The sequence below is a fragment of the Esox lucius genome, chromosome 11, assembly GCF_011004845.1.
Source record: "Esox lucius isolate fEsoLuc1 chromosome 11, fEsoLuc1.pri, whole genome shotgun sequence".
In the NCBI taxonomy this organism is placed as follows: domain Eukaryota; kingdom Metazoa; phylum Chordata; class Actinopteri; order Esociformes; family Esocidae; genus Esox; species Esox lucius.
The window spans coordinates 35,902,142-36,190,499 of NC_047579.1; the positions used below are offsets into that span (position 1 = coordinate 35,902,142).

General features: G+C 43.5%; 11 protein-coding genes, 2 long non-coding RNA genes and 1 other non-coding gene across 27 annotated transcripts in view; 3 read left to right on the plus strand and 11 right to left on the minus strand.

Moving 5' to 3' along the window:
* The window catches only part of s1pr5a (sphingosine-1-phosphate receptor 5a), a 3,806-nt gene extending 3,046 nt beyond the window's left edge, over window positions 1-760 (plus strand). Inside the window, exon 2 of the mRNA XM_010874524.3 lies at window positions 1-760. This exon is cut by the window's left edge and continues 2,117 nt beyond it. The gene's annotated coding sequence lies outside the window, so the exon portion shown is untranslated.
* Window positions 761-11,942: 11,182 nt separating this feature from the next.
* On the minus strand, window positions 11,943-22,355 carry spc24 (SPC24 component of NDC80 kinetochore complex). Of its 4 annotated transcripts, XM_010874525.3 has the most exons (7): window positions 17,029-17,056; window positions 16,760-16,865; window positions 16,301-16,484; window positions 16,041-16,185; window positions 14,249-14,353; window positions 13,009-13,085; window positions 11,943-12,882 (listed from the first exon to the last, which is right to left on the minus strand). In XM_010874525.3, coding segments are annotated over exons 1-7 (726 nt in total). In that variant the 5' UTR covers window positions 17,031-17,056; the 3' UTR covers window positions 11,943-12,775. The 4 variants fall into 4 exon arrangements, with proteins under 4 accessions (XP_010872827.1, XP_034150915.1, XP_010872828.1 ...); XM_034295024.1 differs by lacking the exons at window positions 16,760-16,865; window positions 17,029-17,056 and adding an exon at window positions 22,336-22,355; XM_010874526.4 differs by having other exon boundaries at window positions 16,755-17,076.
* Window positions 22,356-28,224: 5,869 nt separating this feature from the next.
* kri1 (KRI1 homolog) lies at window positions 28,225-37,674 on the minus strand. Its single transcript, XM_010874530.4, has 19 exons — window positions 37,470-37,674; window positions 36,974-37,053; window positions 36,243-36,348; window positions 34,961-35,060; window positions 34,832-34,877; window positions 34,681-34,730; window positions 34,460-34,559; window positions 34,279-34,356; window positions 34,078-34,184; window positions 33,160-33,289; window positions 32,991-33,086; window positions 32,698-32,868; window positions 32,544-32,616; window positions 31,510-31,625; window positions 31,192-31,351; window positions 30,970-31,100; window positions 30,598-30,662; window positions 30,409-30,504; window positions 28,225-30,321 (listed from the first exon to the last, which is right to left on the minus strand). Exons 1-19 carry the CDS (start codon window positions 37,552-37,554, stop codon window positions 29,844-29,846), a joined length of 2,268 nt encoding a protein of 755 aa, XP_010872832.2. The 5' UTR covers window positions 37,555-37,674; the 3' UTR covers window positions 28,225-29,843.
* On the minus strand, window positions 30,800-30,897 carry LOC114840438. Its single transcript, XR_003782632.1, has one exon. It is a non-coding gene; the product is annotated as a Z30 small nucleolar RNA (small nucleolar RNA).
* Window positions 37,675-40,329: 2,655 nt separating the features above from the next.
* On the minus strand, window positions 40,330-41,454 carry LOC109616310. The gene is made up of 2 exons (XR_002197420.2): window positions 41,289-41,454; window positions 40,330-40,364 (listed from the first exon to the last, which is right to left on the minus strand). It is a non-coding gene; the product is annotated as an uncharacterized LOC109616310 (long non-coding RNA).
* Window positions 41,455-44,821: 3,367 nt separating this feature from the next.
* Window positions 44,822-57,483, minus strand: ldlra (low density lipoprotein receptor a). The gene is made up of 18 exons (XM_010874531.3): window positions 57,211-57,483; window positions 51,245-51,370; window positions 51,024-51,146; window positions 50,477-50,854; window positions 50,269-50,391; window positions 50,049-50,171; window positions 49,419-49,538; window positions 48,972-49,097; window positions 48,469-48,640; window positions 48,108-48,335; window positions 47,866-47,984; window positions 47,636-47,775; window positions 47,375-47,516; window positions 46,943-47,086; window positions 46,651-46,839; window positions 46,428-46,502; window positions 45,708-45,871; window positions 44,822-45,573 (listed from the first exon to the last, which is right to left on the minus strand). The coding sequence occupies exons 1-18, from the start codon at window positions 57,266-57,268 to the stop codon at window positions 45,541-45,543; spliced, it is 2,583 nt and encodes an 860-aa protein (XP_010872833.1). The 5' UTR covers window positions 57,269-57,483; the 3' UTR covers window positions 44,822-45,540.
* Window positions 57,484-64,498: 7,015 nt separating this feature from the next.
* Window positions 64,499-81,428, minus strand: smarca4a (SWI/SNF related, matrix associated, actin dependent regulator of chromatin, subfamily a, member 4a). 6 transcript variants are annotated; one of them, XM_020051119.2, is made up of 31 exons: window positions 81,157-81,428; window positions 79,090-79,347; window positions 75,724-75,856; window positions 74,730-75,170; window positions 74,334-74,432; window positions 73,060-73,616; window positions 72,765-72,938; window positions 72,515-72,685; window positions 72,351-72,398; window positions 71,887-72,017; window positions 71,671-71,725; window positions 71,179-71,442; window positions 70,852-71,015; window positions 70,667-70,733; window positions 70,377-70,487; window positions 69,988-70,230; window positions 69,775-69,888; window positions 69,557-69,664; window positions 69,386-69,472; window positions 69,257-69,303; window positions 68,983-69,149; window positions 68,601-68,764; window positions 68,171-68,437; window positions 67,620-67,697; window positions 67,272-67,490; window positions 66,922-67,187; window positions 66,709-66,814; window positions 66,454-66,555; window positions 65,999-66,131; window positions 65,754-65,890; window positions 64,499-65,228 (listed from the first exon to the last, which is right to left on the minus strand). In XM_020051119.2, exons 2-31 carry the CDS (start codon window positions 79,303-79,305, stop codon window positions 65,196-65,198), a joined length of 4,902 nt encoding a protein of 1,633 aa, XP_019906678.1. In that variant the 5' UTR covers window positions 79,306-79,347; window positions 81,157-81,428; the 3' UTR covers window positions 64,499-65,195. The 6 variants fall into 6 exon arrangements, with proteins under 6 accessions (XP_019906678.1, XP_034151100.1, XP_034151099.1 ...); XM_034295209.1 differs by having other exon boundaries at window positions 65,993-66,131; window positions 72,351-72,401; window positions 74,334-74,435; XM_034295208.1 differs by having other exon boundaries at window positions 65,993-66,131; window positions 66,709-66,817; window positions 72,351-72,401; window positions 74,334-74,435.
* A 19,132-nt stretch (window positions 81,429-100,560) lies between these two features.
* LOC105013185 (ITPRIP like 2) lies at window positions 100,561-105,614 on the minus strand. The gene is made up of 5 exons (XM_010874536.3): window positions 105,063-105,614; window positions 103,937-104,186; window positions 102,845-103,670; window positions 102,320-102,576; window positions 100,561-101,902 (listed from the first exon to the last, which is right to left on the minus strand). Exons 1-5 carry the CDS (start codon window positions 105,281-105,283, stop codon window positions 101,453-101,455), a joined length of 2,004 nt encoding a protein of 667 aa, XP_010872838.2. The 5' UTR covers window positions 105,284-105,614; the 3' UTR covers window positions 100,561-101,452.
* A 27,044-nt stretch (window positions 105,615-132,658) lies between these two features.
* Window positions 132,659-185,000, plus strand: LOC105008983 (multidrug resistance-associated protein 1). Of its 3 annotated transcripts, XM_020051299.3 has the most exons (32): window positions 132,659-133,617; window positions 152,235-152,411; window positions 152,617-152,742; window positions 152,985-153,122; window positions 159,161-159,214; window positions 159,551-159,676; window positions 160,706-160,767; window positions 161,055-161,186; window positions 161,502-161,708; window positions 162,801-162,978; window positions 164,404-164,565; window positions 164,672-164,764; window positions 165,020-165,223; window positions 165,426-165,572; window positions 165,678-165,765; window positions 168,286-168,485; window positions 169,169-169,345; window positions 169,995-170,162; window positions 170,259-170,439; window positions 171,134-171,206; window positions 171,670-171,787; window positions 172,637-172,844; window positions 173,569-173,726; window positions 174,272-174,424; window positions 175,381-175,580; window positions 175,655-175,781; window positions 179,209-179,310; window positions 179,701-179,847; window positions 180,119-180,277; window positions 180,793-180,959; window positions 181,259-181,453; window positions 182,913-185,000. In XM_020051299.3, the coding sequence occupies exons 1-32, from the start codon at window positions 133,576-133,578 to the stop codon at window positions 183,019-183,021; spliced, it is 4,578 nt and encodes a 1,525-aa protein (XP_019906858.3). In that variant the 5' UTR covers window positions 132,659-133,575; the 3' UTR covers window positions 183,022-185,000. The 3 variants fall into 3 exon arrangements, with proteins under 3 accessions (XP_019906858.3, XP_012991312.3, XP_019906859.3); XM_013135858.4 differs by lacking the exon at window positions 159,161-159,214; XM_020051300.3 differs by lacking the exons at window positions 180,793-180,959; window positions 181,259-181,453; window positions 182,913-185,000 and having other exon boundaries at window positions 179,697-179,847; window positions 180,119-180,270.
* LOC106024521 lies at window positions 173,753-177,584 on the minus strand. Of its 2 annotated transcripts, XR_001198364.1 has the most exons (5): window positions 177,546-177,583; window positions 175,904-175,930; window positions 175,671-175,775; window positions 174,326-174,434; window positions 173,753-173,922 (listed from the first exon to the last, which is right to left on the minus strand). It is a non-coding gene; the product is annotated as an uncharacterized LOC106024521 (long non-coding RNA). The 2 variants fall into 2 exon arrangements; XR_001198363.1 differs by lacking the exon at window positions 175,671-175,775 and having other exon boundaries at window positions 175,849-175,930; window positions 177,546-177,584.
* A 1,959-nt stretch (window positions 185,001-186,959) lies between the features above and the next one.
* On the minus strand, window positions 186,960-192,738 carry LOC105008981. 3 transcript variants are annotated; one of them, XM_020050600.2, is made up of 3 exons: window positions 192,667-192,738; window positions 189,077-189,217; window positions 186,960-188,127 (listed from the first exon to the last, which is right to left on the minus strand). In XM_020050600.2, exon 3 carries the CDS (start codon window positions 188,118-188,120, stop codon window positions 187,425-187,427), a length of 696 nt encoding a protein of 231 aa, XP_019906159.2. In that variant the 5' UTR covers window positions 188,121-188,127; window positions 189,077-189,217; window positions 192,667-192,738; the 3' UTR covers window positions 186,960-187,424. The 3 variants fall into 3 exon arrangements, with proteins under 3 accessions (XP_019906159.2, XP_010866661.2, XP_010866660.2); XM_010868359.4 differs by lacking the exons at window positions 189,077-189,217; window positions 192,667-192,738 and adding an exon at window positions 188,936-189,062 and having other exon boundaries at window positions 186,960-187,932; window positions 188,032-188,127; XM_010868358.3 differs by lacking the exons at window positions 189,077-189,217; window positions 192,667-192,738 and adding an exon at window positions 188,936-189,060.
* LOC109616225 lies at window positions 191,900-194,114 on the minus strand. The gene is made up of 2 exons (XM_020050599.3): window positions 193,936-194,114; window positions 191,900-192,925 (listed from the first exon to the last, which is right to left on the minus strand). Exons 1-2 carry the CDS (start codon window positions 193,974-193,976, stop codon window positions 192,247-192,249), a joined length of 720 nt encoding a protein of 239 aa, XP_019906158.3. The 5' UTR covers window positions 193,977-194,114; the 3' UTR covers window positions 191,900-192,246.
* Window positions 194,115-199,448: 5,334 nt separating this feature from the next.
* abcc1 (ATP-binding cassette, sub-family C (CFTR/MRP), member 1) lies at window positions 199,449-242,881 on the minus strand. Its single transcript, XM_029123157.2, has 32 exons — window positions 242,725-242,881; window positions 240,009-240,185; window positions 237,473-237,616; window positions 236,472-236,609; window positions 236,050-236,175; window positions 233,670-233,731; window positions 233,378-233,509; window positions 232,984-233,211; window positions 230,898-231,075; window positions 230,450-230,611; window positions 230,071-230,229; window positions 229,385-229,522; window positions 229,141-229,287; window positions 227,657-227,744; window positions 227,438-227,507; window positions 224,511-224,637; window positions 224,123-224,299; window positions 223,174-223,341; window positions 222,517-222,694; window positions 218,288-218,339; window positions 216,911-217,022; window positions 216,439-216,646; window positions 216,121-216,307; window positions 215,839-215,962; window positions 214,988-215,187; window positions 214,069-214,195; window positions 205,247-205,348; window positions 204,919-205,065; window positions 204,473-204,631; window positions 203,505-203,671; window positions 203,039-203,233; window positions 199,449-202,929 (listed from the first exon to the last, which is right to left on the minus strand). Exons 1-32 carry the CDS (start codon window positions 242,770-242,772, stop codon window positions 202,821-202,823), a joined length of 4,536 nt encoding a protein of 1,511 aa, XP_028978990.2. The 5' UTR covers window positions 242,773-242,881; the 3' UTR covers window positions 199,449-202,820.
* Window positions 242,882-246,894: 4,013 nt separating this feature from the next.
* On the plus strand, window positions 246,895-280,897 carry LOC105029652 (myosin-11). Its single transcript, XM_010903133.5, has 45 exons — window positions 246,895-246,976; window positions 249,081-249,294; window positions 250,400-250,570; window positions 250,820-250,976; window positions 251,360-251,387; window positions 252,092-252,194; window positions 253,153-253,185; window positions 254,015-254,107; window positions 254,213-254,276; window positions 254,568-254,666; window positions 255,973-256,116; window positions 256,217-256,312; window positions 257,053-257,171; window positions 257,594-257,746; window positions 257,985-258,158; window positions 258,245-258,418; window positions 258,723-258,837; window positions 259,181-259,374; window positions 259,667-259,788; window positions 259,907-259,976; window positions 260,383-260,543; window positions 261,504-261,612; window positions 261,722-261,853; window positions 262,365-262,571; window positions 262,932-263,069; window positions 263,271-263,394; window positions 263,684-263,855; window positions 264,551-264,618; window positions 264,926-265,070; window positions 265,768-265,912; window positions 266,242-266,448; window positions 266,966-267,070; window positions 267,324-267,476; window positions 268,283-268,386; window positions 269,889-270,033; window positions 270,446-270,658; window positions 271,538-271,750; window positions 272,276-272,437; window positions 272,988-273,116; window positions 273,336-273,421; window positions 273,607-273,730; window positions 274,327-274,535; window positions 274,933-275,041; window positions 275,244-275,416; window positions 279,894-280,897. Exons 2-45 carry the CDS (start codon window positions 249,127-249,129, stop codon window positions 280,117-280,119), a joined length of 6,036 nt encoding a protein of 2,011 aa, XP_010901435.3. The 5' UTR covers window positions 246,895-246,976; window positions 249,081-249,126; the 3' UTR covers window positions 280,120-280,897.
* The last annotated feature ends 7,461 nt before the right edge of the window (window positions 280,898-288,358 follow it).

The following is a 288,358-nucleotide window of genomic DNA, read 5'->3' on the forward strand; positions in this document are numbered from 1 at the left end:
CTGGGACCAGCTGGAATTCTGGGTTGAGGTCCCTTGACCATCACTAGAGGCCAGGAGGTTTTAAGATGCACTGTGAACAGCACATTGATGCCTCTTCAGTTTCATCTGTCTTTGGGGGTTCCTAAATCACATGTAGCAGCAGAGGAGTAGCATCAAAATGGTGAGCATAAAAACATCAATGGTGAGCATTAAAACCAAGTAGGCTTGTTGACTCTAGTTATATGTGGACTGAAGTATGGAAATACATGTGACATAAGTGTCTTCAGACCTATACATGCTGGTGAATATCTAACTCTTATACAATGTAGCATTGTTTATCTTCTGTAAACTGTCCCATGAGAGAAAATAATACATGTTGATGTATTCTTTTTGATCCATTTCAGTTAATATGGGAAAATAATTTATTTTTTATATGCATTTTGAAATGCATTCAAATGTCTGACATAAATCTGAAAATGTAATGGAAACTCAACACATTTGTTTGGAAACATGTAGGCATTTTTTTAGGCATATTTTAGGTTTTCACATAAATATATTTTTGGGTATGAAGTGACTGATTTTATCTTGTGCCATTAGAAATGTGTCAAATACAAACCACAATTATGTTTTCATGTATAAAGTTATTTTGGGACTGCAGTGATGTTCAAGAAGCAATTCATATGTGTTTTGACATTGTATATACATTTCAAAATGAATATTTATATTTCTGTCAAACTATGCTATACAGCATATATGTAAATAAAATCAACTCTAGTTTTTAATAGTTTAAAATTTGTATTTTGTTTACTCTCAACTCTACTTAAAATACATTTTTATAGAAAGATTTGCGCTGATAAAGGTATTTCTACATGTGGGCCCTGCATAAAGAAAAAATACAAAATGCATACATAGCTTGACAAAAAACAGTAAATCCCCACCATCACACGTACAAAACGAAATGCAGTCATTAATAACAAATACATGAATCACTAAAAAGGTCCCTTAACATCGGAAAAGCCATAGAGGGACCGATTTCTGAAATGTTTTGAAGATTGTTCCTCACAGAAGACGTAGAAAAAATTATGCCAAGTCTCCAGTGTTAGCCATTCCTGAATGTAGGTGTTATAATGAAGGGCATAATCTGTTCCTGCACATAGATTCCATTCTAATTTCAAATATCTTTTATTGAACACACATGCTAAAAGAAAGACAGAAAAGATACATAAATCAATATGTGCTTTTGAAAATGAAAGAAAAAAGACACAGTGAACCAGGAAATGTTAACTAAACCTCTTGCCTAAAGACCCACCAAGTTACAAAGCTTCTGATATTTTCAAATGTAAGTAATTTGTTATGTTAAAAGCAGAATATTTAGACATTTCACTGTCTGCATTTGAACCTTTTTTAAATTTTTTACAGGTCTGTGAAAGATGAGTTGTTGTCAGGTTGTGGCCAGCATTGCTGCGATAATCTGCTAAAGCTCAAAGACCTGAGAGAATCTGAAAGAAGCTGTGCAGGACAGGACAGGGAGAGGTGTCAGGAAATATGATATGGCCCCCTGGGGGACCTTGGAGCTACTGCAATGGGACCTTTGGAAGATCTCCCAAAAGTATTTATTGAAATTATTATTTTTAACATTTTTTATTTATTTTTTTGTCTTAAACTTGAATAAAAAAAATATTATGTATATACAGACAGTTGACAAACTAAAGGAAAACACTGAATAAGTCTATAACAGTTTTTTGTCACTTTGGTACTATTATCAATAGTATGGGGCAGTATTTAAAAACTCTTACTACATAAATCCAAATTGATCATAGTAAAATATTTCATTCAAAACAACTGATTTTGCATTAATTTGGTTTGTAATTATCAACACCTTGGCACACTTCACAGCTTCTGGCACACTAATTTGGAGTGACGAGATCAAAATAGAGCTTTATGGTCACAACCATAAGCGCTATGTTTGGAGAGGGGTCAACAAGGCCTATAGTGAACAGAATACCATCCCCGCTGTGAAGCATGGAGGTGGCTCACTGATGTTTTGGGGGTGTGTGAGCTCTAAAGGGAATCTAGAGAAAATTGATGGCAAGATGAATGCAGCATGTTATCAGAAAATACCGGCAGATGATTTGCATTCTTCTGCACAAAAGCTGTGCATGGAATGCTCTTGGACTTTCCAACATGACAATTACCTTATGCACAAGGCCAAGTTGACCCTCCAGTGGTTACAACAGAAAAAGGTGAAGGTTCTTAAGTGGCCATCTCCTGACCTGAACATCATCGAGCCACTCTGGGGAGATCTCAAACGTGCAATTCATGTAAGATGACCAAAGACATTGCATGACCTGGAGGCATTTCGCCAAGACAAATGGGCAGCTATACCACCTGCAAAAATTCAGGGCCTTATAGACAACTATTACAAAAGACGCACACTGTCATTGATGCTAAAAGGGGCAATACACAGTATTAAGAACTAAGGGTATGCAGACATTTGACCAGTGCTAAAGGTAATCTGTTACACTTTAGTTCACAGTTTTGACTTCAGGCAAAACTCTAACTGAACAATACCCATCACAATTGACAGAAAATGTCCCTAATTTGTATCCCATAAACAAAAATGTAATCAATGAAGACATCTTCTACGATCACTGTAGCAAAAGATATTGGGGGGGAAATATTTTTTTTTAACTCACAATAACCTGGTTGCATAAGTGTGCACACCCTTAAACTAATACTTGTTGAAGCACCTTTTGATTTTATTACCGCACTCAGTCTTTTTGGGTAGAAGTCTATTAGCGTGGCACATCTTTACGTGGCAATATTTGCCCCCTCTTCTTTGCAAAAGCGCACCAAATCTGTCAGATTGCGAGGACATCTCCTGTGTACAGCCCTCTTCAGATCACCCCACAGATGTTAAATTGGATTCAAGTATGTGCTCTGGGTGGGCCATTCCAAAACGTTCATCTTCTTCTGGTGAAGCCATGCTTATTGTGGATTTGGATGTGTGCTTTGGGTCGTTGTCATGTTGAAAAAGGAACTTCATCTTCTGCTTTCTAACGGACGGCTAAAGGTTTTGTGCCAAAATTGCCTGATATTTGGAACTGTTCATAATTCCCTCCACTAAGACCCTGGTTTCAGCTGAAGAAACACAGCCCCAAGGCATGATGCTGCCACCACCATGCTTCACTGTGGGTATGGTGTTCTTTGGGTGATTTGCAGTGTTGTTTTGCACCAAATATACCTTTTGGAATTATGGCCAAAAGATTCAAGCTTGGTTTCAACTGACCATAACACATTTTCCCATGTGCTTTTGGGAGACCTGATGTTTGTTTTTGCAAACTTCAGCTGGGCTTGGATGTTTTTCTTTATAAGAAAAGGCTTCCATCTTGCCACCCTACCCCATAGCCCATTCATATGAAGAATACGGGAGATTGTTGTCACATGTAGCACACAGCCAGTACTTGCCAGAAATTCCTGCAGTTCCTTTAATGTTGCTGTAGGCCCCTTGGAAGCCTCCCTGACCAGTCTTTTAATCAGTTTAGAGGGACATCCAGTTCTTGGTAATGTCTCTGTTGTGCCTGTCTTGTGACTGTCTTCACTGTGTCCCATGGTATATCTAATGCTTTGGAAATTATTTTGTACCCTTCTCCTGACAGATATCTTTCAACAATGTGATCCCCTCCTTGAACTGCCACCTTAACGTGGTGGAGGGGTTTGAGTACCCGAGTGACCCTAGGAGCTATGTTGTCTGGGGCTGTATGCCCCTGGTAGGGTCTCCCAGGGCAAACAGGTCTTAGGCGACGGGTCAGACTAAGAGCGGTTCAAAACACCCCTTAATGATGAAAATGTTCTTGAGTTCCGTGACGTCGCCCAGTATGGCGCAGCCGGGGCCCCACCCTGGAGCCAGGCCCGGGGTTGGGGCTCGTACGCGAGCGCCTGGTGGCCGGGCCTTTCCCCATGGGGCCCGGCCGGGCTCAGCCCGAACGAGCGACGTGGGGCCGCCTTCCCGTGGGCTCACCACCCACAGGAGGGACCATAAGGGGTCGGTGCAGAGAGGATCGGGCGGCAGTCGAAGGCGGGGGCCTAGACGACCCGATCCCTGGACACGGAAACTAGCTCTAGGGACGTGGAATGTCACCTCGCTGGCGGGGAAGGAGCCTGAGATCGTGCGTGAGGTTGAGAGGTTCCGACTAGAGATAGTCGGGATCACCTCCATGCACGGCTTGGGCCCTGGAACCACACTCCTTGAGAGAGGATGGACTCTTCACCACTCTGGAGTTGCCCATGGTGAGAGGCGGCGGGCTGGTGTGGGTTTGCTTATAGCTCCCCAGCTCTGCCGCCATGTGTTGGAGTTTACCCCGGTGAACGAGAGGGTCGTTTCCCTGCGCCTACGGGTCGGGGATAGGTCTCTCACTGTTGTTTGTGCCTACGGGCCGAACCGCAGTGCAGAGTACCCGACCTTCTTGGAGTCTCTGGGAGGGGTGCTGGAAAGTGTCTCCGGTGCCTGTCGAGGCGGCAATCCCCGAACACGGTGGTGGACACCGGAAGTAAGGGATGCCGTCAAGCTGAAGAAGGAGTCCTATCAGGCCTGGTTGGCTTGTGGGACTCCTGAGGCGGCTGACGGGTACCGACAGGCCAAGCGGACTGCAGCCCGGGTGGTTGTGGAGGCAAAAACTCGGGCCTGGGAGGAGTTCGGTGAGGCCATGGAGAAGGAACAATCGGCTGGCCTCGAAGAGATTCTGGCAAACCGTCCGGCGCCTCAGGAGAAGGAAACAGTGCCCTACCAACGCTGTTTACAGTAGAGGTGGGCAGCTATTGACCTCAACTGGGGATGTCGTCGGGCGGTGGAAGGAGTACTTCGAGGATCTCCTCAATCCTGCAGTCACGTCTTCCATTGAGGAAGCAGAGGATGATGGCTCAGAGGTGGACTCGTCCATCACCCGGGCTGAAGTCACTGAGGTGGTCAAGAAACTCCTCAGTGGCAAGGCACCGGGGGTGTATGAGATCCGCCCTGAGTACCTCAAGTCTCTGGATGTTGTGGGGCTGTCTTGGTTGACACGCCTGTGCAACATCGCGTGGCGGTCGGGGACAGTGCCTTTGGGATGGCAGACCGGGGTGGTGGTCCCTCTTTTTAAGAAGGGGGACCGGAGGGTGTGTTCCAACTATAGGGGGATCACACTTCTCAGCCTCTCCGGGAAAGTCTATGCCAGGGTTCTGGAGAGGAGAATACGGCCGATAGTAGAACCTCGGATTCAGGAGGAACAGTGTGGTTTTCGTCCAGGCCGTGGAACACTGGACCAGCTCTATACCCTCTACGGGGTGTTGGAGGGTTCATGGGAGTTTGCCCAACCAGTCCACATGTGTTTTGTGGATTTGGAGAAGGCATTCGACTGTGTCCCTCGCGGCGTCCTGTGGAGGGTGCTTCGGGAATATGGGGTCCTGGGTCCTTTGCTAAGGGCTGTCAGGTCCCAATACGACCGAAGCAGGAGCTTGGTCCGCATTGCCGGCAGTAAGTCAGACTTTTTCCCAGTGCATGTTGGACTCCGGCAGGGCTGCCCTTTGTCACCGGTTCTGTTCATAATTTTTATGGACAGAATTTCTAGGCGCAGCCAGGGGCCGGAGGGTGTCAGGTTTGGGGACCACACGATTTCGTCTTTGCTCTTTGCGGATGATGTTGTCGTGTTGGCCCCTTCAAACCAGGACCTTCAGCATGCGCTGGGACGGTTTGCAGCCGTGAAGCGGTGGGGATGAGAATCAGTACCTCCAAATCCGAGGCCATGGTCCTCAGATGGAAAAGGGTGGCTTGCCCACTTCAGGTTGGTGGAGAGTGCTTGCCTCAAGTAGAGGAGTTTAAGTATCTAGGGATCTTGTTCACGAGTGAGGGAAGGATGGAACGGGAGATTGACAGACGGATCGGTGCAGCTTCTGCAGTATTGCGGTCGATGTATCGGTCTGTCGTGGTGAAGAAAGAGCTGAGCCTCAACGCGAAGCTCTCGATTTACCGGTCAATCTACGTTCCTACTCTCACCTATGGTCATGAGCTTTGGGTCATGACTGAAAGGACAAGATCCCGGATACGGGCGTCCGAAATGAGCTTTCTCCGAAGGGTGGCTGGGCGATCCCTTAGAGATAGGGTGAGAAGCTCGGTCACCTGGGAGGAGCTTGGAGTAGAGCCACTGCTCCTCCACATCGAGAGGGGTCAGCTGAGGTGGCTTGGGCATCTGTTTCGGATGCCTCCGGAACGCCTTCCTGGGAAGGTGTTCCGGTCCCATCCCACCGGGAGGAGACCCCGGGGAAGACCTAGCACACGCTGGAGGGACTATGTCTCCCGGCTGGCCTGGGAACGCCTCGGTGTCCCCCCGGAAGAGCTAGAGGAAGTGTCTGGGGAGAGGGAAGTCTGGGCATCTCTGCTTAGACTGCTGCCCCCGCGACCCGGCCCCGGATGAAGCGGAAGAAGATGAATGAATGAATGAATGAATGAGATCCCTCTGATGCTTTGGAAGCTCTCTGCGGACCAAGGCTTTTGCTCTGAGATGCAACTAAGAAAATGTCAGGAAAATCCTACAAGAACAGCTGAACTTTATTTGTGATTAATCAGAGTCAGTTTAGATGATGGCAGGTGTGTAATGAGTTTAAATGTGATTGGTTAATTCTGAACACAGCCATATCCCCAGTTATAAGAGGGTGTGCACACTTATGCAACCAGGTTATTGTTTTTTTTTTTTTCATTTTTACCCCTCGAAGATTGCAGTTTGGTTTTCAATTGAATTGTTATAGGTCACATTAAAAGTGAAAAAAGTTCATACATGATTTATCTTTGTCTCATTCTTTTAAATCATAAAAACCTGGCATTTTAACAGGGGTGTGTAGACTTTTTATATCCACTGTATATGATATACACAGTATCCTGTAGGTGTCTGACTGATGGAGAGGTTATAAAAGTATACAGACACGTGGCCCACAGTGCACCAATTTCACCATAAGCAACCACCCTAGAAGACGGCGTATATCTCAGAGATAAGGCTGCACTTGGGTTTAATGTTTCCAGTAAGGTTATAAACAACAAACCCCCAGCTGACAAGATGTTATACGAGTTATGTGAAACCTGTCCCCCGCCCTGAATCAAACCAACTCCTAACCACATGCTACATGGGCATATTTCTACTGATGCACTAGCAATGAAATATGACTCATTTACAAAAAGTGGGGGACGTGCAATAAAGAGTTTTCCACATACTGCGTGTGAGCATAAACAATACAATTACGCTTTCAGTCAAGACAAAAAGAAGTCACCTCAACCATACATTATTGAAATGACTTGTCAATATTGATTTAGAGAAAGTAGGTCAAGGTTGAGTTGACCACAAATGTAATAAATATAATTTCTGTACAAATTACAATGGGGTTCACAGACTAAACGTGTGTTTTGGGTGTGCTTGACACCTTGATAAGCTATTCTTCTGACAATGGCTCAACACTCATATTACTGTCCAACCAACCTTCTGGCGTCAGCCTTCACATTATTTATTTATTTCCACTCTTTTCCTCCTTTGACCTCACCCTTTGCCATCTCCATCCCACTCAAGTCATGGAAGGCGTTTGACCTTCCATGACTTGGTTAGTGTGTGTTACGGCGTCATCATTAACACCATACAGATCCTCACCATGCCTATCTCTTCGACTGCCAAAAACACCATCAATGCCCATAACATCTACCCCTATTGCCTTAACTGGAGGTTGTTTCTTTGTGTTGGACCACGGCTGATGAACAGAGCCCATGAGAGCTGCAACTGATGGGCTACTGGCAAAGGACCACAGAGAGGAAGGCAGGAGGATCAACTCTGCATCTTACGGGAAAGTGAAAGCATCAATGTCCCAGTGTCATCCCCGGCCACCTGCTTTACTTATCAGACCACAATGGGGCCTTTCTCTGTAGCAGGCATAGGGTACGGGGGGGGAAGTACCCTTTATGAGATCGAAAAGCTGAGACACATTGTAGAGCAGAAATGTTTTTCGGTAGACGGTTAGACGTGGCTTGAACTCCTATCACTGATAATTCACCAGAAATTCATTCTAACCGCTGTGAATAGTTAGTGTAAATACGTTTGTTGTACAAAGGATTGTGCTCCAACACTCATATGATTTAAATGCTAAAGTCCACCACAGTGTAAAATAAATCTTCAGTTTTGTTTAAGAGTAGGCTATAATTATACATATGATTCATTGTGATTTTCCTCCAACAATGTATGTAATGAATTCACCTCTGATCATTTTAAGGTGATCTATTACAACCAAAAATGTGGGATGCTGTGTAAAATGTAAAGAAAAACAGAATGCAATGATGTGCAAATCATAAAAATTTTTTTTATAGAAAATAGTACAAAGACAACATGAAAAATGTGGAAACTGAGAAATTTTATTGTTTCTTGAAAAAAATATGCCCACTTAAAATTTGATGCCAGCAACATGTTTAAAAAAAGCTGTGACAGGCAACAAAAGACATGAAAATGTGTGTAATGCTAAAAAGAAACCTGTGGAACATCTCACAACTAATTAGGTTAATTGGCAACAGGTCAGTAACATGATTTGGTATAAAAACAGCACCCCAGAGAGGATGAGTCATTCAGAAGCAAAAATGCGGAGGGGTTCACCACTCTGTGAAAGACTGCGCAGGATTTGTTTTTTTAAGCAACAATTTAAGAATAACGTTTCTCAGCGTAAAATTGCAAAGAGTTTAGGGATCTCATCATCTATGGTACATAATATCATTAAAAGAAACAGAGAATCTGGAGAAAGACAAGGCCGAAAACCAATATTGGATGCCCGTTAGGGCCCTCAGGTGGCACTGCATTAAAGACAGACATGATTCTGTAGTGGACATCACTGCATGGGAAAAAGAAAAATATGACAAAGGAGACACTGAACTGTTAAGCAGCTAAAATCTTATCTAAAGCAAGAATGGGAAAACATTTCACTTTCAAAACTACAGCAAATGGTCTTCTTAGTTCCCAAACAGAGTATTGTTGAAAGAAGAGGTTACGCAACACAGGGGTAAACACCTGTGTCCCTTCATTTTTTGCAATGTGTTGCTGGCATTTAATTCAAAACAGGCATGTATTTTCCGAAAACAACATTTCTCAGTTTCAACATTAGATATGTTGTCTTTGTACTATTTTCAAATAAATATAGGGATAGCACTCATTGCATTCTGTTCTAAATTGCATTGTACACAGCATCCCAACTTAAGTTTACACCAAATATACCTGAAATAACTTGCCTGGTTGGCTGCATGAAGAAAATGTAAGAATATGATCTAAAGTATAACTTCCAATATAGAATATAGAAAGTGGAACATGGTATTTCATCTTAATCTTCTGATAGTGATTTTATTGACCTACTTTGCATCTTACAGGATATGCCTTTCTCTTAAGTGGAACTTAGCTGATCACAGCTAGTCTCTTTCATGTGTAAAATGATTTGCTATGTTGGAGAAAACTATAATATTACCACGGCTCAATCTCTGTATGTCCCTATATATTATCTCCATTACCCTAACATAAAAATCCTCACTGTGAACTGCAAATTGATTTCCCTAACGAGATAAAAAAGAAAATGTATGAGGTATACTAAAAAACTATTCATTCCTTTGGACATTTCCACACATTAATACTGTGCCAGTAAACACAAAATAAAAGTCCATTACAAAAAGGTTATTACAAATACATAACCAAAAATAACTTAATGTGTAAGTATTCAACCTCTTGAGCAATGTCCCCCAATTTTGGGGGGGGGGGTTACAGTGCAAATGTCTGTTCTCTTGAGCAGACAGTTTAAAGTTGTGAAAATGTCATGGAACTTCCAGCCCCCAATAACAGTGAACACTGAGCAGTGTCCATTTGAAGTTACAGTAGCAGACAGTAGCCGATATCTATTGTGGGTATTTGAGCAATGTTTAGGCCTATAAGAGTGCCCAACAAACAAAACCAGTGTTGCACATCCTATAGCATTTTCATACAATTGTAGGCTACCCTCTGCTTTTTGACTCATTGAAATTTCATAATCAAATCTGTCAGAAAATACACCACTGCCTCTATTTGAAAGATATTCTTGGCATAATAAATTGATGCAGTTTCAAGAAATTATGAATAGTTTGCATTGGTAGTCAAATTCATATTAGGTTTACACATGAAAAACGTATGCTGCCATGGTAACATTAGTGGTATAATGAGTAACAAATAAACATTATCAGGCCCATTTAGCCATTTTCTCATACTTTGTAGATACTACGAAGTGTCATAAGAACTGTTTGCTGGCTCTAGTGACTAGAATGAACTGCAAAAGACCTTAAGGCTTGGCACATTGACCCCACCTCACTGCATTAAAAAAACAAGCAATGCATCTGAAAATCTGTCCAGTTTATTGAAATACATCTTCCTACATTTTCTGCAATTTGATGTTTATTGTCCAGGTAGGTCTGGAAATAATTGGACACAGAAACAAGTTTTGTTATTTTGGCTAATAACCAAAATATATTCAAGTTACAGTTATGTAATGAATATGGGCTTAAAGTGCAGTTTCTCCGCTTTAATTTGAGGGTATTCACATCCAAATTGGAGGAAGGGTTTAATTACAGCTCTGTAATATGTAGTCCACTCTTTCTCAAGGGACCAAAAGTAATTGGACAATTGACTCAAAAGCTGTTTCATGGACAGGTGTGGGCAATTTCTTTGGTATTTCATCAGTTTTGCAGGTAAACGGTCTGGAGTTGATTCCAGGTATGGCATTTGCATTTAGAAGCTGTTGCTCAGAACCCATAACATACAGTCAAAGGAGCTTTCAATGTCCATCCTTAGGCTGCAAAAAAAACAAATCCATCAGAGATAAGCAGGAACATTAGGAGTGGCCAATTCAACAGTTTGGCACATTCTGAGAAAAAACTATGCACTGATGAGCTCTGCAACACAAAAAGGCCTGGACGTCCACAGAAGACAACAGTGGTGGATGATCATAGGATCCTTTCCATGGTAAAGAAAAACCCCTTCACAACAACCAACCAACTGAAGAACACTCACCAGGAGGTAGGAATATCATTATCCAAGTCTACCATGAAGATAAGACTTCACAAAAGCAAATACAGAGGGTTCACCACAAAGTGTAAACCATTCATAAAGAATAGAAAGGCCAGATTAGCCAAAAAACATAGAAGAAAGCCAGCCCAGTTCTTGAACCGCATTCTTTGGACAGATGAAATTAAGATCAACCTGTACCAGAATGATTGGAAGAAAAAAGTAGTGAGAAGGCTTGGAACGGCTCATGATACAAAGCATACGACATCTGTAAAACACAGTGGAGGCAGTGTGATGACATGGCCATGCATGGCTTCCAGTGGCACGGGGTCATTAGTGTTTATTGATGATGTGACACAAGGCAAGCAGCCGGATGAATTCTGAAGTGTATAGGGATATATTTTCTGCTCAGATTCAGCAAAAACTTTACCGATGGACAATGACCCAAAACCTACTGTAAATTCAACCCAGGAGTTTCAGGCAAAGATGTGGAATATTCTGCAATGGCCGAGTCAATCACCTGATCTCAATCCGATTGAGCATGCATTTCACTTGCTGAAGACAAAAAACAAGGCAGAAAGACCCATGAACAAACAACAACTGAAGACAGATGCAGTAAAGGCCTGGCAAAATATCACAAAGGAGGAAACCAAGCGTTTGTAGATTGTCTGTCCTTTCTAGAATTCAAACAAAGGATTCTCGACAAAGTATTAAAAATGAACATAATGTATGATTGTGTTCATTTGTACATATTCATTTTAATCCCTGAAATAAGGGGACGAAAATGTTTGCAATTCCTAATCGTTTCATACAATATTTTTGTTCAACCACTTGAATTAAAGCTGAAAGTCTGCACTTCAATTGCATCTTGGTTGTTTCAAATCCATTGTGGTGGCGTACAGAGACAAAATTATGAAAATTGTGTCAGTGTCCAAATATTTTCAGATAAAGCTACATTTTGTACATTTACATATGATGTAGTTCTGGGTGTATTCGTTTCCTCTTGCAATGTAATGGCTTTGGCCAGGTTTTTATTGTTGTCAAAAAAAATGTTTTTGAATAAAACATACTTTTTAAAAACTGTATCAGTTGGTCTACCACTGATGATAATGGTCTCGTCTGGGGAACCTGTTAATTGCTGCACTCAGCTATACAGTTATTTCTGGCTTTAAGGATCATAGAGGTTTATAGATAATATCAAAGGGTTGCCAACAAAGAACTGTAACCAACTGATTACTTCAGTAGTTCTTATTATCTTTTTACCAAAAACTGAGACAATACCCAATTGAAACCCCATGAATATAATTTACTATGAACAACAGTTGCGGACTTATTTCTGCATTTCAAAATGTCATCCAGAATGCTTTGCCTTACAATAGCATATGCCTCCACATTGGACAACAGTTGCCTTAAAATGATGAGTAGCTTCTAACTTCTCAATAGTCATTTTAATACTGTATCAAAGATCATGTCCGCAGTGACCCCTATGTACAGAAAATACAGCATTTATAAAAATTCACAACATGGTAAAAATGAAAGCGAAGGGCAAATGCTATCTAATAAGTATTTTCAGGAATGTCATACTGAAGAAAACTGCTTAATTACTTAGAACAAACAAATGAAAATCCCACCAATAATCTAACAAATGATCAACATTTCATAATACCATGAATACAAAAAACACATAAAAGAAATATAAGTGTCTGACAACTGTTCTTCGACCCCTTTTACCATTCAGTGCTGACAAAGCGCCACAGCTCATCACTAACTGAACACGGAGACCGTGTAGAGGTGTCTATGTTAATAGGTGTGGCCAGGTCTGCTCCATAGTGAACTGCGGGGGTTTGAAGTACAATCAAACATTACTTGAAATAATCAAAATCCAAATCAGCAAATAAACAATAATTCCACATGTGACTTATTCTAATGGGTGTTATAAAAACAGTTCAGTGATAAATACCTCCTTTCAAAATGTGAGGCTCCACGTCATACTCCCACTTGATCTTGGTCACCTGATGATACAGCTGGGCCATGTAGCTGCAAAAACAGATAACAATAGCATGCTTCAAGTTGCAGCATATCACACCTATCATGGTTTGGTGTGGTGGGCTCATTGTGTTGTAGGCCTACTGACAGTGATGTGTTGGGAGTGGTTTCAGTTCAGTGTGACTGAAAAGGCCAATGTATTGTCGCAACACTGTCGCATGAAAGTTCATGATTTGTGCCCTGACCACACCACTGGGGGTCTTTTCCAGGGGGGTGTGCATCAATTTGGGGGATTTTGGCAGGTCGTGCACATGGATTATTTTCTAGCTTTCTTTCGTGTTGGATACGGTGATTGGTCCGAAGTCTGAACCTCCTCTTGTCTGTGATCAGTGGTCTATTGGATTGATGACAAACAAATTAATTTTGGAAGCATTTTGATCATGGAAAATCGAGAAAGCGTGTTGGATCGCCAGGTTGCTGAATAAGTCCAGCGCTACTGGCATCTGTATGATGCTGTTAGTCATTTTTATAAAGACCAACACACGGCAGTGATTTAATCGAATGAAATCGCTGCTATTCTGTGCTGGGGTTGAGAACTGGTATGTGCAAACTTTACAGTCGGCATTATGCGGTACAGTCAGTAACATTCTTCTGGCATCAGCCAAATCCTCATTCGTCCATCAGACTGCCAGATAGTGGAGTGATGAATCACTCCAGAGAACACATTTCCACTGCTCCAGAGTACAGTGGCTGGGTGCTTTACGCCACTCAAGCCGACATTTGGCATTGTGCATGTTGATGTGAGGCTTGCGATGCAACAGATAAGCCACTTTTACACACATCAGCACTCGGTAGCCCTGCTCTGCGAGTATGCATGGTCTACCGCTTCGTGGCTGGGGTGTTGTTGTTCCTATACGCTTCCACTTCACAACTACAGCACTTACAGTTGACCGGAGCAGATCTAGTAGGGCAGAGGTATCATAAACGGACTTGTGGCAAAGGTGGCATCCTGTGACAGTACCACGTTTAGTCACTGAGCTCTTCAGTACCACCCACTGTACCGCCAATGTTTGTCTATGGAGATTTCATTGCTATGTGCTGGTATTTATGCACCTGTGAGTAATTGGTGTTGCTGAAACACCTGAACTCAATAATAGGGATGTCTACATACTTTTGGCCATATAGCGTGTATTCCAGTCATTAGTCCTACTCACATGGCTGATGGGATAACCTCTGTGGTGTCATCATTAACCTCTTGCTGCAGGGTCTGCAACTCCTGCTCCGAGTCACGCAGACTCTCCAGCTCACCCTGCAGGAACCTGTGGAACAGGTCAAGGAAACCAACACACACAGAGACTAGCTTCCAAAAAAAACTGTGGCATTATATACAATCAACAGCATATGACTGAGAAATCTGTCAACATTGCAAAGGAAGTATGGATCAGCAGCTGGCGGTCGTGTGAATCTGTGAGCAAGCAAATTGAGGCTTGGCTGGGTTCTGAGGATGAGATTAGGGGAGGCATGGCTTTCAGGCTAATCACAGGTATCGCAAGTGACACGCTAGGTAAAACAGACAATGCACACCTTGTATAATTAGTAATATCAAGTTGTGACACTTTTTTCAAATATTCCCTTACAAGTCTATGGAGGCATTCAGTGCTCATTCAACCAGACATATATGGAAGAATTTTGTCTGACTTCTAATGCAAAACTGCTTTACACAAATGACTCCTTTTTCCAAGAGACTCAAAAACTTGTGTGTTGATAACTTGGCAAAATAAAACTGGGGCATGTTTGTCTGAAGGTTGTCATGCTCATTAGATGCAGACTTTACTATAATTAAAGCTTGTGTTACTTTCACCCTGGCTCTCCTCTATATGAGGATGTACACTCACCTAAAGGAATATTAGGAACACCATACTTATACTGTGTTTGACCCCCTTTTGCCTTCAGAACTGCCTTAATTCTACGCGGCATTGATTCAACAAGGTGCTGAAAGCATTCTTTAGAAATGTTGGCCCATATTCAAAGGATAGCATCTTGCAGTTGATGGAGATTTGTGGGATGCACATCCAGGGCACGAAGCTCCCGTTCCACCACATCCCAAAGATGCTCTATTGGGTTGAGATCTGGTGACTGTGGGGGCCATTTCAGTACAGTGAACTCATTGTCATGTTCAAGAAACCAATTTGAAATTATTCGAGCATTGTGACATGGTGCATTATCCTGTTGGAAGTAGCCATCAGAGGATGGGTACATGGTGGTCATAAAGGGATGGACATGGTCAGAAACAATGCTCAGGTAGACCATGGCATTTAAACAATGCCCAATTGGCACTAAGGGGCATTAAGTGTGCCAAGAAAACATCCCCCACACCATTACACCACCACCACCAGCCTGCACAGCGGTAACAAGGCATGATGGATCCATGTTCTCATTCGTGTTTACGCCAAATTCTGACTCTACCATCTGAATGTCTCAACAGAAATTGAGACTCATCAGACCAGGCAACATTCTTCCAGTCTTCAACTGTCCAATTTTGGTGAGCTTGTGCAAATTGTAGCCTTTTTTTCCTATTTGTAGTGGAGATGAGTGGTACCGGGTGGGGTCTTCTGCTGTTGTAGCCCATCCGCCTCAAGGTTGTGCGTGTTGTGGCTTCACAAATGCTTTGCTGCATACCTCGGTTGTAACGAGTGGTTATTTCAGTCAAAGCTGCTCTTCTATCAGCTTGAATCAGTCGGCCCATTCTCCTCTGACCTCTAGCATCAACAAGGCATTTTCGCCCACAGGACAGCCGCATACTGGATGTTTTTCCCTTGTGAAATACTCAGACCGGCCCGTCTGGCACCAACAACCATGCCACGCTCCAAATTGCTTAAATCACCTTTCTTTCCCATTCTGACATTCAGTTTGGAGTTCAGGGGACTGTCTTGACCAGGACCACACACCTAAATGCATTGAAGCAATCTCCCCTGTGTACAAAGTGCATGAACGGGTAGAGGATACTGTAGTTCTGAGTCCATGGTCTGGCTCCTGGCTATACACTGCTGCAATTCCTGCTCAAGACTGACCAGTTCCCTCTCTGCCTGGCTCTTCTGCACCTCCACATCCAGCAGCTTCTGTCCCACCTTTTCCTCACACTGAACTAGATCTGAGGACAATGAGGAAGTGATGGTTAGGACTACTAGGGATCACTAATAGACTAGACAGTACACCGAGTTTGGAAGTAAATTAGCATAACTTCAGCGTAATTGTTTGTACCTTACCGTTTAACAACTGTGTGATTATTTTCTTTGTTTCCAAGTGTCGATCAAAGAATGACTTCTGCTTCTCTCTCAACATTTGTAATGTATCCACGGCCTTGCTGCTCTTTATTAGTTGGATCATCGACTCTCCTGTTTTCATAACGTCTTCAAATCCACTGCATTGAGACATGGTGACACGACCACCCTGTAGAAAAGGTTATAAGAAATGGCTAAACATTACTATATTTTAATGCATAGTCTCGAGTAAAGTAAACAGTCAAATTTTTGATAAAGTTACGTCAGCTCAACAAAATGCCCTGCAATTAAACGTTAAATACAGATCCTCTAGCTTGAAAACTTGAACAGCAGTCGACGTCAATGCGGTGATACTCTCACACCGACAGTGTTTCAACAAGTTAATAATTATGTAAAGTAATTAGTATTTTTCGTTGAAATACGCGTTAACGTACAATACCTCACCGAATGTAAACAGTTCCGTTTTCGCGATTCAAATGGTCCCGGGAATGCGCGCCAATCATGGTTTAGAATCTCAGCGCGCGCCTTAATGTGGTGCCCGAGGAACTGCCTGTTGGGATTTTATTATTAAAAACCTGAGGTACAGAATAACGAAACGTATTTATTTACATATGTATATGTCACAAAATAACGGCTTATACTGCAACGGTACTAAAAGGGTGGATAATGCTGTCCATCATCGTTAACTGTATCTAGTTCGCAAATGCGCGTACATGTCGTGATCGCAGAAGTCTGATTCAATGCCGAGGGTCAGGAAGCTGATGACAGAACCTGCCAGCGTTAAGTAGACTCCCCCCTCCCTAATTCAAGTGCAAAGTAGAACAATATTTTACTTGGCGTTAACCTTTAAAAGCATGTTGTCATCATAATGTCATATGTATTATAATATAATTGTAAACAAACCATTTCATAACAAACAAATTTGACCCGTGTTTGAATTCACGATAACAAGCACTGAAAAAAACACTCAAAAGAAATGTTTGATCTGATAAGTAACATATATTTCATCCATAAACAGAATATATATAGATACAGGTGCTGGTCATAAAATTAGAATATCATCAAAAAGTTGATTTATTTCAGTAATTCCATTCAAAAAGTGAAACGTGTATATTATATTCATTAATTACACACAGACTGATATATTTCAAATGTTTATTTCTTTTCATTGTGATGATTATAACTGACAACTAATGAAAATCCCAAATTCAGTATCTCTGAAAATTTGAATATTACTTAAGACCAATACAAAAAAATTATTTTTAGAAACGTTGGCCAACTGAAAAGTATGAACATGAAAAGTATGAGCATGTACAGCACTCAATACTTAGTTGGGGCTCCTTTTGCCTGAATTACTGCAGCAATGCGGCGTTGCATGTTGGTCTGGCGTATCACATCTTCCTCTTCACAATACCCCATAGATTTCTATAGGGTTAAGGTCAGGCGAGTTTGCTGGCCAATTAAGAACAGGGATACCATGGTCCTTAAACCAGGTACTGGTAGCTTTGGCACTGTGTGCAGGTGCCAAGTCATGTTGGAAAATGAAATCTGCATCTCCATAAAGTTGGTCAGCAGCAGGAAGCATGAAGTGCTCTAAAACTTCCTTGTAGACGGCTGCGTTTACCTTGGACCTCAGAAAACACAGTGGACCAACACCAGCAGATGACATGGCACCCCAAACCATCATTGACTGTGGAAACTTTACACTGGATTCTGTGCCTCTCCTCTCTTCCTCCAGACTCTGGGACCTTGATTTCCAAAAGAAATGCAAAATGTACTTTCATCAAAAAACATAACTCAGCAGCAGTCCAGTTCTTTTTGTCTTTAGCCCAGGCGAGACGCTTTTGACGCTGTGTCTTGTTCAAGAGTGGCTTGACACAAGGAATGCGACAGCTGAAACCCATGTCTTGCATACTTCTGTGCGTGGTGGTTCTTGAAGCACTGACTCCAGCTGCAGTCCACTCTTTGTGAATCTCCCCCACATTTTTGAATGGGTTTTGTTTCTCAATCCTCTCCAGGGTGCGGTTATCCTTATTGCTTGTACGCTTTTTTCTACCACATCTTTTCCTTCCCTTCGCCTCTCTATTAATGTGCTTGGACACAGAGCTCTGTGAACAGCCAGCCTCTTTAGCTATGACCTTTTGTGTCTTGCTCTCCTTGTGCAAGGTGTCAATGGTCGTCTTTTGGACAGCTGTCAAGTCAGCAGTCTTCCCCATGATTGTGTTGCCTACATAACTAGACTGAGAGACCATTTAAAGGCCTTTGCAGGTGTTTTGGGTTAATTAGCTGATTAGAGTGTGACCCCAGGTGTCTTCAATATTGAACCTTTTCACAATATTCAAATTTTATGAGATACTGAATTTGGGGTTTTCATTAGTTGTCAGTTATAATCATCAAAATTAAAAGAAATAAACATCAGTCTGTGTGGAATGAATGTATACATTATGCAAGTTTCACTTTTTGAATGGAATTACTGAAATAAATCAACTTTTTGATGATATTCTAGTTTTATGACCAGCACCTGTATATATATATATATATATATATATATATATACACTCACCTAAAGGATTATTAGGAACACCTGTTCAATTTCTCATTAATGCAATTATCTAATCAACCAATCACATGGCAGTTGCTTCAATGCATTTAGGGGTGTGGTCCTGGTCAAGACAATCTCCTGAACTCCAAACTGAATGTCAGAATGGGAAAGAAAGGTGATTCAAGCAATTTGAAACGTGGCATGGTTATTGGTGCCAGACGGGCTCAGTTACTGGGATTTTCACGCACAACCATTTCTAGGGTTTACAAAGAATGGTGTGAAAAGGGGAAAACATCCAGTATGCGGCAGTCCTGTGGGCGAAAATGCCTTGTTGATGCTAGAGGTCAGAGGAGAATGGGCCGACTGATTCAAGCTGATAGAAGAGCAACTTTGACTGAAATAACCACTCGTTACAACCGAGGTATGCAGCAAAGCATTTGTGAAGCCACAACACGCACAACCTTGAGGCGGATGGGCTACAACAGCAGAAGACCCCACCGGGTACCACTCATCTCCACTACAAATAGGAAAAATAGGCTACAATTTGCACGAGCTCACCAAAATTGGACAGTTGAAGACTGGAAGAATGTTGCCTGGTCTGATGAGTCTCAATTTCTGTTGAGACATTCAGATGGTAGAGTCAGAATTTGGCGTAAACACGAATGAGAACATGGATCCATCATGCCTTGTTACCACTGTCCAGTCTGGTGGTGGTGGTGTAATGGTGTGGGGGATGTTTTCTTGGCACACTTTAGGCCCCTTAGTGCCAATTGGGCATTGTTTAAATGCCACAGCCTACCTGAGCATTGTTTCTGACCATGTCCAGCCCTTTATGACCACCATGTACCCATCCTCTGATGGCTACTTCCAGCAGGATAATGCACCATGTCACAAAGCTCGAATAATTTCAAATTGGTTTCTTGAACATGACAATGAGTTCACTGTACTGAAATGGCCCCCACAGTCACCAGATTTCAACCCAATGGAGCATCTTTGGGATGTGGTGGAACGGGAGCTTCGTGCCCTGGATGTGCATCCCACAAATCTCCATCAACTGCAAGATGCTATCCTTTGAATATGGGCCAACATTTCTAAAGAATGCTTTCAGCACCTTGTTGAATCAATGCCACGTAGAATTAACCTTTTCACGCGTGAGTTTCAAATATTCCTTACCGACCCCCCAGCGTGAGTTTTTTTGCACGTGACTTCGGTACTCTGCAGCATTTGAACTCACGCCAGCCTTTGAACAGTCACCTTGCTAGGTAAGGAACACTACATGCATTGCATTGCAAGCTTCTCTCGTTGACTCGAATTCTAAGAGCTACAAAAGTTGGTTGATTTATTACTGTAGCTAGCTAGAAAACGTCAGCTAACCGCTAGCAAACGTCAGCTGCCTGCTAGCTAACAAATCGTGACCAGTTATTCAATGCAGTGAAAATGAATAAACTATATAAAATGCATACAACGGGGAACGTAACTTCTAGAAAGTTTTTGCAATGGTTTTGATCGGTAGTAGTCGCTAATATAATTCGTTTTTGTGCATTAGTGTTGGCTGTCTGTTGGTACGTAACTAACACTTCTTGTCCCGATTTGAATGCTTTCTACCTGGTTAATATCATAGTATGGTCTTGAAACAATTACAATCAGGAAATATAGTTATAAACACTGTTTGAGCTAAATGTGAGTAAATAATAGCGCGGTTTTACCAGCCATTGTTACGTTACTTGTAGCTAGGTATGCTAATGGTGCGTTCTAAACATGACGTTCTAATCACACCGGTGTGATCGTACGCTCCAGGGACCACTCTAGATTGATCACACTGGTGTGATCGTACGCGCCAAAGGGTTAAGGCAGTTCAGAAGGTGAGAGGGGGTCAAACACAGTATTACATATACATTAGACCACATTTATCTTACAATGTACACGTTTTTGTTTAAAATAGGCAAAATCTATTTTATTCCTGATGATGAACAAAACGGGCAAATATATTATCAGACCATGCTTATGATTAACTAAATAATTCCCAAAATGTTTGTATTTTCTTATATGATAAAATGACCAATTATTATTACATTTGTTGTGTTATGGGTCAAAATTGACAGCTTGTACTTTCCTATGAAATAAAGAGAAAAGTCATTTCTTAAAACAACACTTTATTTTGGTCAATCGCCCAACAAGATTTATGAACAAGTGTCATCTCCAGCAAGATGTTTGTGTGTGTGTGTGTGTGTCTGTGTGTATTTATGTATGTGTTCATGTTAATATGCATAACGGTCAGCATGTGAATGTTTGGGTGTGTGCCTTGCAAATTTCCTTTTGACATTTGTGGCAAATTAAGATGTCCCTCTTGTTAGGGCAGCACTAGCAACTCTTCTTCATTTCCAGTGGGCACAGTTGGATGCATAGGTACGGTTGCATCCTTGGCTTGAAGCTGCATCACCACATTGGCAGAGGCAGTTGTTTAGGTTAGACATCGCTGTTGTTTAATATACTAGGGATTTCACTAGAGATCTTCCTAGCTCCTCCAGAAAACTCCAGCATTTTTACTGCCATACAGCTGGATAACAGGACATGTGTATGTGTGTGTATGTGTATGAGTGAAAGAGAGAGTGCGGGAGTGTGCGTGGGATCATATTTGCTGCGTGCCACTATACAAATGAAAGATTATTTTTATATTATGACACAATATTATTATACTATAATTATAGGATTGTATTACTATTATAATTGTTTTGTTATAATTGTTGTTATTGATGGTTTGACAAAATGTACTATGTATTTCTCTGCATAAACACCCCATAATTACTACCAGGTCAAATTTGACTCATAACACCACGGATGTAACTTTTTTTATAGGCATTTAAAAAAAGAAAAATTATCAAAATGTGTTTTATTGTATTCAGTAGGCCATTGTTGAGACTGTAAAGAAGCCTTGTTTTGATCAGAAAAATATGAAGGTATGTTTCACACATCTAAACTTGAAAACGGGTTAAATGTGACCCGAATCCAATAAAGGGTTAAAAATGTTACTTATTGGTACGACGCAGCAGCCATAGCGCCTTTTTGTCTTAAAAAACAGCGGTGGCGTATGTTGTGGGCGGAGCTGAACGGGCGGCAGAAAGTGACAGTAACCTCTTTACGACATATGGGAATATGGATAATCCTGACGCCTTCTCCGATTATTTTGTAAAGTAAATGTCATATCACAGATATAAGAAATGTATCCCCTTCATTCATAAAGTGCTTGCATATATACCGAGTGATCTAAGCTAAACTGTCTAAGTATGAGCAATTTGGTCTCAATCTTTCTGCGGCTGATTCTAGCTAATGGTTATTATTACACCAATAATAGTATACATGTTCCCACAGTGGCAACTTCCAAATCAATTACCATATACAGCAGTTCTCAGTGGGGATAATAAAGCAACTATTTATTGTAAGTTTGCTGGTAATTAACATTTTATTACTTTTCACTTACCTGCAGATAGGTTATTCAGAGGTCTCTGAGGTGAAGACTGGCTAACCCACATCAAACCGTCAAGCTCGGAGATGGACTCACGCTGGAAAACGTTCGTGTGCCAGCTGATCTCTGCTAGCCTGATTTTTCTTCACGCTGTGTCACAGTCAGCATCCCCAAGAACATCCACACATGGTTTATACAGCACATTAGTATTTCTACAAAAACAACGAATTCATGTTCCCATTATGTTTATAATTGTTTAGGGGAAGTGCAAAGCTTTTTAGGGTTTTATGGTGTTGACTACATAGGTAAAGGCAAAAGCTTTTGCTGATTGCAGTGGGAGTGTGGGAGGCCACATTTCACTGCACCACAATAGGTGTGGCTGGTGCTATGTTGGAAAGTTTTTTGCTAGAAATTCTGGCTTTAACTTCATGCATGCCTTCCTTGCAGATGGGAGGTAATACCAGTTTGTATTATTCACTATACCAAAGTATTTGTCAAATAATTGTTTCTGATTGGCTTAAAGTGAGTTCTAGAGGGTCATTATCTCCTGATATACAGGAAAGTTGATTGGACATTTATTCTAGATATTCAGGACACCTAATCATGACAAAATAAGTCTATATCCCAGCAAGCATGGCAGTGGAACATTTAGAATGACTGGTATACAGATCAAATAGACTAAATCACTGCAGTGAGTTGTCTGTAGCAACCAAAACCCAGAGAAAGATCAAATTCACTAATAAAACATCTGAATATAAACAAAAACACTTCTGTTCTACTAGTAAATGTTTGATTATTTTGTTGCTTGTTGGCCACTGTGGGATAAGTGGTATAAACATCTCTGTTCAGTACATTACTTAGAAAAATTAACTACACAAAGGGAATCTGCTATGCATCATCCAAATAAGTGTAAAGAACGTTGCTTATCCCAACTCAATTCTCAAAATGTAAGGTCCGGGGCATGGGCGAGGCTAGCCCCTTTTTAGGGGTGCTTCAGCACCCCTAAAAAGGAGCTCAGCACCCCTAAAACTTGCAGTAAGAAATGTTGTTATTCTTACATTTTTGTTCGTCTTTGACAAGGTTAAATAATGTCCAAAATATACTCCCTAGTTTGTGGTTTAAAATGTACGTGTTAAGGATGAAAATGAAAACATCCCCGCTTAGCAAATGGCATCATCCTCTTCTCTTTTTCTACTTCTCTGTACCTGCACCGCTCAGCACGACCGTCATCCAGCGCGAAACACGCAGAGTGAGAACCCGTTATTTAGGTTTGATAATCAACTAAGTTGGTCCAAAGCTGTGTCTCACACTTCTTTCCTTTTACCTAGAGTTGTTCCGATTCCGAAACCATATCGGTGATTACTGGAGTCAGTATCCTGAATCACGGTACACCTATAATAAGTGTTTATTTTCGGACTATTTTAGTCCAGCGGGTCGCCTCCTGTGGAGTAGCACAGGACCTCGTCCATAGTCATAAACGGAGAGAAGTAGCGCCGGTTACAATGTTCTTCCGCAAGACGCATGCAGTTCTGTTTATTAACTGCTAGAGCGTGAAACAAAAACAGCAGCGCGACAAATAAACTGCGTACCTGTGTAGTGCCTACGTGTGTCTCTGTTGTTAAAGTTTATCGTTAATTTGATACTCATTTTAACAATCGGGAGTCATGTAAACATGAAAACTGGTCAGTCGTCATGGAAACATGAAGCCCTGGCGTTTGGACCATAGTGAAAACAAACATATCACTGTATACCACCAGTATGTGTGAAAACATTCACTGTGGCTTTTTAAATTAATTGTTATTCATTCCTAGATTTATATCTTATTTTTCAGTTGTGGCTGACTATCAAACTAGACAATAAAAGAAAGTTTAATGTTTTTCTTTTGCTGTATTTATTCATTCCTCACACACAGAGGATTTAACCTGAACCAGGCTTAACTCCTGAACTCCTAGCATTACACTCTCTCTCTCTCTCTCTCTCTCTCTCTCTCTCTCTCTCTCTCTCTCTCTCTCTCTCTCTCTCTCTCTCTCTCTCTCTCTCTCTCTCTCTCTCTCTCTCTCTCTCTCTCTCTCTCTCTCTCTCTCTCTCTCTCTCTCTCTCTCTCTCTCTCTCTCTCTCTCTCTCTCTCTCTCTCTCTCTCTCTCTCTCTCTCTCTCTCTCTCTCTCTCTCTCTCTCTCTCTCTCTCTCTCTCTCTCTCTGATTCAAGTGAGAGACTAGGGACAGTCCATATGACCTCTGTCTTGTTTTTTTGTTCTTTGGAAAAGTGTTAAGCTAAAGTAACAGATAATGCAAACCAGCTATCTGTTGTTGTATCAAATTACTTATCTAGGCAATGGCTCAGGAGGACCACAGGCCAAAGCAGACTCCAGCACCTAGCTGTGATGTCTATTGAGAAGGAGTTGCTTGAAAAAATTGAACACCAAAGGGTCATTGACAGGTTTGCCACCCTCAAAGTGCGGCGACATTGATGAACTCTCCCAAAGTAGAGCCAAATGGGGATTCAGGGGAAGTACTTCAAAGATTTCCCTCTCTCTTTCAAGACCTCTGTAGATAATCTGGATATTTTGGACTTTTTGGTTTTCCCTTTTTATTTTTTGCTCTTGATGTGAAGCTTGTTTTATTATTATTTATTGATGACTTATATTGGTTTATGAAAGTTCAGAAAGGCGTGCAACCAGATATGTTAGAGATAACCATTTGTAAATAATTTACAGAAGATGAATTACATTTTGTTGTCCAAGTACCTGTTACTTTGTTCAATGACAATAAAGTTGAATCTAATCTAACCAATCTGATGACTGTTGATACAAACGGAGGCACATGGCGTTAACGGTCAGGAAAACCAGCTGAGTGAAGAAGGTTTTGTTTGTTACAGGGGCCTGTCTGTGTGAACTCTCACAATTAGGCTGGTGCTTTTTTTGAGAAAGGTCTCAAAAAAAAGAAAATTTTGGAGTTAGTTGAACAAATGTTAAAATGATAGTTATTTTTCAATAGACCTTTTTTGTTTTTGTGTGAAATGAGGGTGGGTGGTGGCAGTGGGGCTCATTGGGTGCTCAGCACCCCTAAAGCTCTGACCCTAGAATCGCCCCTGGTCCGGGATCTGGCCAGGCCGTTAGGCCTGGTTCGGGTTGAGCTGAGAATGAAAATCCTTGTATGTGTAGCCATTCAGAGGGTCCAAGCCCACCACCCTTCACAGGCTCTTCTTGCCATAGGAACCAAATTCAATGATACATGCAACATTCTGTAAAGTATGAAGCTAATGTTTTTGACCTCTCCTTTCCCAGGTGCTTTTCCAGCAAGATCTGTACCGGCATGCCCTGGTAGCCTCTGGTGGCAGACACTTGATGAGCACATTAATTGTAACGCAGTGGCTACACAATAACATGCAATACATGATGTTATGGGTTCTGAACTTCAGCATCACACACCAATATAAGTTACAGCTATCCCTCTGCTAAATGGGTGACTTTTGGAATTGTTTTTGTTATCTAAGTGATACAAATGTTGTGAATTAAGAGGAGTATGTATTTTGAATGATCAGTCATTAAGGATTATGTTAAATAGAGTTAGGTGTTGTACAACATAACAAACCTGTCCTGAAGATATCGTAAGACTAAGAGCAATGTATTTGGAACAGATCACTTTCTGAGCGCCAGCCCTCAGTTGAGTCAATGTTGCAGTTGAGCAAGTAGAGAAAACAAAGCTTCTTGTGACCTTAAATTCTAAACTGTTATGGTCAAGACCTAATGATTCACTGGTTGTAAAGATGGAGGGAACATGTCTGTAATTAGGAGACGCTGTCCGCTTTCAACATCACACCTGACCAAATGGGTCCTACAGACACATATTATCACAAATGGTTTATTGCCTGTTTTCTGGTCACGCTACAAAGACAAAACTAGGAATGTTATAGCTGGTTTAGAGCATGGCTGCTTGCCCTTTGAAGGGCAATTGTTGCAAGTCAAAAAGTTGAGAACAGACAAGAAACACTCCTGTATTAAAATACACAGTTAACTCATATTAAACTTCAACATTCAAACCAACTCCAAACAACAAACATTGCTGTACAAAGGTAGAATGGAACTCCCAGCTCATATTTTTAAAACATAGAACGAAGCACTTTTCAAAAACCAGTGTGCATTGCTGACATTGTGATAATGAATGTGTTAACACGGTCAGGATAGTAACATAAAATGTGTAAATACTGTACAGTCCTGCTATTTGTAATTATTTGGGTGTGTTAATGTCTTGTTTTGTCAAGCTGTTATTTTTTGTGGGGACCCCAGGAAATGTAGCTTGCATCTGCATCAGCTAATGGAGATCATAATCAAATATGAACATCAATATCAGGAAATGTTTACTATTCACAATGTCAATATGTTTGTCTGCGAGCTTGATGTACCATTGCAAGGAGCAGGTTTCATACCCAGGGTGGACTGATCGAGTGTTATATTTTAACAATTTGTCACAACTTTGACCTAAATGCACTCATAATGCACATCAAAATTAACATGAATTTTTCTGCACTGTAAAGGTTCGACTAACCAAATTTCCCTACAGATTTTCCATGAATGAATGTCATGTCTTGCATGTAATTCTCAGCTTGCTTACAGGCCTTTTGGGTTAAATCACTGTTCATTTTTAGACTGCAAATGGTCCAGTTTAATTTATTAAAATGGAAATAATAGATCAAATAAAATGCAACTACATGTATTGTGCTACTAGAAAAATAATCACTTTTAACTGTAAACATTGCAGTGTTTGTAATTGTACTCTGACAGATGGCAAGTAGAATTTCTGTAAAACAGGATTTTAGTGAGGTCACATTTTTGGTCACATTTTGGTCAGGCTGGTTCAAGCTGACTGAAAGGCAAAAGTAACTCAAATAACCACTCATTACAACCAAGGTATGCAGAAGAGCATCTCTGAACTCACAACACGTCAAACCTTGCAGCAAACGGGCAACAGCAGCAGAAGGCCACACTGGGTGCCACTCCTGTCATTGTTATGTATATTTTTGCTATATGCATTTCTTAATGTTTACTGTGTAGATGTAATGTGCCATGTCACAAGAATTTCATTGTTCAGAATGATGCTGTTATTTAGTGCATTTGATAAATAAGAAACTTGGACACAAAGGCTAGAATTTGTACAGGCACACCAAAATTGGACATTAGAAGAATTTAGATGGTAGGTTCAGAATTTGGTGTGAACATGAAAAGCATGGATCCCTCTTGCCTTGTATCAACAGTTCAGGCTGGTGGTGGTGTGATGGTGTGGGGGATATTTTCTTGGCACATTTTGGGCCCATTCGTGCCAACTGAGCATCGTTTAAACGCCACAGCCTACTTGAGTTTTGTTGATTACCACGTCCATCCCTTTATGAACAGTGTACCATCTTCTAATGACTACTTCCATGCCATGTCACAAAGCTGACATCTCAGACTGGTTTCTTGAACGTAATGAGTTTACTATACTCAAATGGCCTCCACAGTCACCAGATCTCAATCCAATGCAGCATCTTTGGGATTTGGTGGAACAGGAGATTCGCATCATGGATGTGCAGCAGACAAATCTATAGCAACTGCATGATACTATAATGTCAATATGGACTTGCTTGTACAAGTATTCAACATGCATTCAAATTTCATAGAGCCAACTGGTGCTGCAGTAACCGCTCTGCACCGTCTGAATCATTTGGGAATATTATTTTTTTGTTTGTTCAGGTAGGTTGGACCAGAGTTCACAACCATAGGGACACAGAGAGCTGTCAGGGGTGGATTATCATAATAAAAATAATTTTAAATACCCAAATGAAACAGCACACAATGATGAAAATTTTTAGCTCAACAGTGCATTTTCAACAACCAGTGGCCAAAAATCAGACTGCATGGACATGGACATTCAGACCGGCTTGATTGTTTTTATTTAAAAAAACAGATCAATTGTGTCTTACGGTGACATTGGCTCGGTTTAGGATATAGAAAACAAGTTGCATGCATTAATATTCAACCCATGCACAGTAATATTTAGCAGCCACCTTTTGAAGTCTTGAGGTAGGTGCAGTTGCTTCAGAAAGTACTCAAGACCCCTTCACTTACTGTACATTGTGTTATAGACTTAATATATTAGATTGTGGGTTAATGGCAAAAACAAACAATATAATGATAGTGAAATCAAGTTGTGCCAAATTATTGGCAACAAAATTATAATCTAGTGTCCAAACCGCTTACCAAACTTGGCAAAAGGCACATTTGACAGCAATCAGACTTCCTAACGCTTTAACAGACAACACTAGCCAGATAATGAGCGCCATTGTTTTTGCCAGATAGTGCCCTAAGTGCTATTTCACAAACCCTGGGTGGCACGTTATATGCCTTTTACTTGTCTAGCCACTCTGCCATAAAGGCTTAAAGGATTCTCCCATTTCTGCAGACAAACTCTGAAGCACTGTTAGTTGCCACTGGGTTCTTGGCTTCCCTGACCATGGCCCTTCCAAGTTAGTTCGTATGGAACAGCCAGCTCTAGAGTCGGTGTTTCAAACTTACTAATCTAAGTATTTACCTTCTTTGAACTTTAGAATGCCTTTTGGTCTTCATTTTCAGTCAGATTCACAGTATGGCCAACAACCCTAAAACTGGGTGTTTTGTCATGGACATGTGAAAGCAACATCAATTTACAGGTTGAGGGTAACGGTAAGGTAATTGTCACAAGGGACATTTATTTAATCTGTCATAGCATCAACAGCAGAGGTCAAATACTTTGGCAGCTTAATATTCTTCCTTTCTTACAATTGCCTAACGTCGGTTCTATGTCACCATACAGTGTTTTAAAATGACATCCAAAAGGTAAATGACTATTTGCAATCCTGTAAAATGAAAGAATTGGGTCATGTCTAAACTTTTGCAGGGCACTGTATATAAAAACAAGACAGTAAAAATCATGTCAAAGTTTTTCAAAATATTAAAGTAATGTAAATAATTCAGAAATAAAAATACAAAATGTATTGAAATATAAAATTGAATGGCATAACATCATTCAAAAAATACTTTTGTTAAACGGGATTAAGAGCAGTGTTGCATGGTCCCAACAATATTGTACTAGAAAGATCTTTCATAAAAAAAAAAAACTTAAATGTACAATTACTAAACCTTGAGGTGATTGTATGCACATGGCAATATATCAATGCTATAGTGCTCATTTAGAAAGGTGCTGAAGCATATACAGATATGCTAACTGCAGAAGTAGTAAAGTCCATCAGCTAGAGGAAAACAGTGAATGGACCTGTGACAATCTGCTAAAGTAGCTGTATATTTAAATATTTTATGAAAGATGTTCCCAGAACAAGCAATTATCAAGATTTACCACAGATTTATAGTTCCAATAACAGCAAACATTGGGGAAATGTAGCTAGTTACATTGACCCGGAGATACTAAACTTTGATTTTGTCACTAATTCACTCACAGCAAATAACAAATGAAGGGAAAATTACATTAGTTTGCAGTATTACCTCAGACCACCTCACTTCTTCCTAGCTTTCTTTTCCGCTTTCTCTTGAGCTTTTCGTTTCTGTCTGCCAAGCTGCCTGAAGTGCAACCTCTTGGGATTCAGTCCATAAGCCCTCAGTCTCTGTCCACTGAACTCTCGCCCACCCATCTTAACCCTGAATGGGCCCTTCCCTGACATTAGGTGGCTCCCTGGTTGCCGGTGTTTCTTCTTGGGCAATTTTAGCTTCTCAGTCCTGGAGTTGGCCATCTCCTGAGTGGTAGAAACGGTCTCCTCTAGTTTAATCTTCTTGGCTTTGGGTACCAGGAAGTCCTCTTCATCTGCCTGGTCTCCTGCCTCTATCAATACGTGGTCTACCCCAGTAGAGTTCAACGCAGAGCTTTCCTGACTGAGTTCTGTCTCACCGGTAGTGACATCCTTCACAGAATTCTTCATCCGGTCTCTTCTTTTTTTACCAACTTTGTTCTTGCCCTCTGGTTGTTCTTTGTCCTCTCTGAATGAAAAGATGGGCATAAGTTAGTTATAAAGATACTTTTGAAGTATTTATATTCTACTGATCTGCATATAGTCAAATACTCACTCCAAATAGAAAGAGTTCAAGATTTGTCTCTTTTTCTCCATATTACGCGCTTTGATTTTGTAGTTCTGCAAATCACACATTTCCTCCTTGTCAGACCTGAGGGATGGAGGGGTGGGGTCATTTTCAATGAAAACTACAAATCTGAAAGGACATTTCCTCCATGGCTTATTGTGAGAGCAGCATCAGCACCTGAACATGCAGGTCTTCTTCAGGGAGACCCAGCGATTCAGCTCCTTCTCATCGGCCCCTAGGATCTGATTAGCGGAAGAATACATCTAGTTTTCGTAGCACTCCCAAAACAAATGCACAATAAAAAACTACTTTACTTTGAGGGTCTGGGCAATTTAATAAATTGGTACATAAAAGCATGACCCCTTCTACCACTACATGTCTGCTCAGAGAGAAGATTAACCTAAGTCACATCCTAGTCAGAGCCCTCCCCGGAGGGTGGCAATACCAGGTCAGTCACAAATCAGCTCATCATCGCAGGGTTCAGGGACAGTGCAGCACAACACCATAAGGCAACCTAGATCAACTCCTAATCAAAGCTCCAGGTCTCACCTCATCAGTAGACAGGCCAAAGTCATTGGCCAAAACCTGCCTGTAGCGAAACCTGCAGGGGATGTCATCTATAATGTCCTCGTAGTCCAGCTTGTAGTACTCATCCAAGTACTGCTCAAAGGACTTCTCCTCTGAAAGACACAAATGACTCATCAAGAAAAGAGAATTCAGCCTCATGAGAAAGGGCAATGGATAAGAATCCATGCCAGCCTTTTCACTTACTGGGATCAAACACTGGTTTGTTTTGGGTGATGACCTCAGCAAAATGAGACTTCTTTTTCTTCTTTCCCATGATCAGGGCATCCTGCTTATTCTTTTTTTTCTCCTTCTTCTTCTGCTTCTTGGAGGTGGTTGGTTGGCTAGGGTCATAGTCAGCATCCATCTGATCAATTAAGAGTTCAGGTGAGAGTGCTACATACAAATCAGCGGTTTGACAATCCTAAACACAGTAATTTCCATCTAGCCTTTGTAAACCTGTATTTGACAGACTAAAGGAAATAGTGATGACCATAGCATAGAGGGGAAAAAAACATGACTTACAATAAAATCTGGATCTTCACAAGTGGGCTGCTCATATTCTACTCCATTTTGCTCCTCTTCACCATCATACTCCTCAACTCCTACCTGGCCTCTCCATGTGTCCCAGTTCCAATGTTCTGTAGGGCAGAATGCTCCCTTATTACAATGCCACTAAAAAGGTATTCAATATATAATATTAGGGTCATACAAAGACTGTAGACCAAGTCGACTTTCCTTTTGACATAACTGATTGTACAGCAATTGAAGAAAAAAGACCCACATAGGACTGTTTTAAAATATGCACTGAGCATGTCGGATTATGAAGTCAACGGACTTAAGGAACATTATTATTATTGTGACATTGCAAACATACAATTGCTGCTCAAATGTAACTAATCAGCCTGTCATTACCAGCAATGCATTTTCATAACTGAAGATGTAAAAATGCAGGCCTAATATACAAGAGGTGACCAGAACTAGCGGAAATGTATGATCTACATGTATGCAACTGAGGTCATGTGAATTTTCACTTTGGCAGGCAGAATGTTTTGCCTGTCAGCAGGAATATCATATTGTAATGAAAGAGGTGTAGTAGATCTAGGTCATGGTTGTAATGATAGTCATAACACTGAAACTGCTGGTCCTGAGCATGAACATAATGTTTGATAGGTAGCCTCATGACTAGGCAGGGAACTGCACATTACGGGAAGGCCAATACAAGGCCAGCTGCTATTTCATAGTGATTTTGAGCAGCAATGTTCACACTGCTCACCAAGTCTGGTGAAGGACAAGAAAGCAATGAGAAAGTTGATCATTCATTGACTTAGAAGTGCTGAAAAATAGACTTCGAAAAGAAAAAAAACACGGGCGGTTACTGGCAGATAGAGCAAACTCCTGAAGTGACATTTCCCATGACACCCAGAAGATTATATCATGACAGGCAAACGCTTCACAAATGTCCCTCATGACTACCAGTGAGACCCACTGGCTGGGGTGATACTGTGACAGGCCTATGATTATAAAAAAGTAAAACATTTTTAAAAATAATTGCTTACCATCCTCTACTTCAACATCAAACTGGGGTTTCTCCCCTTCTTCCTCTCCATAATATTCATCACCAAAGAATTTCTGGAGAAGAACAAAAACATCAGTGCCTTTATCATGTCTTCATTTACAACCAGACCCTTTACTTAAGGGGCTTGAGGTTACCTGCATGAGCTGGTCGTGCTGCTGGGGATCAAAGTCTCCATCCAGGTCAACTTGGCTGAATGCTAGTTGCTCATTGCCTGTCAACTCTTGCAACTGCTTCAGCTTGGCCATGATCTCACTACGCTTCAAGTTCTTTAACTGCTTCAGCTGCTCATGCTTCTGCTCTTTCTCCTATAGGATTCAGATGTGACAGCATGTAAGTTAGGAGTGGGATAGTGAGGGAAATGAGGAAGGGCGGAGGTCTGACAGATACGACCCAAAACAAGTGAATTATTGAGTCAGAATCAACACACCTTTTTCTTCCTATTTTTCACTTCCTCCCTTTTAAGCTTCCGCCGCTCATCTTTGGAGCGAACAGAGGTGGCTATGGTACGGGGGTAAGTCTTGATCTGCAAATAACAAGAGCATAAGACCAATGCACATTGTATACAGCCCACCACAAAGACCAAAGGGAAAGTCTACCTTCTGGGCATCAGGCTCCTCAAAGCGGAAGTTATAGTGTCTTTCAAAGTCCTCCTGACGCTCTAAGAACGACTCCCCATCCTCCTCTGAATCATCCAATTCATTCACCACCTCGTCATAGCTGGGGATCCTGCACACAGCCAGGCCATCTCAAATCAAATACAACGTTGGTTTCCTATCCCACAACAAAGCCTGCTTTACTGCTGCTGCAATACAATTACAAAAATGCTTTGGCACCAAGGCACCCCCAAGGCTTGTTCATTACTGGGATCTGTACGCTCCGGTACATTGGTTCTTGCTGCATGCATATGCAACAGCAGACACTGGTACCTCTGCTCATACCGCTAACTGATTACTGTAAGCACCTTCTGTATATTGATCACCTCATAGTGAACCCCTACCTACGCACCCATAAAGGATCAACAATATCTGTGGAATTCATTGACCTCTGCTTGTTTTTTTAAATCCCGTTGTATGTTCCCTTTGAGTACACTTTTCTTGTAATGTTATGCCTATACCCAGAGCAATATTGTATGAGAACTGGTTCTCAATCAGTTAATACAGCATGCACAATAGAAGAGTTGCGGCTTTGATCCCCAGCCAAGGACAAATTATGCAAATGTATCCAACTTTCTCTGGAAAATATGATCTGCTGAATTACATAATGTTAATAAGATTCTCTATTTTTGCACATGAATGCACCCAAAAGTTTCGGGTCAATGTTGAGCACTCTCCATGAATTTCTCTCTGTATCAGACTTCAAAATTAGAATATCAAGCCACAATCAGGTCATCCGTCTGTATGTCGATGTGCAGCTGGGCCAAGCTGAATTTGTTACCGAAAACACAGCAAGTACACTTAAACTGCTAAAAAATGCAAACACTTTTTGCAAAATAAAACAAAAACAAATTAACTCACCGGTCTTCTGCGTCTTTGTCTATGTAGCCCTTATTGAGGACAAAGTCTCTAAGGAAACGCTCCTTTTCATCTAGCTCTGGGTCATTCCAATAGTCCCTCAAGTATTTCTATAAAAAAATTATAATAAGTCAAATCAAGTCATTACACAGCTAGAATCAGTCAAGCAGCCGTTGTGAGCTCTTCCCTGCCTCCATCACTCACCATGTCCTGCAGTTCCTCTGGGCTCTCCAACTCTGCCTGGCCTTTCAACCAGTTAACGTAGTCCTCATCTTCTTTATCCTGTTGGGTAGAAAGATAATCAACATTAGAGGTAGCAATTGTTTGTGTCTGCAGGGCTTTATACTGACAAGATAAAAGTTTGGGCAGTGATTGCCACACAGACCTTCTCTTCCTGCGTCTTGGTCCTCCTCTTCAGTAGCTGAGAGTCATCATCTTCCTTTACACTGCCCTCTTCATCACTGTCTTGGATGAACTTACGAAAGCTGGAGGAAGCATAACATACAGTCTGATAAAAACAAGTATAAAAGACAAGTGTATTTACATAAAACAAAGTTATTATTTAGGAATGAAAGGACAGGATTTAAGAGAGAATTTAACCCGTACCTCTCTTTCAGTTCTCTCTGCTCCTGGATATAACTTGGTGATGCAGCTCTCTGGCAAAGAAAATACATAAACAAATTATTTCATGACATACCTCCAAATACATGCAATGCCTTTGATGACGTGCAACATAAGACAGCGCATTATAACATACCTCTCTCATTGCAGCCTCTTCATCGCTCTCTTCCTCCTCATATTTACTGGGAATTAGACAAACTTATTTTCAAACACTCAGCCCAAAAACAAATACCACAAAACAAAACCCAGCCATGTAGTCACTCACCCTGCCCTTTCCAAAATGACTTTTCGCTCGTAGTCTTTGAGATACATTGGCTTCTGAGTTATCTTTGAAGTTGAAGGCTGGGCATTACCAATAGATACATCTGAACAAGACAGACAAAGCTTAAGGATGGTTGAAGTAATTACATATTTGGAATAGTACAATACATTTAGTTTGAACATTGACATCATGTCCCCCCAGGAGGCCCCATGTACGGTACTAGATTTAAAGCATTTCAATAAGTGCTTATTTTCTTCACCTGCTCGCAGGACCAACATTACAACAATTAAACTTGCCTTCCTTCATAAGCTGTGTTTTTTTAGCAAGCAGTACGGCACACATAATAGAATTAACTTATTTGCCATCTTAATCATGATTTAAAAAAAAAATCCAAATCCAAAGCCCAAAAGTGAAGTCAATACATTCTGGAATCCACATTTGAAAAGGACATAATCAGTACAAATCTTCAGTTAAAACACCATGTAACAAATTCCACAAATTAATTAATCAAGTCATGATGACAGCGATTGTGTTACTTATGGTAATTATCTATCAAGCCATTCACAGATATGCCCTTAAAATAAAAAAAATGTGCGGGGGGGGGACTATGTCAGATCAGGAAGTAATTCCCTCAGATGTAGTTTACAAAGAAAATGTTGACAGTTTGTATATTTATCCACATATTTGCTGATAGGAACAATCGCAGAAAGAATCAAGGCCACTCAAGGACAACCATGACTAGACAAATGTACTTGTAGCGTGTGAGGCTTAGCAAAATGAAAAAACATGACGTTTTTCAGATCTTGCTCACCCCATTCCACACGGACATACTAATCAGGGATGTTTGACACCCAAAAAGCTTCCCACTCTCTTTCTGGACAACAGTAAACAAATCTCACTGCCTCAGACAATACATACCACCTAAGCCACCCACTCCAGTGTGAACAGCCCCTTTAATTGCATTAGTAATAAGCAGCTCCAACTAGATGCAAAAAGTACTGGTCTACATGCTGTGCACATCAAACTAAAAACAAGTGACTTACTAAATTACACATTTTAATTTCCTTTTATGTAACAACGTAAGTGATTATTTTTCTAAGATGTCTTCATTGTTAAAGTGGCAAAATATGCATGGTCCTGCAAACATATACCAAAGAGCACTCATATTGAGGGATGTTAGGATTTTCTTATTATCATGCCCATACCTAGGATAAACAAGCAAATGTATTTCAGTGTTATACAATAATTACTAGCAGCAACAAAGCACACTGAACTGATGGCATACCTTCCTCTATGAAGAACTTTGCATCACTCTGATAGATCTTAGGATCCTTCTTTTTCAGCAAAGACAATGTCCTGTAGAAATCCCTTTCAAGTTTGGGGTCAAGTTCCTAAGACAAAGGTCAAGGATACACAGTGAAGACACCAGAAACAGATACAAGCAGCATAAGAAAACTGCAGCCCCAGGGCAGAGAAGAATCCTCCAGTTCAAGTTTCCATTAGCCAGCTCTGCAAATGTTATCTAAATAAGCTTCATACCATAAGAGTTTTAGAGCAAGTACCGGCAATGCTGGCTTTACTTAATAAATTGCATTGCACACCTGACATATCAACCTGCCACTAACTCCTAATGGCAAATGTGCAAGACTTAACAGAGATGGCAAATTGGGTAGTTTATGGCATAACAGGAGGTTGTTGAACTACAATCAATTGTAGAATTTGGCAATTCCAGCAGGACAAGCTATTTTAAATATACATCTTCTAAATGTTTGTCCAATAAGTTGCAGGTGAGGGTGTTGGTTTACAAAATGTTTCCTGAATGGATAAATGTTTTGCTGCACGTAGTTTTACGGCGAGCTCCCACTTTTGATAAGAAACAGAAGTATTTTAAGATTAAAATGTTTGCAGAACTGGCTTATGTGAACTTCGGATGTTGCTCGTCGGAGAACCGCTCATAAAAATGTACTGTGCGGCTAGCCTACAAATCACAACAATCGTTACAGAAATGATACTTACCACCTCGCTATCATCGTCATCTTCATCAGACTCTGAACCTGACTCACTCTCGTCAGCCTGGTCACCATATTTGTCTTTCACTGAAATATGCGTTGAACATCAGATATTTAGTACAAACATTTCAGGAAAACAACAGTAGGTCATATGCTTGCCACGATAATTGTCTCGCAGTAATTTAGATTAGAGCCTTGCGTAAATATTCAGGCAAGTATACAGATTACATTACTGAAAACGTTACAGCAGAGGCTCTCAGGGGAACCGAGTGAAGCTAGCGTGACTTAAATAAAGTGTAACAGTGCCATAGCTGGGTGCATAAAACACTTCTGAACATACGAATCAGTAAGAATATAGGTAAATGTGTTAGACAATAACATATTTGAAGTAAAAATGTAATTAAACTTCATTATTGACTCACTTTAAAGCTCACTAACTAGCTACCAGGGTACATTAGCTAGCTAAGATTAGCTAACTAGGAAGCTCGGAAAGTCAAACTTACGCCTTTGTAATTCTTCCTTTTGGCGGTATTTCTCATACTTATCCGCAAATTTTGAATTAATCTTCAATTCCGTTTTGCTAGACATTATAAAGTATTTCCGCGACAATACTGCTGGGGAAAACACAGTTAGAGAAAAGTATCCATGATACTAACATCCACACCGAATCCCAGGTTACAACAATATAGCCACATGCGTAAACTGCCACGTGGTTTCTAGAGAAAGGTTAAAGTTCAGAACGAGAATCCGCCAATCATAGGCCCTCATATGATGACGTTTCACAACTGTAAAACCCCTCTACTTGAGTATGGGTGTAAAACAACTCCTGATTACAGATTAATTGCATGCATATTTGAACTTTCATTGTGTATAAAATGTAATTTCGCAGACTCTTCTGTCCACGTCACACTAACTTTAAATGTGGCCCCCTCTTGAGTTGAGAAGATAACTGAGAGAAATTATTCCAAGGGGGGCAGGGGTTGCCTTGGTTAACATGTGGATTGTGTACAAACTGATTCTACATTACATTCCAATTCTGTCCTTACTTTCACTGGTCAATGTGAATGGTTTTCATAAAATCAATTTCACCTTACCACCAAATGAAAATGTATTTGCAAATTCATCATGCAACCTTTTCGACAACAAACCTCTCCTGGGAACCCCCAGCATTTCAAAGTATTGTATTATGTCTCCCAAAACGATACCACACTTGAATCAACTTATAATAATGATCAAGCCCTTGACTACTTGTTTCAGGTGAGCAAGCTCAGGGCTACAACCAAATTGTGGTACATCTGGGGGACCTCATGTAAGGTATCAGAACTACAGGCCAACTGCAGACCTCAATTTCCCTGATGAAGATATTTAAATAAGGTGGTTCTGGAACCAAGATGTTCCGGAACATCTTTCTCTTAAGTCATAATGATATTTAATATTAGTGATAGCAGTATTGAAAAAAAACAATAGTCTTAAATGCAGTTTCAAAGAAAATGACACTCTGAGCCTTAGTGTTGATGATGCTACAAAAATTGGCCCTGAGTTTGTTGTTATTTTCAAATGGGAAAAGGATAGAAAACAGTGCAGTCATGGACTCCATAGTGATGGATTTACACGCCTACATGTAAACGATTGGAATTATAGATGAATAGATCAGGGGCTATTTTTATATTATTATTATTTCGGTCAATTTGAGATCTGGGGCTATTCATAAAAGATAGGCTATAGCCCGGGACGCTCAGGCTTAACGACACCACTGACCAGGATGCACTATGGGAAGAAGGCAAGCCGGTGGAGGGGAGGGCAACAACAATTATCACCTTGAATTGCGGGGCGGCTGAACTGATGCCTTGTTCCATTTCTTGTTGAAAACTATGTTGATGGTACACATTCAATTGAATGGTAAGTCCATGTAAACATTACCCATGCCTTTGAACGACGTGCATCCAAAGATGACGACAAGTAAAATTCAGATGACTAATAAGGAGTCAACTCCATCATTGCGAGTAAAGCAAGCAAATAGCGTGGTTTTAGTAACCAATCAAAACGTCTGTATGTCTGCATTTTCTGGCCAAATACTGTACTTTAAGCAGCCTCCTCTCCAGACCTCCAGTGAGTACGCGTTCAATAAGTAGTTACAGTTGTGCTCATAAGGCTTTGCATGACCTGGAGGCATTTTGCCAAAACGAAAGGGGAGCTATACCATCTGCAAGAATTCATAGCCTCATAGACAGCTATTACAAAAGACTGCACACTGTCATTGATGCCAAAGGGGGCGATACACAGTATTAAGAATTATAGCCATATATTTTTTTTTCTTTTTTCCCATGATTTGTTTTATGATTGTGCTATTATGTTATGACCTACAGTGGAATATGAATCCCATAAGAAATAAAATACATGTGTACATGTAACCTTTTTAGCTATAAGATGGAAATCCATGTGAACACATAAAGGGCACTGTATTTTACTGGATAATCCGTGATAGACTTTTATTGTTTGTCTGTATGAATGTTAGTATAATTTATATTAAAGTGTTTGTGTGTTCTCTGGGTTTAGTGTGGTCGTCAGTGGCCCTGTATTTGTGGTTTGCGACTCAGTCAGTAGCACAGCAGGGGGCGCTCTAATACAAAATGTCAATATGTATAGACTTTGCAAATTAAGATGTTCTTCTTTATCTAGCTTGTTGTCTAAACTCTTTTGTTTGCTACTGAATAATACTCTGGGTCTTGTTTTCTTTTTAACAACCATCTAGTCAAATATTTACACACTGACACCAGTGACACAGGATGTCATGGATGACCATTTAAGAGTTATGTGTAAAATCATTTTCAGAGTAAGATCAAGCTGATAAGCAACCATTTATTTTCATTCACTTTTACACTTTCTTGTACATTTTTACCTAGGGTGCCCGTAATTCTAGAGTGCTCTGTATGTACCTGAGATTTCAGTTTTTCATTTTCTGTAAATTGACACATTTCTAAAACTTTCTTTTTTGTTTTATCATTATGGGTATTGTGTTTTGTGGAGATTGGTTGTAGAAAATAATAAATCAATTGTAAATTAAATCTATTATACAAAATGTGGAAAAAGTAAAATGGAATTCTTTCCGAAGGCACGTTACACAAATATATATTGGATACAGTGGTACAAGATGATTATTTTTAGCTGAAAGAGTAGTGGGCTGAATTCGAACCCATGCTGCACCCATTTAGACTGCTGGATGACCCTAGACGACCAACAAAGCATCCAGGATAATATTTGTTGTTTTCTTATTTTCCTATAAATAAACAGTGATGTATTACAGAGAGTGATGATTGAAAAAGATAACGCATAAACAGGGATCAGAACTAAGCTGTGTCCTTACCTGGCCTATGTCCTCCCTTCACCCAGGTCCCTTTCTGAGAAAAGTAGATATGCTTACACTTAACCACTGCATAGAGTATTGTCAGAGATTCAGTATATACAACAAACATAAGGATGGGGGTCAGAATATTCACCTCACTACTGGCTTGTTTACATAAAATGTGAGTACATTTATTATTTGTATTTACATTTAGCTGGGAATCAAACCCACAACCCTGTGGAAGTGACATACATTTTTCATATACAGTAGTTGGGTTTTGTACGTCCTTTCAAATTTAATAAAGCTGGCTATATATGCTTTATTACACCAATTAGTTTAAATACCAGTTTAAAGAATATGTTATAATTTTCCACTCTGCTACACCTCTAAAAAGCTCAAATTCAACTGTACTTAGGCCAAATTTATATGTTAATGATTAATGACAGAGGTTCAGGCAAAAGCTTTTCTTCAAAAAATGAGGCCTTGCCAACTAAAACAACCAGTTCAGGAAATTACGTTATATTAAGAGAAGCACTTGTTTGTTTTGGATGGAAGTCGCCAGTAGTCCAAATAAGGATGCCACATTTCACCTTGTTGACGTTTGGTTAAAATTATTCAGCCAGTGATCCAAACCCAACATCTACTGTATATTGAAGTTTATGCTGTATATTTCTTCTCTAACACAAAATGAAATGAGCACCCATGACGAGTCAAATATAGTATATGTCAAATAAAGATAGGTATTTTACTTGTTTTACATTTTTCAAAATGTACTCAGTCACACTGATTGAAATAGTGGTTTACGTTTGTCAGAACAAGTGCTTATATGTTCCTTTTCATTTGGTTACTTGGTACGACACTGTGGGGAATAAATGTGGACATATTGTGCTTGATTCCAAACATAATTTATTTTAAGGTAAATAAAGTGTTGAGATAAAACCCTGGCTTATTCCTAACCACATTGTTCTTTTGCCCTTACCTGGGAATGTTCCTCTGCCACCTGTTTCTTTTAGTGTCAGATTTCCTGTCCACTTGAATGTCTCACACTGGACATTGTCACTGCAAACAGTCAAAAGTTAATGTCTCCTTGTTCTCAAACTTCAGGCCAGTATAAACCAACAAAAGCTGACAAGCTTCCTTCAGCGTTCCAGACATTGCCCTGGCTCAGACTGTGCCCTGGCTCATGTGGCTTTGACGTCACTTCCAGTGATTTGCCTGTTGTGTCTTGGCATGGTAATCTTTCTGCTGCTCTTGTCTGGCACAGCTTCTGAGATAAATGTGTGCCAGCTGTGTGAGGTCGCATTCCTGTTAAAGTATATCATGAATTCCCCTTCCATTCCTGGGTTTCAGGCCTTTTCGGAGTGAGGTGTTATAGGCGAAGTTGAGACGGTTTGGTTGGGCATTTGCCACTATCTTGGCCAAATAGAAAAGGTTTCTAAGACTTCTTGTCCAGCTTTCCTTTTTACATTAAGCAGATGGCCGAGTGCTTGTGCATCGCTTGGAGAACCCATGGCACCAGGATGCACTATGGGAAGAAGGCAAGCCAGTGGAGGCAATGTGATGCTTTGGGCAATGTTCTGCTGGGAAACCTTGGGTCCTGCCATTCATGTAGATGTTACTTTGACACGTACCACCTACCTGAGCATTGTTGCAGACCATGTGTACCCTTTCATGCAATGGTATTCCCTGATGGCATTGGCCTTTTTCAGCAGGATAATACGCCCTTCCACAAAGCAAAAATGGTTTGAGGAACACAACAACGAATTCAAGGTGTTGACTTGGCCTCCAAATACCCCAGATCACAATCCAATCGGGCATCTGTGGGATGTGCTGGACAAACAGGTCCGATCCATGGAGGCCCCACCTCGCATTTTACAGGACGTAATTTACAGGATCTGCTGCTAACATCTTGGTGCCAGATAACACAGCACACCTTCAGAGGTCTAGTGGAGTCCATGTCTTGATGGGTCAGGGCTGTTTTGGCAGAGAAACAGGGACCTACACACTATTAGGCAGGTGGTCATAATGTTATGGTGGATCAGTGTATATGCCCAATTTGATGCAAGCAACATGTTTCAAAAAAGCTCTGGCAGGGGCAACAAAAGACTGGAAAAGTTGTGTAATGCTAAAATAATTAACTAATTAACTAAGAATAAAACTAATTTGGCTAATTAGCAACAGGTCAGTGACATGATTGGGTATAAAAGGCATATCGCGGAGAGGATGAGTCTTTCAGAAGTAAAGATGGGAAGAGGTTCACCACTGTGAAAGACTGTGCAGGCAAATATTGCAACAATTTAAGATGAACGTTTCTTAATGTAAAATTTCAAAGAGTTGGGAATCTCATAATCTACTGTATAAGATAAAGATTGGGAGAATCTTGAGAAATCTCTGTAAGCGAGGGTCAAGGCTGAAAAACAATATTGGATAGCTGTGATCTTCAGCGGAAAACTGTCCTGTGGTCTGACAAATCAAAATGTGAAATCCTTTCTGGGAATCATGGACGCCGCATACTCCAGGTCAAAGAGGAGAGGGACCATCTGGCTTGTTATCAGCGCACAGTACAAAAGCCAGCATCTGTGATGGTATTGGGGGTGCATTAGTGCAAACGGCATGGGTGACTTACACATCTGTGAAGGCATCATTAATGCTGAACAATATATACAGGATTTGGAGCAACATATGCTTCTATCCAGAAAATTTATTTTTCAAGGAAGACTTTTTATGTCAGCAAGACAATGCCAATCCACATGTTGCATGTATTACAACAGCTTGACTCTGCAGTAAAATAGTCCAGGTACTAAACTGGCCTGTCTGCCGTCACTGAAACCATTTGGGGAATTATGAAACAAAAAATACAAAGGAGCTCCCGAACTGTTGAGCAGCTGAAATCCTATATCAAGCAAGAATGAGAAAACCTTTAACTTTCAAAACTACTACAATTGGTCTTCTCAGTTCCTAAATGCTTATAGAGAATTTTATAGAGGTGATGCCACACAGTAATATAGATGCCCCTGTCCCAAGTGTTGCCGGCATCAAATTCAAAATCGGTATGTATTTTTCAAAAAATAATAACATTTCTCAGTTTCAACATTTGATTTGTTGTCTTTGTACGATTTCCAATTTGTTATAGGGATAAATCACCGAAGGATCATTGCATTCTGTTTTTGGTAATTCTTTGGGTAGTATTTTCAAACAACTTTTGATTTTTCACTATTTCACAGTTTTATTCCAACCTAATAGCATGTAATGTTAACATTCAGAACATACACTATATGGCCAAATGTATGTGGACACTCCTACCAATTATTGAGTTCAGGTATTTCATCCACACCCATTGCTCACAGGTGTATAAACTAAAGAGAATTATCAAAAAGTCCTCCAGTTTATATGTGCATAATCTTTGTGCTATCACTGTCATACCTCAGTCATGAAATAGTACGTTTGAAATAGTATTTTTGACGACTTGGGGAATGACAGAGGTTTTCAGCTGTTTTCGCTCAACAGCGCCACTTTTATCATCAAGAAGTCCCGGAATCCATCTAAAAAGTATTAGGTTTGATACATGACACATGATTTAATTTGACTTACATCAAATAATGCAAAAACACACAGGCACATGGAAATACCAATCAATGTAATGATTCTAAAATAAATAGAAACATTTATTTATGTACAACAAAGGTTTAACAGTATAGAAATTCTACACAGGAATATTATGACCCCAAAAAATGAACAAATATTTACATAGACAATATGAACTTTTTATGTACATATTCATGATCTGCACTCTTGTTTATTTTAATTGACAGTAACCCCACACATAACATTTAGGCTTTGGCCATCAATTTACCCAAATTTGCTCTATGTAATCTCGGTAATAATAATATCACATACTCAATGTCAAACACATTTCCTTGTAAACATACACATATGTTTTCCACCTGATCTTAGAGACAGCAGTGTGAAAAGCTGTGTCTTAATGTCACCCCAGGCCCATCGTTAGTATTTGAATAGATCATCTTGGTCAAAAGCTTATCAGCATGATATAAATATAATGCACTTGGACGGATTGTATTCATGAACGTTGAATGGTCACAATTAATTATTGCTTACATCTACATGAAACCCTCTGCAAAAAAACAAAACATTATGATAACCATTCAAAGGCAACATGTTTCAGACCCTGAATGAGGACCTGAAGGTTGGCTAGTTTTGAACGACTGCTGCATTACACAACTAACTAAACATGATCCAATGTTCGTGGTCCTTTGAGACCATCTTTGAAGTATTTCTGTTATAGAAGAAGTTCTAAACTATTCTTACACAGTGAGACAGAAAACAGGATACGCTTGAGAGGGGTGTTAGATAGGGGAGAACATGAGAAAGACATATCATACAGACTGACCAATCTACTCTCTTGATTTGCATTGAAACACTTACAGGGAAATGTAATGTGCTCACAACAATGATGTTAACATGCGCATGGATAATTTGGATAATGATCAATATTAGGGATAAAAATATGACTTCATCCCTTTCTGACTCAGTCAGTAGACTTTTCATTTACTACAAAGGGATTCATTTAAGCAACTGGCTATGGTGTTTGGCTTTTAAACTATTCAGAAACACAGTTAATAATAAAAATGTTAAAAAAGATAATAGATTTCTTTTTCTTTTTCATTCCTGGTCATGAGAAAAGTAAACATCTACATGATTTACACTACGTAGCTTCTGAATTCTTAGTAGTAAAACACCATTTTTAAAAGTGTTGTTAAAGAAAGCAGCAGTTAAATTATATATCAAGGGCACACTTTTCACATTCAGAAAATGCTCAAATCCTATCCTCCTTTTCTTTGATACTGTCGTTAAACTCCAAGGCAATCCTCCAACAGGCAGATATTTCACAATTCAGACAATGAATCTCAGAACAAAAATACAGTTGTATAATTCGATAAAAAAGCCCAAGCTTGGTGAAGATGAGCTGATGGTCTCTTATGGCTCTGGTTTGTGCATATTAGGCAAGAAAGGCACATGGATGGAAAACCTTCCTCCTTTTCCTGATTTTCTTTTCCGAGCTTCCATTGGTCTATGAACACACAGTGGTCTGGTCAGTGTATGACACTTTCTATGGCTTTTTATGTCTTTGAGGTAAGTAAAAAAGATGTTCCAGTTAGCTTATGTGTCACACTTCTGATATCCTCTGAAAAACATTGGTGCTGGCATGGATATTACGCCTCGTCATCAAGGCTCACAATCTGCCTCTATAGGGAAGGAAAGAAAGACAAACATATCACTGTCACTGAACTACAACTACAACATGTGATATATTACACAGGCCACCCATCCCCAAGATTACATTTCAAAAACACTGTATGTGATAAATTTGCCTTCTTACCGGTGGGTAGGAGTAACCGTCTGGACTGTGGCTCCTGCATATGTGCACCTGGTCTTCAGTGGTCTTCTGGTAAACTGGATTGTCAAAGTGAATTGTGTTTGTGTTCCGCTGCCTGTAGTTCTTCCACAATAGCATGGCACCAAAAGCCAACAGGCACACAATGCCTGAGAGACAGAGAGATCAGGATAGGGGAATTTGTTGATGCACATATTTTATTTTTATTCTTCCCACATTTTTCTCCCCAGTTTTGTGATATCCAATTCATGATTAAGGCCCTGCCTCATTGCTGCAACTCCCAGCGGCCTCGGGACAGTCGATGTTGAGATGTGCCCCATAAAGCACATCCAATGCCATTCTGGTTGTTATTATGCTGATCCCTCAACCATGTCTTTACTATAATCCTTGTGTGCCGGAAGGAATGCAGTCTCCTGAATTCAACAATTATTGAGCTCACAGGCACCCAAGAGCTACAAGGAGCGTGATGAGGGAAGTCAGGCATATTTAATAACTTGTTCCCCAAACCAACAACCAACAATGCTGGTCAATTGCACTGGTTGCAGGATTCAAACCCTGGTCTTGCAATAACACAGCTAAAAGCAAGGAAGTTACTTTAAAGCTGGATCATTCAGTGACCACGGCTAAATGTTTTTAACGTCATTGGTGCATGGATCATGCTAACAATAACTGTGTGTCAAAGTCAGTGCTGTTTTAACAACTTACCTATAGGCAGCGCAATGTATAAACCTGCAATGAGTGAAGGGGCTGTGGGCATAGCAGCAAACTCATGGTTGATTTCTAAGAAAAAAACAGAAAGAAACATTAGATCAGTTAAATTGTACATCCTGTCAAAGCCAGATAATCCAGGAAAGGTGAGTCTTTAAGTTGTCATTGCTGTTCCATAAATACTGTATTAATTGAGAGCACACATTCAACCCATTTTTACCCTGAGTGGTGCTTTGAGGCACTGTGGTAGTCTGACCCTGGAGGATCTTCGGTCCGTGTGAGACTGGCCTGGCAGCACGGGGAGTGGCAGGTGTAACCGTGGTAGTAATGATGGGGGACGTAGGGGCGTGGGTTGCAGTTGCAGGTGAGGGAACATTGGGCTTGACGGGTGCAGCGGATGTTGGTGCAACTGGACAACACAAAAATGGGTTTTAAATGGGATTATACAGGGATCTCTGTTTCTCCTGTGCTATGCTACATAGAAAGGCTAACAACGCAAGCTAGGTAGATACCTGTAAGGCATTTCCTCATATCTTTGGCAAGCAGCATGTTGTCAGGGCACACGCAGGTATACTTGGGGGAATTTCCGTAGACACGGGGGGCAGCCAGACACAAGAACTCACAGCCTCCGTTGGCCAGCTTGCACCAGTCCCTGCCTGGAGCGTGTCAGAGGGAAGGAGGGGATTAAGTCAGGAAACTAGGTTGTCTCGTTGAAAAGCACATTGCTATGGCACTGCTGCAGTGTAGCTAAAATGTACACGGCTGATGCGCCAGACCCAAAAGTAGCATGTGTCACGCTAAAACACATGGCTATTCTTACATAGAGTACTGATCCAACTACAGCCTGTAGGTAGGTCTCCATTAAAAATGCATTGTATAATTATCATTATAATTTTGGGGGGAAGTTTGGGTGGAGCTAAACATTTGAGATACTTCATATGTACCAGTTGGCTGTTTGAGGTTGTGGTACAACACAATGTCCTCTGGGGATGCCAGGTGCTCTGCCACAGGTTTGATGTCCCTGCCTGTCACACGGTTGGCACTAAGGATGGCATTGTTGCTGACGTCTGTCCAAAACACTCTTTCCTAAAAACACAGAACTGAATTATTGTCGTAACACGTAACTCATTTCCAATTAAAGACATGAAACTGTCTCTTTGTGACTAATTTGCATACCGCATCACTGAACGTTTTGCGATGCTCACCTCAAACACGGTGAGGCCTAGTGGATGGGCCAGCCTGTCTTCATCTATAATGAGTGTTCTTCGGCCCCCACCCTGGACATCGATACTGGAGAGAGTGTGCAGCTTGGAGTCCACCCAGTACAGCCGCTGGTTCAGCAGGTCTGACCAGGGCGAAGAACAAGAGGATCTAATCGGACCGGAGTGACAATGTAGAAACACAAGCAAAGGTAGGAGGTTACAAAAGCACTCACCAAGGGTGATTCCATTGGGCCACACAATGTCATCCATGACCAGAGCAGCACGGTCAACCCCGTTCAGACCTCCCTTCTCAATCTTGGCTGGAGTTCCCCAGTCAGTCCAGTACATGAAGCTGGGAGAACACATACAGGAAAGCACATTTATTGAAGTGTATCATCATCCAAACATTTCCTGTATTGATTCAATCCATGTTTCATTTATTATGACGCTTTGCAGAAGGCATCAAGGGACCTACTTTCTGTGGGGGTCGACAACAATAGCACGGGGCTTGGTCAGCCCATTCTGGAAGAGAGTTTTGCGTCGGCTCCCATCAGCGGTTGCCACGGAGATGCAGCTACGGATACTGTCGGTCCAGTAGATGTTACCGTGGACCCAGTCAAAGGCAATGCCCTCCGGAGCCTCAATGTCGCTGTCAATCACAACTCTGTGATGGGTGGTGTCTGCAGCCAAGTCCATGGAGGTGCTGGATTATAAACGAATGGGGAATAGAGGGACAATGTATTTATTACACAATCATCATCTTCATTAACCATCATCATTAAGATGTCACTGGGGGAAAAGGCCTACAACAGGGATGATTAAAACATGGAGACCACCTGTAGATCTTCTTCTGAGAGAGGTCAGACCAGTAAAGGTCCTTGGCAGCGATGTTCATATCCAGGGCCACTGCATTCTTAAGGCGTGGGATGACGCGCGTGTACTCACTCTTGTCCAGTGTCATCTTCCTCACCTCATGCCGATTGGTGAAGAAGAGATAGGCTACAGTTCCTGTGAGATCAGGTGAGAGATAATGTACGGGATTGCTTGACCCATGATTGTCAGATAAACTTGATGAAAACTTGGTTGTTGGTTGATGGCAGCGCCTAGCTGAGGGAAACCACTATGTAGAAGGGTTCAGAGCTGTAGGAATGAGCAGGGTAGCCTTTTGATTTTCATGCCTATCTGTTTTTTTCTTCTGATTGTTTTTTTTTTTTAGTTTCTTGCCTAGATTTTAGTCTGAGAAATAGGTACATTTCATTTCTGCTTTACTGTATAATTTATGCGATTCAATTTGAAAAGACAACATGAGTACAGATTATTTCTTAGGTTCAGTACATACCAATGGCCTTGCACTCCTTGGTAGCTGGGTCAACCTGGTAGCCTTCTTCACACTCACACTTGTAGCTGCCTATCTGATTAACACAGATCTGGCTGCAGGTGTCTGGGCTGGCACACTCATCAATATCTGTGGGAATGGGTATAGGAGAACTGTAGGGTACCTGTGTAAATGGCAAACTGTCCAACAGAAATAGTTGGGATCTGACAACAGATCCGAGCCATCATTGCCCAACAGAGAAGAAGCCCAATGAGGACAGAGACCCTCACTATGATCAGCTGTTTAGTGGACTAGCGGACTGAACCAGGGCAAACATCACTGGGTACACCGCCTGGCACTAGGACTAAAGGATGTACAGTCTGAAGTCCATGTCGACATTAGATCCAGTTTGGTTGCTGACTGATCCAAGTTGTTGAGGCCTGTGAACACACGCTGGTCATGCAGATTTACCTTGACAGTGTTTCTGGTTTGCCAGGTAGTAGCCAGTGGGGCATTGACACTCATAGCCAATCTTAAGGTCATTGCAGATGTGCGAGCAGCCACCATTGTTGTAAAGGCACTCGTTTGAATCTGAAGGGACAGACAGAGAGAATAAAAGAGAGCAGAGAAAACGGAAGTTGAGCGAGGAGAGAAAGGTGAAGGTTCACCACAACAGCCACAGCTCCTCTCGTAGAGAGGCTCTGGTAATAAACTGCATACTATGGAGAACGGAATTTAACCCACTACTTAGGGTATAGCAAAAACACCAGATTACATTTGTATTAATTTGATTAGCATTTGCAGGTTTCTTCTGGTTGTGTCACTGATAGTCACTCAATTAGCATTATTTTAATAGTGAACTTAAACATTTAGATTTCCAAGCTGTCTAAAGAGAATGGCAGAATTCTTGACCAGGCAATATCTGTTAACCAAACTTTTCTAAACATCCTCAACAGGCTAGAGATGACCTTGCTCTTAGCAACCTGAGTAAGCTAGCACCAGGATTTCCCTTCAACTCATTTTACGGCTAACATCGGGCAAACTCGTACTCCCCCTAAGTAGTATGGTATCGCTCCCCGAGTGTCCTATCTGAAAACTTACCACACTCCCTGAGCGGCTCATCTGACCAGTCCCTACAGTTTCGTTGCTTGTCACACACCTTCTCCATGCTGATGCACTCCCCGCTGCGGCACTTAAACCTGGTGGGGCCCTCGCAATGTGTCACTGTGAGGGGGAAGACAGCGCAGTGTAACCCAAAGACTGCACGACCATTCCAGCAGGTTACAGCAGTAGAAACAAGGGAAGTGAGAAAGGAGCCTACCATTAACACAGCCTATTTCATCACTCAGGTCTCTGCAGTCGTACTGTCGGTTACACTGGTGGCTGCCGTGGATACAGGTGCCATCACCACACTGGAACTCATCGGGGCGACAGGTGGCGCGGTCTACGGAGCGGAGGAGAGAATGAGAGGCCAAAAGCCAAAACAGTCGACGGGTAAAACGGTAATGAGAGAGAGGGAATGTACTCACTGCAGTTGGTCTCGTCGGAGCGATCCAGGCAGTCAAACCCGCCGTCACATTCCCAGCTGCTGTGGATACATTCCCCACTGCCACAGTGGAACTCCTGAGATGAGCAGGGTTTGGGGGCACCCTTGGGGGACTGCGTCCCGCAGTTCTGAGGCCACTCGTCTGAGCCGTCTAAACAGTCGGCGTCTTGGTCACAGGCCCACAAGCGCGGCACACAGACAGAGTTGTTGCACTGGAAGGAGGCAGGGTCACAGGTGGCGGGTGGACAGGAAGACTCGTCGCTCCCGTCGTCACAGTCTGAATCTTCGTCACACACGAAGGAGGCTGACACACACTGGCCGTTACTGCATCGGAATTCGCTGTCTGTGCACTGCTTGGGAGCTGTAGGAACAGAGACGGGCGGTTCAGGTTTATGTCCGTTTCGGAAGAAAGATTATGAGGGAGGGAAATGTGAGGAGGTTGAAATACATCTTTTTGTTTGAAAAGATACTGTGAAGATATGTTTCAAATGTTTTACCTCACTATGTTAAAACAGAGATAGACCACCTACCACAGTTTAACTCATCTGCTCCGTTCTTACAGTCAGCTTTGCCATCACAGAGCCAGGTCTGGGGAACACACTGGTTCAGACTCCCACCGCAGCTAAATTCTGTGGGTCTGCACGTTTTGTCCACTACAGTTGCAACAAAAAATACCATCATTGATTAAAACTGAGAAAAATGTATAACGATACAGTCATTACCATGAACCTTGGCAGTAGGTGATACTCACAGCAGACACCAGCGAGCTCATCACTGCCATCCCCACAGTCATCTGTGTCATCACACACCCATCTCAACGTAATGCATTTCCCGTTCCCACACAGGAACTGCCTGGTCCCGCATGTTATCTCTGTGTCTGTGAGGTGAACACACACACAAGGTCTGTCCACGACTACTGTTTCTGGTGATTAACAAAATCTTTAAATCAAAATTGGATGTTTAGAGTGTTTACAACCTCCAATACATTATAGGACATTAAATAAATGTGTTTGTGCTATCTACACTGTAAGGCCTAAGACATTTTTTCTCCAGTTTTAAGTGAGCTGAACTCAAAGATACAGAAATCCTACCAATGACTTAAAAGGTTTATGTGATACTGACTTTTACTCTTTACTTTTTCTAGTTTAAAATGAAAACGTCCCCATCATGCTCTACTCCAGGTGGATTTTTGCCGGACCGCATAAGTGGAAGAGAGAATGTCCCTGACTGACCACCCCTTAAATAGCAGTTCTGGTGGATATAAGGATTTGTTCAGGGAAGACAAACACTTCGCTGCCTACACGATTCTCTCGTCTTTTCACTTGACAAACTTTTAGAAGGCCATATAGTTAACAATCTAGTATGTAAAAAAAAAAACAGACAAGAACAACATTAGACCGGACATTAAACATAAAATGACAGACTAGATTGACAGACTAGATGTGTTAACTATATTGCCTTATATAATACAATGATGGCTTTTATTTTTAAAACAGAAAACCTGAATTAGCGCTGCTAGAATAATATCCGGCTGCTGGAAGAACGGCTATCACTAGTTTACTGTTATTTCGCAACAATTTCTGGTGGATTTTCGATGTATGTCTCACTTTTCACGGGTGGATTAGAGGGGTACTCGTAAATCTGTATAACCCTTTAGTGTCTCTGTTGACTATCCAGACATTGTGTCTCCTCAGGAGTTGAGAAGGATAAGGTGGGGGGACAGCCCGCCCTTTGGGTAAACTCTTGTGACAAGACAGATGGCAGCATCTTACCACACCCCTTTTCTATGTAATAAATACGGATTGTTCATGTATGGAGTTAGAGACTCCTCGGATGATTATGTATGTAAGCGATTAACGCGTCTCTCATATTTGTATAATAGTTAATAAAACTGTTAGAATGTGCCAAGAGAACTTTGTCTCTGTTTCTTACTCCTTTAAGAGTGTCGATACATGGAATTTCCATCACAGGGGGATGTTTTCTTGGCACACTTTAGGCCCCTTAGTGCCAATTGGGCATCGTTTAAATGCCACGGCCTACCTGAGCATTGTTTCTGACCATGCCCATCCCTTTATGACCACCATGTACCCATTCTCTGATGGCTACTTCCAGCAGAATAATGCACCATGTCACAAAGCTCAAATCATTTCAAATTGGTTTCTTGAACATGACAATGAGTTTACTGTACTGAAATGGCCCCCACAGTCACCAGATCTCAACCCAATATTGCATCTTTGGGATGTGGTGGAACGGGAGCTTCATGCCCTGGATGTGCATCCCACAAATCTCCATCAACTGCAAGATGCTATCCTATCAATATGGGCCAACATTTCTAAAGAATGCTTTCAGCACCTTGTTGAATCAATGCCACGTAGAATTAAGGCAGTTCTGAAGGCGAGAGGGGGTCAAAAACAGTATTAGTATGGCGTTCCTAATAATCATTTAGGTGAATGTATATAGTCAATATGCTGTACTGACACCTGGCAAATGTGGTAGTGGTTAAGGACACTACCTTTTACGTGTGTGACGCGGGTTCGAATCTCAAGAGGGGAACGCTGTTTGTTGCGGGCTGGCTGAACTAGGCTTGCCTGGTTTCTTGTTTGTAATTGATTCATTATCCTTTTTGCCGGACCACGTAAGCGGAGAAGGCTAAGAAATATCATAGTGCTTAGAGAAGCAGACTTATGAACTATAGGCCCTGAGTTTGTACCTTTTCGACAGGTGAAGCGAAGTACAAATTGGGAATTATTCTGTATTGACAAAAATTTGTCAGTTTAACTGTATCAATGTAATTCACGAATAGCCAATTAACTATTAAAACGGCCAGTGGCAAATGAGGATTTTTTCAGGATAGAGACACTTGGTGTAGTGGTTAACAACACAGCCTTTCATGTGCGTGACCTGGGTCACGCACATGCCTAGTTTCTTGTTTTACATATAGATTGGATGAATCTTAGCTACACAACATTCAAACACATTCATTTGTCTATAATAATCAGATTATATAGCATATTTGTTTAGCAGCTGTTACTGAAATTATTGTTCCAATCAAATAAATATTTCTTCTTGCTGTTGAAAGCTGGAGTACAATAGGAATTTCCCATCTCTTTGCAGGCATGTACCTTGCAGATAGGCTTGCGGAGTTTGGGTACATTTCCCATGTTTTCCAGGAATGTCACAATAGATGCTGTGTTTCCTAAGGAACTGAACCAAAGTTATAGGAATTCTGGCCACTGTACGTAAACCACAAATCCAAAATAAGACCATATGGGATTTGTCATTCATTATGACTTAAACATTTCTCTAGGAACTCACATGAAAGACAAAGGATTGTGAGTTCAATAACCATGTCTCTATCATTAATATACACAGTAATTTGTGGTAACTAGAGTTAATTCGATAGAGCAATGCATACTTGGAAAATATATTGTAGGAGTGGTCTAGCATATTATACAATAATTTTTTAAGTTAATACAACTTACATCTGAACTCATTGGTTTCAGTACAGACGAAATAGCAATTTAAAGTAATTAACTACCTCTACCTGCACCTGCACCAAATGTTTTGAGCAATGAAACTACATAAGAGTAGTGAAAAAAATCCCCCATAAATTTGTTCATTATTTGTTTTGTTAAAAATAAATGATAAAAACATGCTCCAAAACCTCATGTTATATCAGAACTTTACTTTGAATGTCACAACACTATATCATTTTTAGAGGTGCTGCTAATATGGATTTATTTGAATAGATTTATTTTTAAATTCAGTGCAGAGACATTATTCAGAATGAGACTTCTAAGAAACATGAATCGGTTTGGAGTGTTTTAACCTTTTTGTATACATTAGCAACCAATTATTCTTGGAAAATACAGAAAATAATAAAAAAAAACTGGGTATGATTACTGTTTCTTGTGAGGACTTCATGGGCACTCATGCAAAAAATGCTAGTGATAGTGAAGTGCTGTGTTGATATTTTGGTGTTGACTTAAGACAAAGTAACAGAGACCATGCTTACAGTACATGCAGATGTTACTTTAGATTCTACCTAACATCTTAATTATCCTCCATGCAGTTCTGATTGCTGTCCCTCTAACAAAGACATTACACACTTCAAACACCCAACCCTCTCTAACCCCAACTCTAGTCAATTAACTGGAAACAGCCATTAAGACAGTGTGCAGCAGTGCCCCTGGCCACAGAGTGCACTAAGAACAGTCCAGGTGGGCCTGTGAATTCCTTATCCTGCATTTAGGCCTTAAAGCACTGGATGGACACCTGTTTCGGAGCTGTTACAATTTCCAGAGGGAGGAGCTTGAATCACACCACAGTAAGCTGATTGGGTCAAGCGGGGGATTCACATGAAATGGGTTGCATGATAACAACGCTAGGGACAATAGAGGTCAAGGTTACTTTTTCAGTGACAACTGATGGACTTTCTAAACAAGATGAGGTGAAACATTAGTTAATCACTAAAGGTTTCAATGATAAGGGAATTCTCTAAACAATAGTAGTAACCTCATAGTTTGGTCTAGATATTCTCCTTTGATCTATTTTGGGCTTGTTGTGCGTCAATTTGAACTGCCCTTAAGTTTTGGGTCAATTTGAACTATTTTGGGTGTTGAAATCAATAAAATATTATTATTTTCAGTGTTTACTTTCACTGTGATCCTTCTTTGATTTTCCAAGGTACGGGTCTAAAACTTGTAATTACTTGTATTATTATTTAAAGTAAAATTTGTATTATTATTTAAAGGAAAATATGCATTATTATTATTTAAACAACCGTCACATGATTATTCATCTGAAATCTTCCATCTGAAAAGTCACACCTTACAAATCATGGGTTTAAAAGACTAAATGACCTGCAGCACACCTTAAACAGACATTGATTGGTAGTTATCTGTCTGAGACAGGGTGAGGTCACTCAGACAAGGTGAGATCACTTTTTAGGAAGTGTGTTTTTGGAGCTTGGCCATTTAAATGGGGTGATCGTGTGACTGTTGTTCTGCTTCAGCAAATAAAAAATGACATTGGGTCAAATGTGTTTAGAACAAAACTTGTGTACAGCCTTTTCCTACGGGAATTGTCAGTCAAAAGTCAATAGTGACTTTAATCTTATTTAATGTGGTTGTCTTACTAATAGTTATTGTGGATGATCCAGACAAGCCACAAAAAAAGTAAAACACCACCTGAATAAATATACACACATTTGAGAGAGAAGTAGGTCACAAAAGCCAATGCCCAGCTGCAATCCATGGTCACACTGCTATACCACTGGAAACAGTATGTGTTTTGGTCAATTCAACAATGAACAAAACAGGACGCTTTACTATAACACCAAGCTGAGGGGTAGGCAACTAGATTAAGCAAAGCGACCTATATTGTTAGAGATTGTGGTTGGAGGTCTGGAAAAAAAAAACATTAAAAAAAATAATAAGCAAATAAGCGCCAAATATGTTATATAAATATATATAAACAACATTAATTGTATACCTTGATTAAATAACACATGATCACAGTGTATTTTTCTGTAGTGGAAATACTTATGGATACTTATAACAGATTAAAATCACCTTTGTGGCATCTATAACTTCCTTGGTGATGGAACAGATACTTTTAATTATCACTCAGTGTAACACTCTGTATTCTTTTCCACAAATGTGTATTATATTCCCAGTTTATATCTCCCCTTTGATATCACACCAAAATGTTACAAATGGCAGAGCATGGTCAACTACGATGTGTAGATGAGGCTCTAGAACAACTTAGTTTGGTTTTGTCAATGTACAAGCCAGAGAAGCCAGTTCCAACATGTTTCCAACACTTTCCCCCACACATTTCCATACTGGCCTCACCATTAACAATGGTCGTGATTGCATACTTGTGAGCAAAGAGGATTCCAATATTGGAATGTTGTAGATCCCCTTTTGTTTAGGTGTGAAACAAAGATTATATTATTGCTGGGGGGGCACACCCAAATTATAATCATGAAAGGTTAAAAGGTGAGAAGGGTGTTTGAGATTGTGAATTAATTAATTGATACGTAGCCTGATTATACGGTACTGTAAGCTAATTGCTTTGTAATGTACTGTATGTTGATTTCATTTTTGCACTTATCACAGTAACAGTAATCTATTAATGATGGCATTACCAAAAGTATAGCACAACAATACAAATCTGTAAAATGCTGCTCATCCTAAGACAAATTACAATGCAAATATCGTAGACCGCGTGTTTTTTTTTATTTCCCCCGAATCCCCTAATTTTAATTTCGTGTTGCACATTACTTAAATCTGATTGGCCACGAAACCTCATCTCGTTTTATCACTAACCACGAATCGGGTCGATAAACGTGGTTCATTCATACAAATGCCGGTAGTAATAATTTGTTAGTTTATGGAGGGTCAAATGAGATTTACATGCTTTGTGTTGTGATAATATAGTAACAATTTATTTCGCACAATATTCCCAGCTTCTTCGAGATGCAACACGTTTGACCTACATTCTACAAATAATACTCCCTCCCCCATCATGATGCATACTGGCCTGTCATATTGTCAATAGTGGATTATTTAAGTAATTTACGATCAAATATACTATTCAAAATGGTATGTTTAAAAAACGACCCAAAATTCCGCTATGCATTAATCGAACAAATAGCAAATCAATGGGTGAATTATTCATACACAGAGTACTGTAATTAGAAAATGTACTTACTCGTTTGGACAAAATCACAAGTCATACAACACAACAACATATACAGCAGACGTCCCATGGTGTGCAGCAAAACAAACAAGTAATGTATACTTGACTGTAAATATTAACAGTGTAGTATGATACGCTACAGTTATAACAATGTTTATAATATGATTATTCGTTTATAGTTTAAACTATTGTTTTCTTTTAAAGCAACTGGTTCAAAGTCATTCAGGTCCTTTGCTTTAAGTTCTGATTTTAAATGCGATCTCGACGAGATTTTAGGCAAGGATGCGCCTGACAATCTAATATTTGGCAACAAAGTCAGACCAAGTTCAATATGGTCCAAAAGTGGGCGGAAACAGGAGGAGCCATATGAGCGTAGGGCGGGGTTTGAAGTGGTGTGATTACTGGACCAAAACTCTGGAAAGAGAGCTTTAAAATCAAGAGGCGTGTCTTCAGGCAATCAATGTTACTACGGTTTAACCCTTTCTCTATCTGCATTTATGAAGTTTCAAAAATGAACTCTATCTCTATCTCACACACGCACACACACACACAAACAGGATTTACTATAAAGGTGAGGCAATTTTGTACTATTAAGAATAACTATTTTACCTAACCCCTACACCTAACCCTAACCATAAACTCAATAACCTGGCATTCATGAGTGAGAACAAATAGTAATACAGGAACACACATTTACACATAAGGCCCATTTGTTTCTGAGTAAATAAATACACACGTTTGGCCTTAATTTAAAAACAGAATTTATCTGGTCTAAACAATAGACGCCTTTGTAGTTTTAGTTGATGCACATTGGCTCGCTTTTTGGTGAAGAAAATATAAACGCAATAATAAAGGCAATTCTATATAGTTGTGATAGGTTCTACATCTGTGGTATTTTAATAAAACTGTTATTTTTCGAAACTCTGCTCCATCTGGACACTAACTTGTCCCCTATTGAGCAAAGTCTGGGAACAAGGTTATCTAGACAAACAAATGACGTAGGATAGGGTTAGAGTTCCTCAAGGTTGCCACAGAAATACTATGGAGAAGAGGAGGAAAAAAATCAAAGCAGCCATTATAAATGTCAGGGTTAAAAAAGGAAAAAAACATGGTGTGTAATTAGACCTGCTACAAAGCCATAGATTATGTTCTGTAATCTTCTAGTTATCACATAATTTTCTTCGTTAACAAATAGGGTTGAACATCACATTTTAGGAGGAATTTATGAGCTGCACATAACCAAAATTCTGGCCAAAGTCCCAATGGTCCTCAAGCCCTTTAGATGATTTATTATAAAACGTGAAGATAAAGTACAAGATAAAGTTTGAAAATAGTGACGGCATACAGCCTTGAACCTGAGTTTCATTATGATTTTACAGGACTACAGAGTTGTTGGGCACAAGAGCATAGGTTTTTCTAACAAGCAGAAGTATGACACAAGCATTTATCTTGTTCTGCCTGTACTGATTATCTAGCCTCAACAAAATGGAAAAGTCAGTATTCAAAAGTCAGAAAATGAGGCAGTTCTTCACATGCAGTTTTAAAATGAGCTTCAATTGTTCCTCAAAGAACCTTTTGAAGAACCTTTGGAGGTTCATATTTGAGGAATAGGTTCTTCAAATTTCTTTGGGGGGGACCATTAAAAGGGGTTATTTGAAATGCATACACTTTTTTCCTTCACGGTATCAGGTTAATGACCTCCAAAAGGATTCTCCAGGAATGTTTTCTTTTCAGTTTAGGGTGTGTTTATAGGATGTTAATGATATCTGAATGTGAGTTTCCCTGCAATGGGACAAAATGTATCTGCTAGATAAGATTTCCAACAGAGGAAACCCTGAGGGCAATGTAAGTAGTGACAGTCTAATTCGTGATTTCTGTGGTTCTTGGCACAGTGGTGATTGCTTTCATGCCCAAGGCAGGCTATTCAATTGGACACACTCTCAGGAAAGGGCAGAGAGCTGTGTGTCTGTCAACTCTAATTAATGGTCTCAAATGTAAGTTAGCTTTCTGAGAATCCACGGGAAGAGGACAGTATAAAAAGCAATTAGCAATGATCATTCTGTGAAGTGCTCTTTCATGTTTATGTTGTATGATCAAAATCTGTCTCACAATCTTTATAAAATCTCTATTACCTCTCCCTCTTACTGATGAAGACATTTGCTTCAGGAGAGGATAATAGATAGTACAATGGCAGAAAAAAATTAAGTAAATCAGACTGCAAATACAGTGAGCATGTCCGTAACAGGGTGGAACATTCCTTTTTAGTGTGTTTGATATTCGTTTGGGTTCTTTTCTAGCATTGAAAAACTGAGAGCGCAGAACCGAGGCAGAGGCGTTCTCACCATAAAGAGCTTCTAACACCGTAAATATGAGCTCAGCTGTATTTCGTTTTGCTAAAGGCAAAATTAAAATCTGTCTTTTTGCTCTTCCATCTAAATGACAAATGGAAAACCCGGCTCAAATTCCTCTGGAATATTTTGTAAGTTAAAAGCAATTACTTTTCCACTCCCCAAAACTAATTTCAGAATTTTTGCCTGTGAATATTTTATATTTAAAAGTCCAACAAATGTCGGCATTATCCTATAACTAATTCTCATTACTGGGGCGTGCCTGTTCAGTCATCCTTTCGGTGCTCCACTCTGACTTAATCAATGCCTGCCGACCAAACGACAGTTGTAACACACACTAGTGCGTATTAATAAGGTAACGTGCATTGATTTCAGAGCTGAACAGAGAAATGACACAGTGGTTACAATCAATGTTCCCTCTAATTTTTCATGTGTCTGGGCATACACAAAAAGTCCCTGAGTACACTGTGGACCACTGTGAGCAACATCAGACGTGCACGCTGTGGCCATACCAGTATCACACCTGTCCAAAACCCGAGATCATAGCAAGTTACATGGCTTATTAAAATAATCAAATTACACCAGTCATTTCCGTTAGTTTACTTTTAATATAAGTGATTTGGCTTAAAATGAAAAAGAAAAAATAGTGTTGTTAATTAGCTGTGTAGTATGTTATATGTCAGTGTGAGGGTTCTGCTGAATGTGACGCTTGAGGTAGTCCCATTTCCATTCAGTCCACATTTTTCATTCCGAAAACTCGCTTGCTACTTTGGCTTCGCAGCACGTTTTGCAGAGCAGACCTTTCTCACTCGAAAAAGAAAAAAGCTCACTTGTTCTTCTGTTTGCACACACTCCGACAGCTATTCCATTTTAAAAGAACCGCATTTATTTTTTACTTTGGCTTGGTGAGATGTGCCACTGCCCGTTCGTTTCGCCATAATAAGGGGTTAGTAGCATTTGCGTCTCTTAACTTCGCCGCACTGCTACCTAGCCAACCCGCAAAACACCGGCGCCGCGGCGCGTATGGGCAGTGCACGTATGCTACTCATAAAGCGCTGTCAATGACATTGATTGGCTGCGTAAGTGAACCGCATCATATCATTGGCTGGACACCTGTTATTCGCTGAGTTACATTGCAAAATGGTGCAGAATAAATTGTTATTTGTCTAATTTATTCACAGTTCATGTTGGATTTTATTTTATGCGCAGCATTTCCCCTACCACTCTTGAGGTTGTTGATAAAGCAAAAAATGCAGGAACTTCTGGCAGTCTGATGTTTCACATTAAGGCCTTTATCTGACCAGACAACAGTTTGTATATTATAGTGCAATCCATCACTAACCAACTGACAATAATTAATTACACAAGTTAAATGTGAAACACTAGAAAACGTCTGGCATACATCATACCTCATCATAGTTGTATTTCTTGTGGGAGAGAAAAGCATCTCTTTTAGAATTATTTTAAAATGTTCTGCCCTTATGCTATTCATATACATTAACTCAACATTGAACTTGGTCATCACCTCTAGGCTGGTCAACAAACTCTGTGACCTGGGGATCAGCTCCTCTCTCTGCAACTGGACATTGGACCCCAGTCTGTCAGGTTAGACAACTTTACCTCTCCCTGATCCTGAACACTGGTGTTCCACAAGGCAGTGTCCTGAGCCCTCTCCTGTACTCCCTCTTCACCCACGACTGCAAAAGGTGGTGAAAACCGCCTAACACGTCACTGTTGCCCAGCTTCCTGCCATTGTAGACCTCCAGTGCAAACGGTGTCTGCACAGGATCATCAGGGACCCTTCACATTCATGCCACAAACTGTTTGCCCTCCTACCATCAGGCAGGCGGTACAGGTCTCTTCATTCCTGCACCAACAGCTGTTACATTATGCATGTCTACCTCAGGGACCTCATTGCTGCTATCTCTGCATTCTCGATTGCACATCTATGCTTAGAATTGCCCTTTATACCCGCACAACTATTATCCCTTTGTAACATACACTGTATTTAATACTTGTACTTGTTCTGCCCTCTTCTATTTGCCTTAATTTCACATTTAGTATTGCCATTTGTACTGCATTTGCCTTCATTGCACATCTATACATTCCACTTCTAATATACATATAGTTACTACTTGTAAATGTAACTTTTCTGTCCTCTCCTTTGCACTTCTGGTTAGATGCTATCTGCATTTTGTTGTTCAGTACTTGTAACTGTTCAATGACAATCAAGTTGAATCTAATCTAATCTTATTGACACAAGGCAATTTTTTTCCAACAACGAAGGCCTGTGAAAACACTGTGACACCAGTTGTGTGGATACATACTGAAACAAATGACCACCGGCTGCCTCCATGTGTCACACTTTTGTTCATGGTCACTTGGTCCCTCAAACCCTGAGTGGTCCCTCATTATTGTCCATATTTCCAGATCTCATCACTACTTCACCCTTTCAAATCATGTCCCACTTAGAAAAATATGCATTCTTCAGTTAGTAATTATTACATTTTAATAAATGTAGATCAACTGGCTATGTAAACCACAGGTAAGTCAGCTATAGAGGTTTCAGTGTATTTCTGACACCATCATTCATGCCATGATGGTAGCACAAGTCAAATAAATCCACAGACTATTTGATAAGAGAACTGATTACACAACCGAATCAGTAGGAGTTTTAATTGGTCATCTGGGTGTTTTGGCATGCTGCCAAGGCTGAGAACATTGCAGTATGAGGTGTAGCAGGCAGATGCAGCAGGGTTTGTCAGTAATCCAAGGAAGAACACACTGAGGTGAATGAGGCCTGAAAGCCTGCGGAGAAAGTCACACAGGCCTAAGTGTAAGACGGTATGAAACAACAGTATTACAAGCCAAACCACTGTGCCGTAAACGAGATCATATATATGATTCAGTTCATCATAGCAAAGCAGTATTCACTTAGCGGTCAGCGTGTTTACAGTTCAGACAGTGCAGAAAAGCCATCAACCTATACACATTCGTGAGAGTGCTTAGAAAAATCAACCATCCTTACCAAAATATATATATATATTTTTAATACATATACAGTAATACAATGGCCAAGCAATTCCATGACATTTTAATTCACATTGGGGGTGTCAAATGATGCTGTTAAAACCTTAAAATCTAGCCTTATGTTACTGCTATAATCTCAAATAAAAGACAAACGTAAAATCTGGAAAAACAAACATATATATATATATATATATATATATATATATATATATATATATACACACAGCTCCGGAAAAAAAGAGACCACCACAGAATTTGCAGTTTCTTGGGTTTTACTATTCATAGGTATGTGTTTGGTGGAATAACCCTGGTTTTTATATACAGCTTTCATGCGTCTTGGCATGCTCTCCACCAGTCTGTCACATTTCTGTTGGGTGACTTTATCCCACTCCTGGCAGAAAAATCCAAGTAGCACGGCTTTGTTTGATGGATTGTGCCCATCCATCTTCCTCTTGATCAAATTCTAGAAGGTTTTCAAAGGGGTTCAAGTCGGGCTGATCGTGACAGAGTTTTGATCAGGTGGTCCTCCTTGATTTACCTGGCTGTGTGGCATGGAGCAATTCTCAGAGTTGGGGAACATGGTCAGAGCAGAAGGAAGCAGGTGTTCTTCCAGGATAACCTTGTACTTGGCTTGATTCATGCATACTTCACAAAGACAAATCTGCCCGATTCCAGCCATGCTGAAGCATCCCCAGATCATCACCGATCCTCTACCAAATTTCACAGTGGGTGTGAGACACTGTGGCTTATAGGCCTCTCCAGGTCTCCGTCTAACCATTAGAGAACCAGGTGTTGGGCAAAACTGAAAATTTTACTCATTAGAGATGACCTTACTCCATTCCTCTACGGTCCAATCCTTATGGTCTTTTGCAAACGTCAGCCTGGCTCTTCCTTGCTTCTCATTGATGAAGGGCTTTTTTCTAGCTTTGCACGACTTCAGCCCTGCCCTTAGGAGCCTGTTTTGAACCGTCTTCAGTGCACTTCAACCCAGCTGCTGTTTGCCATTCTTTTTGTAGGTCACTTGATGTCATCCTATGGTTGTTGAGTGACATTCGAATGAGTTGACGGTCATCATGGTCAGTGGACAGCCGTTTTCGCCCTCTGCCTGTCAGTAGCTTTGTTGAGCCCAATGTCCGTTGCTTGACCTTGTTCTTATGAACCGCCCATCTTGGATGGAAGCAACATGACGCTCGCTGTATCCCTCTGCCAGTAAAGTCAGAGTTGATCCCTTCTTTTCCTCATTCAAATCTTTTCTTTTACAACTCTTTTGTCATGGTGAATAGTTTATTTCAGAGGTGTCAAACCGGTTCCACGGAGGGCCGAGTGTCTGCAGGTTTTTGCTCTCTCCTTGTACTTGATTGGTTAATTAGGTCACTGATTGGTTAGTTTCTACCCTCACCTGGTTGTGTAGGTATGAACTAGGAACCAATTTATAGGAAAAACCAAAAACCTGCAGACACTCGGCCCTTTGTGGAACCGGTTCGACACCTGTGGTTTATTTTATTCAAATTACCTTTGAGGTACTACTTGCCATTCAGCTTTTGCCATTCAAGAGGATAGTGATAACCACAGCAGGGGTTTTTATACTTTTCCTCGTTAAATTCGATTTGGTTCAGGTAAACACCTAATCAGTACCTAATAAGTAAAATGAGGTGTGCCTGTGTTGGAATTTAACAGTGGAATGGAAGCAATACATGTAGAGAAGCTGATTTAAGAAGAAATTGAGTGTTCTCTTAATTTTTTCCAGAGATATATATATATAAACACACACACACGCGATTTCAGCCTACAGATTAAAGTGAAAAATGCATCACAATAGCATTGGGAGTGCAATTTTGCCGGTCTTCTCATTCGATCATGCACATTAACGCTACAGAATTCCAACCAAGGGCAGTGAATAATAGGAAAAAAGACTTTGTAAGGAATGTTTAATTATGAGATGCCTTTATTGTACTAATTTTTGGAATCCAGTGACACAGACGCAAGACAGAGTCCCACCCTCCCCTCCCCTCCCCACACATGGGCGGAGGAAGGCCTAAGGGGGAACGTACCGTTGTCTCGCTCGTACTCTTAAATTAAACATAAAGATATAATAGAATGACACATCCAGGTGCATTTCCACAGACACGCACGACATGCATTCAGGGACTTAGAAACCACAGCGACTCTGGTCACACACAGCTCCATTTTAGAAGGAAACAAGAATGACAAAAATGGCTCACTTAAAGTCAGTAAACTCTCCCTATGGTCCACGATCAGTCTGCTGATCCAAGCCCTGTCCATCTTTATTCAAGCCCTGTCCATCTTTATTCAAGCCCTGTCTATCGTAATCACTTTCAGGACAAAAAAAAAATATGACAAAAAGACAAACACAGTCCTACTATTCATAACGGGATTGCTTGCTTAAATACGAAAGTGGAATTTTTTTTATTTCACCGTTTTTCTCATTTTCTGTTAACTCATGGTGTTTTTGAAGAATGGAATACATTTGTCATACTAAAAATCAGCTCATATAGGTAAAACTAGGCCCCTTGCCACTGGCTTGCCACCCTGCTATAGAATCTAAGTAAAATATAAGTTCCAGATGAGGTCTTAGTGGGCCGTTGGTCCTGACAGAGTTCAGTCCTCCTCACTGCCGCTGGCTGAACCCGCCTGGATCAGAAGAAACAAACAATCCTTTAACTCAATACAACACAGCTTGTATATCAGTGGGGTATTCCATATACAACCTAGCTGTTTTGACCATATAATTTATTAATTATGAGTGTCTCTCTGCCGGTGCAGTGTTTTATAGAAAATAATGTTACAATAAAAGGACACAAAGGGCAAACAAATTACTTCAAAATATCTGATATTGACATATGTCAGGGTGCATGTGAGGGCGCAGTCAAAAGTCTAATTTTACCTAAAAACAGGAGAGGCTGGAATGACCTGCAAACACCTGGCCCCTTCATATAGAGCGTAGGGGCGGCTGTTCTTACACCATAGCATTGGCAGTGATGTCGTATATAAACAACTGAGGCACTGAATAATGGGCTGGTCTTTCTAACTGAAATGCTGTGATTGGCTGTGTGCCATCAGCGCCATCTGTTTACTGGAGTAAATGTTCAACTAATACGGATGCCATTAAGCTGTATTCAACCAGAGTTGATTATTGCATTTAGTAGTGTTTCTTACTTCCTCCTGCTCCTCTTCGCTGTCGTCGTCGCTCACCACAGGTTTGGCTCGGGAGCCGCGGCCACGTCTGCGCTGGCTCTTCCCTCTACTATCCTTCTCCTTCCTCCCCAGCTTAATCTTCACCTTCACTGAACGAGCTGGCAGAGTGACAGAAAGGTCCATGATTGCACAATTCGTCAAAAGGATTTACTTCAACAAATAATATAGTCGAAACACTAAGTGCAGGTGTTAATACTAACACTCACATTCAGACTCCGAGCCTTCGTCGACCTCTTCCTCCTCCTCTTCACTATCCTCTCCTTCACTATCCTCCTCCTTCTCGATCTTCTGCCTGACGCTGGTGAAGACTGACTGCAGCACAATGGAGTCCTCATAGATCTTGGGGGAGACACCACAGAAATATGAAGTCAGCTGGTTGGCTTTCACCACATTAGATGCCTACAGTGTCTCAAACATGCAAGCCCTATGAGAAGGAGCACATGCACTCAGTGGGCACCTGGAATGTAACCAGATTTGCCTGACTGCCTCCAGAAATTCACATTGTGTTCCACTCACAGCGATAATGCTGGACACCATCTTAATTGCCTGACTTCCAATTCCTGCTTGATGCCAATTGGTTGTTGGCCAGAGAAGCCTTTACTTTCATACCTGGATGGGATTTGTTTGTTCTCTGGATACCTCTGGTCAGGGTGCCACTTACCAGAGAGCCCTCCAGGTTAAAGGTCTGGGCATTATTACACAACAGCATTACATCCTTCTCCAGGTCATTCAAACTGCGGTACTTATGGCTGCGGATCCTCTCCTGGAGGAGAACCGAGAGGAGAGGGCATCAGAATAGGAGGAGAGAAGGGAGCAGAACTGGTAAGCAACATGTCACTTGGTACCACCCATAAGCATCGTTTGACGGACTGGAATGTCCTTGTCTTGGAGACGTGTTAACAGGTTAGCTCCATACCTTAATCTTCCTGAAGTCAACAGGCTTGCGGATAAGCTCGTAGTACTCTGGGAGCTCCTTTCGTGAGGGCAGTTGGATAAAGACCTCACTCAACTGGCGCCCATTGCTGCTGTGAAACAGGGCAACAGGGGAATCGGAGCTTAGTCCAACACGCTCTGACCATGAAACGACAGGTTGTCAACCTACACTCGTCCAGACAGCCCTCCAACTCACCCGTCCCGGTACTTGATGACCGCGTCCACCACTTTCTTCATCTTCTTGGTGAGTGAAGGAGGGTTCGGGGTCAGTTTTTCTGCTGGGGGGCGCCCGCGTTTCTTGCCCTTTTTGACCTCCTCGTCCTTGTCGCGGCTACGGCCTCCACCGCTGGAGCTGGGAGTGGCCGGCCCGGGCATGTCGTCGCGGTCTCGCTTGCGCTTCCGAGTGGTCTTCTTGTGACGAACCTCCTCCTCGATGTCCTCCAGGTTCCCATCCTCTATGGCCTGAGGGAGAACCAGACATCAGTGTCACAGGGCACAGATCTCAGTCTCATAAAACCCTTCAACTATAACCGTGGGATAGCTGACCTTGAGCCACTGTTTCTCAGTGAGCGAGTCACTGTAGTCCACCTCCTTGCGCTGGCGAGAGCCGCGGCCGAACATCTTCTCCTCCTCTTCCTCACAGGTGAGCCTCTCCACCTCGGCATCGTCCTTTATGATCCAGGTGGGCAGCTCGTCCTCCTCCATCAGACGGGGCTTCCTCTTGGGGTTGCGGGCGTCCTCGCGGCGCCGGTCCAGGTCCATGCGCTACAGTGAGACAGACAGCAGACCATCTTTAAGGTCCGTCTGAGGGGGTCACTAACAGGTGCTGGGTTGCGCCGAAGCCCCACAGCTAAAATCCGACATCTGAAGTCTTGAAATGATTACGGGACTGACCATGAACTGGTCAAACTCCTCCTCGCTCCTGGCAATCATCTGGTTGACGGTTTCATCATCAGGCACCTCGTCCTCCTCCTGCAGACAACGGAAAGTTCAAAGGTGAGCACGGGGTCGCTATTGGTGCCATGTCTCTGAACTAGACATCTTGAATGCTCATCAGTTATGGAGGCATCATACAATGCATGGTAACATATCAAATATTATTATTGGAAGAATATCCTAATGGATGCGGCTGGGAAACAGACTGATACCAAGAAACTGCTGCTCCTAAAAACACTCAAGAATAGAAGACCACCTGAATGAGCTGACAGCATCTGGTTAACAAGTCAAGAAACAAGAGGAGGAAGATTTTTGAAAGTCAGAAAAGTTGCTGTTACTGAAACAGAGCTTCACTACAGGTTCATGAATAAGAGACTGCGAGAAGGAAAAGGAGGAAAGTAAAACAGATTAGAAAGAAGGGAAGGAGAGACAGCGAGTGAACGGTAGGTAGGTTGGCGTGTGGGCGGGTGGGTAGTGTGGTGGACGGTCAGGATCGGGGTCACACCCACCAACGCCCCCCCAGTGCGCCAGCCCCCCTGGGCCCCGACCTCGTCCTGTTCCTCGTGCTCCAGGATGGCTTGCAGGAAGGCACGGCGCTCGTGACTTGACGATTTCTGGTCGAACATGCCAGCCTGGATGACCTTCTGGTCCACGTTCAGCTTGTACTTGGCAGCGGCCAGGATCTTCTCCTCCACACTTTGAACGGTGCACAGACGAAGCACGCGGACCTCGTTCCGCTGCCCGATACGGTGGGCTCGGTCCTGGGCCTGCAAGTCCTGTTGGAGAGAAGGGAGTCAGGGCAGGATGTGCTGAGGGCAAGTTCAATAATACTAGCCCATTACTACTGTTCTATATCAGAAATCTATAAGAACAACACGGGACACATTCAAATGACAAGCTCACAACGCTACAGTCCAACTGCCAGGTGAAGAGCTGTACCTGATGTGGGTTCCAGTCAGAGTCGAATATGATGACGGTGTCAGCAGACTGCAGGTTGAGGCCCAGCCCTCCAGCTCTGGTGCTGAGCAGGAACACAAAGTACTGAGAGGCCGGGTCATTGAAGGTCTTCAGTAGCATCCCACGGTCCTCAGCCTTGGTGGTTCCTATGGAGATCAAGTCCAACGGTGTTAGCCACCAGTTTCTACAGGGCAACCGTAGGAGGGGATATGCAAATAAGGTGACCGCAGCCAGTGATCAGAAATGACCCTGAGGAGATGGAACAACTCCCACACTGTATGATAAAGTATGGTAAAGTATGGTAAAGTGTCTTGAATTACATTATCCCTCCTAACCGGGCTAAATCACTATTCCAGCCTCTCACCATCCAAACGGAGGTACTTGAAGTTGCGCCAGGCAAAGTAGTCCTCCATGATGGTCATAGTGGATGTCATCTGACAGAACAGCAGCACCTTATGGTCAGTGGCCCTCAACTTGGGCAGGATGCGGTCTAGCAGCTCAAACTTCCCAGATGCACGGTAAAGGTCAGGTCTGGGGGGAGATGAGGCCGGGAACAGGGGTGAGGCTGACTCAACATACAGATCAACCAACTACATGGTGAAGCTTCAAAATATAACGGGAGCAGGCGCTTTGCTTACCCTGAAACTACACCTCCGGTAAAGCCTAAATGCTCAGAGAAAGACTCCTGTGAACAGAAGAGTTCCAACGTATTAGTGAACATCAACATGTACTCAGCTGATGGCTGAGTTAAGGGAGCCGTGCTGTACCTCAATCTGCTGGAACATGTATGGATGGTTACAGATCTTCCTCAGTTGCATGATGGTGTTCATCAGGGTCTTGGTGCCTCCTTTACCCTGAAATACAGCAGAGGCCTAGGTCAGTCCCCCTGCGCTACCACCCCGACATAAGTGTTGAGGCCCTTCTCCAGTACGCCCTACCTTCTTGTCTTTCTCAGAGCCGTCGGTGAGCAGCACTCCCTTGGCCTGCATGTGCCGGTACAGCACCCTCTGCAGGGCTGACATGTCACACTTGATCACATACTCCACCTAGGGACACAGGGAGAGAACAGGTTAACACATTAAATCGAATGGTACATTGAAATTATATCCGATTGGTTCACCCATGCTGTCCTTCGGGGCACCGAAAGGAACCAGACCTTCTCAGGGAGCTGGGCCTCCACCTCCTTCTTCAGCCGGCGAAGCAGGAAGGGGCGGAGCACTTTATGCAAACGACGGATGATCAAAATGGTCTCTTCCTCGTTCAGATCCACCTAGGGGACGAGACAGACTGGACTAAGACTCCAGCCGCGACGCCTCCGACAAACACGCCCAACCAAGCGCACTGGCCACCCCTAACCCGCTGAACTCACCTTCTCTCCCGTCATGGCGAACGGGGCGTTGAACCACTGCTCGAAGGTGCTGCAGGACTTAAAGATGGTGGGCAGCAGGAAGTTGAGCAGGGCCCAGAGCTCAGGCAGCTTATTCTGCAGCGGGGTGCCGGTCAGCAGCAGGCGTCGTGGGGCCAGGTAGTGAGTGTTCAGAACCACGGTCAGCTTACAGTGGTGGTTCTTCATACGATGGCCCTCGTCCACGATCATGTACTTCCAGCGCAGCTTCAAAAGGAAAGTGGAGAGTGGCTTAAGGTTTCCTCAGGTTGACCCACGGCCAGGCCATATTACCGCCCAAAAATAGTTTATTCTGTAGCATTAGTCAAGTGTGTTACGATTACTCAGAGTGATTTGAGGAGATGTGTCCTTACCTTAGCCAGCACCTGCTTGTCTTTGATGATGTACTCGTAGGTGGTGAGCAGCACATTGAACTTGCCGCTGCGCAGGATGGGGAGGAAGGCCCGGCGGGCTTGAGGGGAGCCCTGAACAGAGACACCCAAACACACATCAACACCATCCACCAGGGACACTAGGACACCGGGTGCCCTTGCATAAGAAAGCACTTTAAGGGCTCTGAAATACCCTACAGAGAATTTTCCACATGGAGTGCCTCGTTCAAACGGACATCACCCTGAAACAGGCTTGGAAAGGGGCTACTCACTTTGTAAGAAACTTTAACCACGGTTGGAGCCCACTTATCAAACTCATACACCCAGTTGGACAGAGTGCTGAAAACAAAGATGGGCGATAAACTGATTAATGTAGCTCTCTGTGCTGCCACCTAGAGGTGCATAGGTGTTGCAACAGACAAACAGAAACCAATCCGAGTAGCGGAGAGGAACTCACGAGAGCGGAACGATGATCAGGAAGGGGCCGTTGATGCGCTTATACTCCATGAGGTAGGTGATTAGGGCTATGGTCTGAATGGTCTTGCCGAGACCCATCTCATCAGCCAGGATGCCGTTTAGGTTGTTGTTGTACAGAGACACCAGCCACTCCAAGCCCTTGATCTGAGAGGAAACACACAACAGTTCACAGTCACATAGTAATCAAGTGAACATTACTTTGCTAATGAGATCCATTCTCCTTCGTCCCAGTTTCTTTCATAAACCACCAGAGCACGGACACAAGCTGGAAGCATGTCACTGCCATGAAGCGGTTTGATTTGTTTACCTGGTAATGCTTCAGCTGGCCGTTGACCAGCAGGGAGGACTGTTTATCCACTGTTTCGGTGACGGCGTGGGCCACAGCGTAGTAGGACTGCAGGCCCCGGGCAAACGCCGCCTCCGCGCTGTTGTACTCATCATCTACATCCTGCTTGGCCTCCTCGATGATGTAGCGAGCGTCCACCTCCGACACGTCCTCCGTGTCCGGGTCTGGGATCTTCTTCTTCTCCTCGGTTGGAGCCTGGGAGGGCTGGGGCTCCTCCTCTTCCTCCTGGAGGTACAGACGGAGATCTCAGACACAGGCGACACAGGCTCAACACGTCTCTGCCCGGGTGATCTGGCTTATGCTGGCTCTGTACATGCTGTAGTGAGGGTCTGTCCCTAACAGCAGCGTCCATGATGGTCTGTCCCCCATGATGTAAGACAGGCAACTAGAGGAATACCGCATCCTTACACAGGAGGTGAGACAGAGCATTGTCTCTCTCTTTTGGCCACATACCTCTTCTTCCTCAGAGCCGCTGTCCTCACTGTCGGAACGAGGAGCTACTTCGTACCTGAGGGGGAACACAGTTCTAACGGTTACCCAAAGCGGGTTTATTTAGACTGGAACAGGACAGACAATTGTTATATCACATTCCTCAGACTGTGTTGTTCTAAATCCCAGTCTGAGGGCCTGAGTGTCTCTATGATCCAGCTGTCGCTGTGTTTAACTGACCCAGGGTTCATCTCCAGCCAAGCATCCAGCTGGCCAGCGCGGGGGGCGTCCAGCCCCGTCAGGATCTTCCCACTGTCAACGTGGATCACCTTCACAGGCAGGTCACTCATCTGACTGGTCTCATCCAGAGGCTGGAAAACAGGCATAAAGACCCAGGTATATGACTGCCAATATGATCATCTCACAGTAAATGAAGAATCTTGACAAGAAGCATGGATCTAGGACAAAAAGTTGGCTTTTTTTTGTCATCACAGCATCATTAAGGGCCCTTTTCATGAAATCAAATGTCATATTAGCTAGAAGGGGCATATTGTTCATGGTATTCATTGTTTGTCTCTGAGGGCAGAGAAGACGACTTTCAAAGAAAGTGCGGAAAGAAGTGATCCAGATTTTATCAGACCAAAACACAGACCAGGGGCTCCAAACGTTGTTTCTAGCTCAAACCCTTGGGAGTCCCAACTCACCTCTCCATCAGGTCCCAGGGCAGGAGGCTGGCCCTCTGCATTCTCTGGCTTCTGGGGAACACGCACAGTTTGGATCAGTTTCATCACATTGCAGTGACACAAGAGGCTGCAGATCGCCAAACAAACACAACGAAACACAAACATTTGTCCACATCATGACTCACCTTCTTCTTCTTTTTCTTCTTCTTCTTGTCCTTGAGGGCCTGATCAGCCTTATGGGCTCGGACAAGATCGGTGAGGTTGGCCACGTACTCGTCTGTCTGCTGCAGCAGGTATGCCAGACGCTTGTCCTTCTTCTGGTCGATGAGCTTACGATAGCCCTCCTCATCCTCGGCCTGGACAGTGATACACATTGACGGGTGTTACAGGGTGTTACAGGGTGGGGGACTAAGGCTATTAGACAGTGCAACTCACCATCAGCCTCCTCATTCTCTCCTTCTCGATGCGCTCATTCTCCTTCTTCTGCTCACGCTCTGTGTTGGCGTGGTACGTGGCCACGGCTTTAGTGGCCTTCTGGAGCTTGGCTGTGATTGACCGGTGGTACTCCTTAAAGTCCTTAGCATGCTGAAGAATACTGTTAAGGTATTCCTAAAAAAACAAACAAGAAAACAGGATATTTATGCCGTACAATACGACACAAAGCGCTTGAAAGTCTTAAGTTAATAGCCACTGACATTTAGGTTTTGAAGAAATGTACCAAGTCCAGTACCTGGTGTTTCTGGCGACGTTTGCGCTCCTGTTCAATCTTCTGCTGCTTCTCAAGTTTCTCAGTAATGCGTGCCTCGCGGAGGGACTGGCGCTTGCTGCGCTTGTAGGCCTTAGCGTTGAGCGCTGTCTCCAAGGCCGTGTCGCGACGCATACATACCACCACCTCCTGACGCAGTTGCCTCTGGAAGTTGAGCAGTCGCAGGGCCTTGAGCTCGATGTTGGCTTTGGTCCGGAGGTCTCCAGCCAGAGACCCTGGTAGATGCTCCAGCTCCTGGATACGGTGGGTGATGCGAGCCTGCAGCCTGTACTCTCTCTCCTGGAGGATTTCTACTGGGTCCAGGCCACGAGGCTTCTGGATGGGCGTGATGCGATTCTGCTTCTGGTGCAGCACCATTGGTGGGGGCTGGGAGGGCTGCCCAGGGGACTGGGTCTGGGGGGGCATGACCGGGGAGGCAGCGGGGGGAACAGAGGGGGGAGCAGGGGAGGGTCGTCCAGTGGGCTGGGGGGGAATGAGCTTCTGGGGAGCAGTGGAAGGAGCAGCAGCATTCACCATGGGCCCTAGAACATATCCAAGGAGTTGTTAGTTATATTATTTCTAATAGTTATATTAGTTTTAGAGACATTATCTGGTGCATGTTAAACGTCCTAGGTCCGGTAAAAATTGCATCACAGGAAAGATAACACAGACTAAAGTCACTACAGAGATTAGGGATTGACCAACATATTGGCTAGCAAACATGTTAGACGATTATAGGCAAACATTTAATATTTGGCATTGGCCAATTGCTTTAAAATGGCTGAGTTTTCGTAATGTTGTGCTGTGTTTTCAAAGCCTGAGAAATGTTTTCACTCTCTTTGTTGCTTTGGTTTTATTGTTAATTATGCACTCAGTTTTTTTATAAAGTCTAATACCAAATTTACTACATTAACTTTGAAGCACTGTATAATGTACAATTATACGAATAATTAATATTTTATACAAATTAACACAGTATCATTTAAAAATGTTCTATTCATTGTACGTAGCTTGAATGTCTTATTACTGAAATATATAGAAAACAAATATGATTCAAATTTCCATTGGTTGAATCTACAAACATCAGAAGAAACATTTTGAATTTGTTTTATGCCAGAGTACATGGGTACAGAAATGTAAAAACACATGTATTGGCTGAACGTGTTATATGAATAATGGCCAAGACTTTTTGGTGCACCGTAACCAATTGAGTAGTGCACTCACATACAAACCACAGTCCACAAGAAATTCAGGCTCACCTTCAGGCCACTGTTTAGGGGGGCCGTTGGTGGGCTGGCCCTGCATGCCAGGAGGAACACCTGAGGGTCCTGGAGGTGGCATGTTGGGCCCCACCATTCCTGCTAGAAGACAGGGGGATATTGAATATGATCAGACACCATCTGAATATTCACATTCACAGAGATCTAGACTGAAATCTAGCTGACATAGAAAATGGTGCCTGAACAGCCTTTCCAATTTTCACCACAAGGGGTCTCTATTCGCAATTCAAATTACATATTTTCTTTGTCTGAGATTTGAGAGCTTTTGTTTGGGATTGACTGCAAAATGATGGGCATTAACGTGTCATCGATAGGGTTGTCAAGCTAACTAACAGACTGCGTAGCAGAACCTTTCAGGTGCCCATCCCCACTCACCATGAGGTCTGTTGTAGTTTGCTGGAGGCTGTCCGGGCCCCGCCCCAGGCCCTGCCCCAGGACCAGCTGAAGGGGGCATGTTGGGCATCCCGGGCTGCTGCTGCATACCTGGCATAGGCCTCTTGCCCTGCACCGCCATCTGCAGGTGGTCTGGTAGGGGCTGGCTGCGGGCCAGCATCTTGTAGGCCATGATCTGGGCCCGGAGCTGGTGCAGCTGATTCTGGTTGAAAGGGGTGGGTCCCCCTGGCCCCACACCGCCAGGCCCAGAACCACCACTCGGGCCTGGGACACCACCACGGTTCTGCTGGCCCATGGCCTGGGGGTCACTGCCCTCCATGGGGACACCACCAGGGCCGGACGGCATCATTGGGCCAGGGGGAGGGCCATTGGCCGGAACAGGGCTGGGAGCATGCTCAGAACCCCCCAGCGGAGATGGGTATCCTATGGAAGTGACAACAGCATTGATGAGAAAAGTAATATTTTAGGTGAATGAAATACACCGGTTTAAATTATTAATTAAATGACTAGATACAACGAAAAAGGGTCAAATGGATGCTAATAGACTACAAAGGATTTAAGCCAAGAAAAACCAAAGTGCAGCATAATGATTAGTAATACGATGACTTTCATTAGGAGCTGGATACATGATACAAATACTTCAACAACCAGTCTAACGGACAAGGACAATTAAAACCCCCAATGCAACAGTCAGGCAAACAGACAGGAGAGCTGATGATTATGTGGTTTTGCAGCAGACGCTGTCAGTTTTCTGGCCTGAAAAGGGAAGCCTGCTGCCCCACCCTTCCATTGGGCATCTCCTGCTGACGCTACCTAACATTCTGCACAGAAAGTCAAACAGGGAAATGGGCGGTGTTTAACGTACTGGCTTTAAAGACAACTGCAGTAAATACCTACCCATATTTAGTTCACATGCAAAAATAACCTTGTGTTTAGTTTCTTCAATAGAACGTCAGTGTTTCCTCTGGTACGGTACCTTGGGAATGTTGGTCCATGGGGCTGGGTGGGGGTCCCATTCCACTGTGGCCCCCTGGTCTCAATCCCATTCCCTTCATCTGTCCGTAGCGAGGGTCGTCAGGCATGCCCTTCTCATGCATCCCTTCCATAGGCTGCGAGAGAAAGAAGACAACACATAAATACGGTCATACAGTGGTTAGAGCATCGTACTACTAATCCAGAGGCAGAATCATTCATGGATATCATGTTTACATATTGGCATGCAGTTTGGAAATGACTTAATTTAGCATATCGATAGCTTAGCGCAATTGCTGCTCCACACAACAGGGAAACAGACTGGATGCTGATAGTCATTAGAAATAAGATTCTATCCACTTTCACAATCTTCCCCTGTTACCATCACAGATTAAGCTATAAAGAATGCAGTGTCACGATGTATACACATTCAAAATAACGAACACACTCTACAAATGTAATAAATTATTATTAATTATTAATGTTTATTCATTAACAATTGTAATAGTTTTACATCACTATGCAACTACAGTGAAATAGTAGTGGACAATTGTTTCTTATTATTTGTAACAAGTGTAAAATATGCATACGAAATAACTTAAGACTAACAATCGACAACCCAGTTTTGCAGCAGTTAACATACGTATTTCCCTGCTTTTGAGAAATAAAAGCAGCATAGGTCCAAAAACCTTTTAAGCTAATCTACTGTTGCATATTCCTGCAACAGACAATCAAATACATTAATGGGATAAGAAAAATTATGTTAAGAAACACAGCTTACTTTGAAACATGGTGCGATCAATGCCTCAGTTTTAGCAGTTGAATTGGATGTTACATACACAACACTGGTAACAACATACCAGGAGACCCCTTTGGGGTCTGGCAAAGTAATTTACTAGTGTAGTTCTGTTAATTTCAGCACCATAAGGCCAGTAGTGTGGTTAGTGGTGTTTCTGTAGATGTAATTGTTTGTTTTTCGCTTTAAATTTAAAAACATAAGGATTTTGAGAAAGATTGTTTGGTGTTTCCGGTGGCTAAATTATTACCAGGCAGATCCTCTAACTTTTAAGGAGCAGCTGCAGATTTTTATTTTCAATCATTAAGAAAATTAAGAGAACATGAAATTCAAAAAGCTGCTGTGCATGTGTATTATTTAAACACTTCACATACAGCGGACTGGCTGCATTTCTTTTCATCATTATGTTTTAACATGTTTTCATTTTATAGATCTGATAATTGAGCCCATGTCACCATCTCACGTAAATTATCGATAATCTGAGATTAAACTGCCAAAATAAAAACCCTAAACCTATTTAAATGAAAATTCCACAAATAAATAGTCTATATAGCCTAAGGAGACAGGCACATCATTCAAAGCAGTGTTCTACACTCACCTAAAGGATTATTAGGAACACCATACTAATATTGTGTTTGACCCCCTTTCGCCTTCAGAACTGCCTTAATTCTAAGTGGCATTGATTCAACAAGGTGCTGAAAGCATTCTTAAGAAATGTTGGCCCATATTGATAGGATAGCATCTTGCAGTTGATGGAGATTTGTGGGATGCACATCCAGGGCACGAAGCTCCCGTTCCACCACATCCCAAAGATGCTCTCAGTACAGTGAACTCAGCCATTTCAGTACAGTGAACTCATTGTCATGTTCAAGAAACCAATTTGAAATGATTCGAGCTTTGTGACATGGTACATTATCCTGCTGAAAGTAGCCATCAGAGGATGGGTACATGGTGGTCATAAAGGGATGGACATGGTCAGAAACAATGCTCAGGTGGGCCATGGCATTTAAATGATGCCCAATTGGCACTAAGGGGCCTAAAGTGTGCAAATAAAACATTCCTCACACCGTTACACCACCACCAGCCTGCACAGTGGTAACAAGGCATGTTCTCATTCTGTTTACGCCAAATTCTGACTCTACCATCTGAATGTCTAAACAAAAATTGAGACTCATCAGACCAGGCAACATTCTTCCAGTCTTCAACTGTCCAATATTGGTGAGCTTGTGCAAATTGTAGCCTCGTTTTCCTATTTGTCGTGGAGATGAGTGGTACCCGGTGGGGTCTTCTGCTGTTGTAGCCCATCCGCCTCAAGGTTGTGCGTGTTGTGGCTTCACAAATGCTTTGCTGCATACCTCGGTTGTAATGAGTGGTTATTTCAGTCAAATTTGCTCTTCTATCAGCTTGAATCAGTCGGCCCATTCTCCTCTGACCTCTAGCATCAGCAAGGTATTTTCGCCCACAGGACTGCCGCATACTGGATGTTCTTCCCTTTTCACACCATTCTTTGTAAACCCTAGAAATGGTTGTGCTTGAAAATCCTAGTAACTGAGCAGATTGTGAAATACTCAGACCGGCCCGTCTGGCACCAACAACCATGCCACGCTCAAAATTGCTTAAATCACCTTTCTTTCCCATTCTGACATTCAGTTTGGAGTTCAGGAGATTGTCTTGACCAGGACCACACCCCTAAATGCATTGAAGCAACTGCCATGTGATTGGTTGATTAGATAACTGCATTCATGAGAAATTGAACAGGTGTCCCTAATAATCCTTTAGGTGAGTGTATAAATCCACAATACATCAAAAAGCAGTAGACAAACTGAGCAATCGCGCTATGCTAGTTATTTAGTTGTTATTTCTAGATTCAACACATTTGAAGGGGAGTAACAAACAGGAAAAAAAACCAAAACAACAAATAAGATCTGAATAGAAATGCCTGTCCCATGTGCTAGAATGAGCCCTGTCAAACTCTGATATGACCAGCTACATTGTGGCTGCCTGGATGTGGAACTCTAGTAAATGCAAACTTTGTATGGTATATTCAATTAGGACTATAAACAATACATTTCTGCAATACTTGTTCAATACCCACAGGTTTTTAATTGCAGTAGTTGCATTTGTGAGGTTCAGAAATATTAAGCAGAGGGTAGGCTACGCAGATCAAGTCAAATTAGAGCAATGTGCAGCTAGGGAGACTGGGTACAGGGGAGCCACAACTAGCCTATTGTATGTTAAGAGCAGAAGCTTCAGGGTATATGGCAAAAGTGATACTTGTCCCCCTGCGGTCATTTTCTCCAAATTAGCTGAATTTTTTAAAATCAAAACTATTTCCCAAAGTTGCATTAAAAAATTGTTGCACTGTGACTGGGGTTATAAGGACATGGTTCTCTCCACACATCAATCAGCTGATCCATGCTTTTCATGCCGAACATGAAACTGACAGGCAGTTTTCTGGTCAAATAAGCTATGTGTGTCTAATAAAATGCATAGCAAATCAACAGCATCAGAAATGAATCTGATTGGCCAGAAACAGAAATAGCGTTTCCCTCAAATGCCCCTATCCTGTCCTACTTTGTGCATCTGGTGCATGTTCTCCTGAGGATATCCTGATGGTCCCTGTTGAGGGTGGGGGTGTCCAGAGGCTGGAGGGCCTGGGCTGGGTCCCATCATGCTATGGGCCGAGCCTGGGGAAGGGCTGGGTCCCATCATGGCTCCTGGAGATGGCCCCGGTCCTGGGGACGGGCCCGGCCGGGGGGTCCCTCCCATGGGGGGGTCGGGGGTGGACATCTCTCAGTGGAGCCTGGGATTGTGACAGCAGCAAGCTCCACTCTGCAAAGACAAATGAGAGATCAGCTACTGACCAGCATTTACAAAGGATCGATCATATGATCTCTATGTAATCATCAACAAATCACTAACTTTGTGTTGTGTGGGCTTTTTGTTATAAGATATTTTCAAACTACACAAAACAATACTAGTTGGTTTAAAACGAGATCCAGTTTTTAAGATGGCAGCTATTTGGTAGAAGGCAAATAAGATTCCAGTATATGTTAATCTGCATGATTTACACAAACATGCGCAAGTACAAATAAAACAGCAAAATAATGTTGTTGCATAAAAGGCTGCCTTGCACATTTTTTTAACAACTCATGAACTGCACGGGAAATATACTCGACTGGTCGAACCTGTCTGCCATACACCTGAGTTACTATATTTGAAAGTCAGTGTCTCATTACGTCATGAAGTGTCTCATTCAATCAAGCACAAACATTCAGGGCAAAAAGTAATTAAATAGAACAGTCGTCTTTTTTCCCTTCTTCAGTCGTAACCTAAATCATAACATCAAGATGATTACATCAAGCGATCAGCCTTCCACAAATAAAGAGTCTGATACTATTACAAATAGCATTGAAAGAAAATTTTAAATTGCACGTATAATGTAATAAACGCTAAGCATTCAAGCTAGTGTGAGGAATGACCATAAGGGTAAAGGGCCTTTAACGTTTGGCCGCGAAAATAGGTTTCTCTAATACATACAGTTGCTACCCACCCCTGCATAGATCCGAAAGAGGAAACATGTAAACAGAAATCCAGCAGTGTGGGTAAAGTTGTCAACACGGTGACTGCTGTTGTACCAGCCATTATATTACTGTAGTGAAAAATTAAAGTACAGAGTACAGCTAACCATACTTCAAATATTTGAGATTATAATAGTTTCTACTCGTCGGGAATACTTATCTAACAATTAACGTTGAAACTGTTATAGGGTACTGTTTGGGAGGGGGAAGCATCAGCTTGGTAGTTAGTACCGGCTAGTAGTACAGTACAGACGACTTGGTAAGATGCTAGCTAGCACAATCTGTTATTGGCCTCCCTACTCGCTATTTAAATGACCAAAGCAAAACAAATATCTTACTAGGTAGCAGAACGCAGCTGCTCGCTTTTACAGTTGAGTTGGTTATAAAAATCAGCGTCGGCAATCTGGTAACGTTAACAAATTGATTAACTACATTAAATAAAAAGCGTAACGTCGGGTACCAATAAAGCCACAGACTTCGTTTGCTAACTTAGCCCGCATACAAAACTTAGCCACATAGCTACTTAGCATAGCTTAACTGGCAAGGTAACGTTAGGAATACACTGTAAATACATAAACGCTGTTGGGTTTGTCTACAACACAACTAGTGCAATTGAGGACATAAGCCATTAGCGACTGTATGCCGGAAACAATATGTATACATAATACATTATTAAGTGCAAGTAACAGGAACACAAAAACACAAAGAACCATTGCCGTAACGTCGTTAGCTTGTAAAGGAACAACGTCTGGTGCTAGCCGACCATGCTCTCGTAACAATCTTCCGAATTTGTTTATTTTAAAAGTTAATGAAAAATATTCGAATGAATGATCCATCCGCATCCGGTACCCTTACCCCAGTCCCCTACTCTAGATACATATTCCCCCAAACAAAATTCATTCATTTCACTCTACCGCCACTGCTGCAGCCTAGCCTAGTCGTGTTCCTTATAACTAAAGAGGTTAACTAAATGTTTAAAATTGGAAATTACCCACATCAAATGTAAATAAGCATGACATGGACAGTATTTAAAAGACTAAAACGGCTGAATCTGACTTACAGTGAAATCACCGGTCGCCGGTAGGTCCCTTTCCAAAGCTACTAGAAACAAAGAGCGACCTAGCCAGTTAGCTTTTTCCCTCTCACCTTCCCCTTCTCGTCTGATTGTATCGCCAAGGAACGGCCCTCACCACCGCTACTGCGATACAAGAGCGCCCCCCTCTACAACTACCGCTGAACGTCAACTACACGCGTCGATCCCACTGAACCACTGGTAAATCAGAACGCATGCCCAGTCGAGGCACCATTGCAGGGAGGAATGCGGGGGAAGTATGTCTACGTGGGGGATGGGTCGTTCATATTGAACTCTTGGGATTGGTGTTCATAAAGTCATAGGACATTACTTATGTCGAGATGCAGACTTCTTTTAACGATGTTGGACTTGGTAGAGAGACACAACTGCAAGTGACTACGGACTGTGTGATCTGCAAATCACCTTGCATCGTAGATAACACTTGTTATGATTTGTAGATCAGTCAGTCACAATATACCCATGGTACATTGCGGTTTTAATGCTCTTGAACACCACCACTAGAAAAGCTCCTTAGGGTGTTTTTATTAAGAGGGTCAACATTTCAAAATGGTTAGACAAAAATGTTAATATAATTTCACATGATACCATCTATATACATATACAATTCCACCTAGCAAAAACAGTTTATACATATTCAAAATGTCACATAAACCAGACTATGCCAGAGGGTTATACCTACTCAGATTTAACTCAAGGTTATCAAGGAAAGTCAGGGTTGACAAACCCTAAATTGGTGTTAAACGGTACAACGACGGTGATTAAGATGTTTTTTAGTTGACTCTGTGTTAACCTAATTGGAGTTTGTGCGCGTTCACCTAAAAGGGCACATTCGACAACACAGGGTGAGTTTTTGCACAATGGCTCGTGCTCCGTATTCTTCCCTGGAAGAATGCATGTTTATAATGTCAGGACTTTAAAGAAAGGTTAACGGCCAAATCTAACAATGTAGCTGCCAACATAGCCAGGGAGGCTTGTTGGCAATGCATTGCCGACAGAGTAAAATCGTAAGAGCAGTGTTCTTGTCGTATGTTCTCTACTTATTCTTACATACTCTTCTTTTATTTGTAGTATGATTGAGATATAAGGTTAGGACAAGTAAAATAGTCATCTCTAAATATGTGAAAGCAATTAAGATAATTCAGTTATGGCCTACACATGGGCTACACCTCAGAAACTGTAAGGAACTAGCATAAACAGGCACGGACACCACTTGCTAGTTCCGCAGATCCAGCATTTGTTTATGAGGAAAAACATACACCAATGAATGACAGCAAATATACAGCTACAGAAGCCTTTATGGCAATTGTACTTGTGCCTGCTATATTTCGTGTCCATTCAGTAATCCATAAAAGGGCTAAACATTTCCAAACCTGGTACCTGTGCTTGGGCCGGTCTTTGTGTTAAGCAGTGTTTTTACTGCCTGAGGTTGGCGGTTCGAATCCCGCTGGAGCGAGTACAGGTTGAGTTATTTTTGGAAAATCTCTTCCCATTTCTATGGGGGCAAAGGCATTCCCTGTATTTCACAGAAAATCCATTGTGTAAACCATAAAGGCAACAAAAATGTCACTGGCTGGTGTTGTTTCCTGTGCGGATCTGCGGACTGAGGCATGTGTTTTTAGTTCGAGATGTTCGTGGTTCGAATCCTGCAGAAGCCAGAACAAGTTTAGCAATTTTTGGAAGATCCCTTTCCATTTATATGTGGGCAAAGACATTCCCTGTGTTTGACAGAAATACATAAATTTTCTATTAAAATCCAGTCTAAAATTATGTGATCCTGCTGAAGATGTTGGTGAGGAAGAGAAAGAACACATCACAAGACATTTTCTGAAAAAATAAGTGTATATTGAAAGGGACAAGATATATGGTGGGAAACCGGATGTGATCAGCAGGATGTGATCCTGCTGAAAGTGTTGGTGAGGAAAAGACAGACCACATCACAAGAAATGTTCTGAAAAAACAGTGTTGATTGACAGGGACAAGATATATGGTGGGAAACCGGATGTGATCAGCAGGAAGTGATCCTGCTGAAAGTGTTGGTGAGGAAAAGACAGACCACATCACAAGAAATGTTCTGAAAAAATCAGTGTTGATTGAAAGGGACACGAAATATGTCAGGCAGTGCTCTTCTGTAATCCATAAAGGCGGCAAAAATTTCCCAGCTTAGCATTGTTTCCTGTGTAGCACTGCAGGTTGCAGCAGGGGCTTTCAGTTCCAGATGTTGGTGGTTTTAATCCCGCGGGAGCCAGTACAAAATTAGTTATTTTTGGAAAATCCCTTCCAATTTCTATGTGGACAAAGACATTCCCTGTATTTGACACAAATTCCTTCCATTGTTTTTCTATTAAAATCCACTCTAAAAGGATGGGATCCTGCTGAAAGTGTTGGTGAGGAAGAGACAGAACACATCACAAGACATTTACTGAAAAAAACTGTGTTGAATGACAGGGACATGAAATATGTCTGGCAGCGCCTAAACACACATACACACACACTTACATTTTTGTCTTCTCAAAATATATCTGAAATAATAATCTCATTGCAGTATGAGTGACACTATGAGCTACGTCCCTACAACTCCCATGAGCACTACTTGCATACAGTGTTTGATTCTGTTCCATTTGTGTAAGGCCTATTGCCTTGGGTGCCAGTGACCATCAGCGTGAACAAGATAGACTACGATGTAGCACATCATAGTCATCTTTAATCAAATGAAACATAATTTCCCAACAACAAAATGGTTGCTAGTGAAAATAGTGAGTGGCTAGTAACTTTGGAAAATTACTAGCCACAGTGGCCAGCGAGCAAAAAAGTTAATGTCAAGCGCTGATATTCCATAAATATCCATGACATGGAATGTTTGTGATATCTGCAAAATTGGCAAATGACCTGCCAGGTGATATAGTAATGAAATAGGAATCCCCAGGAGATTTCTCCCCGGTGCATTACAAGGGAAAACATCAGATGTCATGTGGATGAACATCTCTTGCCAGTCCAACAATAATGATGAGATGTCCACCAAGAAGATTGGAACTTGTAGTGTTACGTATCGTGAAGAGGTGCAATCCATTGTTTTTTACATAACTACTGCAGGCTTCTTCATTGGGGGTGCAGTTTTTTGGTTTTCATGGATGTCATTTTGTAGCAAATTTTCAGCTCACTATAAATGAATTCACATGTAACAAATATGTAAAAATGGACATACAAACGTGAATTTTCTGTTTGCATGTAACACATTGCTACAAAAATAAATGTACTCTACACATTCAAATATGCATATAATTTCTCTCTGTGTACAGTATAAATTTTTCCCAGTAGACTTACCTACTTACCTACTGTTAAAATTGATGTCTAAAAAGCTCAGTGTGATACACAATAATCATTCAGCTAGAAAAAAATCACATTCTTGTGTAGTACGGTACAATTTCCAGGGCTAACTGCCATGGTGAAAAAACATCAAAACATTTTGACCCATACAGCTCACACAATGACAAAATAACTTTTCATTTTGGTGGCGATTAATAAAAGTAATAAAAGTTTGTGCATATACATCAGTTTGATTCAGCTGGTCTGAAGATTGTAATGTCTGTAGCACTGTTCTGTCTCATTGTCCTGTAAGACCTGGAATGAAGCAGGATGACTCTTTCACCATGCGAATAAGTTCCTACTGAAACACCCACACACACACAGTTTACTCCAGTGGCCTGAACAGACCCCAAATGTCAGTCCAGTTCAACCTCTGGGAGGAGGTAGAATAGGAGATTCCACCACCTTGTTGAATCAATGCACAAGGAATGATTCCACCACCTTGTTGAATCAATGCAAAAGGAATGATTCCACCACCTTGTTGAATCCATGCAAAAGGAATGATTCCACCACCTTGTTGAATCCATGCAGAAGGAATGATTCCATCTCCTTGCTGAATCAATGCAGAGATTTTCAGGCTGTTCAACTTCGGTCCTATCCAATACTATATACACCGATCAGCCATGACATTATGACCACTAACAGTTGAAGTGAACAACATCGATAATATTGTTATCATGGCACCTATCAGTGGGTGGGATATATTAGGCAGCAAGTGAACATTCTGTCCTCAAAGTTTATGTGTAAGAAGCAGGAAAAATGTGCAAGCGTAAGGATCTGAGCGACTTTCACAAGGGCCAAATTGTGATGGCTAGACGACTGGATCATGGTTGGCCAAGGATCACTGATGCACGTGGGGTTTGAAGGCTGGCCCGTGTGGTCCGATCCAACAGACGATCTACTGTAGCTCAAATTGCTGAAAAGATTAATGCTGGTACTGAAAGCACCTACAATGGGCATGTGAGCATCAGAACTGGACCACGGAGCAATGGAAGGTGTCCTGGTCTGATGAATCATGTTGTCTCTTACATCATGTGGATGGCCGGGTGCGTGTGCGTCACTTGCCTGGAGAACACATGGCACCAGGATGCACTATGGGAAGAAGGCAAGCCGGCGAAGGCAGTGTGATGCTTTGGGCAATGTTTTGCTGGGAAACCATGGGTCCTGCCATTCATGTGAATATTACTTTGACACATACCACCTACCTAAGGATTGTTGCAGACCATGTGTAAATGGGCAACATGGGTGGCAAAAGTATTCCCTGATGGCATTGGCCTGCCACAAAGCAAAAATGGTTCAGGAATGGTTTGAGGAACACAACGAGTTCAAAGTGTTGAATTGACCTCCAAATTTCTCAGGTCTCAATCCAATCAAACATCTGTAGGATGTGCTGTACAAACAGGTCAGATCCATTGAGGCCCCACCTTGCAAATTACAGGATTTAAAGGATCTGCTGCTAACATCTTGGTGCCAGATACCACAGCACATCTTCAGAGTTATAGTGGAGTCCATGCCTCATCGGGTGAGGGCTGTTTTGGCTGTAAAAGGGGGGGACCAACACAATATTAGGCTGGTGGTCATAATGTTATGGCTGATCAGTGTAGGTCAGAGGTGGCAGCAGAGTATTTCTTTTGGCTAAACTGGGTGGGGCTAATCCATACAGCAGTTGGGCTCAAATCAACATCTGAATTTCAATGTGAATACATACACAAAAGAATCCCTCCCAGTAGCTAAATATGCATGAGGCTGATATGGGTTAGTTAGATAAAGGGGTTCCCAAACATTTCAGCCCACGACCCCTAAGATAATGGCTCCAGTTACTTGCGATCCCCGCATCAACTGAGGTGGTTACAGAATTACAAACTTTATGCTCTCAGACACTAATAGGGCTATCCAAACAAGAGCATAATGACAACACAAAAGAACACAACAGCCTAACAATGTATAATGTATTCATTACTTCCATTTGAACGTTAACCTCACCTAATGAGATGGGTGGGCACAATGCTTGGAGCACAGCAAGTCAATTCTTGATTTAATTTTCCCAGATCATCCTCCACGTTCAGCCGCGATCTGTATTTATTTTTAAGGTACGTGTGTGCCAATAAAGTATTTCCTCAAGTAGTGCCAAACGGCAACAGTACATCTATTGCTGACTTGGAGAGCTGTGGGTATTCTCTCCCGACTGAAATCCAAAACTCAGCCAGTGTCTTCGTATTAAATGCTGCCTTTAATGTTAGGTCGCTTTACAATTCGACTAATGCATCCTCTTGGTCGGATGTCAGATGATTCATCATAGTTACATTGAATGGTGATCTTACCTAGTCATATTGTTATCAGGGTACCCCCAGGATCTTCCAAATAAAATTCAAGGCTTTTTAAGACCTTTTTAATGCCATTTCAAATTAAATTCAATGCCAACTTCGAACCCATTCCGACAGACGTATGAAGGGAAAATGTCAAATCTGTATAAATGTTGATCCCTAGAAAATAATTATGTACAAGTAGGCATCTTGAATTAAATAAAAAAAATTATTTAAATGATCAGATATATGTACGTGTATACGCAACAGCATAACACACATTTGATTTACAATTAACAAATAGATTTGATCTTGATGTTGAACACTACAGCCTTCGCAGGTCTGCTGCCTTGGTTGCAATTTTTTCGCCCAGGCTCTCAAGTTCTGTCAACTTCTGCTTGTGGCTTCTTCTCAATGCGTTCACTTGGTCGTGTTACTTCATATATTATTTCTTACATTTACATCATATATTATTTATAAATAAATAATAACTCAACCATTTTTTAAAACTCAGAATAAAAACTTACTTTGAAATGTTTGAGCAGGTCCACCGCCGTTGCATGGCCCATAAACTGCGAGCCGAAGTATCGTGACTGGACATGGTTATCCACCCAGTAGCGAATATGAAGGTCCAACTGCTTACTTTTCGTCATCTTATTGAGACTCTCGTCTAACATGACCACAAACCCGTTGGCTATATTGACCTTGTCAGTCAGTTCTTTAGTTATAAAGGGGGCCAATCCGAATTTAGTAATATATGAAGTTTTGTTGCTTCCACACGAGAATGTAGCTGCGATCTCGAAATCAGGAAACATGGTTTTAAAAATCTCTGTAATGTTCTCATTCGATGTGTAAGAGTGGTGCTCAGAGATTGTTTTAAGGACCCATATCACCTCTGCCTGTAGAGTTGGTGTCGAGCCGCAGTAAGATATGATGTTCTTGGCTGTTGGCGGCAATGCGTTTGATGTTGAAAATGTCTTCATTATTGATAGCCAGAGCTGTTTCATTAACCGAAGAGGTCTGTGGTGCACAGAACTGCACAATTGGTGGTTGGCGCTGGCGAGCAGTACTACACGCAATGTGTTTGGCAGCCTTCATATGGGACTCCAGGGCCGTAACACCCATCGTCACTAGTTTAAAAGATTTCCGGCACCAAGAGCAATATGCCTCGAAGTCATTTCCTGGCACAGGCTTGACCCACACGTAATTTGAATTCCTTGGCCACAGCGGATTAAACCGACACTTTCCCATTTTGGCCGACAAACTAGGCTAGCTACTCTCTTGTTATCCGTTACCTCACTCGCCTCGTAACGATAGTGACGGGTGCGCGCATGCTTTTGCACGTTTTTTTTTTGCTTTCGTACTATCAACATTACGCTGCATAAATTCTTATTTAGCCTAAGTTGATTTTGTTACGGTATGAACTTAATACTAGGAAAGGCAAAAAAAAACAAGACCTTTGTAACAAAATTCAAGACTTTGTATACAAAATTCAAGGCTTTTAAGGCCTTAATTTGAGATTCTGAAATTTAAGACTTTTTCAATGCTTTTAAGACCTGCGGGTACCCTGGTTATGGAGTTTTTTCCTCTGGGAAGTACTTGTTAAAGTGCTCCAGGAGGGCTTGAAGGTGGGTAGTGATAGACTTCTTCAATATGTTAACACTCAGCTAATTTCCCTCCATGAATTCGCCCAGCTCAGAAAACATATCAATCCTACCCATTCGATCAGTCCAGCAATCAAGTTTTCTGGTGAACGCGTGGATTTTATCATTCAGCGACAGGATGCTTGTGTTTTCACCTTGCAATGACATATTAAGTCCATTTAGTTTTTCAAATATGCAAGACATACGCAAGCCTTGTTAACCAGTCAGGATCAGTAAGGGTTCAGCGCGCAGGGTCCCATGCGCCATCAGAAATAAGCGCACTTAGTCCCGCAGCTCATAGAAGCGGTTGAGCAAATTCCCTTGCGAAAGCCACCTGACTGCTGTATGGAACAGCAAGCACTCATGCTTTGATCCCAGCTCGTTACAAAGAGTGGTAAACAGCCTGATATTGAGGGGACGCGCTTTTACGTAGTCTGGGTTGAGTGTTTTGCTCGCTAGTGCTCCTCTGTGTATAATGTACAATGTACAATCTGTGAAATGTACGTGAGGCGCCACTCGTAAGACTCTTTAAGACCGTTCTTTTCCCCCTGCATCGCTCCAGCGCCGTCTGTACACACATCGAAGCACTCGCCTCAAGACAGTCCCTCTTCTGTTTAGGGTGTCGCCAAATTTTGTGACAATGTCCTCGCCTGTGCAAGTTCACTCCAGCAGGGTGCAAAACAGTATGTCCTCGTTAAGTTTTCCGTAAAAAATATATCTGACAAATACAAGCAGCTGGGCACAGTTTGATACATATGTGGATTAATCTAACTGTAACGCATATTTCCCTTTCTTCATCCTGTCCACCAGTTGACACTTTATGTCCCGGGCCATGTCAGAGAATCCCCGGGCAATAGTCGCGTTAGACAACGGAACGGATTCTAGCTCACCGGCCAGTTTATCCCAATGCATAGCCTGACTTATAGCTATAGCAGGGGTTTTGATAAGGGTTTCTCCGATCCCTGTAGTTTTTTTGCCTTTGCAATTAAATATGCCACCTCAAATGATGCCTGTTGGGCTTTGGCAGGGATTGTTGTTTGTTTAGTTAGGACTTTTTTTGGCCTTGCAACTCTCACTCCTTTCGCTGGAAAACATATACTGGTTTAGCCGCGAGAGAGGGGTGCTTGGTTTTCATGTGTCGTAGCATTTTTACAGGCTTTAGACTTTCACGTGCAAGCACGTCAGTGCACACAACACATTGGGGATGTTGTACCTCGTTGACAATGACACGTGTGAATCCATACTGGCTAAATTCCTCTCGATACTTTCGACACTTGGAGGAAGGCTGATCCAACTGCTGATGGATGTCCTCCTTATGCACACGCCGGTTTCTTCCTGAATCTGAGGTGGATGGCCTTTCAGACGGTGGTGCTTCTCCACTCTACTCCGCTGACCTCTCTGCTGGCCTCCCTGCTTTGTCTTTAGTCAACATTAACCAACCTTTCATTTCGACAAAAAATATATCCTAAGTTGAAAGCCTAAAAAATTACCTACGTGCACATTTCAGAATGTTTAACATGGTGCTGTAAATTGACCTGCTGCAACTGATGTATGTAATCGCCTCAGGGGTCACGAGGGGAAAAGGAAAATCAAAAGGCTGATGTCTTTTTTATATGCATGCATTCATTTAACTACTATTTTTAACTTTAGTTAAATTGATGGCTAAAATATGCTATTTCTAATTGTTTTAAAATGTTCCTTGATTTCTGGAAATCATCTCGCGACCCCCACACGCTATACACATACACACACACACAGAGAAAGTATGAGATAGAGAGAGGGAGAAAGCCACAGTAGTTAACGGAGCACAACAAGTGGGCGGCTAGGCCGCACAAAACGTCACTTCTTTCAGCATGGTTTCCAAATCGAGCATTTTATTTATAATATATTCAAACTCACCATTTACGTTCTCAAAGGAGCACAATCCAATGGTTGTTGTGGTTAGAAAAAAAAAATGTGCGCTGGACATCCAAAGCCTTTGTCCTTTCTTTGTTGATGGCCAACAGGGCCAGGTTACTGTTTCGGGCATCACCGCTGCAATTCCGTAGATAATTCTTTATGCGAAGCAAGCAAGAGAAGCTGCGTTCGCACCAAGCAGAGGTCTACGTCAGGGTCAGTGAAATACAGATGAGTCTGTGTAAATCCGTAAAAGCATCCTGGTAGGGTGGCATTAAAGCGAGAAATTCCGTCGTGTCATTCACTATATGCCCCTGTTTTTCCTTCTCATATGTCACTCTTTAGAACTGGGCCATGGGCTGCAGAATTTTTTTTATCAAGGAAAGACGCATGTTTGGGGTTGAGGGGTGAGACTGTAACATGTTTGGACTCAATTGGGGCTTCGACAACAAACTATCGTGTCCCGCTCTGGCATACATCGGCTTTGGTGCACAGGCCCGTTGCTCAGTCCCGAATTTCCCTCCATGAGGCCTCTGCGCGTTTGTCTGACTATGTCGCTATAACCGAGTCCACTAAGTCTATTGCGGAGGAAAGTTTAAGACTGGGAGATTGGAGCTGGTCAGACATTAATTTTGTGACATGGAATAGATCCTCGAAAAGCGTGAGAAGCAAAAAAACTGTTCGTCAATACTTCCACTCACAGCTCTGGCCTCCGTTTTCTTACGTGCATTAGACTGAGACATGATATCCAGTACTGTTGTCTTTATTGCATGCAGAGATTTCCGGATAGCCACCAATGCCGCATATTTAAATGCCCAACGTTTGTCTGGCTGGGCAGTTGGTTCCATTTCTCTCTGTTTCTTAATGAACACACCATGGGCCACCGAGTTGGAGAAGAAGTTGTACAACATTTGGACTGTTTCAAAAAATGCAGGTTTAATCTGTGTGCATGGCAGTGAATGTACAATGCATGTGGCACCTCCTTTTGAAATTTCTGCTGTACTCCGTTATTCCCAGATATGACGGCAGTCCTACACATGTTTTTTGTCAATGCTGCATTGGGCGAGGGTCTATTCTATGCTTCTGATGAGCGAATTGGCGTCCAGGCCACCAGCATGCGTGAAGTGCAGGAATTACCCACGCACCTCTTCTCTTAATAAATATTGCACGTCTTCTTCCCTCTGACAGGTGGAAGAAGCTGCCTTCCTTCTTGTCCTCTTGTTCGCACTCAAGTGTCAATGAAAAGTTTAACGGGCACTTTGTCCGTCCGCGGATGTTTGAAAACAAATCTATCCATAATAAATGAAGACTGCCAAATTACTAGCTAGCTAGCGTTAGCTGACATTAACTACTGTAATTTCGCTACTAAATATCAATTTCGCCGCTGGTTTCACACTAGACTGGCAAGGCATGCTCACGGGTGACGTAGTGATGTCACATGACGTGTACCACACTTTCCCCACCAATCTCTGGACAGCAAAAGCATTATGCTGGATACCGGTGGGGATACTGAATGGATCCAATAAGGTATATCTGCAGACCGCAAGTCGGGGGCGTTACTTAATATGGGGGTTCCTGAATATTAAGTTACGCCCTCTGATGTTCGCTATTGGTCAGTTAAAATGGGCGTTCCTAAATATTAAGTTACACCCACTGATGTTCGCCATTGGTCAGTTTGTGGACTTCCTGGTTTCAGGAAGTTTCAACGCTAGGTGTCATGTATGGGTATGACATCATTACGTTGAGTGTATTAATGGAGGAAGAGTAAACTAAAGTTACAACTTTATCTCAGAGTCCATGTGATTTAATTCAGTATAATTTGTCAAGATTTAACAATTCGTTCAAGCGGTTCAAGCACTGATATAGAAAACGAAAGTCTATTTGCATGGACTACATGTTGAAAAAACACTATAATCTGATTATGCTTGTACCAATTATGTAAAATAAAATATTGATTTTTGTTTCCGGATTAAAATTGTTTGATAACATACAGCTGAACTATATTAATTTGAAGACGGAAGTGCCTCTAAAAAGTTTTAAATGTTTTGGTTACAGTCAAGAATGAGACACTGATATTTAGAAAGCTGCTGAGTGCAGTTATAATACAGACACATGCATACATACACATGCACAGTCATACTTGCTATGCCTGCCATGGTCAGTTTTTCTCTGATCAGCCATTGTTTGGTTATATGGGATACAGTAGAGGGTCATCATTAGGAGGTTGATGGTTGAGAATGTTGCTTATTACAGTTAAAATATAGTTGATCTGAGTTCTACATGTTACAAAGTGAAACTGGTCTCCCTTTTGCACAAGTTTATACAGGATTACCATTTATGTATTTTCCATAGATTCAACATATTAGACAAATGTGAACATGCTGTGTAAGGTACATTGTGCGGTGGAAGTGTGAAAAACTACTTCATTGTCAACTGAACTGTTCTGAAGGTCCTTTGCTGAGACCTGTGGGTTCTGCTGTGTAGATCTGACCAGTTTTCATACAAATCATTGTAAGGTTTTCTCCTTCCTCTGACTTGCGCTGTTCAATTTAACAGCAATCTTCTAGAAAGTTGAAATTGGTAACTGGAAGTGTGGAATTTTCTATAGCATGTTGCAGAAAAGTGGAATGTTTCAATTTGCATCATGTAGAGGTCAGGTCAACATCTGTTTACAGAACAATTCATTTTTCCAGGGGTGCCTGGAACAAGCACATTTTATATTATATAGTAATGACGTGGTTATGGACTTAAAAAAATGTTGGGAGGAATGTAAGTGTTACATCTAAATTAACCATTATCCTAAAAGTTGATTCAATAGCATAAATTACAAGTAGAACAGGTCCAAAAGAGCACAACATACATTATTGAAAGTCAATTAATGTAGCCCAAAATCTTAAAGACAATGGCATAACCTAAAAATACAAAATAAAATGATATGCCAGTTAGACAATTCAACATTTAATTACCCCATTAAATATTCAAATCATTACATTCCAACACTGTCAAAACTAAACTGTTTCTTTATGTACTGTGTATTCAGCTTTGCCCAGATTCTGTAGGCTTTGGATTCATCCTATCATGTTGTATGGCCAGGTGAACACTTCCAAACCACTGTCCAGTTTACTCTTGCTAAATAAATGATGTCCCTTGTCTCTTAGTCACGTCAAATTGTATTGTGTTGTCTGGATCTTGTAATTGTTGTTTTGTGGAAACCAGCATTAGATGATGGTTTAAAGACAGCTAATAGGTAAAGACAGCTAACTGCTAGTAGGTATCTAAACAAAAATAATTAACAGAGATGCTCAAAATTATCACTAAGTCCTCTTTTGTCTATTTCGACCATGAATGTTTCAGTGTCTTCCAAATTATTAAACAAAAACATGAATGGGGAGAGAGCTTCTTGTTCTTCCTCTAGAGTTGAAGCCTCTCTGAGCCCCTGAATTTCCTCATCATTCAGGGGTGAGGACTTGTACCCAGTCTTAGAAGAGGCCCATGTTGGCATTTACGCAGGCAACAGCTTCCCCCAGCTCAACAACACATCTTTGGAACTGAAATGAAAGATTACAACAATCACATAGAAGTAGAGGTGTACAAAGTACAAAGTAAAAGTACTTAACTGGGTTCGGCTGTGTTCACCACTTTAGGGAAATATTTAATTAAGATCTAAGTAACCAGGTAAAGCAAGCAAGTTTATTTATATAGCACAATTCATACATCGAAGCAATTCAATGTGCTTTACAAAGAAAAAGTAATAAAATATATATACATATACATATATATATATATATATATATATATATATATACCCTTCCATGAACTGCCACCTTAACGTGGTGGAGGGGTTTGAGTACCCGAGTGACCCTAGGAGCAATGTTGTCTGGGGCTATATGCCCCTGGTAGGGTCTCCCAAGGCAAACAGGTCCTAGGCGACGGGTCAGACTAAGAGCGGTTCAAAACCCTTTAATGATGAGTTACATTTCAAGCACTGTGACGTTGCCCGGTATGGCGCAACCGGGGCCCCACCCTGGAGCCAGGCCCGGGGTAGGGGCTCATATGCGAGCGCCTGGTGGCCGGCCTTTCCCCATGGGGCCCGGCCAGGCTCAGCCCGAATGAGCGACGTGGGGCCGCCTTCCCGTGGGCTCACCACCTACAGGAGGGACCATAAGGGGTGGGTGCGGAGAGGATCAGGCAGCAGTCGAAGGCGGGGGCCTCGACAACCCGATCCCTGGACACGGAAACTAGCTCTAGGGAAGTGGAACGTCACCTCGCTGGTTGGGAAGGAGCCTGAGATCGTGCGTGAGGTTGAGAGGTTCCGACTAGAGATAGTCGGGATCACCTCCACGCACGGCTTGGGCCCTGGAACCACACTCCTTGAGAGAGGATGGACTCTTCACCACTCTGGAGTTGCCCATGGTGAGAGGCGGCGGGCTGGTGTGGATTTGCTTATAGCTCCCTAGCTCTGCCGCCATGTGTTGGAGTTTACCCCGGTGAACGATAGGGTCGTTTGCCTGCGCCTACGGGTCGGGATAGGTCACTCACTGTTGTTTGTGCCTACGGGCCGAACGGCAGTGCAGAGTACCCAACCTTCTTGGAGTCTCTGGGAGGGGTGCTGGAAAGTGCTCCGACTGGGGACTCTATCGTTCTACTGGGGGACTTCAATGCTTACGTGGGCAACGACAGTGACAGCTGGAGGGGTCGTGATTGGGAGGAACGGCCCGCCTGATCTGAACCCGAGCAGTGTTCAGTTATTGGACTTCTGTGCTAGTCACAGTCAAGCATAAGGTAGTCCATCAGGGCCTGGGAGGAGTTCGGTGAGGCCATGGAGAAGGACTATCGGCTGGCCTCAAAGAGATTCTGGCAAACCGTCCGGCGCCTCAGGAGAGGGAAACAGTGCCCTACCAACGCTGTTTACAGTAGAGGTGGGCAGCTGTTGACCTCAACTGGGGATGTCTTCGGGCAGTGGAAGGAGTACTTCGAGGATCTCCTCAATCCCGCCGTCACATCTTCCATTGAGGAAGCAGAGGATGAGGGCTAGGAGGTGGTCAAGAAAACTCCTCGGTGGCAAGGCATCGGGGGTGGATGAGATCCGCCCTGAGTACCTCAAGTCTCTGGATGTAGCGGGGCTGTCTTGGTTGACACGCCTGTGCAACATCACGTGGTGGTCAGGGACAGTGCCTCTGGGATGGCAGACCGGGGTGGTGGACCCTCTTTTTAAGAAGGGGGACCGGAGGGTGTGTTCCAACTACAGGGGGATCACACTTCTCAGCCTCCCCGGGAAAATCTATGCCAGGGTACTGGAGAGGAGAATACGGCCGATAGTAAAACCTCAGATTCAGGAGGAACAGTGTGGTTTTCGTCCGGGCCGTGGAACACTGGACCAGCTCTATACCCTCTACGGGGTGCTGGAAGGTTCATGGGAGTTTGCCCAACCAGTCCACATGTGTTTTGTAGATTTGTAGAAGGCATTTGACTGTGTCCCTCGCGACATCCTGTGGAGAATGCTTCGGGAATATGGGGTCCTGGGTCCTTTGCTAAGGGCTGTCAGGTCCCTGTACGACCGAAGCAGGAGCTTGGTCCGCATTGCCGGCAGTAAGTCAGACTTGTTCCCAGTGCATGTTGGACTCCGGCAGGGCTGCCCTTTGTTGCCGGTTCTGTTCGTAATTTATATGGACAGAATTTCTAGGCGCAGCCAGGGGCCGGAGGGTGTCAGGTTTGGGGACCACTCAATTTTGTCTCTGCTCTTTGCGGATGATGTTGTCGTGTTGGCCCCTTCAAACCAGGACCTTCAGCATGCACTGGGACGGTTTGCAGCCGAGTGTGAAGTGGTGGGGATGAGAATCAGTACCTCCAAATCCGAGGCCATGGTCCTCAGTTGGAAAAGGGTGGCTTGCCCACTTCAGGTTAGTGGAGAGTGCCTCCCTCAAGTGGAGGAGTTTAAGTATCTAGGGGTCTTGTTCACGAGTGAGGGAAGGATGGAACGGGAGATTGACAGACGGATCGGTGCAGCTTCTGCAGTACCGAAAGGACAAGATCCCAGATACAGGCAGCCGAAATGAGCTTTCTCCGCAGGGTGTTTGGGCGATCCCTTAGAGATAGGGTGAAAAGCTCGGTCACCCGGGAGGAGCTCAGAGTAGAGCCGCTGCTCCTCCACATCGAGAGGGGTCAGCTGAGGTGGCTTGGGCATCTGTTCCGGATGCCTCCGGAACGCCTTCCTGGGAAGGTGTTCCGGTCCCGTCCCACCGGGAGGAGACCCCGGGGAAGACCTAGGACACGCTGGAGGAACTATGTCTCCCGGCTGGCCTGGGAACGCCTCTGTGTCCCCCCGGAAGAGCTGGAGGAAGTGTCTGGGGAGAGGGAAGTCTGAGCATCTCTGCTTAGACTGCTGCCCCCGCGACCCGGCCCCGGATGAAGCGGAAGAAGATGTATGTATGTGTATGTATGATGTGTGTATATGTATATATATATGTATATGTGTATATATATATATATATATATATATATATATAAATACAATAACATAAAACAAATACTCAAATGAAAACATCAAAACAAATGAAAACAACATAATAATAAAAATTTGAATAAGAAAATATAAAAAATATAAAAACGGGATAAAAACATAGGAAGCTATAAGGCTAAACAGTGTGGTTAAGTTTAAGTGCTCAGTCATAGGCACGTGAAAAGATAAGTGATTTTAACCTGGATTTAAAAATGTACATGTTTGGGGCACATCTTTGATCTTCTGGTAGTCTATTCCAGTTGTGTACAGCATAAGTGCTTAATGCAGCTTCTCCATGTTTAGTTTGGACTATGGGCTCTACTAGTTGACATGTGTTCATGGATCTAAGAGCCCTGATCAGTTTATATTCTTCAAACATATCAGAAATATATTTGGGTCCTAAATCATTCAGAGATTTATAAACTAAAAGCACCATCTTTGAAATGTTTGCTGTAACTGACTGGAACCCAATGCAAAGATTTAAGTGTGATGTGCTCTTTTCTTTTGGTCCTGGTTAACATTCTAGCAGCAGCATTCAGAATGAGCTGCAGCTGTTTTGCAGTCTTTTTGGGGGAGTACAGTTAAGAGGCCATTACAGTAGTCAACCCTACTAGAAATAAAAGCTTAGATGAGCTTCTCTTGGTCTTTTTGGGGCACCAAGCCTTTGATTCTGGATATATCTTTTAGATGATAGAATGCTGTTTTGGTGACCATTTTGATATGACTGTTAAATGAGAGGTCTGAGTCTATCAGAACACCAAGATTACGCACTTTATCCCTGGTTTTAAGTGCCTGAGAATCCAGCTCTTTACTAATACTTGTTCTTATGTTGCCAAACACAATAATCTCAGTTTTATCTTGGTTTAATTGTAGACAGTTTTGGGAGTTCAAAACTAACCAGTGATCAATAAAATTAAAAGGAGGAGTGCAAATAATCAATTAAGGTCACTGGTTAGTTATGAATTCTGTTTAGGTAATTTAGTTCATCCTTAGCAGCTTCACAAAACTGGTGAACACAGCCAAATAACATTTTTTACACCACTGCATAGACGATGGCCATGACAAATAATTATTTTGTTTACAAAATAAATGGATCTTGCCTGCTTGCATACAGGTGCATCACACATCTTTAGCTAGTTATAACGTATTCTAATTGACTAGACCTGGCTTAAGCCTCGTATGGTGCGAGACAAGGCAACCGTGTTTGACAACCACCTATCAAAACCCGGGCCGTGTAAATTTTGCATCACCCTTGGCTGGAGTCTCATGCACTGTCAATACGCCTCCACCAGGATTCGATTGAAGCAGAGTTGCAGCTGGAATGCTTCGATATGTTACCGGTAGGTTTTAGGTAATAATCGCAATCCATGTGCCACATCATGGCAGAAATAATAACAAATAGCCTACCTCGTCGCGTAGCTAGCTATCTTTTTTTAAACGTAGCTATAAAGGTTGTGGTGTTGTCTGTCTCTGGAAAGCTATTCGAATCTTAGATTCAAAGATTTTAGTAGATAAGCGATCTTAGCGGACACGTTAACTATCCCTAAATATATAGCTAGCGGTTGTCAATTGGAAGCACTTACCAAAAACTTCGTAATTGACCCTGTAATACTTCCTTCATAAACGCATGCACTTAATCGAAAACACCACACCAATGGAAACCTTAAATGGGTGTAACTTAATAGTAAGTATTAAGTTATGCCACCGACTTGCGGTCTGCAGACATGCCCTCCTCGATCTGCTACTGAACTCAGATCTGTGTAAAGTGTGGTGCACTGTGTCAATACACTGCATGATAAATCCTGCCAGTTTCATGCAGCAAAAAAATTTAAGAAGCGGTGATGCAGTATTTCTTGGTTGTTGATTGGTGGGGCTAAGGTGGGGCTATTATGATTATAGGTTGACCCAGCCCAACCCTGCCACCGCCCCTGGTGTAGGTGTACCCAATATAGCAGCCACTGAGTGTAGAACTAGATCAGCAATCTCAGACACTGTGTATGTGTTAGTCCAGTCCTAGATCAACGTCTGCCTAATGGTAGGACTTTGCAAGGAAGAGTCAGAGTCCAGTAGTACAAGGGAGTAGTGCAACAAGGAGGCAGATTTTCTTTTGGAAAACATAATGCCGAAATGTTTTACAGTTTATAGAAAGAAAAAAGAATTAAAACTGACACGTAATCAAAAATCATTGTTGTTTATTTTGGCACATTAAACCTATAAATTACAATGAAAATATAAACAGATTTAAACTTAAAAATAAAATATTTGTATGTACATTAAGTACAATATAATTAACAATATAAATATAGCCGTTGTACCTTTACATACTGTAGATAAGTGAAAGACGTTCATATCTTAAAGGGATAGTTCACCACCCCAAAGGATTTTCTGTACCAATAGTTTTTCAAGAAATTCCATTTGAATCCTGCAGATTTCTCATTATACATATTTTACTAAAGAATACTGCACTTTATATTAGGGAATATTGCACTGAGTATTTGAATATTCACACTACTTCCTTTTTGAGGTTTGAAAACCTCTGACAAACGTGGAATTTTGGCATGAACTGTAACCCTGATAAGACAGTTTAAAAACTGACATTAAATAAGTCGATACAACCGTTAATACTTTTCTGACAGGCACATCCTCTTTCTTGTTACTTGATTCTTTTTTGTTTCTTAGTTTGAACTGTAGGATTAGGAAAGTTCCTTATTTCAGATTCAGTTCTGCTTTGAAAGCATCTAAAAAAGTAAAGCCCTGTGCCTCCAGTTCCTGTCACATGCATAAAAGGACTGTAGACTCAGACAACAGCACATTCCTTATACAGCACAGTACTTTACACCTGGTTAAAAAGGACTGCAAGGCCAAAAGGAGACATGAAGGGGTGTGGCCAAGCGGAATATGTTTCAAAGGAAACATGTCCCTAAACTTCCATTTAGGACCGGGCTGTTTATAGTGTGTGAAGGCAACTGCAGAAGACTGTTATAAAATCACCTCTTCAATCTAGATGATAATACTCAGGACTGGCCCTGACCACAGAAAGACAGCACACATGCAACCCACACGCACACATGAACACACACACAGGCATACAGTATCTACCCAGATCTTTTATCTGAAGGTCTCTAGAGAAGAAGGGGCACGGCTGTCATTTCATCAAACAAATGTTACATTTTACTTGTGAAATAATGTATTTTGTATGAATTTGGCATTCTAAATGTGTTTGGAATACACATACATTCACGAGCAAAAATACTATTTGTCCAATTACTAATTACACATGTACATTTTATGTATCACATTTCTTTTTATGTATTGGGCTAAAGAAGTTTATCACAGGAAGAGGGCTGTGCAGTTTCCTGTCTGCTGTGTAATTAGTCACTCCTCTAATTCTTATCTTTATCTCTGAAGGAGAGGCTAAACCGGGAGGGCACTCTTCACTTACACCCCAGATTATAGTCCCCCAGTTCTGATAACACTCGCAACACAATGGAATCCTAGACTGGCAAACAGCAGAGCACATAGGGGCGGAGCCTCACTCCTGTCTCTGTAACACAGGGGTGTCAAACTGGTTCCATGGAGGGCCGAGGGTCTGCAGGTTTTTGTTTTTTCCTCTAAATTGGTTCCCAGTTCAGACATAAACAACCAGATGAGGGTAGAAACTAACCAATTAGTGACCTGATTAACCAATCAAGTACAAGGTGAGAGCGAAAACCTCCAGACACGCGGCCCTCCATGGAACCGCTTTGACACGTCTGCTCTAGCGCAATGCTGTTAGGTGACCCCTTGGTCAGTACCTACATCCTAGATCCTGAAACATATCTAGGGCCTGGTGGAAAGCAGTGTACTGAATAAAGAACTGTCATTTGGGAGACTGCCAGAGTGCCAGTTTCAGATGTAACTTTACTGTGAAACCTCATTAACTTGGTAAATGAACCACACAAGGGCATCCAATTCCAACTTCAGTTGATCTGAACTGGACCGGTTTGAATGTGGACTGAGGGAGTCCTCTCATTCCTGTTTGGTTGTAATCCAGCTCCTCTGTGAACTGAGGATGTGTAAGGTTACTATGGTTACCCCACTGTATATCTGCCATGCTACTCTGGGCATTGGATGGTTACCATGGTCACTACAGTACCCAGGAATGGTCCTAAATGGCCGTATCCTTTGATACAAAAGGAGGTAATTCCACAGCGAGAGAAACATTTGACCTTTAAGTGGATATTCATTGATGGACATTCTTTGGAGGGGTTGATGAACCTTTGATGAGTCTTCCATCGTCCAGGACAATTCCCAGAACAACAGGACAATTTAATTAATATACAGTATTTGTACGCCAGCCCCACAATGTGCAGTGATCATTACTCCAGCCTCCTGGCTCCAGGTGCAGGCAGGGTCAAGTTCAAGCCCAGCCCAGCCCCAAGCCACTTCTCTGCAGTCCAGATTGATAATTCAGCCCCAAACCTGTCCAGCGCTCCCTCCAGATGAAACGCAGAGGCAGCCGTTGAATCACATCCCATTAAAGTGAAGGAGCTTCCAGAGTCCTTGTCTCCCCTGAAAGGTTACTCTCCAGGCTCCAGGTGGAGGCAGTGTCCGTTCCCTACCATCCCCAGCCCCAGGCTGCTTCTCTGGGGTCTGCCTAGCCTGATCAGCCGGTGGAGGTGGCACCAGACGTATGCCAAGCGGCCTGACACCAAGTCCAACGATGTTGGGTCCACGCCGGCCCAGAGGTTCCCCCCGTGACCCTCCAAACGTCCGACAGAATGTCCCCTTGGGCAACCGGCTGGACCCCTGACTGAGCCCCCCAAACTCCCCCCGGGACCTTCTATCGTCCCTGCTGACAGACCTCCGACAACCTCCTTCACCAGCTTGGGCAGGACCACAGAGTCTGGCAGGATGGAGCTGCTGTCACTCCCCATGAAGAGGTGACACAGAGCCCGGTTCTGGAGGCTCTGTCTGAGGCTGTGGATCAGATCCTCCATCCTGGCCACCAGATGGCGCTCCTCCCAGGCCTGAAAAACAAAGACAAGAATATACCCAGAACCAAGGTTCAGGTAAAAAATAAATAGACCAAGTTACTCATGGTCTCTCCAAGAACATCAGAATATAAGAGCAGTTTAATATAAGAGCAGTGTATTATAGGAGCAGTGTAATAAAATAACTAGTGACAGAACACAACAAGTTGTAAAGTGCAAAGTAATGTAAGAGCAGTGTAATATAAGAACAGTGTAATAAAAGAGCAGTGTAATATAAGAACAGTGTAATGTAAGAACAGTGTAATGTAAGAACAGTGTAATACATGAACAGTGTAATACATGAACAGTGTAATATGAGAACAAAGGTACTGTACATGTAACATGGCTGCTGTTGGATCTCCCATTCTTTATCCTTGCCTCCCTCTCCCCACTTCTCCCCGTGACTTAACACACCTCTGCAGGGGAGCTGAGCAGCAGACGCAGCCAGGCTGTCTTCAAGGTGTAAGAGGAGAGGACAGACCGCCAGATCGCCCCCCTGTGGCTGTCCAGGGCCTGTCCTCCCAGGTCACGCAGCGCCTTGGTCAACTGGAGTACCTTGAGGTGGCAGGAGGGCTGAGGAGAGCGTCCGCGGAGCCAGCCCAGAAGACGCTGCTCCTGACGGGGGAAGAACAGAGTCCAGAGGTCCCGTTCCTGGTTCTGGTGATCCAGGTCTGTTAGGGTGAGTGGATGAATGAAAGGGGACATAATTGATGTATGAAAGGTGACAGAATGGATGGATAAAAGGTGACAGAATGGATTAATGAAAGGTGACGGAATAAGAAGAAAGGGAAGAATGGGAAGAATAAAGGAAGGACTGATGTTGGTTATTGGTGAATTAATGATAAAAGGGAAGAAATGAGAGAAAGACAGGAATACAGGAATACTACAGCGAAGTAGCCACACCAGATGTGTAAGCGCATCGTGATCTCAGGAACACACCTGTCAATTTGATCCCCGACGTCGTTTCTGTGGGAACCAGGTACACCCCATCTCCGAGGGGGATGGCCGGGAGAAGCCGTATCGCCATGGAAATGTGACAGCAGACGTAGTCAGAGCGTGGCGTGAGGCGGAGCTGCACCCGGTCATCGGCGAGTGCAAGGCTCAGCGTGCAGCGCTGCTCGAACGGGTAACGCACCGTTGCCAAGCAACGTTGGACTGCTGGGTAAAACCAACGGAGGACGGAGTCAGGGGTCAGGCGGTAGACGCTATCTCCCCCTGAACCCGCTGTAACTCCTGGCAATGACCTCAGAGACCTTTTCTGTGACTTGTTAGGTTGGTGTAGTCGTAGAAATGTGTTGGTGAAGTGACGATGTTTTCGCACCCAGTCACCGCGGCGGGGTGTTTCTAGGCTGCACCGCGGCACGCTACTCCGTCCTTTCTCCTCCTTCGACTCCTCTTTCTTCTCTTCGCTCACTTCCTCCTTTAGGCCAACCTTCAATTCCTCTTTAGCCGCCATGTTCTCCTCCCCCTTGCCTTCCTCCTTCTTTTCCTCCTTCCCACTAAACCTCCTCCGAGTCCCCTTCTCCATACTTCTCCCATTAACCGTAACATCCCCCCTCTTGTCCTCCTTCTCCTTACTCCTCAGATCCAGCTTGGACTCCCCCTTCTCCTCCCCCTTTCCCTCCCCCTCTCCATTATCATCTGTTTCCAACCCCTGCCTGTAGACTCGTGGCTCCAGTCTTAGTTCTCGGGGAACCCTCAGCGGTACGAGGATGTCATAGAAGTCTGGAGCTCCCACCTTGTGCTCCTCGTATGAACTGCCCACCTACAACCAGACCAGACTATTAAGGACTATTAAGGATTACGAACTATTAAGGATTAGACTCGTATGAACTGCTCAACGACAACCAGACAAACAAATATTAGGTTGTGTTCCAAATGGAAGCACATGGAAAACCATGTGGTGCAGACCTGACCGTGGTCAGAAAATTGATATTACAGACAACAGGAAGTTTGTTTACATAGCATTATTGTATCTAAATCTGTTTATAATTTAACCGCCAAAAAACAATTTAGTCTTCCCAAACCCACCTGCAGGAAGTCCCCTCGGAACGCCAGCGAGGACTCTGGGATACCCCCGTTGGCACGGCCAGCCTTGACGAGCTCCCCGACCAGTTTGGACACATTGGCCTTGCTGTGACCCAGGACATGTGGGGATAGACGCACCCAGCGCTCATAATAATCCTCCAGGACCTCCCGACGAGACACACCCGATTTCAGAGCCCCGTCAGCGGCCTCGAGGGGAGAACTGTTGGCCCTGCCTGGGTGGCCCGAGCAGTAGCTGTAGTTACAACTCACATTTTAGTCAACTCATATTTTAGTCAACTCACATTCGTCTACTCACATTTTAGTCAACTCACATTAATCAACTCACATTAGTCAACTCACATTTTAGTCAATTCACATTTTAGTCAACTCACATTCGTCTACTCACATTTTAGTCAACTCACATTTTAGTCAACTCACATTAATCAACTCACATTAATCAACTCACATTAGTCAACTCACATTTTAGTCAATTCACATTTTAGTCAACTCACATTAGTTAACTCACATTAGTCAACTCACATTTTTGTCAACTCACATTTAAGTCAATTCACATTTTAGTCAACTCACATTTTAGTCAATTCACATTTTAGTCAACTCACATTTCTTTCAACTCATATTTGAGTCAATTCACATTTTAATCAACTCACATTTTAATCAACTCATATTTTAGTCAACTCACATTTGATTCAACTCACATTTTGGTCAATCCATTTTACAAGGGATTCCTATTGATTTAAATTCAAATGTAATTTCATATGGGAACGGATTCATATTCAAGTCAACCTGGATAATAATCAATTACACAGAACAGTGCATACAGACAAGGCAGTGGAGAAACCAATGTCTTTATAACCATTACAATGAGCAATACTAGCAGCAGTAGAAATAATCACTGTGGTAATTGTCAACTCAGACAGATAGACAGGCATCAGGAGAGGTAATGGAAGAGAGGGATAGAGCGATAGAGAGGGAGCGTAGCGTGTCTGTGAGTGTGTGTAGAGAGGGAGCGTAGCGTGTCTGTGAGTGTGTGTGTCTGTGTGTATGTGTGTGTGAGAGAGAGAAAGAGTTTCATAACAACAGACACATGTGGTCTGTGTACCTACAGTACCTGATGAAGAGGTAGCAGAGAGCCACCACCAGCAGTAGCTTGATGAGCGACAGAAGGACGGAAGGGCCCTGGTCCAAGCAGGGCTCCGTTCCGGCCTCATACCCAGGATCGTGGCTTGATTCTGGGCTTGGCCGGTGGGTGTGGTGGAGGACAACCAGGCCGGTCAGCACACAGGTCAAAAGAGGCCAAAACACCCGTAGGTTCAGGGTGTATACAGTCATCCTCCTCTCCGCGTGCTGTCTCCCTTTGTCTCTCTCTCTCCCCCTCTTTTCTTCACTCTTGTTTATCTCTAGCCGTTTTTCTCCTGCCCTAATTCATATGCTCTGTCTTTCTTTCTGTCTGTCTATCCTTCCCTCTCTTTCTTTCTCTCTCTGTTTTCTGTTTTACTTTGTTCTCTCTCTCTCCTTTTGAGGTTGTTCTGTAGCTGTGATGCCAGAAAACCGAGGCAGGGTTAGAGCAGGCTAACCCATAATGACACATAAACACGCAGACACACACACATTGATACACACACGCAGACACACACGCGTTGATGCACACACACTGTCACACACACGCACACACATTGATACACACACGCAGACACACGCTGACATACACACACGTTGATACACACACGCTGGCACGCGCTGACATACACACACGTTGATACACACACGCTGGCACACACGCACGCACGCTGACATACACACACACACACACACGCTGACACACACACTGATACAAACAGCTCTGTTTCCTTCCCTCCCTTTCTTTCTCTTTCTTTCCTTCTCGCTATCTTCTCGCCGATGCACTTCTTTTCCCTCTTCCAAACCTTGTTTTTTTGCTCTGCTTTTTGATTTTCTCCCTTTTTGGCGTTTCTTCTACTCTTCAGCTCTATATCCAGAGAAGATGTACATTCGCTCAGTTTGAAATCAGCAGAAGTTCTTGCCCAATACCCTCCTTCTCTTCATTCACGTTTTTCCACTCTGTCTTTTTTATCCTTTTCAATGTCTCCCTCCTTCGCTTGAGCCCAGACAGAAAGGAAGACAGAAAGCGGTCAGAAAGTTTTGAAAATCCCCCCTCTGATTCTCTGTCGGCTTTTTTCTGCCAGTGAGCTCAGAGGAAATGCCAAACTCTTGAGAGAGGAATTTCAGTTATAAAAAAAGAGAGAGAGAAGCTGAAGGAGAGAGAGGGAGTGAGAGACTGAGCCCCAACACACTCTCCTCCCACTCCTTAAAGAAACAAAGACATTGTTTCACATCTCAACTGCAGTTACTCGGCCCAAAGAGACCCCCATTCTCTACACAACTCCCTCTTCTATATTCTCACTTAATCAGGGGCCTATTCAAACATGGGACTCCATGTGTGTGCAATTAACTAAAAGATAACGACAACCAAAAATTATTTTTTCCAAGAACAGATTTGAAGTCACTCCAGCCTGTCTCTGTTCTTTGAACAATCACCTCACAGTCAAAAGGTCTCCATCACCACCATTCCAGAAGGCTCGAAAAACTAATTTGGTCAATAAAAAAATTAAGTGCAGATCAACAGATGTACTGCGGACATTTGCCTGTGAATCCCTGCTTTACCGTTCAGTCCCTACGGTCCCTGTTGAAATGTAGTGTACTATATAGGGAATAGGTTTCTAATGTAGTGTACTATATAGGGAAAAGGGTTCCAATGTAGTGTACTATATAGGGAAAAGGGTTCCAATGTAGTGTACTATATAGGGAATAGGGTTCTAATGTAGTGTGCTATATAGGGAATAGGGTTCTAATGTAGTGTGCTATATAGGGAATAGGGTTCTAATGTAGTGTGCTATATAGGGAATAGGGTTCTAATGTAGTGTACTATATAGGGAATAGGGTTCTAATGTAGTGTACTATATAGGGAATAGGGTTCTAATGTAGTGTACTATATAGGGAATAGGGTTCTAATGTAGTGTGCTATATAAGGAATTGAAGGCCAATTGGAAGACAGGTACATATACAACAGCAGAGTTCACAACAATAATTGAGGACAAAACTGATTAAGCAAAATCAAACTGATACATATGTCTGCAATATCCACAAATCCACAAAACAGAACTTGAACAGAGTGAGAACAAACTACTTTGTTAAGGCTAACATATTGTATTAAACATTTTCTACAGTCATACATAAAGAAACAGATAAAGGCAGATAAAAAAGTTTTGTTATGAATAGAGTTGCTGGTTATCTTTAGTCTCTGACATGTCACAGGCCCTTCTCTCAGGGGTCATGGGTTAGGGGTCATACTGCGGAAGAAGTTCACAGATCAAGCTGAGGTCAAACTAAACACTGGCACTTATTTTGGTCAAGCCCAAACTGTATGTATGCATGTATGTGTGTATGTATGTGTGTATGTATGTATGTGTGTATGTATGTATGTGTGTATGTATGTATGTATGTGTGTGGGTTTGGGTGTGTGAGTACATAGTGAGTATGCAAGTAGGTGGATGGGTGGAGTGGATGTTTATTGTATGTGTGTGGTGTGTATGTGCCTGGTGTGTGGGTGTGTGTGGGTTGTGTGTGTGTGACAATGAATCCTTGTTAAGCTGGGCCACACATCTGACTTTGGTCCACGGCTGGGACCTTGTTCACTATGTGGGGTCCTTTTACCTACACACCACAAATGTTCAAATAAAGACAAACTTTCTGAAGGTTCGTTAATTCTCTATCTCTCTCTGTCGCTGTCTCTCACTCTGTTTCTGTCATCACTCTCTCGGTCCCTGTCTATCTATCTCTCTCTGTCTCTCTCTCTCTGTCCCTCCGTCTCACTCTGTCCATCCGTCTCTCTCTCTGTCCATATGTCTCTCTCTCTCTGTCCATATGTCTCTCTCTCTGTCCATATGTCTCTCTCTCTCTGTCCATCCGTCTCTCTCTCTGTCCATATGTCTCACTTTCTCTGTCGATCTGTCTCTCTCTCTCTGTCTCTCTCTCTCTGTCCATATGTCTCACTCTCTCTGTCCATCCGTCTCACTCTCTGTCCATCCGTCTCTCTCTCTGTCCATATGTCTCTTCCTCTCTGTCCATCCGTCTCTCTCGCTCTGTCCATATGTCTCACTCTCTCTGTCCATCCGTCTCTCTCTCTGTCCATATGTCTCTCTCTCTCTGTCCATCCGTCTCTCTCTCTGTCCATATGTCTCTCTCTCTCTGTCCATCCATCTCTCAATAGGTCTCTATGTCTCAGATCGTAGGTTTTAGCTCCATTCATTAATGATAGTACTGAACCACACAATGGGAGATAGAGATAGCCCAGACCAATATTGCACACACACGCATTCCTGTAGACACATGCAGATAATTGCCTTAAGGTTTAATCAGTCATAAGACACAGAGACCGATAAGTAGTCAGCTATCAACCTCAGTATTTGAATGTAAAAGCAACAAGAAGCCTTGTGTCACTAGAGGTATGCTGACCAAAGAGTGGATTATAACAACAGCTAAATTAAACAGAAATAGAATGGATAGTGGATTATAACAACAGCTAAATTAAACAGAAATAGAATGGATAGTGGATTATAACTACAGCTATATCAAACAGAAATAGGATGGATAGGGGATTATAACTACAGCTATATCAAACAGAAAGAGGATGGATAGGGGATTATTACTACAGCTATGTAAAACAGAAATAGAATGGATAGTGAATTATAACTACAGCAAAATCAAACAAAAATAGAATGGATAGCAGAATATAACTGCAGCCATATTAAACATCAATTAAATGGATAGTGGAGTTAGTTTCATACTGTCTGGATGGTTAGTGCGGCTAACTTTAGCTAGCTAACCATTGTCAGAAGCATGAACTAGCTACTAGCTTGCTACTAGTTTTACCAAAACACAGGTTTGAGTTAGGTTACACAGCTTCCTCACTCATTATTTCAAAATAATTTCAGTTATTACAGAACTTTCTATCTAATATCAGCCAGCTGGCTAGCTAGGAATTGTAGTAGAGGCCACTGGAACTATCAGAAATAACGTTTAAGGTAGCTGTATAATCTTACTAAAAAACTTTTGTAATGACTACTTTAGATGTTCATTAAAAAAGGGTAATTTTGTTGCATTTCATCTGTGAATTTATAGCCTTTCGCCTCACTGCACACCATACAGATTAGTCTGTGTAACTACTACTACTATAAAAAAATAAACCCATTTTCCTCTTCCACAAATGTGGCCCACTGATGATGGTATAGACTTGTTGTGAATACAAAAACAATTGTATTATTGCCCCTTAACTTTGCAGCTTAATATAATGTTTAGTTCCACACACGGTGGTGAGTTACTATAAATACTGGAATGGAGATTTCATCTCTGAAGTAATTCCTGTCAGCGGGCCTGGTCAGTTGCTATAGGTTACCATTAGTATTGCCAGGCCCTGCTGTAAACATTCCCTCTAACACTCAGGACACTCACACACACAACCCAAACTTTCACACACACACACACACACACACACACACACAAATGACTGTAGGTGCCTGGCCCTGACTCGCATCCACAGACCAACTCGTTGGCTTCACAACCAAGATAGGCAAAACAAGCTGAGAGAGATAGTACCACAAAATGCCTCTTCTGTCATTAGGCAAGTACAACCAAGAACACACTTTTTCACACTCAACCTGGAAGCAATAAGGGCTAGCTGCCTTGGTCAGGGACAGAACAACATACTTTCCACCTTGCTGGCTTGGAGATTTGTCCTAACAACCCTTCAGTTGCTTGTTTAATGCTCCTACCACTAAGCCACCTGTCGCAAGGCCACATGTTTCTCAGAATATCTGCAGTGTTGTGTATTGGGAAATCTCGTTTAGAGGAATGGCACTTTAATGTCAGAATGTAATCTGCAGTGTTGTGTTTTGGGAAATCTTGTTTAAAGGAATGGCACTTTAATGTCAGAATGTCATCTGCAGTGTTGTTTATTGGGAAATTTAGTCCTAGAGGAAAGGTACTTTAATGTCAGAATGTCATCTGCAGTGTTGTGTATTGGGAAATCTAGTTTAGAGGAATGGCACTTTATTGTCAGAATGTCATCTGCAGTCTTGTGTATTGGGAAATCTAGTTTAGAGGAATGGCACTTTATTGTCAGAATGTCATCTGCTTTGTTGTGTACTGGGAAATCTAGTTTAGAGGAATGGCACTTTAATGTCGGAATGTCATCTGCCGTGTTGTGTATTGGGAAAATTAGTCCTAGAGGTATGGCACTTTAATGTACTGATTTAAAAGTATTTTGAGGTGGTGATATTCAGAGCCTGTCCTCTTTCTCAGTCAGTACCAAAACCACAGTTACACATTACCAATCCAGGAGCCGACCCCTTGGTAAGGATGAGAAAAAGGGCATTTACAGTAGGTTCGTTAAGCCCAAAAATATTCATACCCAATTTTGTTTATAGTGATTTTTCATTTGATCAAAAGGTTTCTTCTGGCCGGAAATGACATAAACAAGTGACAAAACCCGGTAAGACATTGTGCTGGGGATACAAATGAATAACATAATTATTTCTGTTTTTAGCCATGACTTGCAGTTGACTAGTAACTGACTAGAGAACTACTGCTGTTCAGCTGTTCTCAATTTATACGTTATTAGAATGCTCTCTCATGGTCGAGATTATAAGACTTTTTAAATGGTATAGAAACTTGCATTTTCTCAAAAATGTGCAACAATTTCAAGGTGTATGAATAATTTTGGACATTATATATATATTTTTAAACCCCTGAAATAGTTACGTTATTCATTTGTATCTCCAGAACAATGTCTTACCGGGTTTTGTCACTTGTTTATGTCATTTCCAGGCCCACGATGTAATTACTTAAGCACATATTTGACCCTTTTCACTGCATAACACTGTACAGATCTGTTTTGAATGAAGAAAAACTGGCATGCAGAAGAGCAGTGAATGACAATCTCCTGTGCTGTGGTTTAATAGACAAAAACAGACAATGTCAGTAGGCGCACAAGACAGCCGTCACATGAGGAGACAAATACAAGTCAGAACAATCTGTCCTTCTCAGAACAGTTAAACATGAAGTATCATCTCCTGTCAGTTAGTCCTTTAAAGGTTTTCAGCATAAGTAGAACAGTTAATAAGGTTTGTTATAAGGCTGGTTATCCAGATCACTTCCTGTGTACCATCTTTGAAATTATTTCGTTTTATGTTTTGATGTTACTGGATCAGCTTTCTCGCCCCCAATCTTTTACAGTAGTATGACAAAGGCTATACTGACACAAGATCTGCATTTATATGACCATTTATAATATTAGATCGCTACTGAGAGTTGAGAATTGTATTATTTGTGTGTCTTATAGAGAACAACGCAGACTTTTTTTTAATCATGTATGTGCTTTACTAATCAGGTTCCATTTGGGACACGGTCACTGAAACCAAACTAGCGGTGTGTGTGTGTGTCTAACAGACCGACAGACAGGGCCTTAGCCAATCATATGACTCACACGTGTTTTGACCACAGCACATTGTAACAGCCTCAAGCTTAAACCCATTACGATGATAGTCAGATACACACATGCACACTATCTCTCTCACACAAAAAACACAAACCCCCGGCAGGCCAACTTAAACGGACAATCCACAATGTACAGTGTATCAGGGATTTTGGCCCACTCCTCCATACAGACCTTCTCCAGATCCTTCAGGTTTCAGGGCTGTGGCTGGGCAATTCAGACTTTCAGCTCCCTCCAAAGATTTTCTATTGGGTTCAGGTCTGGAGACTGGCTAGGCCACTCCAGGACCTTGAGATGCTTCTTACGGAGCCACTCTGTAGTTGCCCTGGCTGTGTGTTTCGGGTCGTTGTCATGCTGGAAGACCCAGCCACAACCCATTTACAATGCTCTTACTGAGCGAAGAAAGTTGTTGGCCAAGATCTCGCGGTACATGGCCCCATCCATCCTCCCCTTAATACGGTGCAGTCGTCCTGTCCCCTTTGCCGAAAAGCATCCCCAAAGAATGAGGTTTCCACCCCTATGCTTCACGGTTGGGATGGTGTTCTTGTGGTTCTACTCATCCTTCTTCTTCCTCCAAACACGGCGCTCTATTTTTGTCTCATCAGACCTCATGACCTTCTCCCATTCCTCCTCTGGATCATCCAGATGGTCATTGGCAAACTTCAGACGGGGCCTGGACATGCGCTGGCTTGAGCAGAGGGACCTTGCGTGCCCTGCAGGGTTTTAATCCATGACGGTGTATTGTGTTACTAATGGTTTTCTTTGAAACTGTGGTCTCAGCTCTCTTCAGGTCATTGACCAGGTCCTGCCGTGTAGTTCTGGGCTGATCCCTCACCTTCCTCATGATCATTGATCAGGTGAGATCTTGCATGGAGCCCCAGACCGAGGGAGATTGACCGTCATCTTGAACTTCTTCCATTTTCTAATAATTGCCCCAACATTTGTTGCCTTCTCACCAAGCTGTTTGCCTATTGTCCTGTAGCCCATCCCAGACTTGTGCAGGTCTACAATTTTATCCCTGATGTCCTTACACAGCTCTCTGGTCTTGGCCATTGTGGAGAGGTTGGAGTCTGTTTGATTGAGTGTGTGGACAGGTGTCTTTTATACAGGTAACAAGTTCAAACAGGTGCAGTTAATACAGGTAATGAGTGGAGAACAGAAGAGCCGGAATTCTTACTGGTTGGTAGGTGATCAAATACTTATGTCATGCAATAAAATGCAAGTTCATTATTTAAAAATCATACAATGTGATTTTCTGAATTTTTCTTTTAGATTCCATCTCTCATAGTTGAAGTGTATCTATGATAAAAATTACAGACCTCTGAATGCTTTGTAAGTAGGAAAACCTGCAAAATCGGCTGTGTATCAAATACTTGTTCTCCCCACTGTATTTCAACAGGTCTCATTTCAGAGGAAGTGTGTGTCAGACTTAGCAGTGAATGACTCAGACTGTTATTGTGGGATTAAGGAAAATGTTTCCTGTTGGAAAACTTTATTTTTACAGTTGCATATATTTGAATGTTTTTGAAGCATTACCTGATCTTACATATGGGGCAATTTGTTAAGGAATAATATCAATGTTGGGACTTTGTAAATGCTTGTTTGTCTTTTTTCTATTTCTGCCCATCAGTACTATTCCTAAGCAAAGGAACTCAGTTTCAAATTCTACGAAAAGTGTTTGAAGTTGAAAAGACCTATTGTAAGAAACAGCTAAATATTATTTACCTGTTTGGTCAGCTGAGGAATTAGCAGGCTCAGCTACTGTATACCACCAGGACACATCATTAAAAGTCCTGATGGTATTTAGTGGTCAGCTTCACCATTAGGACAATCTATTTTCATCGTCACTATGTAATCCAACATGACCTTTCAGGAAAGGATGCAGCCAGAACCTCCCCTCTTCCTTCTACTCTGGAGACGTTAGGTCATTAAAAGTGTTAAACAATGTAAGTCAAATGCATTAAAACTATTACTGCAGAGGGCCTTTGGTCCAGAGAAGTGCACTAGAGATGGAATAGTTGGTCAAATCAGAAATGTTTGTTTCGGTTAGGATTGTACTTGTTATGAGTACACACACATGCTTTCACCCCCACACACTAGTGAATGCTGTGTTTAAATTCAGCCCTGGTGATGTGACAGAGGGGATGATAAGACTATCTTGAGGTTATTCTCAGAGTTCTAATTCCGAAACGTTAACGGTTCACGGGCAGAATCAGGGAGCCCTTTGTGATGTCATTAATTACAGTTAATGGATTCACACAGCTTTTCTGATTTGTTGAACAGAGATCACTCCCGGGTGTGATTTGACTGGCGGCGCTGAGACGCCAACAGCCGGCAACTGACTGTCTAAAACTAGATATGTTGAATCAATTTGACTTTGTTTCTAAAGGCACCCTAGTTCATCCTAATCGAAAATAGAGAGATTGTGTCATAGAGGGTTATTTTTATCTACACTGGTCTTTAGAAAATACTCAACCAATCGTTCAGGCTCGAATTAAGGGTTCAAACCAGCCAGCTGCTTTTGAGTCAGGCGGGAAGGAAGCTGTTAGGAAACGGTGAGAGAGGATACGTCCTGAATGTACCCTAAGTCCCTACAAAGTGCACCACACTACTTCTGACCAAGTCCTATCTGCCCGGATACAGGTAGTGTTGTTTATAGTGTGCCGTTTGGGATGTAGACAGACATTTCATGTCCAGTCATGATGATTTCATCATCCTTCAGCTCAGCGGTAACGGATGCATTACACACATACACACATACACACTCCTCCCCTTTCTGAGCTCAACAGCTAACTTAAACACACTGTTAAAGACTGTTTATGCATAGGATCGGGTTTCTAGTTATCTGACTTTGTGTGCACGTGCACGCGTTTGTGTGTGTGCACGGGCAGCATTCCTTGGGAAAGGGATGGCATGGGGATTAGATCATGGGAATCACTGGAAATAGGGAGACCCACCAGGTCTTCTGGATCCTGCCCCCTGTGTCAGGGTTGTGACCCCTGGTGGGGTAACACGGCTACTGCAGCAGATTTGCCAGAATAAAAAACAAAGACATTAAATATATACAGTATCTCACAAAAGTGAGTACACCCCTCACATTTTTGCAAATAATTGATTATATATTTTCATATGACAACACTGAAGAAATTACAATGTAAATTAATGAGTGTACAGCTTGCATAACAGTGTAAATTTGCTGTCCCCTCAAAATAACTCAACACAAAAGTGAGTACACCCCTAAATGAAAAATAATTGTTGCTCTACATAAAGATGGCCTAGCCTATAAAAAGATTGATAATGACCCCAAACACACTTCCTAGACGACCACTGCCTTGCTAAAGAAGCTGAGGGTAAAGGTGATGGACTGACCAAGCATGTCTCTATGGGGTGCCGAATGTAAAAGTTTGGTTACATTTTTTTTGCTGATACATTTAGCTCACTTTCCTCACATTTTGCGCATTTTCCTCACATTTGAGACAGAAATTATATATATATATATATTTATATATATATATATTATATCTAAATGTTAATTGTTAAATCTAAATGTTATATCTAAATCCAAATGTTAAATCTAAATGTTAAATATATATCTAAATGTTAAATCTAAATGTTATATCTACATCTAAATGTTAAATGTATATCTAAATGTAATATCTAAATCTAAATGTTAAATCTAAATGTTAAATGTATATCTAAATGTTAAATGTTAAATCTAAATGTTGTATATAAATCTAAATCTTAAATTGATATCTAAATGTTAAATGTAAATATTAAATCTAAATTTAAATGTTAAATATATATCTAAATATTATATCTAAATCTAAATCTTAAATATATATCTAAATGTTAAATCTAAATGTTACATCTAAATGTGTCGCCAAGTGTAAAGCTAAATATTTAGAAAATATTCAAATTCCCAAGGAAACCACACCCACTGCAGTGGCTTCAAATCGCGATGCACCACCCCCACCCCCTCCCCCGCTCCCACCCCACACTAAGACACTGTGGTGAAAGCAAAGGACTTAGGTCAGGGCTGGCCAACCCTGTTCCTGGAGTGCCACTGTCCTGTAGGTTTTCTCTTCAGCCTCATTTGTGACTAACCTGAGTCTGCTTTTCATCCAAATACTAATTAGAATCAGGTGTGCTGAATAAAAGTTGGAGAGAAAATCTACAGGACAGTGGCTTTCCAGGAACAGGGTTGGCCAGCCCTGACTTAGGTGAAAGGCAGGCATGGCCGGGTTCTCTAGGTCTAGGAGACATTGAACGGGCGGTCATTGCAGGTGTGCGGGCTGCACTTCATGGTGTACCTCCCCCGGTCCAGTCCACAAAATCAACGGTAAGTTAAGTTGTTTTAATTTGAGTTCTATATGCATACTGGAGCGGGGGATGGGGTGGGGGCGGTGCAGCGCGATTTGAAGCCACTGCAGTGGGCGTGGTTTCCTTGGGGATTTGAAGATTTTCTAAATATTTAGCTTTACACTTGGCGACACATTTAGATATAACATTTAGATTTAACATTTAACATTTAGATATATATTTAAGATTTAGATATAATATTTAGATATATATTTAATGTTTAGATTTAGATATAATATTTACATTTAACATTTAACATTTAACATTTAGATATAAATTTAACATTTAGATTCAACATTTAGATTTAGATATAACATTTAGATATACATTTAATATTTAGATTTAGATATAACATTTAACATTTAGATATATATTTAACATTTAGATTTAGATTTAACATTTGGATTTAGATATAACATTTAGATTTAACATTTAACATTTAGATATTATATTTATATATATAATTTCTTTCTCAAATGTGAGGAAAATGCACTAAATGTGAGGAAAGTGAGCTAAATGTTGAAAATGTATCAGCTAAAAAAGTTTAACCAAACTTTTACATTCGGCACCCCATACACATTGGGCCCAATTTCGACATTTTCACTTACACCTGTTCTCCAGTGCCTTTTAAGAAAGTGGCCAGAGAAAGGAGTATGTGAGGGGTTAAGCTGTTGATATCTATCTTGTGTTAATTATTTTACCAGTTAGCCATAGCTCACTAAATGCTAGTTGAGTGCTGTCAGCAGTGGCAGCATGTTCTTGGACAGCATTTGTGACATGCCTCTTCATCTGTGTCATACATTATTTTCTGGACTTGACTGGTTGTAGCCAAAACATTTCTATTTACACTCTGGAGCCAACTTCGACTGAAATCTTTTTGCTTCACGGGCCACATCAGATTTTATAATTACCTGATTGAATCAGTGTGCAGGATGTATCCGTCCCGAAGGAAATAGATTTCCCTCACCTGGTCTCAGGCTCGGCTCTAAGGACCTGTTGTTGTTTTGATGCTACCACACTAATCCCCTAAATACAGTGGTCAACCAGCAGGGATGGTTTCCCAGATGCAAATTAAATCTTGACCCGACTAACAAACAGAGATTCTCTTGACTGTGTGTTTCAATATTGGATATTAGGCTTGATGTGGAGTAGAACAGGACTAGGACTTTATCCACAATACTACATTTCATATGGACTAGGATGGGACTAGGATGGGACTAGGATGGGACTAGGATGTGACTGGCCTTATTCTGTTTCTTGGAAACAGTCTATAAACATTTTATTTCATACATAATGTTGTATCTCTTCTCAATCATTGAAAAACAATGGATATCAACATTTAAAATATATATGAAAATTAACATTTAAATGTACATTACCATTCAGAAAGGGTCAATTAAAAATGTCCTTGTTTTCAAAAGAAAAGCAGATGTTTGGTCAATTGAAATAATTAAATTGATCAGAAATACAGTGTAGACATTGTTAATGTGGTAAATGACTATTGTTGTAACGAGGACGCGCGTGGAGGACGCGCGCCATCCCCCCCGACGTGGTATTCGGCGCGCGTCGTCGCCGGTCCTCTAGCCACGCCGCTCCTCCTCCCACGGCACTGTCCTGTCTTGTTATTGCACACACCTGGTGTCCATTCCCTCATTAGGTTGCCTATATTAGTTCCTGTGTTTCTGGGTGTCTTTGTGTGGTATTGTTCTATGTCTTTATATTGTGGAGAGAGGCACGTTCGTTTGAGCGTTTTATCGCCGTGTATAGCGTGCCTTTGTTGTATTATTATATTTTTGAGAATACAGTTTTGTTTATCGCCTCCCTGCGTTTGGCTCCAAGTTCTTGACACACTCCACTACACCCAGCCGTGACAGAATACCACACCACCATGGAGTCAGCGGGGAGTGACCTGCTCCACCACCATGGCAGCATGATTGCGTCCCTGGGGGAGGCCATGACCGAGATGGTCCAGGCTATGCGGCGGTTGGAGGCGAGGCTGCCACCTGAGCAGCAACCACCACCAACACTCAACCCGGCCGAAGTGCCCCTGCCATCGTCTCCACCGTCGCAGAGAAGGACCATTCAGCTGAGCCTTCCTCAGGGATTCAGCGGAGACGCAGCCCAGTGCTCTGGGTTTTTGCTCCAGTTGGAGCTATATTTCGCCTCCCTCAGCCCTCACCCGGGGGATAGGGAGAAGGTCTCGGCCCTTGTCTCCTGCCTGAGGGGCAAGGCGCTAGACTGGGCCAACTCCGTTTGGTCCACTAACGGGCCGGAGTTGGCCCATTACGGGGCGTTCGTCGGCCTCTTCCGGGCCGTGTTCGATCACCCGCCCGACGGCAGGGAGGTCGGCGAGCGTCTCGTGCACCTGCGGCAGGGGCAGATCCGCCGTTCCACCTCGCCCGCCTCCTCGAGTTTCTTTTTTGTGAGGAAGAAGGATGGGGGTTTGCGTCCGTGCATTGACTACAGGGCGTTAAACAAACTGACGATCCGGTACTCATATCCTATCCCCCTGATTTCCCAATATATTGAGTCAATGCATGGGGCGCGCTTCTTCACGAAACTGGACCTCCGGAGTGCGTACAATTTGGTGAGAATCCGAGAGGGAGACGAGTGGAAAACCGCCTTCAGCACCACCATGGGTCACTACGAATACCTGGTGATGCCGTATGGGTTGATGAATGCCCCGGCAGTGTTTCAGTCCTTTGTGAACGACGTGTTTAGGGACATGCTGGGGCGCGGAGTTGTGGTTTACATTGACGACATCCTCGTGTATTCCACTACGCGTGCTGAGCATGTGTCTCTCGTTCGCAGGGTGCTGAAGCGGCTGTTGGAGCATGGCCTGTACGCTAAAGCAGAGAAGTGCGCGTTTTTCCAGCGAGCCGTCTCCTTCCTCGGGTTTCGGATTTCTGCCGGTGGGGTGGAAATGGAGGTCGATCGCGTGTCAGCCGTGCGTAATTGGCCCGTTCCCACCACGGTTAAGGCGGTGCAGCGATTTATTGGGTTTGCCAATTTCTACCGTAGGTTTATACGGGGCTTCGGCAAGGTGGCAGCTCCTATTACTTCCTTGTTGAAGGGTGGGCCGAGCCGGATCACCTGGACGACCGAGGCAGACGTCGCATTTCGCACCCTTAAGAGAATGTTCACCTCTGCCCCGGTTCTGGCTCACCCCGATCCGTCACTGCCGTTCATAGTGGAGGTGGATGCCTCTGAGGTTGGGATAGGTGCTGTGTTGTCCCAACTATCAGGTACCCCTCCTAAGCGTCGCCCCTGTGCTTTTTACTCGCGAAAGCTCAGTGAGGCAGAGCGCAACTATGGCATCGGTGACAGGGAGCTGTTGGCTGTGTTTAACGCCTTGACTGTTTGGAGACATTGGCTCGAGGGAGCGAGACACCCGTTTGTAGTCTGGACCGACCACCGTAACCTGGAGTACATCCGGGCGGCGAGGAGACTGAACCCTCGCCAGGCCAGGTGGGCGTTGTTTTTTGCCCGGTTCGATTTCACTCTTTCATACGTTCCGGGTACAAAAAACGCCAAGGCAGACGCGCTGTCTCGGTTGTGCGACGCGGGTGAAAGGCGGGTAGATGATACACCGATTCTGCCCGCCTCGTGCATTGTGGCGCCGGTTGTGTGGGACGTGGACGCGGACATTCAGCGAGCGTTGCGTGGCGATCCTGGGCCTCCTGGGTGTCCTGCGGGTCGTCAGTACGTCCCGCTGGACGTCCGTGACCGTCTCATTTACTGGGCCCACACGTCCCCTTCCACGGGTCACCCAGGCATAGACCGTACTGTGCGCTGCCTTACCGATAAGTACTGGTGGCCCGGTCTGGCTAAGGATGTGAGGGCGTACGTGTCCTCCTGTTCGGTGTGCGCTCAGTGTAAGGCACCTAGACACCTTCCGGCGGGTAAGTTACATCCTTTGCCCGTTCCACAACGACCATGGTCTCACTTGTCCATTGATTTTCTGACCGATCTTCCCCCCTCACTAGGCAATACCACGGTCCTGGTTGTTGTGGACCGGTTTTCAAAGGCCTGCCGGTTCCTTCCCCTCCCTGGTCTCCCTACGGCTCTGCAGACCGCAGAGGCTCTATTCACCCATGTCTTCCGGCACTACGGGGTGCCGGAGGACATTGTTTCTGACCGGGGCCCTCAGTTCACGTCCCGGGTCTGGAAGGCCTTTATGGGCCGGTTGGGGGTCTCAGTCAGCCTCACCTCCGGGTTCCACCCCGAAGCTAATGGGCAGGTGGAGCGTGTGAACCAAGACCTGGGGAGGTTCCTGCGGTCCTATTGCCAGGACCGGCCGGGGGAGTGGGCGGAGTTCCTGCCCTGGGCAGAGTATGCTCAGAATTCACTCCGCCACTCCTCCACGTCCTTGACTCCCTTTCAGTGTGTCCTGGGGTACCAGCCGGTCTTGGTTCCCTGGCAGAGCCAGCCCGAGTCTGGGGTTCCGGCGGTGGACGACTGGTTCCGGCGCGCCGAGGACACCTGGTCCGTGGCCCATCGACACATCCGGCGCGCCGGGGTTCGCCAGAAGTCCGCTGCTGACCGCCGGCGTAACGACACCCCGGTCTACGCTGTGGGCGACCGGGTCTGGCTCTCGACCCGGAACCTCCCTCTCCGCCTGCCCTATTATATTTTTGAGAATACAGTTTTGTTTATCGCCTCCCTGCGTTTGGCTCCAAGTTCTTGACACACTCCACTACACCCAGCCGTGACAATTGTAGCTGGAAATAGCAGATTTTTTATGGAGTTTCTACACAGGCGTGCAGAGCCTATTATCAGCAACTAAAATGCTAAACTTGAATAATCCACGTTTAGCATTTTTAAGGGCTGATTGATCATTAGAAAACTCTTTAGCAATTACTATATTTATATTTATATCAGAGTTTTATGTAATAGACTAGGCATAACATGATGGGAGTAAAATAAGGTCTGTGGATAAGACTTTTATTTGTGCAAGACTGCCCTCTGTAGTTTTTCAACTGCTTAATGCAGTTGATTCATACAATTCTGTGCAGGTCCTTTTTTATATCATATGTTTATATATTTTTTCAATGTTGTTTTACCACTTAGGTTAATTAAAAACACATTTACATTTACATCGACAAAGCAAATGTTAAATAGTCACAGGGGAAGGAAAGGGTATTGTTGAGCTATAGTTATGTCCAGTCATCAGTTGACCTGTTTTAGCTGAGTTGTAGTTCACTTAAATGAACAGAAGGTGGCAACAAATCAGTTGGCCGATGAGTCCGCCCTGACCCACAAAACAGTGTTTGGTGAATTGATTTGTTTTTAATACATCAGAAGACTGTTAATAGTCTGATATTCTCATGGGAGGACTATTGTAGCTGCCATTCCCAGCTAAAGTCATTTACCACATTAACAATGTCTACACTGTATTTCTGATAAATTTAATTATTTCAGTTGATCAAAAATGTGATTTTCTTTTGACAACAAGGACATTTTTAATTGACCCTTTCTGAATGGTAATGAACATTTAAAGGTTAATCTTCATATATATTTTAAATGTTGATATCCATTGTTTTTCAGTGATTGAGAAGAGATACAACATTATGTATGAAATAAAATGTTTACAGACTGTTTCCCAGAAAAAGAATAAGGCCAGTCACATCCTAGTCCCATCCTAGTCCATATGAAATGTAGTATTGTGGATAAAGTCCTAGTCCAAGAGAATCTCTGTTTGTTAGTCGGGTCAAGATTTAATTTGCATCTGGGAAACCATCCCTGCTGGTTGTCGACTGTATTTAGGGGATTAGTGTGGTAGCATCAAAACAACAACAGGTCCTTAGAGCCGAGCCTGAGACCAGGTGAGGGCAATCTATTTCCTTCGGGACGGATACATCCTGCACGCTGATTCAATCAGGTAATTACAAAATCTGATGTGGCCCTTGAAGCAAAAAGATTTCAGTCGAAGTTGGCTCCAGAGTGTAAATAGAAACATTTTGGCTACAACCAGTCAAGTCCTGAAAATAATTTATGACACAGATGAAGAGGCATGTCACAAATGATGTCCAAGAACATGCTGCCACTGCTAACAGCACTCAAGTAGCATTTAGTGAGCTATGGCTAACTGGTAAAATAATTCACACAAGGTTGATATCAACAGCTTAACCCCTCACATACTCCTTTCTCTGGCCACTTTCTTAAAATGCACCGGAGAACAGGTCAGGGAGGTTCGGTACACCGATGAAGACAACCAGGCTGCACTCAGAGTGACGGCATGTACATGTTGTTTCTGTTTAAGTTGGTGTTGTTCATCCTGACACCTGTTCCTTACAAACTGATCCATGGGTTGGAGCGTTAGGACATAGTTGTGCCAAGTTCTGACCGGGGAGGTCGATCTCCCTAACTTTCCAGTCCATCCATTGTGTCTGGTGGATCTCCACTGATTTCCAGTCCATCCACAGTGTGAGGTGGATCTCCACAGATTTCCAGTCCATCCACTGTGTGAGGTGGATCTCCACAGATTTCCAGTCCATCCACTGTGTGAGGTGGATCTCCACAGATTTCCAGTCCATCCACTGTGTGAGGTGGATCTCCACAGATTTCCAGTCCATCCACTGTGTGAGGTGGATCTCCACAGATTTCCAGTCCATCCATTGTGTGAGGTAGATCTCCACAGATTTCCACTCCATCCATTGTGTGAGGTGGATCTCCACAGATTTCCAGTCCATCCACTGTGTGAGGTTGTTCTCCCCACCTTTCCAGTCCATCCACTGTGTGAGGTTGTTCTCCCCACCTTTCCAGTCCATCCACTGTGTGAGGTGGATCTCCACAGATTTCCAGTCCATCCACTGTGTGAGGTTGTTCTCCCCACCGGTCCAGTCCATCCACTGTGTGAGGTGGATCTCCACCGATTTCCAGTCCATCCACTGTGTGAGGTGGTTCTCCACAGATTTCCAGTCCATCCACTGTGTGAGGTGGTTCTCCACAGATTTCCAGTCCATCCATTGTGTGAGGTAGATCTCCACAGATTTCCAGTCCATCCACTGTGTCTGGTGGATCTCCCCACCTTTCCAGTCCATCCACTGTGTGAGGTGGATCTCCACATATTTCCAGTCCATCCATTGTGTGAGGTAGATCTCCACAGATTTCCAGTCCATCCACTGTGTGAGGTGGATCTCCACAGATTTCCAGTCCATCCACTGTGTGAGGTGGATCTCCACAGATTTCCAGTCCATCCACTGTGTGAGGTGGATCTCCACAGATTTCCAGTCCATCCACTGTGTGAGGTGGATCTCCACAGATTTCCACTCCATCCATTGTGTGAGGTAGATCTCCACAGATTTCCAGTCCAGCTCGGCAACTGCCGGCAGCACTTGTTGGAACTGTTGGAAGTTTCCTAGAACTGACAACTGTTGGTGCCACCTCATCGCTGTTGGTGCCACCTCATGTCTTGCAACATTCCTCCCCTCCCTTTCACACCTCTCCTCTCTTCCTCTGATGACTTTTCTCCCTCCCTTACGTGTCTTTAACAGCAGCCCCAAAAATTCGGCTAATTATTCTCAATTAATAACACATATAAAGCAAGAAATAATTGAGTAATTAACTATTAATAATTAACTATTCACTTAAATTACACACCTGAATGAGCTGCGGTACCACCAAATTGTCTTTGGATATCATGTAATTAGTTGAATGGTGTCCAACTGCACGCAATTAGGGTGCATATTATTTCAGGTTAAAAACCCCTGTCTCTGGGAGTTCCCAAGGTTGGTTAAGCAAATTCGTTATATATTCTTATGACACAAAAAACATTGTTACGAAGAAGGAACATTCACTTTAAAGTAAATATAAAAAATACAGACAATATGGCACAACTGTGAATCTGTCTAGAACAAACTATTTTAAACAACTGAGAATTTGGGTGAGAATGGCAATAGTCAGGTAGGACACCTAGAGGCTCCTGGCGAAGGAGTTCTAGTCTTCCACAGTTGAGCTTGGAGGTACTGGTCATATTGCAACAATAGACTTTTACATGTACATTAGAACATTTTAATGTACCCATTCATAGGCACTACAACACTTACATTTATAAGATTTATCTTTATACTGTCCATATTCCCATTTCTACATTATTTAGAATTGCTTCTAGTCACTATTGTTATGTAGATTTTGTATTTTCTGTTATTATTTTTACCTTATATGTTTCTTAATTACTAAAATGTCTCTTAGCTATTTGGGATTAGTAGGACCTGATAAGTATAATATCAAAGTATGGCGCAGACAACTGTCGTCTAATAAGGACAATAGGTTTAAGTAAAGCAGAATGAAGTACATGGTGGAGAAAGCCTAAAACAGCATATATAATGTACATTGAATATACATAGAAAGCCATCAGAGCATTTGAAATGTTCCTCTGATCAATATGATCATTGATCAGTGTTGCTGTTTGAGAAGCCTTACGGCTTAGGGGAAAAACTACCTTCAGAGAGTTCACCTCTGTACAGTGCTCTACAGTGGCCCCTCAATGGGCCGGTGGCAACAGAAAGTCTTGTTGAGACAAATATCCACATTCGGCACAAACAGGGGAGGACTTGGCAACCCAGCCGAGCTGCCTCCTGCAAAGGTTTCTTCCTAGGTTTGTCCAAGCCAGTCTGCTTCAACGTCTTATTGCTTGCTCTTTCGAGGGTTTTAGGCAAGGAATAAGCGCTTTAAGATGTAAAACTGCTTATGTGAAAAAGGGTTCATTGATTTGATTGGTTGATCCTACTGTAAACATCGCTGTTCTACAAACAGCTGAAATGCACCTTTTCGTCATTTGAGAAAAATATTGTGACTTGGAATCTGATCCTCTCAGTATACATTAAGGGTCTACATGTTTACCTCACCTAAGCACGGAGAGGATGAGTTTACCATCTGCCAGGATAACATAGAGACTGGGTTTCAGGAGCCCCAAATGCCAGCCGACTTCCTAAATCAAATGTTGGCCAATAGCCCTTCGTAGGGAAAAGAGTGCCATTTTGGAGGAATTTTGGTACACTCAGTGTTGAGCCAAACCTGTAATGGATTTTTAGTCCATTGTCTATTTAAACAGAGAGTTCAGCCTGAAGAGGATCCTCCTAAAATCCCACTAACAGAAAGGAAAGCCTAGCTTAGCTTAAAGAAAAACACTCTTAGACCACCAGGGTCTAGGGGTCATCCATCCTGCCCGGGGTCAAGGAGTCATCCATCCTGCCCAGGGTCAAGGGGTCATCCATCCGACCCGGGGTCAAGGGGTCATCCTTCCAACTCATGGTTAAGTGCTCAAATCTGGACTCTCTGACAAGATCCTCCTCCTGCGCTTGTCGACTGTCATTTACAGGGACCTTAACTGGGGTCTTAACTGGGGACCCTAAAGTGGGTTGTCAGATGCTGCCCCACCCACCCGCAGACAGCCGGCCCTAAATATCTGTTACCATGCAACCAGGCAAACGGAGGGATGCTGTTTGAGGCGTGTTGAGATCTAATAAACAAACCGGATCTAGTTTAGGCTGCGGCGTCGAGGTCTAATTCTCACCAATTAAAGCGGGCCGTCTCTAATTTGAGCAGCATTGTGATGGGTGTGTAAAGGATCTCTCTTTCATGTTGGGGCGGGTGTACAGTAGGCGTATGAATGTGCACTGTAATAATTGCCTCGGTGCACGTCTGATATAAAGCCATGTTTGTGTTTGAGTCAGGAGGCACCAACTAAACACGTGTCTGATCTATCGTGCCAGCCACTACAATATAGGCCTGCAGTAATAATGGTTGGGTTTGAAATATTCCTGTAATTTTCCCAAATTGTCCAGGTTTTCCCAAAATCCCGGTTGAAAGATTTATTGTGAGAAATTGTTGGTATTTCGGTAATCCTGCGACTTTGATTTCTGGAAAACACAGGACCTTCAGGAAACAGACACTCTCTGTGTTTTACCGTAACCTAACACTACAAATAGTGAGATATCTAGGCTGCCTTTGTATTAGCGAAAACACATTTTATAACCTCAGAGGGGAAACCAAGTGTAATGCTTCCAGCCTAAACAGTTTGTCTTCAGGAAGCTACTCAGCACCTTCCCTCAAATCAAGGCCAACACTTGTGGCGGTGAGACCACTGGTTTCATAAAACCGAAGACAATCACAAGGTTGTGTCCCACATGAAAAATCTACTGGTTCCTTTTATAGTGGACTACTTTTGTTTAGGTAACACCTTCTCTCTTTCCCTCTCTCTCTCTGTTTCCTCTTTCTCTCTATCTATATCTCAGCCTCTCCCCCTAAATCACTTGCTCCCCATACCTTCTCTCTCTCTCTCACTCTAACCACCTCCACCCACTCAGTGGTTTAGGTGAGGGAGGGGCCGCTTTCCAAACAGATTTCCTTTGTCTTCACTTTGGCCTCAACATCCTCGCACAAGCTCACTTGAACAAACACACTATACTTTATTCGGTTGGACATAACATGTAATGTACCATAGGATGTAACATAGAATATAATAAATGATGTAATGTAGGGTATCATGTTGTATGTATTGTAGGATGTAATGAATAATGTACTGTAGGACATAACTTGATATACTGTAAGCAATAATGTAGGATATATTGTAGTATGTATTTTAAATTTGAACTAAGCACTATTTTTGTTAACGCTCTCTGGAACCACTTTTCAAACGTTACAGTATATATCTGGATGTTACCTATTGAATCTGATTACATGTTACCTCCCGGATTCATTTCAAATCTGGTCTTCATACCATCAGCTTTCAATTTGTTCATTTTCCCCTGTCCTTCCCCTATAGCTATTCCCAGAGTTGTTTGGGTAACTGAAAACGTGTTCTCAGTCAACCTACCTGATATAAAGTTTACATTAACATAAAAAAAACTTACAGTACCCCAAAGACATATCCTAGTCACACCTTCAAACACATTGGTGGAGAGCTTTGTATACATTCACTTTAAGTCACATCATAACTAGACGTGTCAGAGAATGTGTTACTGTCACAGTCATCTTTACACATATAGTTTGTGGTCCAAGATAAACAATACTCTAGATGCTCCAAAATAAACTACACCACTGCTTCCTGACCAACCAGGCCAAGGTGTCAGAAGTTCAATGTAGAGCACTAAATAGGGAATAGGGCCCTAGTTTAAACTTGTGCACTAAATATGGAATAGGGCCCTAGTCTAAATTGGTTTACTAAATATGGAATAGGGCCCTAGTCTAAACTAGGGAACTAAATGCCAGAAGTTTGCCCTCCTCCCATCAGGTCTCTCCGTTCTCGCACCAGCAGGCTCAGGAACAGTTTCTCTCCATCTTCTGTAACCCTGTTGAACTCTGTGACTTCGCATCACCAACTATGACCACCCTCTACACTACTGGACTAGTCTGCTACGATTTTTCAGTTTACATGTCACTGCTGCGATTCCTGTGTTTCAGTTGCACGTGCTACCTTACTCCTTCAATTTGTGTCGATTGCAAATTCAGAATCCCATTTGAGAATTTTTATCTCATAGGGCCCTTGTCTAAACTGGTGCACTAAATAGGGAATTGGGCCATTGTCTAAACTAGTGCACTAAATAGGGAATAGGGTCCTAGTCTAAGATAAATGGATGGATAGATGTGTATTATAATTGTAATGAATTCAAATGTACTCATATGTAACCCATATACTGTAAGATTATGCAAATATACAGCTCCGGAAAAAAATCAATCAACTTTTTGGGAAAGGAAAGAAAAAGATGCAGTGGTCTCTCAATTTTTTCCAGAGCTGTATTAACAGTGGTAATTAAACTGTGAAAAAGTCAGCCACCCTTTCGACCAATGAGAATAAATGTTTAATTTATTCTAATGCTAATGGAAAACAAATCGTTGTGTTTATTATTGGAATCATAAAAGGTTTCACTTCAGTGAACACAATATAAATGTCTTTACTTTGTTAACTTTTTATTGCACATTATTGTGTGAAACAGTGGTTATTCTTGACAAACTTGATATTCTGGGGTTCACCCAACATATTTACTTTCTGTATTTAGGAAATGTAACAGGATGGAACGGCTCATTATGTTTTTATTTTAAAGGAAATTGTAAAATGACTCTTGATTTTAAAGGAAGACAGAAAGGATGCAAGCAATCAATGAGTTGACAGCAGTAACTGGTCTGGGTATCAGATGATTTAAACCAGTAGATTCATGTCATGTTGTAAAATGAACGATCACATTGTATTAAAGTTATTTGGCATGCATTAAAACGCAGTACGGACAATAACAAAGCATTATTTCAGACATGATCAGATAGAAGGAAAGATCACAGCGAAAAAGCCAGGTCCGATTACTCTTCAAAAAGAGAGAGAGAGAGAGAGACTGAGAGAAAGAGTGCTAGAGAGACTGAGAGAGACTCAACCCAGGAGGCAGGAACCAGAGAAGACAATGAACAATTGGTCCTCAATTCCTTTTTTAAGCAACCAAGTTATTAGGTTTTAAAATATGATTTGTTGACCAATAGAATTACTATAATCTCCAAACATATAGCAGGCCTCTTTAGAATGTAACCTTTAGAGGTGTGAACAGAGGCTGGTCAGAGCAGAACAGCGAAGCCTGTATTTCCAAGAAAGAAACAGCACCCCTCAGATCACAGAGAAACACAACATTCCAATATATTCCACTGAGTAGTTACTGTCTCTTGAGAAGTAAATGTTCTGTAGTTTTTGTACTGCCCAAGGCTTGAGCAACTGTCCAAATGCCCAGCAATTTGGGTATCAACTTTTTGACCTTTCTGTAGGATGGATGGATGTGAAGCTTGCTTTGGCTCAGAGGAAGACATGCTTGCAGGGTAAGGTCGGACATGTTAGCACAGTGAAGGAATGTTTGTTATGTTTTAAACCATCCCCAAACATCAGACTTTAACCTAAACACTCAAAATGAATTCCTAAACTTAACTGTTAGTGTTTTTATTTTAGTGACTATTGTCCATCATCAACTTAAACATTTAACATTAGTTTTCTTAAGTCTAACTTAACATGAGAGTTTCTTTTTAATGCTTAACTGAATCTTAAAGGTTGTCAATTTAATGTCAACCTCAGAGGTTGTTGCGTAGTTTGACTGGCCACGTCAAAGGAAAGATTCCGTTTCATTCTTGCGCAGTTGAGCCAACATCATGCCTAGAAATACAGACATTTGTCACAACATCACCCATGGATTTAAGCATAGATTAATCCAACCTTAGTGTAGAGTCCATTCTCAGAGACATGTTAAAGTGTAATTTACATGTCCATGCCACAACAGCTCCCCTAGATTCATAAGATTGTTATGAGAGCTGGGTACAATACAATACAACTTTACCCACATTTTTTTTTTGATCACTGGTCTATTTTGCCGCCCCAGGATTTAGTCTCCTGGACATAAATGTATGCAGCTCTCCTACAAATCAGTGAGACAGCTCTCCTACAAGACAGTGAGACAGCTGTCCTACAAGGCAATGAGTCAGCTGTCCTAAATGGCAGTGACATAAATAGTTGTCCTACAAGGCAATGACATGAACAGCTGTCCTACAAAGCAGTGCGACAGCTGTTCTATAAGGCAGTGAGACAGCTGTCTTACAAGGCAATGACTTAGACAGCTGTCCTACAAGGCAGTGAGACAGCTGTCCTACAAGGCAATGAGTCAGCTGTCCTAAATGGCAGTGACATAAACAGCTGTCCTACAAGGCAATGACTTAGACAGCTGTCCTACAAGACAGGGAAGCAGCTGTTCCTCAACAGGGCTCAACATTTCAACCAGTCACAATTGCGGTTGGTTTGCATAAAATTTGTTTTTATAAATGTCTGTATAAATTGCTTTAAAGTGTTGCATTAACAAGGCGGGCCTATTTCCAAACAACCCCATCCATCTGCACTGTTCAACCTACCTTGATTTAACGATAAAGTAACTTTGAGCTTGTTACATTTTTAGATCTAATATTTAGTAGTGGTAATGCTTCACACAGTGGTTAATATAACACAGTACCTCATTTTGAGGGTCGTTTTGGAGTAAATAATAAACCAGAAAGCAACATTTTCTAAAGTTATTTTGAAGTAAACCGCTTGTAAAAGTGAGCATGCAAGTGTGTGTGTGTTTGTGTGTGTTTCTGAAAAAAAACATGTTGGTAATACATTTGCGTTTAGCTGGCATGAACACTAACAACTTTCTCACAATTACAGAACCATTCTGCTTACTATAATGCAGACGTTTATTTACCTTAGTTGAATGCAGCAAAAGCATTTCAGAACTGATTCTACCACTCCCATCAGCAGTGACATCATCAATGGAGACAAGTGAACTAGTTCCATTGGCAGCCATACATGCCCAAAAGATAATGTCCTCAATCATAATGTAAATTGCTTTTATCTCCACACCTTCCTGATGGAGCTAATTTCTAATCTGTCACACTGTTGTTTGGATTTATTTCTTCATTATGGTCAGCATTACTTGGTCATCCCCTGGAGAGGTAATATGCCATTGCTGTTTTATTCTTCAAGTAGTTGCTATGGCACGCCTTATATTGTGGTTTCCATGACAAAAAAATGATAACGGTCTAAATAGGACTAAAAGTATAATAATTAACATACTAAACTGAGTTGCTAAGCATTCTGTTTTTTGTTTTTTCTTGTTTCACCATTCTAATAATACACACTTGCAGACAGTTTAATCACCCCAGACTTCTGATAACACTGGAGACAACATTAGGGACCGCTATATACAGCTCTGGAAAAAATTAAGAGACCACTCCTAATTCTGCTTAAATCACCATCTCTACATGTATGGCAGCCATTCCATTCCAGTGTCTGTTAAATTCCAACACAGGCACAGCTCATTTTACTTAATGAGGTACTGATTAGGTGATTACCTGAACCAAATCGAATTTAATGAGGAAAAGTATAAAAACCACTGCTGTGGTTATCACTATCCTCTTGCAATAGGGCCAGCTGGATGGCAAAAAGTGTTTAAAAAAACAGTGTAGTACCTCAAAGGTAATTTGAATAAAAAATAACTATTTGGCATGACAAAATTGTTGAAAAGAAAAGCTTTGAGTGAGGAAAAGAAGGGTTAAATTCTGGCTTTACTGGCAAAGGGATACAGTGAGCGTCAGGTTGCTTCCATCCTGAAAATTTCTAAGACAGTGGTTCATAAGAACAAGGTCAAGCAACGGACATTGGGCTCAACAAAGCTACTGACTGGCAGAGGGCGAAAACGACTGTCCACTGACCGAGATGACCGTCAACTCATTCGAATGTCACTCAACTACCATAGGATGACATCAAGTCACCTACAAAAAGAATGGCAAACAGCAGCTGGGGTGAAGTTCACGGCGAGGACGGTTTGATACAGGCTCCTAGGGGCAGGGCTGAAGTCATGCAAAGCTAGAAAAAGCCCTTCATCAATGAGAAGCAAAGAAGAGCCAGGCTGAAGTTTGCAAAAGACCATAAAGATTGGACCATAGAGGAATGGAGTAAGGTCATCTTCTCTGACAAGTCAAATTTTCAGCTTTGCCCAACACGTGGTCGTCTAATGGTTAGACGGAGACCTGGAGAGGCTTAGAAGTGTCTCGCACCCACTGTGAAATTTGGTGGAGGATCGGTGATGATCTGGGGATGCTTCAGCATGGCTGGAGTTGGGCAGATTTGTCTTTGTGAAGAATGCATGAGTCAAGCCAAGTACAAGGTTATCCTGGAAGAACACCTGCTTCATTCTGTTCTGACAATGTTTCCCCACTCTGAGAATAGGTTTTTCCATCAGGACAATGCTCCATGCCACACAGCCAGGTCAATCAAGGTGTGGATGGAGGACCACCAGATCAAGACCCTGTCATGGCCAGCCCAATCTCCAGACCTGAACCCCATTGAAAACCTCTGGAATTGGATCAAGAGAAGGATGGATGGTCTCTAGCCATCAAACAAAGCCGAGCTACTTACATTTTTGTGCCAGGAGTGGCATAAAGTCACCCAACAGAAATGTGACAGACTGGTGGAGAGCATGTCAAGACGCATGAAAGTTGTAATTTAAAACCAGGGTTATTCCACCAAATATTGATTTCTGAACTCTTCCTAAGTTAAAACATTAGTATTTTGTTGTTGAAAAATGAATATGACTTTGTTTTCTTACTACCAGTTGTTATTTTCTACAAATATATACTCTAAATGACAATATTTGTATTTGGAATTTGGGAGTAATGTTGTCAGTAGTTTATAGAATAAAAGAAAACCATTCATTTTACTCAAACACATACCTATGAATAGTAAAACGAGAGAAAATGATAATTTTGCAGTGGTCTAAATTTTTTCCAGAGCTGTAAACATCAATACAATCAGGCTGGATCAAGTCACATAAAAATAAGTGAAATGGAGTGTTAACAGAGAGGAAGAGAAGGATAGAAAGAAAACAGGGATAAGAGAGTGAAAGACAGAAGGAGTAAGAGAGTGAAGGAAGGAAAACAAAAGACAGAAGGAGAGGAATAATTCAGGAGAGGAAATTAGATGCAAGGGGAGAATGAGAGCGATGGAAGGAGAAAAGGAGAGGGAAGGTAAACTATGGAAAGCACCGAAAGGCTGATGAAATAAAGAGAGTAAAAAGAGAGTGTTAACATCTGTCCACTCTATAAGGTGCTGTCCTTTCAGAGGAAGCAGATCAGAGTGAAACTTGTGTGTGTGCTCATCAAATCAGAGTGTGTGTGTGGGGGGGGGAGGGGGGGTTGGGGGGGTGGATCAGAGTGGAGAGAGTGAGGGTGGGACAGAGAGTGCAAACAGTGAAGAGACTGACTCAGCGACCGGAGGAGAACTGAGAGAGGCAGAGAGAGAGTATAGGACAGAACTCATTCTTCTACCAGAGTATAGGACAGAACTCATTCTTCTACCAGAGTATAGGACAGAACTCATTCTTCTACCAGAGTATAGGACAGAACTCGTTCTTCTACCAGAGTATAGGACAGAACTTGTTCTTCTACCAGAGTATAGGACAGAATTAATTATTCTACCAGAGTATAAGACAGAACTCGTTCTTCTACCAGAGTATAGGACAGTACTCGTTCTTCTACCAGAGTATAGGACAGAACTCGTTCTTCTATCAGAGTATAGGACAGAACTCGTTCTTCTACCAGAGTATAGGACAGAACTCGTTCTTCTATCAGAGTGTAGGACATAACTCGTTCTTCTACCAGAGTATAGGACAGAACTCGTTCTTCTACCAGAGTATAGGACAGAACTCGTTCTTCTACCAGAGTATAGGACAGAACTCGTTCTTCTACCAGAGTATAGGACAGAACTCGTTCTTCTATCAGAGTGTAGGACAGAACTCGTTCTTCTACCAGAGTATAGGACAGAACTCGTTCTTCTACCAGAGTATAGGACAGAACTCGTTCTTCTACCAGAGTATAGGACAGAACTCGTTCTTCTACCAGAGTATAGGACAGAACTCGTTCTTCTACCAGAGTATAGGACAGAACTCGTTCTTATATCAGACACGAAGTGAGCGAGGAGGGTGACATTAGTGTAACACAGCAAAGCGTTCTTTCCATACTTCTTGGTAGAGGTCGACTCAGGCACCACCCCAGTCTGAGAAAGGGAGGAGAAAGGTCGGAGAAAAGAGAGGTGGGCTTCACCTTTTCACCTCATGAAATCAGAATTTGCCAAGAGAAGCAGCGCAATCGAAGGAGGCAGAGGTCTGGAGGTGAAGGAAGGGGTGAGAAGCAGGGGAATATGAACGATCTGTGCAGCATCAGTGGACTGGATCCATTATGGGTGAGTGTCCCAGGAGAGAGTAAGACAGGCCATTAACCTGTGTCCAAAACAAGAACCCTTTTCACCCATTTTCACAGGGTTGTGTGTGATGAAATACTGCTGAGTATGTGGAAATCAACGGCACTGGGGAAATGTCAATGATATTCCTGGAAACTTTAATTCAGGAAACACCACAGGAAAAGACGGCATCACGAATTCCTTGGAGCTGTGGTTGTCACGTCAGTTTATTTAAAGTAAATGAGATCATTAAAATATCATATCTGTAGTCAGTTAACTCTGCATGTGTGTGTGTGTGTGTGTATGAGCTAGTGGTCTGGTGTGTGTGCTAAACTGCCAGGTCTGTTTTTCTGCTTCAGATAAATTCTGGAAAGTCATGTTTTGAACTTGAATTCCAACCTGAATTCCAATGAGTCACATCTCAAAAGTCCCAGAGACTGTCTCTCCTTCTATTAAGATGAGTTCTCCTCTCTCTCTCGCTCTCTCTCTCTCTCTCTCTCTATCATCAGTCAATACTTGCCTTTCCAAAGCTGCCGGACCCCTTTGACTCTTTATCTCGGTCTGTCTCCTCTTTCTGTCTCCCATGCACACATCTGTGCACGTACACACACACATACACAAACATCTAAGTGAGGGTTTAATCAGACTTATCGACAAAATCACCAACAGCTAGCTTTATCAGTTAGACAACAACTCTCAATGTAAATGGCTTTAACTCATTGACAAGACATTGTGACGTAATCATCCAGGTCACAGTAATCAATGACACAGGTCTGTCCTGTTTCACAGATCAACCTGTTTACTGTAGCAGATCCTTCACCTGTTTCTAAATAGTCAGTCAGTGACTTCAGCTGTCGTCTGCTTGACAATGATTAACTTATTCTAAGCATCCCTTGAATGAAAACAATGATTAACATATCCTAAACATTCCTTAAAGGAAAACCAGGAGCCTTATAAATATGAGTAAAGGAATCAAGTCATGTATTTTGTCACCGTAGCACCGTAGATGTTTATCAAAGCATATTGGAAGATATTTTTCTTTTATCAAGCATACAATCAATACAATATGTGTCTGGAAAACCTCAACATTAGCAGTAGTACCTTTGACCTCTGACCCTGGCAGACCACCAACAGAACACAAGCAGCTTCCGAAATTGTGACCTATTTCGTAGTGCACTAGATAGAGAATAGGGTGCCATAAGACCCTAGTCTGAAGTATTGCACTAGATAGGAAATAGGGTACCATAGGACCCTGGTCTGAAATAATGCAATAGATAGGGAATAGGGTACCATAGGGCTGTAGTCTGAAGTATTGCACTAGATAGGAAATAGGGTACCATAGGAACCTGGTCTGAAGTAGTGTACTAGAAAGGCAATAAGGTGCCCAAGGACCCTTGTCTGAAGTAATGCACTAGATAGGGAATATGGTACCATAGGGCTGTAGTCTGAAGTAGTGCACTAGATAGGAAATAGGGTACCATAGGAACCTGGTCTGAAGTAGTGTACTAGATAGGGATTAGGGTGCCCAAGGACTCTGGCCTGAAGTAGTGTACTAGAAAGGCAATAAGGTGCCCAAGGACCCTTGTCTGAAGTAATGCACTAGATAGGGAATAGGGTACCATAGGGCTGTAGTCTGAAGTAGTGCACTAGATAGGAAATAGGGTACCATAGGAACCTGGTCTGAAGTAGTGTACTAGATAGGGAATAGGGTGCCCAAGGACTCTGGCCTGAAGTAGTGTACTAGAAAGGCAATAAGGTGCCCAAGGACCCTTGTCTGAAGTAATGCACTAGATAGGGAATAGGGTACCATATGACCCTGGTCTAAAGTAGTGCATTAGATAGGGAATAGGGTGCCATAGGGCTGTAGTCTGAAGTAGTGCACTAGATAGGAAATAGGGCACCATAGGAACCTGGTCTGAAGTAATGCACTAGATAGGGAATATGGTGCCCAAGGACCCTGGTCTGAAGTAGTGCACTAGATAGGGAATAGGTTACCATATGACCCTGGTCTAAAGTAGTGCATTAGATAGGGAATAGGGTGCCATAGGGCTGTAGTCTGAAGTAGTGCACTAGATAGGAAATAGGGCACCATAGGAACCTGGTCTGAAGTAATGCACTATATAGGGAATATGGTGCCCAAGGACCCTGGTCTGAAGTAGTGCACTAGATAGGGAATAGGGTCCCCAAGGACACTGGTCTGAAGTAGTGCACTAGATAGGGAATAGGGTACCTAAGGACCCTGGTCTGAAGTAATGCACTAGATAGGGAATTGGGTGCCCAAGGATCCTGGTCTGAAGTAATGCACTAAATAAGGAATAGGGTCCCCAAGGACCCTGATCTGAAGTAGTGCACTAGATAGGGAATAGGGTGCCCAAGGACACTGGTCAGAAGTAGTGAACTAGACAGGGAATAGGGCTATTTAAAATGAACATAAAGAAAACATATACATGCAGAAGAAGCTACTCTCATTAATAAGAGCAGCTTCTGCTGGGAATTCTGCTGCTGTTGATGAAGATGATGTCCATGCGCAAGGGGCACATAAGGTGCCACACCTGGCATGTTAATAGAAGAGTGTCTTGTGGAGTCAGCATGGTTTAAAGAATACACTACTATGTAGGCAGAGTTGGGGAGTAACGGGTAACAGTTAATTCGTTACATGTAATTACAGATTATTTATTTCATTTACATTTTGAAAATCCATGGCATGGTAGCCCTAATAATCGCAGGTTATGTTTGTGCGAGTAAAACCTATTTGTGTGCGGATGTTCACGATTGCAGACGTGCATTCGCGTGCCTGGGTTTTCTGCAACGTTTTGACAATGTTGGTGGTTGTGGAGCAAAACATCAGACTACTGTAAATTTAGTGTACTCGAGAAAAGCTACGGATTTCTTGATTTTTATATACAATAATGTCAATACCTTGTTGAGAAATAGCCATTTATTGCCAAAAGGTCTTCAGTTGGTTATAGGCTATTCCTATTTGTTTTCTAATGCCTCTTAATATAAAAGTTTAATTTTGTTAGAATTATGAAGCTAGCGATGTTTTTATTTTGTTCTTAACTAAGGTGATTTACTGATGTTTGTTTTCTTTGGTTACCTATACGATTTAAAAAAACAGCTATATCATGTGACTCTTACAGCAGCGAGCAAGCAGAAAGAAAATGAAGTCTGCAGTGTGAAACCACATGCCATGAATCAATCAACTTTATGAAGCCTTTTTTACATCAGCAGTCGTCGCTAAGCGCTTATGCAGTTACCCAGTTTAGAAACCTCCAAGAGCAGGTAACAAGACATTGTTGCACAGAAACGCGCTCGACGGACGACTCCAAACGTCACAGTATTTTGTCATGTGCTATTTATATAAGTTGTATGAATAGTAGATATTCACGTCCTGTCAATTACGCCACATAGACCCTGTCCTTAGTTGAAGCCGGCCTGTCATTGATATAACGGCATGGTCAGTGCGCTCCGCTATGTTTGTACTATAGGCGTTAGCATCCTGTAGATAATGTACGGCGTGTAAAGGCAGCCTTGCCCAGATGGAAAGCTGGCTTTTTGTTAACCACACCGTAGTTAAATGGTCCCACTCAGCCTCCCTGCAAGTTACATGTAGGTGACAGCTTTCAGTGGATTAAATGTCCCGCACGTTGTGTCACAGTCATACCACTCTCTTCCTTTTGCGTACATATAACACGGGTTCACACAATGTTGTTCTATGCATACGCCAAAGACCTTTTTTGCGTGCAGTTGAGACACGTTCTCCTACCATTAATAATAATGGTCAATAAAATCTTTCATTGACATGCACCAACTGAAACCTATTTGACGTCACCATCATCGAGGCACGGATTTCCCGAAGATTGACTAATCGTTTAAAAGCCGTAGATTTACATTTTTCTTGAAAGAACGTCAAAGGGTAAAGGTAAAACGTTAATTTCGAACCTGTGTTATATGTACGCAAAGAGAAGAAAGTAGGTTGGTATTCGGCATCTCTGCTCCAGAATGTTGCTACCAGGCAGAGTCTAGTGAAAGTTAAAGCGAAATATCACCAGCAAACTGTGATATAACGCTTTTGCATTATACAATAAAATGTACCAAGAGATGGACAAAGGTGATTTCTCTTTTTCTGAATTGTTCTGTGGGATCTTTCTCTAACAAATCATATATTAAATTATATAATTTTGTTTCCCCGCTAGCTGTTAATTGTTCAAGTTCATCAACTGATTTTTATTCTGGTCTTAAGAATTGAAATCAGCATGACACCTGTTGAATTGAATAGTAAAAGGTTTTGAAAATAAAATTGTAATTGTTCCCTGTTGGCAGTGAGAAGGCTGTTTAACATTGTTCCTATAGGCAGTGAGAAGGCTATTTCACATTGTTCCTATAGGCAGTTGTTTCACTGGACAGTGAGAAGCTGTTATTTCTCAGTAGAAGCCACTGTGAGAGAATGTGAATGTGTTTATGTCAGCAGATAGGTTGTGTCTGGTCTTTGTCTCTGGGTAAACAGCCGGGCCTAAAGTAATATTCCAAAAAAATCTGCTCACTAGAACTACATGTTATAACTGTACACTGGAGCCACACACTAGAATCCAGGGTTGGGTAGGCTACTTTTTAAGTGTAATCCATGACAGTTACAAGTTACCCCTTCCACATTTGTAATCAGTCATTGCAATGAATCCAATAACCCTTGATCTTCCAGAATCTGACTTTTTATCTGAACATGTAAGAATGTGTTAGCCTATTATGTCATTTGTGTTTTATGTTTTTTATTGCCTCAAAACATTGTTGAAAAATAATTGGCAATTTCTCGAAAAGGGTATTGACATTGTTGTATATAAAAATTAAGATATCAAATCAAGAGAGCTTTTTGTGCGTACACTAAATCTGCAGTAGTCTGATGTTTTGCTCCACAACCACCAACATTGTAAAAACGTTCCAGAAACCCCAGGCACACGAATGCATGTCCGCAATCGTGAACATCCGCACACAAATAAATGTTACCTGCGCGAATGTAACATGCGATTATTAGGGCCACCAGCAGGGGTGCCGAATGGGGGAGGGGGGAGTTAGGACGATTCTAAGGGCCCGTGACTGACAGGGGACCAAGAAAATATTAGAACATTAGGTAAAGAAAAATCTATTATTAAAACATTAAATTATGAATTAAAACATTAAATATTACCCCATTCTATTTTCTTATTTTTGGCGAAAAGAAAACATCCAGAGGGCCTCTGTATTGTGCATTGCGCACCCCCACCATCCACATGAAATGGTTTGGTCCAGTCTCCAAACCAGGTGGAAACGGTACTTGCTAGCAGTTTTGCCAACTTAGTGACTTTGTCGCTATATTTAGCGCATATTCAGACCCCTCTAGAGACTCTTTCAAAAAAGCGACAATGACAAATCTAGTAACTTTTTCTGGTGTTATTGGAGACTTTTGGAGACTAACATGAAAGCACGTATTGTTCTTACGCTTCTCAATGAGCAGCAAGTGCTGCCCGTGGGCCCCCGTCCCAAAGCACTCACAGACGGCCAAGTCCTCGTGCAGCAGTCCCTCCCAGCTACAGTCAGAGCAGGAGAACTTCACCCCTCCGCATCCAGAGACTGCAAATGAATCACACATGTGGGAAGCCGCTGCTGGCTGATCCCGCCCTGGCTAATTGGACAACAATCTATGCCCAGTATTTAGTATATACGGTAGTGATACTATTCCCTGTGCACTCACACACTATATTAAACAACCGCACACCTCTAAAGGTGCTTTGGCTCCCACACTACTGTATGCATTGTGCCAATCCCCTCAAGCACCCTCCCGGCGCATCTGGGTGGGGCCCGATATTATCTATTTTCAGGGGGCCCCAAATCTCTGGCCGCGCCCCTGGCCACCAGCAATGGATTTTCAAATTACAAATTACAGCTATAAACTGTGATTATACACCTGTACTGATTATACACCTGTACACCTGTAGCTTAAAGTCAATGTCAGCAGCCAATGATAACCAATGAACACAATTTTCTGAGATGCAAAGCAAGCAGAATCAAATGGCCTACCTGTATGGAGTTGAGGTGGCTGCATCAAATGCAAATCACCATCCTTTGGCAGAGTACTTCCTGACACACATTTCCTCTTCAAATATCTTGATAAATTCCATATAATGTTTTATCTTGAAGGCAGCACCATGTTACAAAAACTGGAGAAAATTAAATGAGCTCTTCATTGGTCACTAATCTAGTTTTGCGGGCCCACCTTTGCATGCATGACTATCACACACACAACCGAGACGTGCTATTGTTATTTGGGTTCAAATAACAATGTTTTTAAAACATTCAATAAAATAATTAACATGCAACGTATTTCGCACACCTTTTATTTTTCAGTTGTAGTAATATAAGAAGTTATCATATTTTTAGCCGGACCGCGTAAGTGGAGCCGGCCTAGAAACGTGAATGTCTCATACTGAGTCCGTCCGTCACTGACTGACTGACACTTGTTAAATAGTGTAGTGGTTAGAAACGCAGGCTACGGAACGACAAGTCCCATGTTTGACTCCTATAGCAGTCAACACACATGATGCCTGAGGTTCAGGACAGACAGAATCTTCGTAGGCTATAACTTTGTGTAGCTACGTAGTAGGAAGCCTAAAAGGATTTGTTCAGGAAAGACAAACACTTTGCTGCCTACATGATTCTCCCGTCTTTTCACTTGACAAAAAAGTCAATTATAAATATATCGTCACCTATATTGATAGATACTCAATGTCATTCATGAATGGCTAATTAGCTGTAAAAACGGACAGTGGTAAAAGAGGATTTGTTCAGAATAAACAAAAACTTCACTGGCTACAACCTTCTGTAGCTACGGGAAGCCTAAAATGAAACTGTTTACTGTAGTGATGGCCAAATGAGGCTTCATTAGCATTATTTTAGCAGCAGGATATTATGCTGGCAGCACTCAGATTTTCATTATCACAATAAAAGCCATCATTGACATTTAGAAGGCCATATAGTATGTAAAAAAAGAACAGACAAGAACAACAATGGAATGGACATTAAACATAAAATGACAGACTAGATTGACAGACTAGATTGTTAATTATATCGCCTTATATAATTCAAGGATGGCTTTGAACTAACTGAGTTAGTGCTGCTAGCATAATATCCTGCTGCTAGAAGAACGGCCATCACTAGTTTACTGTGAAATTGTGACTATTTCTGGTGGATTTTTTAATTATGTCTTAGCATTTAGGATAGTCAAACACTTTGCTGGCTATACGATTCTCTTGTCTTTTCACTTGACTTAAAAGTCTGTTATCGTCACCTATACTGATACTATAGTTATTGTATCGGTGTCATTCACGAATGACAAATAAGCTGTTAAAACGGCTAGGGGCAAAAGCCATACAGTTATTAGATGCTATTTGTGGTGGAGGTAAACTTAATAAGAAACGTTACTAAGTTTAACACAATGCGTAATGGCGTCTAGTGACATATTACAGGCTAATATGCTTTTAAAACGGCCAGTGGCAAAAGTCATACAGTTCATAGATACTATTTGTGGAGGAGGTAAACTTCATAAGAAACGTTACTCAGTTTAACACAATGGTTAATTGTGTCTTACGAAATATTAAAACTTGACGTGATGATAATGCATGACAACATTATATAATGTCAATATGCTATACTGATACCCGGCAAATGGTCAGCTCTGTGGTGTTGTGGTTAAAGACACAGCCTTTCATGTGGGCGACCTAGGTTAGAATCTTGAGAGGGCAGCCATGATCAACACTTTCTATTGCGGGGCGGCTGAACTAGGCTTGCCTGGTTTCCTGTTTTAAAGTATCTGTAATCTGAATCCAATATTTTGGTTGGTAACAAAACGGATTACAGTTACTGTTTTTTTACCAACTCTGCCAGAACCACACATTAGAATCACACACAAGAACCACAAACCGCAACAACATGTGGAGAAAGAGAAAGGGTCAGGAAACTTTCTGAAGCCATTGTGGATTAGTAACTGTAAGTTGGTAACAATAGCTTTGTAACTGTGACTTGGTAACTGAAGCTTGGTACTGTAACTGTAGCTTGGTAGTTACAGATGGTCACTGTAGATGGTCACAGTCTCTTTGTAGATGTATGTATCTACAGAGTGAATGAAAGGCCGGACAAAACCTCACAGAGACAACACACACACACACACAGGATCACACACAAACTCACACAGAGAGAACACTTATACAGAGAGAACGCACAACTCTTAGATACAATTCATGGAAATACAAGCACACTTGCATAATATACACACACACACAAACACACACATACACTGAGCCTCAGTATCTATTCCATCTGAATCACTTCCTGAAAATGTAGTGGAATTGGATTGAGAGCGAGTCATAGACACACACACACATACACTAAGCATTGAGGGTCAAAAGGAGAGAAGAGAGAGAAAGGGTGGAGAGAATGATTGAGGGGTAGGGAGATCGAGAGAGAGAGAGGGTTGGGAGTGAGGGAGGGAGAAGGGGGAGTCACTGAATTTTGGCCTGGCTTTCTAACCTCCCCTCAGACTAACGTATTGAAAATAACACAGGCCAATCGGCATTTAGTTGAGTGGGGATAAAACTCCCAATATAAGAAACTCTTGGGTACAGTTGTGCTCAAAAGTTGGCATTACCTTGGAGAATTGGTAATATATGTACCATTTGTGAAGAAAATATGAGTGAGCAGGCAAAACATTCAACTGGAGGCCATAACAGAATGGCACAATCATAAAAAAAATCATAGCAACAAAGAAAAAGTTTAAATGACCCCGGTTCAAAAGTCTGCATACCTTTAGTTCTTAATATTGTGTATTGCCCCCTTTAGCATCAATGACAGCATGCAGTCTTGTAATAGTTGTCTATGTGGCCCTGGAGTCTTACAGGTGGAATACAGTGGATATACAATGTCTACACCCTCCTGTTAAAATGCCAGGTTCTTGTGATATAAAAGAATGAGACAAAGATAAATCATGTCAGAACTTGTTCTACCTTTAATGTGACCTATAACATGAACAATTCAATTGAAAAACAAACTGAAATCTTTGAGGGGCAAATTTTTGCCCAAGTCAGATTGCAAGAACATCTCCTGTGCACAGCCCTCTTCAGATCACCCCACAGATGTTCAATTGGACTTTCTCTCTCTTCTCTCCTTTTGACCCTCAATGCTTAGTGTATGTGTGTGTGTGCGTGTATGACTCGCTCTCAATCCAATTCCACTACATTTTCAGGAAGTGATTCAGATGGAATAGATACTGAGGATACTGAGGCTCAGTGTATGTGTGTGTTAATCTTCTTCTGGTGAAGCTATGCTTTGGTGGTTTTGGATGTGTGCTTTGGTTTGTTGTTGTACTGAAAGGTGAACTTCCTCTTCATCTTTAGCTTTCTAATGGATGCCTGAAGGTTTTTTGTGAAAATTGCCCGGTATTTGGAACTGTTCATAATTCCATCCACCCTGACTAAGGCCCTGGTTCCAGCTGAAGAAAAACGGCCCCAAAGCATGATGCTGCCACCACCATGCTTCACTGTGGGTATGGTGTTCTTTGGGTGATGTGCAGTTTTGTTTTTGCGCCAAACATACCTTTTGGAAAGGTAAACCAAAAAGTTCAACCTTGGTTTCATCAGACCATAACACATTTTCCCACGTGATTTTGGGGGACTTCAACCGGGCTTGGATGTTTTTCTTTGTAAGAAAAGGCTTCCGTCTTGCACCATACCCCATAGCCCATATATATGAAGAATACGGGAGATTGTTGTCACATGTAGCACACAGCCAGTACTTGCCAGAAATCCCTGCACTTCCTTTAATCTTGCTATAGGCCTCTTGGATGCCTCCCTGGAAGTTTTCTTCTCATCTTTTCATCAATTTTGGAGGGACGTTCTTGGTAATGTCTCTGTCTTCTGTCTCTGTCTTCACTGTGTTCCATGGTATATCTAATGCTTTGGAAATAATTTTTTACCCTTGTCATGACTGATATCTTTCAGCAATGAGATCCCTCTGATGCTTTGGAAGCTCTCTGCGGACCATGGCTTTTGCTTTGAGATGCAACTAAGAAAATGTCAGGAACATCCTACTAGAACAGCTGAACTTGATTTGTAAATAATTAGAGTCACTTTAAATGATGGCAGGTGTGTAATGACTTCTATTTAACATGAGTTTGAATGTGATTGGTTAATTCTGAACACAGTCACATCCCCAGTTATAAGCGGGTGTGCACACTTGTAAGGTATTGTATTGTAAGGTTTTTATGTTTAAAAATGTTTTATGTTTATGTTGTTTAAAAATGTTTTCATGTTCCCCCTCAAAGATTTCAGTTTGTTTCTCAGTTGAGTTGTTCACATTATAGGTCACATTAAAAGTGGAAAAAGTTCTAACATGATTTATCTTTGTCTCATTGTTTAACATCATAAAAACCTGGCATTTTAACAGGGGTCTGTAGACTTTTTATATCCACTGTAGCTGCCCATTTATCTTGGCAAAATGCCTCCAGGTCATGCATTCTTTGGTTGTGAACCGCATGTTTGGGATCTCCCCAGAGTGGCTCAATAATATTAAGGTCAGGAGACTCTGATGGCCACTGCAGAACCTTCATCTTTTTCTGCTGTAACCACTGGAGGGTCAACTTGGCCTTGTGTTTAGGGTCATTGTCGTGCTGGAAAGTCCAAGAACGTCCCATGCCCAGCTGTCATGCAGAAGAATGCAAATTGTCTGCCAGTATTTTCTGATAACATGCTGCATTCATCTTGCTATACATTCTCACAAGATTCCCCGTGCCTTTAGAGCTCACACCCCCAAAACATCAGTGAGCCACTACCATCCTTCACTGTGGGGATGGTATTCTGTTCACTATACAGACACACATAAATATATATATATATATTTATATATATATATATACACACCGATCAGCTATAACATTAGAACAACCTGCCTAAAATTGTGTAGGTCCTTCTTGCCTCCTTCCCATAGTGCATCCTTGTTCCATGTGTTCTCCAGGTGAGCAACACACAGCACCCAGCCATCCATGTGATGTTAAAGGGAAAGTGATTCATCAGAAAAGGGCACGTTCTTCCATTGCTCCGTGGTTCAGTTCTGATGCTCACGTGCCTTTTGTACTGACGACTGCAGACCGGGAACAGCCCACAAGAGCTGTCGTTTTGGAGATGCTCTGACCCAGTCGTCTAGCCATCACAATTTGGCCCTTGTCACAGTCTCTCAGATACTTATGCTTTTTTCACTTTTGCTTTTTTCACTTTTAGGACAGAATGTTCACTTGCTGCCTAATATATCCCACCCACTGACGGGTGCATTGATAACGAGATAATCAGTGTTATTCACCTGTCAGTGGACATTATGTTATGGCTGATCAATATACATACATATATATGTGTGTGTATGTATACATATATATATAATATATATGTATGTATATACACTCACCTAAAGGATTATTAGGAACACCATACTAATACTGTGTTTGACCCCTTTCGCCTTCAGAACTGCCTTAATTCTACGTGGCATTGATTCAACAAGGTGCTGAAAGCATTCTTTAGAAATGTTGGCCCATATTGATAGGATAGCATCTTTCAGTTGATGGAGATTTGTGGGATGCACATCCAGGGCACGAAGCTCCCGTTCCACCACATCTTAAAGATACTCTATTGGTTTGAGATCTGGTGACTGTGGGGGCCATTTCAGTACCGTGAACTCATTGTCATGTTCAAGAAACCAATTTGAAATGATTTGAGTTTTGTGACATGGTGCATTATCCTGCTGGAAGTAGCCATCAGAGGATGGGTACATGGTGGTCATAAAGGGATGGACATGGTCAGAAACAATGTTTAGGTAGGCCGTGGCATTTAAACGATGCCCAATTGGCACTAAGGGGACTAAAGTGTGCCAAGAAAACATCCCTCACACCATTACACCACCACCACCAGCCTGCACAGTGGTAACATTGCAGTTTGTTGCGTATGTTTACGCCAAATTCTGACTCTACCATCTGAATGTCTCAACAGAAATCGAGGCTCATCAGACCTGGCAACATTCTTCCAGTCTTCAATTGTCCAATTTTGGTGAGCTCGTGCAAATTGTAGCCTCTTTTTCCTATTTGTAGTGGAGATGAGTGGTACCCGGTGGTGTCTTCTGCTGTTGTAGCCCTCAAGGTTGTGCATGTTGTGGCTTCACAAATGCTTTGCTGCATACCTCGGTTGTAACGAGTGGTTATTTCAGTCAAAGTTGCTCTTCTATCAGCTTGAATCAGTCGGCCCATTCTCCTCTGACCTCTAGCATCAACAAGGCATTTTCGCCCACAGGACTGCTGCATACTGGATGCTTTTCCCTTTTCACACCATTCTTTGTAAACCCTAGAAATGGTTGTGTATGAAAATCCCAGTAACTGAGCAGATTGTGAAATACTCAGACCGGCCCGTCTGGCACCAACAACCATGCCACGCTCAAAATTGCTTAAATCTCCGTTCTTTCCCATTCTGACATTCAGTTTGGAGTTCAGGAGATTGTCTTGACCAGGACCACACCCCTAAATGCATTGAAGCAAATGCCATGTGATTGGTTGATTAGATAATTGCATTAATGAGAAATTGAACAGGTGTTCCTAATAATCCTTTATGTGAGTATATATACACAGTATATATACAAAGTATATATCTTTTTTTGTGACAACACTGAAGAAATGACACTTTGCTAGAATGTAAAGAAGTGAGTGTACAGCTTGTATAACAGTGTACATTTACTGTCCCCTCAAAATAACACAACCCACAGACATTAATGTCATAAGTGTCAATATTTTCACCAGAGCTTCACAGGTTGCCACTGGAGTCCTCTTCCACTCCTCCATGACGACATCATGGATGTTAGAGACATTGCTCTCCTCCACCTTCTGTTTTAGGATGCCCTGCAGATGCTCAAAAGGGTTTTGGTCAGGAGACATGCTTGGCCAGTTCATCACCTTTACCCTCAGCTTCTTTAGCAAGGCAGTGGTCGTCTTGGAGGTGTGTTTGGGGTCGTTATCATGTTGGAATATTTCCCTGCGGCCCAGTCTCCGAAGAGAGGGGATCATGCTCTGCTTCAGTATGTCACAGTACATGTTGGCATTCATGATTCCCTCAATGAACTGTCGCTCCCCAGTGTCAGCAGCACTCATGCAGCCCCAGACCATGACACTCCCACCACCATACTTGACTGTAGGCAAGACACACTTGTCTTTGTACTCCTCACCTGGTTGCCGCCACACATGCTTGACACTATCTGAACCAAATAAGTTTATATTGGTCTCATCAGACCACAGGACACGGTTCCAGTAATCCATGTCCTTAGTCTGCTTGTCTTCAGCAAACTGTTTGTGGGCTTTCTTGTGCATCATCTTTAGAAGAGGCTTCCTTCTGGGATGACAACCATGCAGACCAATTTGATGCAGTGTGCAGCGTATGGTCTGAGCACTGACAGGCTGACCCCCCACCCCTTCAACCTCTGCAGCAATGCTGGCAGCACTAATACGTCTATTTCCCAAAGACAACCTCTGGATATGATGCTGAGCATGTGCACTCAACTTCTTTGGTTGACCATGGCGAGGCCTGTTCTGAGTGGAACCTGTCCTGTTAAACCACTGTATGGTCTTGGCCACTGTGCTGCAGCTCAGTTTCAGGGTCTTGGCAATCTTCTTATAGCCTAGGCCATCTTTATGTAGAGCATCAATTCTTTTTTTCAGATCTTTAGAGAGTTCTTTGCCATGAGGTGCCATGTTGAACTTGCAGTGACCAGTATGAGGGAGTGTGAGAGCGATGACACCAAATATACCAAATATATATATAGACTGAGAAACTGAGAAAAGTTAGAAGTCCATTCCTCATATCCCCCAGCACAATAATATTGCAGCATAACACCTTGGAACTGAGACGGGGAGGTCTGGTGACACTGTGGCCCTACCCGGGGGAGGCCCCGGACAGGGCCCAACAGGCAGGAAATCAATCCACCCACATTGCCAGGCATCAACCAGAGGGACAGGAGTAATGTGTTCAAATTGTTTTGTTCTAGTTAGGATTCTAGCAGCCGTGTGCAGCACTAATTGAAGTTTATTTATTAATTTGTCTGGATAACCAGAGAGAAGAGCATTGCAGTAATCTAGTCTAGAAGTAACGAAAGCATGGATTAATTTTTCTGCATCAGTTTTTGATTGCAATGTTTCGAAGATGAAAATAAGCAACTCTTGGGACATATTTTATAAGTTCCTCAAAGGAGAGGTCAGGGTCAAGGGTAACGCCAAGGTTTTTTACAGTTTTTTGGGATACAACATGTATCTGTCGAGATTCACAGTGAGATCTGCTAACAACGCTCTTTGATTTTTGGGTCCTAAAACGAGCATTTCTGTTTTCCTTGAGTTTTAAGAGCAAGGAATTATCTGTCATCCACTTCCTAATATCTGAAACGCATGCTTCCGAAGTAGCTAATTTAGGGGCTTCTCCATGCTTCATTGAAAAATATAACTGTGTGTCATCAGCATAACAGTGATTACATCACCCAGAGGGAGCATATATAGTGAGAACAATAAGAGGCCCAGAACTGAGCCTTGAGGAACACCAAAGCATCCCCTTGACTTGTCAGAGGATATGCCATCCACACTAACAAACTGATATCTTTCACATAAATAAGATTTAAACCAGGCTAGAACATGTCCAAGTAGCCCAATATGGGTTTCCAGTCTCTCTAAGAGAAGGGAGTGATCAATAGTGTCAAAAGCAGCACTAAGATCAAGAAGCAACAGGACGGATGTGGAACCTTTGTCTGAGGCCATTAGAAGGTCATTTGTTACCTTCACGAGTGCAGTCTCAGTACTATGATGGGATCTGAAACTGGACTGGAGTATTTCATAAATGTTATTTGTCTTTAGGAAGGCATTCAGTTGTTGAAAAACAAATTTTTCTAAGATTTTTGAGAGGAACGGGAGGTTCAATATTGGCCTATAATTGTTTCATATGTCGGGATCCAGATTAGATTTTTTAATTTCTTAATTTCCGCTATTTTTTGTGAGTTTGGTACACATCCGGAGGAAAGGGAGCAATTTATAATGTTCAGCATTGGCTGACCTAGCACAGGAAATAGCTCCTTAAGTAATTGTGTTGGAATCGGGTCTAGCTGAGAGTTTGTGGGTTTAGAAGTCATTACAAATTTAGTAAATGTGTCGAGCGATACGGTATCAAAAAATGCAAGTGTCCCCATTGACACCTGGTCAGGGAGGTTCAGGAAGTTTTTTGGATAACTGAGATTTTGAAGACCATAACTATAAGAAGGAGGAGTCAGTTATTTGTTTTTTAATGGTGATGATCTTTTCATCAAAGTAGTTCAAGTATTCATTACAACTAAAGTGAAGACCCACTTGCTAAGCTTTGCTTTTTTGTTAACTTTGCAACTGTATCAAAGAGAAGTTTTGATTGTTTTTGTTCACCTCTATCAGGTTGGAGAAATAAGCTGATCAAGCAGACGTGAGTGATTTTCGGTATTGTAGTGTACTGTCTATCCAGGCTAGTCTAAATACTTCCAACTTGGTGGAGCGCCACTTTCGCTCCAATTTTCTGGAGGCTTGCTTAAGTGCTCTAGTATTGTCTGTGTACCAGGGAGCAAGTTTCTTGTTGCGTATTTCTTTAGTTTTTAGTGGTGCAACTGTGTCTAATGTATTTCGCAGTATTGAGTTTAGATCCTCGATTTGATCGTTTACAGATTTATTTACTCTGTCGTTAATGAGCGAACTTGTAAGAATATCAAGGAATTCATTGTTAGTCCGAGAATTTATAGTACGGCTTTTGAAACTCATTGTTTGCGGAGCAAGTGGATTTCTTGTTTTAACGGTAAATGTAATAAGACAGTGATCCGATAATCCAGGATTTTGGGGGGAAATTATTAGATCTACAATATCTATTTCTCATGACAGGACTACATCTAAAGTGTGATTGTGACAATGTGTTGGACCTGAGACATGTTGGATGAAACCCATTGAGTCAATTATGGCTTCAAAGGCTTTTTGAAGAGGATCATTGGACTTTTCCATATGAATATTGAAATCGCCAAAAATTAGAATACTATCTGTCATGACTACAAGGTTAGACAATAATTCTGGAAACTCATTGAGGAACATTGTGTATGACCCGGGGGGCCTATAGTAGCTATGTAAAACGATTTATCGGCCTGGTTAACTTTCATGAGTAAAACTTAAAAAGAATGAAACTCAGTGATATGTTTGAGAGTAAATGTATATTTACTGTCATAAATATTAGCAACACCCCCTCCTTTTCGGGATGCACCAGGGAAATGATCACTAGTATAACCAGGAGGAGAGGCCTCATTTAAGGCAATTAATTCATTAGGCTTTAGCCACGTTTCACATAAACCAATAACATCTAGTTTATGATCAGAGATATTTACTGCAACTGCCTTTGGAGCAAGGGATCTAACATTTAGGAGTCCCATTTTGAGATGCGAAATGATCCAATCATTTTTATTTTTTATTTGTGACCGAGGTGGAGGAAGGCTTTATCTTAATAAGGTTGTTTTTGTTAGCACTACCTTGTTTAACTTTTCTCAGCCTGGAACGAGTCACAGTGGCAATAGGTAAAGCTGTACTAACTACTCTGGCTGTTATTGACAGACTACTATGCTAGCAGGCTGGCTAACAGCCTGCAGCCTGACCTGCACCCTATCTCATGTTAAGGCTATAGGAGTGAGACTCCTGTCAATGTTCCTAGATAAAAGAAGAGAACCACTCCAGCTAGGATGGAGTCCGTCGCTCCTCAGCAGATCAGGCCTGGCCCTATTTCTGGGAGAGTCCCAAAAAGAAAGCCAGTTATCTACAAACTCTACCTCCTGCGACGGGCAGAACTCCGTTTTCAGCCAGCGATTGAGTTGCGCAAGTCTGCTGTAGAGCTCGTCACCACCCCTAGCTGGGAGGGGGCCAGAGACAATTACTCGATGCCGACAAATCTTTCTAGCTAGTTTACACGCTGATGCTATGTTCTGCTTCGTAACCTCTGACTGTTTCATCCTAACGTCGTTGGTGCCAACGTGAATAACAATATCTCAGTACTCTCTATACTTGCCAGATTTAGACTTCGCTACCACCAACCCCAGATTTGCGGCTACGTCGGTGGCTCTGCCCCCCGGTAAACAGTGTACGATCGCCGGCTGATTCTTTAGTCAAATACTGCGTGTAATGGAATCGCCTATGACTAAAGTTTTCAGTTTTTCAAGGCCACCGGTAGAAAATGCCAGCACGTCAACAATCCGCAAACTCAACAATGAGTTCAAACCATTCTCTTTCCAACACAAACTAAAGAAATTGAATAGGACCAATAAAATAAAGACAAAAAAGATTAAGAAACAGTGTTAGAGGTAGGCTTTCTATGAAAACGTAGAAAGCTCTGATGGTTTCCCACTGTTCAGACGAGTATTTTGACTGTCATCATGATGCAAGATGTGGACCAAAAGATCTAGTTTTTGGAGATCAACAGTGGCTCACAAACAGGGCCGCAACCAAATTGACATTATCCCATATAATGTTGACGAAGGCCCAGAATAAATGCAGACAGGGTTTTCCTGCACTATCAATCAGGGTAGAGAGAATTGGAACTGTCTCTGTCTATGCAGTGGGACTCACACTGTTGCCCGATTTAAAACGTCTCAAGGAGTTTTCTTCTGCCATGTCGAAGTCAACACAACTAGGACGTCTTTCTGGTGTTTGGTCTTCAGTGGCCAAGGCTGTGGATTCACTCCCTTCTCTGTCACACAGGGTCATCACCATGTAGGGTAACATTAATTTAGTGTCCCCATGTTTTAAAGCAGACATACATAAGGCCTGGGCTGAAGAGAAAACTCATCGGAATTCAACCCCGAGAATAATGTTTTGGGTAAAAAGTAGTTGGTGAGATAGTTATCACTACCATGGTTATGTGTCCGTGGTGTTTCAGAGATATTTCTGGTGTCTGTCTGGGATCTGAGGAAACAGAGGAGGGAGAAGAGAGGAAGATAGACGAAAAAGGAGAAGAGTTTTCAAAGATGGGGAGGAAGTTGGACAAAATGAGAGAAAGATACAGTCTAGTGAATCACTCAGGGGAGTCATGCAACGGGTTGGGCATGTACAGATCTTTGACTCTCCCGAGCAAGTCGGTAGTGGCTGTGATAAGACCAAGTTGTTACTAGTAATTATTAATTGGGTTGTTAATACTAATTAGGTCACAGGGGAAACAAAGACCTTTTAGATAATATCCAAATATAGGATGTTGCTCTTTATACTGAAGTGTGGACTGTCACAGAGTTTAAATGTCACTAGCCTTAGCAAACATACTGACAGTGGCTTTCAAACATTCAGTTGACACAATCCTCTGTGTTATCTCTCATTCATAGATGATTGACAATGTGTATGTTCTTGTGTGTCTGGTTGAAACATATCAGATAGCAATTCAGTTTGTTCTCTACATTTCTTGTTTTTGCCTCCTCCATCTCTCCCTCTCTCCCTCCTTCTTTCTATCTATCCATCCATCCCCCTCCCTCCCTCCCTCCCTCCAATTCTTTCTCAGGACTGGAACGTGACATGGTACACACCTCACCCAGACCTGACCCAGTGTTTCCAGCACACGGTTCTAGTGTGGTTCCCCTGTATCTTCCTGTGGTTCTGCAGCCCGCTATATCTGCTGCACCTCTGGTTCACCGACCGCGGACGCATTCCACTCACCACCCTCTGCTGTGCCAAGACTGTGAGTCCGTCCGGGGTGTCTGCATGTCAGATGTATGAAGTGGGGGATGTTTAATATGTATCTGATGTAACCGGTCATTCAACAAGGTAAGCAACCTGGCCAAAAAAAATGAATTGTGGTAGGATGACACACAGAAGTGCATAAATCATGTAAAACATAAAAGTGATTGTGTGTGTGTTGAAACCTTTATCTCCTTCCTCTCCAGGTATTGGGTTTGTGTCTGGCCTCCTTCGGCTTTCTGGAGGTGTTCTACCTGCTGGTGAGAAGGAGTGCGGAGATCCAGCAACACCTGGTCTTCCTGTTAAGCCCTGTCATACGAAGCCTCACCATGGTAACCACACAGCACCAGGCAATATCCAGGCAAAAACAAAACATCAATTAACACTGTGCGCTTTCGGGAACTTCCACGCATGGCCAGGCCTATTGGGTTGCATGCCAAACCTAATGTCCACTTCACATCAACACCCATATATGAGCAATGTGTTTTCCATGACCCTGAGACAGGTGAATCTCCTGTTAGTGTATCGACCATCTCGTTGTCTCTTCCCCTCTCCTCTCCTTTTTCCTCCTCAGCTCCTAGCAGTGTGTATGATGCAGTGGGAGAGGATGAAGGGATGTCGTTCCTCCGTCCTTCTGTTTCTCTTCTGGACGCTGGCAGTGATCTGCTCCCTCGTTCCACTCAGAGGCAACATACAGCAGATCGTTGACAAGGTGTGTGTATGTGTGTGTTGTTAGGGCCTATGTCTGGCCAGCTGGTAGCAATTGAGGCTTGTCATCCCTCCTTCTCTCTCCTCCATTCCTCTGTCTCTCTCCTCCATCCTTCCATGTCTCTCCTCCATCTCAATCTGTCCGTCTATATTTTATTGTCTCCCACACTCTTCACTCCAACACATAGTAATCAGCGTTGGGTTCCCTGACACAAATATGTCCCACAATCCCACTGGTGGTGTGTGTGTGGCTGCGTAATGACCAGACATGATTGTGTCAAGGGTGGGTTTGTCTGGTCACGGGGGTTCACTGAGTTGTCAAATGTGTTACAGTAGATGGATGTGGAGGACGTGCTTGGGTTAACACACACGCACGCACACATTCTTGCCCAGGCATTATATTGGCCAGTCAGTCAGAGGAACTTGATCCCCAAATTGAGTTATTTTCCTAAGTCAGTGAACTATTTGTTCCCATGGTTTTGTTTTAGGACACAGACTGTGTTTACTCAGTCCGACTGTGTTTGTACCCTCAAAAACCCTGGAATCACCTACAAAACTTATGAAACCGTGATGTGTTTGTGTGTGTTTGTTTTTCTGTACGTTTGTTTACGTGGGAGTGTGTGTTTCTAACTTTGGTATATTATAGCGACATAAATGACTCCAAACTGTGATTAAATCTTGAGGAAATTTTTTTTTCTTCTTCTTCTCCATTTTAAAAAAGGAATTTCTTGGTGTTAGGTTTAGGCCAAAATTAAAATTTGGGTGTAAGGTTTAAATTAGGGTTAGGGTTTTCAAGGTTACATTTCGGCATAAATGTTAGGTTATTGAGGTTAAGGTTAGGGCATGGTTCAGGATTTGTAGTATTTTCAACTTTTGTACAATCCACTTTTGTGTCCCCATTTAAATAGTTTGTGTGTGTGTGGCATGTGTGAAATAAATGACTCTGTTTTGGTCCTCCAGCCTACATTAGTTCTGTACTCATTGGCCTTTGTAAAATCTGCCCTGTCTCTTCTTCCCTCGCTCCCTCCATCTCTCTCAAACAGCCTTTCTAGTGGGTATCATGGGTGGAACCAAACAAGAGCGGTGATGATGACTTTGAAAAGTGCCAAACATCCATTTTCTGTGTCTCTCCTTCCGTTCCGTCCCTGTTTACCACAACAGCCAGTGGGTGACTTGAATGTGGAAACAATGACAAAATAGGGTGATGATGTCACGTGGATGGCAAGGCTGTGAATTGTGGGTAGTCATTGGTGTTGTTTAAATTTATAGTAGACTATAGAGAGCCAGACCCGGTCGCCCACTGTGTAGACCGGGGCGTCGCTACGCCGGCGGTCGGCAGCGGACTTCTGGCGAGCCCCGGCGCGCCGGATGTGCCGATGAGCTACTGACCAGGTGTCCTCGGCGCGCCGGAACCAGTCGTCCACCGCCGGAGCCCCGGTCTCGGGCTGGCTCTGCCAGGGTGCCAAGACCGGCTGGTACCCTAGGACGCACTGGAAAGGGGTCAAGGAAGTGGAGGAGTGGCGGAGCGAATTCTGGGCATACTCTGCCCAGGGCAGGAACTCCGCCCACTCCCCCGGCCGGTCCTGGCAATAGGACCGCAGGAACCTCCCCAGGTCTTGGTTCACACGCTCCACCTGCCCATTGGCTTCGGGGTGGAACCCGGAGGTGAGGCTGACCGAGACCCCCAACCGGCCCATAAAGGCCTTCCAGACCCGAGACGTGAACTGAGGGCCCCGGTCAGATACAATGTCCTCCAGCACCCCGTAGTGCCGGAAGACATGGGTGAAAAGAGCCTCCGCGGTCTGCAGGGCCGTCGGGAGACCGGGAAGAGGAAGGAACCGGCAGGCCTTTGAAAACCGGTCCACAACAACCAGGATCGTGGTGTTGCCTAGTGAGGGGGGTAGATCGGTCAAAAAATCAATGGACAGATGAGACCATGGTCGTTGTGGAACGGGCAAAGGATGTAACTTACCTGCCGGAAGGTGTCTAGGTGCCTTACACTGAGCGCACACCGAACAGGAGGACACGTACACTCTCACATCCTTAGCCAGACCAGGCCACCAGTACTTATCGGTAAGGCAGCACACAGTACGGTCTATGCCCGGGTGACCCGTGGAAGGGGACGTGTGGGCCCAGTAGATGAGACGGTCACGGACATCCAGCGGGACGTACTGACGATCCGCAGGACACTGAGGTGGCCCAGGATCGCTGCGTAATGCTCGCTGAATGTCCGCGTCCACGTCCCACACAACCGGCGCCACAATGCACGAGGCGGGCAGAATCGGTGTATCATCTACCCGCCTCACACCCGCGTCGCACAACCGAGACAGTGCGTCTGCCTTGGCGTTTTTCGTACCCGGCACGTATGACAGCGTGAAATCAAACCGGCAAAAAACAACGCCCACCTGGCCTGACGAGGGTTCAGTCTCCTCGCCGCCCGGATATACTCCAGGTTTCGGTGGTCAGTCCAGACTACAAACGGGTGTTTCGCTCCTTCGAGCCAATGTCTCCAAACAGTCAAGGCGCTAAACACAGCCAACAGCTCCCTATCACCGACGCCATAGTTGCGTTCTGCCTCACTGAGCTTCCGCGAGTAAAAAGCGCAGGGGCGACGCTTAGGAGGGGTACCTGATAGTTGGGATAACACAGCACCTATCCCTACCTCAGATGCATCCACCTCCACTATGAACGGCAGTGACGGGTCGGGGTGAGCCAAAACCGGGGCAGAGGTGAACATTCTCTTAAGGGTGCGAAATGCCTCGTCTGCCTCGGCCGTCCAGGTGATCTGGCTCGGCCCACCCTTCAATAACGAAGTGATAGGAGCTGCTACCTTGCCGAAGCCCCGTATAAACCTCCGGTAGAAATTGGCAAACCCAATGAACCGCTGTACCGCCTTAACCGTGGTAGGAACGGGCCAATTACGCACGGCTGACACACGATCAACTTCCATTTCCACCCCATCAGCGGTAATTCGAAACCCGAGGAAGGAGACAGCTCGCTGGAAGAATGTGCACTTCTCTGCTTTAGCGTACAGGCCATGCTCCAACAGTCGCCTCAGCACCCTGCGAACGAGAGACACATGCTCAGCACGCGTAGCGGAATACACGAGGATGTCGATGTAAACCACAACTCCGCGCCCCAGCATGTCCCTAAACACATCGTTCACAAAGGACTGAAACACTGCCGGGGCATTCATCAACCCATACGGCATCAACAGGTATTCGTAGTGCCCCGTGGTGGTGCTGAAGGCCGTCAACCACTCGTCTCCCTCTCGGATTCTCACCAAGTTATACGCGCTCCTGAGGTCCAGTTTCGTGAAGAAGCGCGCCCCATGAATTGACTCGATGTACTGGGAAATAAGGGGGATGGGATATGAATAACGGACCGTCAGTTTATTCAGCGCCCTGTAGTCAATGCATGGACGCAAACCCCCATCCTTCTTCTTCACGAAAAAGAAACTCGAGGAGGCGGGCGAGGTGGAACGGCGGATCTGCCCCTGCCGCAGGGACTCGGCCACGTAGGTCTCCATCGCTGCCGTCTCAGCCTGCGACAGGGGATACACATGACAATAAGGAGGCACAGCGTCCCCCTTGAGATTTATAGCACAATCCCCGGGCCGATGTGGTGGCAAACGACTTGCCATGGCCTTAGAAAAAACCAGCGCTAAATCGGCATATTCCGGGGGAATGCGCACTGCGGAGACACTGTCTGGACTTTCCACCGAGGTCGCACCTACGGAAACACCTAGACACCTCTCCTGACACCCCTGAGACCACCCTGTCAATACTCTCTGCGACCAGGAAATAGTCGGGTTGTGTCCCGACAACCAGGGAAGACCCAGCACCACAGGGAAAGCAGGTGAGTGGATAACGTGGAATTCAATTTGTTCAGTATGGGTGTGCTGTACGATCATCGTGATGGGCACCGTGACGTGCTCAACGAGACCAGTGCCTAGTGGTTTGCTGTCTAAGCCCGTAATGGACCTAGGTTGAGACAATGGCACCAGCGGAATGCGCAGTCTCTGTGCGTAACCGCTGTCCATAAAATTCCCAGCTGCGCCTGAGTCTACGAGCGCCTTACACTGGGAGTTAGTAGGAAAATCAGGGAAGGCCACCAAAAGTGTCATGTGCTTCGCAGAGTGCCCTGACAGTGTGTGTGGTCTACTCACCTGACTCGGTGTAGGGGTGTCAGGCTTCCTCCGCTCGACCCTTTCACGCTGGAAACAGTGGGAGGCAGAGTGTCCCTTCCTCCCACAAAAGGAACACTCCATAGACCGCACCGTCTCCCTACGTGCGGCGCCTCCCACTTCCATGGGTTCAGGTCTGGCGACGGGGTGTACCGGAGGGGGCTGATCATTCCCGGTGCGTCCGCGGGTGGCTAGCAGATTGTCCAGCCGGATCGCCATGTCGACGAGCTGGTCGAATGTCAACATGGCGTCCCGGCATGCCAGCTCCCTACGGACGTCAGGCTGTAAGTGGCACCGGAAATGATCAGTAAGTGCCCTCTCGTTCTAGCCCGACCCCGCCGCCAGGGTCCTGTACTCCAGGGCGAAGGCCTGTACGCTCCTTGTCCCCTGCCTGAGGTGCACGAGACGCTCGCCGACCTCCCTGCCGTCGGGCGGATGATCGAACACGGCCCGGAAGAGGCCGACAAACGCCCCGTAATGGGCCAACTCCGGCCCGTTAGTGGACCAAACGGAGTTGGCCCAGTCCAACGCCTTGCCCCTCAGGCAGGAGACAAGGGCCGAGACCTTCTCCCTATCCCCCGGGTGAGGGCTGATGGAGGCGAAGTAGAGCTCCAACTGGAGCAAAAACCCAGAGCACTGGGCAGCGTCCCCGCCGAATCCCTGCTGACTCCATGCTCAGGTGTGGTATTCTGTCAAAGGTGTGTCAAGGTGCGTGAAATAAGGGAGCCAAACGCAGGGAGGTAGTTACTCTTCTTTCTATTTAGAGAATAGGCACGCGTAAAACAAACAAGCGTGCAACTGCTACGCAATACAAACACCAAACATAGAACAATACCACACAAAGACAGCCAGAAACACAGGAACTTATATAAGCGATCTAATGAGGGAATGGACACCAGGTGTGTGCAATAACAAGACAGGACAGTGCCGTGGGAGGAGGAGCGGCGTTGCTAGAAGGCCGGCGATGACGCGCGCCGAACACCACGTCGGGAGGGGTGACGCGCGTCCTCCATGCGCGTCCTCGTTACAAGACTGTGTCTTTTCTACTCTACCTCATAGTACCGAAAGCCTTTAATATTGGATGTGGCATACAACATTTCCACTTAGAATGTGTACAGACAGATGCATAACTAATTTACGTTTCAGTTAACGACGGTTATTGTTTTAGTTTTGGACTTTTATTGAAAAAGTGTGCTCCAGTCAGTAATGTTGGCACAGGACTGGGAGAGAGAACGGGGTTATATCAGACTTCACCCTGTTTCAAGGCAAGCGATTTAGAACTACTCTTAGGATCTCATTGGATTTTAGAACACTAGTACAGTTAGAACACTGGTGAGGAGTTAGAACACTGGAAGTGCAGTTAAAACTCTGGAAGTAGGGCAACAACTCAAAGTACAGTTAGAACTCTGGAAGTACAGTTAGAACTCTGGAGGAGAGTTAGAACTCTAGAGGTACAGTTAGAACCCTGGAAGTGCAGTTAGAACTCTGGAAGTACAGTTATAGCTCTGGAAGTACAGTACAGATATCTGAAAATACAGTTAGAACTCTGGAGGAGAGTTAGGACTCTGGAAGTATAGTTAGAACTATTGTGGGGAGTTAGAACTTGGTAAGTAAAGTTAGAAATATTGGATTCCAGTTTGAAATCAGAGAGTACATTTATAACTTTGAGAGTACTGCAACTCTTGAGAGTACAGAACATTGAAGAGTGCAGTTAGAACATTAGGGATCTGGTTGTTTTAAACATTAAATATTGATAACTGACACTGAGGTCAGACGGTTTGATGGGGCTGTGAGGGTGTGTGTAATGATAAAATGAGGTGTGACTACTGTGCTTTTCCTTTCTGGGTGTAATGTAGTCAGCAGTTGGCACAAGACAGAGAGAGGAGGGGTCAGAAGTGCAACAGCAGGATGTGAGTAGCCGTGATGGTCAAGGGTTCATTTCAGAGTTATTGTGTGGAAACCTTTAGTCTATTTTATGTAATTTAGCTGATGCTCTTATTTATAGCAACTTACATAACCTATTGATTGCATCAACCTGCTTAGCTTCAGACACAAGTGGGATACAGTGTTGTAGGCTGCTGGAAAGCCCTCAAATAAAGTAGCCACATAAAATCTCTAGGCTATTCTCTCTCTTAAATAAATTCAGAGGCTTTATTACTATTGGAAACATCTATCTCTATAGCATGCAGTATCTCTCTCTTTCTCTCATTCAGTCAATGACCCACCACCATCTCCCTGTGTTGCAGGGGTTCTCTACAGATGCAATGCCTTTTGTAGCATTCTTCATCTACTTCTCCCTTCAACTAACTCAGCTCATCCTCAGCTGCTTCTCTGACCAGAGGCCCAACACAGACAAACACACCTACAGAAAGGTACCCAACACATTTACCACACCTACAGAAAGGTACCCAACACATTTACCACACCTACAGAAAGGTACCCAACACATTTACCACACCTACAGAAAGGTACCCAACACATTTAACACACCTACAGAAAGGTACCCAACACATTTAACACACCTACAGAAAGGTACCCAACACATTCTAACTCACCTACAGAAAGGTACCCAACACATTTAACACACCTACAGAAAGGTACCCAAGACATTCTAACACACCTACATAAAGGTACCCAACACATTTAACACACCTACAGAAAGGTACCCAACACATTCTAACACACCTACAGAAAGGTACCCAACACATTTAACACACCTACAGAAAGGTACCCAAGACATTCTAACACACCTATAGAAAGGTACACGACACATTTAACACACCTACAGAAAGGTACCCAACACATTTAACACACCTACAGAAAGGTACCCAACACATTTAACACACCTACAGAAAGGTACCCAACACATTTAACACACCTACAGAAAGGTACCCAAGACATTCTAACACACCTATAGAAAGGTACACGACACATTTAACACACCTACAGAAAGGTACCCAACACATTCTAACACACCTACATAAAGGTACCCAACACAGCAAGCACACCTACAGAAAGGTACCCAACACAGGTAAGCACACCTACATAAAGGTACCCAACACAGGCAAACACACCTACCGACAGCTAGAGGCATACAGCCACAGCATTGTAACGGTTTTAAAAGTAAGCAAGCTACTCTTATCATAACTAACTTGCTACTCCTGCAGAAATTGTGTTGTTGCTACAAGATATGTCTGGGATGTTTGAACATCACACTAGATACAGACAGCACCAGCTGCATAACAGCTTATTTTGGGGAAATCTGTCTGTAAAAAAGTGAATTGTCAATGGCCTCATTCAGAGTGGTACAGTAGAGTATGACTTGACAAAATCTGTGTATAACTGGGATAGAATTAAATATTAGAATTAGTAACCTCTGACTTTGTGCGTTTTCGCTACAGAGCCCCTGTCCAGAAGAGGATGCCTCTTTCCTCTCCAAGATGCTCTTCTGGTGGTTTGGAGGGTAAATGATCAATCTGTCACCTCCCACTCTCTCATTTTCTCCTACTTTCACTCATTTTCTTGCTCTCGTTCTCATCCTCTCCCTCCCTCTGTCTTACAAACTTTCCTTATACAATGTTTAAGCGAGGTCATTATTGTTACACATTATATGAATAATTTTCTCCCTCTTATTTTCTTCTTTCTCCACCTTCCTCCTCCCTCACCTCCCCTCCTGACTCTCCCTCCCTCACCTCCCCTCCTGACTCTCCCTCACCTCCCCTCCTCCTGACTCTCCCTCCTCTCTTGCAGGCTCGTTGTCCAGGGCTATCGTTCTCCTCTGCAAGCGGACGACCTCTGGTCTCTGAGAGACGAAGACTCTTCGGACCGGATCATAGCCGACCTGGAGGGAGACTGGGCCAGGGAGTGTGCCAAACTACAGCAGTAAGATCCACTACACACTACAGAGTGCTCCCTCCTGGTGTAGAGGTCCTGGATGACTGGGAGCTCAGTCTCGGTGATAAACGAGGCCTTCAGATCCAGTTTGGTGAAGTTGCCAAACCAAGCAGCAATGCCCCCTGATCCTCTCTGTGGTGCAGAGGATTGTCCTTTTAAGAGGCCCATTTTGTGGAGGCCCTTACTAAATATCTTCAGGTCGCTTAAAAGTCTAACTAACATCAGTGATCAATCCACCTGTTTAAAAGTCTGTCATCGCCTCCCATACATTCTTGACCCTCTCTCTCTCCCTAACCACCTCAGAATGGAGCGTAGTCTGTCAGGCTCCTGTCCAGCAGGTCCAAAGCTAACTGAGCAGACCCAGCTGCTGAAAAAGCTTAAACAGGAGCAGAGTTCGGGGTTCTGCCTGTTCAGGGTTCTGGCTCGGAGCTTCGGACCCTTCTTCCTTAGGGGGACCTTCTGCATCATAATCCACGATGCCTTCATGTTCTCCGTACCACAGGTGCTCAGGTGAGATGCAGAAGGAGCGTGTGTGTGGGGCCGAGCCCAAAGCAGTAGCCCACTACATGGAGCACATTTAGGATGCCACCTACTTTTTTGTAGGACATTTTAATGGCTTAAGAGCAAATATTTGTTATTAGAGTAGTGAGTTGTAGCTTTACATGGTGATGAATAAAGAGCTACAATTAGACTTGGCTAAATTATTACTTACTTACAGACTGGGCCAAATGCTGCACTTTTCTTAAGTAGTAGAGCTGGGAATTGTACAGGACCCCGCAATGCGATGTAATTACGACACTTAAGTGCATTGCAATTTTTGCAATCCTTATGGTTTTATTTGTATTGACATTTGATACTGCAATCAATATATAGAGCACTACAATCAAGCTTTCTGTAGCTTTTATAATGCTGTGGGGTTGCTTTGCTTGTTCCGGTGTTGGAGAACCTTGAACAACTGCAAAGTATCATGAAATCAGCATTTCATCAGAGTTCAATGTCCAACACTGTCCAAACAGTTGGTCGCTGTTGAAAGTTGTGGGTTTTTCAGCAAGAAAACTGCTACAAATATACATTGAAAAGCACAGACAAATGTTTATGTATAGATGTTAGACAGTTCTAGGGTGGTCTGTGAAGAATCCAGATCCAGATCACATGCATAATCCTCAGCGTGAGCCAAACACTTCAAACACTGAGCAATTAAAACAATCTGTGCTGAAAAGTGGCCAACTTGGCCAGTTTAAGGGTTCAAAAGCTCACTACAGGAATATTTATTTAAATGTTATTAGTATACTTTATTTTATTTTTATGATTTAACAAAGCTCTCTACCCCCTCCCTCCCTCCCTCCCATCCACCCCTCCCTCCCATCCACCCCTCCACCCCTCCCTCCCATCCACCCCTCCCCTCCACCCCTCCCCTCCACCCCTTTCTCCCGTCCTCCACCCCTCCCTCGCCTCCCCTCCACCCCTCCCTCGCCTCCCCTCCACCCCTCCCTCCCATCCACCCCTTCCCTCCTCCCCCTCCACCCTCTCCCCCATCCCTCCCTCCATCCTCCCCTCTAACACCCTCCTTCCTCTTATCTCTGCTCCCCTCCTCCCCTCTAGCCTGTTGCTGGGGTTCATGCATGACGAAGACTCCCCTCTGTGGAAGGGCTACATGTTTGCCTTCCTGATGTTCCTGCTGTCCAGCCTCCAGTCCCTATTCAACCACCAGTACATGTACTCCTGTTTCACCGTAGGAATGAGGGTCAAGACCGCCGTCATGGGCCTCGTTTACAGGAAGGTATGGAGAATGAGGCCCCCCTGTCTCTGGTACTGTGATGTCCCTGTAGTCCTGAATAACACCCTGTCTCTGGTACTGTGATGTCCCTGTAGTCCTGAATAACCCCCCATCTCTGGTACTGTGATGTCCCTGTAGTCCTGAATAACCCCCCGTCTCTGGTACTGTGATGTCCCTGTAGTCCTGAATAACCCCCCATCTCTGGTACTGTGATGTCCCTCTAGTCCTGAATAACCCCCCGTCTCTGGTACTGTGATGTCTCTGTAGTCCTGAATAACCCCCCGTCTCTGGTACTGTGATGTCCCTGTAGTCCTGAATAACCCCCCGTCTCTGGTACTGTGATGTCCCTGTAGTCCTGAATAAACCCCCGTCTCTGGTACTGTGATGTCCCTGTAGTCCTGAATAACCCCCCGTCTCTGGTACTGTGATGTCCCTGTAGTCCTGAATAAACCCCCGTCTCTGGTACTGTGATGTCCCTGTAGTCCTGAATAACACCCTGTCTCTGGTACTGTGATGTCCCTGTAGTCCTGAATAACACCCTGTCTCTGGTACTGTGATGTCCCTGTAGTCCTGAATAACACCCTGTCTCTGGTACTGTGATGTCCCTGTAGTCCTGAATAACCCCCTGTCTCTGGTACTGTGATGTCCCTGTAGTCCTGAATAACACCCTGTCTCTGGTACTGTGATGTCTCTGTAGTCCTGAATAACACCATGTCTCTGGTACAGTGATGTCCCTGTAGTCCTGAATAACACCCTGTCTCTGGTACGGTGATGTCCCTGTAGTCCTGAATAACACCATGTCTCTGGTACTGTGATGTCCCTGTAGTCCTGAATAACACCCTGTCTCTGGTACGGTGATGTCCCTGTAGTCCTGAATAACACCATGTCTCTGGTACTGTGATGTCCCTGTAGTCCTGAATAACACCCTGTCTCTGGTACTGTGATGTCTCTGTAGTCCTGAATAACACCCTGTCTCTGGTACTGTGATGTCTCTGTAGTCCTGAATAACACCCTGTCTCTGGTACTGTGATGTCTCTGTAGTCCTGAATAACACCCTGTCTCTGGTACTGTGATGTCTCTGTAGTCCTGAATAACACCCTGTCTCTGGTACTGTGATGTCTCTGTAGTCCTGAATAACCCCCTGTCTCTGGTACTGTGATGTCTCTGTAGTTCTGAATAACCCCCTGTCTCTGTTACTGTGATGTCCCTGTAGTCCTGAATAACACCCTGTCTCTGGTACTGTGATGTCCCTGTAGTCCTGAATAACACCCTGTCTCTGGTACTGTGATGTCCCTGTAGTCCTGAATAACCCCCTGTCTCTGGTACTGTGATGTCCCTGTAGTCCTGAATAACCCCCCGTCTCTAGTACTGTGATGTCCCTGTAGTCCTGAATAACCCCCTGTCTCTGGTACGGTGATGTCCCTGCAGTCTCTGTTGATCAGCGGCGCAGCGCGGCGGTCCTGTACGGTAGGTGAGATCGTTAACCTGGTGTCAACCGACACTCAGAAACTAATGGACATGGTTGTGTACTTCAACGCCGTGTGGGTGGCGCCCATCGAGATCACTCTCTGTCTCTTCTTCCTGTGGCAGGTAAGACAGACACGACACAAAGACTTTACACACACAATTCCTACCTGTCCTGTGTCTTAACATAACACACACACATCATTCCTGCCTCTCCTCTCCTGTCTTACAGCGTCTGGGTCCGTCAGCCTTAGCAGGCATAGCCACAGTGATCCTGATCTTTCCTCTCAATGGCTTTATCGCCAAGATGAGGAGCAAGCTGCAGGTATGCACGCATACACAAACACACATAGATACACACAGGATAAGTCGACTTGTAATCGTAAAAATCTTTCAATCCATTCCAATTAATCAGACATTCCAAAATCTACATTCCTTCTAAAATGTTTTATAGTCAACATTTAACATTTGACGGTGTGTTTTAATCCCATGTTCTATATTCCATATTCCTATTACAAATGTCTGTGTTGTAAATTACGTACTAATTCCCTACTCTTTGTTTCTGTGCTGGGCTTCCCAGGAGGTCCAGATGCGCTACACAGACAGCCGGATCAAACTGATGAATGAGATCCTGAGCGGTATTAAGATTCTGAAGTTCTATGCCTGGGAGCGCGCCTTCCTGGAGTGGGTTTTAGGGTACAGGGAGAAGGAACTCAATGCCCTGAAGAGATCCCAGGTCCTTTACTCCATCTCCATCGCCTCCTTCAATTCCTCTTCCTTCCTGGTGAGTTATGACCTGTCATAGACACTTTATAGGGCTTTTATAGAGCCTTTTCATAAACATGCCGTGGACATACACCATCTCCACCTCCTTCAGATCCAAATCTTTACCAGCCCCTTACAATGCCAACATAAGTTTGTATTAGAACCTACATACAGCTTTATAAGCCTTCTTAGGGATATCATAAACAAAATATTTCCCACAGATAGCGTTTGCCATGTTCGGTGTCTACGTTCTTATCGATGACAAGAACGTCCTCGATGCCCAGAAGGTGTTTGTTTCCATGGCGCTGATCAACATTCTGAAGACGCCCCTCAGCCAGCTGCCCTTTGCCATGAGCACAACCATGCAGGTTAGTCAGGGGTCAAGGGTCGCACAGTGGTGATGTCATCAATGATGGACAAAACATGACAATAAATTTAATATCTTAAGTGAAAACGTGTGTGTGTTTGTGTAGGCCATCGTGTCTCTAAAGCGTCTAGGAAAGTTCCTGTGCCAGGATGAGCTAAAGCCTGACAGTGTCAACAGAGAATTATACAGCCCTGGTCAGAAAACACATTCACACCCACCCACATTCAAAATAAATGAATCAACAAATCACAATCGAAAGGACTCAACTGAAAGTTACTAGATATCTAGATATGTCAGCTCCTCTCTCTATATGCAGACTGGTACAAGTCTTTGCCAATAGCATTCTGATTCATGGAATGGGACTCCAGCAGAACAGAGTTTCCCTGCAGTCTGAGGTCAGTCCAGAACAAGGAGTTTCTGTGCATTCTGAGACCAGTCCAGAACAAGGAGTTTCCCTACAGTCTGAGAACAGTCCAGAACAGTGTGTTTCCCTGCAGTCTGAGGTCAGTCCAGAACAGTGTTTCCCTGCAGTCTGAGACCAGTCCAGAACAGTGTTTCCCTGCAGTCTGAGACCAGTCCAGAACAGTGTTTCCCTGCAGTCTGAGGTCAGTCCAGAACAGTGTTTCCCTGCAGTCTGAGGTCAGTCCAGAACAGTGTTTCCCTGCAGTCTGAGGTCAGTCCAGAACAGTGTTTCCCTGCAGTCTGAGGTCAGTCCAGAACAGTGTTTCCCTGCAGTCTGAGACCAGTCCAGAACAGTGTTTCCCTGCAGTCTGAGGTCAGTCCAGAACAGTGTTTCCCTGCAGTCTGAGGTCAGTCCAGAACAGTGTTTCCCTGCAGTCTGAGGTCAGTCCAGAACAGTGTTTCCCTGCAGTCTGAGGTCAGTCCAGAACAGTGTTTCCCTGCAGTCTGAGACCAGTCCAGAACAGTGTTTCCCTGCAGTCTGAGACCAGTCCAGAACAGTGTTTCCCTGCAGTCTGAGGTCAGTCCAGAACAGTGTTTCCCTGCAGTCTGAGGTCAGTCCAGAACAGTGTTTCCCTGCAGTCTGAGGTCAGTCCAGAACAGTGTTTCCCTGCAGTCTGAGGTCAGTCCAGAACAGTGTTTCCCTGCAGTCTGAGACCAGTCCAGAACAGTGTTTCCCTGCAGTCTGAGGTCAGTCCAGAACAGTGTTTCCCTGCAGTCTGAGGTCAGTCCAGAACAGTGTTTCCCTGCAGTCTGAGGTCAGTCCAGAACAGTGTTTCCCTACAGTCTGAGGTCAGTCCAGAACAGTGTTTCCCTGCAGTCTGAGGTCAGTCCAGAACAGTGTTTCCCTGCAGTCTGAGACCAGTCCAGAACAGTGTTTCCCTGCAGTCTGAGGTCAGTCCAGAACAGTGTTTCCCTGCAGTCTGAGGTCAGTCCAGAACAGTGTTTCCCTGCAGTCTGAGGTCAGTCCAGAACAGTGTTTCCCTGCAGTCTGAGACCAGTCCAGAACAGTGTTTCCCTGCAGTCTGAGGTCATTCCAGAACAGTGTTTCCCTGCAGTCTGAGGTCAGTCCAGAACAGTGTTTCCCTGCAGTCTGAGGTCAGTCCAGAACAGTGTTTCCCTGCAGTCTGAGGTCAGTCCAGAACAGTGTTTCCCTGCAGTCTGAGGTCAGTCCAGAACAGTGTTTCCCTGCAGTCTGAGGTCAGTCCAGAACAGTGTTTCCCTGCAGTCTGAGGTCAGTCCAGAACAGTGTTTCCCTACAGTCTGAGGTCAGTCCAGAACAGTGTTTCCCTACAGTCTGAGGTCAGTCCAGAACAGTGTTTCCCTACAGTCTGAGGTCAGTCCAGAACAGTGTTTCCCTGCAGTCTGAGGTCAGTCCAGAACAGTGTTTCCCTGCAGTCTGAGGTCAGTCCAGAACAGTGTTTCCCTACAGTCTGAGGTCAGTCCAGAACAGTGTTTCCCTGCAGTCTGAGGTCAGTCCAGAACAGTGTTTCCCTACAGTCTGAGGTCAGTCCAGAACAGTGTTTCCCTACAGTCTGAGGTCAGTCCAGAACAGTGTTTCCCTACAGTCTGAGGTCAGTCCAGAACAGTGTTTCCCTGCAGTCTGAGGTCAGTCCAGAACAGTGTTTCCCTGCAATCTGAGGTCAGTCCAGAACAGTGTTTCCCTGCAGTCTGAGGTCAGTCCAGAACAGTGTTTCCCTGCAGTCTGAGGTCAGTCCAGAACAGTGTTTCCCTGCAGTCTGAGGTCAGTCCAGAACAGTGTTTCCCTGCAGTCTGAGGTCAGTCCAGAACAGTGTTTCCCTGCAGTCTGAGGTCAGTCCAGAACAGTGTTTCCCTGCAGTCTGAGGTCAGTCCAGAACAGTGTTTCCCTGCAGTCTGAGGTCAGTCCAGAACAGTGTTTCCCTGCAGTCTGAGGTCAGTCCAGAACAGTGTTTCCCTGCAGTCTGAGGTCAGTCCAGAACAGTGTTTCCCTGCAGTCTGAGGTCAGTCCAGAACAGTGTTTCCCTGCAGTCTGAGGTCAGTCCAGAACAGTGTTTCCCTGCAGTCTGAGGTCAGTCCAGAACAGTGTTTCCCTGCAGTCTGAGGTCAGTCCAGAACAGTGTTTCCCTGCAGTCTGAGGTCAGTCCAGAGTGCACACGCAAATGCGGTCAAACACACATGTAAAGGTAAACAAAAAAGGCAGTGATATATTATTTAGTTTTACTCCATATCTCCCCCTCCCTCATTGACCCCTCTTTTCTCCCCCCTCCGCCCAGAGGGAGGTGACGGGGTGGTGATCGAGAGTGGCACGTTTGGCTGGTCCAAGGAGGGACCTCCCTGCCTGAGGCGGATCGACGTGCGGGTGAAGAAGGGTTCTCTAGTGGCCGTGGTGGGGCACGTGGGGAGTGGCAAGTCCTCCCTGCTGTCCGCCATGCTGGGGGAGACGGAGAAGAGGAGCGGCCAGGTCTCAGTCAAGGTGCGGGGAGGCAGGGTGATGCTGCAGGTGGGGGATCGGGGAGTTTGGTACCGTACCTCACCACAGGTGGATCTCAATAGACTAATGAGGATTGGGGTGTTTGATACCGTACCTCACCACAGGTGGATCTCAATAGACTAATGAGGATTGGGGTGTTTGATAACGTACCTCACCACAGGTGGATCTCAATAGACTAATGAGGATTGGGGTGTTTGATACCGTACCTCACCACAGGTGGATCTCAATAGACTAATGAGGATTGGGGTGTTTGATACCGTACCTCACCACAGGTGGATCTCAATAGACTAATGAGGATTGGGGTGTTTGATACCGTACCTCACCACAGGTGGATCTCAATAGACTAATGAGGATTGGGGTGTTTGATACCGTACCTCACCTCAGGTGGATCTCAATAGACTAATGGGGACTGGGGTGTTTGATACCGTACCTCACCACAGGTGGATCTCAATAGACAAAATACAGGTAATCCCAATCTATTTTAATAAAGGTGTGAAATAATTATTCAGGGTTATTTGTTGTGGAAAATGTATATTCTAATTCCTGACCACTGACCATCTGCTCCATGTCTCCTTATTGGCGCAAAGATTCAAACCAGCTACATATGGTTCATTTATCCTCTCTCTTACTGTCCCCCCATATCCCCCCTCCCTCTCCCTCCCCAGGGCTCGGTGGCCTACGTACCTCAGCAGGCTTGGATCCAGAATGCCACCCTGAAAGACAACATCATGTTTGGTCAGGAGAGGAAGGAGAGCTGGTACCACAGAGTGGTGGAGGCCTGCGCCCTGCTGCCAGACCTGGAGATCCTGCCTGCTGGAGACGGCACCGAGATCGGGGAGAAGGTGATTGCGGCAGGGGGGTGGGGGGGTGTTGATGGAGGTGGGAGGAGGTGAGGACAGGAGGGGGTTTGTTGGAGGTGGGAGGAGGTGCAGGTTTGATGGAGGTGAGAACAGGAGGGGCTTTGACAGGGGTTGGAAGAGGGGGGACTAAAGGTAATCCAGAAGGAACCTTTGGTTCTGAACCTGTTATTAAAAAACAATGTTCTGAACCGCTTATTTAAACGCTTTGTTATGAACCTGCTATTTAAATCCTTGGTTCTGAACCGTTCTTTATACCCTTTGTTATGAACCTGTTTTTTAAATCCTTGGTTATGAACCCATAATTTAAACCCTTGTTTCTGAGATTTGGGTACAGCAAGATGCCTGTTGACTATAGAGCACAAATATGTTGATGCTGGCTTGCAAACAATGCCAGAAAAGCATCTCTGCAATCAAAAGCCTACTATTTCATGCCCATGTAGAGCAAGAATTAAAATCTTGCACCAACAGTTTTCACCTACATCAGCCTTTAGGTCGATACTTACTGTCTACTTAATAATCCCTGCTTTTATTTATTCATTCATTGGTTGGTTGATTGAAACATTTTCTTGCATGAGTAAAGTTCACTTCATAAACATTTCATGCATTAGAGTAAATGTTTATTCTGCCCCAGGGTTTAAATTTGTCAGGAGGCCAGAAGCAGAGGGTCAGTCTGGCCAGGGCGGTCTACAGGAAGGCTGATGTCTATCTCCTAGACGACCCGCTGTCTGCTGTTGACACCCATGTGGGTCAACACATCTTCGAAAGGGTGGTTGGACCCAGAGGGCTCCTCAAAGACAAGGTCATTATACATATGTTAGTGTGTGTGTGTGTGTGTGTCTGCTCTGTCTCTTTCGGTAGTAAACATCTTGACTTTCTGTGTGGTTCCTCTCCTCAGACTCGTGTCCTGGTGACCCACGGTCTGAGCTACCTGCCCCAGGCTGACCTGATCCTGGTGATGGTGGAGGGAGAGATCACGGAGATGGGCTCCTATCTGGAGCTGATGGGGCGCAAGGGAGCCTTTGCTGAATTCATACGTGTCTTTGCTGGGAACGAGCACAAGGAGCGCTCACAAATGGGTATGGAGTGGGAGGAGATACACCTGGTTGTCTACAGTAGTTGTCAGGATGACCCAATAGACTTCAACCTGGTGGTCTAGTAGTCAGGCCCACCCAACAGACTTCAACCTGGTGGTCTAGTAGTCAGGACCACCCAACAGACTTCAACCTGGTGGTCTTGTAGTCAGGCCCACCCAACAGACTTCAACCTGATGGTCTAGTAGTTAGGCCCACCCAACAGACTTCAACCTGGTGGTCTAGTAGTCAGGCCCACCCAACAGACTTCAACCTGATGGTCTAGTAGTCAGGCCCACCCAGCAGACTTCAACCTGATGGTCTAGCAGTCAGGCCAACATAGAAGCGGTTGTTCCAGTTTTCTGTTGAAATAATTGCGGGATCGTGTGATGCCTTTTCGTTCCCGTTTTTAAGGACATCCTCTTCACTGTCCTGGGGCTTTGGGATTTGATAAATAAATCTGAGTGAAGAGTGGCCCCTACTGGCTTAGCAACAACTCCTGATCTCCCATTCAGGGACCAACCTCTCTTAAATTTACAGTCAAGCCAGCAGTGGGATGCAGTGTGCTTTGCTGTTGGCTTGATAACAAAATTACCAAGAGATTCATTGAAATGAATGTGCTGAAATGATCCTTTGCTGTGTCCATCTGTTTTGACATGATGATGACATGGGATGTTGATATTGTATTCGTTGTTTATAGGTACCAGAAGGTCTGTGTCTCGCCTGAGTATGACAGACTTCTCCATAGACCTCTCTCAGGAACAACTCATCAGGTACGACCTCTGACCTGAAGCAAACCAACTGAGATCGCCCAACAGTAGGGCTCCAGAAGGTTGGGGGGTGATTTAAAGATGATTTATTCGCAAAGTTTAATTGAAAAGCAGTCCGGATTATTTTTTTTGCAGCATCGTTGTTGGTAAACCCTGGACTGTCATGCATGATATGCCCTGGAGGGCAAATGTGTCATACAATCATACAACAATCAGAGGGGTTTAGATCACTGGGTTTGCCCATTCTGACGTTGACTGAAACAGTTACTCTGCATGACTTACGTAACAACATGTCCATGTGCCTGGCTGCAAGGGTCCTACATGTTTGTGAATTGCTTGGTTCACATAATAAACTGACCACTGTAGTTTATATATAGCTAATAGATTGCTCCAACCCACATCAAACCCCCTCCTGTCTTCACCTCTACATATTCTGGGACGGTCTTCATCTCTCTGTGTGCATCAGTGGTGACATGATGAGCAGCGCCAGTGTTCAGACCATGGAGGCCTCAGACACGGAGGATATGGAGCCAGCAGAAGACGTGGGCAGACTGACGGAGGCAGACAAGGCCAACACTGGGAGGGTGGGTGGTGCAGCACAGTCACAGCTACAGACACGCACCTAATTACTGACGCAGCAAATACAGACACAAAGCATTATCACACACACAACTACTGACGTGGCAACTACAGACGCAGAGCATTATCACACATAACTACTGATGCGGCAACTACAGACATGGAGCATTATCACACATAATTACTACTGGCACAGCAACTACAGACATGGAGCATTATCACACATAATTACTACTGACACAGCAACTACAGACATCGAGCATTATCACACATAATTACTGACGCAGCAACAGCAGATACAGAGCATTATGACAAATAGTTTAAAAACAAATAACTACTGACTTTTGCCACATAGTTTAACAACACTACTGATGTAGCAACTACCGAGAAGTAGTTTAATGACACAACTACAACGTAGTAACTATAGACACGGTTTAGCAACACATAACTATGATGTAGTAACTACAGACAATAGTTTAATGACTCATAGCTACTGATGTAGTAACCACAGAAAATAATTTAACAACACATAACTACAGATGTAGTAACTACAGAAAAATAGCACAGAACTACTAACACATCTACAGACTGACTACAGATTAGGCCAAACAGATTTGCATTTTAATCTATAGCACGCTATCTTATCCAGAAGAAATGTCCCGACGTAATTCATTTTAATTGCTTCGGACAAAAGGACAAAATGACACCTTGGCGACTGGTCGCCTTTCGGTAAATGTACATATCGAACCGCTAAGCTATCTGCCGCCTATGGTACTTGAAGACCTCCTTTTCTTTCCTCTCCTTTCACTCCCTATCTCTCCATTTCTCCCTCGGCCCCTCTCCTCCTCCTCCAGGTGAAACTCCAGATGTATGTGGAGTACTTCCGGACCATCGGGACTGCCCTCATTATCCCCATCATCTTGCTCTATGCCTTCCAGCAGGCCGCCTCCCTCGCCTACAACTATTGGCTGAGCCTCTGGGCCGACGACCCAATCATCAATGGCACCCAGATCGACACAGATCTCAAATTGGGCGTGTTCGGAGCACTGGGGTTTGCTCAGGGTGAGTCATTGCCCGGGATAACAGGTTGAGGCAGCGGTGGTTGGACAGGGCTAGTTGGACAGGGCTGGTTGGGACAGGGCTGGTTGGGACAGGGCTGGTTGGGACAGGGCTGGTTGGGACAGGGCTGGTTGGGACAGGGCTGGTTGGGACAGGGCTGGTTGGGACAGGGCTGGTTGGGACAGGGCTGGTTGGGACAGAGGTGGTTGGACAGAGGTGGTTGGACAGAGGTGGTTGACTGATTAGGTTACTAATTGGTTAGTTTCTACCCTCACCTGGTGTGAACTGGGAACCAATTCATAGGAAAAACCAAAAACCTGCAGACACTCTTAACAGTTTGAACACCCCTGATCTAATACAACCCCAGCTTGTTAAGAAGGATGTACCTTATTTTAAGGACGGTTAGATTTTGAATCTGAAAACAAGATAAATATACTTGGTGAGACATCGTTTTTGCAGTGTACCGTTTGAACCGCAGTGTTGCAGGACAGCGTTGTTATCTTTGGCTTTTCTTGACAAAAAACAGAAATTGTACCAAAGAAAGTGTAATTTAATCTCACAGTTTTCCAATGACCCTGCAGTCCTCCCCCGGGGACCTGTCCACAACGCTGCCTCATACGACAGAAACAGGAGATGGGCTCCTCTGGGCCGGATGCCTCTTCCTCTCTCCCCCTTTTCCTTTCTCCTAACCCCTACTCTCTCTCCCCCCGCCTCTCTCCCGTTGTAGGCGTGGCTATCTTCGGCACTACCGTGGCCATATCGCTGGGTGGGATCATTGCCTCCCGCCACCTCCACCAGGACCTCCTCAGCAACGTCCTGCGCTCCCCCATGGCCTTCTTCGAAGTCACGCCCTCAGGAAACCTCCTCAACCGCTTCTCCAAGGAGGTGGGTTTTAATGCAAGAACGTCTTGACTCCGGTAGCTCAGTAGGTAGGGCGTGTCACTTGATAGGTCACGGCAGTGTGTCAACCCGGGGTATCTGACCGTGGCCTGGGAGGTCCAACGGTCTAAACCACCCCAGCATGGGTTCACATTCAACCCACAGCTGTTTCGTGAACTCTCTCCACTCTTTCTCCAATTTCCTGTCGAATTGAAAAAGACAAATGGCTGGGTAAAAAAATAAGCATCTTATAAATGACATCTGTTATTTGACTGAGCTTACCTCGGCATTAAACACATACATTTACAATGTATTTTACATGATGTGTATTATTGTGGTGGTTATTACCACTGCTTTACAGATGTACATTTACAATGTATTCTACACATGACGTGTATCGTTGTGGTGGTCATTACCACTGCTTTACAGATGTACATTTACAATGTATTCTACACATGACGTGTATCGTTGTGGTGGTCATTACCTCTGCTTTACAGACGTACATTTACAATGTATTCTACATGACTGTATCATTGTGGTGGTCATTACAGGTGGACGCCATCGACTGCATGATCCCTGACGGTCTGAAGATGATGTTGGGGTACCTGTTCAAACTGCTGGAGGTCTGCATCATCGTTCTGGTGGCCATGCCCTTCGCTGGGGTGGTGCTGCTGCCACTGACGCTGCTGTACGCATTCATACAGGTGGGGTTACCTAGTACAGACTATTAGGGTTAACTAGTACATACTGGTGGGGTTAACTAATACAGACTGGTAGGGTTACCTAGTACACACTGGTAGGGTTAATTAGTAAACACTGGTAGGGTTAATTACTAGACTTGTAGAGTTACCTAGTACACACTGGTAGGTTTAATTAGTAAACACTGGTAGGGTTAATTACTAGACTTGTAGAGTTACCTAGTACACACTGGTAGTGTTAATTACTACAGACTGGTAGAGTTTCCTAGTACACACTAGTAGGGTTAATTAGTACAGACTAGTAGGGTTACCTAGTACGGAATGGTAGGGTTAATTAGTACAGACTAGTAGGGTTACCTAGTACAGAATGGTAGGGTTAATTAGTACAGACTAGTAGGGTTACCTAGTACAGAATGGTAGGGTTAATTAGTACAGACTAGTAGGGTTACCTAGTACAGAATGGTAGGGTTAATTAGTACAGACTGGTAGGGTTAATTAGTACAGACTAGTAGGGTTAATTAGTACAGACTAGTAGGGTTACCTAGTACGGAATGGTAGGGTTAATTAGTACAGACTAGTAGGGTTACCTAGTACAGAATGGTAGGGTTAATTAGTACAGACTAGTAGGGTTACCTAGTACAGAATGGTAGGGTTAATTAGTACAGACTAGTAGGGTTACCTAGTACAGAATGGTAGGGTTAATTAGTACAGACTGGTAGGGTTAATTAGTACAGAATGGTAGGGTTAATTAGTACAGACTGGTAGGGTTAATTAGTACAGACTAGTAGGGTTACCTAGTACGGAATGGTAGGGTTAATTCGTACAGACTGGTAGAGTTACCTAGTACGTAGTAGAGTTACCTACAGATGTCGTAAGGATTCTTACATAGAGTGTGATGTTTTTTTCCCCTACTAAATAAATTATTAACATCCCAAAATAATCCCCCCCACCCCACCCTAAAGAGTTTCTACGTGGCCACATCCTGTCAGCTTCGTCGGCTAGAAGCAGTCAGCCGTTCTCCCATCTACACCCACTTCAACGAGACGATCCAGGGAGCCAGCGTGATCCGAGCCTTCTCAGAGCAGGAGCGCTTCATACAGCAGGCCAACACACGCATCGACCACAACCAGACATCATACTTCCCACGCTTTGTAGCCACCAGGTAGATGAGTGTGTGTGTGTGTGTGTGTTCAGATGGTTGGCAGTGATTTTTAACGTGTGTGTGTGTGTGTTCAGATGGTTGGCAGTGAACCTGGAGTTCCTGGGGAATCTGTTGGTGCTGTCGGCGGCCACCTTGGCTGTAATGGGCAGGAACACACTGAGCCCAGGCATAGTGGGACTGGCTGTGTCACACTCCCTACAGGTACACACACACCAAACATACATACATCTGTGACAGACACTTGAGAAACACACAGGAAGGCAATTACATCTCGAATAGTCTGAGGTCATTCAAGGGTCGAGGTGGCACCTCCTTCTCCATACCCCACTGACACACGGCAGAGCCTCGACCTGCAATACAGAGGACACATACTGTCAGAAGGTACAGATGGACAGGACTCAGAAATGTCCGTGCGCTGGCCTGATGTACTATCCGAGGGTGTTCTGGTGTAAAAGGTGGGGGCTGATGTACATCACCTAATCCTAATGGTAAAACCTGGCTGATAACCCAAAAATAGCCTTTTACCGGATGCAGAACTTTCACACATGCACACACACACACACACATACACACCTGTGACCAAAAAACTGAGAAAGGAAGAGCTGAGAAATCAATATTTGGTGGAATAACCCTGGTTTTTAATCACAGCTTTCATGCGTCTTGGCATGCTCTCCACCAGTCTGTCAAATTGACTTATTTTTTTCCAGAGCTGTATACACACACACACACACACACACCCCTGTAACCTACCTGTGATTGTATGCAGTTTTGTTTAATATACAGCTCTAGAAAAAATTAAGAGACCAAGTCTCCAGTCTCTGTTAAATTCCAACACAGACAGACCTCATTTTACTTAATGAGGTACTGATTAGGTGATTACCTGAACCAAATCTACTTTAATGAGGAAAAGTATAAAAACCACTGCTGTGGTCATCACTATCGTCTTGCAGTAGGACCAGCTGGACGGCAAAAACAATGCAAGTAGTACCTCAAAGGTAATTAGAATAAACATTTAAATATTCAGCGTGACAAAAGAGTTGAAAAGAAAAGCTTTGAGTGAGGAAAAGAAGGGTTACATTCTGGCTTTACTGGCATCCTGAAAATCCATCCTGAAAATTTCAAAGACAGCGGTTCATAAGAACAACATCAAGCAACAGACATTGGGGACAACAAAGCTACAGACTGGCAAAGGGCGCAAATGACCGTCAACTAATTAGAATTTCACTCAACAACCATAGGATGACATCAAGTGACCTACAAAAAGAATGTCAAACAGCAGCTGGGGTGAAGTGTACGGCGAGGATGGTTTGAAACTGGTTCCTAGGGCAGGGCTGAAGTTGTGCAAAGATTTAAAAAAAAGCCCTTCATCAATGAGAAACAAAGAAGAGCCAGGCTGAAGTTTGCAAAAGACCATAAGGATTGGACCATAGAGGAATGGAGTAAGGTCATCTTCTCTGATTAGTCACATTTTCTGCTTTGTCCGACACCTGGTCGTCTAATGGTTAGACGGAGACTTGGAGAGGCTTAGAAGTGTCTCGCACCCACTGTGAAATTTGGTGGAGGATCGGTGATGATCTGGGGATGCTTCTGCAAGATTTACCTTTGTGAAGGACGCATGAATCAAACCAAGTAAAAGGTTAACATGGAAGAACACCTGCTTCCTTCTGCTCTGACAATGTTCCCCAACTCTGAGAATAGTTTTTTCCAGCAGGACAATGCTACATCCCACACAGCCTGGTCAATCAAGGTGTGGATGGAGGACCACCAAATCAAGACTCTGTCATGGCCAGCCTGTAACACTTGTAGTGTTGGAGGAACCAGGCGCAGGCAGAGATCACGTTCGTTGGTTTATTAAAACAACAAACAACAAACCGAACACGAACGGAAAACAATAACTACTCTACTGAATGAAAATAAAAGTGCGCAACAATGCGACTTAACAACTAACATACAAACAACACTCACCAGCATACAGACAGCAACAATGACAGCGACAGCAACAATGATCCACAATGTGGGGAGCAGAGGGGAAACATATATACACATACACTCAAGCTAGATTGGGACCTGGTGTTGAAGATTGGAAACATGTGACAGTCCGGGATGTGTTCGTGAGATATGGGAACTTGTGAAAACATGGCACGGTGGCGCTGCTGCTCACCGCACCATGACACAGCCCAATCTCCAGACCTGAACCCCACAGCAATGTGACAGACGGGTAGAGAGCATGCCAAGACGCATAAAAGCTGTAATTAAAAACCAGGGTTATTCCACCAAATACTGATTTCTGAAAGTCTTCATAAGTCAAAACATTAGTATTTTGTTGTTGAAAAATGTATATGACTTTGTTTTCTTTGAATTATTTGAGGTCTGAAAACAATGCATCAGTTGTTATTTTCTACAAATAAATACTCTAAATGCCAAATATTTATTTGGAATTTGAGAGTAATGTTGTCAGTAGTTAATAGAATAAAACAAAACTGTTAATTTTACTCAAACACATACCAATGAATACTAAAACCAGAGAAACTGATACTTTTGCAGTGGTCTCATAATTAACACACACAGTTTTAAAAAGTCTACACACCCTTGCTAAAATACCAGGTTCTTGTGATGCAATATTTGCTCACTCTTCTTTGCAAAATTGCTCCAAATCTCTCAGATTGTTAGGACATATCCTGTGCACAGCACCCTTCAGATCACCCAACAGATGTTCAATTGGATTCAGGTCTGGGCTCTGGCTGGGCCATTCCAAAACATGGTGAAGCCATCTTCTTCTGGTGAAGCCATGCTTTTGTGGATTTGGATGTGTGCTTTGGGTCGTTGTCGTGCAGGTGAACTTTCTCTACATCTTCAGCTTTCTAATGGACGCCTGAAGGCTTTGTGCCAAAATGGCCTAGTATTCTGAACTGTTCAAAATTCCCTCCACCCTGACTAAGGCCCCGGTTCCAGCTGAAGAAAAACAGCCCCAAAGCATGATGCTGCCACCACCATGCTTCACTGTGGGTATGGTGTTCTTTGGGTGATGTGCAGTGTTGTTTTTGCGCCAAACATACCTTTTGGAATTATGGCCAAAAAGTTCAACCTTGGTTTCATCAGACCATAACACATTTTCCCAGGTGCTTTTGGGAGACTTGATGTTTGTTTTCCCAAACTTCAGCCAGGTTTGGATGTTTTTCTTTGTAAGAAAAGGTTTCTGTCTTGCCACCCTACCCCATAGCCCATTCATATGAAGAATACGGGAAATTGTTGTCACATGCAGCACACAGCCAGTACTTCCTTTAATCTTGCTGTAGGCCTCTTGGAAGCCTCTCTGACTAGTCACATTAAAAGTGGAAAACATTTTCATTCTTTTACATCACAAGAACCTGGCATTTTAACAGGGCTCTGTAGGCTTTTTATATCCAGTGAGGGAAAATATTATTTGATCCCCTGCTGATTTTGTACGTATGCCCACTGAAAAGGAAATTAACAGTCCAGAATTGTAAGAGTAAGTTCATTAGAACAGTGAGAGACAAGAAATCCAGAAAAACATATATAAAATGATCTTCACCTACCTGTGATTCTATGTGGTTTTGTTAAATACACACACACACCTGTGACCTACCTCTGATTCTATGCGGTGTAGGTGACCGGTATCCTGAGCTGGATTGTGAGATCCTGGACTGATGTGGAGAACAACATAGTGTCTGTGGAGAGAGTCAAAGAATATGCAGACACACCTAAGGAGGTGAGAAGCTCGCCTGTTTTCTATATGTCTGTTGTGTGTGTGTGTGTGAGAGAGATAGACACTCTGTTTGCTACAAATTCCCTGGCACTTCTTATATGAATAGAGGAATTAACTCTAGTTTCTAGGTTACATATCTAACCTGGGTACATGTCTAAGCCTGGGTACGTCTAACCTCAGTACATGTCTAAACCTGGGTACATGTCTAACCAGGGTACATGTCTAACCTGGGTACATGTCTAAACCTGGGTACAGTGTATATCTGTGTATATCTGTGTACATGTCTAATCTGGCCCTCATGCTATCATGGCTGTCTAATCATCACCAGCTTCCAATAGGCACATTATTTCCCTCTCTGTACTTTGGAAAGTATAAATTCCTATTGTCAGCCAGGCTCCATGGACCATCGAAGGCAGCACACTCCCCCTGGCCTGGCCCATCCACGGCACCATGGAGCTGGAGGAGTATGGATTGCAGTACCGCAAAGGACTGGACTGGGCCCTCAGGGGCGTCTCCCTCAGCATCCAGGAGAGAGAGAAGGTGAAGATTTTAATCAGTCCATTTGCTACAGCACAAACGTAATCCAGCATGTTGTTTCGCCCTGAAAGTCTAAGGGGTGTTCAAGACATGTAAGCATTTTCATTCAATGGCTGAATCTTTTTAGTGTCATCAAAGTAGAGGCATGGCTGTCTTAATTCCTGCTTTCTTTCAAATGTTCCCCATCTTTCTGCTCCTGTTCATCCTCCTAACATCTTCCCCACTTTCGTCCCCCGATCTCCTTTGCCATCTCCCCAAACTCCCTCCTCTCCAGGTTGGAATAGTGGGCCGGACTGGAGCAGGGAAATCCTCCCTGGCATTGGGAATATTCCGGATACTTGAAGCAGCAAAGGGAGAGATTTACATAGACGGGATAAACATAGCTCAGATTGGACTGCATGAGCTGCGCTCCAGGATCACCATTATACCCCAGGTTTTATACACAGTAATACTTATCCACACAGTGTAATATGCACCACAGAACACAGTAATACTTATCCACACAGTGTAATATGCACCACAGAACACAGTAATACTTATCCACACAGTTTAGTATGCACCACAGAAAACAGTAATACTTATCCACACAGTTTAATATGCACCAAAGAACACAGTAATACTTATCCACACAGTTTAATATGCACCAAAGAACACAGTAATACTTATCCACACAGTTTAATATGCACCAAAGAACACAGTAATACTTATCCACACAGTATAATATGCACCACAGAACACAGTAATAATTATCCACACAGTGTAATATGCCCCACAGAACACAGTAATACTTTATCAACCCTTAATAAAATCTGTCAAAAACAGTAATACTAACCGTCAACCAAAACATACAGGACTTACACACTTTATGCGTATGCCATCTTAATTAATCTCCCCCATAACACTCTTACCCTGTTATCCCCCTCTTCTTCCTTCCCTCCAACTGCCCAGGACCCAGTGTTGTTCTCTGGCTCTCTGAGGATGAATCTGGACCCCTTTGACAGCTATTCTGATGAGGAGGTTTGGAGAGCGCTGGAGCTCGCCCATCTCAAGAGCTTTGTTTCAGGCCTGCCAGACAAACTCAAGCATGAGTGTTCAGAGGGAGGAGAGAACCTCAGGTACATTAAACTTAATAGGTGTTACAGAACTTCTGGGTTTCTCTCTTTGTCTCACCCTCTTTTCTTCATCCCTCTCTCTTTATCTTCTTTCCACTAACTATCTCCATTCTGGCCTGGGTCAGCCCCAGCTGGTGTGTCTTTACTCCTGATTTCTTCTTCCTCACCTCCTCCTCAGGCTCTTCTCTTTCTTTATTCATCTTCCTTCTGACTCTATTCCCTGCTCTTCTTCCATCTCTCTCTGCTCTTCACCCCTCTATCCTCCCTCTGTCTTCATCTCATCTGTTTCTCCATCTCTCCAGTTTGGGTCAGCGCCAGCTGGTATGTCTGGCCCGAGCCCTCCTGAGGAAGACTAAGATCCTGGTTCTGGATGAGGCCACGGCTGCCGTGGACCTGGAGACAGACAACCTGATCCAGTCCACCATCAGAACCCAATTTGATGATTGCACTGTCCTGACCATCGCTCACAGATTAAATACCATCATGGATTACACCAGGTAATATACACTAATACACAAAATAAATACCTGATGGATTACACCAGGTAATATACACTAATACACAAATTAAATACCATCATGGATTACACCAGGTAATATACTGAACACTTATACACAGATTAAATACCATCATAGATTACACCTGGTAATATACACGTATACACAGATTAAATACCATCATGGATTACACCAGGTAATATACTGTACACTTATACACAAATTAAATATCCTCATGGATTACACCAGGGTAATATACACTAATACACAGATTATATACCATCATGGATTACACCAGGGTAATATACACTAATACACAGATTAAATACCATCATGGATTACACAAGGTAATATTCACTAATACACAGACTCAATATCATCATGGATTACACCAGGTAACATAAACTAATACGCAGACTAAATACCCTCATGGATTACAGCAGGTAATATACAGTGGTCATATACAGAGATGATCATTATTTTTGTATAACATATTAAAATAGAGCAAAAGCAGCCCTGGATCTTGACATTCTCACCACCATTCTTGAACGTTGGGATAATGTTCCTTTGGAGGTAGACGAACATTGTGGTTTTGATTGTGACCAGAAAGGTACATTTTGGACTCATCTGTCTCATCTGAGAACAGACTTCCAAAAACGTTAAGACGTCAGTTTGGTTATTTTTTGACAGCAGAGGTATCTTCCTAGCAACCTTCCCATGATGCCACTTTGTGTCGGGGTTCTTCTAATTGTTGAAGCACAGTTACCTGAGATGCAGCCATGGAGGTCTGCACATGTCCAGATGTTATGTGTGGATTAGCATTTATCGGATGGATTATTTTTCTTGAGGCTTTTCTGGATATTTCTCACAGTGGACTGAAGGAGCTTAAATCTTTTTGAAATTGTTGTACAGCCTTCCCCAGACTGCTGTGCTCTCACTACTCTCTTCCTGATGTCCTCTGAGATCTACTTTCCTATCGGCATGGTGTTTCACATTCACCTGTATGGGTAACACCCCTCCTTTGATTGGTTCATTTGGTACCCAATTATTTACCACCCTGATTCTACTTAACTACAGTACTTGATATACACAGACACACAATGCACAGACCTATACACAGACACACAACACACAGCCCTATACACAGACACAGACACAGAATACACAGCCCTATACACAGACACACAATACACAGCCCTATACACAGACACACAAAGCTTACACTGTAAGGCCTACACCAGCTGTACGGTCTTCCTGTCTCTTCTGAACATGAATAAGTTGGCGTTGGAGTCTCCATCTTGAACAGTTCTTGATACCTGGGAGATCGGTTTCTCAGTAGGTGGCAGAGAGGTTCTTTGGGGCTCAGGTTTCAGGTCTCTCCCTCTCTCCTTTTCTCCAAATTTCTTTAGTTTTCTCTTTTTTCACTTTATTTTTCCTCTCTCTCTTTCTGTTTCTGCAGGGTGATAGTGATGGATAGAGGTCTGATAACAGAGATGGACTCTCCCTCCAACCTCATCTCCCAGAGGGGACAGTTCTATAGTATGTGTCAGGAGGCCGGCCTGGTTTGAACCCTCCCCAGCCAGGAGGCCTGGGTATCGGGCAAACCCTGCCACATCATGTCCCTACCACACCTGTAGGGCTGGAGGATTATTTTTCAAATAGCACTAAAACTGAAAAAGTCTACTACAAAAAATATACTTTGTTTGTAAACTCTTCCCTTATTTGGAAGTCCTGCAGATGAGCATTGTGGCTCAAGATGACTTAGCCTCTTTTATCAGAAACATAAACAATCAAACGTGTCACTGTTGCCATGGCGAGAACATCTGAAGACAGTCAGGAAGAAGGTACGTGTTTGTGACTGACAGGTGCATCCCAAACACAACCCTAATCCCTACTTAGTACATCTGACCACATCGTTTGTACTACAGCACGAGTTCCCTTCTGCGTTCGGAGTGTCCCAGAAGTATGCCTTCATATTCATTATACCAGTACCTTCAATCTACCAGCAAGCCTTCAATCTACCGGCAAGCCTTCAATCTACCAGCAAGCCTTCAATCTACCGGCAAGCCTCTACCAGCAAGCCTTCAATCTACTGGCAAGCCTCTACCAGCAAGCCTTCAATCTACTGGCAAGCCTTCAATCTACCGGCAAGCCTCTACCAGCAAGCCTTCAATCTACTGGCAAGCCTCTACCAGCAAGCCTTCAATCTACTGGCAAGCCTCTACCAGCAAGCCTTCAATCTACCGGCAAGCCTCTACCAGCAAGCCTTCAATCTACTGGCAAGCCTCTACCAGCAAGCCTTCAATCTGCCAGTAGGTTTCATGAGTCTTCTCAAGTATTCCCTGTGGATAGGTCAAATATACCCAGGTTCCTCATTCTCCCCAGGTTCCTCATTCTCCCTGTAGATGGGCCATGTACCCTCAGGGTTCCCTGTACCCCTGATAGAGAACCATTAGAATAGTGTTCTATTTGGGCAGTAGACTCTTTCCTGAAGACAATGAAAGTTTTCCTAAATTAAACTATGAACTCTTTGTATAACGGGGGATGCTGTTGACCTCTTGTGGCCTTGTCTGGGACACTTTCATGTCAAGATGAGGATGAGATGAAAAAGGGATGAATAACAGGTGCTTTGTGAGCAATCTATGTAGCAGGCCAAAAAACACACACTGCCAATACACACTCTTACACACGCACACAACACAACAGACAGACACATTGGTGCTAAGGAGGCTATTAGTATAGAAGACAATCAGATACACCAAGAAGCTGAAGTCAGGCTCAACTGTCAACTTGAAATGTGAACATACTGCCAAAAGGTGAACGATTTGTGTACGTTTGTGGAATTGTTGTTTCTTTTCATGTATTGGGACAAATAAAACAAAGAAAATGGGAAAAAAGTAAAAAGGGTAAAAAGAATGTATGACTTCTGAAACTAAACAGTTTAGAGTCTAAAGTATATTTTAAAGGTTACTATTGTTTTATAAGGACACAACCTGATCTACATTCCACAGGTTATTGTTTTATAAGGAAAGAACCTGATGTATATTCTACAGTTTGCAAAGTCTGTATCTGTTCTCAGTAAAACTTGCATACAAGGTCCAACCATAACTACCATAAATCTTCTGTACTGGCACACTATGGGGAAACTTCCACAATGAGCACCAATATGTTGTTAACTGCCTTGCTCAGGGACAGAATGACAGATTTTCTTCCTCTCAATTTGCCAGTCCCGGGATTCAATCCAGCAACCTTTAACAGCTGTGGAAATTGAGATCTCTGATGCAACAATAAAAGCTGAGTGGTGACTGTACCGGTCTTCACACCTCCGTTTGAACCATGGTACCCTATTCTCTTTGTTAAGCAGTACTTTTCACCAGGGTCTGTGGGGAAAAGTGTGCCATTGTGTAGAAATACATAGCTCAGTACCAGTAGTATAACACATTAAGAATGTACTTTAATGAAGCCCCAACAACTGAAATGTCTCCTCAGTGTTCACCATCTCAGTCGGATTCAGCTGTAGGAATACGGTTTCCACGGTGACAGAGATAGGGGGTGGGGGTGGTGAAATTGTTCATTTTGAGTGTGAGATAAATAAATGTGTCAATAACACTAAAAGAAAGCATTGATTTAGTTCTGCCATTTCCTCCTCAGACATGTTAGCAGACATTAACCTAAAACAATTAGGGTTGTGTCTTGTTCAAGGTCACAATGACAGACATTTCACCTTGTCAACTCCGGTAATCAAACCGGCGACCCTTTGTTTACTTGCCCGAAACCACAAGACTACTGTATTTGCCTCCCTAGAATAGTAACGTAGAACCTCCTGTTACCATTATATCCAACAGCAGTTTTGAAAAATATCATATTTTACCGCACAATAATTTAAACAAGTAGTGGTGGCGGGTGGCACTGTTTCCCACTTTTGAAAAAAAACATTGCAATTTATTTAACCACAAAGCGGGACATGACTTTGAAAATGAAATGCCATATGGCTTTTCATAAACATTTTAATATTGCCAGCGAATGTGCATACCAGTACATGAAAATTTTAATGCAAAGCACATGAATGCATTTTAATTTCCATATTGACTGAAATAATGCAGGCAAAAGTAGAAAAATGAAGATGCAATGAGGGATTGCATTTACATTTGAATTAAGTTAACTATACGCTTCCAGAACTAGACCAGAGAAGCAATGTCAGTGTTAGAAATCGGCGGTTACGTATGGTCAAATAATGTAGAACCCGTATCAAATCGAGGGAGAAGTTTGCTCACGTTTATTGGAAAATTGCAGCACAGATGTCATTCGGTGAACGTTCCATTATCTTCTCCCTGTAAAGATAGTTACAAGCTAACCTGTACATTAACGGCGTTTCTACATAGCAAAGATCAGGTTTCCAAGACAGTATAACCATGCCAAATGGTCAATGTGAACATTCCTGGGGTTAGTAGAGCGCAACCTACAGAGATAATCTAAACAGAGATGTTTCCTACAATGAAACGTACATTCATATTGTAATTATTAATGCTCATATTCCACATCAGCAAGAACTGGAGGGTTTTTATTGTTGTTTTTTATAACAGTTCTTCTTCACTGTCCGATCTTTTTCCATCTGTGGCCACCAGGTGGTGGCATAGGCTCAAATAAAAAAGTAAATGGAACGCAACAGCCGCGATAAATGCCCAACTTAGTTATTCTAGAACCATTTTCTTATTACTTAGCAATTAGACCACAAAAAACCAATAAAAAATAGTTCCTTTAATTTAATATTATCAAGCTTACATTGCATAGTATTTATCATTTAGTCGGGGTCACAATTGCCAAAACTTGATTAACCTGCATGGGCACTTAGCTTAGGCAAGTGAGCTAGCTAACAACCTATGTAGCCATGGCCCACTGAAACGCGCAGTACTTGTGTGCTTTAAACGTGGTCATTTGTGAAGGCTGACATTGCTAGTAGAGTGGATTAACGCTAGCAAAACAACTATGCTAAAAGGTAAAAAGCAAAGGACAATGTACACTGGGTAGCGTACATTTTCCCCCCCTGGCAAATAATCTGGAATTCATTTTTTTACGCTACCCAGTGAACTTTGTTCTTCGCTTTTTGCCTATCATGTCCACTCCAAGTGCACCTGTGGTGGTTTATCTTTTCTGAATACCTGACGCGCTTCTGTTACAACTTCGTTTCTAATTATGCTAAAAGGTATTTGCAATTTACCTACCTGACACATGGTTAAAAATAACACTGGCTGTTATTTTACATTCTACTCATCAAAAGCCAGTATAAACGTTGCGGGGAAGTTAAAAGGAGTACTTCATCCTGGGGGGACTTGAGTTGGTGTGTATGATGTCCTAGAGCTTTTCATGGCATTGGGATTTGTTTCAAACATAATTGACCATAAAGAGCAAGGTGTTTATTTCCACACCAAAAAATAAAATAAAACACATGACAACGTCACTGGGCGAACGAGATCTAAAAAATGAATGATGGCATGATTTGCGCAAATCAAGTTATTTTTCCACGTTTATTCCGTTTCATCATTTGACATATTCTAGTTGAAACAATGTGTATTCAAACAGTTGGTGCCCAGAAAGGATTTGCATGATAGATTCTATAAAACACATTACCCACATAGAAATCATAAGACACATCCAATGTATAGAAAATATTTGAATTTTGTCAATACAAAAATACTTAATCATTATTTAAACATGGCATGCACTATATTTTGTGAAAAAGAGTCCTGATACAGAAAGTGACAATTATAGCATGTCTTAAACATCCTTCCAAGTGATTCATCCACATACAAGGCACCTATAGGTACAGGTGCAACAATAAAATGTACCCCTATTAACTGTTACATTATATTTTGCCCCAATGTGCTTCATAAACCTGTTTACACTAGGGACAATATAATACACACACCCCATGGGGATGTCCTCAGCGTGACCAGGATTGGGAACTGCTGGTCTACAATATGGTACAAAATGTATCCCAAAATCCTCGTGCAGCTTCCGGTTCTGCCTGCATATTGATCATGGTATCTCTGGGCGTGGAGCTTGAGGCAGGTCTTGAGCCAGCGCTTGGGTCATGTGTGGGGTTGTAACTTTCATAAGAGTATATGTTTGACTGATGGGTAGAATAGCCCGCTTGATTCAGGAATTCCCCCAGTGACATGCCTGCAGATCTATGGCCACAGATGATCATGAGCAACCCTCTGCTGATGCGATAGGTGTTGACGGGGTCAAAAGTCTTTAGGTCGTCATGCTGAGTCACATAGACCTTATGCACAATCTTGTCTGTGCACATGCTGATGATGAGGCGGTCCATGTTGCTTTGGTCTATGTTGCCAGTGTCACCTTTCCGGACATATTTAGGCATGGATTTAGATGCTGGGAGGTGGAGGTTTCCTACCTCATAAAATGGGTAGTCATCATCAGGAAGCAGTTTTTTGCAGATTTGATTGGCACACTCCAGCCTGTTGAGGAAGCGATGGAAACCAAAGGGTCCTACATTGGGGTTGTATTTTGCCACCATCAGGTTGTTATTGTCAAAGGAAATATAATTGTTGGCGAACCAGTAAAGAAGCTTGAGCCCGTGTCTAGGCGAGTGACAACCAAACCCAGAATCTCTAAGTTCCTCCATGTTGTTGAGTGTTTGAACCATGGTAACCCTGGGAGGGAGAGAGAGAGAAAGATGAAGAGAGAAGGGGGCAGAGAGAGAGGAGACAGAGACCCCTACAGAGCACTTAACAAAATAGGTGTTGATGTACAGTATCTCACAAAAGTGAGTACACCCCTCACATTTTTGTAAATATTTGAGCATGTCTTTTCATGTGACAACACTGAAGAAATGACACTTTTGTGAGATACTGTAGCTATTAACATTCCCTTTTAAGTTTTATGGCACTGCTCTTTCCTGAATAGTTACAGAAGACGGTGCTATTAGCTCTAACAGTGGTGACCTAGCTGGTTTTGATAATTTTCATACACATTATCAGGATGAACAGCCCAGCAGGTTTTTCTAGATTTGACTTCAATAGAATGTGGTAGTACAACAATCTGGAGTCAGTACACTGTGAATGAGTCTCTAATTGTCCCCCAATTATCTACATAGTGAACTTCTTTTGACTTGAGCCCATGCTCCCCAGGTGCTTAATGTGGCGACCAACATTCAAACATTCAGAGGGGTTGAGTTAAAAGAGGAAGACAAATGTTAGTTTTCATGCATGTCCTTGTGTGCCATTGAACACAAAAAATGTAATCCTTAAACTTATCAGGAGACGTAGACTTAAATACAATAATGTGTCAGTTGTTGAAAGAGCAGGCTGACATACAAAACACATACAAAACACATACACAACACTTACAAAACACTTAAAAAACACATACACAACACATACAAAACATAGAAAAAATCTAACTAGTTCTGTACACATAGGATCACATAAAAACTGATAAGCCAATTTAAATGTACAGTACCTTATGTTGTCATAAAATAAAATTGATATTTTCTGGTGCTCAATGTCCCTCTAGAATTTATGAGGATGTGAGAATGGTTGATTTGATGTAATGAATGCTCTGTTTCCTGTATCTTTCTATACATGAGAGGGCTGGACTTACCACGAAATGAAACTGAAAGTGATCCTGTCCTGGCCCAGGTTTGTTTTTCCCCCACAAAGTTGTTCCCTCCTTTCTGGCCGGTATCTGGGAAGTTCCTCTGAAAGACTGCTGACTTAGGATCAGTTTGAAGATATAGAAGGACTGGGACAATGGAGTGCAATATTGAAACAGCACTCCTAATACAATGATAAGATCAAAGACTAACCAATTAAAAACTAAATGTATAGAGAATTAAACACTTTTTTTTATTGAGTACATTATGGCCAACTATCGTTCCACTATTACTGCAGGTACTGAATATAAAGGACCTTTTTCTTAAGTTACAATGCAAAACCTCCACATAATGCTTCTTTAAATAGTCATCTGTTTAGATAAAACGAGAACCTTTGATCATTTTTCCTAGTTTTTGTTTTCCATCCTTTTTGCCTCAACTTTTTACACACTTGCCATACTTGGATGTCACAACTGGATGCATTGTGGATGTGATTGACTGTTGTATGATAGTACATAGCGATGTAATGTAACAAAGAATGATGAAGAGAGATAATTAATATTTTACTCAGTAAGGTCAGTTCCACAGAATGATACAGTGAATTCCAAAAGGCCATATCTGATTGGTTATTGCTCGGGGCTTGGTAACACTAGGGCCAATATAATATGTACATTATAAACTAGGTTACACTAGGGCCAATATTATGTATATCTGATTTACTTGGTAACATTAGGGCCAATATAATATGTACATTACTAACTTGGTTACACTAGGGCCAGTATAATATGTACATTATTAACTTGGTTACACTAGGGCCAATATAATATGTACATTACTAACTTGGTTACACTAGGGCCAATATAATATGTACATTACTAACTTGGTTACACTAGGGCCAGTATAATATGTACATTATTAACTTGGTTACACTAGGGCCAATATAATATGTACATTATTAACTTGTTTACACTAGGGCCAATATAATATGTACATTACTAACATGGTTACAATAGGGCCATTATAATATGTACATTATTAATTTGGTTACAATAGGGCCAGTATAATATGTACACTATTAACTTGGTTACACTAGGGCCAATATAATATGTACATTACTAACTTGGTTACACTAGGGCCAGTATAATATGTACATTATTAACTTGGTTACACTAGGGCCAATATAATATGTACATTACTAACTTGGTTACACTAGGGCCAATATAATATGTACATTACTAACTTGGTTACACTAGGGCCAGTATAATATGTACATTATTAACTTGGTTACACTAGGGCCAATATAATATGTACATTATTAACTTGGTTACACTAGGGCCAATATAATATGTACATTACTAACATGGTTACAATAGGGCCATTATAATATGTACATTATTAATTTGGTTACAATAGGGCCAGTATAATATGTACACTATTAACTTGGTTACACTGGGGCCAGTATAATACGTATCTGATTTACATGGTTACACTGGGGCCAGTATAACATGTATCTGATTTACATGGTTACACTGGGGCCAATATAATATGTATCTGATTTACATGGTTACACTGAGGCCAGTATAACATGTATCTGATTTACATGGTTACACTGAGGCCAGTATAACATGTATCTGATTTACATGGTTACACTGGGGCCAGTATAACATGTATCTGATTTACATGGTTACACTGGGGCCAGTATAACATGTATCTGATTTACATGGTTACACTGGGGCCAATATACATGTTGTTTCCCTACATACAAACCACACAATTGCCCTGTCGGGATTGGGGGTCCCCTGCTGCCTAGCAGCAGGCATTACAAGCAGAATTACAAGTTACAACAAATTTGTTTTTGCCGTAAGAATTTATTAAAAGATATTTTAAAATGATTTATTTTACATACACTTGCTTTTGCACATAATTTCATAAATTTAATAGACCACCCACACCCGCTCATTAAAACATTATTGCGGTCAACCATGACCCAGGAAAGACTGCATGGCTTTGCAATGATCTCTATTGAGCTGAGGGTCCTTAGAACCTTGAATATGGAGAACATAATCAAAGCTTTTGCCAAGGCCAAAGCCAGGATGGTTAGATTCTGATTGCAGCCAGAAGTACTATCAATCAATCAATCAATCAAAATGTATTTATAAAGCGCTTTTTACAACAGCAGTTGTCACAAAGTGCTTTACAGAGACACCCGGCCTTAAACCCCAAGGAGCAAACAACAGCAGTGTTGAATTTCAGTGGCTAGGAAAAACTCCCTAAGAAGGTCGAATTTTAGGAAGAAACCTAGAGAGGACCCAGGCTCAGAGGGGTGACCAGTCCTCTTCTGGCTGTGCCGGGTGAGATATTAAGAGTCCAATTGGAATAATAAATAAATTTCTCTTGGCTAAATCCAGAGTATATTCGATTTTAGACTAGGTCAGAAGTATGACCAGGTGGACAAGGACAGGAACAGCAACAGTCCCCCCAAACCAGGTAATCCGCAGGTGTGGACCAGGACCTCACCTCCTTCTAAAATTTAAAATTGGAGGAAACTGAGAAAAGTTAGTAGTACATCCCTCATGTCCCCCAGCAGAATAATATAGCAGCGTAACACCTTGGAAACTGAGACAGGGGGGTCCGGTGACACTGTGGCCCTACCCGGGGGAGGCCCCGGACAGGGCCCAACAGGCAGGAAATCAATCCAACCACATTGCCAGGCATCAACCAAAGGGACACCCACCAACCGCAACCCCCCTGAATGAGGGCCGAGTATTGCTAGCAGCGTACAGCCCAACTGCACAAGTGCGCAATAGAGAGTCAACAACAAGCCAGTGACTCTTCCCCCGAAGGGCATTGGAGGGAGGGCATCCCAGTGGCGACGAGAGCCCACCTGGCAAGACAGCAAGGGTGGACTAGAAAGTAAGAAAACTGTCTTTCACTCTCCTAATTTAACTGACAATAGAATACTTTAGTTCAAGGTACCTGATAATACTAGCTGCATTCCACGCATATAATGAAAGAATTTTGGCACACTATGTGTGTGGAAACACAAAAATTGTCATGGTAAATATGAGGCCCTTAAAGCAAGCTTTGATTGGGGCCACAACATTGGCAAACACACCATACACACAATAATATGTACACACCATAGTCCCCAGCGTGACCAAGATTGGGAACTGCTGATCTACAATATGGTACAAAATGAATCCCAGAAGCCTGGTGGAGCTACCGGTTCTGCCTGCATTTTGATTGTTGTAACCCTGTGTGTGGAGCTTGGAGCAGGTCTCCAGGCAGAACTTTCACAAGAGTATATGCTTGACCGATGGGTAGAATAGCCCACTTGATTCAGGAAGTCCCCCAGTGACATGCCTGCAGATCTATGGCCACAGATGATCATGAGCAACCCTCTGCTGATGCGATAGGTATTGACGGGGTCAAAGGTCATTAGGTCGTCATGCTGAGTCACATAGACCTTATCCACAATCTCATCTGGGCGCATGCTGATGATGAGGCGGTCCATGTTGCTGTCGCCAGGGTATCCGCTGTAATCTTTCCAGACATATTTAGGCATGGATTTAGATACTGAGAAGTGGAGGTTTCCTACCTCAAAAAACTGGTTTCCATCATCAGGAAGGAGCCTCCTGCAGTCATTGTTCCCACATTCCAGTCTGTTGTGGAAGGGATGGAAACCAAAGTCCCCATCATCAGGGTCGTATTGTGCCACCATTTGGTGGTCTTCATTGAAGACAATATAATTGTTGGCGAACCAGTAAAGAAGCTTGAGCCCGTGTCTGGGCTTGGGACGACCAAACTCAGAATCTCTAAGTTCCTCCATGTTGTTGAGTGTTTGAACCATGGTACCCCTGGGAGGGAGAGCGGGAGAAAGATGAAGAGACTCAAACAGAGCACTTAACAAAACATGTTGTGTAAATGGAGCTATAACCTTTCCCGTCTAAGCTTCTGGAGCTTTATGGCACTGTTGTTTCCTGAATAGCTACAGAAAACTGTGAACGCTGGTTTATGTGGTTTTCCTACACATCATTAACATGAACAGCCCAACAGGTTTTCCCAGGATTTACTTCAGTTGGATTTGGTAGTGTACAACAATCTAAAGCCCATGGGGAATAGGATGCTCCCCCAGGTTCCTAATGTGGTGCATTCACCCATTCAGAGCGGTTGCGATAAAAGAAGCAGTAAAATGTCCATTTTGAAGTTTGTCCTTATGTGCAATTGAAAGTAAAATAAAACATAATCCTTAAACTGAACAGCAGACGGAGACTTTAATACAATAAATCATTAGTTGTTAAAGGGGCACTGTGTACAATCTTGCCTCTTGACTTGTCTCCTCCTCGTCCTCCCTTACCGAACGAGACTAGTATAGTACTAGCTATTCCTGTGTGGTTTATGGTGGGAAGGATAATACTGAGTGTCTTAAGCGAGTAGATTACAAGTCAATGCAAACTGTTAGATGCACCAACGAGAACGTTTAAATGAGAAATATGTATGAAAATATCATTTGAAACCGGTCATTATTGCTTGTTTTTATGCTTGTAGCAAAGCAAAAATGTTACATATTGCCCCCTTAAGAGTGCAGACTAACACATACACAACACACGAAACCTCCAACTCATTTAGTACGGAAAGGATCATAAACCAAGTTAAATGTACAGTACCTTATGGTATCATAAAAGGAAGGTTCTCTTTTCTGGTGCTCAATGTCCCTCTCGAATGTTTGAGGATGTGAGAATGGCTGATTTGGTGATACACAGAGAAGATAACTTTTCCTGTGTCCTTCAATACACGAGAGGGCTGGACTTACCAGAAAATGAAAAGTGAAACTGATCCACAAAAAGAAACTGAAAATGACCCTTACCTGGCCCAGGTTTGGTTCTTTCCACAAAGTTGTTCCCACATTTCTGGTCAGTATCAGGGAAGTTTCTCTGAAAGACTGCTGACCTAGGATCAGTTTGATATAGAAGGACTGGGACTCCTAACACAGAAATACAATGATAAAATCAAAGACTAAACAATTAAAAAGTAAATGTATAGAGGATTAACCAAAAACTTTTTTTTTTTCTATTGAGTACATTATGGCCAACTATCGTTTTATTCAGTATGTTCTACTATTACTGCAGATACTGAATATAAAGGAACTTTTTCTTAAACTACATTGCAAAACATCTACATAACGCTTCTCTAAATATTAATCTGCTTAGATTAGGCACATAGCATTTTGGGAAGAATTAGTTAAATATACAATAAGTGGCAAATATAGAAAATGTAAGATTTTTGTAAACAAATTTACAAAATGGATGATTATAATGTCACAATGTTTAAAGTTTATCAAAATACTATTTAAATAAAATTACCTTTGGCACAAATGATATGGCCTCAGTACTTTTCCCATCTAAAACGTGTCTATTCACAGTTTTTAATGGCCTTGTAAATTCTATCAATGGATAATTTGTCCATCAGGACTGTCATCTTCAAACCATTAAGTAGGAATCACATTCATAGAGGTGCCCCAGAGAAATGAGACATAGTATCTCCAAGTAAAACATTTATTTCAGTTCATTTGAGGAAAATATAGATGATGTGATGTGCATAAGTGGACTAACCTCACCATGAGATAGGGTGCAGGTCAGGCCGCAGGCGGTTAGCCAGCCTGCTAGCATAGTGGAGTCTGTCGATAGCATAGCCAGAGTAGTTAGTACAGTTTTACCTATTGTCACTTTGTTTAACTTTTCTCAGCCTGGAACGAGTCATGTGCTAACAATAGCAACCTTATTAAGATAAAGCCTTCCTCCACTTCGGTCACAAATAAAAATGACTATCACCTCGCATCTCAAAATGGGACTCCTAAATGTTAGATCCCTTGCTCCAAAGGCAGTAGCAATGAATGAATTAATCTCTGATTATTAACTAGATGTTATTGGCTTGTGTGAAACGTGGCTAAAGTCTGATGAATTCACTGCCCTAAATGAGGCCTCTCCTCCTGGCTACTAGTGATCATATCCCCTGTGCATCCCGAAAAGGAGGGGGTGTTGCTAATATTTATGACAGTAAATATAAATTTACTATCAAACATCACTGATTTTGATTATTTTTAAGTTTTACTCATGAAAGTTAACCAGGCTGATAAATCGTTTCACATAGCTACTATTTACAGGCACCCCGGGCCATACACAATGTGAGTTTCCAGAATTATTGTCTAACGTTGTAGTCATAGCAGATAGTATTCCAATTTTTGGAGATTTCAATATTCATAAGGAAAAGTCCAATGATATTCTTCAAAACGCCTTTGAAGCCATAATTGACTCAGTGGGTTTTATCCAACATGTCTCAGGTCCAACACACTGCCACAATCACACTTTATGATTTAGTCCTGTCACGAGAAATAGATCTTGTAGATCTAATAATTCCACCACAAATCCTGGATTATCGGATCACTGTCTTATTACATTTACCGTTAAAAATCCACTTGCTCCGCAAACGATGAGTTTCAAAAGCCGTACTATAAATTCTAGGACTACAAATAGATCCCTTGATATTCTTACAAGTTCGCTCATCAACGACAGGGTAAATAAATCCACAAATCCTTAAATCGAGGATCTAAACTCAAAACTGCGAAATACATTAGGTACGGTTGCACCACTAAAAACAAAATAAATACGCAACAAGAAACTTGCTCACTGGTACACAGACAATACTAGAGCACTCAAGCAAGCCTCCAGAAAATTGGAGCTAAAGAGGCGCTCCACCAAGTTGGATGTATTCAGACTAGCCTGGAGACAGTACAATACCGAAAATCACTCACGTCTGCTCGATCAGCATATTTCTCTAACCTGATTGAGGTGAAGAAAAACTATTCAAAATGTTTCTTCGATTCAAGTTGCAAAGTTAACAAAAAAGCAACGCTTAACAAGTGAAGTGGGTGTAATGAATACATTAACTACTTTGATGAAAAGATCACCATTAGAAAACAAATAACTGACTCCTCCTTAAATAGTTACTGTCCCCAAAATCTCAGTTGTCCTAAGAATGTCCTGAACCTCCCTGACCAGGTGTCAATGGGGATAATTTCACTAAATTTGTAATGAGTTCTAAACCCACAAACTGTCAGCTAGATCAGATTCCAACAAAATTATTTAAGGAGCTATTTCCTGCGCTAGGTCTGCCAATTTTGAACATAATAAATTGCTCCCTTTCCTCCGGATGTGTACCAAACTCACTAAAAATAGCGGTTATTAAGCCTCTTCTAAACATTTTGAATCTGGATCCCTACATATGAAACAATTATTGGCCAATATCGAACCTTCCGTTCCTCTCAAAAATCTTAGAAACAACTACTGAATGCCTTCCTGAAGACAAATAATATGGGACTCCTAAATCATAGTACTGAGACTGCACTTGTGAAAGTAACAAATGACCTTCTAATGGCCTCAGACAAATGTTCCACATCTGTTCTGTTGCTTCTTGACCTTAGTGCTGCTTTTGACACTATTGATCACTCCCTTCTCTTAGAGAGACTGGAAACCCATATTGGGCTACGTGGACGGATGTTCTAGTCTGGTTTAAATCCTGGAAAGCCTGGAAAGATATCAGTTTGTTAGTGTGGATGGTATATCCTCTGAAAAGTCAAAGGTATGTTTTGGTGTTCCTCTGGGCCCATTATTGTTCTCACTATATATGGTGCCTCTAGGTGATGTAATCCGGAATCACAATATCAACTTTCACTGTTATGCTGATGACACACAGTTATATTTCAATAAAGCATGGAGAAGCCCAAAATTAGCCACTTTGGAAGCATGCGTTTCAGATATTAGGAAGTGGATGACAGTGAACTTCTTGCTTTTATACTCAAGAAAAACAGAAATGCTTATTCTAGGACCCAAGAAACAAAGAGCATTGTTAACAGATCTCACTGTGAACCTCGACGGCTGCATGCTCGTATCCCAAAAATCTGTAAGAAACCTCGGCGTTACCCTTGACCCTACCCTTTCCTTTGATGAACATATAAAATACACTCACCTAAAGGATTATTAGGAACACCATACTAATACTGTGTTTGACCCCCTTTTGCCTTCAGAACTGCCTTAACTCTAAGTGGCATTGATTCAACAAGGTGCTGAAAGCATTCTTTAGAAATGTTGGCCCATATTGATAGGATAGCATCTTGCAGTTGATGGAGATTTGTGGGATGCACATCCAGAGCACGAAGCTCCCGTTCCACCACATCCCAAAGATGCTCTATTGGGTTGAGATCTGGTGACTGTGGGGGCCATTTCAGTACAGTGAACTCATTGTCATGTTCAAGAAACCAATTTGAAATGATTCGAGCTTTGTGACATGGTGCATTATCCTGCTGGAAGTAGCCATCAGAGGATGGGTACATGGTGGTCATAAAGGGATGGACATGGTCAGAAACAATGCTCAGGTAGGCCGTGGCATTTAAACAATGCCCAATTGACACTAAGGGGCCTAAAGTGTGCCAAGAAAACTTCCCCCACACAATTACACCACCACCACTAGCCTGCACAGTGGTAACAAGGCATGATGGATCCATGTTCTCATTCTGTTTACGCCAAATTCTGACTATCTGAATGTCTCAACAGAAATCGAGACTCATCAGACCAGGCAACATTCTTCCAGTCTTCAACTGTCCAATTTTGTGACCTTGTGCAAATTGTAGCCTCTTTTTCCTATTTGTAGTGGAGATGAGTGGTACCCGGTGGGGTCTGTTGTAGCCCATCCGCCTCAAAGTTGTGCGTGTTGTGGCTTCACAAATGCTTTGCTGCATACCTCGGTTGCAACTCTGTGCAAAGCTCATCTCTACAACACAGTCTATGATTAGGTGTAGCCTTGTCCAAGGGCGTGAAGGTGACCAGAAAGGCTTGATACTGTCCACCCATGCTGTCTTGCCAGGTGGGCTCTCATCACCACTGGGATGCCCTCCCTCCAATGCCTCTTGGGGGCGGAGTCACTGGCTTGTTGTTGTCTCTCTGTTGTGCAATTGGGCTGTACTCTGCTGGCAATACACGGCCCTCATTCAGGGTGGTTGCGGTTGGTGGGTGTCCCTTTGATTGATGCTTGGCAATGTGGGTGGATTGACTTCCTGCCTGTGGGCCCTGTCCGGGATCTCCCCAAGATAGGGCCGGGGTTGCTGGACCCCCCGTCTCAGTCCCCAGGTTTTACACTGCTATATTATTGTGCTGGGGGAGTAGGGTCAGTTCTCCTTCTCCACTAAGTTCTCCTTCTCTTCCTTGTTGATGAGGAACGGATTTTCTGAATTTTTCCATTCTCTTCCGCAGATGTGGATCGATCTCATGTCCTCCTGAACTTAGGAGGACATGAGATCTTGGCCCACATCTGCGGAGCACCTAGCTTGGGGGACCCGTTGCGGTCCCTGTCCAGAGTCCTCCTGGTTGTGTTGCAGATCGAGAAGATGACTGACGATTTCAGCTGCCACTGGGCTGACACCTCCCCCTCCCCCGTGTTGTCCCTTTCCTTGTCCATCTGGTCATGCTTCCGACCTGGACTAAGTTTAAATAGACTCTAGACTCAGCCCATATGCATTTATTAATTATTACAATTGTAATCTTAATATGTTCACCCGGCACAGCCAGAAGAGGACTGGTCACCCCTCTGAGCCCGAGTCCTCTCTAGGTTTCTTCCTAGATTCTGGCATTCTTACGGAGTATTTCCTAACCACTGAAATTCAACACTATTGTTTTTTGCTCCTTGGGGTTTAAGGCCATGTGTTTTGTAAAAGCACTTTGTGATAACTGTTGATGTAAAAAGGGCTTTATAAATACATTTGATTGATTGACCTGCTATATTACGAGAATGTAAAAATTTAAATATGCCGGAAGTGTAGAATGTGTAAGTGTACATCAACTGTAATGATTGTGATGCACTCACCGCTCATAACCCATTAGGATATATGCTCACTACCCATATTATGTGTCAACTTTGTGTGAATTTTCTGCATTGTGCCCCTATAGTGTATGTTCTCTAGTATTACCAGCTCCATCATACCAAGTAGATATCTGGGTAGTAACTGCACATAGCGAATAAAAGTGATTCTGATCCACATGTACCTAAACCTCACACCGCCTTAGTACTGGTACCGTCTAGGAATAGGTTTTAACTCCAACCCTGTTCCTAGAAAGTTTGCTTACATTTAGAAGAACTATTTCTAATTATTATTAAGTGTGTTTGGAGACAAGACCTCCAGGACAGGAGTTTTTTGGTTCCAGAAGGGTAGGGTTCCAGCCCCGGATACTGGGCCGATCCACTCTTAGGTTTCTTAAAGTGACACTGCACAGCTTACAATGCTACTTTCAAATGCATCGTGCCTGTGTACTAACAGACGGACAGAAAGGCTAACAAAACAAAAGTACTTTTATTTATTTTCTCTCTCCTCTTCACAAGTCAGTTTTGATTACGAAAAATCAAGCACACAAACTAGTGCATTTATACAATTATCAAATAATCATGATAAGCATACTTACAAATGATATAAATATGTAACAGCATGAATATATATTCTTACTTTTTCTTTTTGAATGGTTTGACATTGTAACATTTGTGTCGGTGTGTCACAAATGGCACCCTATTCCCGGCGCAGGGCATTTAGCCCTGGTCCGAAGTAGTGAACTTTGTTGGGAACAGAGTGCCATTGAGGACACAGCCACCCGGCAGACATGTCAAAAGCAAAAACTACTCGATTCACATGAACCTTAACAATGCTAGCATAGAAGAAATCAAGGTATGCCACAGGCAAGCAACTCAAACTCCCTAGTGGGCAACTAGTGGTTCCCTTTCAGAAGAACGCACGCCTGTTAGCGTCCACGGACGTCGCTGAACCAGGGCTGTCGATGTCTAGTCCTATGGGGCTGAAATGCTTCCGGTTCTCAATCAAGGATACAGACCAGGGACCCCAACAAAGTGCCAACTACTACCAAGTAAAAATTAACAAAAATGTAAGTGTTTCAGCCCCCCAAATAGTGGATATGAGCAGCCTTGCTCTAAATTGAACCATGTTCATGTTAAAGAGTGAGAACAACGCTACAAACTTAGCATTGAGAGAGAACAATGCTATGAAACACAACAGGAACATGTTGAACTGGTCCAACAACAAAGGCTGTTTATATTTTGACACACCCCATCATGACACACCCCAATCAGCTCGGTTACAGTGAGTGGTATCTGGAGTGGGCCGGCCCAGACACATCAAGGATGCCGGTCCACCAGGCTTTGGTCAAAAGTTCTGCACGTACCGTGTCTCCGTTAAACAAAAAGATGTCCTGACTGGTTGATACATAGTTTATAAGAGAATCCAACATAAACAAGGCAAGAGTACAACCACAATCTGCCATAAGAAAATCTGTGTCCTGAATAGCACACTAAACCCAGACCTAAAACCAGAACCCTGTGCCATTTGGGAATTTCGGGAATTGTGAACAGAGTTTAAAAAGGTGTTTGATATCTTCTAGTTCCACAGGAAACCTTACAGATCAAAAGGGCAATGAATAAAACCTAATTACCAACAGCTGAATAAAGTGCCAGAAAGGAGAGTGGTTTTAGTGCAGCAGGCTACAGTCAAATGATTCAAGGTTTTATCCCTATATAGTGCCCATATAGTACACAACTTTTATATAGAGCATGTCAGGCATAGTGAAGCAGTGCACCACATGGAAAACATTATTTCATTAATAAAATGTATATGTAGCCATGTAATCACTGATGCTACACCACAATCATCGACCTGTCAGCAAGAACTACTGTGTAACCGATTAACCAGAGAGCGTCTGAAATGGCACTATATTGCTAAAATAGTGGACCACTTTCCTCCCTACACTGATCTACTTAGGGAATAGGGTTCCATTTGGGACTCAGAGGGGGGAACTAGATGATAAGTCCACTAAGACATTGTGTAATACATTCATTAACAGAGTCCTGGTTTAACACCTGCCATTGGTCTTCCTGGGCTAGTCACCCAAGTCATTGGTTACAGACATGACAGTGGCTCAGTGGAAAGCCTTGCCCCAGTTCCAACACTATATACGTCCCCTATCCATCCTTGTCTTGGATGACAGATCATTTCTAAAAATACTATTGTACTTGAAACCAGAAGTGAGGAAAAGAAAGGTGTATTCAGCGGATGTTGGAATGGGGCTTGGGGCTTCCACCGGCCCGTCTGATCATCTCTAAGAGCACCACACACCTGAGAACAAATAACAACTACACTCAAATGAATACACTTTGGCTCAGTCCCAAACCAGCCACTACAGCCTGGCCAGGGATTAGCTCAGATGGCCCAAGTTTGGCACCTGGTTGGCCAAAAAGAATCCTGCCATACCTGCATTTCACCAGGGACAAGGACACTGACCCCTGACCTAGAAACGTCTCGTCAGACCAGGTTGGGGAGGGTGTAAGCGACATTGGTCTAGTCTTAAATAGCAACCTATTCCCAATAAGCTCCGGTCAAAAGCAGAGCAGAATATAGGGGAATAGGTTTCGATTTGCCAACAGATGTACCAGAGTGAGGGCTTGGTTTGGGACTGCGCATTTGGCTCGGGCTCTAAGGCTCTTAGATGGCTAGTAGCATAGCAGTGTTTACGAGAAATTAAGCGTCAAAAGTCAAGGGGGCATGACCTCACCTTTTACCCCATCCACTACTCAAAGTGGGACAGGACCTTCCTTTCAATGGACAGTTTTCAACAACCGGTGTCTGTGATTGGACATAAGTTATACCACCACTAAGAGAGGATAAAGATTGCTCCATCAAATAAATATTCAACTAAATCAGGTCTGTGTTCTTTGTTCCCTATTACAATTCCATCTGAATAATTGAGAAAATTCAGCTTCAATTGGAGGGAACAGATCGTCCTTCCAAACATTTCGTTGGCAGTGGAGAGATAAAACAAGATGTATGCCTTCATTGTCTCTTAACAGAGTACATCTTGAAACCACAGGACCAGAGAGCAGGAAAAGAAATAAAATGGTAGGTGGTATTCCCAGTCGGTTTCAGGTACAAGAGCAGATGGGATGAGTAATCCCCAAGTCAAAAGCAGACAAATGCTTCAAAGATGAAGGCCTTGGCAATATCCATGTCCACTTGAGGAGAAACAACAGTGTCCGTTGGCGGTGATTTGTCTTGTTGAGGCAGCATCGGGTTAAGTCGAATCAACCCATAACACATTCTTAAGCTGAGAAATGGATGGACTGATGGAAAGATGGATGCATTGGTGGAGTGAATCCTATTCAGTCTTTAGTAGGGAGACTGATGGATTGGTGGAGTGAATCCTATTCAGTCTTTAGTAGGGAGACTGATGGATTGGTGGAGTGAATCCTATTCAGTCTTTAGTAGGGAGACTGATGGATTGGTGGAGTGAATCCTATTCAGTCTTTAGTGGGGAGACTGATGGATTGGTGGAGCGAATCCTATTCAGTCTTTAGTAGGGAGATTGATGGATTGGTGGAGTGAATCCTATTCAGTCTTTAGTAGGGAGATTGATGGATGGAGTGTAATGCAAGAAGGGAGGTAGTTTGGTGGAATACAACGACGCGCTTCTAACAGTCAAAAAGATTCAAATCCATAGAACCCACACTGTCTCACGTTTTCCATCCTCCGATCTCCCTCTCTATGCTACCTCTTCCCAGCACAGCCTCCTAGTCCTGAGTGAAACAGCGAAGGAGTTGCTTTGGAACGAGGGGATGCTAAATTGTTACTTTAGGATCCTTTTCCTTCCATCAGACCAGCCCAGAGTCTTTGGCCATCTTGTAGAAGATTCCTCTCTTGGAGATGAGAGCAGAGGGAGAATCAAACTCTGCCATCTCCCCTTTATCCAGTACCAACACTCTGAGGAAGACGACAGAGAAGAATGAGGGAGAGTATCGGTCTGTGTATTAGTGTAAATTACCTGGTGTAATCCATGATGGTATATAATCTGTGTATTAGTGTATATTACCTGGTGTAATCCATGATGGTATTTAATCTGTGAGCGATGGTCAGGACAGTGCAATCATCAAACTGGGTTCTGATGGTGGACTGGATCAGGTTGTCTGTCTCCAGGTCCACGGCAGCCGTGGCCTCATCCAGAACCAGGATCTTAGTCTTCCTCAGGAGGGCTCGGGCCAGACATACCAGCTGGCGCTGACCCAAACTGGAGAGATGGAGAAACAGATGAGATGAAGACAGAGGGAGGAGAAGGGAGCAGAGAGAGAGTGGGGGGTGAAGAGCAGAGAGAGGGAGAAGGCGGCGGTGTGGAAGAAGAAATCAGGAGTAAAGACACACCAGCTGGGGCTGACCCAGGCCAGAATGGAGACAGAGGAGAGGTTAGTGGAAAGAGAAGATAAAGAGAGGGGGATGAAGAAAAGAGGGTGAGACAAAGAGAGAAACCCAGAAGTTCTGTACACCTATTAAGTTTAATGTACCTGAGGTTCTCTCCTCCCTCTGAACACTCATGCTTGAGTTTGTCTGGCAGGCCTGAAACAAAGCTCTTGAGATGGGCGAGCTCCAGCGCTCTCCAAACCTCCTCATCAGAATAGCCGTCAAAGGGGTCCAGATTCATCCTCAGAGAGCCAGAGAACAACACTGGGTCCTGGGCAGTTGGAGGGAAACAGAGATGGAGGCAAAATAAGTATATTTTATACTTGAAAACAAGTGAAAACAAAGGAAATACTGCATTTATAATTAAATAAAATAACATTTCAACTACAGAAGATTTCAAAACCAGCACCACAGTCAGGAACAGTTTTGTTATTATCTACTGAGTTCTATAGGAAAATCCAATCCCTAGACTTTAGTTTGAATTAGAGAGGGGAAGTCATATCACCTACTAGCTGTAAAACATAAAATAACATGCTTTCTGCATACTTCATTCCACATCCTACATTAAATTTGCTATATATTTTAAGATCCAGTATGCAATAGGTCAGATAGCTATCTAATTAGTAATGATTAGTCTTTGAATGTATAAGCAATTTATAGACGTTTGTGTACGTCTCCAAAGAGAAACATTTAATGTAGTTGTGTGCATTAGTTTCCCAAGCTCGGTATGTTGACCAAAACGTTTCTTTAATGTTCTGAAGGCTTGACTGTCAAAACCTGCCACTGTTGGTGCCAGCAGCATGACGGCACCTAGCTACAATACAAGCTAACATAGCTAACTATTATGGCAGAATTTCAATAATAATAAGTCAGTGTCCGTGAGACATGCAGTCAGTGTCCGTGAGACATGCAGTCAGTGTCCGTGAGACATGCAGTCAGTGTCCGTGAGACATGCAGTCAGTGTCCGTGAGACATGCAGTCAGTGTCCGTGAGACATGCAGTCAGTGTCCGTGAGACATGCAGTCAGTGTCCGTGAGACATGCAGTCAGTGTCCGTGAGTGTGTGTGCTTGCCTGGGGTATAATGGTGATCCTGGAGCGCAGCTCGTGAAGGCCCAGGGTAGCGATGTTAACACCGTCTATCTGAATCTCTCCCTCGCATGCCTCAATGATTCTGAAAAGTCCCAGAGTCAGAGAAGACTTGCCTGCTCCGGTACGACCCACTATACCCACCTGAAAAGAGCAATCACACTGAACATCAACGAAAACAACACTGAGCATCGCCAAGCAACTAAACAACACCATTTACATTATCAACTAAACAATATTTCTTGTTTGGGTTTATGCTAACTGGCTAACTTCATGATTTCGGACTTTGCAACAGTTTGGATCAAATATGTCCATGTTTCCTCTTGTTAAAAACTTCAATCACATGTCTGAAAGCTACACACTTGTCAGGATGAATGTGTTTAGTTGTGTGATTATGCACATGAGCACGCACACAAGACACACACACAGACCTTCTCTCCTCCTTGGATGGCTACGGTGATGTCACGTATAGCCAGTTCCTGATCTTCTCGGTACCTCAGCCCAAACCCTCTGATGTCGATGTTTCCTGCTGTGGGCCAGCCATGAGGAAGAGATGACGGGTCATGTCTCCACTCCGCCTGGAATGGAGAAATTATGAAATACGCACACACAGACACACACAGACACACACAGACACACACAGACACACACACAGACACACACACAGACACACACACAGATACACACACAGATACACACACAGATACACACACAGATACACACACAGATACACACACACACACACACACACACACAAACCTCCTTCTCCGTGTCATCGTACTCCTTGACTCTCTCCACGGCCACAATGTTGGTCTCAAGATCTGAAGACATCCTCACCAGCCACGTCAGAGAGGCTGTCAGCTGAAGGATAGACACAGAGAGAGGGAAGAGAGAAAATATAAAGCCTTGTCGGCCCCCTGTGAAGCCAAACATTTTAGACAGTGAAAGTTACACACGCATATGTGTATGATATTGACAGGTCGTGTAAGAAGCATTACTGACCTGCAGTGCGTATGATATTGAAAGGTCGTGTAAGAAGCATCACTGACCTGCAGTGCGTATGATATTGACAGGTCATGTAAGAAGCATCACTGACCTGCAGTGCGTATGATATTGACAGGTCGTGTAAGAAGCATCCCTGACCTGCAGTGCGTATGATATTGACAGGTCGTGTAAGAAGCATCCCTGACCTGCAGTGCATATGATATTGACAGGTCGTGTAAGAAGCATCCCTGACCTGCAGTGCGTATGATATTGACAGGTCATGTAAGAAGCATCCCTGACCTGCAGTGCGTATGATATTGACAGGTCGTGTAAGAAGCATCCCTGACCTGCAGTGCGTATGATATTGACAGGTCGTGTAAGAAGCATCCCTGACCTGCAGTGCGTATGATATTGACAGGTCGTGTAAGAAGCATCCCTGACCTGCAGTGCGTATGATATTGACAGGTCGTGTAAGAAGCATCCCTGACCTGCAGTGCATATGATATTGACAGGTCGTGTAAGAAGCATCCCTGACCTGCAGTGCGTATGATATTGACAGGTCATGTAAGAAGCATCACTGACCTGCAGTGCGTATGATATTGACAGGTCATGTAAGAAGCATCACTGACCTGCAGTGCGTATGATATTGACAGGTCGTGTAAGAAGCATCCCTGACCTGCAGTGCGTATGATATTGACAGGTCGTGTAAGAAGCATCACTGACCTGCAGTGCGTATGATATTGACAGGTCATGTAAGAAGCATCACTGACCTGCAGTGCGTATGATATTGACTGGTCATGTAAGAAGCATCACTGACCTGCAGTGCGTATGATATTGAAAGGTCGTGTAAGAAGCATCACTGACCTGCAGTGCGTATGATATTGAAAGGTCATGTAAGAAGCATCCTTGACCTGCAGTGCGTATGATATTGAAAGGTCGTGTAAGAATCATCACTGACCTGCAGTGCGTATGATATTGAAAGGTCGTGTAAGAAGCATCACTGACCTGCAGTGCGTATGATATTGACAGGTCGTGTAAGAAGCATCCCTGACCTGCAGTGCGTATGATATTGACAGGTCGTGTAAGAAGCATCCCTGACCTGCAGTGCGTATGATATTGACAGGTCGTGTAAGAAGCATCCCTGACCTGCAGTGCGTATGATATTGACAGGTCGTGTAAGAAGCATCCCTAACCTGCAGTGCGTATGATATTGACAGGTCGTTGTTGTGGGAATTTCTTATACAATGTATTCTGATTGTATAAAGGATGGAGTCCCACTGTTTAGATAGGTACAGGAATGTGTGGGACCTGGTATTTGCATAGGGGACATCTATTGTCTGTCCAGATGCAGATCAATGGGTTTTAGGACAGGATAGGAGAAGATATACAACAGGGGGAGTAAGGCCAGTTTGCCCCTTTGGGTAAACATTATTGCAGGAAGGATAAGGTGGGGGAAGATAGCATTTGACGTTTGTGATAGAACAAAGGGAAAGGTGTTTGATTGACATGAAACAGATGGCAGCATCTTACCACACCCCTTCTTCCTATGTAATAAATACTGTCGAAATGATGTTTTTATTTAGAAACTATCCACCGTTACTTTGTAACCTGTATACTTTCTCCTTGCAAGCAAGATTAAAACCGTTTATTGCGCAATTGATTTCTCCTGTCTTACCTACCATTTTCATAGAACTTTGGAATTTTAGAAATTGCCATCACAATTTGGGGGCACGTCCGGGATCCTAATCCTGATCGGTTTCGAGTCCTTTCCTAACAGGTTAACCGTGCACGGCCAGAGAAAGCTCTGGAATTCTAGTACCGTCCAGAAAAGGCTTATCCTTTGACGGGCTGAGAAAGAGTGCCTGACGGGAGCTGTGACTCGTGCTTGATCAGTACAGGTTTCCTGCGGAAATTGAATTTGGAGGCAAGAACGCAATTCGGTTTAAAAAACTTAAAGTTGGACTTTATAGTTTAAAATCTGCAGTAAAAGGTTGGACCTTTTTAAAATCTCATTTGTGGGCTGACGAGCTTGACTTCGCTTTCTGGTTGGTTGAGTATAAAGTAGATTTACTGGGTAAATCTGAAACATGGGGACGTGCGACAGTGAATCTTTGCCGGTCTCTCGTGTTTACGCTGGACCGGCAAGAATTATCACTGACGTATATGGTGTTTGGACATGTGAACAATGTTTCTTTGAGTGTTATTAGGTTTTCCGGCGACTGGTGTTTTCATACGGTGATGGATGCGCGGCCTGTCGGGCTGATTGGAGGTAGATGGACGTGGTAACGTATGAAAAGTTGTTTGGAAAGCGTAGGCTACGGTGTGTAGACAGTGTGGAGTATATTGATCTGTGTTGTAGTTTTTTTGCTCAGGTTAGATGGCTCGTTCTCCTCTGATCGCCCGTCACCCCACCCCGCGGAGTTCAGCTGGACCGATAGGTGGGTCTCTTTGGAGGCCCGATCGGGACACTGCATCGTTGGTGTCATAACGTGGCCAAGCTCTGTGGACTTTTTCGTTGTGAACGTGGAAATGCTGTGGGCCGCTGGAGGCCGTTTTCTGCTCCGCTTTGGAAGTGTTGAGCATGTCTACGAGTTTCAAGAAAAGTTCCAAAAGTGGGGAGTTGTATACACCAGGTGTACACACCCGTAATCTCTTTGGCCTTGCCGCGAGTGCTTCAACGGGAACACGCAGGAACGCTGAACCGCCTGAGGGAGGGGTGCGGACGGTCAGACAGGGGACCAGAGGGAGCATCAACCGGTGAGATTGTTCCTTAATACAGTTTTCATATGCTTTAGTAAACAATGTGGTTGATGATTTGATGGTTTTGTAGAAATTGATAGATGGATTTGAGTAAGTATGGTGACTAGAAGTTTTTTTTGAGTATTGCAGTCAGGGCGGCTGTAGTTAGAAACATGTCGTTTTTGTTCCATGTCCCGACACCAATTCCCGTGCAGCAGTTGGACTGCGTGATGGAGTATAGCGTGCTCCTGTATGTTTGGATGTTGAAGTGTGGTGTTTTGGTTAATAGCGACTGTAGTTAGGCCTGACAACCATTCCTATGCTGCTAACCTATTGCGTTGCGATTAGTGCTGGATTATAAGCGGTTGGACTGCTTGAACATCTGCAATTTAGGTTGGACTTAAATATGCAATTGAGATTGGATCTCATACTTTCAGTGCCTGTAGAAGGCTCCTGTAAATTGCCGCAATTGTTGGTCAGCTTATGGTTTGGATCAGTATGCTACAGAAGTTGTATATGCACGCGCCACTTGTGTTTGTTCTGAATGTGGTTATGGCCCGAGTCAAGGGCATTTGTCATTGTCTGGTTGTGGTCGGTCTAGTAAATGCATTTGTCCATTTTGGTATTCCCTGTGCACGAGGGATCCGATTGGCTGCATTGAGTATTCCTTGATAGAATATTGGATCTCGTTTACCGAGGTTGGTGTTAACTTGGAAGTTTTGTAATAGCAATGTTTCGTCTTGTTTGTAGTGCGTTTGGGCGAACGCTTACATTGCGTTGTTAACATGGTTATTATGCGAGGCCTACTCTTTTGGCCTTTGCCTTTGTGTTGAAATTGAATTTGCCTGATGGCTTGCACACGTGGGAGTGTTAGCCTGCTAACTTAGGAGTTTAAGAAAATAATGGCATAAATATAATTAGAGGGATAGCTTAGAAATTGGTATAATGATGATTCTGTGATTTGGTAAAATGTGGTTTCGTAATGAGGGGTTAAAATAGTGTTTTCTCTCTCCTTGTATGGAGTGGGAAGCAGACGATAGCAAAAGTTTTTAGTATTAAGGTAACATGCTGTTTTCTATGAAGACTGGATTCAGCCAATATAGTCATAGCCTGCAAAAGAGTGTAAAATGACTACGGTCTGTTTATTCCCCAAATAGCCAAAGCCAGTTTATTCCCCGTTTAAATAAACCCGTAAAATTAGACGTCCTATTTTAAATGCTAAATTGAGTTTGGTTAAATAAAGGTGTTTTCTAACGATAACTGGGATAATACTTGTGTTTTTAAAACCAACGCATGATACTTGTTCATGGAATTTAAATTCTGGAATGGTACGTTTGTGAACAAATAGGGTATTGATGTAAAGGTGTTTAAGGCTACATTGAGTTTCCTTTGGATTTCTCATTGTATCTTGATTATAGTGACGTCATAAATCTGTTTTCTGCCTGGAGTGCCATTCTTAAGAGTTTCTTAATTTCCACCATAATGTTGAGTTGTTGTATAGATACTGATAAGCACATTTTTACAAACTGCGAAAATATTAGATAGGTTGGACACTAAATCTAAAATCTTCAGTTAAATGAACGATGTAGGCTAAATTGGGAGGATGGTCTGGGGACCATAAACGAACATTTGGCCTTGCTAATGGCTTACCATATATGTGTGGAGCTCAGAGCTTCAGGAAGGGTGGGCAGGTCCACTGGGATGGCTTCCGGCACCCTTAACATTATATCAAGGTAGCATATTACTAAGGGTTAAATTCGAGTGTTCAGCCTGTTCTCACACGTGGTAATTTTACCAACACATGTTCAGTTTTGGGATGATAAAACATTAAGTGAAAGCAGAATAAGTTTTCCTTTTGGTTGCTTTAATGTTTACATTTATGGTTTCGAATCAAATTGTAGTAAGGGTGGAGACCTTGAGTCATCCAACATTGTTAATTGCTAGAACAAATTTGATGTCTTTGCATGAGATATGCATGGAAGTAGCGATTTTGGCTGACCGCCACTATTTTGAATGACGTAGACTTACATCTAAAATTGAGAAAATTCCCTAGAGTTTAGGAGGTAAATTGAGTCATGATGTTTGTTGGTCTCAAATTAGTTTGGCCATTGCCTGTGTAGATGCACATTTTGATGTGCTAATTTGGGAGTTCCTTCACACGAGCGACCGTGTGTGTGGTACGGTTTTTATTTCCTTTGTTTTTCTTTTCGGTTGTTTTGGTTGGATATTCAGTTTGCGACGTTTACTGGATGTATGTTAGATTCCTCCCAACTATCGATTTTCTTTTTAATTTCGGTCCTATAATGGTTCTGCTTTCAAGCTTGAAGTCATTTTCTGTCTTGAAAGCAGGGGGGGATTGTATGAAATGATTATCTATAGTGGAAAAGAGTTGAACTTAGAGTTCAAATGAAAAAGAGTTGAACTTAGAGTTCAAAGCAAATTAAATAGGTACTTAAAGAAGTTACATGAATAATCTAGTTTGTCAAATTGGGTCTTTGAAAAGTATGTTTTATGTGAAATCTAACATGGTTATGGTTGAGTAGAATACATCTTGCCATTTTGAAATGGTGTAGCTAAGCAATACCTAATTTGATGGGTGTGTTACTGTTTAGTTAGTTCATATTTGATTAGAAGTAATCATATTAATCTTATGCATTATGGAATAAGTGGGTAGAAACGTGCAGGGAGCACATTTAGTTATTTCTTACATGTTTACAAAATTTTGCCATGGTTTAATTGATATTGAGAAAATAATTCTGCATCAAGTTATATTTCTGGTAAACAAGTTGAGAAGTCTTACATAGTCTAAATTGTAAAAAGAGGTACAGACCCACTGGAGCACTCCACTCACTGACACAAAAAACAGTTTGAGATGGATTTTTACTTGTTTGGACTCTTTAGAAGAGAAACAGACATTATCAAAATTGGGTATTCTAATTCTAATTTAAGTTCTGTCCTAGTAAGCAATCATTGGAAAGTTAATGGTTAACAGAGGTTTCTTTGAGGTGAATGATGAGGAAAAAAGTTTGTTTTACTATTGTCAATGCCTGGGGTGTTTCAAGATAACAACAGTGTCCCTTAGTGATAAGGTGACAATCCTTCAAGACCAGGGTCCGTTATCCTTAGGTTAGTAAACCACCCCCCCACTCCAGGGAGAGCCCTGTGGTGTTAAAGGAGTAAAAAGGGGGGGTCATGATTTATGACAGGATTTCAGAGTGTGTTTGATGTGCTAGGATAATAAGAAGAGATTGAGAAGTTCACACTAAGTTTCATCTTGTAGAGAAATTAGGCTAAATAACAGTTATGTTAGCTGACCTTCAATATGGTGTGAAATGTTTGATTTGAAATAAGGTATTTGGTCCTTTATGTGAAACAATGGGTGAATTTGATTGTAGTTCCGATACAACACAATCAGATGTAAATTATATAGGTGAACTGAGAATTGTTCATGAACTGCTCTTAGAGAGTGGTACTTCAATGTAAGTTTTTGGAACAGTAATAAGAAATGTGAAATTGTGTTCTTCTGTTCTTTGTGTTGGTTGTTACACCAACTATAGAAAAGGTTGGAATTGTTATTTTGCTACACTAGCAGAACAGAAGCACCAGAGATGTTAATGTTTTAACGATACTGTTATTGATTTCAACTGTTCTAATCTATTTGGAGAAAAGAAGTAGAGAAATATTGGAAATATAGGGTTTGAGTGTTTGGTAGTGTGTGGTTCTAATGTATCAGCGAGTTGCAACAAGCTAACGTGATGGACATATGTGATGATGTACTGTGCAGTTGGAACTAATCTTCTCAAGGATAATTCACACATTCAGATACAGAACACTTGAAAGCGATTCGGCAACAGAGGACTTGCTGGAGCCCAGAGAGAGAGTGAGCTTGGCTTAAAAGGACAACTGTGAGGTGGCTGAGGTGAGATGGATCTCACAGACACACAGACAGACTGTCCTACAGCTGAGAGAGGAGTCGACTCTGGGGCGCTGCACGTCTAGGTGCTGCACGTCTACAGGATGCTGGGTTCCTGTGAGCTGGACTGACTCGAGTCCTGATGATTCTGCAATGTGATGGAGAAGGCACCCTCCGACCGAGAGGATGGAGGCGTAGGAAAGATCTACTGCACAACATCATGCTACGCTGATTGGGTCCATACCAGGTACATCTCATCTGCTGTCCAGGTAGCTGAGAGAGGAACCTGGGGTCGACGACACGCTACACGAGGATTTCAGTGTTGAAAGATTAGACGCAGTGAATTGAAGTCACTGAGGGAAAAGTGAATTTTCGGGTGCTAGTAACCAGTCACTTTCTACATGGCCTTTAGCTCTAGAACCTTTGCCTAAACTGGTCATCTTGGAATTCACAAAGGAGAACACACAGATTCTCCTGGCCTGGCTGATAAAGCAGCTAGAATGGAGACAACAAGAGCTGTGTCTGCATTTGAGCCGTGAAGGACAACACCTTGGAATATACATCTGACTTTTTCGTTCTGTTACATCGACCTGTCAAAGAAATGGTTCATAACTGACTGTCTGACGTTTGAAGGAGCAGAACATTTGTGATGACTTTGGAAGAACATCCAAATGGAACCATGGAGAGGACTTTTCAGTGAATTGAGCAATTGGCATGAGAGAACTTTGTAACAGTGATGAATTGAAGGATGCATTCAGTGATAGGTGTTTATGATGATTTTAACATAAAGAAAAAGGTTTGCTGTATTATGTTATGATTCTGTATGATGACAATGTGTGATATTGGTGTTTATACGGAAGGTAATGATCTAGAAGAATGTAAATGAGGATTCAGACATTTCAGATTTGTTCAGTTCTCTAATCATTAAGGATAATAATATTGACTGGGTCATGTTGTTAAAGAGTACTGTTTTGTTGCAGTCTACATCCTAATGAGTGAACTGTTTAAGGTTTGATACCAAGGTTTGACATGGTATCAAGAGGATGGATTGTTGTGGAAATTTCTTATACAATGTATTCTGATTGTATAAAGGATGGAGTCCCACTGTTTAGATAGGTACAGGAATGTGTGGGACCTGGTATTTGCATAGGGGACATCTATTGTCTGTCCAGATGCAGATCAATGGGTTTTAGGACAGGATAGGAGAAGATATACAACAGGGGGAGTAAGGCCAGTTTGCCCCTTTGGGTAAACATTATTGCAGGAAGGATAAGGTGGGGGAAGATAGCATTTGACGTTTGTGATAGAACAAAGGGAAAGGTGTTTGATTGACATGAAACAGATGGCAGCATCTTACCACACCCCTTCTTCCTATGTAATAAATACTGTCGAAATGATGTTTTTATTTAGAAACTATCCACCGTTACTTTGTAACCTGTATACTTTCTCCTTGCAAGCAAGATTAAAACCGTTTATTGCGCAATTGATTTCTCCTGTCTTACCTACCATTTTCATAGAACTTTGGAATTTTAGAAATTGCCATCACATCGTGTAAGAAGCATCACTGACCTGCAGTGCGTATGATATTGAAAGGTCGTGTAAGAAGCATCACTGACCTGCAGTGCGTATGATATTGAAAGGTCGTGTAAGAAGCATCCCTGACCTGCAAAGCGTATGATATTGAAAGGTCGTGTAAGAAGCATCCCTGACCTGCAAAGCGTATGATATTGAAAGGTCGTGTAAGAAGCATCACTGACCTGCAGTGCGTATGATATTGAAAGGTCGTGTAAGAAGCATCATTGACCTGCAGTGCATATGATATTGACAGGTCATGTAAGAAGCATCCCTGACCTGCAGTGCGTATGATATTGACAGGTCGTGTAAGAAGCATCACTGACCTGCAGTGCGTATGATATTGAAAGGTTGTGTAACAAGCATCACTGACCTGCAGTGCGTATGATATTGACAGGCCCATGATACCAGGACTGAGACTCTCTCTGGCCATCACAGCAAACAGAGCGGCGAACATCACGATACAATTCCCGACAAACTCCAGACGCACGGCCAGCCACCTACGAAAGCACCAGCAATTAATTCCCACAATTAAGCAGTGAAAAATACTGACAAATGTACAGTTAAGCCCAAAAGTATTTATACACATGCCAAATTTTTTGCCAATGGCTACATTTTTTTTTTCGACCAATAGGTTTCTTCTGGCCGGAAATTACATAAACAAGTGACAAAACCCAGTAAGACATTGCGTTGGAGATACAAATGAATAACATAAACATTTCAGTTTTTAGCCATGACTTGCAGTTGACTAGTAACTGACTAGAGAACTACTGCTGTTCAGCTGTTCTCAATTTATACGTTATTAGAATGCTCTCTCATGGTGGAAATTACAAGACCATTTTAAATGGTATAGAAACTTGCATTTTCTCAAAAATTTGCAACAATTTCCAGGGGTTTGATAATGTTGGACAAACAGAAATAGTAACGTTATTCATTTGTATCTCCAGCACAATGTCTTACCGTGTTTGGTCACTTGTTTGTAATTTCCAGGCAGAAGAAACATATTGGTCCAATAAAAATTCACTATGGCTCAAACTTTGGCATGGGTATGAATAATTTTGGGCTTAATTGTATGTCCAAAAAAACATTGTGTGAAGTGTTGAGAATTATCTGTAGAAATAGAAATCTACACGACATTGAAAGAATATTTCGTAATTTTGATTGAAAAGATGTAAAAAAATATTACCCATCCACACAAATTGTAAATGTTCTTGTTTTACTATCCTTGCAAAGGTTCTTTGTTTTACACACACAAACACAAAACCTCCTTCCCACAAAAACACACTCCTTACCTGTTGGCTACAATGCTGGGGTAGTATGCTTTCTGGTTGTGGTCGACTCGACCGTCACTCTCCCGGATGAAGCGCTCCTGCTCTCCAAAGGCCCTGATAACACTGGTGCCAAGCAACGTCTCGTTGAAGTGCGTGTAGACAGGAGAACGACTGACGGACTCAAGGCGCTTCAACTGACGAGACGACGACACATAGAAACGCTGCAGAGAGGGAGATGAGAAAGAGGAATGAACCCGCATTTCCCCCATAAACAGTCTACCGCTATCCCTCACACATGCACACACTCTCCCTCTATCCCTCACAGACAGACACTCTTACTTTCTCTCACACAAACAGACATAAACACGTTCCCTCTATTCCTCACACGGACCCTCCCTCTGTTCCTCACACGGACCCTCCCTCTGTGCCTCACACGGACCCTCCCTCTGTGCCTCACACGGACCCTCCCTCTGTTCCTCACACGGACCCTCCCTCTGTTCCTCACACGGACCCTCTCCCTCCTTCCCTTGCGCTCACACACACACACACACACACTCTCCCTCTATCCATCACACATACAGACACACACTCCCAATATCTCTCACACATACAGACACACACTCTCCCTCTATCTCTCACATAGACACAGAAACTCTCCTTCTATTCCTCACACATACACTCCCCCATTTTCCCTGAGGCACACACACACACACACTCACACACTCACACACTCACACACTCACACACTCACACTCTCTCTCTATCCCTCACACGGACACACTCCTTCCTTCCTTCCGTCCTTCATGCACACACACACACCCTCTCCCTCTTACTTTCACTCACACACCCACTGGAGGTCCCACCCACCTCACCTGGACAAAGAAGTAGAGCAGTCCCAGAGGAGGTATTATGATGGCCACCAGTGGAGTAGCGATCAGTATGACGACACAGGACCCCACCACGTTGAACATGGAGCCCATGAACATCTTAATGATACTGGCAGTGAAGAAAATAAAACAACATTGGACCATATCCATGGTGCAGAACACAAAGATTTGGCACACAATATGGCCTTCCCAACACAAAACATACGAGTTACGTAACAAAAACCGGGCTTTCGTTGTTTTAAAAATAAATATATTTTGTGTAAAAACCTCGGGATGACAGAATCGATTGTGTCCGTCTCCTTAGCGAAGCGGTTGACCAGGTTACCACTAGGAGTGCGCTCAAAAAAGGACATGGGGGCACGGAGGACGTTGTGCAGCATGGACTGGTGCAGGTAGCGCGATGCCAGGATACCACCGATGGAGACCGCGATGGAGTAGCAGAACACCGCAATACCTGAGAGGGGAGAGGACAGGGTTGTACAGCAACACCGGAACACACACATTCAGACCAGGAAACCACCAAACCCTTTAGTGTCTGCAGGGAATAAAACAGTGATTGGGGAGTTGAAAACACACTCCCATTACCCTGTGAGAGCCCCAGAGCTCCATAAACCCCCAGCCGCATCTCCCGACTGGGCTGCGTCCCATTGACCACTGGGTCGTCGGTCCACAGGCTGAGCCAGTAGTTAGAGAACAGGGAGGCAAAGTGGTGGCTGAAGAACAGGATCAGGCTGATGACGGACAACGCCACCCCTATGGCCTTCATGTACTCCCAGAAGACAGACAACTTCACCTACAGAGAGAGACAGAGACAGAGAGAGAGCAAGACAAATGGACATGTGGGGTTACACGTCAAGTCTTGGGGGTGCAGTCCACAGTGTTTGGCCACCGGTTGTAAAAGTGACACGGCTGAATGTCATCGAAACAACTGTTTCATGATTAACTTGTACAATACAGATACCATTAAGGACAATGTGAACAACGTTTCCCGAATTCAGCCCGAGGTGTGGTCTAAGTGTTAATGGAGCAAGTCCTTGACCACGCGGCACTCTCCTACCCGGCCGGTGTTGGCTTTGTCCGCCTCCGTCAGCTTGCCCACTTCAGCGTTCTTAGCTTTCTTCCCAATTACATCTCCATCCACTCTCACGGCAGCCGCCAACGTACTGTTACTGGACAGAGAGATAGACATATACAGAGAGAGACAGACAGAGAGACAAAGGAACACAGACAGATGGAGAGAGAGACATGCAGGGGTTAGATGACCTTCATCACGCTGGTGCTCAAAGCAAACATTTCCCACAACAGTCGGGGTCTGACAGACAGTGGCAGATTCCGACTTTGACCAACAGAGCTGGAGAACACGGCTGGGATTCACGTTAACCTACACACAGACACTTAGAGGGAATTTCCTGAACATACACTATATGGCCAAAAGTAGGTGGACACCCCTGCTAATTATTGAGTTCAGGTGTTTCAGTCACACCCACTGCTCACAGGTGCATAAATTCCAGCACAAAGCCATGAAATGTCCATAGACAAACATTGGCAGAACAATGGGTCGGACTGAAGAGCCCAATGACTTTAAATCTGGTAAGGTCACCTTTGCCAAAAGACAGTTTGTAAAATGTCTTCCCGGTTAACTGGAAGTGCATTCATTGTGGAATGGATGCTTCTAGCAGCAACAACAGCCCAGCCACAAAGTGGTAGACCATGTAAACTCACAAAGCGGGGCCTTCGAGTGCTGAAGCGCATAAAAATTGCCTTTCATCAGTTGGATCACTCACCAGAGCTCCAAACTGCCTTTGGAAGCAACATAAGCAAAGAACTGTGTGTCAGGAGCTTCATGAAATGGGTTTCCATGGGCGAACAGTTGTGTGCAAGCTTCACACCAACATGAGCAATGCCAAGCGTCGACTGGAGTGGTGTAAAGCATTTAAAGCAATGGACTCTGGAGCAGTGGAAAACGTGTTCTCTGGAGCGATGAATCACACTTCACAATCTGGGTGTGCCAGATGCCAGGAGAACGCTGCATACCAGAATACATAGTGCCTGCTGTAAAGTTTGGTAGAGGAGGGTTAGAGGATGGTCTGGGGCTGTGTTTCAGGGTTTGGGAAAGACCCCTTAGTTCCAGTGAAGGGTCATTTTAATGCTACAGGATGCAAAGACATTTTAGACAATTGGGTGCTTTCAACATTAACAACAGTTTGGGGAAGGCCCTTTTCTGTTCCAGCATGATAGCTGCAAAGGGGGGGGGGGGCAATTCCATATTAATGCCCATGGTTTTTGAATAGGATGTCCAACAAGCTCATATAGGTGTGATGGTTGGGTGTCCACATACTTTTGGCCATACAGTGCATGTCGACATGGTGTTGCAGGTGGGAGAGAGGAGAAGTGAGCCTGAGCAGAACAGCCCATGGATGGAGGAACCACTTACCCAATGACTGGGATGGGACCACCGTTCTCCAGTAGCTTCTTCGGTGCAGAGTCTATACCACAAATACACACACACACAGTCAGACATATCACTGATAAAACAATACAATACACACACACACACACACACACACACAGTCAGACATATCACTGATAACACAATACAATACATACACACACACACAGTCAGACATATCACTGATTACACAATGCAATGCAACACCAACCCCATCCACACACGCACGCACGCACACAAACACCCTGATAATACGATGCAACACACAAAAACACACGGAAGCAAAACAAAATACAAACACACACATGCCTGGACTAAACACCCAACCCTAGAACACAGGTCAGGTCAACGTGCCCTAAGAGCCGGTCTCAGGTCAGGTCAACTCAATGTGCCCTAAAAGCCGGTCTCAGGTCAGGTCAACGTGCCCTAAGAGCCGGTCTCAGGTCAGGTCAACGTACCCTAAGAGCCGGTCTCAGGTCAGGTCAACGTACCCTAAGAGCCGGTCTCAGGTCAGGTCAACGTACCCTAAGAGCCGGTCTCAGGTCAGGCAGGTCAACGTACCCTAAGAGCCGGTCTCAGGTCAGGCAGGTCAACGTACCCTAAGAGCCGGTCTCAGGTCAGGCAGGTCAACGTACCCTAAGAGCCGGTCTCAGGTCAGGTCAACGTGCCGTAAGAGCCGGTCTCAGGTCAGGTCAACGTGCCGTAAGAGCCGGTCTCAGGTCAGGTCAACGTGCCCTAAGAGCCGGTCTCAGGTCAGGTCAGGTCAACGTGCCCTAAGAGCCGGTCTCAGGTCAGGTCAACGTGCCCTAAGAGCCGGTCTCAGGTCAGGTCAACGTGCCCTAAGAGCCGGTCTCAGGTCAGGTCAACGTGCCCTAAGAGCCGGTCTCAGGTCAGGTCAGGTCAACGTGCCCTAAGAGCCGGTGTCAGGTCAGGTCAAGTTCCAATCAGAAATGGAAAACTCAGGTTGTGTTGCAACCCTCAACCTGGAGAGATTTATAACTCAGGTTGTGTTCCAACCCTCAACCTGGAGACATTTATAGCACACTACATCTGACCAGACACACCTAAAGGAAATGGACAATAAAAGGAACGGGAAAATAGCACACAATCCCAATAGGATGCCATGTGGGATCCAGGCTTGCAGTACTTAGGCTTGGATACATAACATCAATCAACCAGGATATTCATCCAATATCCCCAATATCAGAACCTGGTGATAACTCAGACAAACTTTGAGCAGTCAAATCTTAACATGCTGGCAAATATCACTTTGCTCGTGTCATCAAAAAGGGCCTCCTTTGTCACCAAACAATGCTTTTGATGTTGTCATTTGAGCTCACTTTCTTCCAAATCTTTGTCCTCCTCCCGTACCCTGCAGAAATGTTATGAGATATAGGCAAGGCCAAATTTTTGGAATAGCTGACATTCTGAATGCAATATGCAATGATTTGTCCGTTCAGTCATGAAAATGCCCAGATGGGAAAATTCTGGTGTGTGGAGACATTCAGTTTGGGGTGAGTTGTATGAGCACTAATGCAATCAAATCCAACATACACAAATACACGCAAAGAACTTGCGATTAACAATGCACAGAATCCTGGAGGGACGGACTTTAGCAAACTATTTCAAGTCCTGAAAACCCTTCTAGGTTGTTAATTTTGCCCCTAACTGTGAAATAATAATGACTGCAGCCCAAAGCTTCAAACACCTGTTGTAGCTGACATGCAAACACATGCATGAGCCATCTTGGGGCCTTTATTCGTTAGGACCATCGTTTCACGGCCTATTATCCTCATCTCAAACCCCAAAATCCCAATCAATGAATCAGAAATCAGGGACTGATCTGAAGTCATAGTAAATTATCTGAAATCAGTGACTGATCTGCAATGTTAGTGATCATAGTCTTCTTTTCACCAGTTCTATGAACCCTACAAGTAGAACGGTTTAGTAGAGTACTTTGGAGCACAGAGGTCAAAAAGTTAAGTAGCGCACTAAGAACGTGAGCGGTCAAAAGGTTAAGTAGCGCACTAAGAACGCGAGCGGTCAAAAGGTTAAGTAGCGCACTAAGAACGCGAGCGGTCAAAAGGTTAAGTAGCGCACTAAGAACGCGAACGGTCAAAAGGTTAAGTAGCGCACTAAGAACGCGAGCGGTCAAAAGGTTAAGTAGCGCACTAAGAAGGCGAGCGGTCAAAAGGTTAAGTAGCGCACTAAGAAGGCGAGCGGTCAAAAGGTTAAGTAGCGCACTAAGAAGGCGAGCGGTCAAAAGGTTAAGTAGCGCACTAAGAACGCGAGCGGTCAAAAGGTTAAGTAGCGCACTAAGAACGCGAGCGGTCAAAAGGTTAAATAGCGCAACTAAGAACGCGAGCGGTCAAAAGGTTAAGTAGCGCACTAAGAATGCGAGCGGTCAAAAGGTTAAGTAGCGCACTAAGAACGCGAGCGGTCAAAAGGTTAAGTAGCGCACTAAGAATGCGAGCGGTCAAAAGGTTAAGTAGCGCACTAAGAACGCGAGCGGTCAAAAGGTTAAGTAGCGCACAAAGAAAGCGAGCGGTCAAAAGGTTAAGTAGCACACTAAGAACGCGAGCGGTCAAAAGGTTAAATAGAGAACTATGGAGTCTAGAGGTCAAAAGTGTAAGAAATGCACTATGCAGGGGTCGGGGTGCCACTTGCTACTGACAACTACTCAAACCTTCATCACCATCATCCTCCCCCTGCTCCGCCACCTCCCTCCCCTCTTCTGATTGGCCAACAAGACAAAGACAAGAAGAGGGGGTGGGAATAAGAGAGTGATAGAGATGTAAAAACAAAAGACTGAATGGCAAATGTGGGAAAAACACACATCCTACTTGTAACAAATGCACAAAACAAAGAAGTGTAACACAAGCCTCAGGAGACTGTGTGGAAAAACATTTCTTATATATATGAAAATACAGTTTAAATTACAAAAATGTTAACCCAAAATTAAAGTCTCACTTAATCGGTCATATGCATGATTACTTCCTGGTTCCATATAGGCCATAACAGATCTATGATACCTGTTTATGTTTACACAGTCTGGTCATGACAAATTAGTTACAGACAGAGGGAAACAGCGACTTGCTACAGGGGAATAACTGGAAGAACGGAATCAAATCTTTTGAAACCAAAGAGCAAACTGAACACGTCCAGGGGTTTGGTGTGCGTGCCCATTTTCCTCCCAGAACATGACTCCGGTCAGTGGGTTTGATTGAATGTGAAACCCCAGTAATTTACCCTCAGATGAAAGATTGCTAAACTATAGAGGAATGCTGTTGTTGTCACAGTTGTCATGGTATTCACCTCATGATGACGGTTTTACACGTATCGTTGTGTGGAGAAGTGGCTTTACCTAGCTATTGTACCAAAAACTTCCCTCATGGTTACAGGGATGTAAAAGGTGACGGTGGTTGAAAGTAACACTTTAACTAGGACAGCTGCAACAGGGTGCCCTAGTTAAACAGCCCTAGGCATGCATGACATGTTGTCCAGTCAAGTCCTCTAACCCGCTGTGGCGCATGACATGTTGTCCAGTCAAGTCCTCTAACCCGTTGTGGCGCATGACATGTTGTCCAGTCAAGTCCTCTAACCCGCTGTGGCGCATGACATGTTGTCCAGTCAAGTCCTCTAACCCGCTGTGGCGCATGACATGTTGTCCAGTCAAGTCCTCTAACCCGCTGTGGCGCATGACATGTTGTCCAGTCAAGTCCTCTAACCCGCTGTGGCGCATGACATGTTGTCCAGTCAAGTCCTCTAACCCGCTGTGGCGCATGACATGTTGTCCAGTCAAGTCCTCTAACCCGCTGTGGCGCTCGGTGAAACCGACAGTGATACGATTTGTGGAGGGAGAGTAGAGGGCTGGAATGAAGAGTCTGATGAAGATGATGAGTAAAGTAGGGAATGAAAGCTGCGGTCACAGGTTACTAGGATGAAAATGGCCCCGGTCGCCACAGTATTACTGACGATGACCATGAAGTAGGGCTGGGTGTTATGGGCCAAAATTCAAACCAACATATATTCATGATTTTTCATTGATACAATGTTAATGATAATGCATTTATTTGTACACTATGCTGTCATTGTGATCTCAAAATATACTTCAAAAAAATTCAACCTTTAGTTTTTTTTATATACTGTTTAAGCTTAAAGTTAAATGCAAGACAAAGAAACGTTAACTACATCATGAAGATAACACATCTCACCCGAATCATCGTCTTCCTGTTCCTTGTTGGCATACGTCCGGAGGAACTCGGCGAAGGCCCCGTCCCGCCCCATCAGCTCCAGGTAGGACCCCATCTCAGTGATTTCTCCCTCCACCATCACCAGGATCAGGTCAGCCTGGGGTAGGTAGCTCAGACCGTGGGTCACCAGAACACGAGTCTGGGGAACCACACTTGAGGTCAAAATATTGACTTCGAAAAGAGAAAGATTACAAGACCCTTGTCTTTGAGGACTCCTCTGCCTGCCACATGGGTGACAAAGTCAAACATTAAAACCTCATCAGAGTACAGTAATTCAATATAACCAGTCAATAGAGGAAGTAGAAGGAAATTCAAGTAATGCTTGATGCTTTTCACAGGGCGACAGGTAGGCTAGCCTTAATCCAAATGTTGCTGGATCAAATCCCAGAGCGAGTAAGATGAAGAAAATGCCATCTGCCAAGGCAGTTAACCCAAATTTCTTCCAGGTCACTTTCAAAACTGAGAACGCATTCTCAGTAGACTGCTAAAATAAGGGTTATCAAAATGGGGGGAAATATACATTTGGAATAGGGAATATACCTTCTGAATCGACTTAAAACGGAGAAGACCTCAACCCTGAACTTTTGAACCCTAATGACAGATTTCACGACTCCTCACCCTGTCCTTGAGGACACCCTGGGGACCGATGACATTCTCAAAGATGTGTTTGCCCACGTGGGCGTCGACTGCTGACAGAGGGTCGTCCAATAGATAGACGGCACAGTCGCAGTAGACCGCCCGGGCCAGACTGACTCTCTGTTTCTGACCTCCAGACAGGTTCACTCCCTGGATGAAGAGAGAGATGAGGAGCTGTTAGAAACCCCCCTCGGCCTTGACCCCTTTTTAGCCACTAGAGTTACTCCTGCTTCTACCCCAGGCTCACAATCATGTCAGCAACGATGGGTTTAAATAATGGGTTCAGAACAAAGGGTTTAAATAATGGGTTCAGAACCAAGAGACGTTCACCTCCATCAAACCCCCTCCTGTCCTCACCACCTCCAACCTCCATCAAACACCCTCCTGTCCTCACCACCTCCAACCTCCATCAAACACCCTCCTGTCCTCACCACCTCCAACCTCCATCAAACACCCTCCTGTCCTCACCTCCTCCCACCTCCATCAAACCCCCCCCTGTCCCTCACCACCTCCATCAAACCCCCTCCTGTCCTCACCACCTCCATCAAACCCCCTCCTGTCCTCACCACCTCCATCAAACCCCCTCCTGTCCTCACCACCTCCATCAAACCCCCTCCTGTCCTCACCACCTCCATCAAACCCCCTCCTGTCCTCACCACCTCCATCAAACCCCCTCCTGTCCTCACCACCTCCATCAAACCCCCTCCTGTCCTCACCACCTCCATCAAACCCCCTCCTGTCCTCACCACCTCCATCAAACCCCCTCCTGTCCTCACCACCTCCATCAAACCCCCTCCTGTCCTCACCTCCACCCACCTCCATCAAACCCCCTCCTGTCCCTCACCACCTCCATCAAACCCCCTCCTGTCCTCACCACCTCCATCAAACCCCCTCCGGTCCTCACCACTTCCAACAATCACCCCGCGCTCACCTTCTCCCCGATCTCGGTGCCGTCTCCAGCAGGCAGGATCTCCAGGTCTGGCAGCAGGGCGCAGGCCTCCACCACTCTGTGGTACCAGCTCTCCTTCCTCTCCTGACCAAACATGATGTTGTCTTTCAGGGTGGCATTCTGGATCCAAGCCTGCTGAGGTACGTAGGCCACCGAGCCCTGGGGAGGGAGAGGGAGGGGGTTACAGGGAGGGAGGGGAGTCAGGGCGATAAAAAGAGTGGAAAGGGAGGGTGGGGAAGAGTTCTTACGTTAGCCTTAAATAAAACATGACTAAGTGCGCCTCTGTAATAGCACAGGTCGTATACAGTCATGACTGCTTCTCTTTAACAGAGAACATCATTTTTCTGTGTGTGCGTGCATGCATGCGTACCCTGACAGACACAGATCCCTCTAGTTTCTCCATCTCCCCCAGTAGAGCAGACAGCAGAGAGGATTTCCCTGAGCCAACATGTCCAACAACAGCAACCAGAGAACCATCCGGAATACGCACACTCAGCCTGCAGAGGGACGGAGGGACAAAGGAATAGAAACAGAGGGAGACAGAAGCAGAAAGAGACAGAAAACTATTAAGTTAATGTATAAAATCAATACTGTAGGTGCACAGTAAAACTGTGACCAATCACACAGACTTCTTCCCATGGGGCTGGGAGCGTAGACACCGCTGAGACACAGGGAGGTGGGGCACATGGAGAGAGGGAGCTGAGACACCGCTGAGACACAGGGAGGTGGGGCACATGGAGAGAGGGAGCTGAGACACCGCTGAGACACAGGGAGGTGGGGCACATGGAGAGAGGGAGCTGAGACACCGCTGAGACACAGGGAGGTGGGGCACATGGAGAGAGGGAGCTGAGACACCGCTGAGACACAGGGAGGTGGGGCACATGGAGAGAGGGAGCTGAGACACAGCTGAGACACAGGGAGGTGGGGCACAGGGAGGGAGGGAGCTGAGACACCGCTGAGACACAGGGAGGTGGGGCACATGGAGAGAGGGAGCTGAGACACCGCTGAGACACAGGGAGGTGGGGCACATGGAGAGAGGGAGCTGAGACACCGCTGAGACACAGGGAGGTGGGGCACATGGAGAGAGGGAGCTGAGACACCGCTGAGACACAGGGAGGTGGGGCACATGGAGAGAGGGAGCTGAGACACCGCTGAGACACAGGGAGGTGGGGCACATGGAGAGAGGGAGCTGAGACACCGCTGAGACACAGGGAGGTGGGGCACATGGAGAGAGGGAGCTGAGACACCGCTGAGACACAGGGAGGTGGGGCACATGGAGAGAGGGAGCTGAGACACAGCTGAGACACAGGGAGGTGGGGCACAGGGAGGGAGGGAGCTGAGACACCGCTGAGACACAGGGAGGTGGGGCACATGGAGAGAGGGAGCTGAGACACCGCTGAGACACAGGGAGGTGGGGCACATGGAGAGAGGGAGCTGAGACACCGCTGAGACACAGGGAGGTGGGGCACAGGGAGAGAGGGAGCTGAGTCATCGGGAGGTGAGACACGTAGGTGGGGCACAGGGAAATAGGGAGCTGAGACAAATGGAGGTGAGACACTGTGAGAGAGGGAGCTGAGACACAGGTAGGTGGGTCACAGGGAAAGAGGGAGCTGAGACACAGGGAGCTGAGACACCGGGAGAGAGGGAGCTGAGACACCGGGAGCTGAGACACCGGGAGCTGAGACACCGGGAGCTGAGACACCGGGAGAGAGGGAGCTGAGACACCGGGGAGGTGAGACACCGGGAGAGAGGGAGCTGAGACACCGGGAGGTGGGGCACAGGGAAAGAGGGAGCTGAGACAAATGGGGGTGAGACACTGGGAGAGAGGGAGCTGAGACACCGGGGAGGTGAGACACCGGGAGAGAGGGAGCTGAGACACCGGGGAGGTGGGGCACAGGGAAAGAGGGAGCTGAGACAAAGGGAGTTGAGACACCGGGAGAGAGGGAGGTGAGACACCGGGAGAGAGGGAGGTGAGACACCGGGAGGTGGGGCACAGGGAGAAAGGGAGCTGAGACACCGCTGAGACACAGGGAGGTGGGGCACAGGGAGAGAGGGAGCTGAGACACCCGTGAGACACAGGGAGGTGGGGCACATGGAGGTGGGGCCAGGGAGAGAGGAAGCTGGGACACCGGTGAGACACCGGGAGGTGAGACACCGGGAGAGAGGAAGGTGAGACACAGGGAGGTGAGACACAGGGAGGTGACACACAGGGAGGTGAGACACAGGGAGGTGAGACACAGGGAGGTGAGACACAGGGAGGTGAGACACAGGGAGGTGAGACACAGGGAGGTGAGACACAGGGAGGTGAGACAGGGCACTGAGCCACACTTCTTTCAAAATTACGACTAATGAACTGTCAACAAACCTGGAAACATCTGCAGCACTCCCCCATATGGGTCTCAGACATAAGGGCCCTATGAGAAGATCTGGTCTCAGACATAAGGGCCCTATGAGAACGATTTGGTCTCAGACATAAGGGCCCTATGAGAACGATCTGGTCTTAGATATAAGGGCCCCATGAGGACGATCTGGTCTCAGACATAAGGGGCCCATGAGAACGATCTGGTCTCAGACATAAGGGGCCCTATGAGAACGATCTGGTCTCAGACATAAGGGCCCTATGAGAACGATCTGGTGTCAGATATATAGGTCCTATGAGAACGATCTGGTCTTAGATATAAGGGCCCCATGAGGACGATCTGGTCTCAGACATAAGGGGCCCATGAGAACGATCTGGTCTCAGACATAAGGGGCCCTATGAGAACGATCTGGTCTCAGACATAAGGGCCCTATGAGAACGATCTGGTGTCAGATATATAGGTCCAATGAGAACGATCTGGTCTTAGATATAAGGGCCCCATGAGGACGATCTGGTCTCAGACATAAGGGGCCCATGAGAACGATCTGGTCTCAGATATATCATAATCCATATTTATTTCTACTTACTTTTTGCCATTCATTATTCAATAACTACTTGCACATTGCTACAATACTGCTACCCTCTAATGATATGACATTTGAAATGTTTTAGCATTTACTTTCCGATTGTTTATTTTCCTTTGCCTTGTTATTTATTAGTCTGTTTTTCTTAAGCTTTTTTATTTTACTTTCACGGTAAGATAATGCAAACATTCCTAATTCTGAAAAGCCCTTTAAATGTGGATTGAGTTGAGAGAGTTAGGGTGTGTGCGTCTACACCACGCAAGTAGGACACGGTGTTCAACAACAGCTGACATGAAACAACGTCCAAAGTGGACACGGATACAGATCCAGCACACTGTCTGAGCCCTACTGTACCTCTTCAAAGTCGGAGAGTCGTTTCTAGACCAGCTGAAAGACCCGTCGTCAATGGAGATACTGTCAGAGCCTGGGAACCAGGGAGAGGTGGAGGCAGGAGAGAAAAAGATCAACAAATCCCATTAAAGCCTCATCAAAGGCTTGCCCATCAAATAGCACCTGCTACAGAGGCTGAGTTGACCTTACATCTGGATGTGTTTGTGTGTGTGTGTGTCTTACAGCCTGCTATAACCTTGCGCTCCACACTGTCCTCCTGCAACTCTTCATGGGACAGAAAAACACGCAGACGCTTCATAGATACACTGGCCTGGGAAGATGGAGGGATTAGATGAGAGGAAGAGGGGAAAATGAACAGAGAGAGATGGGAAAGATGGGGGATGAGTACATTGTCACATCACCAATCAAAACCACAGTTGAGTTACTGCACAACCCCATTGCTGACTTAAGACGGGTGTGAACGCAACACACCAGCCAAGTCACATGACGCAGCGGTCTGTTGCCGGTGTGCTGGCGGTGTGGCGCGGAACCACCGACGGTTCTACAGGACTAGCATTTTGGTAGCACACGCTCTTAAACGGTTTGCGTGGCAAGCAGTACAGTAAAAATCATACATATTGCCCCTTTAAATCCTCAATGCTAAAAATGTATTTATCGTTGGCAGCAGCTGCTAATTCTCATTAATAATACCCAAAATAGTTCTGCGCCTACAATTCATTACGTGCTTGTATATTTCTCAACTTAGGAGCGTGCACTGGTCGACCTGACAGATGAAACCAACTAGTCAGGCAGGAACTCTTATCCATGTGAACTTGAGGTTTGTACTTGGACACAGGGATATTTGCAAGGCCCTGGTCTCAGTTTGCACTGTCGGTGGTGTTCAAGGTCAGCCGGACATGGGTCATTGGGGAACTGTTCTGGCGGGGACAACAAACATTTTCCTGCTCAAAAACGTCGCTCTGCTCTTACTGGACAAATTGTAGCACTCATACAGCTCCATTCGTTGTTTGGTAACCCTTTATTTGGAGTCCCAAAAGTGTTTCTGCAGATGCACAATCAGTGACATTTACTAAACCTAACCTTTATCCTAACCTTAAACGTATACTAAACCTAATCCTAACCTTAGCAAGCAGAGAGACAGGACAGTCAATATATTATCCTTGGTCACCAGCAGCACAGTACAGTTGTGTGCTACGATCCATACAGCATAGCAGTGCGTGTGTGTGTGTGTGTGTGTGTGTGTGTAGCATAGGATGTGTTTATACTGGCAGCCAAGATTAATCCGTGTGTGTGTGTGGTAGAGATGCATGGCGATCCTCAGCACTGTACCATGCTGCTGATAAAGACCACATGCATGTTCATCAATCAACCAGCTCAGATCCGATTGATCAGCATCCACTGGTTAGTCACTTGGTTCACTGATTAATTGCTTTCCTGTAGATTAATTGTTAAACTGAATGCTTGACTGATACATCGCTATGTTAATACAGTGATTGATTTGTTGATTGATTTGTTGTTTTAAAAATAAATGAATACAATGATTGATTGGTACAGAGTTAGTCAAAAGTTTGAAAACACTTAACGAATAAGTGCGTCCAAACTTTTGACTGGTACTGTAGATTTGTTAATATTTTAAGATGAATACAGTGGTGGATTGTAGACACATTGAGATTAATTTTACTGGTCGACTGATTTGCTGACCAGACCTGAACCATGCTACTGATGACCATGGGTAGCATGTTGAGAGGGAAACGCAGGATGTTGAATAGAGCCAGAGACACGAACGCCTTCTGAGCATCCAGGACATTCCGCTCGTCTATCATCACGTACACTGCAAATGTAGACAGCGCCACCTAGAGGATGGGAGGGAAGAGACAGACACATGGTGAGTAACTATCACTGCCCACCCACACGCACGCACGCACACCCGCACGCACACTTTATACTTACCAGAAAGGGGGCACAGACCCAGGTGAAGGTGGATACCGCTCCCAGGTAAGCAGCCTTCTTGAGGACTTGTAGCTCGCTTTCTCTGATGGCGGACACCTTGTCTTTAAAGGCCACTTCCCATGCATAGAGTTTCAGCACCTTAGGTGACAGTTCAGTTTAACATTAGGTTCAGGTTTTACTTGAAATGTATTTAAAAACCTTGTTACACATGCTCAAGTAAAAGTTACTTCTGGAAATACAGGAAACCAATTTGCCATCAACGCTTTCTCAAAGAAAAATTATGGAACTAGATTTGGAATTTTAGTTGGATTGGAACTTCCTAAATTGATCGATTTCAAGAGAAATAAAACATGCAGAAACATATATGACGTGATAGGCTGGGAAATAGGTCCTCAAAAGTGTCGAGTTCCTGACAAATGTTAAACCATTACAATTTTAACTAGCCTGATAATGTTTGCTAACATTGCTAATACTAAAGTTTGCATTGACAATGGTCTGAGTAGCTGCCTTACCCAAATTGAGGGTTGTACATTTCAACCCGAAGACACACACAAGTGTCCCAGATATACTTGCCAATTGGAATCCCAGAGCTTCTGTCAATTCTGTGATAGTGTAGTGCAGTGAGACAGTGTCACCCAAAACTCTGCATTTAAACAACAGTTAAACTATACGAATTGATTAGGCACCTTGATCCCGTTGAGAAGCTCGTTCATCAACTTGATGCGATTGTCTTTGCTCTTCATCTGGGCCACCTGGTATGTTTTGGTCTTCATGGCGATGACAGCGTTGATGGGCACCATCAAGACCATCACAGCCACCCCTGCCAGCACGGATGGACCCAGGTTCTGACCAGGAAATGCCAGGGCAAAATGACTTGGGTGAAGTCCTGACTGATATTCTCAAAATTTAAGGTTGAAAAAGGTCTAAGTTCATTCGCTGTGGTCTAATGACTGGCATGGTCCATACAAGCCACAGGAAATAGGAGGGGCGTCTTTGTTTTCTATTAAACTCTTTGATCCCAATAGCAGGGGACTGTCATGGTTTGCTGATTTATTTGTGCCGTACCTGCCATAAGAAGTACAGGGCCAGAACGACCTGCAGAGGGGCAGACCATATCATGTTGATGTAGGTGATGAGGTCCATGAAGCGCTGGGCATCGACCGACATCAGATTGACGATCTCCCCCACGGTGGACGTGCGTCTCGCAGCATTACTGATCACCAGCGCCTGGGGGGGGTGAGGAGGTCAGGGTTTAAAAAGAAAAAAAAAGACATGGGACACAATCACAACTTAAATGTCAGAAAGGGATCGGATGGCGATCAGCAACACATTAACAACAGTCAAACATCTGTGAGGGATTCTACGCGATGGCGAAACATTCAATTGATTAAGCATTACCTTAATCAAAAGCCTAATTTGGAAATGCATTCTTAGCAGTTGTCCAGTAGGGGGAACCACTGACAAACACAGCCGAGGCTGACAAACACAGCCGACTGCGGATGATGAAACCTACCTTCCTGTAGACGGCTCCGACGATAGCGGTTCGAAGCCTCATCCCCGTGGTGAAACACACGTGGAAATACTTCTGCAGGATGAGCGTCTGGAAACAGGTGCAGACAAACAGCAGGGCCGTGTAGAAGTAGCCCTGCCATGAGGGAGCGTTGGAGTCATTCACAAACTGGATTAGCAACCTGCGTCGGAGAGAAGTCAGGGGTCAGTCTCCAACACCAGGTACTGCAACAGAACGGCAACCCTTTGGGAGGCTGCCTGTTAAGTCAAAAGTGCAAGTGGACACGATAAAACAGGGCTCCAAAAAAATTCCAGAGAGAGAGAGAGTTCAGGTTACAGGTTGTCAGGGCAATACAATTACCATAATGACAGCTCTTTTAACAACCCTGCCTGGTTCCTGGAGAAGGGAAAGATAGTGCTGCCCATGGGTCTACTTCTGCACGTAGATAACCCTTTGTTATACACACTAGGTCAGCTGGGCGGGAGTCACCCATGTGTTTTGGTAAGAGCTAGGAAAGCTGGTTAGGGACTAGACCGGGTTAGGAAAGATTAGAGGTGTAGAAGCGTAGGGACCTTTTTATTGTTTTCATTGATTGGACCCCGTTCCCTAAGTCCCTTCTCCTACCTTCCCTATTGTGTCTATTGTGTTTTGGTGGGATGGTTGTTCCTGTAAATGGGTGTGTTATGGTTTTGTTTACTTAGTAACTAAACCGCCCCAGGGTGGGGATACCCATAACTTCTGACTGTCCTGTCTTATTTAATTGGTTGCACCCCTCTGCACACCTCTGCGCGGTCCACACCTTGTCATCTTGTGCGCTAGCACGGGTAACTATGTCTCCACCTCAGACGAGAACCACCCAAGGGGAGTACGTAACACAGGGTCCGGTAAACAAACCATGAGCAAGTCCCGAACGACGACTTATCTATTTAGTCTGCTACTTTAGACCGGGGCCCCCCATATGGGGCTCCAATGTAGTGCATGAGAAAGGGCCTTCAGGATAAGGGCTTGTTTCCTGCAGCCCGGGTGAAAGGGCACGAGCACTAGCAGCCCTTAAAGGCCTCCCTTTAACACGTTTGATGTCCCACGGCCCAGCTGGGAACAGGACGCCATGTTGGACATGACCGCTGTTCTGGGACAACAGAACCAGTTCAACCTGACAGCTACGTGTCTGAACTAGGGGGTCCTAGGGGTGTTCTGCTCGCCAGTCTGACTCCATCGCCGATGCCAGCATGAACGCCCAATCTAGACAGGTCTTTGCGTTGTAAAGGCCCGTCTGCTGTTTAACGCCATTGAAAGGCACTGAGGATCATGGAAACGAGGATCATGGAAACAAGTATGTGGGTTCAAAAGTATGACGGCGCCAAAAAGGAAGACCTGTGGATGGTCCACCAGAACGTAGGTCACCTCGGCCCAGAGGGCTTTTACGGTTTTACTACAATTACTATAAGTGGCATAAAAAGTGTCAATAACACTATCATTATCAATAACAACATTATCATTATTAATAACAATATTAGTAAGCATTAAACGTATTATTATATTAACATTATTACCATCATCATCATCCTCATCACAATGCCAGCTGTTTCATCCAGAGTAAATGCATTGCATTGAGTGGCCCTAGCTGGATCGACTGATATTAACACAGAACCTGCCAGCAGAAAGCTGTCCCACAAAACCTATCCAGGCCCAGATGAGACCAGGTTGAGGCGCCGAGGTAATCTGAACCTAGACCTTTGGTTAAAAACAACGCTGATCCTGAGCTTTAATAACAACCCTGCGATGGCTGAGAACTTGAGTGTCTCTACAGGAATGGGATCAAACTGTCTCCAACAACATGTAAACTGATAGGCAGAGGGAAGAGAGAGGAGAGGGCAGGGGAGAAGATGTGGGTGAGAAAAGACTCCCAGAGAGTGTCTGAGGAGGGAAGACAAGGGTGGGGAGTAGGAAAGAAGAGGAAGTGGCCAAAGGTGGCCCAGTGGATTGAGTCTGGCCCAACTGCCCTTTCAACACTCTTCGTCCTTTCACAACATTCCTAATAACACGCATTAAAAACAGAAGAAACGGAAGGGAGTAGTCTGTTCCCTACCGGAGGATCTCGGGTCCGACAAACATCAGAATGTCCTGGATGATCTTGTAGAGCGATGAGATGAGGAAGTAAGGGCCGAAGGTCAGGCAGAGGGCCCAGAACAGAGAGGGCTCTGCACTCTTTTGAGAGATATTGGTAATCAGGATCTCCGACTCCTCAATGGGCTGCCCATCCTTCCTCTCTCCCCGAGGGGCTTTCTTTGGGGAGTACAACATCTTCTCCTCAGGTCTGAGGGAAAAAATGGAAAACAGAGAGACAGGGAGGGAAAGAGGAAGACAAGGAAGCGGAGAGAGGAAAATACAGGGAAGGAGGAAAGAGGGTTTTTTTTCTTGCTTTGCACACATTCGTGTATGCATGTGTGCAGAGTTGCAAAAGCATGTTCGGCTGTCCTGACCTTTTGACCTTCAGGCACTCATTGTTCCAGCGTCGTACGAGCTGAGGGACAACCCTCTGGGAGCGGTCCTCTGAGTTCAGACACCACAGATCCTTCTGTTCCAGCGGGCGCTTGTAACCGGTTATCATCAGGCTGAAGTTGGGAGGGGCAGGAAGAGGGGGGGGGGGGCCCAGAAGAGAATGTGAAAAAGGGGAAGAGGGTAAGAGGTAGAGAAGCAAAACATTGGTTTTCAGACAGGGTCCCCATTGGCTGACGCCCTCATATCCTTGTTCCCCATTGGCTCCCGTCTCACCCAGTGATCCACCAGAAGCTGATTCTAGACAGGAAGGAAGCTCCAATCTCAGGGCAGGGATTCTGAAACAGAATCAACACTGAGTTTATTGGATGAGGAGTCTAAAAAGCTGGTTAGCTTAGATAGCCAGCTATATGCTTTTTGCTTTTTGTTTACTGCAGTCTCAACCACCTTTATTTTATTTTATCTTTCATGTGCCAACACTGAGGAAATGACACTTGTATAACACTGTACATTTGCTGTCCCCTCAAAATAACTCACACAGCCATTAATGTCTAAACCGCTGGCAACAAAAGTGAGTACACCCCTAAGTGAAAATGTCCAAATTGCACCCAATTAGCCATTTTCGCTCCCCGGTGTCATGTGACTTGTTAGTGTTACAAGGTCTCCGCTGTGAATGGGAAGCAGGTGTTAAATTTGGTGTCATCGCTCTCACACTCCCTCATACTGGTCACTGGAAGTTCAACATGGCACCTCATGGCAAAGAACTCTCTGAGGATCTGAAAAAAAGAACTGATGCTCTACATAAAGATGGCCTAGGCTATAAGAAGATTGCCTGAAACTGAGCTGCAGCACGGTGGCCAAGACCATAAAGCGGTTTAACAGGACAGGTTGAGTGCACATTCTCAGCGTTATACCCAGAGGTTGTCTTTGGGAAATAGACGTTTGAGTGCTGCCAGCAGCGGAGATTGAAGGGGTGGGGTGTCAGCCTGTCAGTGCTCAGACCATACGTCGCACACTGCATCAAATTGGTCTGCATGGCTGTCGTCCCAGAAGGAAGCCTCTTCTAAAGATGATGCACAAGAAAGCCCACAAACGGTTGCTGAAGACAAGCAGACTAAGGACATGGATTACTGGAACCATGTCCTGTAGTCTGATGAGACCAAAATAAACTTATTTGGTTCAGATGGTGTCAAGCGTGTGTGGCGGCAACCAGGTGAGGAGTACAAAGACAAATGTGTCTTGCCTACAGTCAAGCATGGTAGTGGGAGTGTCATGGTCTGGGGCTGCATGAGTGCTGCTGACACTGGGGAGCTACAGTTCACTGAGGGAACCATGAATGCCAACATGTACTGTGACATACTGAAGCGGAGCATGATCCCCTCCCTTGTAGGGCAGTATTCCAATATGATAATGACCCCAAACACACCTCCAAGACGACCACTGGAAAATAATGGTGGCCACACAAAACATTGACACTTTGGGCCCAATTTTGACATTTTCACTTAGGGGTGTACTCACTTTTGTTGCCAGCGGTTTAGACATTAATGGCTGTGTGTTGTGTTATTTTGAGGGAACAGCAAATGTACAGTGTTATACAAGCTGTACACTCACTACTTTACATTGTAGCAAAGTGTCATTTCCTCAGTGTTGTCACATGAAAAGATATAATCAAATATTTACAAAAATGTGAGGCGTGTACTCACTTCTGTGAGATACTGTAGGCCATGAAAAAGAAAAGTGGGGCTAAATTGAATACACACACAAGGACTCGGATACTAAATTAACTTGGATATTCAAATATTCGTGCCCATTCCTACCGACAACTAAATCACCATAAAGGGGAGATATTAAATTAATTAAACAACCATAAATGTCATATCGACCAGTAATTTCTTATAGCAGTGTTTTTCAACCCAGCTCCGGGATGCCCCCTGCCCTGCATGTTTTAGATCTCTCCCTGCTCTATCACACCTGATTCAAATGATCAGCTCATTATCAAGTCCTTGATGAGCTACTTCAGGTATGGGAGGGCAGAGAGAGATCTAAAATATGCAGGGCAGGGGGCCTCCAGGAGCAGGGTTGAAAAACACAGTCTTATAGCATCCACAATGGCTGTTCATGAATAAAAAACAGCCAGTGTATTATTTTAGCTAACATGTAGAAAAAGTGCTGGTATTTTTTTACACATGTGACGGTCTGACACCACAATCACTGTATCATTTACAGCCAATGTGCTGGAGGCAAGACAACAATCCAAGAGTTGAACTTCATTATTTAATGATATAGGACTGTGTCATGCTGAGTTATTGATCTGTGAGTTGACTGTTGACACAGACAGTACGTGTGTTGTTATTCGTAGATGTGTGTGTGTGTGTCCTTTCATTGAGGGCGGCCAACAAAACAACACACTGATCGCTGGGAAGCCTGTGGTTACACGATAACCCAGACAACATGTGTTCATAAACACAGCTGGCATTCACTAAACACCCACAAATACATAGCACGATAATCACTGACACAACATTTATTTTTAGACCCAGCAAGCAGGATTTTCCAACACGCCCAGGCAGACACAGTAGTAATTCAGCTGAACAAAGTGTGTCCACAGACAACCGACAAGACAGACAGAGACATGCATGTGTGCGGATGTACTCACGGCATCTCGGGAGGCCTGTGAGAACAGTGGCGGCTGGTCAGGGATGGCTGACAGGACCAGGGACACCAGCAGGAGGGTGTAGTAGGTGTAGAAGGTGGTGTATCTAAACATGCACACCGTCAACGGCTGGGGAGCAGGAGACACGTTTAAACATACGGTTTAGTGGGCGGAGCTTCATTCACCATGTGAACAGGAAACAAGGTATGGACCAGCCAATCAAACACCTTGTTTCCTGTTATTTTACCAGGTGCGACTGAGAACTCTTTTACTGCTGCATGCATGACATTCCAAAAACTACTGAAATAAAAGAGCAAATATCCTAAATAAATAAAATACAAAAAGTGTGTGTGTGTCTCTAGTCCCACAGGTTTGTGGAAAACATGGATAACTGCGTGTCTGACAAAAACACAACACACTCTCACCTCCCGGATGGCCTGTATGATCTTGGACCTGAAGGTGACGGTGGCACAAAGGATGGCCACCAACCAGAAGTTCAGCATCACCCCTGAAGACTGGACCCCTTTCAACCTCTCGTACTGTGTCAGCAGGGTGGCTAGCAGCTGGAGGGACACACACCGAACACAGACCTCTCACTAACTGAAATTCCTATGTATTATACACAGAGCTGTTGTCATCCCACTCACCCACGACCACCTGACCTATTGATCACATCCACATAATATTAAGTTGGGTTTAATTCTATTGATCACATCCACATAATATTAAGTTGGGTTTAATTCTATTGATCACATCCACATAATATTAAGTTGGGTTTAATTCTATTGATCACATCCACATAATATTAAGTTGGGTTTAATTCTATTGATCACATCCACATAATATTAAGTTGGGTTTAATTCTATTGATCACATCCACATAATATTAAGTTGGGTTTAATTCTATTGATCACATCCACATAATATTAAGTTGGGTTTAATTCTATTGATCACATCCACATAATATTAAGTTGGGTTTAATTCTATTGATCACATCCACATAATATTAAGTTGGGTTTAATTCTATTGATCACATCCACATAATATTAAGTTGGGTTTAATTCTATTGATCACATCCACAAAGAATTACGTTGGGTCTCATCCTATTGGCCACATCCACACAGCATTACGTTGGGTCTCATCCTATTGGCCACATCCACACAGCATTAGGTTGGGTCTCGTCCCCTGGACCAATTCCACACAGCATTTACGTTGGGTCTCGTCCTATTGACCACATCTACACAGCATGTTAAGTTGGTTTTGAAATCACAGGGATGTGTGTAAAACAGCACTGACTCAGCTTTAAAACAGCAACCTTTTCTCTTCCCTGCCAACAGACAAGTTCCTGCTAGCTGACCTTGACTGTCGTCACTCCCACGTTTTAAAACCCCTCTCAGACGCAGAGGAACCCCTGAGTTGGCTGTTACCATGGTGATGCCGAGCATGGTGGGGCTGACCAGGAACACCGGTGCCTGGGTGTACGGGCTGCAGCCGCCGCCGTCTTGGCTTTTTTCCCAGAAAGAGTAAAAAACATCTGCCCAGCAGACGATCCACAGTAGAAAACCCACCGCCTGGAGGAGAGGGGAGAGAGACGGAGGAGTGGGGTGGAGAGAAGGAGAGGGGAGGGAGACGGAGAGGAGGAGTGGGGTGGAGAGAAGGAGAGGGGAGGGAGACGGAGAGGAGGAGTGGGGTGGAGAGAAGGAGAGGGGAGGGAGACGGAGAGGAGGAGTGGGGTGGAGAGAAGGAGAGGGGAGAGAGACGGAGAGGAGGAGTGGGGTGGAGAGAAGGAGAGGGGAGGGAGACGGAGAGGAGGAGTGGGGTGGAGAGAAGGAGAGGGGAGGGAGACGGAGAGGAGGGGTGGGGTGGAGAGGAGGAGAGGGAGACAGAGAGGGGAGGGAGGGAGACTAATTTAGTAATCTGTGATGCTCTGACCAGCCCTCCCAGAGACACGCCCACACCCACCAAAAAGCCTTGCTCCTTGGTCGACCACGGGCCAGGGCCATGGAAACAGTTGTTAACACTACGGAAGGGGGTGTTTAGGACCCAGTCTCCCACTGACACACCCTCCAACAGACAAAGTCCCAAATGGACCACTATTTGCTACACAGCACCCTTCTTTAGAACCCTCAGCTTGCATAAAGCGCTGGTATTGACCTGGAACCAGGGGGTACCATTACAACACTGTCTAAATTAGACAATAAGGAAGGGGGTTTGTGCTGTGAGGATGTTTTTCTCAAAACAAGAAATGCACTTATTTTCAAGGATGAAATGCTATAAACAGTTTTCTTGCATGTGTGTGTGTGTGTGTCAATGTGTGCTCACGCAAAGATTCACATTCCTACCTGGATGAAGTAAAAATAACCTTGGCAAGGGCATGTTAAACGTAAACTGCACCTAAAAAAAAAAAAACTGTGGCGTGCCAGACAGTCCTCAACAAGACAAGACCGCAGTACAATCTACATATTCCCCTGAATGTAGACCAGCTACACTGATACTGTAAACGTCTACTCGGATTGTAAATCCATGTATACAGGTGCTGGTCATATAATTAGAATATCATCAAAAAGTTGATTTATTTCAGTAATTCCATTCAAAAAGTGAAACTTGTATATTATATTCATTCATTGCACAGAGACTGATATATTTCAAATGTTTATTTCTTTTAATTGTGATGATTATAACTGACAACTAATGAAAATCCCAAATTCAGTATCTTGGAAAATGTGAATATTACTTAAGACCAATACAAAAAAGGATTTTTTGAAATGTTGGCCAACTGAAAAGTATGAGCATGTACAGCACTCAATACTTAGTTGGGGCTCCTTTTGCCTGAATTACTGCAGCAATGCGGCGTGGCATGGAGTCGATCAGACTGTGGCACTGCTCAGGTGTTATGAGAGCCCGGGTTGCTCTGATAGTGGCATTCAGCTGTTCTGCATTGTTGGGTCTGGCATATCGCATCTTCCTCTTCACAATACCCCATAGATTTCCTATAGGGTTAAGGTCAGGCGAGTTTGCTGGCCAATTAAGAACAGGGATACCATGGTCCTTAAACCAGGTACTGGTAGCTTTGGCACTGCGTGCAGGTGCCAAGTCCTGTTGGAAAATGAAATCTGCATCTCCATAAAGTTGGTCAGCAGCAGGAAGCATGAAGTGCTCTAAAGCTTCCTGGTAGACGGCTGCGTTTACCTTGGACCTCAGAAAACACAGCGGACCAACACCAGCAGATGACATGGCACCCCAAACCATCATTGACTGTGGAAACTTTACACTGGATTATGTGCCTCTCCTCTCTTCCTCCAGACTCTGGGACCTTGATTTCCAAAGGAAATGCAAAATGTACTTTCATCAGAGAACATAAAAAGGACTGGACTGCTGCGGAGTTGTCTTTAGCCCAGGCGAGACGCTTCTGACGCTGTGTCTTGTTCAAGAGTGGCTTGACACAAGGAATGCGACAGCTGAAACCCATGTCTTGCATACGTCTGTGCGTGGTGGTTCTTGAAGCACTGACTCCAGCTGCAGTCCACTCTTTGTGAATCTCCCCATTTTTGAATGGGTTTTGTTTCACAATCCTCTCCAGGGTGTGGTTATCCCTATTGCTTGTACACTTTTTTCTACCACATCTTTTCCTTCCCTCGCCTCTCTATTAATGTGCTTGGACACAGAGCTCTGTGAACAGCCAGCCTCTTTAGCTATGACCTTTTGTGTCTTGCCCTTCTTGTGCAAGGTGTCAATGGTCGTCTTTTGGACAGCTGTCCATTATTTGATACCCTTCTGATTTTGTACATTTGCCCCAATGACAAAGAAATGATCAGTCTATAATTTTAATGGTAGGTATATCTGAACAGTGAGGGACAGAATAACAAAACAAAAAATCCAGAAAAACATGTCAAAAATGTTATAAATTGATTTGCATTTTATAACCTAACCACTGCACAACCTAATCCACTGCACAGGACTCACGGTTTTGGCCTTGTTGAGGTGAGTCATGCAAATGTACCCCCGGTTGTGGCTTTTGAGGTACAGGACGTAGATCGGGGCACACAGCCAGAGGTAGAGACAGGGGAGCCATACTAGCACTGTGTTCTGGAAGCACTGGGTCAGGTCCGGGTTCTCAGAGTGCCACGTCCGGTTCCAGTCCTGTAGGGAAGGGAGTGGGGGTGGGAGGGTCAAACGGTTGAGTGACAGCTTCTATTGTCAACAAGGTAATGTAGCTTCAATAAGGAGGCGGTGGCCAAAACAGCAGGAGAGTGGGGCCCATGACGCATTCTAGCCTATTCTGCAGATCACTAAATAGGGAAGAGGGCCCCGGTCTAAAGCAGAGCACTAAATAGGGAAGAGGGCCCCGGTCTAAAGCAGAGCACTAAATAGGGAAGAGGGCCCCGGTCTAAAGCAGAGCACTAAATAGGGAAGAGGGCCCAGGTATAAAGCAGATCACTAAATAGGGAAGAGGGCCCCGGTCTAAAGCAGAGCACTAAATAGGGAAGAGGGCCCCGGTCTAAAGCAGAGCACTAAATAGGGAAGAGGGCCCCGGTCTAAAGCAGAGCACTAAATAGGGAAGAGGGCCCAGGTATAAAGCAGATCACTAAATAGGGAAGAGGGCCCCGGTCTAAAGCAGAGCACTAAATAGGGAAGAGGGCCCCGGTCTAAAGCAGAGCACTAAATAGGGAAGAGGGCCCCAGTCTAAAGCAGAGCACTAAATAGGGAAGAGGGCCCAGGTATAAAGCAGATCACTAAATAGGGAAGAGGGCCCCGGTCTAAAGCAGAGCACTAAATAGGGAAGAGGGCCCCGGTCTAAAGCAGATCACTAAATAGGGAAGGGGGTCCCGGTATAAAGCAGATCACTAAATAGGGAAGGGGGTCCCGGTATAAAGCAGATCACTAAATAGGGAAGGGGGTCCCGGTATAAAGCTCTAGACTGACCTCGGTTAGTACACTACAATGATAGAAGACACAGCCTATGGTGACATTCATCACTGGCCAACACCTGACTTATTCAACTAGTATTTCTTTGTGTTTGTATGTGAGTCAACCATAGCAGCTTCAGTAAATGAAGAGGTACGTTTTTAACAATGTGCACATAAGAATTCCTGCTTTAGCACAAAGGAGACCACTTGCAGGTTGCCAAGGTGCTTCACACACACACACACACACACACACACACACACACAACTGGAAAAGCTCTTGAATAATCCGCTTTCTCACTTTCCTCTCTGTTCCTAATCCAGGCTACTTAGCCTGGTGTTTTCTTGCTGTATCACTTGACAATAACACTCAAACAAAATCCTGCATTCATGGGCGTGGTTGACACTGTCATAACCCTGACACAGCTCATTTTCAATTGTGTTATGACAGCAAGCCTAAATTTTCTCCCAAGTCATACTGAGCATGTTAACACTAAAACAACACTACTGCTTAATCAATTTGACCATGGATGCCACCAAACAACCAAGTCCAAGGTACTCACAGAGACTATTGAACATTCCAGAGACTTTGGAAAAACACTCAATTTCAATACCCTTGGCTTCCGCACCTTCCTTCCCCTTTGGAATGTGTTTGGTTCAATGAGTCTTGGAGTTAAAAACAAAAAACCTTAAGAATACAAGGCTGTGGGGTGAAAAACTAGCAGTTACACACGTTCCCGAAAGGGTAACTTCGGAGGTCATAAGGGTTGACTGCCGGGTTGCATGTTATTGTGTCTAACATGGAGTAAAAAAAAAAAAAAAAATCACAGACCTAAAGATAATAGGAGGCAAGGCAACCTGTCTGCACCTAGGGAGACTAGCCTGAACAGTAATTAGGCCTTCACCCTGTTATTAGCCGCAGAGTAAAATGGATCTCTCACACCCAGGCCATGATGAGCTCAAAAACAAAACGCTATCTAACCAGGACAGCTGGCTGGTTGCTCGTTAGGTAGCATGACAAGTTATGACAGCAGATAGATTAAATTTTTAGACGGTGTCTGAGGTGTTAGGTGTCATAACTTGTTTGGTTGGATTCCACTTGGTTTATAGTTATTAGAGAACATATCTGCGTGATGCTTGGCGCTATTAGAGGTATGCATACATCTGACGGCACGTTCAAATAAACAAAACAGTATTGGAAAAGCTAATCGGTTTGTGATTTTTTTGGGACTTAAAATACTTTTAACTAGCAGGAGAGACTTGCCATCTGATGGCTTGAAATAAAGTCAATACAGTCAGTAGAGAAGTGGTGAGAGACTTAAATGTAGCTACTAGTACTACATTGGTAAAGTAGCTGCTTCAGAGTGAGTTAGAGCCGGAATGCTTTCCGGGTAAGCTAACGTCACCTAGCTTACATTTACTTTAAATACAAATAGATGGTGTACAGTAATTTAGCTCTATTACTGTAAAGCTGTTAGCTAGCTTGCTGGCTAGCCAGAACTTCGCAACAGTGAATACATGTCAAAAATGGTAACATATCACCAGAACGTCTCAAACCCCATCACACATTATTAAGCATTGCTAGAATATTAACTTAGCGTATCATATGACATTCTAAAAACCGGTATAATTAAGACGGCCTTGCTAACCCATGCGGTATTATGTACAGTAGTACACAGGCAGACAGTTGGCAAAGCCGCTAATGGCAAACAAGACAACAAGCGTAAACCTTGTAGCTGGCGTTAAACTGCTAGTAAAATAACGAGCTGGCTTACCCAAAACGGGTCAGAACCGTCCACACTGCAAAACCTGCCTAAATCCATTCACCGTCTTTCAAGTTGTCCTTTGATAATTTTGGTAAACCGCGCTGCCACTTTGCTTTGGTTTCATAACCCTCTTCTGATTGAGCTCCTGAAAACAAGATCGCTTACCTCTAGGGGGCACTACAACTCACCCAATAAAAACAGTTAATGCAACACAAAGTTCCCCCTAAAGTAGGGTAACATGGGTTAAGACACTACGTCCTTAATTCTTTTAAAAAAAACACCATGTCACGATTAATGTTAAGTAAAAATGTTCTTTGGGTACTAATAGACTTGAGAGAATAAAAATATCCTTTGCGTCATTAACACATTTCAAGTAATTCTATCAAATAGATTTTCGGGTAAATAATTTTTACCCGAAAAATGTTTTGTGTCCGGTTAGGGAGGGAAGGTACAGCAGGTGACACGAAACCCCGGAATAAACAACTGTTACCACCCGTCATAAATTAATAACCATCCAAAATGATTTGGATAATCCTTTCACACAGATGCACCTGCCAAAGGTCAAAGCAATAAATCACTTGGACTTTGGGTGCTGTATACTATATTCTTCTTCCCTGTTCTAGCATAACTATTCCAGTCTTGTTCGGTAAGGGAAGAGAAGACAAGTTTGGTTATTATTTAAATTCAGTCTCGTTAATGTTTGAGGCAGGATTCTACACTAATGATCCTTTAAGTCAATTTGTTGGGCCAAAATGCCCCCTCCCCCTTGATGATTGACCATTTGTTGAAATGGACCACACTTATTTAAAATTGTAGTATACTTATTATTCATGATTGGAAATAGCATTATAGCACACTTAAAATAATATACTAATTTATTTCATATTAATTATATGTAATAAAATGTATTATCCATTCATGTATATTTTGACCTGAACAGGTTCAATAAAGGAAGGCTTTGGACTGAAATATATTGATCTTCTGGAATGGCCACCTCCACATACACAATGTTTTCAAACTTTGCTGTCAGAAAAGTTTGTGTCAGAAATGAGACATTTATCTTAGTTGGGGCATTTACCCCATGCTACCCTCACGAGCTGAAATTGTCTGCACACATTTGCTTACATCCCTGTTTTCTTAGTAAAATCTTCTTATAATTATTATTTTTGTTTATAACTTGACAATTCAGTCTTGTCAATATTTCTTGTGGTCCTGATAAGATAAAGGCCTTTTTCAGGTTTAGGGGTTTGATTTATAGTAAAACATACAATTGGGATTTGTATAAAAATTGGGGTTAGGTTTAGGCATTAGGTTAGGTTATTGAGGTTAAGGGGTTAGGTTAAGGTTAGTGTAATGATAATGGATTGCAGTTAGGCTTAGGGGATAGGATAAAAAATCTATTTGTGTGTGTATGTGCATGAGTGTGCATATGCCTGATAACACGTCCAGGTCATGCTGACCTATTTTTCACATCATATTTCAGTGTTTCAATGTTTCCCTGTTGCAGGGAAAGCTAGGCAATGCATTTTCTTTATGTGTGTGTGTCCTTGTTTTACTATACTTTTTAGGACCAGAAATTAAAGTAGTAAAACAAAGAAAATTCAACCTAGCCGGTTCCCATAAGGAGAAAGGCATTTCCGGCTTAGGGATTCAGGTTAGGGTGTAAGTTAGAATTTAGTTCAGGAGTTGGAGTTAGAATGAAGGGTTAGTTTTAAGGTTTTATCCCCACAAAGATAGGAAAATATATGTGTGTGAGTGTGGTGTGTGTTGACTTTGCTTATTATTTTACAACGTGGAAGTGGGCACTGAACGGATCGCCTGTAGCACGCATGCAGGTCTATTTAAAAACTGTGGGAATGTTGCTGCGCGGCTCCCCTGATATCGTGTTCATCAACAGCAGCCTTGGGCCGGGACTGCTGGCTTGGCACCTCCTCGTCACTTCAACAAATCAATGAAGTGGGACACACTGCAGGGCCCCCCGGTCGAAATGTGTGAACTCCATAGGGCGAGGGGTGCAAAGGGTACATTTTCCTGTGGACCCCAGTGATAAGTAGTGGACTACACAAAGAACAAGTTGTGTGTGTCTGCTGGTGTGGTCCAATAAACTACCCATTCCTCCAGGCGGCTGTCTCATCCATATAAGGAGTGGTGTTCCAAATGGAACCCTATTCCCCAAACCATGCACTAGTCTGGCCTAGGTGTAGTGTGCTATGCAGGGAATAGTGTGCCGTTTGGGATGTGGCCCCACTCCCCCGCTGCCTCTCCCATAAAAGGTTTGGTCCTCCTGCAGGTTTAGTCTGATCATTTGGATAAACCCACAAGGAGAGACAATGTTGACACAGGTAACCATCAAAATAAGAAACCCTTGGATAGATGGGATGCAATTTTGAGCCTTACTTGTGGCTTAGCCCAGGCCCGCAGAGATGACCACAGGTGGTGGTGGAAATAGACAATGCTCCGTGAAATGTCTGCTTTGGCTCTGCCCATATCGGGCTATGAATTCTTGTCACTTATTTGGGTTAATGGGTATCCAGCGGCCTACATTCCATGGCCGACTAGCTAAGCGGGATTGGAACAAGCGGGCTGGGCTAAGCAGTGTTGGGCTAAACAGGGTTGGGCTAGGCCAGGTCGGGCTAAGCAGTGATGGGCTAAGCCGGGTTGGGCCTAAGCGATGTTGGGCTAAGCAAGGTTGATCCCTGAATGGGATTTCAGACACTGCTAGAAGTGGTTTTGGAGTGCCAGGTTCTGTAGTCATGTGGATAAAGTACACAAGCCAAACTACACGATTAAATAATTTATTGCAGGCTATTTCCGGAGGAGATCCCAATGCCCCAGGGCAGGGAATGGGTACATTTAGGCACTGTCTTTCTGATGGGATGTTGAAGGGGTCAAGACAGTAGGAGGATTAACCCTGGTGTCCTGTTCGAATGGTGGTCATACTGACATAGCTACATACTGTAATCTTCCCCTGCTTCCAATGACGCATTCATGGCTTGGTCTCCCACATAACTCTTCCCCAGGTCATCCTATCAAGCCAACTGTGGCTAATAAATATCTATGTACTGAATTTATCCTGTATGTACTCTGTTTCCCTCTGTCTCTGTCTCTCTCTCTCTCACACACACACACACACACACACACACACACACACAGACAAACACACACACACACATTATTATTTTTGAAGTTAATACTCCGATCGGTTTCTGGGGTGGTGTGAGTTCGAATCCAACCCACTGGTCTTTCAGCGAAAATGTCCATATATCTTTCCCCCCGGCACTTTTTAATAACCCATAAAATGGTTAAAAAATAATAATACAAAAGAAACGTATCATCTGTAAGTGATTGAACGGCAACTCACGTACATCATTATGTGACAGTCTACCATCCACTTTATGTCCTTAAATGCACTTCTGCCAAGTCGTCCAATATTGACTTAGAGTAAATAGGATGTAAAGCAGCTCTAAGATAGCTTGCATCCACACCGCACTTCGGCTGTGTCACAAATGGAACACTATTTCCTTCATAGTGCGATTTTTAACCATTGCACTCACAGTAAAAGGCAGTCCACTTCGTATAGGATGGGGTTTCAATTGGGATGCCGACGGAACAGTAGACTCATTCACGTCTCTATTTTATTGAGCAGCCGGAGAGGAACATAGAGCTGGTTAATTTTCATGCATTTCCATGGACAGTAATTGAAAGTTATGCTAGACACATATCTTGATCCTTTTCTCAGTACGCACATTCAGGACCACAGAGGGAGGGGTGGAGAGAGTTAAACAGCACGGGCAATTGTGTTGTTGTCTTGATATTAAAATATCCTATATTTCGGACTTTTAATTTGCTAGGAATTCTGCGCATTCTGTTTTTGACTACAGATAAAAGCAAACTTAATAAACACAAATCCACAGGGTTTAGTCACAGCTATAACCATGCAGATAAATTATACCGAGATATTTATCTCCCATTTCTAATCACGATATGCTTATGCATTCAACACAGCGGAAAGGCTGAGACAATAATTGCAATAAAATTGGACCAGCAGAAAGCGCGTCAAATGTTGGTAACCAGAGAAACCTGGAGGACCCGCGCGCTCCTCGCTCCTCCCATCCGCAGCGCGGGCCTGTTTAAATACCTCGGTAAGGATGCTTTAACGAGTGTAAGAAGGATAGGTCAGTCGCCAGGTGTTCCTCTGCATACCGAGACAACTTTAGAATAGGTTACTTTCCGATTGTGACATCCACTGGAGAAAGATCATGTAAGTGAACGTGCTTCCTTTCACATTGATGTGATGACGAATAAGCATGGACAGTGTCGATGGAGATAAAGCTTTTGATGACTGCACGATAGCATTGCTTAAGTAGGTATTGACTGACTGTAGTGTCTAAGAGTTCTGGTTGAGGAAACAGGTTACGACTTTTAAGTGGTAGCATTTGTTACATGCCTTGCCTTGCAATGTTTGAATGAACAATTTTTATTTGAATTTTAAAGTTTGTGCTGTTTGGATGATGTGTCATCGCTGTTTTTGTTTTCACCCGGGACTGTGACAAATGTTGTGTTATAATATTACCTGGCCGTCAGTCTTAGGTTTGTTATAACATGGAGTCACATTTGCCATCTTAGACCTTGGGGCTGCAGCTGTCTTGACAGGCAGACATGCTAATATCCAGGGTGAATAAAGCAACAGAGCTGTTCATGTTAGGGGTTGGACTTTTTGAGTGCAATTCAATTTTATACGGTAATTGTTTGGTAATGCAAAAATAAGAAAGGATTGGGATGGATTCCATTCGCACTCAAATGATTAATAAGAAATACCAAAATATAATTCCTAAATTACAAATTACAAATTTACAATAAAAAAACGTACCAGTGACTACATTTGAATTAATCCCCTGCATTGAGTGAACAGGCCCACCAACCCCGCTGACCCCGGTGACCCCGCCTGTCCAGCGCCACGGCACCTAGATCCCAAGGCTGCATCCGAAACCTTAACCTGATAAACTAATGCTAATAACCCTGAGACTCAGTGACTGTCTGACATGTCACCTCTAATAACCTTGAGACTCAGTGACTGTCTGACATGTCACCTCTAATAACCCTGAGACTCAGTGACATGTCTGACATGTCACCTTTTTGGTGTAAACGGTAGGCCTGACTGGAGCCGGCAAGAGGATGCATGACACACACGCACACACACACACACACACACACACCATGTCCTTATAAGGAATGGAAGTGGTTTAGTCCCTGCATGCCTGCGTTCCCAAAATGCCCCCTATTTCCCTACATGCCCGGTTGAAAGCAGTGCGCTACGTAGGTAATAACGGTGCCATTTGGGACAAAGACCCGAGCTCTGCACCGTGCCACCACAGCCGGCACCAGGCACCTTCAGACCCTGAGGAGAAGCTCCAGACCGGCCAAACATGGTCATCATCGCCGTCACCCTCCTAGCATGACTTATCACCTGCTGCTTCAGGGTTTTGTAGCCGCCGCTATCGCAGTGCTGTTTTACATATTCTACAGTGTAATGGTTACCGCTGGTGGCAGGCGGAGCAGGGCTGCAATGCCTTGTGGGTCCTTTGGCCCGCGGCAGGGAGAGGAGAGGACCAGCCAGTGAGTAAAAACAGATGGACTTGATGCTGTGAAACGGTTTGGTAATGGAATGCGTCCCAAATGGCACCCTATTCTCTGTGTAGTACCCTGCTTCGGGTTGAAAGTAGTGAACTGTGTTGGGAATTGGGTGTCATTTGGGAGTCTGAGTTGGTGAAGTGTTGTGGTGAAACTCTCATCAGGTTTCTACCTCTGGTTAGCAATGCAGCAGTTGAAGAAAAATTTGCTGTTGAGCAATATAATAGATTTGAGGGTGAGGCTTCAATCACAAAGTGATACGGTGGGACGGGCAGAGAGGCTGACAGGTAAAATGAATCACAGGTCCTTTTGGTCAGTGGTTTGGCAGACAGTTGGTGGAGTTGTTGTTGGTAGGGATGTGGTCTGAGTGGTTGTTTAGTTAATTCCCCATCATCTCAAGTGATGCATTGTACCCTCCCTCTCCCTCTCTCTTCCTCTCCACACACCCTCTTCTCCCTCCTCCTTTTCCCCCTCCCCTGTCTTGTCCTCTCCACGTTTCTCCCCCACTCTCTCTTTTCCCCCTCCCTATTCACCCTCTTGCCCTCTCTGTTTCCCCATTCCCTCTTTCTCTCATCCACTCACTCCTCTTTTCCCCATTCCCTCTTTCTCTCATCCACTCACTCCTCTTTCCCCATTCCCTCTTTCTCTCATCCACTCACTCCTCTTTTCCCCATTCCCTCTTTCTCTCATCCACTCACTCCTCTTTTCCCAATTCCCTCCTTCCTCTCCCTCAGCTCAGCGAACGACCCCCCAATCACTGACGACAAACGCCTTCCCAAGATGGCTGCCGACTCCGCCTCAAACGACAGCAAGTTCCTGCGGCAGGACCAGGACTTCCGGGACAGTGGCATGGCGCAGGCTGATTGGTCGGCCAAGAAGATGGTTTGGATCCCCTCAGAGAAGGAAGGCTTCGAGGCCGCCAGCATTAAGGAGGAGAAGGGAAATGAGGTACGATGATATTTGGTGCACAAATCAGAATCGGCAACAGATCCGTGACCGCTATCCTCTTGGCAGCCAGGTTTACCTATGGTGGGAATTTACTTCATATCGCTGAAAACATCTACACATACAAAGAATTTTGCTTGGTTTACTGGCACTGCAAGTGCTGGACAACATATTGGAACAGGATACACAATATTTTTTCAGAATCGCTTTGCACGTATGCACAGCACATACATCATTTATCCATCATCGTACATCATCGTTTATGTACACATTATCAGATTTACGGTTCCGTCTAGATGAATTCATTGATCTATCATGATCTCTGGAGATGGACGGAGCATTGGGATTAGCATAGCACAGCCGTTTGAGTACCAGTTACTGAGTGTTCCATGACGCTCTACTTTTGACCAGGGTGCTATCAGACATGGTATGGATGAATTCCATTGGAACTTCATTGATAGTGTCATTTGGAATGCAGGCATTGTGTCCCAGTTATTGACACCCTTACAAAGTAAGACTGTATTCACAGCTTCTTACAGATTCTCCAACCTGATCTTGAAGTGAGCACTTATAAGCTTGTGGCTCCATAGCTTGAGATAGCTGTAATACAGGGGTATCAAACTCTTTCAGGGGTGAATGTCTGGTGTTTATTTTCTATTCGGAACTAGACAACAAGGTGAGAAAGGCTTCTAACTAATATTCCCTCTATTTTTAAAGCATAAACAAATGTATTCTTGGGATGCATTTTAGACATCCACCTCTTCCTGCTTCCTTCCTTCCTGTTTAACATTCACCTCATCCTGTTCCTGCTTCCTTCCTTCCTGTTTAACATTCACCTCATCCTGTTCCTGCTTCCTTCCTTCCTGCTATACATCCACCTCATCCTCTTTCTGCTCCCGTCCTTCTTGCTTAACATCCACAACATCCACTTCCTGCTTTCTTCCTTCCTGATTAATATCTACCTCATCCTCTTCCTGCTTCTATCCTTCTTGCTTAACATCCACCTCATCCTCTTCTTGCTTTCTTTCTTCCTGCTTCACGTCCACCTCATCCTGTTCCTGCTCCTTTCATTCCTGCTTCATATCCACCTCATCCTCTCCCTGTCCAGGTACTGGTGGAGCTGGCTAACGGCAGGAAGGCGACTGTCAACAAAGATGACATCCAGAAGATGAACCCTCCTAAATTCAGTAAGGTAGAAGATATGGCCGCTCTCACCTTCCTGAACGAGGCCTCAGTTCTCCACAACCTAAGGGAGAGGTACTTTTCCAGCCTCATTTACGTGAGTACAAATGTACACACAGATTCACACAGAGACACACACTTTTGTTGTTCTAATTTTGTGGGAAACTAATACCTAACTCAGGATTGACCCAGGATTCCATGGTCCTGACCCTAGCCCTAACCCTCCCTCCTCCCCTCCTCTCTTCCTCTTTGCACTCTGCTTCCTCCCTCTGCTCCCTCTCCTCTGCTCCCTCTCCTCCCTCTGCTCCCTCTCCTCCTCTGCTCCCTCTCCTCCTGTCGTCTCCAGACTTATTCGGGTCTGTTTTGTGTGGTGGTGAACCCGTACAAGATGCTCCCTATCTATTCTGAGAAGATCATTGAGATGTACAAGGGCAAGAAACGCCACGAGGTCCCCCCCCACATCTACTCTATCACAGACAATGCCTACAGGAACATGATGCAAGGTAACTGGTGTGTGTCTGTGTGTGTGTGTTTGTGAGTGTGCGAGTTACATTATATCCTTACATAGAGCAGGTTACCAAGGTTACCTTTCTCCACTAGCCTTTCTTTTATCCGGCTATTTTTAATAAGTGGCAAAAAAGTTAATCTCTTGCAAAAATAGATTCAGGAAGAGTTATGACGCTGTTTCTCGCCCCCTGGCCGGCCATTCTGACACGTGTGAGTGAGCACTCCTTTATCCCCCTGAAGTTCATGTTTGGTGTGTTGGTTCAGCTCGGCCTGGAATTATCTCATTCCCTCTCTTTTTCCCCTTCTCTCGCCCCTCGTTTCCTCCCGCTCTCTATCTGTTCTTCCCTTTCTCCATCACCCTCTTTTGTTTTGTCTACAGACCGTGAAGACCAGTCCATTCTCTGCACGTGAGTTCAAAACCCCAAGCGCAGGCTTACTTTTTCCAACACATGAACCTGACCCTGGCTTCGTGTCCCAAATGGTACCCTACTCCCTAAATACAGAGTGCACTACCATAGGGCCCTGGTCAAAACAAAGGCACTAAACAGGGTTAGGGTTAGGGTTACATTGTGGACATGGCCCATGTAAATGGTGAGACTGGAGAACAGATGTGGTGAAAGGAAAGGGGATGTATGTCCGTTTGCACAACATTTCTCCATCCAAGATATGGCTTCCTCATTTAACCCAACCCCTCTGAGCTGGAGGGGTGCAGGGAGCTGCCATGAAAAGTGTCCAGGGAACAGTTAGGGTTAATACTGCATAATCTGCATCTGAGAATCCTCATCATGAGCTATCCGTGTACTCTCCCCAATACCCTCTCTTGACCCACAACACCCCCCCATCACCTATACCCCTTACTCTATCTACTGAATGTAACACATACCGTATCTACCTATTATACCCCATATCCTCTCTACCCACTATACCCCATATCCTGTATACATATACCTTCTATACTCTATACCCTATCTACCCACGATACCCCATCCCCTCTCTATACCCACACCCTCTCCTCTCTACTCACTTTAGTCCATACCCTCTATACTTACTATACCCGTGCACTCTGCTTTACCATACTATACCCTGTGCCCTGTCCTTTCTACACACCCAGAGGTGAGTCTGGAGCGGGGAAGACAGAGAACACTAAGAAGGTGATCCAGTACCTGGCAGTGGTGGCCTCCTCTCACAAGGGCAGTAAGAAGGACACTGGCACTGTGAGTGTTTCCTCCTACTGACAGCTGCAAAACTCCAGTACTTTTCCTGCAAAGCTATATCTATTTTACTCCCATATATTATGTATTTTGTCCCACTGAAGTATAGAATGTATACCTAGCTGCAGATATTTAGCCACGTTGGATATTCGAATCATTAAACTACCATAGTTGTAAAGATTACGTTTGACATCGACATTCTTGCACTTATTCATGTGATAACTTAACATTTCAAAACAATAACAGACATTTCTATGTGACATTTTCTACGTGACAGGATTCAACAATACTAGTCAAGGTATGGTAACCTTACCTGACTGTGTGGTTGAACCAGCTGGTTGTCTGGTTGGTGATGGCTTGGTGTCTTTCCTGTTTGTATTATGCTGCTTCTACTGGTGGTCTGGTTGATGGTGGTTTGGTGTCTCTTCAGTATGTAGGGTGCTGCTGCTACTGGTGGTCTGGTAGGTGGTGGTTTAGTGTCTTTCCTGTTTGTAGTGTGCTGCTGCTACCGGTGGTCTGGTTCGTGGTGGTTTGGTGTCTTTCCTGTTTGTATTATTCTGCTGCTACTGGTGGTCTGATTGGTGGTGGTTTGGTGTCTCTTCTGTTCATAGTGTGCTGCTGCTACTTGTGGTCTGGTTGTTGGTGGTTTGGTGTTTCTTCTGTGCTGCTATACTTCTGTTGGTGGTTTATGTTTCCCTAACCCCTGATGACCCCTCCCAGACCCTCCATTCATTCATAGAGTAAGGGTTAACATGTTAGATGTATTATTAACCAACGATAAGAGCAGAATAAAAGAAGAGGAGGAAGAAGAACGCCATCACAAATATGTGATTATATCATAAAAAATAAGTTATGAAAAGCTATAATACCTTATGGAAGGTTATAATACTTCTATTATCAGTTATAATCATAATATGTTAGTATACATTCTAACTATTTAATCATCCCCTCTCCTATGTAGGAGAAACCAGAGAAACCTGGGTCTCTGGCGTATGTGAGTACCCTGGACTAGCCTGTCAGGACTCATATGATTGGATTCAGTCCCATTTTAATTCTGGTCAATTCAAAAAAGTAAACACAAACTAAATTCCAAGTTGTTTGCTAATTAAAAAGCATTGAAGAGAATTGGAATTGGAATCCGAATGTCAGTGAAAACCCTGAATTGAGTTGACTAGAAAAGCATGATGCTTAAGGATTCCATATAGATCGGATTCAGTTGCAACAACTTAGATCTGATCTTTGCTAATCTCACCTCTCCTGCTCTGACCTATAGCATGAGAAATGAGTGGCGCTGTATTCAAGTTTGAGTATTGTGTGAAACATCAAAGTCACAGCATAATAATCCTTTCACTTATCTCACTGAGCGGTACACGCTAAATTACATTTGTGTGCTTTGATGTGGCTGTTCCACTGCTTTGTAATGTGTTCAAACACTCTTTCTTCGCTCGCATGTGTTAATGCTGTCAGATATTGTTCTTGTACGGTTTAACATCACTTTTTTGCTCTGTCGTAGTACATCATGATGTGATTATTTGGTGTGAAGTATCCAATTTCAGAGATATGATGTGATTCTCAGTTGTTTGTCACGTCTTCTTCACCTCCTTCTCAAAATCACATTGAAGGAGAGGTTGTCATGTACCTCCCCACAGATCCTCTTCACCAATGACATTTGGGAAAGAGTGGGAAAAGGGAGGGTGTGAGGAACCGTGGTAGTTTAACAGGTGGAGTAGAATCGTAACTATGGCGAGCCAATCCTCTTTTTTCTTCTCCTGTCCTCTTTCCTGTCCTCTTTTTTTCTCCCCTGTCCCTCGGCTGCCCTGCAGGGGGAGCTAGAGAAGCAGCTGCTGCAGGCTAACCCCATCCTGGAGGCCTTTGGAAATGCCAAGACCATCAAGAATGACAACTCTTCACGCTTTGTAACTGCAGACACCGCTGCGCCACTACTGGAAACAACATTATTTACTTTTAAATTGTGAAATAAAGTTTCTTTGTGATTATTGGTTGATTTGCTCTCCACACAGGGCAAGTTCATCAAGCTTAACTTCGACGTGACAGGATACATTGTTGGAGCCAACATTGATACATGTATCCTCATGAAACATCTTTACATAATTATACAGCTTTACACATTAATAGGTTTTCTTTGATAATCATACAACTATACACACATTTTTCAGACACAAATTGTGACCCCAAATCCCCTATTATACAACACTTTTAATAAAACGATTCCATGGAACATTATTTTCAGTGTTGGTCTAGGATGGGTTTGGTCTAGGATGGGTTTCCGGGAAACTGGCCCCTGACCGATGTACCGCTTGGCTTTGCGGGCTCCTGTGCCACAGAGTTAGTCTTTAACCCTTCCCTAACCACCAGATCTGCTGGAGAAGTCTCGCTGTATCCGCCAGGCAAAGATAGAGAGAGCCTTCCATATATTTTACTACATGGTGGCCGGCGCTAAGGACAAGCTCAGAGGTGAGGTGTATGGAGGGAGGGGTGGGTGGGGTGGAAGGAAGGAAGGAAGGAAGGAGGGAAGGATTGAGGGAGAGAAGGAGAGAGAAGGATGGAGGGAAGAAAGGACGGATCGAGAGAAGACAGACAAATGTAAGTTTCTTCTGGATAATTCTTTCTTTTTAGTATGTGTCAGAAACACCTCTTGGTCCCTGTCTGGAGAATTGGCTTGTGGAGAGTTATGGAGTTGATTTGGAGAGTTATGGAGTTTATCTGGAGAGTAATGGAGTTTATCTGGAGAGTTATGGAGTTTATCTGGAGAGTAATGGAGTTTATCTGGAGAGTAATGGAGTTTATCTGGAGAGTAATGGAGTTTATCTGGAGAGTAATGGAGTTCATCTGCAGAGTTATTGAGTTTATCTGGAGGGTTATGGAATTGATTTGGAGAGTTATGGAATTTATCTGGAGATTTATGGAGTTTATCTGGAGAGTTATGGAGTTTATCTGGAATTATGGAATAGATTTTGAGAGTTATTGAATTTATCTGGAGAGTTATGGAGTTGATTTGGAGAGATATGGAGTTGATTGGTCCCTCTCTGGAGAATTGGCTTGTGGAGAGTTATGGAGTTGATTTGGAGAGTTATGGAATGATCTAGAGAGTTATGGAGTTTATCTGGAGAGGTATGAAGTTTATCTGGAGAGTTATGGAGTTGATTTGGAGAGTTATGGAGTTGATTTGGAGAGTTATGGAGTTGATTTGGAGAGATATGGAGTTGATTGGTACAGTGTTATGTTAATATACATAACACTGTACACTAGCAGCAGTTTAAAAGGAGTACTGTACACTAGTGTATAGTTATGGAGAGTTATGGAGTTGATCTGGAAACTACTGGTTTTCAGTGGGAGCATATATTAATATACCACTCTGGAAAAAATTAAGATACCACTGCACCTTTTTCTTTCCTTTCCAAAAAAGTTGAAAAGGAAAGTTTTGTGTGAGGAACAGAAGCATTAAATTTGCAGTGGTCATCCAAACATTAAATTTGCAGTGGTCATCCAAAACCTTCATCCAAAACCTTTTCGACTTTTTTGGAAAGGAAAGAGAAAGGTGCAGTGGTCTCTTAATTTTATCTGTATATTAGGATATGATCACAACATGAACTATGAACCTCCTCCATTCCTCTCTGTCTCCTCCTAAATAGAGGAGGAAATGTGGTAGTTTTTGGGGCGTACATCTTCCTGTTGTTGTTATTATTGTCACTACTTTACAGGTTATATTATTGTGTTATGTGCCTGAGGATAAATCATTGCTGCTCTGGGCCCTGTGTAGAGGAGTTGCTCCTGGAAGATTTTGGGGCCTACCGGTTCCTGGTGGCAGGTCATGTCGAGGTGCCGGGGCAGGAAGACGATGAGATGTTCATTGAAACACTGGAGGCCATGGAGATCATGGGCTTCTCAGAGGATGAGAGGATGGGTATGTGATATTTATTTATCTTTCTTTTGATCTTTCAATATATTTCCCCTCTTCTCTTCTTCCCTCCCATTTGTTCTCATCCCCCTCTCCTCTCTTCTAGGCATGATGAAGGTTGTCTCCACTGTCCTCCAGCTAGGGAACATCACTTTCAATAAAGAGAGAAACAATGAGCAGGCAACCATGCCGGACAACACAGGTGAGACATGACCTCACTCAGGTAGCAGTAACACAGGTGAGACATGACCTCACTCAGGGAGCAGTAACACAGGTGAGACATGACCTCACTCAGGTAACAGTAACACAGGTGAGACATGACCTCACTCAGGTAACAGTAACACACGTGAGACATGACCTCACTTAGGTAACAGTAACACAGATGAGACATGACTTCACTCAGGTAACAGTAACACAGGTGAGTAATGACCTCACTCAGGTAACAGTAACACAGGTGAGTCATTACCTCATTCAGGTAACCGTAACACAGGTGAGAAATTACCTCACTCAGGTAAAAATACACTGTGCAGAGCTGAGTGCAGAGCTGTGGTGTCTAGTGGTAAGTCACATTTGCTGCTCCCCACCAGACCACAGCTTTCAATCCCAGCATCAAACAGTCAATCAATCAAATTCATTTATAAAGCCCAAAGTGCTTTTACAAAACACCCAGCCTGAAACCCCAAGGAGCAAACAACAGTGTTGAAGCACAATGGCTAAGAAAAACTCCCTAGGAGGGGCTGGAATTTAGGAAGAAACCTAGAGAGGAACCAGGCTCTGAGGGGTAATTAGTCCTCTTCTGGCTGCATCCTCCCTTCCTACTGTCTCAACACCAATGTAGTGTGGTACTCCTAAAACGAAACTAACACAAAACTTTATTGCTGTCTTCCCTCTGTAATGCCGCCCCTCCCCCACACTGCCTCTAACTCCACACTCTCCTGCCAGCGGCTCAAAAGGTGTGCCACCTGCAGGGTATCAATGTGACTGACTTCACCCGTGCCATCCTGACCCCCCGCATCAAGGTGGGCAGGGAGGTGGTGCAGAAGGCTCAAACTAAGGAACAGGTATTCTAGTCTACTCTGTACTACGCCGTTCTGCTCTTCTTTACTGTTAATCTACTCTATTCTACGTCATTCTGCTCAGCTTTACCCTAGACTACTATATTCTATGTCATTCTGCTCTACTTCACTCTAGTTTACTCTATTCTACGTCATTCTGCTCAACTCTAGTCTGCTCGGATTCTATGCTCTTCTTTAGGCTAGTCTACTGTATTTGGTTCTATTCTCTACTTTAGTCTTCTCTTTTTTATTCTATGCTCTACTTTACTCTAGTCTACTCTATTTTATTATATGCTCTGCTTTATTCTATTTGATTCTATGTTCTACTTTAAAGCATGTACAGTACAGTAAGTTAAAAACCTGTTGACTCTCTTTTTCTCCCCGCTCCATCTCCCTCTCTCCCCCTGCCTCCCCCTGTCCCCCCTTAGGCTGACTTTGCCGTTGAGGCCTTGGCCAAGGCCATGTATGAGCGCTTGTTCAGGTGGATTCTTGCCAGGGTCAATAAGACTCTGGATAAAGCTAAGCGCAAAGGGGCGTCTTTCCTGGGCATCCTAGACATAGCTGGATTCGAGATTTTTGAGGTAAAAAAAAATTCCTAGCCTCTATGCATTAACTCTTGTTGCTTGTTCTTTGGGGTTTCAGGCTGGGTGTCTATATAAGCACTTTGTGGCAACTGCTACAAAATAAACTTGATTAACTGAGAGTATTTTTGATTGGCTGAAGGCATCAACATAGTTTGGATCAGTATGTCAGCATGAAATACAGTGATATGGTGGAGTGAGCTGTAACTGTTAACCATTTGTGCATTAACCCCCCCAGGACAACTCGTTCGAACAGTTGTGCATCAACTACACCAACGAGCGCCTCCAGCAGCTGTTCAACCACACCATGTTCATCCTGGAACAGGAGGAGTACAAGAGGGAGGGCATCGACTGGGCCTTCATCGACTTCGGCCTGGACCTGCAGCCCTGCATCGAGCTCATCGAGAGGCCGGTAAAAACACGCACCATTGCACCCGCCCACGAATACCGGTGACACCTGACAAGCACACAAGTGTCTCCTCTCCCCCTCCCCCGTAGAACAACCCGCCGGGTATTCTGGCTCTGTTGGATGAGGAGTGCTGGTTCCCGAAAGCCACAGACTTGTCCTTCGTAGAGAAACTGATGAACACCCACGCGTCCCATTGCAAGTTCTCCAAACCCAAGTCCTTGAAGGACAAGACTGCCTTCTCCATTCTGCACTACGCCGGCAGGGTGAGGGCAGGAGATTCTGGGATACTGAGATTGTGACATTTGAGCTAGCTGGTTTTATGTTTCTGTTTGGATAATATTATGAATGTGTTGTGGTTACATTTTTTTTGTTTTGTGGCGATGTTATGGCTGTGATGTGGTTGTATTCTGGTTGTGTTAATGTTATGGATGTGATGTTGTATTCTGGTTGTGTTAATGTTATTGATGTGATGTGGTTGTATTCTGGTTGTGGTAATGTTATGGATATGATGTGGCTGTATTTTGGTTGTGTTAATGTTAAGGATGTGTTGTGATTGTCTTATTGTAGGTAGACTACAATGGAGCTAGCTGGCTGACTAAGAACATGGACCCTCTAAATGACAATGTTACAGCTCTCCTCAACAACTCCTCCAATCCCTTCATCCAAGACCTATGGAAGGATGGTGAGACACTACCTCACGCTCTCTTACCTTTACCTCACCTTTTACGCTCCTTTTCACCTACTACCTCACCACTTTACCTGCCCTTTATCTCATATTATACCCACCTCTACATCACTTTTACCGCACCTTTTACCCACCTCTTCCTCACCTACACTCATCTACTACCGCACCGTTTATCTAATTCTATACCCACCTCTATCTCACCTGTTACCTCACTCTACCTCTCCTTATACACGCCCCGACCTCACTCTCTACCTTAATTCTACCTCACCCTTTACCTCACCACTTCCTCAACCAATATTTTTAATAGTGATGTAATAATATGTATTCATTGTGTTTCCAGTGGATCGTGTTGTGGGGTTGGAGACCATCACTAAGATGTCGGAGAGCTCTGCACCCGCTGCCACTAAGTCTAAGAAGGGCATGTTCAGGACAGTGGGACAGCTCTACAAGGAGTCCCTGGGCAAACTGATGACCACACTCAACAACACACAGCCCAACTTCATCCGCTGCATCATCCCAAACCACGAGAAAAGAGTAAGGAACTACCCCGGAACCAAAACACCTAATTCCTAACTACCAGCCGCCAGCCGCCAACCCAAAACACTTCTTCCATAAAATGATCCCTGAAACACTTCATCCATCAGCTGGCATATTTCTTTCATTTCACATTTTGTTAAGAAAATGTGAAACAAAGCCTCCTAGTGTCTGTGTGTATGTTGTGATCTGTTCACAGCAATTTTAAGGAAAACATGGAATCAAAGACAAGTTAGAATTTGTTATAACACACATTTCATTAATGACACTCCCCGATTCCCCTTCTGTTTAGGCAGGGAAACTGGATGCTAACCTAGTTCTAGAACAGCTGAGGTGTAACGGGGTTCTGGAAGGGATCCGGATCTGCAGACAGGGCTTCCCCAACCGCATCGTGTTCCAAGAGTTTCGACAACGGTGAGGAGCATTCTAACAGCACTGAAGAACAACATGTCTTTTCTCTAGTACACCTCATAATAACTTTGGCCTTCTTGACCTTCATCTTCTTTGCCTCCTTCTCTTTTTTCTCTCATAGCTATGAGATCCTGGCAGCCAATGCAATTCCTAAGGGTTTTATGGACGGAAAACAAGCCTGTCAACTCATGGTGAGGGAATATTACTGAAATATTTATGTACAGAAACACCTGATATCATATCACTTTAAAATCTAAGTTTATATTGTTTTAAAATTTGCATTCATATTACTAAAAAGTAATATTACTGAGCCTTAAAACCAGTTGTACATTTAGGCCTGGATTTTGGAAAACCACATATCTCAATTATGACAAAGGTTTCTACTTCATTTATGTAAGAAACATTTCACACTGCATAATGGTGTCAAAACATTATTCATAAAGGTGTTCATAAAGGTGTTCTCACTTCTTTCTTCACTGTGTGTGTTTATGTATGTTTGGGTCTGAATGTCTGTCCCTCTGTGTGTCTTTGTCTCTCTCTGTGCGTGTGTGTGTGTGTCTGTCTGTGTGTGTGTTTGTGCTCTGATCTCTCTCCTAGATGAAGCATCTCGATCTGGATCCCAACCTGTTTCGTATCGGTCAGAGCAAGATGTTCTTCAGGACAGGGGTGTTGGCCCAACTGGAGGAGGAGAGAGACATTAAACTGACCGTGGTCATCATCGCATTCCAGGCCCATGCTAGGAGCTTCCTCGCACGCAAGTGAGAGACACACACACACTTCCTCCCCGTGTAACAGTGTTTCTTCCAGGCCCACACTAGGAGCTTCCTTCCTGTGTAACAGTGTTATTTGTTACTTCCAGGCCCACACTAGGAGATTCCTCCCAGTGTAACAGTGTTATTTGTTACTTCCAGGCCCACGCTAGGAACTTCCTTCCTGTGTAACAGTCTTTCTTCCAGGCACATGCTAGGAGATTCCTTCCTGTGTAACTGTGTTACTTCCAGACACACGCTAGGAGATTCCTCCCAGTGTAACAGTGTTGCTTGTTACTTCCAGGCCCACGCTAGGAACTTCCTTCCTGTGTAACAATCTTTCTTCCAGGCACACGCTAGGAGATTCCTTCCTGTGTAACAGTGTTACTTCCAGACACACGCTAGGAGATTCCTCCCAGTGTAACAGTGTTGCTTGTTACTTCCAGGCCCACACTAGGAACTTCCTCCCTGTGTAAAATGTTTACGTTTTACTTCCAGGCCCATGCTAGGAACTTCCTCCCTGTGTAAAATGTTTACGTTTTACTTCCAGGCCCATGCTAGGAACTTCCTCCCAGTGTAAAATTGTTATTTGTTACTTCCAGGCCCACGCTACAAGCTTCCTTCCTGTGTAACAGTGTTACTTCCAGGCACAAGCTAGGAGATTCCTCCCAGTGTAACAGTGTTGCTTGTTACTTCTAGGCCCACGCTAGGAACTTCCTCCCAGTGTAAAATTGTTACTTGTTACTTCTAGGCTCACGCTAGGAGTTTCCACCCAGTGTACCAGGATTACTTCTGACCTATTCTAGGAGATTTCTCACAGTGTTACTTCCAGGCTTGACTTGGGCTAAGTGACCCTCTAAACACATCGACACACACAAATGTTGTAACATTGCCAAACACACTTACAAACACATGATGGCACACACACACAAAGTCACACATCCATTGTTGTCTGTGCTGTTTCCACAGGGCGTTCAGTAAGCGCCAGGCCCAGCTAACCGCTATGAAGGTGATTCAGAGGAACTGTGCTGTCTACCTGGTCCTGAAGAACTGGCAATGGTGGAGACTTTTCACCAAGGTACATACAGTCACACACACAGCATCACTTGTGGAAAATATCAGATTTTTTCCATTTGTGTATCAGTCCCCATGGAAACTTTGGGACCTTCTATCCATCTGTCTCACAGGTGAAGCCACTCCTCCAAGTGACACGACAGGAAGAGGAAATGGGTCAGAAGGAGGAGGAGCTAAAGGAAGCCAAAGATCTGGCTCAGAAGAGCCAGGCGGAACTAAAAGAGATCTCTCAGAAACACACACAGGTGAGACAGACCCAGTCAAAAAGGTGAGATGGAGATACACCCAACATAGTTGAAATGGGCAAACACACACACACACCTACACCCACAAATACAGCTACCTGGTACTCCAGCAGAAGCTTCGGGTGGAGACAGTGGCTTATGTTGAAGCATAAAGCTTCGGATTTCATGCATCACAGAGCTGTGTGCAGAAATAGAGGAGGAGCGTGTTCACAGCTTTATAGAGGTCTCTAGTGGTCTTAAGTTTGGACATTACCAATGAAGACTTCCACCATTTTGATGTAGTGAACTAGGCTAAACTACACTAAACTAGGCTGATGTAGCCTCTGGTTTGAAACTTGGACCTTTTTTCTTTCATGTCCTAAAACAGATCAAATTGAAGTTTTCAGGCAGGATTGGTCAATGAATTTGATTTGTGAAGAAGAAAATATACTACTTCAAAATGGAGGTGCCTGTGCAATCAGAGACAATATGAAAGGAAATATATTATCTGACTTTGTCTCTCTCTCTCTAGTTGATGGAAGAGCGAGCTAAACTTGAGCAGAAACTTCAGGCGGAGACAGAGATGTACGCTGAGGCAGAGGAGATGAGGGTTCGCCTGGAGGCCAAGAAGCAGGAGCTGGAGGAGGTGCTCCATGAGATGGAGGCACGCCTGGAAGAAGAGGAGGAGCGGGCTACTCAGCTGCAGCAGGAGAGGAAGGACATGCAGCAGCAACTACAGGTAGGAAGATCCAAAATGGCCGGTTGGATTATGGTATAGTGCACACAGTGCTAAAATTGGCAATCTGTGGCAACGGGAGGATAAGGACAGGCAGTGTTAACCACAGGTGACGTCAGTAGAGCAATTACCCACAATGAAGAACTGTTTGACCATGTCAATCAGTGTATGCTGCATGTATTACCCAAACCAGTTTAAAGTAATATTGACCCAAGTCATTGCTGTACGTGATCACTTTTAAGGGACTAAATAATATATTATTAATATAAACTTGATCAAAATATCCTGTTTGGGAGCATCAACTCTTTCTGCCTCCCTTTCTATTCCTGATGTTTCTCATCCCCTTTTCTGTTTGTGTTTAAGGACATGGAGGCCCACCTAGCTGAGGAAGAGGATGCCCGTCAGAAACTTCAGCTGGAGAAGGTGACTGTTGAAGGGAAGATGAAGAAACTGGAGGAGGATGTTCTCATTATGGAGGACCAGAATAACAAACTGCTCAAGGTAAGAGTGTATGTCTGGGTGTCTAAAAATCTGTTTATCCATTGTTCATCTTTCCATTCATCTCCCTCTCTTCTCACATTTTTCACATATTGAGAGAGTTGAAGTCCTTAACCGCAACACCTCACCTCTCATCACTCTCGCATGACACGTTGACCTTTAACCCATGTACTGACCTTTCCCCTGCTGTGCTTCATCATTCAGGAGCGTAAGCTGTTGGAGGAGAGAATATCTGACTTCAGTTGTAACCTGGCTGAAGAGGAGGAGAAGTCTAAAAACCTGACAAAGCTGAAGAACAAACATGAGTCCATGATCTCCGACCTAGAGGGTCAGTCACTAATGCCTGACCTCTTGATCAATCAATAAATCAATGTAGGCAATGCATCAAGGTGATACTACCTTACCTTGATGGATTGTTAGCCAGTAAATTAATCATGTAATAAACAATGATAATCTGGTTTCCTGTTTGCAAACTTGCATTCAGTTTTTTTTTTACTTTTGAAGACATTTGCTTTTCGACAAAACCATTTCCTCTTCTGAGATGCACTCCCATGACTGTAACTGGGAAACGGGTCAATGTTGATGACTGTTGATTAGTATTCCTCCTTTTGCTTTAGTGCGCATGAAGAAGGAGGAGAAAGGCAGGCAGGAGGTAGAGAAGGCCAAGAGGAAGCTGGAGGCGGAGCTGGCAGACCTCCAGGACCAGCTGGCAGAATTGCAGGCCCAGATAGCCGAGCTCCGAGCCCAGCTCACTGCCAAGGAGGAGGAGCTACAGGCCACTCAGGCCAGGTAATCAATCCCAGGTTATCAGTGAAGGTCTGTTGTCTGAACTGTAATAAGCACTATGGGATTATCGCAGAATTTTCAACGCAGTACTTTTACTGTAATGGAAGGTCGCTACAGTGAAGCTATAGTTTGGTGTAGTACAATTATACAATTATTATATATTACTACTATTACTATATATTACTACTATTACTATAGTATTAATGCAGTCAGGGCCGGTTCTAGGCATAAGCAACAGAAGCGGTGGTTTGGGCCCTCGACATCTAAGGGGCCCCAATTCACATGATACTTAGGTCCCCCAAAACCTAGATCCGACCGTGAATGGAGTAATATTATAGTAATAATACGTATTAGAAAAGCGTCAGATTATTTGACACATTTACCATTTTGACTGGTCTAAGGATACCTTGTCTCTCTCTTTCTCCCTATATATTTTTTCCACTTTTTATCTCTTCCCTCTCTATTTCTGCTACCTGTTTCTCTATCCCTCACTATTTATCTCTCTCTCTTCTTTTCTGTTTATTTATCCATGCCTCTCTTCCACTCCCCCTCTCTCTCTTCTGCTCTCCCTCCCTCTCTCTCATCCTCTCTGCCTCTCTCTCTTCCTCTCTCTCTTCCTCTCTCTCTTCCTCTCTGCCTCTCTCTCTTCCTCTCTCTCTCCCTTTCTCCCTCGCTTCCTCCCTCCCTCTCTCCGTCAGGTTGGAGGAGGAGTCAGCAGGTCGAGCTGCAGCGGTGCGTCACGTCAGGGAGCTGGAGGGGCTGTTAGGTGAGCTGAGTTTCATCTAGGTACCAGATCAATGAGGCCTTGTAAAAAGGCCCGGTCAAAAGGCCCTGTCAAGAGACCCGGTCAAGAGACCCGGTCAAAAGGCCCTGTCAAGAGGCCCGGGCAAGAGACCCGGTCAAGAGTCCCGGTCAAGAGTCCCGGTCAAAAGGCCCTGTCAAAAGGCCCTGTCAAAAGGCCCTGTCAAAAGGTCAGGTCAAAAGGTCCAGTCACAGGCCAGGTCAAACGTAATATTATATGTATTGTAACAGGGAAAATTATATCACAGTGTGTCACAACCCTCAACCAACAGGGGAGCTCCAGGAGGACCTCGAGGCAGAGAGGTCAGCCAGGGGGAAGGTGGAGGCGGCGCGCAGAGACCTGGGGGAGGAGCTGAACGCTCTGAGGTCTGAGCTGGAAGACACCCTGGATACCACCGCAGCACAGCAGGAGCTACGGTAAGTGGTGAAGCGCCGTCCCTGAACTAAAGGGTGGCTGAAACCAGAACCATCTGGTTTTCAGGGATACAGCATCTTTAACCCAGTTGCTGTCCCAGTAGCTGTCCCAGTAGCTGTCCCAGTTGCTGTCCCAGTAGCTGTCCCAGTAGCTGTCCCAGTTGCTGTCCAAGTAGCTGTCCAAGTAGCTGTCCCAGTTGCTGTCCCAGTAGCTGTCCCAGTAGCTGTCCAAGTAGCTGTCCCAGTTGCTGTCCCAGTTGCTGTCCCAGTAGCTGTCCCAGTAGCTGTCCAAGTAGCTGTCCCAGTTGCTGTCCCAGTTGCTGTCCCAGTTGCTGTTCCAGTTGCTGTCCCGGTCCAAAGTCCTCCTGGTTGTCAGCTGCCACTCCTCTCACCCCAACTGATTGTCCCTGTCCTTGTCCATCTGGTCATGCTGCTGACTTGGTTTATGCTTTACAGAATTTGTACTCTTAAAATCTTCAGTGGACTGGCCACCACTCAGAGTCTGGTACCTCTCTAGGTTTCTGCCGAAGTTCCAACCTTATTAGAGAGTTTTTCTGCCTGCTACACCATGTTAGTCCCATGTTGTTATGTTAGGCACGGTTTGTTATGTTGGGCCTGGGTTGTTACGCAAGAGCATCTGCTAAATGACAAACAGAAAATTAATATTGGTGTAACGTTTGCTGCTCCTTGTGTTGGGCAGGGCAAAACGTGAGCAGGAGGTGGCCATTTTAAAGAAGATGATGGAAGAGGAGGGGCGTGGCCATGAGGCTCAGGTTCAGGAGATGAGACAGAAACACACGCAAGCTGTTGAGGAGCTGACAGAGCAACTGGAGCAGGCCAAGAGGGTAACATACACACACACACACGTTTGTCTTTCTACCCATGTGTGGGCCCGAGACAACCCAGACCCAGAAATCCATGTTCTTTCAAATCCATGTTCACACTAACCCTAATGGCTGAATCTAACCCAACCCAGTGAACCCGAAAACATAGTAACCCCTGTTCTAACTATTCCCAATTCTAAATGTTTACCTAAACCTAACCTTAGCTTAAAATTGCAAATTCCTGCCATATACCTGCCAAAAGACCTTGTGGGAACCAATTGTTCCACATCAAGTCACCACACATACACATAGATGTGGATGAACACACCCTTCCTCCTTCTCTTGTCCAGGTCAGATCTAGTCTGGAGAAAGCTAAGCAGGCATTGGAGAAGGAGTCATCTGACCTAAGCGCAGACCTCCACTCAATGGCTAACGCCAAACAGGAAGTGGAGCACAGGAGAAAGAAAGTCGAAGGGCAGCTGTCTGAGCTGCAGTCGCGCTACAGTGACAGTGAGAGGCAGAGGGGAGAGCTGGGAGAACGAGTCTCCAAGATGACTGTGAGTGGTCATGGTTAACTGATCAACAGTGGTTGGAGATGACTGGGTCTCTAAGGTGACCACAGTGGAGGAATACAGTCTAATGAGACCCTTGTGCCCTGTGTGTGATGACATTCCTGCTGGTTATTTTAAAAATGTTCATATTTGAAACTAGGCAATCTCCAAACAATTACGAATGTTTGTATGATGACAATGATGATGATTATTATATGTACTGAACAAAATTATAAACGCAAACACTTTTGTTTTTGCCCGCATTTATCATGAGCTGAAATCAAAAGAGGTGGATGGATTATCTCAGCTAAGGAGAAGTGCTCACTAACACAGATTTAGACAGATTGGTGAACAATATTTGAGAGAAATAGGCCTTTTGTGTACATAGAAAACGTCTTGGATCTTTGAATTCAGATTATGATAAATGTTGGCAAAAACAAAAGTGTTACGTTTATCATTTTGTTCAGTGTAGTTGCTCTTGCTCCTTTCATATCCTCCTTTTCTTCATGTCTTTCTCCCCAAGTCTGAGTTGGACAGTGTGACCGCTCTGTTGAACGAGGTGGAGGGGAAGAACATAAAGCTGAGTAAAGACGTGGCCAGTCTAGGGTCACAGCTCCAGGACGCTCAGGTGAGACCTCTGACATTCACACTTTTCAGTCTTGGATGTTGGTGTATTTCTACACTGTTCAGAAGTCTTGGGTATTGGGGTATTTCCTCACAGTTGAGACATCCCTGGGTATTGGGGTACTTCCATACTGTACAGTCTTGGGTATTCAGGTATTTCCACATTGTTGAGAAGTCTTGGGTATTTCTAAACTGTTCAGAATTCTCTTCTTTTCTCTCTCTTCACTCTCTCTTGCCTCATCACTCTCTCCCTTTAGGAATTGTTGTCAGAGGAGACTCGTCAGAAGCTCAGCCTGTCAGGTCGTCTTCGTCAGACAGAGGATGACAGGAACAACCTTCTAGAACAGCTGGAGGAAGAGACGGAGGCCAAGAGAGGAGTGGAGAGACAGGTCTCCAGTCTCAACATGCAGGTAGAGAGAGAGACAAGTCTCTAGCCTCAACATGCAGGTCAGAGGGAGAGACAGGTCTCCAGTCTCAACATGCAGGTCAGAGGGAGAGACAGGTCTCCAGTCTCAACATGCAGGTCAGAAGGAGAGACAGGTCTCCAGTCTCAACATGCAGGTCAGAGGGAGAGACAGGTCTCCAGTCTCAACATGCAGGTCAGAGGGAGAGACAGGTATCCAGTCTCAACATGCAGGTCAGAGGGAGAGACAGGTCTCCAGTCTCAACATGCAGGTCAGAGGGAGAGACAGGTCTCCAGTCTCAACATGCAGGTCAGAGGGAGAGACAGGTCTCCAGTCTCAACATGCAGGTCAGAGGGAGAGACAGGTCTCCAGTCTCAACATGCAGGTCAGAGGGAGAGACAGGTATCCAGTCTCAACATGCAGGTCAGAGGGAGAGACAGGTCTCCAGTCTCAACATGCAGGTCAGAGGAAGAGACAGGTCTCCAGTCTCAACATGCAGGTCAGAGGAAGAGACAGGTATCCAGTCTCAACATGCAAGTCAGAGGGTGATCAACAGGCCTTCAGTTTTAAAATGCAGATCAGAGAGCGGTAACTTGTTTCATAATGTAGGGTAGAGAATCAGACAAATGGAATGTAAGTAAAACTATGATGTATTTTCAGTGGGGTACAATATTGTATTGTAACACAGAGAACAATAGCTGAAGAGATCTTGAGAAGCCTTGAGACGACATGCAGACAGACAGACAAAATGACGGAGTCTAACACTTACCCACTAACCTCTAACCTTTGACCCTTATTCTCCATCCATTCAGCTGTCTGACTATAAGAAACGTCTGGAGGAGGTACAGGGGACAGTGGAACTCCTGGAGGAGGGCAAGAAACGCCTGCAGAGGGACCTGGAGGGCGCTATCTCAGAGTATGGCACACATGAAACACATACATCTGTGTAACGTATACAAAGATAAAGGGTGTAGTCCACGTCTCCTAACGAAACTAACAGCCTAAACTGGAGGTGTGCTGAGTACTCGGACAAAAAAAGTATTGTAGCAAAATGAGAAAATTACTGATACTGATAAGATACGATTAACATATAATGTCATTATAAACTATTTAAATACATTTTGATTTTATGTTGTAACTTTTGGAAGCTATATACTTTTTACAAGCATTTAAAACACATTTCCGGGTTTTCCAATCACAAAAATATCAATTTTACGAGTATCACGCATGACAAACAGACACGATTACGAGTGTGACGAGATGGACACAGCCCCAAACTAAACACCAATCAAATGTTGGTTCAGAGGAAATTTTGCATGTAGTAAATAAACTAAATTAAAAACCGATTTAGTCCATGTGCAAAAAATAAGTGAACACCAAGTTCATTGGTTAAATCAAGCAGCTAAGTAGAATCAGGTCGATAAATAACTAGGTACCAAATGAACCAAACAAATCTTTTGGAAAGAGAGAAAAGAAACCTGGTCAGTTTGGTGTTACCCATACAGGTGAATGCAAAACACACATTGCAGAAAAGAAAGGAGGTATCAAAGTACACTTGGAAGAGGGTAATGAGATCCCATCAGTCTGGGGAAGGCTAGACAACCATCTCAAAAAGATTTGAGCTCCATCAGTCCATTTCAAGGAAAATCATTTACAAACGGAGAGTGATTAACATAACAGATACTGGCCCAAAAAACATCCAGAGATTTGCAGACCTTCCTTGCTGCATCTCAAGTTCCGGGACTGCAACAATAAGAGCACTGAATTTAAATGGCATCATGGCAGGATTGCTAGGAAGATGCCTCTGCTGTCAAAAAAGAACCAAACTACCCATGTTAACCTTACCAGATACCACCTGGACAAAACTAAATAATTTACATTTTTGGTCACAATCAAAAGAACAATGTTCAACAAAAACCCAACACTGCCTACCATCAGAATCAAGACAACCACCTCATCCCATCAGTCCTCTGGACCTGGTTCGAAGGGAACCATGAATTCTGAGATAAACCAGGATATTCTCGAACAGAACATCAGGTCATTAGTCAAGGAGCTAAAGCTGGGCCGAAAATGGGTCTTCCAACAACCTGAAGCACGGAAGCAAATCTACCAAAGAATGACTCAGGAGAAAGATAATTTGTGTTTTGGATTGGCCAATTACTGACCTTAATCAAAATGCTGTGCCAGGATCTGAAGCAGGCAGCACATGCCAGGCACCCCTCAAACCTAGTTGGCTGAAATCTGTAAGGAGTGGCCAAAAATCCCTAAAAAGAGACTGATTAGTGGCTATAGGTGAAGTTGCTAATGAAGGTGCCAAAAGCCGTTGATTAAAGGTGTTCAGATGTTTTCCTCCTCTTTGGTAGGAAGAGTGACCCTAATAAATGTGTTTGTGTTTGTGTCTGTGTGGTTGTACTGTAGTTGTGAGGAGAAGGCGAGTGCCTATGATAAGCTAGAGAAGAGCCGGTTAAGACTTCAGCAGGAGCTTGAGGATGTCCTGATGGACCTGGACAACCAGAGAACCTTGGTCTCCAACTTGGAGAAGAAACAGAGGAAGTTTGACCAGGTTAGTATCCAGTTCAACTCAGTTTAATTATGTCATGTAACTCAATTAAATTTCCATTTATTGAACTTAATTCAATTGAAAGTAAATTCAATTCAAGTTATTTAAATTAAACCTAAACCAATGTACTAGATTTAAATTATCAGATTATTATTATTTTAAGTTAATACAACTTTGTTTGGCATCAGGTTAATTTAAGATTCACATGTCAGTTATAGGAAGTATCCGAATCAACACAACCGCCTCAATATAAAACACAACACATAACCATTTTTAGCCTGGTAACATAACATTTGTTAACTTAATAAGATTGAGTGTTTCATCCACCTGCGAAACCTGTTTTTTACTCACCATCCTCCCTCCCTCCCTCCCACTTCCCTCTCCTCCTCTCTCCCCACTCATCCTTTCCTTCCAGATGCTTGCCGAGGAGCGTTCTATCTCCAGTAAGTATGCAGAGGAGCGAGACCGTGCAGAGGCAGAGGCGAGAGAAAAGGAGACACGGGCCCTGTCCCTGGGGAGGGCCTTGGAGGAAGCGCAGGCCTCCCTGGAGGAGCAGGAGAGGAGCAACAAGGCCCTCAGGGCAGAGATGGAGGACCTGGTCAGTTCTAAGGATGACGTCGGGAAGAATGTGAGTCCATCTAATTGTCTCTCTCTCTCAATGTTGCTGCTGTGCTCTCTGTCCTTTCTCTACATATCCTTTCTCTTTATATCAGCCTGTTTTGGTCTCTCAGTCTGAAAAACATTAGTGTGATTTGGTTGGAGAGTGAGGAAAAGGATGAGATGAAGTTTTCTTCTGAATATTGTTTTCGGTGTCCCTTAGGTATCGAGATAATGTGGAGACAGGTGAGGTGGATGAGGTATAGAGATAATGAGGATGAGGGAGACAGAGATGGATGAGTTAGAGATATTGCTGATGAGGGAGACAGAGGAGATGGATGAGGTATAGAGATAATGCGGATGAGGGAGACAGAGGAGATGGATGAGGTATAGAGATAATGTGGATGAAGGAGACAGATGTGATGGATGAGGTAGAGATATTGCGGATGAAGGAGACAGAGGAGATGGATGAGGTAGAGATATTGCGGATGAAGGAGACAGAGGAGATGGATGAGGTATCAAAATAATGTGGATGAGGGAGACCGATGAGATGGATGATGTATTGAGATAATGTGGATGAGGGAGACCGATGAGATGGATGAGATACTATCGTATATATACCTCTATTATAGTTCTTTCTTCCCAGATATGTCTTGTCTGCTCACACTGTATTCCTCCCTCCCACTCTGTCGCTCCTTCATCTCCTTGCATCCCTTCTCCTCCCTCTCCATCTCTCCTCCTTCTCCATCTGTTTTTGTCCCTCTCTCCTCCTCCCTCTCCATCAATCCTTTCCATCAATCAATCCTTCCTGCATCTACCTCTATCCTTCTCCTTCTTCCTCTCTCTTCCTACTTCTGTCTCCCCCCCCCCTCCCCTTCTGTCTCTCCTCCTCGCTCCTCCCCCTCCCCAGGTCCATGAGTTGGAGAAGGCTAAGCGTGGCCTGGAAGCCGCACTGGATGAGATGCGTCTCCAGATGGATGAGCTGGAGGATGAGCTACAGGCTGCGGAGGACGCAAAGCTGCGTTTGGAGGTCAACACCCAGGCCCTGAAGACTCAACACGACAGAGACCTGCAGGGGCGCGAAGAACAGGGGGAGGAGAGGAGGAAACAACTGCTGAAACAGGTTGGAAACTGGGGGGGAGGAGAGGGGCATGTGAGGGGGAGATGTGGAGGGGGAAACGCTGGGGTTGTGGGCGGACAGAACGAGGAAAAAGACATGTACATTCACTACTGTAAGTCACTCTGGATAAGACTGTCTGCTGAATGAGTGAAATGTAGAATGGGAGGAGGTCTGCATCAGGATAAGAGTGTCTGCTGAATGAGTGAAATGTAGAATGGGAGGAGGTCTGCATCAGGATAAGAGTGTCTGCTGAATGAGTGAAATGTAGAATGGGAGGAGGTCTGCATCAGGATAAGAGTGTCTGCTGAATGAGTGAAATGTAGAATGGGAGGAGGTCTGCATCAGGATAAGAGTGTCTGCTGAATGAGTGAGATATAGGATGGGAGGAGGCCTGCATCAGGATAAAAGTGTCTGCTGAATGAGTGAAATGTAGGATGGGAGGAGGTCTGCATCAGCTGGGGGATGATTACATGTACCACAGCCCTCTATCCTCTCCCTCCTCCTCCTTTTACTCCCTCCCTCCTGCAGGTGCGTGAGCTGGAGAGCGAACTGGAGGAGGAGCGGAGGCAGCGGGCGATGGCGACGGCGGGGAGGAAGAAGCTCGAAGGAGAGGTGAAGGACCTGGAGGACCATTTGGAGGCCACCAGTAGGGGGCGTGACGAGGCCGTCAAACAGCTGAAGAAAATACAGGTCAGTCAGAGAACACAAACATGCTTCTCCACATCTTCTGAATCCACTTAGTCTTTCTCCTCCTATTACTGCTTCCTCTTCCTCCCTTCTCTTCTGTAACTCCTTCCTCCAGTAGGCATGACGGGGCTGTCAGGCAGTGCAGGTAAATAAAGGTGAGACAGAATGATATGTGGAGAAGTTTTTATCTTCCTCTTCTTCAGGCCCTTTGTCTTCTTCTCCTGGTCCTTCTTTCCCCTCCGCCTCCTCTTTTTCACCCATGACATTCTCTTCCTTCTCCTTTGCCCTCCTCTTTCCACCAGTAGGGGGCGTGATGACCCCGTTAGACTGCTCAGAAGATGCAGGTCTGTCAGATTCTGCTATGCAGAGTAGTTTCAGTAAATTACAGATCCTGAATCAGTAGTTTTCACTAGCATTATTTTTGCTATTGGTTTTATGTAACTTTTTTTGTTTTATTGAACTCCAACTTCAGTTTAGAATCAGACACTTTACACAAACATTTTCTTGATGTGTAACGTTAGTTTAAACACGACTCCCTCCTGCTCATCCTCAGGCTCAGATGAAGGAGTTCCAGAGGGAGGTGGAGGACTCCCGTGCTGCCCAAAAGGAGGTACTCTCCTCGGCCAGGGAGTCAGACAGGAGAGCCAAGACCTTGGAGGCTGACATCATGCAGTTACAGGAGGTACTGTGGTGTGTGTGTGTGGTGTGTGTGTAAGAGATAGTTTGCTAACTTAAAGGTGGCACTGACACTTTAAATGTAATACAGTGGAATGTCACCTCTCAATGTTACATTGAATCTGTGTAATAATGTACCTTACTATGAATGGAGTGAGATATGGCCTGTCTCCCACTGTCTCTCCCCATCTGTAATCAATATTTTTCTCCTCTCTCTCCCCTGTAGGAGTTGGCTGCTGCAGAGAGGGCTCGTAAGCAGGCCGAGACGGAGCGAGACGAGATGTCTGAGGAGCTGGCGAATTCTTCTGGAAAGTGAGTCAGTCTTTCTCAAAAGTCCCCTAGATTGCCACTCAAATTCATGTCAGCATGGACAAAGGAGGCATTCAGGCTTGTCTTTCCATCTTCCTCTCCTCCTCCTGTGATCCCCGTCCCTCTTACTTTTTCCTCCTTCTCTGTCACCTCTTTCTTCTCTCCTCCTCCCCCTTTCCTCCTCTCAGGTCTATGATGTCTGATGAGAAGCGTCGTCTGGAGGCTAAGATCTCCCAGTTGGAGGAGGAGCTGGAGGAGGAGCAAGCCAACATGGAGACACTCAACGACCGCCTCCGCAAGACCCAGCAGCAGGTAGAGTGTGTCTCTTCCCCCGATGGCCCCACTCTGAGGTGACGTGTGCGTCTCTCTATCTCTTCCCCCGATGGCCCCACTCTGAGGTGATGTGTGCGTCTCTCTATCTCTTCCTCCGATGGCCCCACTCTGAGCTGATGTGTGAGTCTCTCTATCTCTTCCCCCGATGGCCCCACTCTGAGCTGATGTGTGCGTCTCTCTATCTCTTCCCCCGATGGCCCCACTCTGAGGTGATGTGTGCGTCTCTCTATCTCTTCCTCCGATGGCCCCACTCTGAGCTGATGTGTGAGTCTCTCTATCTCTTCCCCCGATGGCCCCACTCTGAGCTGATGTGTGAGTCTCTCTATCTCTTCCCCCGATGGCCCCACTCTGAGCTGATGTGTGCGTCTCTCTATCTCTTCCCACGATGGCCCCACTCTGAGCTGATGTGTGCGTCTCTCTATCTCTTCCCCCGATGGCCCCACTCTGAGCTGATGTGTGAGTCTCTCTATCTCTTCCCCCGATGGCCCCACTCTGAGCTGATGTGTGCGTCTCTATCTCTTCCCCCAATGGCCCCACTCTGAGCTGATGTGTGCACCTCTTTACCTTTCCTCCAGGTGGACCAGCTGAGCGTTGAGCTGCAGGCGGAGCGGAGCACCTCCCAGACCAGAGAGGGCGCCCGGCAGCAGCTGGAGAGACAGAACAAGGACCTAAAGGCCAAGCTACAGGAGATAGAGGGACAGGGCAGGTCAAAGTTCAAATCCTCAATCGCAGCCATGGAGGTCAAAATAAACCAGCTGGAGGAACAGCTGGAGCTGGAAAGCAGGTGGGGGCAGTATAGGAAGATGGGAAATGTAGTTAGAAATCACGTTGTCATGATGAACTCCATAAAGAACTTGGTCCGGCCCTGACAGACCTCTTCTCTGCCCTGACATCAGGGTGGTAGAACCAGCTTCTCCTTGATGCTGAGAGATAGTGCCAAAAACGACTGAGACCGTACCTTTTATATACAAGAGAGATGCATTCAGATTTTGCCGCTTGGTGTAGTGGGGGTTATGATGTTTTGACTGTTCCTCTCTGAGACTCGCCACTTAAACAGCGATTACATAAACATAAAGATATTTATTGGATGATTACAGCAGATGGGAGGGTCTCCATGTAGTAAATCTGAAGTAACATACTAAAACTCTGTGTGTGTGTGACGTTCTGTTGTGTGTTTCCAGAGAGAAACAAGCCAACGCTAAAGGCATTCGTCAGAAAGAGAAGAAACTGAAGGATCTCACCATTCAGATGGAGGATGAGAGGAAACAGGTTGAGCAGTACAAGGACCAGGTAACACCCGCCCAGAAACACACCCTCACCTAGAAACACACACACACCCAGAAACACACACATGCCCAGAAACGCACACACGCCCAGAAACGCACACACGCCCACTCCCTACCCCAGACAGAAACGAGTAGTGTATGTCTGTTGATGTGTATGACTGTGTGTGTGTTGTTGTGTATGTCTGTGTGTGTGTGCGCGCGCGCAGGCGGAGAAGGCTAACGTGCGGGTAAAGCAGCTGAAGCGTCAGCTGGAGGAGGCGGAGGAGGAGTCTCAACGTGTTGCCGCCGGACGCAGGAAGCTACAGAGGGAACTGGATGAAGCCACTGAAGCCAATGACGCCCTCAGTAGGGAGGTGTCTGCCCTCAGAAACAAACTCAGGTACCTGAAATGATGGCATGGTATATTTAAGAACTATGGAACAAAGTGGTGTGGTGTATGGCCAGTATATCATGGCTAAGTGCCTGGTCTGACTTTACAGGGCTTCCCACAATCAGCATTCAGGCTTCAGACACTCCAGTTTCTTATATACAGTACAGCAGCCAAAGTCTGTACACGCATGAATCCTTCTGCTGCTTCTCTGTTAATGTGTACACGCTGATCAAACTACAGGCAGACTTCTGTGTTTCAGAGATTAGTACACAGTATGAAGTTTAAGTAGTGGGTTGGGCAAATTTCAGACACGACCCATAACCCCTAAACTGTATTTGATCATTTATATCCCTTAGCCTTTCACCCTTTATTGCTGCACTAGGGGAGATGTTCTGTATTTTAAAAAAAAAAGGTGGTTCCGCACCAATGCCCAACAGAATATGAATTTCCGAATAATAATATGAAAAATAGAATTGGCTGTTCCTGTCATGGTGTAGGATGGAATCGGGACACACAGACTGGGAGAACAGAGGACATTTAATAAATTAAACAAAACGGACAGGAACAAAACAGAATACTTAAAGGAACCAAAACAGAACTACGTGACATTGGGGTATAACCAAAGACCAACAGGATACAAAGGGGGAACAGGAAATTAGGGTGGGTGATGAGGGAAAACAGGTATGGACAATGATCAATAAAAACAAGTGATGAAGTGAGCAAGCCTGCCGTGCCAGGCTGTGACAGATCCCCCCAAAAAAATCTAACTCCGGGTTTGATGTTATTCTTAGCCTTGCTAAAGTTAGCTTTGGGCTCTTGGTTGCTAGCTATAGAGAGCTAATCTAAATCCTCTTTCGCTTCTTTGCAGTTTTCATAGTGTATGCTGTAGTAGACAAGGCGGAAATCAGCAGTTTGTCATCCTGGTCTCTAACTGTCATTATAGTTTCTTACAGTAAGCGAACTTCGCTCCCAATGTCATACTTATTATATGTACACACACACAATGCAGAGGTGACTTTAGGACAAGTCTGTGAGTGTCTGTGAGTTTTGTGTGTTTTCTTATTTAACCTTTATTTTAGCAGGTGAAGTCCTGATGAGACCAAAAGTTTCCCAAGTTTCACAGGTTTTAAACAATAGAAAGTATTAGGGGAACACCCCCTAAAAACAAAAGAACATACAATTCAAAACATGAGGCACCAATTATTTCAGTTCAAAGTGATCTTGTGGTTAAATGTGTGTAGATTGATGAGGAAAAAATCTAACTTAATCAATATCAGAGTACGGCTGTAATGTTACAAAATGTGGAAAAAGTGATTAAATACAACACATCCTCCACCAGGTATACACAACACATCCTCCACCAGGTATACACAACACATCCTCCACCAGATATACACAACACATCCTCCACCAGTTAAACACAACACATCCTCCACCAGTTAAACACAACACATCCTCCACCAGTTAAACACAACACATCCTCCACCAGGTATACACAACACATCCTCCACCAGGTATACACAACACATCCTCCACCAGGTATACACAACACATCCTCCATCAGGTATACACAACACATCCTCCACCAGGTATACACAACACATCCTCCACCAGGTAAACACAACACATCCTCCACCAGGTAAACACAACACATCCTCCACCAGGTATACACAACACATCCTCCACCAGGTATACACAACACATCCTCCACCAGGTATACACAACACATCCTCCACCAGGTATACACAACACATCCTGAATGATGTTTATGTTCCTCCTTTTCTCCCTCTTCCTAATCTGTTTCCTCTGAATCTGACTTGGCTTCAAACTTTGCAATTTGTCGTTTAGATATTAACCTGCCAATATTAAACACTTCTCTACTTTCTTCTATCTAAATTCTTACTTACTTACTTACCTACTTGAACATCAATATCAGGATCATAACTTTACTTGGGCATCTACAACAACTCTTATTCAAAAACCTTTCTCAAATATAATCCACTATCTTCCTCTAGGTCTTCCTGAAACCCTTATCAATTCTCACATTGGGCCTCATTCACCAACCATTCTTAAAAAGAAATATCTTCTTAAAACCCACTTACCCAGTCTCCACAAAGATTCTGACATTCACCAATGTTTTTTATTTGGGATTTGTTGGTAAGAACATGTAAGAACATAATCTATGCACACTCAAGAGCACACATACACACATTTGAGTGCTGAAATGTTTGTGCCAAATCATTTGTTATTGCGATTTCTTAAATTCTACAGTTTTATACTACTTCGCTGTAAAATTGTCTCAAAATTAGATAATTTTCTCATGCATTAACATCATGCCAAGTTTGAATATTTAGCTAGACACCATTAAGCATTGTGTTAGACTGACTAACATTCCTTTGAAGTTTACTTCCACCACAAATAGCATCTATGAATTGTATGGCTTTTGCCACTGGTTGTTTTTATTGCTTAGAAGCCAGTAATACTAGTATCTTACTACTTAGAGTAGTCATAAGAATTGAGCCCAAGCTAGCGAGACTGAAGACGAAATGTACACTGCCAAAGCTATTTCATTTCGTGGCACAATAACTTTCGTTTTTCTTTCATACACGAATGACATTGATGCAATAACTGTCAATATAGGTGACTTTTTCGTCAAGTGAAAAGACGACAGAATCGTAGAAACCCCTCCTCTTTTACTGCACAAGGAGTTGTGCTCTAGTTTAATCCAAAAAGCATGCAGGGATGCATACTTCAAAAATCCACCAGAAGTAGTAGACCATCTGGGAACTTTTGCCATACTATTTTCAGGAAACTATGGTTAGGGACATACTAATCTTCTCAAATACTAATCTTGCACACTATATAGTATGCAAGCATGCAATTTGAGATTCAGCCCATGTGTGATTTATTTATTTTTAGTTTTACAGTTGTGCTCAGAAGTTTGCATACCCTTGGAGAATTGGTAATATATGTACCATTTGTAAAGAAAACATGAGTGAGTAGGCAAAACACATGTATTTTATTTCTTATGGGATTTGCCCATGAGTCTTGGCAAAATGCCTCCAGGTCTTTGGTCGTCTTGCATGAACCATATTTGAGATCTCCCCAGAGTGGCTAGATGATATTTAGGTCAGGAGACTGATGACCCCTCCAGAACCTTCACCTTTTTCTGCTGTAACTACTGGAGGGTCAACTTGGCCTTGTGCTTAGGGTCATTGTTGTGCTGGAAAGTCCAAGAGTGTCCCATGCGCAGCTTTTGTGCAGAAGAATGCAAATTGTCTGCCAGTATTTTCTGATAACATGCTGCATTCATCTTGCCATCAATTTTCAAGATTCCCCGTGCCTTTAGAGCTCACACACCCCCAAAACATCAGTGAGCCACCACCATGCTTCACAATGGGGATGGTATTCTGTTCACTATAGACCTTGTTGAGTCCTCTCCAAACATAGCACTAATGGTTGTGACCATCAGGTCTATTTTGGTCTCGTCACTCCAAATTACAGATTACAGCAGCCTGTATTTCTCCTGAGGTAACACCTGTGGGTTTTTCTTTTTATCCCAAAGAATTCTTCTAGCAGTTTTGGCTGAAATCTTTCTTGGTCTACCTGACCTTGGCTTGGAATTGAGAGATCCCTGATATTTCCACTTCTTAATAAGTGATTGAACAGTACTCACTGGCATTCGCAAGGCTTTTGATATATTTTTATATTAAAAAGACATTTATTGCAATTAAAAAGCCACAGGTGTGGGAAATTCACCTTTCATTTTCACCTGTGTGTCACCTTGTGTGTGTGTGTGTGTGTGTGTGTGTGTGTTACAAGGCAAAACATTGTAGGGCATTTGGGAGATTTCTGTTATCATTATGATTTAAAAAGGAGCCAAAGAACTATGTGATAATAAATGGCTTCATAAGATCACCATCCTTAAATAAAATACTTATTTTTTTGTATGATCAGTCATATTTTCTAAATCAATGCCAACATTTCACAATTTCTGCCGAGGGTGTGCAAACTTATGAGCACAACTGTATCTAACCAATATTACAGTAGTAGTGCTACAGTACGTGCTTGCTAGATAACACTGAAAACATGATAGTGATTGATTTGAAAGGAAGGACGCCTGCCAAAATGATTTGCACTATCTATGAAGCCCATTGTTCTTCAGTCTCTTCCTAAATCTCCCTCTCAATAGCTTCCTGAAACTTTCCCCATTCTCTTCCTGAAACTCTTCAACATTGGGTGTATTTTCCTCAAACTCTAACCCATTATCTCTTGCTCATCCTAAATCTTTTCTTTGCCTTGATTAAATGAGGGGCACAAATATAATGAGGGGCACAAATTAATTACCTATATCAACTATTTTATTTTCCTTTTAATTCTTATTCTGGTGTTCCCTTCCTCCTTTATTCCTTCGTCTCTGCCTGTCTTTCCTCGTATTTCCTCTGCCTCTAATTTCGACTCTTCCCGGCATTCCCATCCTTCCCAGGCGAGGAGGGGGAAGTGAGTCATCTTTCAGCACCAGTCCTCGCCGTGTCAGGGGCGTTGGGAACGTCAGCATCACTGGGGCTGGGAGCCGCAGGAGCGGAGCTGGGAGTAATCTAGGGAACGGGGATAATTCAGAAAACACCTATGACGTTCCGGAGGAGGAGGAGCCAATGTTCTCGTCCACCCCACCTCCGGAGGACATCAACGGAACCTTGCCGGACGAGTAGGGGGGGGGGGGGTCACTGCTGTCCTTCTACATACTCTGCCCATCCCTCCATCACTTCTCTCTGCCCCACACAAAATGCCTTTCCTGTTTAAAACGCTGTTCTACCCATCTTTTCTATCATCCACCCATCCATCCTTCTGTCTCCCTCCCCATTATTAGCACTACAGAATCTATGCATCACCTGCGTGAGGTAAATAGTTATGAATGTTATCAATGTGCCACGTGGCCTCTTTTCAAACAGAATGTATTTCTTAATTTGATGAAACTATGTCTACAGCATCTTCTGGATACTGTGCACACTCAGCGGTTAGTTTATTGTCTGCGTTGAGTGTCTCTGAATAATAGTGTCTCTGAATAGGAGTGTCTCTGAATAGGAGTGTCTCTGGATAAGAGTGTCTCTGAATAAGTGTCCCTGGATAAGAGTTTCTGCTAGATTATTTAAGATGCAATAAACTGGTCACTGAGGGTATATACTGAGTGTATATTCCTGGAATATTCCTTTTATTTTGGAGGTTATATCTTTCAATCCTTAAGATTTTTCCCCCTCTATATAGAATTAATAATTTAACTTCCTTGTCTTTTTCAAGATGTTCTCTATTTTAGAGTTACCTAATTAATCTGGCAATGTAATGAGAATTTGGGACACTGCAGTAAACAGCTAACCCAATGTACAATGCTTTAAGATTTATTAATTCATAGTACATATCTTTCCAAAACCAAAACACTACTACCACCACTACTACTACCACTAGTACTACTACCACTACTACTCCCACTAGTACTACTACCACTACTACTCCCACCACTATTACTACTACTACTACCACTACTAATACTAATACTATACTACTAATACTACCACTGCTACAGTTTTTCTTTGATACCGGGTCCATACAAAATAATAATATTGTTTTTCTACGATCATACTAGTTAGCCAAACTATTCATTGCTATGAAATGAGAAGGAGGGCACGGTGGCTTGTTTTGCAATCCACGTTTGTGTGTTCTTGGTCCGTCTGTGCTCTAATTCCACAATATTGTGCATGCTATGGCTTTGATACAGGAAGGCCCAAGGTCTATAAAATAAACAATTGTTGAATAGTTTTTGAAAAACACCATAATATTTATTTGAAATGAAATAAATTACTTTCAATCCCTGTAATTTTGTGTTCCTTGTCAGGTTATTTTAGTCATACTTGTTGTTATTCTCTTCTGTTGTTGCGTATCAAATAATGAAATAATTTCTATTTATTTATTTGTAGAAATAAAAGTAGATTTCCTCATTTTTATTTTCTACATATGTATGAAAATAAAAATGAGGAAATCTACACCACAAAAACGAACAAAAAGTTTTGATGGAATTTCTACACCCCTGTACGTCTTCACATTTTGTTTTATAAGTACAAAAAACACCATACACAACAATATTTAGGGGATTTTATTATTTTGTAAAATATTAGTATTTATGATTAAAAAAAAAACGTAATTGACAGAAACTCTAGTAGCCCTAGTAAAGCAGTTGTCTCTCCAGTACCACACAGGGATAACAAAAAGAATCCACGCCCTCCTGAAAGGTGTAGGTGATGAGCAGTGAGGCTATTTTCTCAGATTCTTCTTTTATTCTTCTTTTTTGGCGTTGGTCCACATGAGACCATCTGACTGTCATGTTGTCACCATCCTTTGTACCCACACACTGTAGCTTTACTGTCTCTCCTGGATTAGCATACAGAGTCTTTGTTTTATCTGAATCCCTGCAGACCAAGAGATCAGCATCCTGCTCTGACATCCTACCATGCTTCCAACACTCCATTCTGTACTGGTCGCCATCTGACTGAGTTAGACTGTTGATCTTGATATATTGATCAGCCGGATTCCCCAGTTCCAGACGATCCCCAAACTCTGAAGTCAGGGTGGAATTCTCAAGTGGGTCTGAAGTGTTCCACAGCAACAGCTTACCTTCTACGGATAATCTGAAGATCCAACAATAGTCTACATCATTAGGAATGTCAAATATAAAGGAATCCCCTTCTGTTACGATGTACTGGTCTGCATGGATGGTTCTGATCAGAACAGCCAGTCAAATATTTTATGACCCAAGCCATTCTACTCAGATACCTGTCTCTGTCTGTCTGGTAAAGCAGATGTCTCTGCTGATGTTTAAGTCCTACCCAACACATTTGGGGTGTGTTTGATCCTTCCTGAGTTGCTGGATGTTGGAAGTGACAAAGCTAGTAGTTAAAACTCCATGATTTGACGCAGATTTCTTTTAAAGAAAAATTAATTTGTCGCGTCTGTAAAACGTATCAACAAGCCATCTTCAGTCCAGACATATGTAAACCTTTAAAATATAATTTTACAGTTTTCTTCAAAATCTTGAAACTAATGCCTACAAATGGGTTTATTGTTGAGTGAATAAAAGCAGCAGCTGTTCACATGTTTCAAGACAGATGTCTAGCGACAGAGCCTGTTGACAAAATGACAGAGGTGGAATAAATGTATAACAAGAGCTCTTGAGTTTAAAGGATGAGGAGGTTTCTTCTAGGCCAGGGAGTAAGTGTGTAAGTGTGGGAGGTTTTGAAAAGAGGGAGGAGTATTTAAATTCTAGCCACAAGCCCTCAGTATTGGGAGGAGCAGCTAGTTTGAGCCACGTTCACATTGTATGCATCAACACTGTATGCATCAACACTGTATGCATCAACATTGTATGCATCAACATTGTATGCATCAACACTGTATGCATCAACACTGTATTCATCAACACTGTATGCATCAACACTGTATGCATAAACACTGTATGCATCAACATTGTATGCATCAACACTGTATGCATCAACACTGTATGCATCAACACTGTATGCATAAACACTGTATGCATCAACATTGTATGCATCAACACTGTATGCATCAACACTGTATTCATCAACACTGTATGCATCAACATTGAAATTAGCTAACAATGCCGTCAACCCATTAACACACAAAGTAAAACATTTTTGGGATAAATCCAATGCTGTCAGACATTGGAAAGTAGGGGCGTTTCGGCTGTTAGTTTATAGATAGCCCCCAGTCTGTGACTGTATTTGAAAATAGGAAAATATATCTGTGTAAATCCTGTAGTGTGAGTTAGATAGAACTGTCGTCTGATCAGCTGTGTTGCCAGAAATAAAAGACAACCAGGCAACGTAACCCAAACGTTATAATGGCAAGGCCCCAGGAAGTAATGCGTCTGTATACAAAATACTCCTCCATTATGGTCCCTGTTTTTTCTACTTCCATTTTGTTAGAGAATTCTTTATTGTTAGAAACTTGACAAGACTTTAAAAAACATCTGTTACCTTACAAAAACGTAGTGGTCACTTTATTAGGTATCCCTATTTAGTGTTGGGGACTTGCTTTTCCCTCCTGATCAGCCTGAATTATTTGCTGCAAGGATTCAACAAGGTGCAGGAAACATTCTATAGGGACCGATAGCATGACCCAACAACATCACGCCGTTCCTGTGGATTTTTCGGAAAAGTTGCAACTCATCCCAAAGGTGCTCTATCTGTGCAGGCCATTGGAGTAAACTGGAAGTATCCATTTGCAAACAAGTTTACTGTGTCCATAAAGGGATACACCTGGTCAGCAACGATGCTTTGGTACGCTGAGACATTGAAATTATGATAAATTGGTATTATATCCACTCCAGGAATATATATAATATATTATATATCTCCTCTATCTCTCCACACTGTCTCTATTAACACATGCATGAAAATATACCCCACAAAAAAGAGATGATTATCCTAGAGTGACTAACAGCAGAAATTAAAGTTGAGTGCTTGCTCAAGGGCACAACAACATATTTTTCATCTTGTGGGCTCAAGGAGAAACATTTTGATTTCTTGCCCAATACTCTGAACGCTCAGCTACCCACCACTCAATGATCATTCCTCTGAACTGTATCCAATGATCTGTTTTCCTCTGAGTTGCTGAAGGACTGAGGGATCAGAGAAGAGTGAGTTAGGTCACATGGTCAACTAACACAGATAAAAACAGGATGCTGATGTTTGTGGTCTGAACATTTTAAATATGTTGGTAACAAAAATATGCTTGTGCTTGCACAACGTGTGGACCACGGATGTCTTTCTTTTAAACCAATCATGCTCCGACTAACTTCTACTTAGACCAACTCAGAGGTCTTGTGGTCAGTGTCCCCCCTGATATCAGAGGTTCAGGGACCCTAGCAGTCAGTATGGAGAAGCGGGTGGTGGGGGTGCAGTGCTCTTAGTTTTGCTGACGTTTTGTGTTACATCTTGAAGGTTTTGTTTATTTGTGAGTCCCAGAAGAAGGAACAGTGTCAAAGGTCAAACACATTATTATTTACATTACAGGCATAAAACAGAGAAACACTCCCTGCTGTCATCGATCATTACATAATGATCTGAGCAAAGATGTACAGTGTATTACAGCAAATACAGGTCCAATTGACTAAACATCAGCCAGGACTTGTTACATTAATTAAGTTAAAATTAACTGTGGAGGACATTTGGGTCTTAAAGGGGTGACTGTGGAGGACATCTGTGTCTTAAATGGGTGACTGTGGAGGACATCTGGGTCTTAAAGGGGTGACTGTGGAGGACATCTGTGTCTTAAATGGGTGACTGTGGAGGACATCTGTGTCTTAAAGGGGTGACTGTGGAGGACATCTGTGTCTTAAATGGGTGACTGTGGAGGACATCTGGGTCTTAAAGGGGTGACTGTGGAGCACATCTGTGTCTTAAAGGGGTGACTGTGGAGGACATCTGTGTCTTAAATGGGTGACTGTGGAGGACATCTTTGTCTTAAAGGGGTGACTATGGAGGACATCTGTGTCTTAAAGGGGTGACTGTGGAGGACATCTGTGTCTTAAAGGGGTGACTATGGAGGACATCTGTGTCTTAAAGGTGTGGTTATTTCAGACAAAGTTGCTCTTCTATCAACTTGAATCAGTCGGCCCATTCTCCTCTGACCTCTAGCATTAACAAGGCATTTTCGACCACACGACTGCCACATACTGGATGTTTTTCCCTTTTCACACCATTCTTTGTAAACCCTAGAAATGGTTGTGCGTGAAAATCCCAGTAACTGAGCAGAAATACTCAGACTGGCCCGTCTGGCACCAACAACCATCCCATGCTCAAAATTGCTTAAATCACCTTTCTTTCCCATTCTGACATTCAGTTTGGAGTTCAGGAGATTGTCTTGACCAGGACCACACCCCTAAATGCATTGAAGCAACTGCCATGTGTTTGGTTGATTAGATAATTGCATTAATGAGAAATTGAACAGGTGTTCCTAATAATCCTTTAGGTGAGTGTAAGTCAATAATAATATTTACATTGTTGTAACGTGGTGGTCGAGTAGAGGAACCAGGCACAGAATTGCTTTCAAGTAGTGGATTTTCATCAAACAAACAACGAATGCAAAACATAAATTTATATAAATTAAATTGCTGACGTAACAGCAAACCAAAACCACCCACCAGCTACGTGCGACATACAAGCGACAACAACTGACAACCGTGGGGAGCAGAGGAGATACATTTAAACACTGACTGATGGGATGATTGGGACCTGGTGTGCATGATAATGGCAGACAAGACAATGAATGAGTCTGGGGTGAGTTCATGAATGACCGGGAAACGCGGTCATTGTGACATGATGACACCGTCCATCACCTCACTGTTACAACTGTGTTCACAGTAATCAGAACACAGACCATCCCCAGCAGAGTACAGAAGTGAAGAATACACTCTGAAGAACATGGGTCCCACTCCACCCAGACTGTCTTAGTTACTGAGACACACACCCCTTTATATAAAGCAGCACACCAGTACTCCCCACTGTCAGCCAGTGAGAGTTTAGAGAGAACCAGAAAGGAGTGAGGGTCAGGTACATTTATTCTTCCATCCAGGTTTTTGGAAAGTTTGCTAGTTTATAAGTTCACCTGAGCAGTCTTATCTCGAACAAATCCTCTTTTGGCCATTTTAAAAGTTAAGTGGCCATTCGTGAATGACATTGATACAACTAAACTGACTAATGTTTCATACTAAGTTAACCTCCGCCGTTTAAACAGCATATAAGCCAGTAATAAGCTTTACCGGTATCTACTAACTTACTGGAATAGTCATTTAAGATGGACTAAGGTGAAGTGGAAAAAACTGTCCTGTGGTCTGAATGAATCAAAATGTGAAAATATTTCTGGAAATCATAGACGCTGTTTCCTCCGGGCTAAAGAGGAGAGGGACCATCTGGCTTGTTATCAGTGCACAGTTCAAAAGCAACATATCCGTGATGTTATGCGGGTGCATTAGTGCACATGGCATGGGTGAGAAGGCACCATTATTGCTGAACAATATATATAGGTTTTGGCGCAACATATGCTGCCATCCAGAATGTCTTTTTCAGGGGAGGCCTTGCTTATTTCAGCAAGACAATGCCAAACCACCTTCTGCACGTGTTACAACAGCATGGCTTCGTAGTAAAAGGGCCCAAATGCTAACTGGCCTGCCTGCAGTCCAGGCATGTCAACCATTGAAAACAATTGGCGCATTATGAAATGAAAAATACAACAAAGTAGAACTGTTGAGCAGCTGAAATCCTAGCAAGAATGGGAAAACATATCCCTTTCAGAACTAGAGCAATTGGTCTCTTCAGTTTTATTGTTAAAAGAAAAGATGCTACACATTGGTAATGCCCCTGTCCTAATCTTTTACATACATTTCAAACAAACAGATATAGCACAAAAACTAATAAAAAATAAAAAATGTAACTTTGCTTTAAAGAGGACATCATCTTTAATTTGAAATCACATCCATGTAACTTCAAAAAATATAATTTGAGTAGAGACACACTCTAGCTGCTGCTGGGTCTTGCGGAGGCGGTCGTTGAGTGTCTACATGTTGACCTGCTCCTCCTCCAGCTACTCCTCCAACTGGGAGATCATAGCCTCCAGACGACGCTTCTGTCACGTCCTGGCTGTGCCCCTAGCCATCTCTGCACTGGGCTCGGGGCATAGCCAGGACAGGACAGGAGGTGGCATCTAGCCACCTCTAATCCTCTTTGGTCTCCCCAATTGGAGGCAGGTGTTGATCATTGCCTCCAATTGGGGACCATATTTAAGTTCATTGTGTTGGCCATGCCAATGTGGTTCATTTTGGTTTGCCTGTTTTCATTTAAGCCCACAGATTTATTACGGTTATTTTTTTTTTTACTCTTAAGACTGTTAACGTCCACATTATCATCAACATCAAGTTTTTATCTGTACTTTTTTAACACGTGAAGTAATTCTACTGTCAAACAACATTATTCTAGAAGCTCAGAAGAAAACAGATAACATCACAAAACAAAATGGCCCTAAATGGCCTGTTAAAAAGTACAGATAAAAACATGATGTCGATGACTGGTCTTCTCCACGGAGGCAGCCAATAGCGGTGTTATTTTATCCTGCTGATTAGTGATACGATTAAATGTACCTTCCATTCTGTCTTACTACACTTGATAAGAGTCCAGAGATGTGTTAATTTTAACGAGATAGGTCTCTTTGAAGCGAGCATGGAAAAAAATTGCCAGATGAGGCGAGCATGGAAAGAAAATGACTCTGAGGGACTGTTTCTACTGTCGGTCGGAGCTCCGCCCACATCCTCCACTAGTGTAGTGATGCGGAAACGGGGGACACGACACAGTGGTACATGGATGTTACCTTCATTTAAACAAAATGCTGGAACAAAAGCAAAGGGAAAAGTATTACAGTAACTCAGGTTGGAGGTAAAGAGTCTGAATACCTCCTATCAAAAGGTCTGAAATCCTCCCATCAAAAGGTCTGAAATCCTCCCATCAAAAGGTCTGAAAGCCACCCATTAAAAGGTCTGAAATCCTCCCATCAAAAGGTCTGAAAGCCTCCCATTAAAAGGTCTGAAAGCCTCCCATCAAAAGGTCTGAAAACCTCCCATCAAAAAGTCTGAAAACCTCCTATCAAAAGGTCTGAAAGCCTCCCATCAAATGGTCTGAAAACCTCCCATCATTGGTCTGAAAACCTTTTCCCCAATGGTTTTAAGTGCTCATTCATAGGCACGTGAAAATAGGTTATTCCTCTGATGGCACCAAAACTTGCATTACAGAGAAACAATTGGTAAAACATAGCAAAACAGAAATAGAATAACCACGAAATAATAAAACACTTTATCCAAGAAAAAGATAAATATAAAATTCATCATAATAA

What these genes read in the sequence shown, in the direction of transcription:
- ldlra (XM_010874531.3), bottom strand. Translation starts at nt 57,268, where the DNA reads ATGGGACGTCTGCTGTATATGTTGTTGTGTTGTATGACTTGTGATTTT. An exon ending in CAAGGAGTGCAAGGCCATTG is followed by an intron (nt 48,641 to 48,971) that starts GTATGTACTGAA and finishes CTGATCTCACAG; the next exon opens with GAACTGTAGCCTATCTCTTC. An exon ending in ACGGTTACTCCTACCCACCG is followed by an intron (nt 45,574 to 45,707) that starts GTAAGAAGGCAA and finishes CCTTCCCTATAG; the next exon opens with AGGCAGATTGTGAGCCTTGA.
- LOC105008981 (XM_020050600.2), bottom strand. Translation starts at nt 188,120, where the DNA reads ATGGTTCAAACACTCAACAACATGGAGGAACTTAGAGATTCTGGGTTT.
- abcc1 (XM_029123157.2), bottom strand. Translation starts at nt 242,772, where the DNA reads ATGGATTTAGGCAGGTTTTGCAGTGTGGACGGTTCTGACCCGTTTTGG. An exon ending in TCATACAGGCCATCCGGGAG is followed by an intron (nt 236,176 to 236,471) that starts GTGAGAGTGTGT and finishes CCTGCTCCCCAG; the next exon opens with CCGTTGACGGTGTGCATGTT. An exon ending in TCATCAGTAGCATGGTTCAG is followed by an intron (nt 227,745 to 229,140) that starts GTCTGGTCAGCA and finishes CCATCTTCCCAG; the next exon opens with GCCAGTGTATCTATGAAGCG.
- LOC109616225 (XM_020050599.3), bottom strand. Translation starts at nt 193,976, where the DNA reads ATGTGGGAACAACTTTGTGGAAAGAACCAAACCTGGGCCAG. An exon ending in AAGAACCAAACCTGGGCCAG is followed by an intron (nt 192,926 to 193,935) that starts GTAAGGGTCATT and finishes TCTCCCTCCCAG; the next exon opens with GGGTACCATGGTTCAAACAC.
- smarca4a (XM_034295208.1), bottom strand. Translation starts at nt 79,305, where the DNA reads ATGTCCACCCCCGACCCCCCCATGGGAGGGACCCCCCGGCCGGGCCCG. An exon ending in CCCTAAACAGTGGCCTGAAG is followed by an intron (nt 73,617 to 74,333) that starts GTGAGCCTGAAT and finishes GATATGTTCTAG; the next exon opens with GGCCCATGGTGAATGCTGCT. An exon ending in ACCGGAGGTGTAGTTTCAGG is followed by an intron (nt 69,150 to 69,256) that starts GTAAGCAAAGCG and finishes ATCTCCCCCCAG; the next exon opens with ACCTGACCTTTACCGTGCAT.
- LOC105013185 (XM_010874536.3), bottom strand. Translation starts at nt 105,283, where the DNA reads ATGACTGTATACACCCTGAACCTACGGGTGTTTTGGCCTCTTTTGACC. An exon ending in GTCGGGGATCAAATTGACAG is followed by an intron (nt 102,577 to 102,844) that starts GTGTGTTCCTGA and finishes TCACCCTAACAG; the next exon opens with ACCTGGATCACCAGAACCAG. An exon ending in TGCTCAGCTCCCCTGCAGAG is followed by an intron (nt 101,903 to 102,319) that starts GTGTGTTAAGTC and finishes TTTGTTTTTCAG; the next exon opens with GCCTGGGAGGAGCGCCATCT.
- LOC105029652 (XM_010903133.5), top strand. Translation starts at nt 249,127, where the DNA reads ATGGCTGCCGACTCCGCCTCAAACGACAGCAAGTTCCTGCGGCAGGAC. An exon ending in GTAAGAAGGACACTGGCACT is followed by an intron (nt 252,195 to 253,152) that starts GTGAGTGTTTCC and finishes TCTCCTATGTAG; the next exon opens with GAGAAACCAGAGAAACCTGG. An exon ending in CACAGCTCCAGGACGCTCAG is followed by an intron (nt 267,071 to 267,323) that starts GTGAGACCTCTG and finishes CTCTCCCTTTAG; the next exon opens with GAATTGTTGTCAGAGGAGAC.
- spc24 (XM_010874525.3), bottom strand. An exon ending in AATCACACAGTTGTTAAACG is followed by an intron (nt 16,186 to 16,300) that starts GTAAGGTACAAA and finishes CATTGTCCTCAG; the next exon opens with ATCTAGTTCAGTGTGAGGAA. An exon ending in GAGGTTATCCCATCAGCCAT is followed by an intron (nt 13,086 to 14,248) that starts GTGAGTAGGACT and finishes CTGTTTTTGCAG; the next exon opens with CTACATGGCCCAGCTGTATC.
- LOC105008983 (XM_020051299.3), top strand. Translation starts at nt 133,576, where the DNA reads ATGAACGATCTGTGCAGCATCAGTGGACTGGATCCATTATGG. An exon ending in CAGAAGTGCAACAGCAGGAT is followed by an intron (nt 159,215 to 159,550) that starts GTGAGTAGCCGT and finishes CCTGTGTTGCAG; the next exon opens with GGGTTCTCTACAGATGCAAT. An exon ending in CTCTTCTGGTGGTTTGGAGG is followed by an intron (nt 160,768 to 161,054) that starts GTAAATGATCAA and finishes CCTCTCTTGCAG; the next exon opens with GCTCGTTGTCCAGGGCTATC.
- kri1 (XM_010874530.4), bottom strand. Translation starts at nt 37,554, where the DNA reads ATGTCTAGCAAAACGGAATTGAAGATTAATTCAAAATTTGCGGATAAG. An exon ending in CAGAGGAACTGCAGGACATG is followed by an intron (nt 34,185 to 34,278) that starts GTGAGTGATGGA and finishes ATTTTTTTATAG; the next exon opens with AAATACTTGAGGGACTATTG. An exon ending in TGATGTTGAAGTAGAGGATG is followed by an intron (nt 31,626 to 32,543) that starts GTAAGCAATTAT and finishes TCTGCCCTACAG; the next exon opens with AACATTGGAACTGGGACACA.